At 41.5% G+C, this 285,555-nt stretch overlaps 17 protein-coding genes and 2 long non-coding RNA genes across 34 annotated transcripts; 8 read left to right on the top strand and 11 right to left on the bottom strand.

Moving 5' to 3' along the window:
- Positions 1-12,311: 12,311 nt before the first annotated feature.
- On the bottom strand, positions 12,312-53,441 carry ctnna1 (catenin (cadherin-associated protein), alpha 1). Its single transcript, XM_037263079.1, has 18 exons — positions 53,287-53,441; positions 51,726-51,840; positions 50,383-50,578; positions 45,758-45,924; positions 45,278-45,397; positions 44,149-44,418; positions 42,833-43,036; positions 32,495-32,575; positions 32,148-32,300; positions 29,738-29,830; positions 29,134-29,290; positions 28,837-29,037; positions 28,322-28,473; positions 26,629-26,739; positions 25,894-26,075; positions 23,116-23,221; positions 16,961-17,095; positions 12,312-13,897 (listed from the first exon to the last, which is right to left on the bottom strand). The coding sequence occupies exons 2-18, from the start codon at positions 51,828-51,830 to the stop codon at positions 13,607-13,609; spliced, it is 2,724 nt and encodes a 907-aa protein (XP_037118974.1). The 5' UTR covers positions 51,831-51,840; positions 53,287-53,441; the 3' UTR covers positions 12,312-13,606.
- lrrtm2 (leucine rich repeat transmembrane neuronal 2) lies at positions 34,360-38,279 on the top strand. Its single transcript, XM_037263080.1, has 2 exons — positions 34,360-35,059; positions 35,795-38,279. The coding sequence occupies exons 1-2, from the start codon at positions 35,056-35,058 to the stop codon at positions 37,426-37,428; spliced, it is 1,638 nt and encodes a 545-aa protein (XP_037118975.1). The 5' UTR covers positions 34,360-35,055; the 3' UTR covers positions 37,429-38,279.
- Positions 53,442-78,488: 25,047 nt separating the features above from the next.
- On the top strand, positions 78,489-84,358 carry LOC119129257 (melanin-concentrating hormone receptor 2). Its single transcript, XM_037262393.1, has 2 exons — positions 78,489-79,092; positions 83,083-84,358. The coding sequence occupies exons 1-2, from the start codon at positions 78,701-78,703 to the stop codon at positions 83,720-83,722; spliced, it is 1,032 nt and encodes a 343-aa protein (XP_037118288.1). The 5' UTR covers positions 78,489-78,700; the 3' UTR covers positions 83,723-84,358.
- A 22,461-nt stretch (positions 84,359-106,819) lies between these two features.
- tspan17 (tetraspanin 17) lies at positions 106,820-123,575 on the bottom strand. The gene is made up of 8 exons (XM_037261246.1): positions 123,074-123,575; positions 117,359-117,409; positions 115,710-115,856; positions 114,917-115,087; positions 114,419-114,544; positions 112,570-112,614; positions 110,043-110,192; positions 106,820-109,855 (listed from the first exon to the last, which is right to left on the bottom strand). Exons 1-8 carry the CDS (start codon positions 123,155-123,157, stop codon positions 109,790-109,792), a joined length of 840 nt encoding a protein of 279 aa, XP_037117141.1. The 5' UTR covers positions 123,158-123,575; the 3' UTR covers positions 106,820-109,789.
- Positions 123,576-126,108: 2,533 nt separating this feature from the next.
- LOC119128788 (synaptopodin) lies at positions 126,109-139,033 on the bottom strand. Of its 3 annotated transcripts, none has more exons than XM_037261559.1 (4): positions 138,891-139,033; positions 135,503-136,646; positions 130,342-132,350; positions 126,109-128,774 (listed from the first exon to the last, which is right to left on the bottom strand). In XM_037261559.1, exons 2-4 carry the CDS (start codon positions 135,663-135,665, stop codon positions 127,512-127,514), a joined length of 3,435 nt encoding a protein of 1,144 aa, XP_037117454.1. In that variant the 5' UTR covers positions 135,666-136,646; positions 138,891-139,033; the 3' UTR covers positions 126,109-127,511. The 3 variants fall into 3 exon arrangements, 2 of the variants coding, with proteins under 2 accessions (XP_037117454.1, XP_037117455.1); XM_037261560.1 differs by having other exon boundaries at positions 135,503-135,751; positions 138,891-139,012; XR_005099078.1 differs by lacking the exons at positions 126,109-128,774; positions 135,503-136,646; positions 138,891-139,033 and adding an exon at positions 133,905-134,683 and having other exon boundaries at positions 132,210-132,350.
- On the top strand, positions 134,663-141,385 carry LOC119128789. The gene is made up of 3 exons (XR_005099079.1): positions 134,663-134,863; positions 137,487-137,593; positions 141,253-141,385. It is a non-coding gene; the product is annotated as an uncharacterized LOC119128789 (long non-coding RNA).
- A 25,249-nt stretch (positions 141,386-166,634) lies between these two features.
- Positions 166,635-174,933, bottom strand: dctn4 (dynactin 4). 2 transcript variants are annotated; one of them, XM_037261957.1, is made up of 14 exons: positions 174,736-174,933; positions 173,979-174,049; positions 173,710-173,888; positions 173,581-173,624; positions 173,010-173,117; positions 172,682-172,702; positions 171,660-171,733; positions 171,305-171,417; positions 170,418-170,527; positions 170,261-170,334; positions 169,782-169,836; positions 169,442-169,549; positions 167,283-167,380; positions 166,635-167,209 (listed from the first exon to the last, which is right to left on the bottom strand). In XM_037261957.1, the coding sequence occupies exons 1-14, from the start codon at positions 174,868-174,870 to the stop codon at positions 166,987-166,989; spliced, it is 1,413 nt and encodes a 470-aa protein (XP_037117852.1). In that variant the 5' UTR covers positions 174,871-174,933; the 3' UTR covers positions 166,635-166,986. The 2 variants fall into 2 exon arrangements, with proteins under 2 accessions (XP_037117852.1, XP_037117853.1); XM_037261958.1 differs by lacking the exon at positions 172,682-172,702.
- A 1,150-nt stretch (positions 174,934-176,083) lies between these two features.
- On the top strand, positions 176,084-178,250 carry gpx3 (glutathione peroxidase 3). Its single transcript, XM_037260945.1, has 5 exons — positions 176,084-176,240; positions 176,910-177,060; positions 177,139-177,256; positions 177,532-177,631; positions 177,760-178,250. Exons 1-5 carry the CDS (start codon positions 176,154-176,156, stop codon positions 177,979-177,981), a joined length of 678 nt encoding a protein of 225 aa, XP_037116840.1. The 5' UTR covers positions 176,084-176,153; the 3' UTR covers positions 177,982-178,250.
- An 877-nt stretch (positions 178,251-179,127) lies between these two features.
- Positions 179,128-193,595, bottom strand: tnip1 (TNFAIP3 interacting protein 1). Of its 7 annotated transcripts, none has more exons than XM_037260936.1 (18): positions 193,493-193,595; positions 189,029-189,209; positions 187,667-187,810; positions 187,499-187,584; positions 187,349-187,417; positions 186,564-186,773; positions 185,353-185,447; positions 184,960-185,164; positions 184,468-184,560; positions 184,294-184,359; positions 183,152-183,283; positions 182,947-183,075; positions 182,294-182,416; positions 182,073-182,198; positions 181,903-181,986; positions 181,355-181,555; positions 181,012-181,099; positions 179,128-180,522 (listed from the first exon to the last, which is right to left on the bottom strand). In XM_037260936.1, exons 1-18 carry the CDS (start codon positions 193,520-193,522, stop codon positions 180,398-180,400), a joined length of 2,187 nt encoding a protein of 728 aa, XP_037116831.1. In that variant the 5' UTR covers positions 193,523-193,595; the 3' UTR covers positions 179,128-180,397. The 7 variants fall into 7 exon arrangements, with proteins under 7 accessions (XP_037116831.1, XP_037116836.1, XP_037116832.1 ...); XM_037260941.1 differs by having other exon boundaries at positions 181,355-181,465; positions 193,493-193,594; XM_037260937.1 differs by having other exon boundaries at positions 187,349-187,408; positions 193,493-193,594.
- Positions 193,596-194,398: 803 nt separating this feature from the next.
- On the bottom strand, positions 194,399-204,895 carry anxa6 (annexin A6). Of its 2 annotated transcripts, none has more exons than XM_037260943.1 (25): positions 204,757-204,895; positions 204,024-204,079; positions 202,293-202,377; positions 202,120-202,214; positions 201,743-201,856; positions 201,584-201,674; positions 201,397-201,476; positions 201,210-201,266; positions 200,864-200,957; positions 200,456-200,551; positions 199,770-199,828; positions 199,532-199,654; positions 199,403-199,461; positions 199,182-199,260; positions 198,708-198,789; positions 198,525-198,619; positions 198,315-198,428; positions 197,699-197,789; positions 197,541-197,620; positions 196,806-196,859; positions 196,626-196,719; positions 196,433-196,528; positions 196,276-196,334; positions 195,873-196,010; positions 194,399-194,698 (listed from the first exon to the last, which is right to left on the bottom strand). In XM_037260943.1, the coding sequence occupies exons 2-25, from the start codon at positions 204,024-204,026 to the stop codon at positions 194,636-194,638; spliced, it is 2,001 nt and encodes a 666-aa protein (XP_037116838.1). In that variant the 5' UTR covers positions 204,027-204,079; positions 204,757-204,895; the 3' UTR covers positions 194,399-194,635. The 2 variants fall into 2 exon arrangements, with proteins under 2 accessions (XP_037116838.1, XP_037116839.1); XM_037260944.1 differs by having other exon boundaries at positions 195,888-196,010.
- A 1,369-nt stretch (positions 204,896-206,264) lies between these two features.
- Positions 206,265-212,996, top strand: LOC119129289 (cationic amino acid transporter 2-like). The gene is made up of 12 exons (XM_037262447.1): positions 206,265-206,328; positions 207,646-208,034; positions 208,581-208,736; positions 209,414-209,579; positions 209,721-209,857; positions 210,414-210,636; positions 210,721-210,857; positions 211,109-211,211; positions 211,291-211,424; positions 211,526-211,692; positions 211,765-211,873; positions 212,327-212,996. Exons 2-12 carry the CDS (start codon positions 207,665-207,667, stop codon positions 212,455-212,457), a joined length of 1,833 nt encoding a protein of 610 aa, XP_037118342.1. The 5' UTR covers positions 206,265-206,328; positions 207,646-207,664; the 3' UTR covers positions 212,458-212,996.
- Positions 212,997-213,586: 590 nt separating this feature from the next.
- LOC119129362 (platelet-derived growth factor receptor-like protein) lies at positions 213,587-218,358 on the top strand. Its single transcript, XM_037262551.1, has 7 exons — positions 213,587-213,884; positions 214,846-215,006; positions 215,087-215,229; positions 215,592-215,743; positions 215,825-216,118; positions 217,603-217,742; positions 218,012-218,358. Exons 1-7 carry the CDS (start codon positions 213,803-213,805, stop codon positions 218,216-218,218), a joined length of 1,179 nt encoding a protein of 392 aa, XP_037118446.1. The 5' UTR covers positions 213,587-213,802; the 3' UTR covers positions 218,219-218,358.
- A 205-nt stretch (positions 218,359-218,563) lies between these two features.
- n4bp3 (NEDD4 binding protein 3) lies at positions 218,564-234,845 on the top strand. Of its 3 annotated transcripts, none has more exons than XM_037262098.1 (10): positions 218,564-218,722; positions 229,628-229,890; positions 229,961-230,123; positions 230,588-230,797; positions 231,193-231,314; positions 231,386-231,569; positions 232,297-232,389; positions 232,473-232,718; positions 232,816-233,059; positions 233,616-234,845. In XM_037262098.1, the coding sequence occupies exons 2-10, from the start codon at positions 229,652-229,654 to the stop codon at positions 233,963-233,965; spliced, it is 1,851 nt and encodes a 616-aa protein (XP_037117993.1). In that variant the 5' UTR covers positions 218,564-218,722; positions 229,628-229,651; the 3' UTR covers positions 233,966-234,845. The 3 variants fall into 3 exon arrangements, with proteins under 3 accessions (XP_037117993.1, XP_037117991.1, XP_037117992.1); XM_037262096.1 differs by having other exon boundaries at positions 218,565-218,718; XM_037262097.1 differs by lacking the exon at positions 218,564-218,722 and adding an exon at positions 222,597-222,894.
- On the bottom strand, positions 222,462-224,598 carry LOC119129073. The gene is made up of 3 exons (XR_005099128.1): positions 223,646-224,598; positions 222,747-222,829; positions 222,462-222,642 (listed from the first exon to the last, which is right to left on the bottom strand). It is a non-coding gene; the product is annotated as an uncharacterized LOC119129073 (long non-coding RNA).
- Positions 234,846-235,460: 615 nt separating the features above from the next.
- Positions 235,461-238,460, bottom strand: LOC119128649. Of its 2 annotated transcripts, XM_037261230.1 has the most exons (6): positions 238,370-238,460; positions 238,007-238,243; positions 237,464-237,736; positions 236,259-236,579; positions 236,075-236,178; positions 235,461-236,016 (listed from the first exon to the last, which is right to left on the bottom strand). In XM_037261230.1, exons 2-5 carry the CDS (start codon positions 238,089-238,091, stop codon positions 236,096-236,098), a joined length of 762 nt encoding a protein of 253 aa, XP_037117125.1. In that variant the 5' UTR covers positions 238,092-238,243; positions 238,370-238,460; the 3' UTR covers positions 235,461-236,016; positions 236,075-236,095. The 2 variants fall into 2 exon arrangements, with proteins under 2 accessions (XP_037117125.1, XP_037117124.1); XM_037261229.1 differs by having other exon boundaries at positions 238,007-238,459.
- Positions 238,009-268,400, top strand: si:ch73-43g23.1 (uncharacterized protein C4orf54 homolog). 2 transcript variants are annotated; one of them, XM_037261227.1, is made up of 3 exons: positions 238,009-238,034; positions 242,253-242,268; positions 267,218-268,400. In XM_037261227.1, exon 3 carries the CDS (start codon positions 267,252-267,254, stop codon positions 267,915-267,917), a length of 666 nt encoding a protein of 221 aa, XP_037117122.1. In that variant the 5' UTR covers positions 238,009-238,034; positions 242,253-242,268; positions 267,218-267,251; the 3' UTR covers positions 267,918-268,400. The 2 variants fall into 2 exon arrangements, with proteins under 2 accessions (XP_037117122.1, XP_037117121.1); XM_037261226.1 differs by lacking the exons at positions 238,009-238,034; positions 242,253-242,268 and adding exons at positions 258,404-259,693; positions 260,226-261,233 and having other exon boundaries at positions 261,264-268,400.
- On the bottom strand, positions 239,007-242,695 carry LOC119129720. The gene is made up of 4 exons (XM_037263108.1): positions 242,243-242,695; positions 241,700-241,972; positions 240,516-240,815; positions 239,007-239,011 (listed from the first exon to the last, which is right to left on the bottom strand). Exons 1-4 carry the CDS (start codon positions 242,325-242,327, stop codon positions 239,007-239,009), a joined length of 663 nt encoding a protein of 220 aa, XP_037119003.1. The 5' UTR covers positions 242,328-242,695.
- LOC119128650 lies at positions 249,321-252,307 on the bottom strand. 2 transcript variants are annotated; one of them, XM_037261233.1, is made up of 5 exons: positions 251,923-252,307; positions 251,560-251,796; positions 251,017-251,289; positions 250,011-250,294; positions 249,321-249,658 (listed from the first exon to the last, which is right to left on the bottom strand). In XM_037261233.1, the coding sequence occupies exons 2-4, from the start codon at positions 251,642-251,644 to the stop codon at positions 250,023-250,025; spliced, it is 630 nt and encodes a 209-aa protein (XP_037117128.1). In that variant the 5' UTR covers positions 251,645-251,796; positions 251,923-252,307; the 3' UTR covers positions 249,321-249,658; positions 250,011-250,022. The 2 variants fall into 2 exon arrangements, with proteins under 2 accessions (XP_037117128.1, XP_037117127.1); XM_037261232.1 differs by having other exon boundaries at positions 251,560-252,307.
- Positions 252,787-257,743, bottom strand: rmnd5b (required for meiotic nuclear division 5 homolog B). Its single transcript, XM_037261228.1, has 10 exons — positions 257,598-257,743; positions 256,216-256,412; positions 255,961-256,103; positions 255,748-255,885; positions 255,555-255,655; positions 255,072-255,238; positions 254,773-254,938; positions 254,563-254,665; positions 254,329-254,483; positions 252,787-254,255 (listed from the first exon to the last, which is right to left on the bottom strand). The coding sequence occupies exons 2-10, from the start codon at positions 256,352-256,354 to the stop codon at positions 254,192-254,194; spliced, it is 1,176 nt and encodes a 391-aa protein (XP_037117123.1). The 5' UTR covers positions 256,355-256,412; positions 257,598-257,743; the 3' UTR covers positions 252,787-254,191.
- Positions 268,401-285,555: the final 17,155 nt, after the last annotated feature.

Genomic DNA, 285,555 nt, shown 5'->3' with positions numbered 1-285,555 from the left:
TACTTGATCGATGGAAATGAGACACTCCTGGGATAAAAAGGGCAGGCAGAATTCTTTTGGATCTTCCACATCCTGGTCATCAACTCCTCCAGCTTCTTGCCTCAGGTAGGTGCTTATGGACTCAAAAATTGCATCGTGACATTTTGTGATTTTTTTTTTTTTTTTTTTGCCAAAGTCGTCTACATCAGGTGGACATTTAACTACTGTAAAGTCAAACACAGCATTTCATGAGAAATTCGGCAACTTTATTTCAAAACTATCCGTAGCTGAATGCAGAAAAATGAGTCACTGTCGTTCTGCAGCAGTCAGCCTGCAAACGAGTCGGACTCAGGCAGTTTTAGGTCACGAGGGCTGAGACTCTGGACTCCGCATAACTGTTAGCAATGAGATTGCCATAGGCAGAACGGTGCTAAGGTCCGAAGAGGAACAATTTAATTGACCAGTGGTCTGGTTTAGAAATAGACTGTGCTCTCGGTTGTTGATTTGACATAATTTGGGATATTTCATGTCCAATTCCCAGAGTTTTGACTTTGTCTACTGCAGTTCGTGAAAAGCGAACACTTAACATGGAAACACACCACGGTCATACTCAGTTAAGCCCTTATGAATAACCAGGAAGGAATTGCTATTGTAAAGAGCGTTATTCACCAAATGTATCAATATGTATTTCAATATGTAAATGGAAAAGTTTCTGTCACTTTATAGTGGAACAGAGACGTCATAATGTGCAACCAAGGCATTTGTTGTTGTTATTGTGGGAGTTTCTCTTTTGTATCCTAAGAGTGGGATATACCCTAATTGGGTTTTCAAAACATCCATGCGTGTGCACCCAAGTTAAAACATCCAAAATGTTTCACTCTGTGAGAAATGTTTTGCTGGTATGTAAGAATATTCGCTCACTGAGTAGTTGGACATCCACTGATCTGCTGGCTGTGGGTGTCAGGGTCTTAAAATGACACAATAAGGAGTATGAAATTGCACCCTTCAAATAAAATGTACTTTCACTATCATGCATTCCAATAAAGGATATTTGTTCATCTCAAAAAGATCTCTTTGTAAAACTCCATTTCATTAATTTGTACTAATACTCTATTTTATTTCCACTGCCTTTTTTATGCACTAGTGTTCGACATTAGAGCGTTTCAAAAATGTATCCCATTGCATATATTTGAGCCATCTCTACAACACTTGAAACGGTGTGACGAGACTTTAATGAGGCAGAATCATGTTGTAATGTACAATTTCTACCTAAGCCTATTTTCTGGGAGACAGAATTCATCTCTTGGGGGAAAAAAATGGATAGAATGACATGTCTGTGTCATATTCATATTCGTTCAGCCTTTAGATGAATGTAAGAGTAAATCCATGCCTCTATGTTCACATCGAAATGGATTCTGTATTGCACAGCCTTTTGACGAACATTGAGCAATCAAGACCAAAAAAAAGCAGACACCCTTGGGAGTCTAAGCTCATTTTTGGCCTGTCCTGTCCTGTTATTTCATCAGGCATACACACACATCTACACTCACACACACGCGCTTGGTCACCTTGGTTGATTCAATCCTATAAAAGGTAGGTTACATTTGAACGAGATGATGAATTTACACTAGATTCAAATTAAATATTAACCTCCTTGCCCCCCCCCCACCCCGGATCACATGAAAATTTAGAAGTGAAGGATTTCGTGCTGGATATACAGAGTTTGAAGAAACTTAATTTTCAAACTTGGCTGTCATGCTCCACCCAAATGTCTAAAACTCACATTTGCCATCTGGCCACAATACTTGTATTAGTTTTTGAAGGCCAAACTTACCCAAAAGTGGCTGCTACAAAAAAAAAAAGAGGCTACCTGTCTTTTTGGTATTTCTCTTAAATGTGACTTAGAAAAGTGGTTTTAGGCGGGCAATATAGATTTTTTTTCCCCTTATGTCAGGATGCATGGATGCAATATACTGCCCCCAGGTGGTGGCCAATGACTCACATAAGAAGGAGCAGCACAATGTCCATCGAGTTAAAGGTACAAATGTGGTGAAAAGTGTTTTGTTCTTTACAATGTGATCAAAGTTTACCTTATCGGGATCAAAATTAATATGCAAATTCAAAAGGGCCTTTTTACTGCATGCTCTCTGCCAAATAACCTCTCATTGAGCATGATGACTGAAATTAGCCATGGAGAAGAGTTTGCTCGTCTGACCTGTGTTCACAACAGGCCATCATAACAGAAATCATTCAACATAATTGTTAATGAAAGCAGCCAATGCAGCAGCTGATTACAATAAAATGTCGATTTACTGAAGGCATTTCAAGCTCAGTTGATTTGGGCGGCTCTTTCCTGTGCCCACGCAGTGCATGGTCACTGGTGTCAATGCTAACCTATCAACCGTATGTCACAACATTCACGACAGAAGCAATTCCAAAAGTGACAGAGCTCGGAAAAAAGTAAAAAATGACATAGATCTCTGCAATGCAACAATGTCAGAATGACATCAGAGGCGGCAAAGACGTGACAGAGGAACTGCGCTTAAACTCAAGTGTGCCTTTTACAAAGCTGAGTCATTCTTAAAAATTTCCCCGAATGTCCTCAACAGACACGTCAAGGCCACTTTATTCAAGTGACAAGCATCCGGTACCATTGACAGATTTCAGTAATGTGCACTTGAAAAAAAGTATCTATTTTTTTTAAGAAAGGCCTTTCTACCGCCCTTGTCCATTGTTAACTAGAAGTCATGGTCACTTCAGCAAACACACACAGCGTCCTGTATTTTTCCACCAAGATGGAGCCTGCTTTATTTAACATATGCCGTTGTATGCATCCGTATATGTGTAATTAGATTTTAATCACATTCCCATCAGCCATGTTATTACCAAATGCCGGGCTCTCGTTCAGCATTCCGAAGCATATGGTCTGCAGTGCATGGAACACATGAACGCAGCACAGCTCATTTGAAGAGCAACACGCCCACCGACACGCAGATGGGTGCAAGCGTATTGGCCATTTAGAAAGAAACAAGCAATAAACCTTGTGACTGTCCTTGTTCCCCTGTTTGAGCTGAGTGCAAGACAAAGCCCTTATCTCTTACTTGACCCCATTCACACAGTTCACTAGCCTTTTTGAAGGAGACTCTGTGTGTGAGATGGAAGTGTGACCCAGCTTCACTAAGATCGACAGTACAAGATCTGAGTTGAGACTCTTGACTCAATAGAAATTTGCATTTGACTGTCAGTTTAAAGCGGGTACCGATTTTCAACATCCTAAGTGGTTTTTACAACACATGAGGGGATTGAGTTTTCGTGTGTTTGAGATGAAAGGAAGATCAGTGTGGCACTGCTGGCACAGCATAAACAAAGCACTTAAAACATGCAAAGCACACAATGAACATCTCAAACAGTGAGACAAAATTTTCCCAGTGGATACATTTGGGAGTAAAACTGCGGAAGGATAAGCAAGTGAATAATAAATGAGCCGTGTGCTTTGAGAAGAGAAACAAACCAATTGAAAGAATATTTTTTTCTTTTAATAGGACATTGAATATGTCACTAGATATCACAATCAAAACACTAAAGAAGATCGAATTCATGACGTCTTCATTTGCCACTTCACATAAATATGCATGTGTTATGAATATTACATGCCGTGCATGACATCCTGAGTTGTCAAATGCACGTATACCTTTTGTACTGTCTTGTCATTTATGACAGGAGACAAGTGAATAATGATTTCTCCAGGGAGGTGTTAACATCTCAGATGGGAGCTTATTTCGAAACTACACGTGGACAAATTGTTGGTACCTCTCTGTTGATGAAAGAGAAATACAGATTAATAATATAATAATAATAATGTGCCGTTTTAGATCCCCTCTGACAGCGTATGCTGTCAAATGTTCGTATATACTACAATGTGTCCTGTATACAACTGTCTATGTGAGTCAAAGATCTTGGGTGGCCAAACAAGCAGCCATCTAGGTTTGCGGCCTTGTGGTCGGAACACTGGACAGGTATGTGTTGAGGTTGCTGCAACACATATGAAAACATCATGAAATCAAAATATTCCTCACACAACCACTTTTACATAGTATAACGTGCCCGTTGTTCTTACCAGGGGCAATTATTTTAAATCACCTTGTGTAGATTTTATGTAGAACAGACGGCCATTCGGCAATGCAGGAAAGCTAATTAGCCAGCAAGTTGTGTGGGTTCAATTTAATTGTAAAATGGCATGTTTTCAACACAGCGTTTTAACAAGGGTTAAATATATTATCATTATTATTATTATTATACTGTGTAAGTGGAATTTTTTCAATCATTTTTTAATACTGCACAAAAATATTGTCGGCTTAAATTGTCTTGATCATCTTGTTGAGTGCGCACAATGGCTAGGATTTTAGCATTCAGACATGACAAAACAATTTGTGTTGCACCGCAGTTCATTGGAGGTGTGACCATAGCCTCAAGGACATCACATTAAAAGATAGCACCAGTCTTTCAATTTGTACATAATCAGAAACTATGTCAACATCATTTTTGACATGGGCCACTTAGTGGATTCGGTTTACCTCAGGGGGCAGTTATGAGCTCTATAGTTTGTCCTGTACTATCTCTTGAGCTCTATAGTTTGTACTGTAGCTCTTCTTTTTTTAAAAAACAGGGCTTCCTCGGTTCACGGTTGCCAGAACCAAGGCAGCTTCATTGAATATAGAGTTAGTGTTGCAAACAATGTTTTCTATTTTACAGAAAATGTTGCCTTAATAATGAAACTCAGTTAAACTAAAGCCCTGGGAACTTTTCCTATTTTGTGACAATATTCCTCTGCTCTCTACTTTAATGAAATATTACCTTTCCTTTATCTACGCTGTGCATTACACTGGCTTGCCTTTGCACGGTTACTAAAAAGGCTTTGTGATCCCCCCTATCTTGCCCTCATCAGCCATCAATCATGAGTGCATTTGAAAAATCATCACTGACCTTAGCTATAAAGACATAAGGGCCCCTTGGACTCAAATATTTGAAAGCCCATAGGTAGGGTAGCATAATAGCGTACATTAAGTGATTGTAGTGTGTTACTATTGACGTTGTGAAGCGAGAGAGTGATGCACACGTCCAAACATTATACTACAACCATCCTCATCCATGTTCGCACGAATGAAGAAATTATACATACAATGTGTGAGAGTGGGATCTTTTTTCCTCTTTTAGTATCATAATCCTGAACTAGGTGAAACATTAAACGTCCTTTATGAGAAAGGGTTTTTCCCATGATGCAGTTGTAGAAAGACACATTTTCAAGATATCTAATCACAAAACACAAAGCAAAATGGCATGCCAAGATAGATATGAGCAATATTTTATCCTTTGACTACATAGGTCACACGCACATCATCTACGCCCATGTATCAAGATAACCTTCACTCGGGCTCCTTTTCGGAACATCCTGAAATGCTGTCATAACAGTCTGTTACCACTAAGAAAGCCGTGTAGGACACCCCCCCCCCCAATGCCGGGCGTGCGTACGTACGTCAGACGATTTGATTAATGCTGTGACTGGGAGCGAGATCTAATTGTGAAAACAGGATAAACACTTTCTCCCAGAAAGGAAACGGTGCAAATCAGAGCACTCCCCAGAGTATTGTTGAAGGAAATTGCTTTAAGGATGAGACACAGACTCGTGTGTCAATGTAGCGGCCTGTCATCCCTCCTAAACTCTGCTGCAGCAGGCACTTAGGATTCACATTTTCAATGCATTTTCTACATGCGACACTGCTCTTTTCCTCCCCTAAAGACAAAACCCTCCATTTGATTGGAGCTGCTGACTACAAGATAGAAATAACCTCTATTGAAGCAATGTAATGCCAATTCAAAAAAATTGAATTCAAAATCATAAGAGATAATTAAATGTCTCTGAGTAAAAAGGTGCACGCTGGCCTGTTTAAATAGCTGCCTGTACAAATCCTAATCTAATACAATGATTTGCCAATCCGATATTCAATAGAATACACTACAAAGCCAAGACGAAAAGTGACAGGGTGAGTGTTATGATTTGGTATCAGGAGAATCTCCAAAAGGCTCATTTGCTCAAGCAAAAGGATAAGCCGAGGTTCACCACTTTGTGAATAATAATACGTTGAGAACATTTCTTAATGCGCAATTGCAAGGAATTTCATCATGTACTGTTCGTAACATCATTAAAATATTCTGAGAATCTCGACAAAAATCTCTGCATGTAAGCAGCAAGCCCAAACACGGACACTGAATGCCCATGAACTTTGAGTATTACCACGTGGGCTCTGCAACACGTCAACAAGTGTTGGTTAAAATTTGACTCTCCAAAGCAAAATCCGTGATCAACATATGTGAAAGCACCATGACTACTGAATGTTATATAAACTGATTTTGGAGCAACACATGCTGCCATCCAAGCATGGTCTTTTTCCAGGACATTGCTGCTCATGCAAGACGATGCTAAGACACATTCAGCATGTGTTACAGTAGTAGGCTTGCTTAAAAAAAAAAAAGTGGGTGGGCAGTAAGCAGTTGAAAATGTGTCGCGTGAAGTGCAAGATACGATAATGGAGACAACAGATTTGAGAAATTCACGGTGTATGTCGAGCAAGAATGGTGACCAGAATTCCACCGACCAAGCATGAAAAATTGGTGTACTGTAAGGAAATGTGATTTATCACAGAAGTATACTACATGCCCCTCTCCCAACTTATTTGGAATGTGTTACAGGCATCAAATTCTGTAAATATTTGCAATAAAACTGTTTATCAGTTTGAATATGAATTATTTTGTCTTCCTAGTGCATTCAATTGAAAATTTGCAAATTATTGAATTTGCTTTGCATTTGTGTTAAACACAACGTCCCAGCTTCACTGGAATCGGGCTTTGTATGGAAGTGAGACTGAGAGAGCAGCCAAGCATCCATCCATCAATAATAATAAATATGTATAAAAGGCACAGGCCATTTCCTCTCAGAAGAGATGATTGAAGATGTTCATCCCCCTGGTACATTTAAAGGTTTAGCAACTAATCCACCGGCCACTCAAGACAACGGGATAAAAACATGATATGCACAGATCACTTAAACCTAAAGCCAATTAAAGAGCGTTTTGCATGTAATTGCATTGCATAAATCATCCTGGACAACACAGGCATTTGTTTGCGATACAATGATAGTTCCCTAAATGCAAAGCGTATATAGTAGCAAGCATGTTTCCTCAGCTCTGCATTTGAATCGAATTACCGATGCATACAACTGACCTTTTTGTTCTTCAAGCATTTTGTGTGATTCCATGGAGAAGCATAGCTAAGAAAGAGCCAGTTATTTGCAGTGCTGGTATCATTTTTCTTCTGGATTACACACCGTTCTAGCAGTGGTGTGCAAAGCGCAAAAGATGCCCAGCCCGATCGGCCGATTGTGATGCCCCCAGAAAAATTGTTGCTGGGGTTGAGGGGGCATGGGTGATTTTTTTATAACTTAATGTGTATCGATCGTAGTAGGATAGTTTTTCAACATGCCCCTTTATCTACGATTGACAACGGGCATGCAACAAATAGTGTTAAACAAGTAGGGGGTCAGGAGGTGCAAATTCAAACCCTACTTTGAAACCCTAACCCGATTTGAAACCTTGACCCAGGTTTTAAACCCTACTGCAAAACCCAAATCTTCGTTTAGATCCCTAATTCTAAACTATCCCTAGTTTAAAAAAAAATGACTTCAGTTTGAAGCCGTAATACGACCATTAACTATTACCTGAACCCTAACAACTAAACCCGATCCCTATCCCTGTCCCTAACTCTTACTACGAAACCTAAACCTTAGTTTAAAATGTTACTTCAAAACCCTAAATATAGTTTAAAACCCTACTTCAAATCAATCCATCCATCTATCCATCCATTTTGTACTCGTGGGTGATTCTATCCAAACTAACCCTGAAAATAGAAACACTTGAACATGTTGCCATCCCCATCAGCCCGAGCAGGTGAATGTGGAGCTGTTTGAATGTCCCATACTTAATTACACTTTTTGCCAACACTGCAAAAATCTAATCCCCTGAAGAGGAAAGTTCCATTAAACATGAAAAGTGGGCCAGTGTTCGACGTTGCCTTTGTAAATATGACACGAGGAGGGAATGCTGTATCATTCTGCACCTTGTAATTGTAACACCTTCCTCTTCTGATCCAGGGATAATTAATGTTCTCCTGGATTCCCAGCCCTTAGTCTGTGGGACATCTGGACGCCTTTATTTCCTCCTGACAGCTTGAGCAACAAAAATATATATATTATGTTGCCTTGGAAAGGGTTAAATGCATCATGCCATCACAACTGCAGAATTAAATACTAAGTAAATAAATACTAAGTATTTCAATCAAGTCTGCAGTCTGCAGAAAGAGACTTAAAAATAAATGTTTTTTTTTTTAACATATATTATTAAAATCTTGAGAATTATTTACTGTATTTTGTTGTGTACCACTTGTTGGCAGACTGGTCATGTGACATTGTAATGATGTCTGGAACAACATACATATTGATTTAAGGATTTAAGTGGTCGTATGTACACAGTGCATTGATTTGTGAAAACAAAATAAAATACTTGTAGTGATTACCCCTGCCAGCAGCAAATCCTCCCAAATATACGGAAGTCCTCAAAACCAACCAGAGGGACCAAAGTATAAACAGTCTGCTTTCATAGAGGACTACAGAAATCAGAGAAAAATTACAGGTGAGATACTGAAAATCAGAAGATTTGGATGATTAAAGGATATCTCGAAAAGATTAATCCATTATCAAACTATCTATTGGTTATTAATAAGTTGTCAATAATGGCTTCATCATTGCACTCTAATATATTCATATAAAATATTTAATTACATAATACAGGGAGAGGACATACAACATTTAACATTTAATTGTATAACATTTAAACTATTTGAAAATAATGATAAGCTTAGTTTCACTGTCTGTACATTGACAGGCGAGAACAAGCGTATGTGTTTGCTTTTTTCAAATTAATGTACCCTAATCATGCACTTGGCTCTGCAGTGCAAATAAAACCTCAGTTGGCATGTTTGTGGGTACACTCCAAAGTCTAATAAATGGACGTCTCCCAAAGTGTCCTGTTGGACTCATGCATCTTTTATAGCGCTAATGATTTCTCCGATGACTACTAGTTAATTTGCACCCTGGCGTCCATGCAACTGCTCCACCATGTCTTCTCACCATCAGATTGAAATTAAACAACACTCGACCGCATTAAAGCTCGAAAAATTTGCATGCTAAGCATTTTAGCTCCATCTGTTTGTCGAGTCAAGCAATATTAGTTTGTCAAATTCTCTGATGGATACAAAGTTTGCACACATCATTTTCAAGATGCTAGATTGTTGAGATAGAGACCAAGATAAATTAACCTTTACAACTCATTCAAATGGGTTCGGGCATAATTTCAGACATGCCCTCTTTGAGGTTAGCTCGGATGGATGGACGGGCATCTTGTATATGTCGTAGCGTTCCTCACATTGCTCTGGCAACACGTCTGAATGAATGAATGAATTCCTTTATTGTCACGTTAACGCAGTGTTAACTGTGAAAATTAGTTTGGCAGCTCCACATGGCAGATCGTGTGTGTGTGTGTGTGCGTGTTTGCGTGCATGTGCGTGCTTGCGTGCGTATTTATTAAGCTATGGAGGTCGGTCTGCCAGAGAAGAGGCGGCAATGTCAGTCTCTCAGTCTTGAAGCCTCACATGTGATTCAGGGTTAATATTTCTAAAGCCTCCGCGTTTCTGTGTTTAGGAACAGCTCAACAGCTTTGAGTCGGAAACAGACCCGCTGGCCTCTTCTAAAGACTACCTTAGGTCCATTAATTGTAATATCACAGGAAGGGCTGAGAAAAGCTAACCTATGGATTAAAGTGTCACACTTCAGCACCTTGATTGATAAATCTTCATTTAGGTGACACAGCAGGGCAGACACGAGAGTATAAGTAGCTCCTGTGCTTTTGCATCCCATCGTCATTCAAATGCTTCATCCTGCCTGTTAGCTCTTCAAGGCCTTGGCAGATTTAGCTCTCTTGTTTCACATCACAGGAGCCCATCTACTTATTATCTGTCAAGTCTCAAGTGATCTCTGGGGAGCAGCCATATTTACGGAGCTGTTTTCTTCAACGCCAGAGGATGCGCGCCTATCGACTTACAAATATCATCTGAGCCATACACCACTCTAAAACAGTACCGTACAATTCTGAATTGTCTTTTCTTTGGAAAGTGATGCGCTATAATAAACATTTTAAACTATTCGAAATGTGTATAGTCCATCTCTCCCTTTTTTTCCTTTTGTCATCAAACTCCAAATATATACAGAAATATTAGCCACATTTATTAATAGAACGGTGACATTCACTGGACTTCACATGGACACTTGGTGGCGCACTGGTTAGCATGTCCATCCCACGGTGCAGAGGTTGCGGTTTTGACACCGGCCTGTGTGGAGTTTGCATGTTCTCCCTATACCTGCGTGGGTTTTCTCCGGGTTCCCTCACACATCCCAAAAACATGCACGGAAGGGCGATTGAGCACTCCAAATTGTCTGTAGATGGTTAGATGGTTGTTTGTCTATGTGTGCCCTGCGATTGGCTGGCAACAAGTTCAGGGTTTCCCCACCTACTGCCCGATGACTGCATGTGAGAAGCAGCGAGTCAGAAAATGGATGGCTGGATGAATAATTGCTTTTGAGCTAGCTTTTGAGCACATGACAGTGATTCAACACAAAATGTTATTTTATAAATCAACAAATAAAATCCCCCAAATAATTTGGGTAACGCAAAGATTAATATAACAGGATGGTGAATTCATGGCACTGATAAACTGTTGGAAATGCATCAGGAGGCCTACATGGATTAAAACCTCCTGCGAAACATATGGAATTTTATACAACAATAAAAATAGAAATGACAGCATAGCGCATTTAATGGGGAAGAAAGCTTTTTATGATTTGGTAAATAAATAAGCCATGGTGTGAGGGTAATATGGCAAACTGAACATCAGCTGACACACAAAAAGCAGAAGTCTCTCCAAACTGGAGCAGCTCAGCTCATTGTTTTGCTACACTGGCCACAAAGGCATCATAAATTCACAAAGAACAATCACAGGTGTGACAAGATCTCCCTCGACAGGCTCGTCTCCATTTGTTCCGCATGTAGACTGTATATTGTGATATTGTCAATATAAAGATGACAAAAAAAGAGATGGGTCGTGAACAAATAATGCTGGTCTTGACCCTGATAAAAATCAAGAAAATATTGACAAACACAGTAGAAAAGAATTGCCACTAAATCATTTCTCCCATCGGAAATCATTTGGCTCTCGTGGGGTCTAACAGTACTCGGGACAAAAAGTGTATCTGCACTAGTTCAGGTAAGTTTTGAGAATTCTTAAGTGACTGTCACACAAGAGTAAATAAAATATAAACTTCAGCATTTTCTCTACCCCCCCTCAAAAAAAGATCAAACAAGCCTGCACTAAAAACTAACTGAAATTAAACACATTTAAAAAGGGATCAAAGCTAACTATAATGAAAATCCCAAACTAATATAAACCCGTGCAAAGTGTGCAAAAAAAAATCTGCGCGTCGCTTATATTCAAACCACGATATTACTCGAGCGAGAGATTTATCTCCTACGTGGACACTCATTAAGAATAACGTAGATGAAGCGCCGGATTATGTACATTTTAAAATGATATTCAAGCAAATGAATACAAATGAGATTGAATTTTGGGACTGGAGTCCTCCGCATTAATGCTGGGTCGGAGATATAACAACACTCAAACATGCACACACACACACGTCTTGCTTATTAGGTCCGCCCCAGCATATTAAACCAGCCTTTCGCCAACACATACCGATTCTCTTTAAGTACAAAATGCCTAAAGATGTAACGTCTGGATTAGTCCTAAAATCATTTTCCATGAATAGCATGGTGCTGCTTTAAATGATTGAAACTAAGACATCCAATCAAGCAGTTGTTTCTTGATTATTACAAGAGCGGTTTGATGTTCAGAGGAAATTTAGTGCCGGTAAGATGGAAAGGTAAAGACTTGAGCTCTCGAGATGGTGGCGAGATGAAAGCAGTATGTGACAAGTCACAATTTAAAAAAAAAAAAAAAAAATAGTGCACTTTGTAACGCAAATGACAAAAACAAATCTACTGGGGGAAAACGAGGTTTCAATTAAAGTAAACAAATATTTTCCCTCACGATTTAAGATTTGACAACACAATTTAGCAGCACAATGAAGCTTGAAATCAATTGAGTTGAAAACATTTTTTGGGGGGGATGGTTTTATTCAGTTGCTGATGAAAATACAGAGCAGGCACATGAATTCAAAATAGTGTCTACTAACAGGTCAGCTATATATAAAAAAAAAAAGAAAAAGCAATGCACAGCAAAGTAGTTTACTTATATCTATTCCAAAATCAGATACGTACAGCAAAATGCAATCCAAGGAGGGAAGGGTGGTGTTAGATGATGGGATCTTTGTGATGTGGGAAAAAACATGCTCAGTGATGTGTTTGAGCACAAATGCAGGATTAGTTCACTGATGCCAAAAACGAATTTGAACGGAAAACTAAACCACACTTTTTGAACCCTTCAAAGTCTCACAATGCCATCAAAACGTGACCATTTTTAAAGCTTTAACACATTACGAGTTGCTTTTATGCTTCCAAAAGCTAAGTTTACCACATAAATCTGGACCAGCTTTCAAGATTTAGAACAAGGAATAGAAAACAAGTCATTAGGGAGGAACCCCGCTTCTTTCTTTTCGTGCCTTCCTCCCAGGCTGAGTCGAGCAAAGTATTGATACCTCAATTTGGACCCATTCGGAGATTGTGGAGCTTGGTCTCATTGACAGAAAATAACGCTTGGCAGTTCTTTGCAGAGAACAGGCGAATTTCACTGATTGTTTGGCCGACTGGGTTTTATAAGACTTCATCAATAAGCCTCAAATGCTCGGAGCTGCTCTGAAAGGGCAGATCTGTTGGTCTTAAATGCTCTTGGTTACAAGGCCATGTAAAAAGGCTGCATTGCTGAACAAAACAGCGAGAAAACAAAAAGGAAAAAATGTGTCATGGAGATGACAAATCTGTCATCCGGTGTTAACAGGTACAAATTTATAGTACAAACTTTGGCTTGTTACAGTTGGGCCATGACACATTCAAGTCACACATTCACCCTACATGCTCCAAACATTATTGCTCGAGTTGAAATAAGGCCATTGGGAGTTTGCATAGTTATTTGTGGTACAGACAATGAAAAACACCAGAGAACCCCAGCATGGTAATAATACAACGAAATGAGAATTGCCTTGTGGAATTAGGTCATACATACAGAACAGAAAATAAATTGGAAAATACAAAACAAAACACTTCTGTCCAATTGATCCTTTACTATTTTCCACGCAACACAGTATACAGCAGTCATCTGGAATTGAGATGAGGCAGACGCGTACACATGGACCAACAGAATGATTACAATATTGGGTTGAAAAAAGGTTAAAAGCTCTCTTTAATAAAATGCCAAGCTTGATCTCTATTCAAAAACAAAAATGAGGGAGGCTCTAGATGCTATCCATTGCTTTAAACTCGCTCAGAGCCTGCACGGGGTTGACGTGCTTCTTGTGAGAGGATCTCTTGACCCGATTAGTTTGGCCATCATCTTGCTTCTCTCGCTTCACCAGAGGTTTCTTCTCAGGTGCCTTCATCCTCCAGGAAATGGCGGGCATATTGAGAGCCTCCATACCTTTGTTCTTCTGGTACTTTGTGGAGGCGACGTACGACGCCTTCACGGTGGACACCACGGTGTTCATCAGATTCTTTGCGGCTTGAATGAGGGACATGGCGCTGTCCAACTGTTTGTGTGAAAATGAGAGAGAAAGAGAGCGTGAAAAGTGCAAAAAAAAAAAGAAAATGTTAGCCTCTGAGATGTTGGAAAACAAAGGTGTCATTGTTTGGAACCTGCAATCAACAACCTTTTCACATTTTGACATATAAACATATGCGAGGAATTGCAGAAAAGATAAAAAGGTCAGACTAATTTAATTCCAACTATTTAAAAGCCTCCAAGACATTGGTGACACTTATGCTAAGTGTGAAAGCGCAGTCGCCTGTCAGCCTCGCTGAAAGGGGAAGGGGATTCATTATTTCATGCACAGAGGCTTGCTATTAAAATCAGGTTGGCTGGCAAGTGGCTAATTAATGCTTTAACAACCCTGTAAACATTGCTCATCCTGAAAATGGTGCGCGCGTGGAGGCAATGTCTGTTTTCTAGCAAACAAAGCAATTACACCCTTGCGATTAGTCAATATAAAGTGGCACCAATTCAACCAAACCAACGTAACAACTGTAGTACCGTAATTTTCGGACTATAAGTCGCGTTTGTTTTCATAGTTTGGGTGGGGGAGGGGGCGACTTATAATAAGGAGCGACTTGTGTTTTTTTCCAAACATTTTCCCAAAAAAAAAAAGTGAAACCGCGATAAACGAACCGCGATGTAGCAAGGGATTACTGTAATTTGAATTTCAAGTGACGTCAGCAGCGCGACGTGGCGGTTGTTTACAAAAAGGACAAAGATTGATCACGGGATGACGAAGGGCCCCACGGACTACCGGCATCATTAGCGGCTTTGTTTCTAAGTGACACGGAGGACGAAGAGTTTTAAGGATTTAAGGATTTGGAGTGACACAGAAGGTTTGAAAAACTATTATGGCTTTTACGCACGCCCGGTCCTACTCTACGGAACTCTCTTTCACATCCGTGGATAGAAGTCGGGGGCCGGCGCTCGGCCGGGTGGCTGTCCAGGGACGGTGGATGGGGCTCGGACATGGCTTTTACGCACGCCCGGTCCTACTCTGTATACAGAGCTCTCTTTCACCTTCGTGGATGGAAGTCGAGGGCCGGCGCTCGGCCGGGTGGCTGTCCGGGGACGGTGGATGGGGCTCGGTCATGGCTTTTACGCACGCCCGGTCCTATTCTATGGATCTCTCTTCCACCTCCGTGGCTGGAAGTCCACGCCGCCACACGCCTGGAAGTTTGTTTTGTTAACTAAAGAGCCGTTTACCAAACCCACGTCTTTCCTTGTACTTTGTTAACGCTACAATCTAGTTATATACTAGATCTGTGGAATAACGACGAGGCTGACGTCAGGGCGCACGCGCGGCGTTGTTGACAAAGGACGAGGAATTTGATGGATGGATTTAACGATTTAGAGTGCACAGATGGTTTGATAATATTATTGCTTATATAATAATTATTTGATATCTAAATTTGATATCTAATTTATATATCGTTATATGGGCCTGTGGAATATTTTGAAGTGCAAGCGCCGTCAGCGGCGCGCACCCATTGTTGACAAAGGACGATCGATGGATTTAATGAATTGGAGTGACAGATGGTTTTATAAACGTGTTATTTATGTAATAGTTTTTTTTAATAACTCTGAATGTTACGTCAGGCCTGTTCTCAGCTCTTTGTTTGTGTTTATGTCACGTTAGCATACCTATCGTTTAGCCTGTTGTTGCTCGTTCATGTCTGTTCTTGGTGTTGGATTTTGTCGAATAAATTTCCCCCCAAAATGCGACTTATGCTCCGGAGCGACTTAAACATGTTTTTTTTCACGTTATTGTGCATTTTATGGCTAATGCGACCTATATTCCGGAGCGACTTTTAGTCCGAAAATTACGGTAGTTCAAGTGGAAAACCGTGAATAAAAAGCGTGTCATAAGAAGGTAGCCATAACAGTTCAAAAGTTTAAAAGTGGAAAGTTAGCAAATCTGTAAATATATCAGAGCGATGACAGAGGAAAAAAATGTCATGATCATTTTAGAGCAGGAAACTTAGGGCGACAATACAGTTACAGTATTTTCAGACTAAGTCGCTCACGAGTACAATCACACTAACGCATGCTAATGCACAAAAAGTATTTGCCAACTGCCAAGAGAAAATTAAAGGGGAGATGGAAGACGAGGAGTTGCAGTAGTCACAGCAACTAATGCGTGACGCCGATGTATTGTTAGTTTGCTGTTGCCTCTCCTGGCAACAAAGTGACTGTCTCCCAAGCTAGCGAGCTGACAAATTTAGCATGCGGAATCCGCCACAAAAGGATTTATCATTTACAGCCGCAAAACACATAATACAAGAGCAGGATTCTACCTTTGGCCACAATGCAATGCAAGGTTTTAGTCAAGGTAAGGGGAAGTTTCAAATCCAACTGGAATTCCTTCTTTGCCATCTACAGTATTAGGGAATGGGGGTTTATTTTAATATCTCTTCGGCCACATGCATCATTGCCGAAGGCATATTTCAATATTTTTGGAAAACATTTCTAGATCACATTTTAATCTTTCTAAAGCGCAACCTATTATGCAGTAGACATCATAGAAATAAGCGGTGGCAATTTTGCTTTTCTCCATCTTCTTTCATGCCCACTTAAAATATTACAGAAAACATTCCCTGCAGAGTTCAAAAGGTAATCGTTTGATTCTTGAGCAGATTAACTGATACGTTACGGCAAGTGTTGTTAAAAGCCACTACAGTCAGAAAGGACTTGATGTCAAATCTACCTATTTCATGTGAAAGGAGCGGAAGCAAGCGAGGACCGCTCTATCAACTTGCTGTTCTGTTGCGACAACACAGGTATGTGAGGAAGAGTGGCATTTGAAAAGCTCTTTTCCTGAATGATTTGGATTCTTTGCCGTCTTCCTCTTTGGGATTCAGTAGGTTACCCAAGAGACTTTCACACTTGACTTTGCTTTTCTCGCAGGAGTTGTCAAAACATTTCAACAACGGTTAGGCTTATTTCTTAGGTAATTTAACTGCTCCCCAACTCCTCAGTTACTTTGGTGGCTGAGCACATTGAGGAGAGTAAATTATAGATGGCCCCCTGGTGCCCATGATTAAAACGATGGTGTACTTACCCCTGAGACAACCAGCTCTCCTCCCAGATTCTGAACCTCGGCCTTGACTTTACTGCAGATGTTGAGCTGGTGGCAGTACAAGGCGATACGCTGCAGGTAAGCGAGCAGGTCCTGCTTACAGGTTGAGTCCGGACACTGCAAGACACAATGACAACGTGTTAACAAATCTGCGATGCTCGCACGCACGCACATACACACACTTTGAAGATGGCTTGGCGGCACTGCGGTATGACAGGTAAGGGAGAGGCCCACATCGGGAACACTCCCATTAAATATGCAACAACGTGGGGTTCGCTAATAGGTATATTCAGCAGGATACTTTTAGGAGGTTATAATGGCATCAAATGTTACTTTTTAAAGAGACGGTGAGAGCTCTTCCATCCAACACTGCGAAGTGACATGTTGCATGAGCACATTTCAACATCGTACTTCAAATGTATACGTATTCCTTTGTAGCTTTTTCTGGGAAGCCTACAGATGCCCTGCGTTGCTATGAATGAAATGGGCTGAATCTCTTTCATCATCACTATCTATTCCTGACTAATAGAAATATGGTCCAAGTGGAGAAGAGGGATATGTAATACTTAGCCACCCATTAAATAAAATAATTAAAGAAGATGAGGGGAAAGGAGGGGGTTGATCATCTGACAGATGAGGACAAATACATAGATGGCAGGAGGAAGAAAATGGGAGGGTTAAAAAGCGGAGCCGAACCGAAAACATAAAACTGAAAACAAGCACTTGAGAGAAAGCATGAGGACGAAGAGTGAGCCAGAGGGGAAACCGTATGGAGAAGTAAATAAGAGCGATATCCAACTAGGGAGAAGAGAAACACGAGGATTCAACTGCAGCTTGCACGGATACTGAGTGCGTGGTTATACTTGTGTGCGTGCGTGTGTGCAAACATACACACACTCGGCAAGACCTGAAATGAGGCTGAATGCAGCAGCCATGCTAATAAGGGCTTGGGGAAGAATTCAGACGGCTGAGAGCAGAGCTCTGTGAAAGCATCACTTGTGCTCGTGCTCAGCTGCTGGCTTCACTCTGCGAGGCTCCGCGCACTGTGACAAGTGCATACAGAAATTACGCACAAGCGACAAGATCCCCAAAGATTGTTTGGATCATGCAAAATGTAGGCTGGTGTGCTTACCTGGGCGGGATTCGGAGGCTGTAGTTTGTATTCTGACTAAGTTTATTGTACAACGTGCGATTGTTTGAAATGATCCCAAAGAGACTTATTTGCTTGGTTTTACGAATGGAAATATTCGTAATTGCTAAGAGTTCAATTAAAGATGTTCCAATAGGCTTTCTCCTGCCTTTCATATCTTACAGCACAAGACATTCTGTAGAAAGCATCCATAAGGGGGACACCGGTACCACCTCACCAGCAAGCCAGTAACACTCCGAATGGGAATTAAGTCAGCCACATAGAGACACTTTACGGTAAACGTGGATGACAACCCTTTTAGTAGGCGGTAAATGATACTCAGCTAAGTGGATGATCAACTCCACTCGGGTGGCGACAGAGGCGGCCACCCAACAAGTATGCACAGTGCGTTGTGCACCACATTGCAAGCTCCACTCGGCGTTGCTCGACTCCGGCCAAGTCAGCTGCGCTCCTGTCACAAAGCCATCGAGGAGGACCTCGGGCCGGCCGGGCCAGCGCAGCAGTGCTGCGACACGTCACCCACCCTTCACATTAGGACACTACCCGGTTGATCATGCCAGTAGCAGAATCAATATAATCTCAAAGATTAAATCAAGCAAGCCTAAAAATACATCACATGAATTTGTACAGTGAAACTGTGCTCTGGGGTAATCTAGTGCCAATACACAACACATTAAAAATAACCTACCGCTGAATTTATTTAAAAAAAAATATATATACATGTCCAGAAAATGAAAAGAAATATGAACACCAATTATTTACCCTGCCAGTTTTATTAAATGAAACTAAATTCTCCAACAGATTCCTTAATCAGGCTTTTTCTTATGAGGAAAAACTTTTGCATTTACCATTAACTTGCTTGGTCGGAATTTTTGGAGAGTAGACAAGACAAAGTCCACCACTTGGTACTGTCACAAGCCAGACTATCATGTGCTACACCCTTGGTTGGTGGCTATTTCGGTTTTTCTTTTTAACATTGAACCGACATTCAACATGTGGCATGAGTACCACTTAAAAAAATCCCTAAGTACAATTTAATTGTTTTTAACTTCTAGGATTAATGCATTTGTATTTCATCTAGAACAAACTGTTTTTACACATTTGTGGACCATTTTCCTTTAGATTTTATTCAGTCATGACTGAAGTTCTTTTTTTCATAAACATTTGTGCCTACTATACTAGTGGTACTTTAATATCTGGGCATTTGTTTGGGCGGAAATTGGTATGAAAAGTTTGCGAACCACTGTCCTAACTGTAAAACGACAGCCAATATAGAGATAATGTACAAAGAATGACCGAGTACCATGTTGAACAAAAGGATTCACTGTGCCACACACTGGCTAATGTCCATGATATAAATGATGATCAGGAAGGTCAGGTCCAATCATCGGTAATGCCACGCAGTTTTGCTGATTCTATTACACGCCACAGAGAGAGGCAGAGCTGCTGACCTTTAAGATGCTTCACCCAGAGGAAATGCCAATTTCCAATACTTACTGTTGCAACAGCATTCTAATGAGCCACTGTCAACATACCTGTTGAGTGCCACACACAAGTCAACCAAGGAGGTTTCTTTGTTCCCCCATTCGGGTTTGTTCATAAACTATTTGTGCAAATCAAAGTGAAGCTAATGCAAACAATGGCATTTACACAACATTGTTACTGTCCATTATTCTATGATGTCACGTGCAAAAATAAGAAATACTGCTGAGTAAGCTTCATTACACTGTTTGCAGACTTGCTCCGTTTAGTGAGAACGGGACAAACCAACAACACAAAGGAATGCAAGGGTTAATGTTACTATGTTAGCTAAATCAGCACATTTGCGTAAGCCTGGTTTATTAGAAAACAATCATTATCAGTCTGTCAGCATTTAATTTTCTCCTGTTAAATTGCCTGAGAACAGTAACGTGACAGCTCTTGCCGGCCTATACGGAGCATGTGGCTTAGCAGCTAGCCGCTAGGGAGAACATCCGTGAACACCTTTCAGAACAATCAATTGCACATTGACAAATGTCTCAACCAACAAATACAGTAAGCTCTTAGTTGGACAAAACTCCAATTGGCTGAAAGATGACCCTTGAACTGCTGAGCCTCTGAGAATTTATGGGGCTCATTGGGTGATTTTGCTTCTCCAATGCAGTGGGTAATTTACAACCCTGCCTGCTGTTAAGCGCTTCAAGCCAGAGCCAGGATTAGACGCTGTCCAGCAACATAGCTCATGGATCACTATAAATCTCTACTGATTGAATGCAAATTGGAAAAGTACACCATGTTTGTCAGCATACATCATGAGGATAAAAGCTTGCTTGCACACACAAATGCACAACACACTAGGGCTGGACGATTAATCGAATTTTTAATTGTGATTTTGGCTTCTTTCTATTTTCAAAACGTTATCGTCAACAATTATTGTGCAGAATGGTGTTTCCCAACGTTGTGAAGTGCTTGCCTAGCAATGTTGTATGTCACTCTTCTGGTGAATACTTTGAAATCAATAATCATTTTAATAAATGTGATTTCAATCTCAATCAAAATAATTGTGTTTTTTTTTGGATAATCAACCAGCCCTAATACACACAGATTTGTTCATATGCACCTTTAATTGTCAAATAGGCAAGAAACAGACAAGTTTGAATGCATAGTGAGGAAGATAATTAATGATGATAAATCTCAATTACACCGCATTACTTGTTTACCAGCAGACTGATAGTATTCCAAGTTGCCCTGCATAGGAGGGTCATAAATTCCTAATAAACTGCAGTGCAGACCTTACAGACAACACTGACCTAAATCCCATACCGCTCATCTCTAAGTGTCTGTTCTTTCCATTTTAATTAGGGCCCACTACATGTTATAAAGTTTCTAAAAACACCCAAACTTACCAAAAGCACATGCATTTCTCAGATTACTGCAATCACATGAAACAAAAGAGTAGAACAAAGTCTTGGGAAGGAGAATGAGGGTTGAGAAGCTCTGTCATTAATGTGGGACCATCTGCTGATGTTTTATATGAGGAGTAAAATCTCATAGGCCCCTTCTGCCAGAAGCATGGAGTCCATGTGATTAATATGGCTAGGTTAATGAGCAGGCCCAGCATTGCCTTTACTCTGCTGTCAGTATGTATACATCTTAGTGGTGATTCGCTTAACTATTGCTGCTGGAGTATGCAGACGTGATGCACGACAGACACGCCTTTTGCTATTAGCAGGCCTGCGGCATCACCGTGCTTTGTTAGAGCAATGTCCTAAATATACATATACTGTGAATAAATGCAAGCAGTTTAGAAAGCGCCACCTGGCAATTATATTGCTAATTAAAAGGGCAAAGCACACTTAATGGTTTCATCTCTCAGGAGGGACGTTCCTCTCTCCACAGAAATACACTGTCCATTCTCTCTACCTTCCTATTCCAATCTCTCTTTCTTGCATGTTAAGCCTAAATATGACAGGCTGTGTTATGAGTGTCACATAGTTGTTTGAGCTGTGTAAGGTAGATGGACTTTGAGCCCGAGGAGTATCCATTCATTTGTTCAAACGCTAGTCTGAAAAGCACAGACTGTGCTCACGTAAATTAGTTGAACACAAATGGCAAGTGAGGTGGGGTGGGGGGTTGTTGGGAGAATAAACTAGCCACCCAAGTCTAATCCACAGGATGTACTGATATGCAAACACTCACACCTGCACAGTTGCCCATCTGTTTTCTTTGGGGGATAGCGCGGCTTTCATTAACGTGAATAAGCATCTTCAAACTGTGTCAGTGAGGCATACAAAGAACAAACACAGCTCTTTTAAATTGAAACTATTCAAATGAAGTCAAAAACTGGTAAGAATAGATTAGTATGACAGACTGCAGAACCGTTTGGTATCTTTGAAAAGTTGTTAAAATGATCACGCACGTAAGGCGCACATCAACTGCACAGCCCTTATGCAAGTCTTATACAAACGTATTTAGAATATAGGAATACAATAAAATGGGATTGCAAGAAGGTTGTTGTCTACCACTTCTCCACTTCCGTGTAAGGGTTGGACCGCTCAAAGGCAAATTAAAAAAAAAGTTTCCTTAATGAAATCAACAAAAACAGGTTGATACTACATGATATACGAGTGTGACTTCATTGCCATTCGTGTTTGTGATTTTGGCTAAACACTGCCATTCGTGTTTGTAATTTTGGCTGGGGTAAAAAAAGTAAAAAAAAAAAAAGATCAAATTAACAGTCAATGCAAAAGAGGTATATATATATATATATATATATATATATATATATATTAGCAATTATTTAACGCTCTGTGTAGCAGAAGTCCCCGATAAAGAAATGTATTTTACAAGTTCAGTGTGGCTAAGAGCTTAACACTTAATATTGTCAAAATTGAAATTCAGTGGTGACCACCCCTCCTTCTTAAGTGGCTACTGGTACTTGTGCTTGAAAAGAGACACTGGGTGCATCAAGTAGTCTCAGAAGGTCTCAATTTGACAAGTAGAACTTGTAGCAAACATCAAAACTGTGATTCTATAATAAATAAATGTATGTGCATTGCAGAAAAAGGATATGAAGTTACTGAAGACAGGGCACATGAATAAGTCTGGGCATAAATCATGTACTGTGATTCCTTGAGGAATAGTACAGTGCAAGTATTTAAGTGAAATATGAAGCCATAGATGATTGAATGCGCGTTTCCCTCTGTCGAGGGCCATCATCCAGTGGGTAAAGAATACATGGTGAGAGACTATGGGGAGTAGTAAGACAAAAGGACTAGGAAAAGGGAATGAGTTTCTTTTGAGAGAAATACGAGAAATAAGGGTGTCTTCATGAATAACACAAGTCACAGCAAATCAGGACTCCCTTTGTGAAATTAGGGAGGACAGTGTAAAACAAAATTGATCAGCGAATGAGCCCTGTTTTTGCACAATCCAAATATGAAATATATCACGAGAACAATGGAGAGCTACGTGAAAACCTCCGGGGTGTGGCATAAAAGCAACTTACATTGTCGGCAATGGTGCGACCCAACTTGTCCATTCTTGATCCTGCCTCTGCAATTTTCTTGGCAGCACTGATGACATCAGAAGTATTCTTCAATGGGCCTTTGCCCCTGTGGAGGAGCAATTTAAAGATCATAAATAAAGCTGGATTGTACTGTATCACATGTTTGTTTTTGTACACTGGCGATCACATGAATTTGATTTGTTTCAGAGGTTGGTTTCCCCTGGTTAGAAAATCAGTTTTGCTCTCCCCAAATCCTCCATCCCCATTTTCCCACAAGGGACTTCTGGACACATTTGGCAAGAGACAACTTGACTGTAACTACTTTGGGGAAAAAAAAACCTCCTAAAAAACACCCCCATATGCTCTGAGAACAGTATTATACAAAAAGAAAAGTGATTGCTGTAATATGGTGGAGACAACAGAGGAGAATACTGCAGTCTGCCGCAACAGCACACAGCAAAAGGATAAACTACTGTGTCTGTTTAATATGTAGATCTATGTCGTGAAATATCACAATCACACTAGTCCTGTCCAATATTTGACATATCATAGGAAGATAAAGTGCCGATGCTACAATAGGCACCTCTATCCTTTTTTATTGTTATTTTTGTTTAAATTCAGTTTCTCTCGCGTGGTATAAGGGGGAGGGGCGGGCTTTACAAGCAAAGAGGGGACCGCGGCGCAGCATACTGCTCAACGACGAGTTGCTCTAGCTGGGGCTATTCCCTGATCGATTGTGAAGCAAAGCTCAGACAGGCATGGCCCTGGGAGGGATCGGGCTGCTCGATCCGTTCGGAGAGGCGATGACCAATATATGCTGCAATTCGCATTGGTTTTTGGGGCTATCTGCCTTCTTCCTCAGCGCATGAGCCAAATGATCCACAACTTGGAATTTGGTCTCATCAATGTGAGTGCCTCATGATCCCAACATTTGGGTCTGGCTGGTGTGTGGTATTCTCAATTAGATCTCTTTCTTATGCACTTCATTCATAGCTTGGCACACGGCGCCGTGTTCTCATGATCCCAACAGTTGGGTCTGGCTGGTGTGGTGTTCTCAATTAGATCTCTTTCTTATGCACTTCATTAATAGCTTGGCACACGGCATCCAAATGTTTACTGGCACTTGATCTCTTATCTTTAGACTCCTTTTACAGAGTGCCTTAGTGTTCAGACTGAGACACCACAGGGCCTTCAGCACAAGGTAACAAATTTGTGTTTCTAAAAGTAGACATTCAAAAAATTTCATTTTCTGCCATTTTTAGTGGTCAGGTTCATGTAGCGTATTTTCCGCACCATAAGGAGTCGAGTTAAAAGGCGCAGACTCAATTGCGGGTGCTTTTCTGTGCTTAATTCACACACGGTGCTCACCGGCGTATGCATGCCATGACTTACGGTAAATAAAAAAAAAAAAAAAAGGTCAAGAGTCTATCCGAACTAAACAGTTGGGCAAGTTTGCCATTAAACAGGAAACGTTCCCTCTCGCCGCTGCCTCGGCGTTGTCACGTTGCTCTTCGACAATGATCCCGGCTTTCCAGAAAGCTTGCTTGAATTGTGCCTCGTAAGCATTTCTCTTTGGCGATGCCATTTTTGAGGGTCCTAAAGTTGTTTGCTTTGCACAAACCCATAGTATTCATTCATCAATGGCGGCGAAGGTACGGATTCTATGTACGCATTACGTATAGTCCTCTGATTGGTTTAATGCCCCGATATACGTAAAAGGTAATGTCTTCTGAATGGTTCATTGCGTCTCCATATCAACATTTACGGATTTTGTAATTTGGTCCACGCAAAAGGGACACCTTATTAAAAGGCGCACCTTCGGTTTTTGAGAAAATTAAAGGTTTTAAGTGTGCCTCGTGGTGCGGCAAATACGGTAATTTTCAAGATCTAATATGAAATTATCTATATCGTGATCTAAAATATTGTCCATATTGCACAGCACTAAATGACGTGGTGAAAATTTTGCCTGATCAGAAGAGTACTTAACAGTGGTCAGGTCACTCAAAAACAAGCCCCTTTGACGAGAGGACAGATTTTCATGGCGAGTAGAAAGAGCTAAGGACTGAAGATGTTGCAGGCTCCAAGATGTTTGTCAGTCACACATGACCAAGCCATGCCCGGCTAGCCAAAATGCTATATCAGGTGGGCCCCAAATATATCGAATGTTTCCGAGTCACAAATGCTTTATTCATGAGGGCCAACAGACAGCCATCAACAAGAATCACTCTCACTCTGCAGATTTGTCACAAGAGGTCGAGATCAATTACCTCACAGAGCATTATCCTTGGCAAGGCATTGTGCCAGCTCAAGGTTGAAGGGGCAATAATTTGGGCGAAGGTGGAATTAGCCAGCAACTGACCTTCTGTGTGCTACTATACCATACAGGCGAGAGGGAATATTATGAACGTATATATTCACCCACCAAATCCTTCATGTGCCCCCCCCCCATCTGCTATGTGATTTCATTTCGTCTTTGTTCTCTTTTCAGACTTTGTTCTGCCAAGCACAACTGAGGTTCTGCGTTTGTATGCATGAATTGTCACTGCCCAATAAAATGCATGTATATTTGGACTTTGTAGTATGTATGAACACGTCAGGTAAATATCCTGCCTCAATAATTATAAGCAAAAGACAGAATAAGTATTGGGTTACTACTCATTCCCTGACCGAGTAATCTCAGGCACTTATTTTCTCTCTTGGCCAGTTGAAGTGTCCATGGAACAGACATTTTTACTTGTTTTGGAGGAATAGAACAAGATGCTCAACAGTCAAACTCACCTGGTGAAGTCTGTCATCTCCATCATGATCATGCACATCTGCTTGGCCAAAACAATGATATCATTGCCGCTGTCATCCCACTTGGATACCTCGGCATCCAGCTTGCTCTTCTCCTCCTGGAAGCTGGCGACTTGTTCTGCTATCTTTGCTTTCTGTTCCTGTGGCAACTGAGCCATGATAGCCTGGAGCAGAGGATAGTTGGGGGATAACAGGTTAAAACAGCACACTGTTTTTGTAGTGTTAAGGTTTACAAAATTCACCAGCATGGTGCTATGGGAGATCACTTGGTTTTAAAACAGAAATATTGCAGGCTTTTTTTTTGTTAGCACTACCCTAACTAGTAGAACAAATTATTTTTTTATTGACTTCTGATATCAAAACTTGCTCGTTATCCATCCATGTATTGTGTGCATGTGATAATATAAGGTTATCAATTATATGTCACTGTCATAACATAGCTGCCACATAGATGCTAATTATTCGCACGTGCGCATATGGAATTCCCCACGAGGTGAGCAAAACGCTAGCACAGGCTTTGTGGATTGATTGATTAATTAATCAAAGCCGCACAAGTCTCTGCATTAATCAATATGGGAATGGCATAATTAGGATGTTCGTCTTTTGCATTTTGGCACTGTTCCTCAAATAAAAGATATGGTTTGATGCTGTTAAATGGGTTTGTGATCTGCTTCTGCAATCTGCTGTTAATATTATAAACAAAAACTCGACACTCACCCTTGCACTCTGGCCAGCAATCAGCTGGTCATCTTCTGTCTGCACACTGGTCCTGCTGCGAACATCAAAGTCTTCAGTTTCAAAGTCAGAGTCGTCCAACTCTTCTGGGGTCTGGAAAAGAAAAGAAAAAAAGATCTTAGTGATTTTTGTTTCGGAAACGGCGAGAAAAGTGAAACAATAAGGTAGCACAAAAGCATACTGGAATCACAATACTTCAGAATACCATGTGGCATTCTTGAAAAACAGGAAGATGCAAGAGCTGTGTACACAGAGTGTAGCTATTTCAAATTTGAGCCGCTGCAGTCTTTTAACATAAAACCGACCATATGCTTCTGTTTTCATACAAACATGAAAACATAGTATAACTCAATTACTGATGAACTTTTGTGAGGCTACAATAGCAAAAGAATGAAAACAAAGGAAAAAAAAAGGTCTAAGAGATGATTATCAGTATGTTTTACTTACTAAGTGGCTCGAAACCTCCCATTGTAAACTACTTTGGAGTAGCTTAAAATGGGAGGGCTATTGTTTTATGGAGTGCAGTAAATTTCTTGTCGTGCAAGGAATAGGGATATGTTTTCAGGTACAAATCTGTACTGACTCACAGGCGTCTCTTTCAAGTCAGACAATGGTTTTCGGAGGGGCGGAGATAACACCTGCCGTGGCCTGAGCAACAGATGAACGTGGGAGGCTCACAAACGGGAGCTCATGTTTGGCAGCAAAACGCACTACCCCTGCCTTTTTTAGCAGCGTCAATACTAGTCTGCACTTAAAAAGGTTTTGTCAGCATAGCAATGTTTCATACAAGTGATAACTTGGATGATTTCGTCATTGTATTTTATCTACATGAGGCATGCACAGACTAGCAGTAGCTGATCATTTAACAATACTGGTCAAACTACAAGGCTTCTTGGTACGTACATTACTCGTCTTTGTAACAGTCACGCTGGACATTACAGTTTTTCTCATATGATGCTCTCCAACATATTGAACTTGTCTGAACAAAGATGGGAGGGAAATCACTTTTAGTGCTAAACTAAAAAGAAAAAAGAAAAGGTAGCAGCTGTCACATTTATGATAGTTGTATGTCTGGAGGGCATATTTTGTGATGTCTCTGTTGGACGACTCTTTAGTCCAGTTTTACAAATAGTCTGACCCTGACCACTGTATGGATTTAAAAGTGTGTCTATTTTTAAGTGATATAAGTCTGCCACTTATTCTGAGTAACCACTTATTCTGAGTAACTCAGTGTTAATAAGCCGCAAAGCTAAATGTTTCCAATAAATGTTCAATGTTCATTTGCTGTCTTGAGTTCAGCATGAGGCGGTGTACTGCAGAGGTCCACAACCACAAGTCTGCATATTCATTATGTTCCTTTAAGGAATGTGCCTACCATGAACCGGTCCTTGGCTGACAAAATATTGGAAAACCATTGTCTTCTCTGTAAGGAACATGGTATTCAAAATATATTTGACAACATAGTTAGCGCCGTTAGCAGGGTAAGCATATTGACTCCTATTTCACCTATGACTAATTAAAAGTGTGCTTGGATGATAATATGCTTTTTACTGGAACGCGTCCATGACCGCAATAACAGAAGGTTGTAAATGAATGATTGTTTGGGTTCTAATAGACATTTCCACAAGATACAATATAAATTGCATGAGTGAAGGAAGCAATGTGTGCAACCTACCCTAATCATGAGGACAGCCTTGCGAATGTCTCGAATGCCATCATATACAAGACGGGAGGCATCAATGAACTCATTCTCATCAACGGGCTGTGAGGGGTTTGCACTCAAGGCCTCCACTGCAGACTCAATTTGCTCAGCGAACCGTGGCATCACTGTGGGAGGGTGACATAAAAGGTCGGGAAAAACAATATTGAGGAAGATTTCTTTGAAAAACCACAGTGAGCTTAGGCCAATACAAATCATGTGTAAGCACAGACAAATCAAAATTACTCATTACAGCGACACAGCAGCCAAGACGGGTCACAAATAATTTTTAGGAGAAGGGACAAGTTGATATTCACCGTTGATTTGGTAATATATCCTGATTACAAAAAAACTAAACATTTAAGCAATCTTCCACACGAAAGATTGATGGTCATTGTTTTCCAAAATAAAAGCAGATATTCGCAATGGTCTTATTTCGATTAAACACAAAATAACTCAGTCTATTTTCTGCAATTACTTAAGAGTTGCACCTGTGTCAGTCAGGAGCTTTGTGGCCTCCAACACCTTCTCTGTGTAGATTCCGGGTTCATAGTTGTCCATTTCAGAAGTGACCACGTGGACCACTCGGGCAGCACGACCTCGAATAGCCCCAGCAGTGCGATCCAAACCATCAACATCTTTCTCTTGTAGAGCAATAACACACTTGTTCACGTCCTCCAGGATGTGGTTCTCTGTGGGACAGACAGTACAACAGGTATACCACCGAGTAGATTATACTATGACTTGCATCATACATTTTGGTATTGGGGGTATTGAGTACCACTTACCAGAGACACATAGGAAGTCATCGATGGATGTTATGTCATCAACAGCATCAGTGAGGACTCTAACCTGTTTCTCCCATTGTTCCTTGAACAGATCCATATTATCTTGTGCCACCTTACTGTTGGGCTTTGCAGCTAGGGCCAAAGCTGCATTGATCACCTGCAATCGCCCAATCACACATATGTTGGCGTCATTAGGGTATCAGCACTAACTGCACTAATAGGACAATTAACAACACTAACATACAACTGCAGTGTTCAAACTGTACTCTGAAGATAGCATATTTGAGGTAATAATTTACAGGAAGTGCTAAATGAAATTGTGAAGGATTTCCTACTAATAAGTCTGTGTGCAGTTTCTTTTTTCTAGAATTAGATCAATTCAGGTTGAAGAGTAAAAAGGCTCACACAACTTTGATATCAAGATGTAAAAGTTGATTTTGCAGGAGTTGGTCACAGCCTTTTTTGCGTGCAGTGGCACTGACAATCATCACGGTATTCTAATATATCCTTACAAGGTTCAAACATATTTAGTTCCCATATTTGACAACGGCAGAAATCAAAAGAGAGATTGATGAAAGTAAGTGGGTGTAAACAGCAATAGTACCTGAGGGCAAAGAGTTTCCAGTTGAGATGCTGCCATCCGGACCAGTTTTACTCCCTCCTCATTGTTGGAGATGGAACATGCCAAGTTGGCCACCTTGATAGATGAAAAAGATAAAAAATGGCACAACAAAACAACATAAGCATGTAAGTTCTGATTCTTATAAAAGACGATGAGACAAGGGAAGATTCCACATGATGACTTTTACACCATCCATTGGGCCTCATATACAAACAAATGCATATAACGTTTGTACACCGCACACAAGTTGAGTATATACGCAAATCAGTGCCTATGCATATTAGTAAATGAGCGTCATTGTGCTCCTTCAGAAAGATTTTCCAGAAAAATGTAGGTCAGACACTGCTGTTACGATATGATGGCAACAATGGGGATCGTCTAGGATGAGAGGAACTCCACCAAAACGGGATTTCCCAGACACTGTGCTGTAATCTATTACAAGTCCTAACTTCACTACTGCAAGAGAAAACGTGTTGTCAGTAGTCTGGTTGTTGTCTTTGTAATTTCAGATTTTCACTACTTGAATAAATTCAACTAACCTCCTAAAGGCCACATGGTTCAGACAAAGCTAGCGGATCTGTTTAGATGCCATCCAAAGATGAATGTGGGTCAGTCATAATGTTATAATGGTTTCAAGCTAATGTGTAGAAACTAATGGACCATTTGCCTTGAGGCCACCAACTCTTGAACTTATATCATGTGAGCAACAATGAAACAGATTTCGTCAAAGGCTGAGTTTAAGAGCACAGGTTTAAGGAATTTCATCTAAAGCACACCAGTCTATTCTCTATCGGTTGACTCAGTTATTGGTATCACTGCTAAAGAAAATCCCACAACTGTCACGGAATTGACATGACAATGAAACTTGTTATGCAATATTGCTTTTGAATTTTTGTTCAACAAAACAATTTAAGGAGGAAAAAACATGTTTCAGGCCTACACTAAAACGGTGATGCAGCTAGTAAATACTAAAACATTATTTCCAACCTTCAAAGCAGCTTGATGATGTTCCTGTGACTACAGCTGCAAATATTAACCAGATGTTTAAGTTCTACAGTACAATAGCCACCATTCCTGGATGTGTGCTGCAATATGGAAATGAATGAAATAGGGGACACAATACAAATGCTGACCAAAAATCCCATGAGAACCGCCCCCAAAATGAAAGGTCACCTTCAAGGTCAAGGTAGATCAGACTCAGATAGTACTCTACTCATCAACATTGTACAAGCCAAAGTACAATTTATGGGCGAGAAAGCAAGATTTTTGTTACTGAACACAGGAACCAGTTTCAGGTGTTTGCTAATGAACAAAAGCATCTAGACTTCTCTTAAAATAATTACTGTAGTTCCCAGTCCTGTCTCATCAGAATATAGAGACAAAAGAAACTACAGTCTTAGAAATGATGGGTTAAGAACAAGCCAATTTAGGTAAAAAAAATTGCACCAACCCAGAAGGTTGGGTCCAAACCCAACTTCCTGGGTCAGTCCAATTTTAAACCCAGCGGTTTTGAGGGTGTATAAATTGTAAGGGTTTTGATACTGGAGGCATTGCTTGTTGTATTTAAAATAAGATTAGCTTCCTCATTCCCACCTTAACAACTACAAGCAATTATACAAAGTATTTTACTCTTAAGTAGCTACAGTACTTTCAAGCATATAGTATGAGCCTGTCAATGTCCTGATGGGTGACAGACAGTGAGGTGCTCCTTGACAATTTAAAGGTCTCCTCCCCAATGTGATGCCCCCTACTGTCCAATTCACCAGCGGTGTTTGGAAAAAGCTTATGCTGCTCTGTCCTCACTGGATCAGCCAATACAGTGGACTCGTGGTCAACTGCCCGTGGGGGGAAGTCCCATTTCAAATGTCAGGCATTTGATGCTCAGACACGGGCATTCAAGGAATTGAGCGAAAATACACTAATGAGGTCAGCTAGTGGTGCCTCTGGCTTGTTGCTGCTCCAAAGTCATCATTTTGTGGTCCCTCATTTGCTCTTGTCTTCTTAGGACAAAGTAAACATTTCAATAATTAACATGGCAAGATATTGAGGATGTGTGGCCGCAGCAGGCAAACACCAACAAGCTTGGGAATTGTGGAGCATTAGAAATGAGTAACAGGCTGGAACTCATCAGTAATACTCCTACTGCTACTACTAAACTACCCCTACTGCCAGGGTCTCGTTAAATCACGACATTTTGGAAAGATAATTTACACCACAGTATAACTGGAAGTCAACAGTGTCAAAAAAGAGAACCTGGATAGTGGACCTGGGGGAAATTTGCTATATTGATGCCTGTGAGACAAATAAATGAATATCACTCCTTAAAAAAATATAAATAAAGGACAAAACAGATTGGGTTTTGACAAAGAACATAGTCAACATTGTACCTTACCTCAATTAGCTTGTTGGCATGCTCACGGAACACTTGCGCATACTCCTTCACTTCTTTCTCGTTGCCATTCTTTGCAGCTTCAATCAGAACCAGGAGGGGCACATTGGTTTCCAAAAATGAGTCAGACACATGGTCCATCACAGCTTTGCGTAGCTATAAGAGTGAGAAATAGAAGAAAACGGCAATGTTTGAAGTATTCAAAGTGTTTATGGTATGGTACTTGTTTGCTTGTATTACATTAATGGCTATATTGAGGGGTAGAGAATCATACAGTCCAAAAACCTCAAAGGGGAATTAAAAAAAAAAAAAAAAAAAAAAAGAAGAAAGAAAGAAAGAAAGAAAGAAACCTGTCTGCGGAGATCTCTGGTTTTCTTTGTCATCCTGTCAATGGCTGTGTTCAGAGTATCACTCCTGTCCTTTCTGCCAGCCTGTAAAGAAAACATGGGAGCATGATCAATTTCACTAAGTGCCATGATGGCAGGTACATTTTATACACTATGAAACTGAACATCAGCCAAACCAGCCACATGTGCATTTAGGATCATAGAGAAAAGCACTAAGACTTCTCAACCCCACACAATCGTTTAGTGCATGATATCGACTTGCCCAAATATTATTTGGACCGTCACTGTACTGCAACTGAACGCCCTCCGAGATAAGATAGAACCAATTTTCAAACTGCCGTCTGAGGAAAAAATAACTTTACATTAACTTTACATTATTTCACATAGGAAAACCAGCATTGTGTTTTACTTGTGGTTATAAGTCAACAACAAAAACTGAAACGAATGAAAATTGTACGGACTATAATTGAATCTTCTAATTTCATATAAATGCTTATAGAAACATTTTAACTCTTTCAGAAGATGTGAATGCTACATGCTAAGCAGTAGTGAAACTGTCCCCCACAGACCAGTGAGATGTTCATCCTCATTCTGCAAACTGTTCAAGTGGAAGTTACCAGAACTAAAACTTTCTCAGATAGAAACTAGTTGGCCCTCAGATATTCCCAGAGCAAGGCAGAGACCATTAGTAAGGTTACAGGGAAATTAGATGGACGCAAAAGGGCAACAAGTAACCAGTTATAAAGGGGGTGAAAAGCCCATAACCTAACGTGCAAATCAGATGCAGCAACTTCATGGATCCGACCCATCCTCCAATGCTCTTTGCCTATCAAACGGGGTTAGCAAGTGCACATGGAGACAAGAAAAAAAAAAAAAAAATTTGAAATTGAAAATGACGCGAGATTTGGAAATGAAGGAGTGCTTGATTTATTTTCAGTGATAACTAGACTGGAGAGAGCATTTTGAATGTTAGTACAACTCGAATGAAGCCCAGGTAAGGCAGTGTGGAGGGAGGAGATAGAAGTATAGTTGCCAACAGCATGAGCTATACTGAAATTGAGTTCTCCACAATATTTCAATTTCTCTGTATATGTGCTCTGCAATTGGCTGGCGACCAATACATGGTGTTCCCTGTCTATCATCCAAAGTCAGCTGGGATAGGCTCCAGTTCACCCTGACCCAAATGAGACAAGCAGTAAATAATTGCATTGTTACTGTATACCCATTGCTACTGCTAATAGACAACGTTCACTTAATGCTTTCCCAGCTCCCTTGGATAGTTAGAAATGTGTAGTAGTTCATAAGAGTAACAACTGCCCTTAAATTATCAAAGGGTAATTTAGAAAAGTAAGGTTTGCTATGTAACATTGTAATGTTACAGATAAGACAGAAATAAATGTATTTGTGTTTGTTCAATATCAAATTGTAATTTCGATATTTAATCTCACTTTGTGGTTTGCTGTTGAGCAAATTGTACTAATAGAATTTTTTAAACGACAGGCATGTTCAAGGCTTATACTGTTTTTTGTTCTTTCAAATCTTGTGCTCGTGCATAAAAATTCCCATGTCAGGTTACATAAACTATTTTGTTACATTCTGTTAATACTTCTATCATACACTCCTCTGGAAACATGTATTTTATTTTTTTCATATTACTGGTCATGTCATTTTTAAATAGATTGCAGTCTTATATTCAATAGCAGCCCAGTCCCACATTCAAAATATCCATATTCTGATTGCGACAAGTCAGTGGGAAATAAGTGGGGGCGGAAGAGAAGACTGGAGGTACACAAGCAGTGGTATGAGCCAGGGAGCAAGTGACTGAGCAAGTGAGCGAGACAGAGAGCGAGCGAGAGGATTGTTTGAGTGGGAGAGAAAAAGAGAGAGAGAACGAGTAGTGATGGTCGACGCCAGGCTGCCACCACTCTGTAGCAGTGAGTGGCTGCAGCAAAAAGCACAGAATAACATCCCTGGCTCCCCGCTCGCCTTTTTTTTCCCCCTCTCTCCTTGCGTCTCGGCAAGCAGATGAGGGCTCTGCTCACGGCGCTGCGGAGACAATGTTGGGACTTAGCTGGCGTCAGAAGCAGATTCTTTGGATGCCATCAACAAGTTAAGAGTGGAGGACTCGAGCCATGAGAGGGGAAGGATTGATATTGAAGTAAGCGGCTCATCTGACATCATTGCAGAGGAAAGAAAAGGGTGAAAAGAAAAAAGGGAGGAGGAGAACCTCTAGCAGAATCGCAGGGACTGCAACTGCTCAACTTAGGGGAAAAAAAATCTGCTATACTTCTAGGATTTGCTGGATAACGACAACAATTTAAACCACTATTGGATTTTATGGGACAGCTAAAAAAAAAAAAAAAACAGGAGTAACCATCCTGGGACATGGAAATGTCTATTTTCTCGCCTTTGCGTGGGCTCAGCATAGTTTCATTCCAAAAGCGGTTGGTTTATTTTGTGCTTTTCCTAAAAGGTTCTTTCCATTTGGATGTTTTTTCCATGTGGGTGCTCAAAAAGTCTGCAAAGAAGGACAGTTGAATGCGGCTTCCGATGTGCACAAAAGAATGGGTAAGTTTGTTTCTTATATGAAAGGTCTAGCTATGACTAGGGAAGGCAAGAAGAACTCGAATAGCAAAGAACTGACATCTCTGGCAGAATTTATCTACTCTCCTCCACCAACAGACAGAGAGACAGACACACAAACACACACACACACACACACACACACCATCATTTATCAATGTATTCTATAAACAACCGTGTAATCCAACTGCACCACAGGATGGGCTCTCTTCATGAAGCAAGGTTGACAGTTAATCCTGACAGAGGCTGCTGTACTCTACAATAAATTGTTTTAAAAAAAAAAAAAACCACGCATTTTAAAGAGGTTGTTCAAACTGGCATTCTTATTTGGTTAAGATGGACGATTCTGATTGCAGCGATCACAGTAGGGCTGGTTGGAAGACAGCATTTAGTTAGAACCACCCTAAAAAGACGGGCAGCATAAAGGAAGAACTTTATGCAAGGTGGTTGCATAGCTTAGATTTTTTTTCTTCAAAGGTGTACCAGAAAATTTCCAAATATATAAAAGCATTAATGAAATCATACCAGTTAAATCATCATTGTAAAATTGAGGTGCCGATGCTACAAAGAGTGGCCTTGAAATGATTGGGGAAAGTATTTGGAATTAGAATAGAAACAAATTCAGTAAACTGCTCAATTCTAATTAGCTCAGACGAGCTTCGAGCTTCGCCCTTCGCCCACATCCTTCATGCTCATTTGCTTTCTTTCGAATCCACTCAGGTTTTCATTCAAGGTGGCCATTGGTGGGACCTGCACCAGCGGCTCTTTGTCTGTACATGATCAGCATGCTCCTTGTGTGCCTGCTGCCTTCTGCATCATGCACAACCTGCCCTCAAAAATGCCGCTGTGAGGACCTGCAGTTCTACTGCGACACCCAAGGACTTCAGGCACCCCCAGATGGTGTGGACAAAGGGGCCCTAGGGCTTTCACTACGACACAACAGCATCACTGAACTCAGCCCTGATCAATTCTACGGCTTCAGTCAGCTCACCTGGTTGCACCTCGACCACAACCAGATCACTACGGTTCAAGAAGATGCCTTCCAGGGGCTCTACAAGCTGAAGGACCTCAATCTGAGCTCAAATCGTATCACCAAGTTGCCCAATACAACCTTCATCCACCTCATTAACCTGCAGATTTTGGACCTGTCCTTCAATCAGATGACCGCGCTAGAACCAGAACTGTTTCATGGATTAAGAAAGCTCCAGATTCTCCACTTACGATCCAATTTACTTCGTACCACACCCGTTCGTGCATTCTGGGACTGCCGTAGCCTGGAATACCTTGGTCTGAGCAGCAACCGTCTACGGAGTCTGGCACGAAATGGTTTTGCTGGGCTCATTAAACTCAAAGAGCTCCACTTGGAGCACAATCAGTTGACAAAGATCAACTTGGCCCATTTCCCACGCCTCGTTGCTCTCCAATTTCTGTATCTGCAGTGGAATAAGATCAACAACATAACATGCGGCATGGAGTGGACCTGGACCACTTTAGAGAAGCTGGACCTTACGGGAAACGAGATCCGTGTCTTGACACCCGATGTCTTTCAAACGCTGCCAAATCTCAAGATATTGCTGTTGGATAACAACAAATTAAGTAGTCTGGATGCCCAAGTCATGGATATGTGGCAGTCTTTAAGTACTATTGGCTTGTCTAGCAACCTCTGGGAATGTACCAAAAGGATTTGTTCGCTAGCCACTTGGCTAAGCACTTTCAAGGGAAGGTGGGAACATTCCATTCTCTGCCATAGCCCCGAATATGCCCAAGGTGAGGAAATACTCGATGCTGTGTATGGATTCCAACTTTGCCAGAATTTTTCAGCACCAGTTGTTCAGACCACCGGTACAACCACAGACGCTACCACAGCTGCAGAGATGACAAGCTCCTTTTTTGGAATTATGCAGCCAACCCCTACGCAGGACTATGCAGAGGATAATTGGAGCTACTCCACATTGGCAACCACAACACAAACACCTATCATTTCTCAAGCAACCACCACTGCATTGGAAGAGGCAGCTGTAACAGATGACTTCTCCATCATGGACAATACCGTTATGACTCATCGGGTCATCATGGGGACTATGGCGCTTCTGTTTTCGTTCTTTTTCATCATTTTTGTTGTATATATCTCACGGAAGTGCTGCCCCCCCACTCTGCGCCGGATACGCCACTGTTCCGCTATTCAGAACCGCCGACAGATGAGGACCCAGCAGCGGCAGCCTATGGCAGATCTAGCTACGCAGGTGCCCTATAATGAGTATGAGCCCAGCCACGAAGAAGGGGCACTTGTGATCATTAATGGCTATGGGCAGTGCAAGTGTCAGCAACTGCCTTACAAAGAGTGTGAAGTATGAACTATTTATTTCTAGGACATGCGGTTTGCCATTTGACCATTTGACGATACAGGGTTTGATTTTTTGATTCGTTTTGCAGTTCATGTGGAAAATAAAAACACACACAATTTCTACTTTCCGGGATTTGAGAACACATGACATATGCTTACTGATCCAATGAAAGACATGATGGTGTTCGGGTGATGTAGAGATAGGCATACATTTATTTTTCTATGAGTGCAAGTTGTTCGTATAAGGCAGGGGCAATCATTTTGAACAAGTGTCAACTGTGAGATTTGTCACCACCTTATGTCAATATTCCTCAGCACAGAACAAACACTCAAACATCAAATGACCCTCTGTAAACTACATTAAGTGGAAACATTACGTGTTGCTTTTGATAGATATCTGAAATCACCTTTTATTCACACCACAGAAACTGTAAACAAGTCAACTAACAGACACCAAACTATAAATTGGGTAAATGTAATTGTTCTGAGATGTGATACATTTGCATTAACAAAATCCAATACACTCTTCCTGAAGGGACAATGCGAATGGGACCATTTCTAGGAGGTTTCATGTTTGCAGTAACACTGATTTACACCTCCAACTAGTGCGAAAAAAAAAAAAAAAAAAGGTTTTATACCTTCCGCAGACAATGGGTTCGTTTCAATATAACATTCAGAAATTGCATACACATTCTTAAAATATCCCATGACACTTATCTACCTAGCTACTGCGCAGGTGAATGATTAACAAGGAAACGCTAATGAATAGCGCACACGCAAGACGGGGGACCATTTTATTGTGAAAAGAAAAAAAAAAAAAAAAAAAAAAAAAAATCAAAGCTTTCCGTACCCCGGGCTCTTTACAGCTACCACACTAATAAGGACTGACAGCCCCGAGATTAAACCAATTACGGCAAGGCAAAAGAATCAAATATTCTGTCACCCACACCAGTGATCCAGCAACATTTTGCTTGTTCAGTCGCAAATATGTTTCTTAATAGGCTCAATCTCTATGCTCAACAAAAGCATAAGTGATTCTTTTTATGAACTTGTTTTTATTCAGAGACAGACTACGTGAAGACTTCTATACTATGACAGCTGCCCGGTGTCTCAACCAAAACCGTGGACAATACCATGAAAACAACTGGAGATCAAGTGATAAGCAAACAGCAAGCCTGGGTCAGGAGACATTTGTATGCAGGAGGGAGAGGATGTGCATTAGCATCAGACTAAAGCTGCTGCCGCAGCTCCGCACTTCTTTGTGCTCAGTTTGGTGATGGGGGGCAGGGTGACACCCAAACAAACGCGCGTGCAGGTGTCATTTGTAGTTTGGTCTGATCAGGTTGGTTTGAAACATCCAAATCAATGTTTGTGTCTGTGTGGCATCACATTTTCATGAGATGTGAGTTCATACGTCAATAATTATTCCATCTAAAAAAGCAAAGGGAAACCGTGATTTCAAAATCAAACACGTCTGCTGTGTTGTTACTTTTCATTTCCTTCAGCTTCGCACTGCTATGACAACAACCCTTTTATCTGTCTTGCATGTTTCAAAGTGCCATCCAGGAGACAGAGACGTTCATTTATGGTACAGCAAAAGCGAGGATTACATGGCATTCCAATAAAATCTGATCAACTATTTGACATTTCACTGTTAAAAACTATGGTTGTGCCATGTGATGGAAAAGCCACAGCATTTGTAGAAATATGCATCCCACTGCACTTTGGCTCTTTGTAAAATGTTTTTGTTTCCTCTTGTCATCCTCTAGCTCCCTATCCTGCCAGAAAAAAAAAGTAAAAAACAAAGGAAACAGATCCCTCCCTCTCTTGCCCAGCTTTTTCGTGCAAAATGAATGCTTCGCATATTTTGTATTGTAAATGTACAATTTCATATCTGTATAGTGCATAAGATGTGCCATCATGATCAAAAAAAGTATCCTCAAAAACATAACAGTATATTTTTAAATAAAATGGTTCAAATAACAGTGTACCTTATTAATGCTCACAATGTACGTACTTTAGTTCATCACATTGTGGATAATGGAAGCGTTCACATGCTGAAGGAGGAACAAAAATGACATGTAAATAATTTGAATTTCTAAAGAATGCGCAAATATCTAGCATATGTTCCCCTAGGACTGATTGGCTGAGTCCATGGAATACACACTGGCTCTTTCCTAAAAAGACTCCAACCAACACACCTAAAATCCTCATAAAGACAAACGGTATACTCAATTTGCTTTACACCGAAAAGATTTTCAAGTAAGCATTATGACAGACCCAAATATATCTATTCACTAGCACAATTGCAGCCCAACCCCTCAAAGTTGGCATGCCAAACAAGAGGTGGCCTAAACCTGGAAGATGAAAAAGTATAAAGTGCACCTAAATTGAAATGACAGACTACAGGAAAGGCCAACAACTTAAGAGACTCAAAGGCCTGGCTCATAACCTCTCTTTGTGAACCTTGCTTTGTACACTGAGATGTAATCATGTACAATTAAGGTGTACAGTCCTCTCCAAAAGTAGGGTTCGGGAAGTTTGATTCCTTTATTTTTGTTATATATTGAAGAAATTGGAATTTCTAATCAAAAGATGATTACGACATAAAAGTTCAGAAGTCCAGCTTTCATATCACGGTATTTAAATCCAGATGTGTCAAACAACTAAGGACAGAAAATCTTGTTTGAAGCCACTCACTTTTCAAGTGAGCAAAAGTATTGGAACGTGCCTGATGGGCGTTTCGAGTTGCTCAGGTGTTGCCTTTTAGATTTACTGGTTACTCTATTCACTGGTGTTTGTTTTCGAGTTTGTGTTTCACCTGTGCAAAACGCATTTGCTGTTAAGCAAACATGAAGACCAGAGAGCAGTATATGGAAGAAAAGCAAACCATTTTGAAGCTGAGAAAAAGGCAGAAAAATAGACTGGCATTATTGGGCCATACATTGGGCATGGCCACAACACAACAATTTGTAATGTCCTGTAAAAGAAAGGAACTGCTAGTGAACTGAGCAAGAGACATCAGGACAGGAAAAGGACTGCCAATGGTATCGGCAGCAATTGCTGACAGAAACAATGTGTGAGGTGTGAAAAAACACATTAAGACCTCATTCGTAACATCACGGCTAGCCTCCACAGGTAAGGCATGAAGGTATCCCAATCCGTAGTTTGAAGAAGTCTTCAATAGAATAAATATACAGGCTATACCACAAGATGCAAACCACTCATACGGAAAAAGAATCGGAAGGCCAGCTTATGTTTTTGGAAAGTACTGAAATGAGCCAATATAAAGTGATCTGCACCCTTTGGATAACAACCTTTTCTTTTTTATAACCACTGTGGCTGTTTGATGAAGTGAGTGGTGGTGCAATTATACTTAGAATGAATAGGTTACTGTGCATTTTATTGGTTCACGTAAAGTCATTTGAAACATCAGATTGAATGGTAACACTTGGTGTCTCTAGGGGAATGATGTGCAACATTTTCATCTGATTACACACGGTATTAGATTGGGTGGGTGCTACTGGCATGGACAATGGTTCATTCAACTGCCAGCCAGAATCCCTTGCTGCTCCCCACTGTACAATGACTTTCTCCTCTGGAGGCGAGAGAAGCACCAGCTAAGCAGTGCTTATCAGTCAGCTGATGGCCAGATAGACATCTTGACGGAGGCCAAGTCAAAAGGAGAATCGTGATTTTCATTCTTTAGCTAAATGTTCTGTTAACTAATGTATGTAATGCTGAATATTTACATTATTTTAAGGCTGGAAGTTTCAAACAAACTTCATTCCCAAATGTGCTTGACACGTCAAAAGGAAGTTAAATGAAACAGACTCATTCAAAAATTGTTCCTTTGGTTACGTCACTCAACATTTTCAAGACCGCAATATTTATCTTGAAATTTCAGTTGCAAGAAAAAGTATGTGAAACTTTTTTATCAGGATTTCTGCATTAATTGGCAAATATGGAGTATAAGTGGTTCAGATAATGCATGGCCAATAGCCAAAAATTTGTGCAGCCTTGACTTACAAATGACCTCCCAAGTTTTGAGATGGTGTTTTTTTTTGTTTTTTTTTTTGTTGGAAGTGGGTGAGGGAATGTTCTAACTATGGCAGCAGCAAACTTCATGCCAATCAACAATTTGGCCGATAGCAAACAATTCGACAACAGAGGCCAAGTAATCCTAAACAAAGAATAACAGTGTATTGTACATTATTAAAATATTGAACATAATTTCAGCTATATCATCTACACAGCTAAAACGCAGTGAGAAAAAATGAAAATATATGTAACAAATTTAAATATCCTCAAACTAAACCTGAAAGTCAGCAGTTTAAGCCCATCTTGTTCATGTCATTTGCTCACTGCTTGGAGCCAAAACAATAAGACCTGTGGACTTCAGCGTTGAAGCAGACATAACACGCCACCCCACCAGGCCCCGCCCTCTTTGAGCCCAAAATACCTGAAGCATTCTCCATACATCTTATCCTTGTTTGTTTTTGTTTGACTGTTACATTACACAATGTTTGTAAAAAGTATCTTTTAGAAGTTTAAGTGTGTTTTACTAAGTTTAAATTATGAGTGTGCTGTATCTATAGTTAAGTGTTTTTTTTTGTTTTTTTAAACATTTCAACCTATTGCAATCAGACCTGGAGCATTCCCCCCACAATAAATGGGCACGTGATAAATGGGCATTTACTCTTGTTTGAAACAGCTCCAAACAGCTTACAAATTGTCCAATATATCACAACTGGACATTTCTAAATCAATCAAAATTTTCATCGGTGTTGGCATGTGTTCCGACAGGTGTTAAAACGTATAAATAAAAAATAGGGTGACGCCTCTGAAAAGCACCATTTTCTTATCAGCTAAGGTGGCTTGATTTGTTCTTAAGCATTTATTTTATTTTCAGCCAGAAAATTATACCATGCTATCTTGCTGGGCCTTCTCATGGTAAACAATACACCCAGTCAAGGGGAAATACTTAAACGTGGCATGCTGAATGGAAAAGCACATTATTGCAGCTTGAGGCAAGCGTTAGAATTAAGACACTCAAGTTCACTTCATTTAATTATGGGTGGTAAAGGTTCTCTTGTCTGTGAAAGAGACTCAGAAAACCCCCTCAATTCATCATGCAACCATCCTTTACATTTACTTGCTCATTTCTATAAAGTAGGGAGGAGCCCGTATAGTTATCCGTATCAGGCCAAGACCCGGACTTATTTCGACGTTTTGGTACTTGCTGCGCTGGTGGGTATAAGACTAGAAATAAACTCAATGTAACTCAAATGATTACAAGAAGAATTTTGAAAATCCCCAATTGATACAACCAAATTAAAAAGTCGGTTGCCAAGTGTTATAAATCTGGACCCTGATATGAGCGACAAAAAGAAAAGAAAAAAAACTTCACTTACATTGCCCATATACTCAGACAGCAGATCCTGAAGAGCCTGGCGCACTGAATTGCATTCAGCCACAATTCGCTCCCTGCGGTCATCACGAGTGCAAGACGAGTCGGCCATGAGAGCAGCGCCACTGATGATGCTCTCAAGACGTTCCTCCAGGGATGGACGAAAGCGCTCCTCACTAAATGCCAGAGGGTCCACAATGATTTGTTTCTAAGAATAAAAAAGAAAAAATGCCATATCATTCCGATGTTAGTAATGCAGTACATTAGGCAGCCGCAATCACAGCCATATTCAGCCCCCTGCATTCATTCCATCTAACGTGACCTCCTCTGCTTCTGTGTTACAAGAACTTATCAAATTGCTTCCGATGGAAACGAGGGGGTGGCGCTGACACAAGAGTGAACTCAAAGTTGCCCATGTGCACCTGTTGCGTAAATGAGCAGGTGAGTCAGAAAGGAAGGCAGATAAATTTGGAGTAGACCATTTTTGATTGTACAAAAAAAAAGGACATTTTGGCCCAAAATGTCTAATATACGTACCATACATACAAGTATCATCCAAATATGAACTAGGGCAAAAGAAAACCGCGGTCCTATATCGTAAAATTGTTATTCGTAACTACCGTAGATTTGATGGGCAGTTTGTCTTGTGGTTTACTACTTTCCAATCAACACCACTGCATGCCATGCAAAATTCTATGAGTAATGAAGCAGTGCATCTTACAGCCATAGCTATGCAAGTGACAGCATTAATCAACAAGGTAAACAATGTCCTATTGAGAGTTCAGCTATGCTGACTGGTTCAATAGCTAATTGACTCAATAACATGGGAGAAGATTGCAATGACCATGTATTTTTAGAATTCAGTGGAGCTCCGCTCATTATCTGAACAGGGTGAATATGGAAAACTATTTTGTAATCAAAATCTTGCCTGCTAATAGCTTCATTGGCTGCATTTATCACCCCACACAACATTAAGATGATTAGCTCAGTGTTCTATCCCGCTGTTAAGGTTTTATTTATTTTTTTCATTGCCAATGAATCAACTGTTATGAGTATGATGCAGGTTTCAACTTGTGTTAAACTTAAGCTTAGAACATTTAACTTTGTTTACAGTATGCACACGGTACACACGGTAACTCTTCTACTCAAACCAATTTGACAAAAACATATTTCGGTACAACATTAACATGGTTTCGGTTTAGAATTTAGCAAGGTACATACACACTAAGTAGTGCGCTACAGTTGCTGATGTGCCAAATCCACAAACAAGTCATGGAGCGCAAGTCAACGGGTCGCCATTCTGCAACCACTTGTACTTACGTCAAAATTGTTGAGGGCATATGCCAGCTCTCCTCCGCCTGCCGGTTGATTGAGTGCCGAGTCTTCTGTGGCAGTGGCCTGAGCGGCATTGGAGATGCCAGAAACGGCATGCTGCAGCTGCTTGTAGATCAGGTCACGGTTAGCCTTGTAGGCGGCAACGTCAGGATGCTGCAGGCAGGCATGGGATGCTGTGTACAGCATGGGAATGTTCTTCTGGAGAACACCACGGGCGGCAGCCATTTGGTCCTTGTGTTGGGAATCCTTTAACTCCTAAATGAAAGAATGGTAAAGTGTGGTAAGGTATTTTTGTAATATGAGACCAGGTCTGTCATGCCCTTAATTAAGTGTGAGTTCTGTGACCTAGACTTATTTGTTGCCAGCAGTACAAATACAAGTCATAAGTCAGTCAAAAGATGCCTTTGTAATACTGTATAATGTATTTCTACTCAAAGTTGTGCATTATATAGAAAATAGACCAAATGAGCTTCCATTGTTTCATGGAATAAACAAAAAAAAAAAAAAACACACGCACAGGATTCACTTCCAGCTGAGCTTTAAAGTGTACCTGTGGAGCACAGAAGGAAAAATATACATGGTTTGTCAAGAAATCCAATGTCTAAAGGCGCTTTTGGTTACACTGGTTTTATAAAAGCAAGCTTATATTAGCTCGCCTATTTGTCGAGACGCCCTGGGCGCAGCCATGTGGCCTGAAAGAAAGGGAGCCCAAGGGGAGCCGTGACGCAGGAGCGTCTCGGCTCAGCCAGCTCCTTAATACAACGTGTTATTTTCTTGATCAGATATTGACAAATGTGAGTCATTCTCACACTTTACCTGCGTCAATAGAGACGGAGATTTAATAAATAAAGACAAAGAAAATTGTTGTCAAATGAGGGGGCAGGCGGGGCTGACGCGATTGCTCTTAGCCAGTTTTTTTAAATTCCCCTCCTCCCCCATTGCGGCTTATTACAGCCATGGGCAAGCAAGCTGGCATAACACTCAATAGCAAAGTGGTGGTTGCAAGGGACAGCCCAGTCAACGTCACATCCGTTCTGTGCATTCAAATAAACCAAATAAATTTTGGCAAATACAAGACGAGACACTAAAAGAAAACACTAGATATTTATTATACCTGTTGTCTTTTGGCTGCCATGATGTTCAGCTTGTCGACCTCCGGCTTCAAGGCCTTATACTGGATCCCTAGCTCCTGTTCCGTTCCTGCATTACGCACTTTCACAAGGCTGTCCTCCACCTCAAGATGAAAGAAACAATGCTTCAAGAAACAAAATTCTTACATTTTAAATTCCACTTCTTAAGATTTCTCGGGCCAATAAATTGTGTCTTCTCAGACTAATCATCACAATCTGCACATTTAATGTACCCAAATTATCATTTTAACATAATTTAAAATGTGAATGACACCTCCAAAATATACAACTGTGTTAATCATTTATGTCCGCATGGAATGTGCATCCAAAAGAGAGTTAAATCTGACTTCATTTCACTAAACTGGCCTTATCTGGCAGCACTCCAAACTTTAATCCGTGAATATTCTCCATTTCTCTGCTTTGATACAGTCCAGTCGGTCAAAATGTCATGGAATCTCTCTCACCAGTTTAAGCTGCAGCAGAAGTTTGTAGACGTCGGACATGTCTGCCAGAACCAACAGATGTGTGACTGCCGACAAGAGGGCTCTGGCAGCACGAACCATATTGCCCCTCTTTACAGAGGAGCAAGGGTCTTCAGCAAATTCTCCGGAAGCCTGCCTCATTGAATCACCTGGGAATAGAATATATCTGTCAGCATGTCTACTCGGGTAACATTTGAATTACAATCGGCCTGGTAACTAAAAAGCTTTATTATGACACTGATATATCAACATACCATCTTGAGATGGCAATAGACTTCAGACATCATCAAGCAAAGTCGGAATTTGTAGCCGACAGTGGAATCAATGCTACATGTAAGGGTTACAGCATGGATATATTTGTGTTAAGTATGACTTTTCCTTTTCACATTGAATGAGTCAGCACTTGATAGACCGAGTTTTTTTAATTTGAGTTGTGTGTTAAATAGATATCAGGCAATTCAAATGTACACAACGGAGAACAGCTTGACCCATTCCATCTTGGGGGCATTCTTTCTACATTTCTAATATAATTTCCAAATGCACGACTCAGGGCAAAGTCCCAACAAAAGGCCTGAAATCTTGTTTGTCCAGCACCATGATTTGTCCTACATTGGCCTGTATGGTTGACTGAGCGCATATTGACTTTGTTGTCTCACATTATGAACATCAGTACATCATTCAATAGGTTACATTAATGGGGGGAGCATGGAAATTCAAAAGGATGTAGTATGGACCTAAAATACAGTGAGCTCCATCTAAATCGTAATCCAAAAACTAATAAAAAGAGTGACAGGACAGTATACATTCCCATTGCCTAAAGCAAAGTAGATATGGATGACAAAGGGTTCACCAAACAAAAATGGCCAAGGCTGAGAAGTGAAGTTCACAACATTGTAAAAAGTGCATGTGTGATAAATTCATAAATTCAATAAAATTCAGGGGTACCTTTCTCTCAGCTATGTAATAATCACCCCAGAACAAATCTTTTAAAGAACTATTTTTGTTAAAATGCATTCGAGTGGAAGTCGTGTACCCTGCATAAATGTCAAATTAAAATTTTGGGCAAATCCAAAACAATTGTTGCTCATCCCAGCTTTTGGAATCACAAGCAAACAATCCAAAAACTTAAATGACTCCAGGTAAGACAATTTGACAATTAAATGAAATCATTAAAAGTGAAATGCCTTAAAAAAAAAAAAAAAAAGATGTATTTAACTCACCTATTTATGCTGGGGATTCAATCAATCAATCAATCAACAAAAACTGCAATGAGGTTTTGAATTGTTTTGAACTGAGGAGGACCATTTTACCTCACAGCATTGACCGTTACATGGATAAAGATCAGCACAGATTCAACAACAGCCGCTGCGCCTCTAGGCTATAACCAGCCCTTGTGAACCAAATCAATTAGGCCATTTTCAGGCAGTAGCTGGCAATCCGTCAAGACTATGAAAAACCTCTACTTGTATAATGTTCACCTGTGGCCCATTAAGAAGTACATTGCTTGGTAAGCCTCAATAACACCAATGCAAGAAAGAAACAGATTAGAATAGAATAGAATAGACATACAAGGAGAGCAGTTGTGGCTTGCCTTCAACATGAAGGGAAAGTGCTACTTGAGCTTTAGGCAAACAACTTTAACCTGGTGAAAACAGTAAAAAAACAATATAAACTTTAAATCTCTGGAACACAAACAAAGGCCCCTGGAACAAGCACATACTGCATTACATGTGGACAGCCATCCTTGATAACGTCATCGATGTTTTGTTACATCCTTACATTCTAACAGCAGGCAGGTCACAGCTGGGTGGAAAAGGTTACATGAATCCAGGGGATGGAGGCGATGTTGGCTTTCTCAATGGTCACATTATCGGTCCAGTCACGCTCCACTGGGCAGCATAGCAAAGCTGACAGCCGGCACGAGGCACCAGCGGAGTGCTTGCATTCCAGCCGGGTGACAGCTTACTGCATCTACAGTAACAACACTGAAGTGTGTGTCACAAAGGCTAACTAGCCACATGTCAGCCACCTCCAAAGTATTGAGAGGATAGCTGAAGCGGGGGCACATTTAACTCGCTGGGCAACTTGAGGCAACAAAGACACACGAGCACAGCTGTCACATCCAGGGGCGATAACAGTTGTACTCAAGACACCGTTCAGAAAGGTCTGGGAGTATTGTCAGATTTTGTCCCAGTTCTTTATCTTTAATGCTGTGCTAATAGGAATTACCAGGAGGCTGCCTTCTCAGTCTAACTATTTAATGTATGCCAGAAAGATCGATACACAGCTGTGGAGCCTTCTCTGCAAGATTGCGGACCTCCAAGGTCCCTATTCTTATACTACTCTTGGGCGCCCTCCTCTATGGGGGCGACTCTGCCTAGCCTGTGAGATAATGTGTGACCTTGCAGTCTTAACGGAGATCAACTCATATGTGTGTGCAAAGAGTGTCAAAGAGAAGGGAAAGCCAGTGGAAGCAAGAGAAAAGTCACAGCAAGATATCGGTATAGGTCAAGCTACCTAGCTGATTACATGTGCCATAAAGGTCTATTCAAACAGTATGCAAAACCAGATAATTGGGAGTATGTGAAAACAGATGAATAAAATAATAAAGACATTAATTGGAACTTGCTGTAACAAGCCTGTCAACTTTGCTATGGTGGAGTCCCGTCTTGTGTTAAGTAGCAAAATGCAAACTGAAACGCAAGACGTAAGATCTGCCCATCCATTCTAGGCACCGCTTATCCTCACTTTGGTCATGGATGTGCTGAAGCCTTGAACCATCTGGCATTGGGCCAAAAACAAATACAGCGCAAACTGGTTGCCAGCAAATCATAGGAATATGTCAGATAAATTATTAACATAAAACAATGTCACCACAAACATCGCCTCCCTTTCTTTGTCCTTTGCATGAGCGCTTTAATACAGTGAAACTTGCTCTCAGCAGGAACATCAACCACCAAAAACAGGGAAGCATTTTGAAAGTGGTTACTCAAAGAGGAGCTAAATCCAAGATGTCAAAACTGGTGATATTCTAAACATACATATGTTCTTCATCAGCCGTTTACATATTTTCACTCCCAGACAAGTGCAATCCCAAGAACAGAGTACTGCCCTATTTATTTACTAAGACAACAACTGCAACATTGAGTTTTTCATCTAGTGAGGCAAGAGAGAAAAAGAAAATCAAACGTTACATGTTAGGCATTCGTCTTACAGCCTCCTGAGGCAGAAAACGCATTGAAAATAAAGCCTACACAGAGCGCCATCAACAGGTAGCTCCACTGAGTGGGAGACTAAAAGGTAGCATTGCTATGCTCAATATGACAATCACATTGTAGCGGAGCTCACTCCATGAAAATAATTTTAAAAGGGTCCCAATTACCAACCAAAGTTAAACCAAAGGCCCATTCCTAATTATGTACAAAAGACGGTGTTAAAGTCAAAAGTCAAAGTCTGCTTTTAAAATCAGGTAGCTATGTTTATTGCTAAACTGTAGTTGTGATATAGCAGCCTTCCTGTTCCCAAACTAAATTGGCTACAAGCAAATATTGCACAAATACAGATGGTGGCCATCTTTCATTTCTGACATACCAACAGTAACTTGGATAACTCTGGTGTGACGGGATTCCAATCTCAGGACTACTGTGGCAATTAGATTGCAACACATTTGCTCATGGACACAATACATATTTGCCAAAGAAAAATACATTGCTGCTTACCCCGAAATGCTATTGGAGCTGTGGCCAAAAGATTCCAAATCAGGTTCATCCCCTCTTTTCACAACACTGAGGTCATACGAGTATTGATACTATGCCAAATGTCTACCTAAGTGTCTATGCATTTCATTTGTCATTTGCTTGTGACGTACGCACATTCTGATTTACTGATTACCGTATTTTCTTGACTACAAGTCAGGTTTTTTTTCATAGTTTGGCCGAGGGTGCGATTTATACTCTGGCATGTGTGAAATTATTAACACATTATTATATAATTTCACATGTTATTTTCACACTGAACTGCAAGAAGGTGCTCTAGGCCTGTGTTGATCATTTCTGCAACTGACGATGAGTTTGACGTAAGCGACGTAGAAGAAGAAGCGCCGCATCTTCTACCTCCGGAGTTAGCGGAGTTGTTTAAAAGTGACACCAAGGATGAAGATTTCATTAGATTTAGTGACTTGGAGTGACACGGGTCGTTTGGGAAACTTGTTAGCATGTTATTTATGCTATAGTTATCTGAATAACTCTTAATATGCTATGTTAACATAAAAGGCATGTTCTCAGTTCGTTGTTTATGTGTAATGTAACATTAGCATAACGCACAATTATTCAGTCTGTCGTTGCCTGTATTCTATTTTAAATTGACTTTCAAGATGACGTGTCTGTTCTTGGCGTTGGATTTTATCAAATAAATTTGCCCCAAAAAGCAACTTATACACCAGTGTGACTTCTATATGACTTTTCCCTCTTTATTATGCATTTTATGGCTTGTGCGACTACTCCGGAGCGATTTATAATCCAGAAAATACAGTATATACCCAGGAGAAACTAGCACAAACCACAGCGCAAAGCTTATCAAGCATTTCCAATACAGTAAGTATCCCTTACCTTGCTTGCGGACATCTTCAACTGCAGCAGTCAGCTCATCCTTAAGGAACTGACTCTCTTTTGCAATTTTCTCTCCTTTTTCCAGGAAGTTCTGGGTGGCGGTCTCCACTGAAGCTGCCAGGACATGTGCCTTCTTAGAGCGTCCCTTCTTCTTGTTCGAGGGGCCTTTGTTACTCGAGTTTACCAGAGTGGTGACCTGTGGTGGGAATACAGTGAGGTCAAAAAAAAATAACTGAAATGGGGCTGTGTCTCATAGCAAATTAATTGGATTACTTGTACTACCAGTTACCATTCAGACCATTGTATCCGGTTGCCTTCAACTCAAACGATCAAAATTTTAAGATTATCTGATGCAACATCCACAGACAAACAACACTAAAGTCATACAACTTTGAATTCATCGACAATTTTACAGACAACTTTATAACCACCACCTGAGAACACATGACAGAGAAGACACTGCTGCCTCAGCAATTACAAATGCTTTGGATGTCTATAAGCTAAGGGGTACCCGCTTGTTTTCCACACAAGCTCTGCTCCCCGTGTCAGAAGCACACAGCCAGCTGGCACAAACGCTCGCTGTCGAGCGAGGCGGAAGGAGACAGCCAAGGGATTCAGCCCACTGGTTGTTAATCTATCGAGTGTCCGGCTCGTCATTGGTTCAGCAGTACAGTGGATATACTGTTAAAAAATAATAAATTCAAAAATAATTTATAAAAAAAAATTGTTTTTTTTAAAAACACACTAAAAACTCAATCTTGAAGGGACAGTTGGTTCTTGGTAATATGACAGTGGTCCATGTTTTCTTCACTTGTTGATGACCGTCTTTTCTGCACTCTGTCCTTTGGGTTTGGTGCCAACACACTAAATTACTTCAACGGCAACAGTGCTCAGTGGAGGAGAACAATTATAATTACATAATAGAATTAATAAATATAATTACTTGAGTTTTTCAAATAAGCACTGCAGCCATATCATTACATTGTCTGTTTTTTTACAGCCGTTCTCAGTTTTTTTCTTCGTCCCAATTGAGTTGTAATTGTTATAGAATCACATTTGAACAGGTGTGTAGCCTTTTATTTCCACTTAATATGGGGCAGATTCAAGGCTAGCTCACTAAAGCGGCTTTATTGCTGAAAAATAAAAAAATGGGGTTTATAAAACGTGATATTCTACATCTGAGGGGTATTTTGACAACACGTCATGCAGACCGTGTTAAGATTTAAAATTTAAAAAAAAAGGCTCATATAAGAAAGTGAGGCCTGATTTAGCAATTTATTCAGATTTCTTTCAACTTTACCTTGGGATGGTAAAAACAACATGCACACTGACACTATTATTACCTGTGTAACCAGGGGCTCGAGCAGCCGCTCCACTGCCAGAGTCCTGATCTCCAGACTCTTCGGGTCCCATTTGAAATTGATATTTGCGGTGTTGATGCTTGTCATGTCTGGAAGTCTAAGGTGGTACACAAAAATCAGCAAATAAAAGAACAATGAAAGAGAATTTCAATTCCTACCACCAACCAATCTGTGTGTGCAAGACAGTGATTTTCAGAATGTTGACAAAAATTTTATGAAGGGTGGAAAAGTCAAACAATAAGAAAATGTCCTCCACTTTCAATAACTGCTGCTGCATAGATTTGATATCAGGTAAAATAGGCGGAACAGTCAAGAAAGTCTTGGGGCAATATCATTGCTATAACCCTTGAAGGAAATGTGTTATGCTTGAATGCAGCCAGTTTAAGCATAAACTTTTCTAGCCTGAATGCCGCTTTCGCAAGTCGCAGTTAATAATGTATAAACATCACAAAATTAAGACTTAATGTCTAGATCAGGGGTGTCAAACTCATTTTTTTCGCAGGCCGCATTGTAGTCATAGCTTCTTTCTGAGGGCCATTATGACTGTCAACCCAAATAAATGTATGATCACCTCATATTATATACAGTAAAAGCTACAAAACAAACTGACAAATAACTCATTTACAAATCAGATGAGTAAAAATTGGTCAAATATTTAAAAAAAAAAAAAAAAAAAAGAAGATATTTAATATGAAGACAATTTGCAATTCTAGTAATGACACAAATTGGATGCACAATTTGTCTTCGTGGGCCACATAAAATGATGTGGCGGGCCGTATGTGGCCCCCGGGCCTTGAGTTTGACATCTGTGGTCTAGATGTCTGACTTTCTTTTGTAGTTTGAAAAATATCTAACAAAAGGTTCCACAAAGATGAAGAGTTATTGATGAGCAGGTCAATAAAAAACCTGGGGGGGTGCCACTAGGCCTAAATAAGGAGACCAGCGATCTTTCTGATCAGCGATTTACCATCACTAGTCAACTCGTCAGCGATGTTAACATTTAGCTCAACTTGCACCTGTGTGGTCATTTGAAATAAAACTAAGCAGCACTCATCCCATTTGCAACCCTAAGCTTTAAAATGTAACTAAATCAGGCGATTGAGACCAAGTTATAAGTGTTGCAGATTAAGTGTTGTTCTCGCCCATTTTGCTTACCTGCTGCGGACTTTGCCAAAGCCGACACCTTGCTAAAGCTAATGCTAGTTGACAAACAAACGATCCACAAAGGTTCCGTGCACTACTTGTGCCTAATCCCAACTAAACAGTTATGAACGTTCTCTTTCAAATGATTGGCATTCCATTCTTTCAACTTCGATCGTGTGACGTCAAGTGACTTCAAAGAATCACTTTGAACTCACTCATAACAATTCGTTAGGGAAGTTTCAAGATGGAGGAGATGACAACGCTTCGCCTCCAAAGTTTTGCTCTCTTTCGCTGTCCTAGCGGAGAAGCAACTTTTGTCGCTCGAGCTCACTTCATAACAAATTCCTCTTCAAAACAATAAAATTAGTTGACGATCAACGAGAGTTTGACAAAATGTTACCTTGAAAGTTTCGATAGAGCTGGTTTCGCTGTCGTTGACTTGTTTCCCAACAATAGCCGAGACGGAGGGGGGATTGGGCGGTGACCGAGTTCCTGAACTTCCTGGCAGTTAGACTACCAGGGAACGTCCAACTAGCCCGCAAATGACGACTTGTTTTGGGCGTGGCAGTAGCTGTGCTTGTCCATATATGGATTAATTACTGTTTCTATTTTGCACTACGTCGACCAACCTGCGACATACATTTTGACTGGTTTACGTTAAAAAATTACAAAGGATAGATTAGAATCACGTTTATGGAGGAACTTAAAAGATGTTATGTATCCCCTCATCAAGGAAGTTAAAGTGATTACGCAACAAATACATAGAACGACAACAAAACACTTTTCAGTTGTGAACATATTTTTTGTTTTTTGTTATACGTAGATGCAATTAAATATTAATTTATACATGTTTTATTTGTAAATAAATGTGGGTATAAACACAAGATAATGATATATGTAAATCCAATTAAATATAAATGTATATATGTATCATATATTTTTGCTGTAAATCTTTTTTTAATATTTGTTATTTTCACTTTTATTTATTTTGGACTTGGATTATCTTGCTTCATTGAATCTGTTGCTGTCAGCATAAATGCCCTCTGGTTCCAATGTGTTTGATTTCCCCAAAATCTCATTCAATCAATCAAGATCTAAACAGCAGTTGACTTTACTCTCGAAATATCTCATCTTTATTTCTTTGTGTCATCCAAGGAGTCTGAAAATAATAAAAACACTACTTCATAAAAGTAAGGAGTAGAAGGTAAGGCGTGGGACTGCAATAAAACAAATAGAAAACTTTTATGTTAAATTAAGCAATATTTTTAAGCTTGTGGATGTCCAAAACAACATTTTGATTTATACAGTACCAGAGGTGTCAAACTCATTTTTGTGGCGGGCCACATTTTTGTTACAATTTTTCTTGAAAGGCCATTATGCCGGTGAAACCATGAATGTTCAATTCCCTCTTCACCATATACAGTCAAACCTCGGTTTTCGAACGTGCCTACATAAAAATCTGCTACAGGTTTACAATGACATATTTGTTGGGTTGTCAGAAAATCCTATCTCTTGTCCTCAAGAATAAAAGGTGAAAAGCAACAGACGTTTTCCCTAGAGGCAAGCATCTTGATTTTTGGTTCTGTCAGCTTCTTTTTATTTTTCCAACTTAACGAAAACACTTACCATTCTGTTGCTGTAATCCTGAAGAGAACATATGCCAAAGGGGTTATAGTTATGTATGGCGTAAAAGTGGGAGACTATTTCTTTTTTATTTGACTTGGATGACCGGGGCCAAAAGTGCCCGTTTCTTTTTCACTTTCATAAATGCCACAAATTATTTCAGAGCTCATAGACCGACACATTTATGTTAGTGGCAACTGTGACTGATAGTGCTGGGACATTAGATAAAAGTGTTCTAAAATATACTGTAGGGGATGGAAGTGTGAAAGCTTTAAATAGACTATCTCAAGAGGCTGGGTGCAACTGCTTCTCTAACCCTACATGTACGCACACACACACACAGTTTTTTTAAAAACTGATCAATATCTTCGTTCCATCTTGGCTAGACTATTATAATGCGCACTACGGAATCAGCCAGTCCTCCCTCAAGTGTCTCCAGTTAGTCCAAAATGGCGCCGCTCACCTCCTAACTGGAGCTCATAAGAGGGAGCACATAAGCCCTATTCTGGCCTCCCTCCACTGACTCCCAATATATTTCAGAGTGATCCTTCTATTCGTTTTCAAATCGCCAACGGCCTCGCCCAGTTAACCTCTCTGAGCTCGTCCACCCCTACGCAAATGCTCGGGGCCTCGGGTCTGCAGACCAGACACTCCTGGAAGTGTCAAGGATTTGTTGTGTGTGTTGGAGCCTCAGAAGGGATCGAGCTACTGTTGCTGGTCCTCCCTCTGGAATAACCTTCCCTTGGATGTTAGGCAAGCCTCATTTTAAAAGCCTTTTTTTTTCATTGGCTTTTGACTGAATTGCTGTTCTGCTACTGTATATTAAAGTGTGTTTCAATTTTTCAATTATTGTTCCATTGCTATATGTGAAGAACTTTGTTACAGCTGAAGCTTATGTAAAATGCACTATTACAAATACAAATAGTACAAATAAAGTTGTATTATATAGTATTAAGTATGATTTTCTGTGGAAAGTTAATCAATTTGCTGTTATTCTAGTGTGCCAGAATGCATTCATGAAAAATATTTGCTTATCTGAAAACCGAGATATTGCAGTGAACTATGTGACGTGTAAAGCCAATGACTCGCCATGGACACAGTGATGCAAGGATTGCTCATCCAACGGTTGGTCTGTAATGACGAGGGATTATGCGAGGTGCTATTCTATGTTTTAATGATGAATGTTTACCCAAGTAACAGCTAGCTGCCAGACAAGTTGGGATGTCCTTGAACTTCATCTTTTTTGTACCTGCTAGATTGAACAAATGGTGGCGAGCACAGCATGATATAAATAATTCCTTCTAATTATGAGGAGGCTCACATGTTTGTCACACACTGCATGTATAATTGATCACATGCAAATGAGTGTGTAGAGATGTGGGAGATCAAAACAATTAGATAATGTTGAATAATTGTCTGTGATTTTTTGGGTTTTTTACAATGACAACGGAGTCGGGACTGTCGCAATCATGGGGCTAATAATATGGGTATCTATTTAAATGTTTATTTTCACCCTATATGAACTTATGCCTTCATAGTTGTGGTTTTTGCTGCTGTCAGTTTTAAACAACACAGTTTTACAGTTGTTGCAGGAAACTCCTCTTCCATCACTGGTGCAAACATGTCAGTCTCCAGAGGCGTAGCCAAGCCGGGGCGAGCCGGGCCGGCGCCCCGGTTAGGACTCCCTGCGCCCCGGTTGAAAAAAATCGAGCTTTTTCGATTCTTCATTTTCATGCCGTTTTTTTCTTTCGGTCTTGCGCGAATGTGCTTGCGCTATTCTATGTGCGCGATGTTATCCATTCACCATTTGCCTCCCGGACCCGGATGTTGTTTTAGCGATCAGCGAACGGCGTGGGTGATGTTCGATTTTTTTTCCTGTGGGCGTGCGCCCCTACTGGAAAAATTCCTGGCTACGCCTCTGTTAGTCTCACCTACATTGCTGACAAAGATACAAACACTTTGACATTGAATTTGAAGTGCCTTACTGTAGGAAGGTTTTGTTTGCGACCTTCTGTTTGCCCCCATTTTCCTGACTCATACAGAGAGCCGTCCATGAAGCGGCATGATGTCACTGGCTATCTCTCGCTTTTCAAATGAGATCTTGGTCCTCTAAGATAATCAATGGACATGCAGTGCAATTACGTTGAGAGTCTGAAGAAGTTGAGAGGAAGTCAATGGACTTGGAGCATTAATGATTGTTCTTCATTTGCAGTGACCCTCCCCATAAGGATGTGTGAAACGAGACATATTCACAGTGTTGGAATGGTAACGCAATGGTTTCTGACAAAAGCCTTGCCATTTGCTTGTACAATGGAGAAGGCCACACATTTTACAAAATATTTTTTTAGCTAAAAAGCAAATTAAATGGTCGCCTTAGGAGGTTACACTTCTCTATGTTTCTGAATAAACTCCACTGGCATGCTGACTGAAAGGGGTACAAAACTCAACGATTACTCAGTAAATTGCAATCACCAGCAAATCTTCAACTGACCTTGTTATGTTCCGAAATTCTCCTGGGAGCTAATGTCCTAATTTTTTGCTTTCCAAGTGGGATTCGGGCTAAAAGGAAGGTGAACTATGTGGAGGAAGCCGCAAATTAAAACGTTCGGCTGTAAATGAGTCACGGCTTTAGTCACTCTCTGATGTGCCCAACCAAATATGGCAAATATGTGCATGCCTGGGTGCTTCAAAAATAGACCTGCATTTAATGTGCATTTCTTCATCCTATGATTACCTCTTGTTGACAGCTCATCACTTTAACCATTGATAAGGTGGTGTTGTTTTAAAAGAATCACTTGAAATTCCGCGTGACTACATTTGAGAGCCATTCATTTAACAATATGCTTACTACTGTCTACTACTTCCATATCTAATCTGTGAATCTAGAGAAAAATGCTTACACAAACAGTAAAAAAAAAAAAAAAAAGCATCTTGGATTAGGATGCGACTTCCAAGTTGAGAAAATGACTCCCATCTGTAAGGAAAACTGCTGAAGGATTCATTGTGCCTATGTGATGAATTGGCAGGAACTTTATGATGATGTCAGTTCACTTATCATCCCATTTACATCATATTTACTTTCATACAAAAGTGATAAAGGTCCCTCACCTATTATCGTCTCTATTATCATGCAGTAGTACTTAAATTGCACATACATTTACGCACACTAGAGCTAATGACAAGCAGGTAAGCAAACCCGATAACGCCAACGATTGATTGATTTGCGTTTTTCTTTTTTAATGCAACTCGCGCTGTTTGTAAATGTTCTTAAAGCTTGAAAATGCAAGGAGAGATGTCTGAGTGAAGAGGCGGGTTAACATTGCTGCACGTCTTGAGCTACAAGGATGAGGGGGCTTGGGGGCGGTGGCTTGCTCAAGGTCAGCTCGACTGTAGTCACAAAGCAGACTGGCATCTCTCCAAAAACGAAGAGGCTTTTTTTTCCCCCCGCAGCGCTATGTTGTGGTTCCAAAGCCCAAGTCCTTCCAGATGAGCTACTTCCACTGGAGATGAGCTCGCACCACCGTTGTCTTCCTGGACCCTGTGTTTGGAGATATAACCTGAACGTAGCACATGCATGCTGTGCAGCTTCTTCGGGGACTGGAAAAAATAAATGGTCTTGACAGTGACTCATTCTCTGAGGTAATAAAATGAAGTATGAGTACGAATGAGAGGTAACAGACTCTCTGCATCAGTAACCATGCCTTGTTCATTAAGTGCTAAACATGTCACCAGTGTCATCATTTGTTTTCAGTTTCCGTCCCGAGCGGTTATGATTCATTTTTCACTTAATGCGCTGCTATCGTTTGAATGCATAATAACATGTCGAAGTGAGTGAAACATTTGAAGCAGCACCAAGAAGCTTTCAAAACTCACAACTTTAACATTCAAGGGCCATTTGCTGCCGAAATGCTGCATTTGGTACAACGAGGTATTTAAAGAAAACCAGATCCAATGAGATGCAAAAATGACCCACGTTTCAAATTCAACAGCAATCATCCATTGAGTATTTAACGGGGAGATCATCTCCCCAATTCCATCAGGTTAAGGAGCAATTTATAGCTCTCAGCGATTGTACAGTGAACCAATGCAAATGTTGAAATGGAAACAGCGAGGCATGATTACCGATACAATGACCAAGACTGCGTTCCGCTCTCTCTGTAAATTGAATATACCTGCTGGTTGAAAACATCATTTTGAAGAGGTGAAACAACCATTCATGTTTAGTCGGACGTGTATCCTTGCGGTGCATATGCTCACCCAGCCAAGGAGTGAAGTTCAAGTTTGAAATACGGCCGGAGCAGACAGCAACTAACAGCCGGTCCACCATAGTAAACAATCACAGGCTACCTGTCAAGTGGATGTCTAATCAATCACAAGGGTATGTCCACTTTATTACTCTGTCAAGAGATGATTATGGATTTTTGTTTTGACATGTCAGTGTTGCCAATAACAGGAGAATCCTTTGCGTCTATTGTGACAATTTCCCAACGTTTCATTAGGGAAATATATTTCATTTTAGTATAAAATCAATAGAGTGAGGATTTTGCTTGGTTGAACAGTCGGCTGCAGACTCATGAAATGTGAGACTGTTCGGACATTTTCAGCACTACACAGCGACAAGTGCACAGCCAAATTAGTTTTGCACTATACACTCGATAAACATTGACTATGATTTTTATCATCAGGCAGCTTGCTTAACTAAATCGGAAATTGGAATGGAGATGATATAAAAAAAACTTGCAGCCATAAAACTGGGGGAAAAAAAGTATTTTTGTACCACTTGGAGGCACACTGTGCTCACTTTGAGAAAACAGTGATTGCACTATGTCACGTTACATTGGCTGTGACAGCAGAGCCAGCAGATGCTCTCAAACAGCCTGTTCACGTACATGGCAGCTAAAACTAATCCCAGGTTTCAACTTCAGGTGACTTGCAGCAACGACTTGTCAGTGAGAGCAATGACAAGATTGCAGTGACAATAAAAAAGACACTGTCACACTGCAGTTTCAATGGAAAGAGATGGCGTCACTCCACTGAGTACAGAAAGGTAAATCAATAAAAAAAAAGATTCAAAAAGCAAGTTTATCCCCATCCGCGCATGTTTTACATTCAAAAAGGAAACAGAGAACGAGCCATCTTTTAATCTGTGAGAAAAATGAATTTGAATGGTAAAATAAAATACAAAGCAAGGAATGGACCAAACAAAGTCACATTAATGACAGCTGAGGAATATACAAAAAAAAAAAACTCCAGCCTGTCTGGTTGTCACAACAACAGGTTCCCCATGGCATGCATGTCAAACAGCTTTAGTTTGCCCTTTTCTCATAAAGTGGAGCGCATGTGTGCCCCTTTGACACAATTCATGCAGCTCGAAATAGGCTTCATTTCACAGATTATGGTAAACGTTTCATACGCTATTTGAAAGAGGGTGTACCCACAAAGATGGCTTCTTTATGAAAAATTCATCCTGACAGATGTCTGGGTCGGCCCGCCCTGCCACGTTAACCCTCATCTGGGCCGACTGAGAATTGATTAGAAAGCTATCTACGCTGACTTTGAAGATACTACAGTACCATCCGATGCTGCCTTGCGCTGGCTTTCATTTGAAGAATTCAACACAGACTTTTGGAAAAAAATAATTGCTGGCAAAGTGAACTCATTAATGTCCTGCCAATTGAGAAAGTTGAACTTTAAATATGAACTGTGTTGTATAAGTGAAACACGGATCACCTTATCAAACTTAAATAAGTTACTTAAAGAAATGTCTCCACTACAGTTTGTTGGAGAAATGGACACCCTACTAACCCTTATATGGATATATAGTAGATATATTACTTTATATACATATATATTAGTATATATATATATATATATATATTACTATATAAATAGAGATGAACATACAGCATATATTGTTGAAAAGCAAATGGTTCTAAATGTTCTCCTTTTTCAATATAGCTCTGAAAACCGTGATACTACAGCCAAGATGGTGAAACAACCGATGACTGTATTTCTGTAAGGTCTCATTTGATTTATACTACTTTTTTGATGGCTATATCATTTATTTTATATAGGAGCGATGATTCTGCACTAGAGATAACATTTAAAGTCACAGAGAAACAGGTGTAAAAGCAAAAGCGCCAATATACCAAAAATACATATTGAGAATACTATGGAATGAATAATACCGAATATTTTATAAAAGACGGTCATGTTTAGAACACCAGCTTGACTGATAATGTCCTTTACAAACGTGTATGTGCGTGTGGTTGTTTTATGTGGTTTTAAATTGAGTCAACTCATTTCACATAAGTGCCCTTCATGTGTCGGCAGCTGCCGTTCCATGTAGAAAGATGAGACATGTCCTAATCTGTTAATGCAAAAATGGAAGGGCAGTCTACTCTTGACAGGTCCATCGCTTAATCATTCCAGCATTTGTTGTACTTTATGAGGGTCAAAGATTTTACGGACAAATGTAATGTTGGCAGTGTTCCAAGAGGCTTGATTTGATGAGCTAATGAGCTGGATGTATAAACTTGTAAGACATTTGTAAACATGCCGCTGACTACCATGAAGGTCCTGTTGTTTTCCTTTGAGGCATTATTTGCTTTACCACCCATCATCCTCTGTATTTAATCTGTTGCTTAATTATGCATAATGTTTAAGCATTGTAACAAGTATTTAATGTCCACATAAAAATACATTTATGACTATGTTTTTCTTTGGGCTCGCCAACCTGTTACAAAGGGAAATTGAAATGTCATATGGTTTGCTAAGAAATGTGTGCAAATGAACTCGACTTAGACAAAATAAAACACATGCCCGAGTGTCTCACGGTGAGTGTTAGGACAAGTTGATGTTGATTGAAATCGATTTCACCAACTCTGTTTTCCAGATCTTTGCGCTTGCGTTGATTAAAGCCTGTTAGTGAGAGTGAAGGTTAAGCTAATGGCCGTGCGCATGGTTGTCAATTGAGTCATTATTCATTAATTGTGTCACGATGTTAAACTTGGTGTGTATGGTTAGAAAGAAACACGACATAAAGGGGCGGGGGATCATGAATAAAATTAAATGAATAAAATGAGGAATAAACAGAAGCACGTCGTTGTGAGATTCAAATGAAGCAAAACGTAAAATGTAAACATTATAGCGTTCGGCAATTCTCTGCTGTACACAGAGTTTCAGTAGAAGATACACTCGTGTGGCGCTGCAAATTTTATTTACAAAATATCGTGGACGGACTTTCTGTACATTTTGCTGATCTTACATGTGGCATTGAAATGCCAAACTATTAATGCTAGAATGGTCAGGAATGTTGAGGAGCAGAGTTCCGAAGTCTGACATGGCGGTGTTATAATAAACTTGAATGAGAGAAAAGTTATGAGTGTTAATATATGACTAAAACATTTTCTTTCTACATTTGCCGCGGTTGGTGTCAGGAAGGGCATCCGGCTGTAAAACGTTTTGCTCCAAAAATTTTCTCAGTGTAGGACTCTCCAACCACGAGATGGCCATGGACCGTCCCCAGTGGAAGAAAGCCATATTGAGAATCCAGTCCAACCCAGCGGCGCCTGGAAAGCGGACTTTAAACCGATGATGGTGATGATGATGATTTGCCGGAAGCAAAAGGATATCAAAATTTGATTTTTTTTTCTCTCTCATTTAATCCTATTCATTTCCCCCGGTGCATTAAAAGCACTTAACCAATTTGCATCTATTATCCAAAATGTCTCATATGAGATTGATATCTCATCATTCAATCAAGAATGTGTGACTGTAGTTCTTTAGCAAAGATGGTGGATTCATGCATATATAGTGTATTAGAATAGAATTAACCAATTTTGTCACACTGCATCAATTGAATGGCCATAGTGTTGCTCTTTCCCGTCTGCCTGCCTTGAGTACTAAGGCCGCTATATATACAGGTACTGTATATATGTACCGTTCATTGAGGCATTATTATGAATCCCACAGAGTTCTAGGCAGTCCTGCCTGGATGCAGCAGTGCATCAGCTTAGGACTCTCAGCTCATCTCTCAGATCATCAGTACGGCACTAATATTAATCACATTACACAAAGGATAAAGAATATTGACCAAACATCGCTGTGAGTGTTGTTATATTTTCTTTCTACATGTCAGTCCACAGTTTGTGTTCAAGCTGTTGCTTAAAGGGTGAAAACACCACATCATGCAGTAGTTTCGATTAGCGTTATCGTTAAGATAGCAGGCCGAAAGACACAAACTATGAGTGTGTGCGTGTGAGAGATAGAGATAGAGATAGAGATAGAGATAGAGAGAGAGAATTTCACACTTAATAGGAAATTAATTAAAAAGAAGCATAAGGGCAATGTACCTACTGCAAAGCACAACTGGCATAAATTACACAACGTCCAGAGTAAACATTGCAAGCTAATTTAATAGAGCCTCCCACTGCCAGTTTGAAGAAATTGCACTCTCCCCATCTGGAGAAGGACAGAAACAGCCGCCAGTGCACTTTAAATCACACTATTGAACGGCGATAACAAAATAAACACAAGCGCATATTCACACTGACTAGACCTGTCGTTTGCCTTAACTTATGGAGAGTCACACAACATGCAGAGAGTAGCCAGACAACTTGGCTTCACTGAGTCCTGCGTCACTCAACAGGCCAGGCCCTTTTAAAGAAACACCTTTTCCATCAGTCACAGATACAGTATGATAAAGAAGGGATTACTATAGGACTTCTGTCTCATCAACCACAACATCTCAACAATTGAATTTTCCTCTTTTCTTTTTTTTTTTTAAATACAAATGGACCAAATTGTGATCATTTGGTGTTGTGGGCCTCACAAATTAAAAAGTTGAATTTATTTTCCCTTCATTTTGTGCCACCTGGTAGTAAAAGGGGAAATAATTTGCTGCTTATTATTGGATGGGGAAGCAAATTGAAAACGGATGGAACAAATACAAATTTAATACACAAGCTACCTCCAGGGACAGCACAGAAAGAGAGAGGCCTGCTCAGTTTCTCTGCAGGCTTTTGGACGGGACTTATTCCCACCTCTGCGCTAAATGAATAGTGCCGGCCAATTCAGCTGACAACGCTAACAGAGAGGGTTATGGCTATACTGAGACCCATGAAGCAAAATAGCTGGGGAGAATTTTCATTTATAAGCGGAAGAAAACTAATGACTTTGCAATTGGATGCTCGCCATAGTCACGGTTGAAAGTCTGTCACAAAACTGTCATCACAATGCTCCACTGACTGTGATATGCGGTCTTTCCGCATAAGTCACAACGTAAACATTCAAACTGCAAGAAAAACGGGAGAAAAAGGGCCTTTCAGGAAAAGGGGAAAATGAATTCAGGCATCCTTGTTCAAGCCCCCAGGGATCACGCCGTCTTCCCTATATTGCAGCGTATCTGGTCAACTGCAAATTTGCGGCAATGATTTTCCGTACACACCACAATGATATGTTATAGATTCACGATGAGGAGAACTCCGTGTGGAAATCCCTACTTTCACTCGTTTTTCAAAACCTTCCCCAGATTGCATGCCATAACTAACACAGCCAAGCCCAGAAGCTTCCTTGCAGGAGATTACAAGAGGGACTTGTGAATGCATGAGGAAACATTTGCAGATGAAGCCACCATGCGTGTGTTTTCATGTCAAATGAGAACACAGTGGGCAGAAGACAACCGCTTCCAAATGCAAACGAGACAAAACCACATTAGCTTTCTGCTATTGTGGGCACTGCTAAGAACTTTACTTTTGTATCGGACTACGAACAGTCTGCCTGACCAAAGGAACATGGGCCACTTAAATGAAATCCAGCCTGTTGAAAATGCGGCTATTTTTACCAGCATCAAGAGAGTCAAACCAAGATGAGGCTGCCTATAAAGGGGAGAGGCAATCTTGGTCCTGAATGGCTCTGAACATTCAATCAGCAATACATCGCTTTCCAAAAGGAAATAAGACAGCCACTTCAATCCCCACATTGATTTCTTCTGCTTTCCTTCTGACACTGACTTCATGGGTGAAGACAGTTGCGTCACACAAACAATATTCCAAATCTACTGTATATGGAAACTAGGATATGTATACCATCAGCACAAGAGAAACATCTGCTGCCAATTTTTCATGCACATCTAAAGGACATATTTAATATATTGTCACTGAAATCTGCCGAGCCCGTTATTCTACTGATACAGCTGCAAAGCGATGTAACCCATCTGCATCAATGCAAAAGGGAGGGAGGCGTCAATGAGTTTAAACACAAGTGATCATCATAGCAGGATGACATAAAGTTGAAGGCAAGAACGGCTCACATTACATATAAGGGAAGATATACAGCACAAAGGATGCGGGAGACAAATCACATTCAACGGCATCTGAGACCAGAGGCGCAAATCAGTAGAGGTCTGAACTAACCTGTTGCTGTTTTTGTTTTTTTTAACAATAGCAGCATCCACTCAATAGACTGCAATGAGTCATGTGTATACATGTTGCGTTTTGACTCGCATGTTCTCTGTCAGTCTGGTTTTACTGTGGTAATGAGCGAGAGTAACGTGCAGTGTCAATGCTTGACCAGCAGGTGGAAATACATGCAAACGCGTTTGACTGCAGCGATAAAAAGATGCCTTACATCGACTTTGACCGAAAATGACATAACAGACTTACAGTGAGGCACGTCAGCATCTTATTTAATAATATTGTACATTCCTTCACATTCATAATTATTGTGATGTAAAAGTTGGCTGCCATTCGACACAATTTCCAAACACAGAATTCTTAAGAGCAATTTAAATAAATTAAGACTTGCAATTGAACCAATATAGATTCGATATAAAGCAACCTTTTATATACAACAGGCTTCAAAGGGCATGAATCCACCAGGCCAAATAGATAGAAAATGAAAAGGTAAATCCAACTTTACATTGCACATTTTTTTATTAATCTTATTTGACTTTGTGTACAAAATAAAAATAAAGAAAGGCGCGCAGCAATCCGATCATTTTAAAATGTCTTTAAATCCACATTAAAGTAGAGATTGCTCTTGAATAGTGTTTAGTATTTTATTTCAATGCATATGGGAATGAATTGACCAACTAATAACCATTCAAAAAGCACAGAATATTAAAAACACACTATTGCAAATTGTCTTATACATTTAAAACGGTGGTAAAGGTATAATATTGGGTCCAAGTTGCCCACATGTAAAATTATTTTAGGAAAAAGGGCTCTTTAGTTTGCTCCAGGAGTTTTTAATATTATTTTCTTGAAAAAAACCCCAGACATTTTAAATGTGGCTTCCTCCATTTTGTTACATCACATATATATGATGCTGTTGTGTATTACTGGTATAAACAGTAAAACTAACAATTCCAAAGTGGGTACTTTGGACCTAAAGTCTAGAGAGTCTTTTTTTAATGATCACTTATTATTGGGCATAAAACGTTCCCCTTGCTCTTCTGTGCTGTAGGAAATCTATTAATGATCCTCTTGCCTTACAGCCTTGACTCTATCTTTGAGGTGAACGCACTAAAGTCCACAGAGGATTATGTTTAAGGTTATAGCTTCAGGTCAATACACTCAAAACCATTAGCATTGACGTCTTTGAAGAAAGGTGGAAGGGAACTTTAAGTACATTTTGTTCGACACAGACATGTTCGGTTTGAAAGCATGGTGGTTGGAGGGCTTTCTTTACACCCGTGGGACTGTAATTTTACCACAGCACACTGAAAGACTAATTAGATAAAACCCTTGAACCATCTGCATCGGCAACTGTTGAAATGATTAATTTGCTTTTGGCGGGGTGAAAAAACAAAAGACCAGAAGGCAATAAAGTGCGCATCAGGGGTGAGCTAAGTGTACGTCGGGCATGCCACAGATACTTGCAGACCCAAAGGCATGTGTGCAGGATACTGATAGAGAAACCATACAAGATGCAACAGAGAGAGCTCCAGCTGTGGAAATTGTGTTCTCTGAATCACCCCCCACCCCCCCGGATGCGGCGAGATCAATATATACTGATTTCTTCTCTTTCTGGGGGGTGACAATAAGAAGCTAGACGGTTTCAACTGAAATACATTTTCAACAGCTCGGAGCTATCGTGTATTTGATATTCAAACACTTTGACAATCGAGAGGAGGGATGGATGGTGTAAGTGCTGCATTTAAAGCTTAATCCAATAGCAATGAGCACATCCTTGGACGTGATCCATACGTCCAGCATGCAATGCTCGTTATATATTTTTTCCTCCAGGTCTGCCTGCGGATACATGGGCTAAGCAATCAATTCTTGGAACTCAGGGTTAATCATAGTGAGCACTTGTAACAACACTTTTGTCTCGCTTTCTGAATTGTATTCCTCTTTTTTAACTGATTCACTCTCGTCTGAAAGTCAGACACCTCAGCAAGTGGTGCGTACCTGCCATACACAGAAGGAATTAGTGTGGAAAATAATGAGACCAAGGTCTGGGGATGAATATTAATGCTAATTTTATCCCCGTAAAGTGTCTCAGAGGCTTCCTTGGAATTGATTCATGCATTGCGTCTCTTGATGCTCATTATACCAAGTTTGAGATTTGTACATAATAAAAGCTAACACTGACTGTCTGCAGGTTGTGCAGTCTACAAGTCGAACCCACCAGTTTTCTGAAGCTGAGCCATGATTGGTTGTCACCTGAGATCTGTGATGTAATTTTCAGTGGACAGCAAGTGACAAAATTGCCGCCCCCTAAGATGGATAAAAAAGGGGGATTTTTGCTGTTTAACTCATTTTATACAAACCTAACATGAATTGTAATGCCATATTAAACTAGCAGCAGCACATACGACATATTATTGGGGTTTATTTCCTGGTGCGGTTACCATTACACCCTTTAATACCCATCCAAATTGCAAAAGAAAAAGCAATACCTTATAGTATTTAATTGATTCCTGCATATGATAGTGTGATAGTGAATGCGTGACAAAAAAATTAATAAAATAAAGTATTTAATTGATGCTCGCTGAGGTGTCAAAAGTTTTAGGGAGTTCACGCAAGATGGATGTGTCGAGCGCCCAGCTTTGTTTTTGGCGTTTAAGACTTCTGGGCCACTTGATGTCTGTTAATTCTTTCAAGTGCATTGATAAAACATATTTACTACCAGCTCAGTGGCCTAGTGGTAGAGTGTCCGCCCTGAGACTGGAAGGTTGTGGGTTCAAACCCCGGCCGGGTCATACCAAAGACTATAAAAATGGGACCCATTGCCTCCCTGCTTGGCACTCAGCATTAAGGGTTGGAATTGGGGGGTTAGATCACCAACTGATTCCCGAGCGCGGCACCGCTGCTGCTCACTGCTCCCCTCTCCCCCAGGGGATGGATTAAAATCACACGGGGATGGGTTAAATGCAGAGGATAAATTTCACCACACCCATGTGTGTGTGTGACGATCATTGGGACTTTAACTTTAACTTTAACTTTTAACTTATTTAGTGTTGCGTTTGCATAATCTTGTCAATTAAGCAAACTTTAGTCTCAATCAATTTCAAAACCACAGACCGACACAACTTCAATTGTTTGGCATATTTATGATTAGAAACCAACACCACATTGCACACAGGAAAAAAATATAACATGAAAAACACTGTATGTAGCTGCATTGTTTTTGCTCTTGCATGCTTTAGAGACCTCCTTGGGTAAGATAAGATAAGATAAGATAGTCCTTTATTATTCCCTCAATGGGGAAACTCCTGTCATGTGATTAATCCTTTTTAAAGAAGACTGGCAATGCTGGATTGTAGCCAGGGATCACACAAAGGAAGAAAAGAAATTTGAGCTGATGACTTCTACAAGTGCAAGTTATCACAAGACTGGGTGACTCATGCCGCACCTCCCATCTGCTCTACAGCGGACAGCAGAGGACACTGTGTGCCCGCGTCATGGGTATGAGGGAGCACACCTGTGTAAATGCCCAATGCTGGTTCTGGTTGAAAAGAATAATAGTGATGACATCATACCTCTAAAAATTCACGCTGTAAACAGCACACTAACCTCGACGTTTCTCCTTCTAAATCGGACACCACCTACAATGTATTGATCCTCATTGGTGAGTCACAAAGCATCACCCTGAGTCAAATAGGACAGTGATAAAAACACTAATGAAAATATTCCATTTTCATTTGATGTGGAAAAATAACTTAAGATGAGTATTTTACAGCTTCTGTGTGTGCACAACTTTGTAGTGCCGTCAAGAATGTGTGACTATTCAAAGAATAACATTGGTTTGAGATGGTGGTTTGGTTGCTACAAAGTAGACAGTGCAGATGATTCACACAACATATCTAAGGGTGTGATTGCGTGACCACTAAATGATTTTTTCAAATGCCTCACTCAATTCAGTGTCTGTTTAAGTGAGAGACTCTTTAAATGCAAAATAAAGCAGTTGTTAAAAATGCTCGAATGTGTAATGCTGGGAGAAGCGCTACGTGCACATTTCTTCAGTAAGAATACAATAACAGCTCTCTTATTATCGTCAAGTGCTATTCAAAGAACTATGACCAATAAAATGACAGCAAAGCCCATCAAGAGAAAAAAAATGCTACAAAAAACAACTTGTGATATTGTGAGGATATGCTCTGAATCGTCAAGCAGTGAAGCTGATTCATTGAAAGGCTCTCATTTTTCCTCGCAGGGATACCAATGACTGAAATGTTTTCAGCGAAAACCAAACAGAATTTGTCAGTAACATTGGCAACGTAAGTTGGCTGCCCTCAGGCGTCATCCATGTGGGTCAGTTATTTGTCCCATTATATTTGTCTATGCCTGAGATGGAATAAAAACAGGTGGATTTTGCTGCTTAATTCATATACCATGATGCAGAAATGTGACTAACAGGAGCACATCCACAAGATTATGGATCATTATAAAAAGATCAACAACAAAATCTGAATAACGCCTCCCAGGTACCTTTTGTGAAACGAGCCTGAGTGGAGCTTTTGTTTCCACATCCTTGTTGTGCTGCTCCGTGGCTGCTTCATAGCACAAATTGTATCATATGACCTTCCTCTGCAATTCCTGTGGCTATCCAGTAAGACAAATTCACATATTGTGTTAAATGCATTCCTTCTGTAATAAAGTTCACATCTATTCTGCTGTTACAATAACATCATTGTGCTCAACTGACAAGATCACACAAATCTATGCTGGCACATGTAGTTGTGTATCAGCATCAGATAAAATTGAAAGCCGGAAAATTGACTGCAATGTTACAACATATTTACCATGTTTATGTGCATTTATATGCTGCTGTGACTCTGCCTCAGGGACAGCGGGGATTTTGTGCCATCAGATTCACACATTCGATCCATCCATCCATTTCAATACATCTTGTCCAGGGCCAGGGGAAGCTGGAATGTCCTCAACTCCGAACTATAAACAGAACATTGTCATCACTGTTGCTACAGTTACCTTGACCATGTAGTGACTTAGTCACTTTGCTGATAAGTTCAATTTAAAAGTAAGTACATTATATGACAAGTTACTTTACCTTTAGCAGACATCAACTGTCGGAAATGAGTCATGCTGAATGACGGCTTGCTTTCCTACAATTAGCAAAGCCACCTGAAGACAGGATGGGTCATCACAAATCATATCTTGTCTTCCTTGCCATGACATTATACAGCACATGTGACAAACTCAAGGCCCGGGGGCCAGATACGGCCCGCCACATCATTTTATGTGGCCCGCAAATTGTGCATCAAATTCAATGTCAGTATTAAAATTACTAATTGTTTTCACTTTTAAAAAATAGATCTATTGCTAGCAATTTTTATTACCATTCATATTTTTAAAATATGTTAACAGTTTTTCTTAGTCTCTGTTTTGAAAACTAGTTATTCATCTAGTCATTCACTAGTTTGTTGAGTACCGTACACTATATATAATTTGAAACATTCAGACATTTATTTGGGTTGGCAATTTCAATGGCCCTTCGAAGGAAACCATGACTATGATGCGGCCCGCGACAAAAATAAGTTTGACACCCCTGTTATACAGTATTATGGTGACACATCCATTGTTGCAAAAATCCATTTTTGTATTCTTATGTGGACGAACATTAGACTTTCAAACCAGAGACAAGTTGCTAATTGCGTGCTATATACAGATTCCTTAGGTCCATGGGGTTAGATAGCCTCCAGGCTTCATCTATCTTTTGCTTTTCATCTTCCACAAGGCTAGCATCTGTCTAGTGTCTACATTCACTGTTTAATCATGTGAAATGGGTCTGTGGGAAAATATTTGTGCTGCCTTTTAGTATAAGGCTCCCCCTGAAAGACAGCGTGAGCTGAAGGTTAAAGGTGAGTTGTGTGTTGTCAGGCCATATCAGAGGGCAAAAATGGTTTTGCTTCCTCAGTTGTGGAGACAAAGGGTGACTGTCATCGTGTGGAGTGTGACTGGAAAAGTGTGTGTGCGCGTGTGGAGTGGACTCAGAACCACATGTCAATTCAGCTCATTCACCTGACCTGCTTGACCATCTTCTATGCTGTAGAATGAAACGGCAAAGGCCACTGAAGTTTGTGCATTCCCATTCCACTTCAGTTTGAACCGCCGTCATGCGTACTGCTCGCAATCAAAGCTTCCCGCATGAGGACTCAGGTCAGTGAGCCTCAAAAGAATGTTTATGGCTTTGCGTGACACTGTTCCAAAAGAAGCAGCAGCCTCAAAATGGCTTTTCAGAACAGAAGAGATCAAAATAATAATAATTAATAACAGAAACAAGAATAAGAAGAATAGCTTCGTTTGAAATCTCAACTTTGTAGGCTGTTAGAAGGATGTTTTTCTATAACCCGTGGCTAATTTCAAAACTGCCGAGTGCATGTGCATATTCATGTTACGAAATGAATGCTTTAATGAACAAGAAGTTAAGAAGGGACGTAATGAAATCCAAATGTCACGATACGATATGAACTTCACAATATGATAATTGTTATCATAATGTGGGGAGCTGGGCAAATATACACACACACACATGCACACACACGCGCACACACACAATGCATATCGGTGAGCATCAATTGAATGTGAATTTCTGCTATTTGCGGGCCGGCACTATCCTGACTGAAATTTACACTCGAGGTCTAAGAGGTGGCACTTTTGCTGGGACATGATTGACCCCCACCTCCCCAAACAAATCAATCTTGTCATGCCGGGCTATTTTGTACAGACTCTATTCTCTGCCATGTCAGGTTTTGAGTTAAATCAGATTAAATCCCAAAAGTGTCGTCACAAGCAACAGTTCCATTCCAAACGGTTATAAGCACAATGCAGCGTGTCAATAATCAATCAATCAATCAATCAATCAATCAATCAGAGCCAAGTTACATTTCACTCTTTAAGACAACTCTTTTGCAACAATAAAAACTTTTGATAGTTATAATGATGAAGTAATATCATCAACATCAGCAGATGACACAGGTGGAATTAAGAGAACCGTCGATGTGTGAAATTAAAAAAAAAAAAGCCTTCAGATGGCAGATGGATTCCAGTGGGTGGGGTGGGGTGGTTTTTGATATAGGTCGAGTACTTTTAGTTCTTTATTTCTGTCGAAATATCGCCTTGACATTTATCTTGGCAAGATATTGCCCCGCTCTATTTTCCTTTAGTTATCTGAAGCGGGTTTTGAGTTCGGAGAAACAGGCTTTGTGCGCACTTGACAGTAAATGGTGTTCCATTCTCTGCCATTAAACCCACAATGCGTTGCGTTTTGATCACATGGTTGCACACACTGAAAAGGTTGCCATAGTTGCAGAGTCCACTTCCCGTAATTTTCGGACAATAAGTCGCGGTTTTTTTCATAGTTTGGGTGGGGGGGCGACTTATACTGAGGAGCGATTTATATGTGAATTTTTTCAAAAGTTTTCAAATAAAACAAAAAGTGAAACCGTGATAAACGAACCGCGATGTAGCAAGGGATTATTGTAAGTGGAATTTCAAGTGACGTCAGCAGCGCGGCGCGGCGTGGCGGTTGTTTACAAAAAGGACAAAGATTGATCACGGGATGACGAAGATGACAAGGGCCCCACGTACTACCGGCATCATTAGCGGCTTTGTTTGTAAGTGACACGGAGGACAAAGAGTTTGAAGGATTTAATGATTTGGAGCGACACAGAAGGTTTGAAAAACTATTATGGCTTTTACGCACGCCCGGTCCTACTCTACGGAGCTCTCTTTAACCTCCGTGGATGGAAGTCTGGGGCCGGCGCTCGGCCGGGTGGCTGTCCGGGGACAGTGGATTTTGTTCAAAACAACAACCAGACAAATCTATTATGAATTTAGAGTATGCTGGTGGAAAAAGCATACTTTGACTCTATCATTTTCAACTACATTGTAGTGGCATTTGTGCGATTGTTGAACATAGTATTTAGACCAAGTCAATTCATAATTGTTTTAATAGGATCAAGTTTTTTTTCCAGTCCACTTCATTTTACACTTGCATGTAAATTAAAAATGTCAAAAAGGTGCCTGAAGCACACCTGCAATGCAAATCATCTTTGTCGTTATCATGAAAGTATTTCATCATTTTAACATTTTGCTTCCCATTGTTGGTCTGCACAGTGAGCGGCGTCAAACATCTTTTTTCCTTCTTCTGGCAAAGACGTATTACTAGCTCCAGGGAATCAAAAGAATAAATTACAGGGCCTTGATAAGCTACAAGTTCAAAACATTTCTAGGAACTTCAGTTCTGCTCATGGAGAAAAATGGACGTGGACGTATCTCGTTATTGAAAATATTCAGTAGTGTTCCACTACGATGCTACTTGCTCACACAAATTAATTTTTCAAGCACAACTTGTGTATGATAACGCTGATTATAAAAGTTAAACATTTAATCAAGGACCCTATCTGAAAATTGTGCAATCTTCATTCATTCATTCATTCATTCATTCATTCATTCATTCATTCATTCATTCATTCATTCATTCATTCATTCATTCATCTTCCGAACTGCTCGTCCTTATTAAAGTGCTTGATGAGCTCTCTGTCTGATGACGCTTGTGTTTTCTTATATTCGAGAGTTGGGAACCGAAATAAAACACCACAGGGAATGAACAAATTTTACCTGAGGGCAGCATGAGGAATGCTCGCTGATATTTCCTCCCACGTACGATCGAAGTACCTCGGAGTCCTGCCCCTGCATGACTGCATTAAATTCCACATCAGCCTCTGCACAGTATGACTGACTGGTGTCATAGTGGAAAACCAAAGCACATCTTCATGATGAGGTGACACCAAACCCTTGAGGGTATATTAGCCGTTAAAGGATTTGACTAATTGCAGGCGAGAGACGGGATCACTTCAATATCAAGCTAATTATAAATTGAAGGAAAAAAAAAAACTCCAGTTACTGTCCTTTTATTTGTTTTGGGGGGGGGGCGGCACAAACCACAAACCCAATTTTGTGTGATAAAAGTTATCTCTAAAGTACAGACAATGACACTTGCAAAATATTAAACATTTAATGATTGAACCTGTAGTATGTTGCTTGCTCATCAAGGCAAATTTATTTATATAGCTAGCAGATTTTATGCACAAGAGAACTCAATGTGCTTCACACAACCTAAAGCACGAGACCTGAAAGCGTTTACAAACAGAACTGCTGAAGATATTCAAAGGCGAAGCAAAGAGAACCAAAGCGGCTTATTAATTTACTACATCTAGACACATTTAACAACAAAAAGATCTTAACAGCAAAGTAAAGAAGCAAAATTAACTTTCTGAAATGATGACAGGTGAATCAATTTTAAAGATGCTTGAAAGATCTACAAGACAGAAAAGCATGGATAAACTTCTCCTGGTCTGCTTGGAGCATGCGAGCTGCATGCTTTTTAGATTTTTTTTTTTTTTTTTTTTTACAAATATACCACATTTTCTAATCCTAAACTAAGCGATTTGCTTCCAACAGCTGTCTTTACAGTAAACTTTCAAACATCTCTTTCAAACATTTCAACATACTGTGACTTCAAAAGAACAATTTTAATCAGTGACCTGAATTTTATTTTGCCAAATTGGCCTGAAAAAAATGTATCCCAATTTGCTAGTTAGTACAAAACTGATATTAAAAGTCTGAAAATGCATCACTCTAACTGTTGCATTGTCACGTCGCTGTTGGAAGCGTTGTTCATTTGCGCTCATGAAGCTCGCTTGAATTGAGTTGAAGTGGTAATTCTGTGACGCAAATCAGTGCATGCGTGCGCTCCAATACACGTGTTCTCTAAATTGGGTTTGTCAAAAACTCAGGCTACTTCACTTGAGTTGATTAGATTACAATGCCACCGAAGTCTGCTGATCTGCACCACTTGATGAATAAATCCAGTAGCATTTAAAGGTCAGAAAATCCCTGCTGTGAACTTGAAGCTTAAAGAGCAAGTCAGTTCTCAGTATTAAGATGTGATCTTCAGCTGACGTTTTGTTGGTGTGTATTCAAATGGCGAGTGGCTAGCAAGTCCGCCTGGCAATTGTAAGGTTTGCAATGTGAATCTCAGTGTGGACCTTCCTTCGTGGAGTTGGAATTTTTCCCTTGTGTACTCCATTTTTCTCCAACGTTTTGGATTAATTAAGGACTCTAAAATGTCCATAGTTGTAAATGTAAATGTGCGATTGGCTTGTGGAAATCACTCAGGGGTGTAACCCCGCCCCTTGCACAAGTTATCTAGGATAGGCTCCAGCTCCCTCATGACCCTAATGAAGAGTATAAAAAAAAATGGGTGACTGGATAGACATGGCTCTAATAATGAGACCTAAGTTTCAACTCTACAACACAGTTTATATTCATATGGCGAGAGCTATCAGTTTGCTAACGTTACATAAAGTGCATGCTATTAATCTCAAAAGTCCGTCCGAAGACCAATGTAGTATTTTGAAGCGGACACCATGACAGACCATCAGACAAATTGGATGAATTAGTGACATTATGTCCATGGCGGCACAATAGCACTGGTTAGTACGTCCGCCTCTCAGTTCAGAGGTTACGTCTTCGATTCCACCTCCAGCCCTCCAAGTGTGGACTTTGCATGTTCTCCCCGTGCCTGCGTGGGTTTTCCCTGGGAACTCCGGTTTCCTCCCACATCCCATTGGCATGCTTGGTAGGTCGATTGAGCACTTCAGGTTGCCTGAGTCAGAGTGTGGATGGTTGTTTGTCTTTGTGTGCCCTGTGATTGGCTGGCAACCAGTTCAGGGTGTCCCCCGCCTACTGCTCAATGACGGCTAGGATCGGCTCCAGCACGCCCGCGAGCCCCGTGGGGACAAAAGTCAAAGTCAAAGTCTGCTTTATTGCCAACCTCTTCACATGCCAAGACACACAAAGAAATCGAAATTACGTTTCCACTATCCCACGGTGACAAGACATAGTACACGACATACATACAAGCAAACAACACAAAATAAAAACAAGAATGCACAAACAATGAATAATAAGAGTGATGACTAAATAATAAATAAACAAATAACACAATAAATAAATAAATAAATAAATAAATAAATAAGAGGAGCAAAAGCGCTACAGATAATGGATGGACATTATGTCCACGAAGTGATGCCACTAAAGAGATGGAAAACACGTTACTCTAATAATGCAAATCCATTTTATACCTTACGTTTGCTCAGTGAAGTCCTTTGTCTCCAATCAGCTCTCAGAAAGCTCACTGTGACTCACCATTTATTCACTATTAAGTGTTAGTGCTGTTGACAGCTTTTTGAGTGCATCAGTGCGTGTTCTGTGACAAAATAGGAATCACTTTGTTTCCAATCGTGCATGTATCAAAAATTAACCATCAATAAAACAATAAAATATGTGTTGAGACCCTATTCCGAAATAAAGAACTCCAGAACTTACTGCTTTTAGCAGAGCATTGTGTGACTTCACAATTGAGACATCACATAAGCGCTACGTCAGATTTAGCCATGAAGAATAACAACAGAGAAAGAAAGAGTTTTAAAGCTATAAGTCTGTTTTGAGTTTGTCAGCTAAAGAAAATATTATTTAATTAAAATATGATCAATATTAATATTCCTTTATGTTTTATATGTCTCCCTGCTGCAACACGCCTAATGTACATGATCAGATAATCAGCAAGGTCTGCATAAGCTGGATCAGGATCTTGATTGTTAAACATGAATTATTTAATGCTTTACACCAGCATTGAGACCCGCCATCGGTCCTGCTTTCAATTTTATTGGGTTGTCGATTGTCAGCAAAATAGTGCAAGCCATATTACTCAAGCAAGTCAAGTTTCTTGGCAACAGGCTTGTTGATTTTTTGCTTGCTGTAAATTATTGCCTGTTCGCTTGTTCATCACTTGTTTTATCAGCAATTTCGAATATTTAATATAAGCCCGCACCACAAGAAAAGGTTTGATACAGTATGTTCTTGCTTATTTTCATTTAGTAAAAAAAAAAAAACCTGCCTGGTTAGGGAGCTGCCATATCAATGTTATGGAAATAACTGATGATGATCCATTCAGAGCCTCTACTGCTTATCTACTGGCTGTAGGCAAGAAGAAGGGTACACTCGCTGAAATGCTTGCCAACCAACCGGAGGACTCGTGTCTATATAGGTTCTCCGCTTGTGAACAAGTATTTACGCTCACGCTCAAAGCATGCAAGTAGTCTTAAAGACAAGATTCCCTCTCTGAGACGGTGAGTTACCTCATTCACTGCCATTGACGTCTATCGACGTTAATGATTCATTTCAACAGAGCTGGCAGTGAATGAGTTGACTACCAACATTTTCAACAGCAATAACAAACCACGGAATTTTACTTATTTTAATATCAAATTCCAGTCATAGCCTGACAACAAAGGTATAGAAATGTTTTATTTCTCTGCTTACATCCCTCTTATCCCTCCCCAGCCAGCCCGGCTTTATTCAGAAAATCTTGCCACGACACTGTGCCTAGCCTAAGCCATTTTTCTTTTCTTCTTAAATAAGTGTTAAATCTTCTATACAACAGTGACAGCGTTGTTGCTGCAGCACAATGGGGGGCTCTGACGACTATGAGTATTTTGACCAGAAATATTATGTTTCTTCAACTACACTAAAAGTTCGCCTTGAAGACCAAGCGAAAAAGGGGGCCGCTAAATAAAGTGCAGTCTTTGACAGTATAAAGTGCATTTAGGTTATAATGTTTAGATAAGCTGATGGAATGTGCGATGGATATCTTACTGAAGAGTTCAAATCTTACGATAAGCGTAGAGCTGCCAATGTGTCGTAAACATTTTCTGACTGGCAAATACGATTGAATGTACTTGCGAGTGCAATTACGTTCAAACGGATGGATGGATGGATGGATGGATGGATGGATGGATGGATGGATGGATGGATCAATGGATGGATCAATGGATGGATCAATGGATGGATCAATGGATGGATGGTATGCACTCGCCTGACAAGACAGATTCAATTATGTTTGATGTATCAGCAACTTTCCCACGCTGAAACGGCCGGGATTGATCTAATGAAAAAGGAGGATGTACTGTGAAAAAGAAAAGTCCTACTTGACTGGTTTGAAAGATCCAACGTGACTTCCTTGTTCATCTGCTTGGGTAACAACCCACCGTTCACAATTGTGATGGATGTAAATAATTTAATTTCAAGGTTTCTATGTAGAAATGCTACTGTGTAATCTCTTAAAGTATTTGTGGTAAATATTGACAAAGAGTACAGTGTTGGAATGAAATGTATGCAGTGGCACATGTTTAGAAGAAATTGTCACATGACCAGAGCTGTTTACTTTCTGGTCGCGCCACGAGAAGATGGTTGCCTCAGACCCTACCCAAAAAATGTTAGTGAAGTATCTTTAAATAAACACTCAAATGTGTTTGGTGTGTGCGTAAAATGAGCACATATAGATATATATGCATATGAATGGTCACAATTGTGACCGGTGGGATCGCGGATCGAGCTGGAAGGGAGGGAACTTGCTCTCTGTGGCGCACAAGCCTCGACAGTCTAACGCGTGCGCCTCCTGGTCTTTTGGTCACTCCACTGTTGGCTTCTGGAGATGAGACATGCCCCAGAGACTGACGCTTTTCCTGTAGTTAGATTAGCCAGCGCCTGTTTGCCATCATATTGCGCTCCTTGGAGTGAGGGAGCAATCGAGAAGAGTTTGGCGGCTGCAGGGCGCGCGGCGCGCACTAGAACCAGCAGACGAAACAGAGGATAAAAATGAATGCCACGGACGTTTTCTGCCGTAACAACTCTATAGAGCCATTATGTGCAAACGCAACCGCTTCGTCTCCGAGCTTCATCGACATCACTACTTTCATGCACATTCTTCCGTCCATCTATGGCATCCTGTGCGCTGTGGGAGTTCTGGCCAACGGGTTGGTCATTTACGCGGTGGCTGCGTGCAAGAAGAAAATGGTGTCGGACATCTACGTGCTCAACCTGGCCATAGCAGACATGCTTTTCCTGCTGGTGATGCCTTTCAACATCCATCAGTTGGTCCGAGACAGGCAGTGGGTCTTCGGCAACTTTATGTGCAAGGCGGTGGTGGTGGTGGATGTCAGCAACCAGTTCACCACCGTGGGAATAGTAACCGTGCTCTGTATTGATCGGTAAGTCCATAAAAGAGATTTTCCTGACATTGTCATCATAAAGCATTTATTTACCTCACAATGTTGAGAGTCAAATAATTAAGGTGACCTCTAGCCATATTGTAATGAAGAACCAGGACAGAGATGTGTACTGCTTGCCAAACGTGATATGATCCACTTCAGGGCCGGTCTATGTTCTTTATCATGTTTACTCTTTGTCATTCCTCAAAAGTGGTGCCATCACACTGGGTCCCACTTAACAAAAAAAAAAAAAATTAACATTTTTTAAATCTGCTGTATAGGTCAACATAAACATAAATGTAAAATATTGCCTGGAAATAACTGGTAAATTTAGTAAAAAATATTGACAATTTTTTTGTTTATGTTAACATTAAAAGATTTCATACTTTGTTGCATTAAAGTTAATCAAAATGGCTGATGTTTCAAACTTTTTCTTGAAATGTTTTCTTATTAGAATATGGGGCAGGCAAGCTTGAATATCATCAGTTGTCAGGCTCCCCAGGTTCCCCACCCTTATTCTAAAGCAGGCATGTCTAGCTCCGGTCCTCGAGGGTCGCTGTCCTGCATGTTTTACATGTTTATATATTGTAATTTCCCTTAGAGTATATTCTATAAATCTCCTCCCAAAGAATCATGCTGTCGTTATAATACCAAGAATCATGCGTGATTACGGGAACATTCCCAGTGTAATTATGTGACATTCAAATTGCCTCTTTAAATGCACAGCATGATTTTCGATATCGTCATAGGTCGGAGTTATAATAAATACAATATAGTCACATATTAGAATGATAAATAATCTGTGCTATTCTGCAATACCAGAAATTTTCTTTGTGGATCCAGCCATCCATTTTCTAAACCGCTTCTCCTCACGAGGATTGTGGGCGTGCTGGAGCCTATCCTAGCTGACTTTGGGCAGTCGGCGGGGTGCACCCTGAACTGGATGCCAGCCAATCGCATGGCACACATAGACAAACACCCATTCACACTCACGGGCAATTTCAAGTGGTCAATCGGCCTGCCGTGCATGTTTTTGGAATGTGGGAGGAAACTAGAGCACCCAGAGGAAACCCACGCAGGCACAGAGAGAACATGCAAACTACATATACATTATATATACGTACATCTTGTCTGACACAATATTGAGCCAAGCCCAAAGGTAAGCAAAGCTGCATTGAGTTTTGTTAGATGTTCAATTGCGCATACTGTAGTAGCATTAATTAGCAGCTTTAATTTCCAATAAGCGTCACTTATAGTTGATTGTTCAGTTTTTCACGATGGCCAAGGTGTTTATGTTTGGCAATGTGTGCGGTGCATTTGCCACAGACACAGATCTGCACAGTAATTAGCAAGAGTAACTCTTGGCTTGGTGATGATCCCATTGTCTCTGCAGGGGATCGCAATCGCTTCGCTGTTCTCATTTGCCAATTTGTACTCTCACGTTATCAAGACACACAATTGTCCCAAACTGTGGGGGGTAAAAAAAACAATTTATCCCCTTGAAGTCTAGATGGATGTCTCAAACCTTCTATTTATTGAATTATTTGTTTGTTGTTTTGGGAGTGTGATGTGAATTTGTCTGCATCACCTTGAGGCAGACAAAACGTTTCTGTCGATTTTCTACATTCTACATTCTTATGCTCCTTCCAAAGAAAGTTGATGTGCCCATCCAAAAAGGGTTGTATGTTGACGCACCAGTTCTTGAAGCTTTAGCCTTTCACATAAGGTTCATGTTTGGCTCCATCAAATGTCACCAAGGAATTTCTCTGGCAAATAATTCCATCCTGGCCCTCCTGTGCTGTTTCCCAAATGGTGCTTTCCATTTTCTATTGAAACACCAGTTCTTGTATTCATATCTATGACCTTGACTCTTGCTTTCTGAAGCTGGTTGCTAAAGTACGCTCACGCAAGTATGCTCTCATAACTGCTGCCGCTTTACATGATGCACCCATTCAATGACTGAGATTCAGACATTGTCAGTCAGTGCATTGGATTGTAAGGAAATGTATTGGATCTGGTTCAAATGTTATCAATTGCTTTTCATTCTTGACCCAATTTTGGGGGAGTTTTAAGTTTCAAAGAGCATTTGAAATAACACTTACGTACCACTGCTTTTTCTGGTTGTAAGGTTATTGTCAAAGAAAAAGCAAAACAACCTTGTGGAGTTATTCTGAGCTCAGTGAAGCCATGAACGTCATCAGTTTCAACTCTTTCTGAGTGACATTGGAGGGGATTAATTCCCCTTTTTTTGTTTTTTTTTAAATGTATTTCTCCAAAGGTACATTTACTAGATGTTGAACTGTACATGTAATTCAAGAACAAGAAGATAATGGCATCATATTTGCTTATTCATCCATGACCATTTTAGCAACTTTATTTGGTGATGCAAATGTTAGAAGAACAAATAAAAAAAAAAATACAAAAAGTGCAGTTCATCTTTTACTGCTGATAGTACCGACCCAGACATCACACCTACAGTTAGTGATCATTAAAGTGTTTTCTTATTTTTTTAAACGCTCAATCACATAGACGGCTTTAATATTTGGATTAGTGCTTGCACAACATGTTCAAGATTGTCACGTTATTAAAACCTTGGTAATCAGTCGCCTCAGACAAGTATGTTTGTTAAAGAAGTGTAAGAAAACTCAAAACACAAAAAAATAGAACCATGCAAAAGTGAAAACCAACTGAAACTAATTAATACCATGCATGAGCTTTGAAGTTTCATTTATCCTCAACCTTGTGCTGACAAATACTGCATTTATAAAAAGTAAAAGTATTACTAAAACTAACAAAAATGAATTCACTCGAAATACTAAAACTTACTGAATAAAAAAATATCAAAAGACAAAAACTACCTATAATGAAAAAACTATCATAACCTTCAATTTTGATGTGCCTTTTGTGTAGGGTTGGGAAGCGACAAGTGAGCTGTATGTGTCTTTATGGCTTTAAGCTATTTTTTTAATTAGCTTGTTGCACTAGGTCACTTCTATTAACTGGATAAAAGGTTATTTTCTCATCTTAATATGAAGTGTCTCAGGCGATTTTAAATGATTTTGACCGATCAATATGGAAATAGGCATTTGACTAAATTGCCTTGACAGACCCTGGGGAGTAAAGAATCAATAATAATCCATTCAAAATTATACCGTCAAAAAAACAAAAACAAATATATTTCCTAATGTGATGGGAGAATGTCACGTGTCAAATGTTCAATTGAGACCAATAATGTTACCTGGAGGAGGTATACTATGGTACATATGGATGGAGCTCCACTTGACATAGCTGACATGTCATTCATATTGAAAAATTTGTCAAATGATAAGAAACTCAATGCATCATATCCGCTTGAACTGAGCTGTATTGAATGGGAATCTCACTGGATTGAACCCACAGTATCAAAGACCAATTGTGCTGATTGAGTGTCATATCCATGAATTGGGGATTACTGGGACTGGACTCACTGTCTATCCATCACACTAACGGAACAATGCATTAACTTGGAAAAGGCTTTTTGGCAAACAGACTTTTCCGCATTAACTACAATTTATCTGAATGCCCTTTGGACAATTGCAAAAAGTCTTGGTGGAAGTGCACTGCACATACTCACATTACATGTAGACATAAAGACAGTTCTAAGTCATACGAGTATAATGGTTTAATAAGCTGTCCATTGTTTTTTCTTAAATGGCCAAGTGCCTCCTAAATGGAATGATGGGCAACTGTATTATTCCTGTAAGTGGAATTACGCAATGTTAAATGAATATTTGGGATTTTATGGGTGTGGGGGAAAAAAACATGAGCATTACAGTAAACATCTATGTTTATTAGTTTTTGGGAAGATTCTGCCAAAACACACAGAAGCACAACCTCAGATTTGATTCTAACGTTCAGCGATTAAAATAATGATGCTCATTGGAAGTCCAGCAATGTTCCTCTTCTCACCTGTTGTGGAATGCCTCTAAAATTGTGACTTTGTCCCCACAGGTACATTGCCATCGTTCACCCCACCTCAGAGCGGCGGACCATTCAGTGGACTATCATAATCAACGTGCTGGCGTGGATCGGCAGCTTTCTCCTCACTGTGCCGGTTATGATGTATGCCAAAGTCGTACGTAGAGAGCATTTGGAGATCTGCATGATGTATCTAGATGGGCCCGAGGACATGTACTGGTACACACTCTACCAGTCCATCCTGGGCTTCATCATCCCGCTCATCATCATCAGCACCTTTTACTCGCTCACGCTCTACCACGTGTTCAGCTCCATCCGTCGGGTTAAACGCAAGCAGACTGTGTGGGCCAAGAGGGCCACCAAGATGGTGCTGATGGTTATCGCGCTGTTCCTGATCTGCTGGTCGCCCTACCATGTCATCCAGGTGATCAACCTGAGCAACAATTACCCGACTGTCGCCTTCATCTACGTCTACAACATCAGCATCTGCCTCAGTTACTCCCATAGCTGCATCAACCCGCTGATGTTGCTCATCTTTGCCCAAAATTACCGTGAACGTCTTTGTCGCCGAACCACGCTCAACAGTTCCCAACACTCATCCAAAGTGACTGTCGTGAAAACAGAGGGATCCAGTATGGCCGCTGACCCCGGTTATCGTTGTACTGCCATTTAGTGAGGAAACATTTCTGGCAGAGAGAGATGTGGACATGTTGCTTTTTGTTCAAATGGACAAGGTAATGTAGGCCGTGAAATTTGTACAAGGATCAGAAATCATACTGAGGGTGTCGTGTTCAGCAAAAGAGATGATGCGCATTTAAGTTTTTAAATCAAAGGTGTCTTGTCACCTGCCTCCAAGCATGGAAGCAATGAAAGAAGGGATGCTGAGGTACCACTCAAGTGTGACTGTTTGGGGATCATATTATAATTGAATAAACGCAGATACATTCTGTCTGACAACAAAAAAAACGTGGGATATTTCCCTGGACAATTTACCTGACAACTCGCTGTTAATCTTGATATCATAAACCAAGATAGCAGAGTTAGGATAGGTTTACATGACCAGGCAAACGTTAACAGTTTTTTCCTTCTGCTTTTTTGCATGTGCGCCAACCACTTGTCCAACTGGACACAGGACAGGTAGTATTGCAGATATGAAACATGGGATGTCTGAAATTTCAGAGGTTCGACAAGGCAGTTTGCAGCTTAGAATCAGTATTTTCTACTTCTGAAGTCAGGGGTAGTCATGTACTCTAATTTGAGTGAGTGTGTTTGGGGGAAAACCAAAACAACAGTTGGATTTGTATTTTGACCAACAAGTCAAGTCAAGTCAAGTTTATTTGTATAGCCCTAAATCACAAGCAGTCTCAAAGGGCTTCACATAGACAAAAATTGACAATTATTCTCAAAGCATCCCCTGATCTTAAGCTCCCAAACCAACAGATGTTATAGAACCATAGAAAAATTGAATATTAACCAACACATCCTCCACATTTACAAATGCTTATTTAACTCTATTTCAAATGATTGCCAAGACTACACTGGTCTTAACCGGTTTCCAGTTAGTCATCTCATGTTAACAGCCCCTCATTATTTTTATTCCTAGGTACCATTAATATTAATGAAGGTATTTATTCGGGACATTAACTGTCAAAGATAAGGAGTAATAAGTGATGTTTTTTTATGACAGCACTTGTCTCATTGAATCAAAAAGGTAATCAAATGTCAAATTGGAAAGTAGCACTTTCTGTGCATTTCGTGAATTTATTTCCAACTAAAGGTCCACTAATTAGAAACAGTAATTAGACAACGTTATTTAGTGTGGTGAATCTTATGTAGGTCACTAAAAAAACTGTCTACCCAGGAACCCCGTTTAGACTATAGTTACTGAAGGGTCATACTATAACAGCATCTAAATTGGTGAAAGGCTTCATCAATGGGATGCTATTTTGAACCTGATCAGTCAGTCCAATGGGAAAACATGTATTATTGCTTGTGGAGCATAAAAAGACACATTTGTGCAAATGAATCACACAAATCCAATCCATGCTAAGTTTCATATAAAGTTTTGGTATCGATATGAAGATACTAAGCAAGTTGAGCATCTTTTTGAAGGCTCCGGATCACCATAGCAGGTCCAATTGGCTCACTCTAATTTCATCACAAGCAGAAGTTTTTATTGTGGTGGCGTTTCAGTGGAGAGCTTTGAACATAGCAAATTGTTATTATTATGTTGTCAAACGTTATGTGATTGTTCTCATTTCAGGTATGTGCAAAAAAGCAAGAAATGATGGCCATGAATCTTTCTGTCATAATGGATTATGTAATTTTCCTGTATGAACCTAATTTGCTCTTATTCATTTCTATTGTAAAAATTAAACAAATGCTGATGATATACTGTGACATCTTCGGACATGACAAAAAAAGGTAGTTTTACTTCCTTTATTTTTGGGCTTATTTTCTGAAATCAAACACAATTACTTCAGAGCTACCTTTATGTAGTTGATATAAATTAATTTGCAATTTAACATTTAATCCTGTATAGTCCATTTCTTTATCTCATGAACTGCGTTATTTAATTAATCACGGCATCGTTTCCCTTGACCTATTGTGTATGCTAAAAGCAGACTGCGGTCGATACAATCAATATGCAATATCTATTATAGTGTTCATTAGTTCTGATCTGTGGTAATAATTTTTGTGTGGTGTTTCCTGCCGTGCTGTGGTCCTGAGATCCTACCAAGTTGTGGTTGTGCTCACATGTTTTGTCTTCAAGCTAAATGCTTCTGAATCCAAGCATTGTGTGTGTGAAAGCGGAGTGTAATATCTACACTGTGCACTGACAAAATGCGACTTTGACTAAAATGTCACATGAACGTTGCTGTTGTCTTGTTTTCATTTTCAGTGGTCTATGATGCAATTGCAAAAATCCCTTTACAGAAAAAAAAAAATTCAATTTACAATTGCCATCATTGTCAACACTTAAAACGTTTCTAAAAGCTCTGGAAGTTTCAAGATGTTATGTGTTTGTATCCATGAAATGTAGAATACGTGCTGCAGCAGTTTGGTGTTGTTACAGTCAAATAGTGAAACATTTGGTGTATTTTGAAAGAATATCCGATGCTCTGTTGAGAATATCATGTTGCTATTGTAGGCTACATATTGTACATTGTTGTTGTATTGAAATAAAAGTGGCTTTTATCCAAGAGCGGTCGACTCACTGTTTGTTTGTGGTCACGAGGAAGGTTTGACTGTTCATCTGTTGGTTGGCAAATATTGTAAAGCTTTCTGGGGATTTCACACAAATGTAAACAATCTAATATCAGCAAATACAATCTTAATTGTCTATTTTTCAAATGGCAAACTTTGAGCGGGTAAATCCAGATTTAAAGGACAAAGACATCCGCAACCGGAATGGAGCCAGACACTAGCTGTTGTATATCTATGACCACGAGGGCTATTTATCACTATTTTGTAACACTAACCTGTGACCAGAAAAAAAAAATCCGTAGTTTGAACAAAATGGCCGCTTATTAGGTTTTCAAATAAAATAATATAGCACATGTTGTAGATAAAATACTGTACAATACCTCCTATAATTACCGGGGCAATTTTTATTTATTCTCTGGGAAATACATCGCCCTAATTTAGTGAACGGCACCTCGAATCTTCATTGGTCCAATACACACACACACACGCGCACACACGCACACACACACGCACACGCGCACACACACACACACACACACACACGCACACACGCCTACTGTCCATCAGTTCCTGGACAGGTTGGCTGGATATTGTTTATTGAAGAATCTGTCAAACAAGATGGTCTGTTGAGCAAATTGCAGTGCGATGTTCCACTAGTGCAGTACGTTCTGTAACAGTTTTTATTGATTGTTTTGACACAGCTGTCAACTCCAAATCAACATTTTCAAAGCAGTTAAAGTAGAGGGCTAAACACATGCCATAGTGGTCAAAATGAAACATTTTGTTTGCAAACGGCAATACCAGTGCCAAAACATTTCAAATATGGAACAAAAGCATTCCAAAATGGGCAACAAATACAGCTCGTGTGCACCGTTGCTTGTCATTGCAACCTATGATTTACATGCCAGTGCCGTTTGTAGTCAGATTTGCCCTCTTGCAAAAAATGCATCCAGAATTAGATATGCTTTGATGCTAATTTGATTGATTACATTCTTTTTTTTCAGACTGTGGCTGACAAACGAAATATCCGCACAGAGAATACAAGGAAATGAAAATAAAATCAATTAATTACTGTGAGAAATTAGGGAAAAACAACAACAGTTTTTTACAGTAAAGAGCAAAAAACTATAGTAGGCATATACTAGCCTCTTCTTCTGAGCCCTCCCAGATAAACCTCCACCTTGCAGACAGACTCCTCTTACTCTCACTCTTACTCTCACTCTACCTCTCATCTGCCTTAGACCTCCTCAATCCATGCTTGCAAAGAACAACACAGTTCTGAAGACTAATTGCAAATTAAAAAATTTTGTGAAATAGTGCTTTTAGTGATTGCATACTGATCAGGGAGTTTCTAAGAGCTCGGAGCATATGGTGTCCGTTCTGTAAGCACAGCTAAAACAATGCAGTTTGGACTTCTTGAATGACATCCGTGTTAACTGTTTTGCAAAAAACTATGTCCATCCACTGAGATTGGGTTAACACATTTGCATGAGGTGTTTTCAGGTGAAATGGTGATGATGAAGACTGAGAGGTCCGCAGGTTCTTCAAACAGGTCAAAGCAATAAATAAGAACTGTAATAGCATCACTACCTGTAGCCTTCATCTTTGTTGGTACCGTCATGACACGACAACCCTGCATTGCCTGTGTTTTCTAGCGCCTCCAGCCTTCTTTCATCTGGCCCTGGTGAAAGCCCACAGTACTGTTTGGATCAAAGAATTTATTTCAACTTTAAATTCACTATGTTTTGGCTTTTGTTCACCAAGGTCAGTAGTACCTTGTACGTGTGCTCTCTTACCCGTTTTAAAGTCCACATATGGTCGGTGTGAATAAAATGCACTTCACTTTCATACGCGCATGTGTGACATCGCAGCTGTAAGGTTCATGAAGGCAAGCTATGTTTACTGTGATGACTTTTAGACTTGTATGTCAGTCAATGGATTTGTTTTGTTTATTCAATCAACTGTAGTTTTCGGTAGATTTCCTCATAGTACCAAAAAGAGCAAGCTGACCCCTTTAAAGAGCAAAGCAGTAATTTGCTTAAAGGCAGCACACAACTATTTATTGGCCAATTAAAAACAAGCACATTAACAAATTGTTCATACATACTGCATATTTTGCCACACATTTTGGGGTGGGTTAATTATGTTCAAATTCCTAAAAGGCATGTTTAGCATAAACAATATTACTAATCTCAAAAAGAACACCATAACGACCGTACTTAATAGCTGGAACTAGTGACTTACTAAAAGTGGAAGGAGATCTGAACAGTTCAAAATGGCTTCGGGGCTGTTTTTGTGCACGGCCTAATTCTGCACGGAAAAGGGTTAGCCCCGGTGTTGGTAATTTCACATCTGAGAGAGAGAGATAGAGAGATGTCTGCACTGTCTGTGGTTGCGGTCACAGCACACTAATCATGGCCAATCAAAGCGGGTCCTTCTGATTCCATGGATATATTTGGTTTTACTTCCCCCTTGTAAAGATAAAGCAGAAAAAAAAAACTATTGAATACACATCACAGGTCGCAGTTATGGTGGAAAAATCTTTTTATATAAATATATATTTTAAAAATGGAATTTGAAAAGGGGTGTGTAGACTTTTTATATGTATATGCAGACATGTTCAAGGAGGGACTGAGCTTTGTGATACTCTAATTCTTTGGGCGGTTGCCGTTGAAAAGCTCAATGTCCAGTGTGTGAAACATGGATTGAACAAAACATTATCACGGTGGACATGACATGATTCAAGCTCGTTGGTCAGCAACTCTGCGGTGCAGAAAAAGCATGTAGAACTCATCGCTGTTTATCTTCCTTTCCCCCTTTTGAAAGCACGCATTCCAGCTCACTTTTAAAGCAGCTCGTGACACTGTGGCTAATGAAAGAGCAATGTGAAGTGAAGACTTAGTCCAGTTGATTGTACTGGAAATTAGATTACACAGTTATGCATGTCTTGGCCCATGTGTTTACTGGAACTTGTTGGAAAATGTTATAAATTGCTGATGAGTGATATTGAATAGGATTATATCATCAATTCTAAACTATAAAATCTTTCAGTATAGAAGATAATAAGTAGACAGCAAATGTTTTGTATATAGTGGGGTCGTTAATAAAAGCAGACTATGCTTGTAAGCTATAATATACATGCATTGATTATTCAGCATTTGCAGAATGCATGAACTATGAAGTAATTCAAAATTTCAACTTCTCCAAAAAAAAAAGTAGCTTCAATTGAAAAAAAAAAAAATACACTGTTGCATATTTTCTTTTATCTATTGTATTTCATGTTATCATAGCGTTCAACAACTTCCAATAAAAATTACATTTTGGGGGTGTTTTAAAAACAACACCTTTACTTTCCATAGAGCAAATTATCAATACCACTTGAACTGGCAGCCAGCCCATCGCAGCACACAAACAAATGACCATTCACATGCACATTCACATTCACACCAATTGACAATTTGTAGTCTTCAATTTTTGCTCTTGACAAAATATGCTCTTCTTCTCTTTGTGCGTACATAAAGAGGCAGGAGCTAACAAAGCTGCTTGTATACGGTTAGCATCAATGGAGCAATGAAAAGGCCTGAGAGCATGAAATCAAAAGTCCCGCCTTTGTTGTTCTGTTGTTCACTTCACTGTTGTCATAGATTATTGGCAGGATATTCTCACTCCATAGGAAAATAGCTTCACTCAAATACTGCTATGGAACCTAAAATAACACCAAATGAGTGTGCAAAAGCTGGAGAACAAAATCATTTCTTGGCAGACCACACGGCGATGAATTCTGGAACAGAATAGTCAAATGGTCAGCACCTTCGCTGTAAAAGATATCGGGGGAGCGTCTCAAGAAAAAGGACGGAAAAGAAGCTCGCATTGACCCTTACTTCCTCAGAGGTAAGAACCAAGAACCCTTTGTAAAAGAAAGAAATAACTTTGAAAAAAAAAAAGAACCAGGACACTCCTGGTGTCCTAAAATACATTTCAATGCCGATGGACGTGGCGTGGAAAACAGATACCACACCAACTTGGGTGACATTTCCAAGCAGCAGTTAGATAAATCAATTCTTGGCATCACTGAAGAATAACCATGTCATCTAGATCTAGATCCAATTAGTCCAAAGAATAAAGAAAGACTTGCACAAAATGTTTTGGGCATGTACTTCACAAACTACAGTGAACAACTTTCATGTTCTTCAAGGTCCCAATGAGCAACCAACGGTTGGTAAAAAGCACATTTTCAGAACCCACAGCAATATGCCCTAGCACAGGCTAGTGAAACTGCTTTCCAGAACTTTGAGGTGAGCAAGCTGAACCATATCTCTCCTGACCTCCTACATGGCAGTGGAGCAGATTATTGGAGCGTCCTGTCGTTTGTTTGGGAGGAAATGTTTGAAGCAGAGTCTACATCCTCTAATCAGGATGGCATGGGTACAGTAACAACAAAAATCACATGCATCAGATGCTTATCAGATAAACACCGAAAAAATATCCACTGGGCAAAAGCGGAGCTCAAGCTCGGCATATTGAGAACTGTTTCCATTGATGCCAGTCAGCTCACTAATAGCGGGTTTTATATCAACAATGAGCCAATGCCATCAAGGGAAAAGCCGATCAAAATTCTTGGACAGAGCTATAGCATAGACATAAAAGACTCCAATCTAGTGGAACAACTGAGGCAGGAAACCATCAACAGTCCAAAGCAAATTGACAACACGGCTCCGTCAGCAAAGCGGAAGCTCTGATGTTTTCACTCTATCAATAACTAGCCTGATGGAGGAATACAAACGTGCTAAAGCTAGGCTGTAGGTGATTGTCACAGTAACCTGGGATCCATTTTTATGAGGTGCTGCCTCTACCTAAGCAACAGCAAAAAATGGGATCTTGTTGCACCACTAACCGGAGCTAAACACATTGGGATGCCGTGTAACTGGGCAGAAAAGATGGAAAATTAAAAAAAAAAAAGACTGCCTTCGCTGAATTGGAGGAGGAGTTGCACCATCAGGAGGAAGCAGCCAGACATGCCACGGCGATCTGCCAAGATCAGAAAGCTCGCTGGATAAGGTGAGATGGTTTGGGAGGAGGAAAAATAACATGTAATGACTAACGAGATAAGGAATACGGCTGAGATTTATCAACAGAGGCACATGATGTTGTACGTTCTGCGGCCAATCTACATCTCTGGTTTGGAGAAGAGCCCAGCTTGTTTTGTGTGTGCAGACCGGCAGCAAGCCTCAAACATCTTTGTGGATTGAAAAACCAGCCCTCCTGAAGGAAAATACACCGGGTGCCACAACCTATCAATTGTTTGGATAGCGATCAATGCAATGGCCCTAAATGGACAAGCACCCACCGCACCGCCTAACATCCTTCATTAAGGAATTGGCAAATGTGAGGAGACCTAAATCAGAGGCTCACTTTTCCACCAGAAATTGCAGACACCAATCTGCCGATAGATCTTATCCTCTGGTGCAACGCTTGCAGACGCGTCTCCATTGTTGAGCATTGGGAACATGCCATCAATTAGGCATACAAAACGAAAAAGCGTCAGTAAGCCAATTTTGCAGCTGAAATCGAGGAACATGTCCTCGTGTGTGTCCATGAGGCCAGTAGAGGTGGGCTCCAGGGGCTTCATTGCTAGAAACGCTCCACAGCCTCTGCAAGAAGTTGGGATCAGGGGACAGGCCTGATGGAAGGCAATTAAAGAACATAACCTTTTAATGTGGTTGCAGAAAGTTCTTTTTCACAACTGGTTTATCAATGTATTTTTCAATATGTCGGAATTTGAAAACTAACCGAGTAATGACACAGGTCTATATCGCACAGTATTATTTATTCCAGGCTTTGTACTTTTTTAGTGTTTGTCAAAATCATCCATTTATGAAAGACAGGTTATAGATGGAGAGGAGTGGGTTTGCCAAAACTGTCAGACAGTATTATGTAGATTAGCTTAGAGTCAGTAGATGTTTTATACTTTTATTTGTACTAGTGCACACATGGACTGCACTGAGTAATTTCTTATCACGTATCCCCAGAACCTAGACAATAAACAAATGACGGAATGACATTCTTTCAAAAAGAATTGCAGATTGCACCTGCAGATCAAATGAAACATTCTAAGAAATGCCAAGGACGTATGACAATGGTAAATTGCAACGACAACAAGCTGTTTTGCTCCTTGAATCCCATCTTTATGCAAATACAGTAGGGATGGCGGGGCATTCAAAGAAGCAGCGTTATATATGTAGTTCTGGCTAGTGGCAAAAGCACCCATGCTGTTTGTTTGTTTTAGACAAAATCAAGATCAAGCAAGCTTTTGCCCTTCTGCTCCATGGGAGGTTTAGTCCTGCCCGAGCTCTCCTGAGGACACCGGCGTTACCGTTTGACAGGTGTACCGCCCCACTCAAACTCCCCACCTGTGGGTTGTTGTACCTTGAGAAACTGCAGCCCATCTGGCAAAATGTTCTCTCAAGAGACAAAAGATAAATGTTTTGGGGGATGTCAATGCACCACAGTGTTTTGAATATTATTTGATTTTGGTGACCATATATCAAAATAATTACTTTGACATGGGAGGGGAAACACTCGAGCAATAAGCTAACGTGATGGATCAATTATGTTGCCAGGCTGTGTTGAGGGAGGCTGTTTAAACAACCAAAAGCGTCATGAAATTCGAGGATTACCGAGGGATTTTAGAACAAAACAAGCCATCCACTGTATAGCATCTAGGTCTGAGTGAATAGTGGGTTCCTCCGAACAACAACAACCATAATGCATCAAAATCACACATAAGTGCTTGACAACGATTCCATTTGAATATTTCAAACTGGCCAGCAATCTCAAACCCAGAGAAAATCCCTGGAAAATGCTGTTATGAATGAAAGAAATCCTGCAAGCAATTTAAAATATAAACAAACAATAACGGGACAACCTTTTGGCGCAAGAAGCTTGGAGATTGCTGTAAGAAAGTTTGGAAGCAGTCGTCCTTGTTAAAGGCTTACTAACAAGCTATTAAGAAAGAATAAGAAAGTGCCCGTGCTTCCTTTCCATTACTGTCCAGGGCCGGATTTGTTATTCCGTTCTATTTGTAACAAGAGGCACACAAAGCAAAAAACTCTCACTTGCAACAGCCGGGAAGAAATAGAGTATAAAATGTCTGCCTGCTTCACATTATGAGAATATACAGTATGAACAACACAAGAAAAATATGTTGATATTGTGGAACCCTGACAAGAAGGGCTTCTGCCAGATAAAGCACGGTGGGTGGTCTTCATTGCTGATGTGATATAAGGTACATTCCTGGATGACTAGGTGAGATCTGTTCTTATTAAATCAAACAATATGAAATGAATTTGGATCTCATTTGTTATGGCTTCAATCTAATGAATCACTTTTGCCTCATGCTATAACCATCAGTTTCTTGACGGTTTTATTTGAAAATGATTTGTCCTTCTGTACGGTGGGAAAAGCACAGGCCGAAAACTTAAAAGGCCTGATTTTCGTGGAAAGGTTGTGCAGTGTGACTATGACGTCTGAGATCATTTCTGTCTGTTAAACAAACATTTTCATACACAGAGATTAAAATTTGGAGTCAAGGTTAGGCGTATTCAATCAGCGTTTATAAACACACCTTTATAAAAGTTGACCTTCATAAAATGTCAATTTAAAAGAATACATCATGATGTGCTGGATTCAAACATAGTTTTAAAAGTACATTTTTAAAGTAATGACAAGCATGTCTGCCTCACTGCTCAGAGGTTCTAGGTTCAAATCTCTGCTGCAGTCTTTCTGCATGCAGTTTTCATGATCTTTGTGTGCTTGCATTGCATTTCTATGGGTACTCCAGTGTAGGTGTGAATGTAGTAAATGTAAAAGGGTTGTTGTTGATAGTAGGTGACCTGTGATTGTCTTTCGACAAGTCGAGGCCCCCCCACCACCCACCCAACCCAACCGACCGTAATGGGAACAAGCGCAAAGAAAATAAAAATCCTGTATAGAAAAAAAAAAAAATTGTTTTTTAGCTGTATGCCATGTGCTTTAAAGAAATACTTGAAAAGAAACATGCTGTGACAGCAACAATAGAGTGCATCTGTTTTTCTGCTTATGCTTCTGTTCAGTGATGTTATTATCCCGACTCCACATTGACTGTCTCTGTTTTTGACCTAATTATTTGTCTTGAAGTGCAGGATCTGAGTAGTAATATCAATATGTGTCAAATGAGGGGCTGAGCATCAATTGTCTACTGCTACTGGTTGAAATGCAGGGTACACCTTGTACTGACTGCCAGTCAATAGGGTCAATCTTAATAAAGTGAACACAAACGGAAACACAACACGACTAGATTAGCGTGACTAACATCAGCACATCAGTCGCAATGCACTGATGTCTGAAACAAAGCGTGGAACTATCCATCCATCCAGTTTTAACATGCTCATCCCGTTCAGGATCACGGGGGGGGGGGGGGGGGTTGTATGTGCTGGAGCCTATTCCAGCTGACATTGGGCGAAAGGCAGATCGATAATCGTATTTTGTCACTTTGGCAGTTCTGTGTCGTTTCTGGAAATTCGAAAAGTGTCATTGTCAGCACTACCCAACAGTCTTGACAAATGAAGAATTTGGGAAATTGTTTTCACATGGACATCGTCACAAATGTCTGTCACTAATGGCAGTAGTACTCGCTGCGGGCAACTTTGGTTCCGTTCCCACTCAGTGATGGTGTGAACATGAGTATGAATGGTTGCTTCTACCAGTCAGCGGTCCAGGGTGTAGTTTGCCTTCTACCCAAACTCAGCGAGGGTATCAGGATAAGCCGTGTAAAAACAACGAATGGGTGCTATCTTAGTTTCTTGTGTATATCTGTGTTATCTCAAATCAAATGACTTTTGCTATCATCTAATTTTATCTTGCCTTGCTTGACCTGAGATTTTATTTGATATCAACACTGTTATTATAAATATAATAACTTCAGCATTATCGCTAACTTCTAGAACTTATCAGATCAGCTTGTGTTACTGAATTTTGTACCTTCCTATGATTGACAAATGCAGTGTGTCCAAACACTGCGTTTCCTCTGCAATTGAGCGCCTCAATATGAGATGGTAATGTGGAGAGAAACTGAGATTGAATATTGATCAGATGCCTCTTCACAGCGACGAGGCACCGAAAGAATCAGCACGGCCACAAAAAAAGTGAGAAACATCGAGTGATGACAGAGGATGTAAGCTCGTCTGTGAAGTGTAACATATTCAACACACTCGCACATCCACATACACCAAAGTCCAGGAGTCATAGTAGTGGAAAAAAATGGTATCTCCAGGGAGGAGGGGAGGGAGGGACGACTGACTACTAGAATTTCTAACCAAGTAATGAAAACCGTTGCTAAATTTACATTCACATCGAACGACCGACTACATTTCAGCCTCTTAAAATGCGAGCAAATTCGTCTCCAGTCAAATCCAGATTTATTTCATATTGAAAAAGCCAGGGGCAGAACAGAACTGTCACAAATGTACCAAGATACTAACAAAGATGAGTTTTCTGAAGAAAAATAAAGCCGAGTCTTTGTTCAAGCCAGAATGCCTTTTCTTTATCTAAAGTTTAATAGGACCGTTTCAACACTATTTTGAAGAAAAAATGTTGCACAATGTGAGAGAGGTATATTGATGAGCAGCTCCTGGGGCTATCTTCCCTAGCAAATCAACCCTAATGTGACATGACATTTCTTGGCAATACCCAAACACAATCTACACATTGATGTTGACACTTAATTTGGGGCAAAAAAACATATTTTAGCTTTTACGAGCAGATAGTGACTGTGGTGTTTGTCCTGCTGAAAAGGTCTCCTGCTGAGGCCAAGAGTGTCAGTAAGTGCCGCCCCGCCCCTCCCTCATTCTCTTTCTGTTGTTTCATTTGTATTGCACTTGTTCAACTCTGAATCACATTGCAATCACAAAAGCAAGCAAATCATGTGAGGAGGCTCTCCTTCAAAACAGTTTAGTTTCTGGGCACTATAATCACAAAAATAGAGGCCAAAGACAATTTTTTTTGACAACGCTACAATTTCATTCCACAGGAACTTTAATACACTCATGGGCAAAAAACAAAGCAAGTAACATTACAATTAAAGTCATGGTTGTTGTTGTAAGCCACTAAAAGAAGGCCAAGGAGATAAGTGCTTTGGCCGATGTGTTTAACAGGCACACACACACACTAAGCACACGGATCAGCCGTGAAGATCAAAAACTAAATTTGGCAAACAGTAAGGACACGAGAAGGATAACTTATGACTACTACGTCATTTAGATTGTTGACCATGTACACTTCAGACGGCCTGCTTGCGGGTACGTTTGTTAGTTCAGCTGTGTCAAGAGAATTTTCCACTTGTGGTAGATCTGTTCGGCACGCTTGACATTGATTTATTTTATTTAAGGACATTTATCTTCAATAATTAAGTCTGATTGTTTTGTCTTGTTCTTCCATTCGGTGCCAAGGTGAAATATTTTTGTAGGGGTTCTTAGCATATTTTAATATATATACTGTACAGCAGTAATGCGCTCATCATGATTGCTTTCAACATTCAAACATAAAACAGAATTTGCGCCTATGGGAATGTTCCAATGTGTCTCTCCTAGAATCCACTCGATTTCGATAAATCTCTGTTTAATCTTCATAAGGAACGTTCATTCAATTTGTCTGGACTTGTTGCCGTTCAAGCTGCTTCACAATGGAGAGAAATTTGTTTCTTCCAGGAGGTGATCTGAGTTGCCATTCTTTTTTACTACCATTTTATTACCAATTAATTTGATATGTTTAACTTACTGAAGTACTTCTATTCATTGCCTTTTTATGTGAGGGTTGTCTTGTCCCTTTTGTTTATTAACTTAACTATATTATCTTAAATTTGTTTGTCCCTGAAGTGATAAACACTTCTAAATTTGCACAATGCCACAAAAAGTTCAAGTATTTCTTCGTTTATTTGTTTAAAAGTGCATCAAGATGTCTAGGTTGTTTTTAATTGCATTTGTTGTTTGTAAAATGGCACCTTTTTCATCCTGTCCACCAGACAAGTTTTCCTTCGGGAATAGTAAATTAGACCGAATCGAGGCATTCGGTTTAGATTAGAAAATTAAAATGTCAAAGTGGATGGGTTTGCGCTGTATTTCTTGATACATTGCGAGAGCTATTCTACATGATTTTAGACCACTTTTTTACTCACTAAATGACGCTTTGAACTGGAGCATTTCCATTGACAAAATAAGATAATGCTAACTAGTTTGTGTTCATCTATTTATGAGCAGTGTGCATGATATAGCGGCAGTGGGTTTTTGGAGGTACATATAAAATCTTGATTAAGGCCACTAAAATACAGCTCTGCTTTCTATATACAAGTTGTGGCATCGCTGGCATGGAAGAGCCATGTAAAAATGTGCAGCGAGCAGGTCAAATAGTGCACGACAGCTGCTGACACAAAGCCAAGAATGCGTTTTGTGTTTTCTGTGCGCTTCGTCACCCAAGTGCCATGCGACGTGAGAAAAATGACAACGGTATTCTGATCCTGTCTAACTTTTGCCTCGGGTCATTATTTAACATGTAAATGTAGTCAAATTCCCAGTTGAGCAGCTGTTTTGTGAGGTGATTTGAAAAATTCCTACTCGACTCACGTTCTACTCCATCGCTTACTTCAAAGCGATAATTTCCAGCTGAAATGATGATCAGGGAGTAACGAAAAGTGATGTAAAACGCTTTGACAGGTGAAAAAGTCTATATAATGAGCTATATGTCACAGTCATACTTGTACATGGACTATAAATGGAGCAGAGACAAGAGCTGTTTTGACATCTCATGCAAGTGCTCTTATTAGACACAGATGGGGATGGAAGCAAAGTGAACATTTGACGACTCGACTCAAGAGTTAAGGGGAGCCTACGGAGGATCATTTGTGATTTCATTTGTCACTTTCTACTGTGAGGCATTACGGAAGAATGTATCCATTAAAAAAAACATGCAATTTACATTGACAAATATTTCCACTTATATTTTCACATCCATGGTGGTTCTCATTGGCGTCTTTGGTGAGCTGGAATCTATCCAGCCACTTTTTGCAAACATATGGGGCGGAATCCTCTTATCTCCAAAATCATCACTTTTTAGGAGACCCTCAAAATGGCAAGTTGAAGAAACTTTGCATCATGAAAAAGAGCAATTTGTTTAAGACTTTAGAGTGGTCAATAATTTGTAAAAATAATGCCCACACATCAGGACTGAACAAAAGTGTGGATTTTTGAAAAACTATGAAATTCATCAAAATGTGAATTATAAAATTTTGGCCCGACATTTTGGATATTGGATTATTGCCACTTCATGTCAATTCTTCCACAGCATGTTTTGCCATGCAAATTCAACTAATAGTGTCTTTCTTAACTCATGACCTTCCTTCCACGTATTCCACTGACAGTTCTTATTTCAAGATTTCAAGAATTTTTATTGGCCATGTTTGAGCGTGCCAAACAAGGAATTTGACTTCAGACAGACCTAACAAAGAAGACCATAATGAAAAAGACAGATGACAGTTAATTAAATTAAATGACTACAAAAAGAAAGCACTGTAAGCAAATTGTGAGCCATTAGTGAAGTGCATTGTTTCCAATATGAAGAGTCTGGTGATGTGAGTTTTGTAGACACACTCCTTCCTCATCACTTCAAACAGTATATATATTTTTTTAAGCATGAAAAGAGTGACTTGTACTCGTCTCAATTATTGGTAATGTTATGCAAGCCAGCATGAACACATTCGGGGTTGATGGGGTTATACGCATCAGAGTATTACAAGCCCCATTTGATGCAATATAAACTTCATTGGTGCACGACATGTGTCGGGATTTTTACAGCCTCACATTTAGCTATTGTCACAGCGCCATTAGTTGATTCCTTCACGGTAGACATGATCAATAAATATCCCGGCAACATGATCATTACCTGTTCATTAACACCATTCCAGGCCTTTAAAAAGCTTTTACAGTTTAATTTGTCGGCACTGGAAGACATAAAGACTGATTTAAGAAGCTGGCGAGGAAGTGTGGCACGCACGTTACGAGCTGAGGCCTGTGTTGTGTGAGACAAAGTAGCACATCTTTTGTCTGCCTTTAAATCACCAGGAACGCTGTACAACACACTGAAGTGCATCAGTGGCAGCGACAACTTTTCCCCTCATTACTGGCAATGGTAGCAAAATAACCCAAGTCAAAATAAACATGCTGTTTTCAAATGGTGGTTTTATTTATTAAGTGGTGGATGGATGAAAAAAAATATTAAGAGCTACACAGTGCTGCATGTTGAAGTACTAACAAACCTAATAACTGGTTGGGCCACTCTCAGCAGCAGCGTTCCTATAATTGCCAATAAGTATTTCATATCTCAGTGGAGACATTTTGGACAACTCTTTTGCAGAATTGCTTTAAATCAGTAAAAACTTTTTTTAAGGTCACGTAACAGCATTTCATTCAGATTCAAGTCCAGACTTTGACTTTGCCACTCCAAAACCTTTTTGTAAGCCTTTCAGAAGTTGACTTGCAAGCATGTCTTGGATGGTAGTCCTGCTGCAGAACCCAAGTATGCTTCAAGTCACAAACTGATGGCCAAACCTTCTTCCCTCCTCTTTTCTAGTAAAGAGTAGAATTCATGGCGCCATCAATCAAAGCAATTCATCCAGGTCCTGGATTAGCAAAGCAGCCCCAAACCATCACACCGCTACCACAATTTGATGCTGTGTTACAATGACGCCAAACGTCATGAGGCCATAGAATATTCCCACAAAAGTCCTGGGAATCATTCATATGTGTTTGTGATTATTTTTGCAAAAAAAAAAAAAAAAAAAAAGGCAAGGCTGATGTTCTTTTCAGTCAGCGGTAGTTTTCAGCTTGGAGACAGTTCTCGAGATGCTGTCCAGTATTCTGCTGGTGCTCTTGGTGTAATTTCTGCATGCCAGACATTAGTGGAATGCTTCACCACAGTTCCGTGCTTTCTCAATTTGTGGATAAAGACGTTTTATGTTTGCTTGAGTTATTTGCTTTTTTTTAATGACCATAAAGAATAAAGTAGGGACATGATGGTAAAAAATTTGAATTTGACAAGAGGGAAAGAAGCTGGATACAAGTTACCCTGTAAATTAGACTGGATTGCAGCATTATCACAAATGATCATGACATTTGAAGAATGTAGTCAGGCGGCTATTCAATGCCTTCCATTCGGGTTATTTAAGGGAATACTTTATCACACAGAGGGGAGTTTTGGATAAGAAGGCAATTCATCATTGAGAAATGTAAGTAAATGGCATCAAATTAGCAGTTATTAAGGCTGCGAGGGAGCAAAATGTCTACAAATGCAGAGATTACGCACTGTCCATCCTACTGAAGCAAATTAAAAGAAGGGTATGGTTGCTTTGAGGTTTCTATGCAGTGTGGGAATCAGTCATCATTTTGTAGAACTAATTCAACCAACCCCCTAAGAGAGGCTGCGACTGCAGTGGCATCTTCCATAAAAGTGCACATATGCAAAATGGTTTAGGTCCTTCAGTCAAACACCATCCAAGCATTACGTCAATACGCAGCGTAGATAAAAACTGGACTAAAATGGCTGACACACAATTAGCTGTGCTGTGATTGCGTCTGGAAAGTACGGGCACTCTGGTGAATTACGACCTGTCCGGATTCGGTTCCTGCTTCGACTCAACCCCAAGGCGCTCTCCTCACACTGAATCGCTGGCAGATTGAGAGCGATGCTGAGAGTCTTCTCACCGGGCCATAATCCTTCCTGCCATGGATTAAATTGGACTCTGATTCGATCACAGTTTTGCCATATAATTGTGACGTCTCATCCAATTGGGCCTGCAACCAATAAGGCCTGTTAGGAGCAGAATATACGGGTTAAATCAGTCAGATATTATTTTGTCTTGGTATCAGGACAAAATGATTATGGCAAAACCATGAAAATCTAATTTCCCATTTGGGGCAATAAAGATTATTTTATCTTTGCGCTGGCGAGTTTTTGTTGTTGTTGGGTTAGGACCGTTCCATACATGCATAGAGAAATGTACTGTATTATGAGATGAACTTTATTAAAGCACACATTTTGCATAGATGCACATATTGTTTTCATATTTGATACAGCATTTTTGTTATACAACTGTTTTGGAAGTGTGTGGTCCAATGTGGCCCCCAAGTAGCAATGATGAAAAATTCAATGATTCAAATTGCCCCTTTGTTGATTTAGGTTATATGCACCTTTTTGCTCATGTGATGAAAAAGCAACTTGAACTTTGCAAATCTATGAGCCCTACCGCCCAAAGGACATTTTTACAGCAACATAACAACACAGTAGAGATCAAGAGGACAGGTATTTTCTCAAAGCACATGTGTGGAAAGCACATGAAGAGGCTGACAAGCTTAGTGATGTCATGTGATGTCTGTTCCCCAAAGTTGGATGACGCAGATGTGACATCACCGGCTGTTGAATGGAAGCCTTTAACAGCTCAGCCCAAACCGGGTGCATCGGTAAAAGAAATTGATAATGACCTTATCTTGGGGCTAGAGTGAGCTTCTCCTCGTGGATGCCCACTGGGACTTTTCTCATTATCTGTCAGTGGTTGCATTCTTTCGCGGCTACTTGTCACAACCAATCCCAGAGTCTAGAGTTTGAAGTTCGAGATTGTGTCTTTACAACAATGGAAATGTTCTTTTGCATGGGAACCTGAAATAGGTCCAAATGTAAAGCAATGCATGGTTAATATTACTGCAAATTATGTTGTGGTCGTGATTCTTTTATTACTTGTTGTATTTACATTCAACACGAGTATGTTGCCCGCCTCCTCCCTAAAATTTGTGTCGACTCCCTTTGGAGTGTTGGAAAAAGCACTGAAAACTACAAGGGGGATTGCTGAATCACTACACATATTAGTCAAAGTCAGTCAATGATATCCTATATTTTGCAATGAACGATTGCAATGTTCCATTCGCACCATTCCCGTCATCACCTTCGAAGCGACATTATCTTTGATAAAAATGTATTGGAGATTGGGATCTATACGTGCGACAATGTTAAAGCATCATCGGCATGCTCATTCAACCACAAGACAGAGGAGCTGGTAAAAAGATGAAATCAACCTTAAATAATACCCACAAGGAAGAAGAGACAGCTCTGGATTTCACCAGTATCTAATCATAAACAGGGCATAGCCTTTTGATAAGAAAAATCATAAATAAAAGGCTTCGAATTTAAGCATATTAGATTACAGACAACGATCGGCGTCAGATTGGTTTATTGGAGGGAGTGGGGAAGCGAAAACACCAACAGGCGCACCAGGCAATAAAACAAAAGATATATGGCGGATAAATTGATTAGTTTGCTGAAAAGGTAAGAAAATGGAGTAGCAGTGATATCATGCTGCAGCTAATAAACATTATTAAATTAGGCGGTTTGGAACAGCCCTCGATGCTTCCTTGAGCACAGACACACACACACACACACAGACACACACACACACAGACACACACACTCACATTACATAAACAAAACAGGCCAAGGCATATTTATTGGACAGATAATGTCCAAAGAGATAGTCTGCCCAAATCAAATCAAACAGGAGCAATCTGAATGGAAGCTGCTGTCTCTGCAGCCATAAAATAGCCTGGTTTATGTTCGCAGGTACGCCATCAAATCTATAAATTATCAGGCGCATTTTAGATTATGAATAATCCCGAAGACGGAAACCACAACATTAGGGCCACAGGACCATCAATATTAGATGATGATAGTTTGTTGTTCTACTGTCAGACAGACCCTCCTGAGCTCTGATGGCCTTTTTCTTTTGAGGCTAAGTCTCAAATAGCATCTTAATGCATTGGTCATTGTTTTCTTTGATGGGAACTTTTCAAAAGGACGGGGCCCGACTCACGATCCTGGGCCGCCAATGGCAAGCACACGTCACATTCTGCTGGAGTCTGCCGACTCACTTTTTTTCTTTCCTAACTAAGACTGGAAAGCGCCTGGGTCATCATTTGTCTCCCTCTGTTGGCTAACTTAAGACGTCATAAGTTAAATTCAATAATGCAAGAGAAGCGTTGCCCTTCCAATTGTTCCCAACAGTGGACATTTTTGGTAGTGAACAATCTTTTTTGATCACTGTTTTATGTCGATAACACACTACCGATTGGCTATATCAAATGTTGACACTAAGAATCTTTTCAAATCCTATCGTGATTAAAGACAATGACAATCATTGGTAGAACTGCACAATCATGGCAAAAATGATCAACTCAGTTATTTCTTATTGATATTGGGGGCACGATTGATAATTTCAGTGTAAGGTTTTTACTGCAAGATGAAATGTGAACCTATGAAAGAATAAATGACAAATTCCCCCAAATCATTTTTAAGGATTTTAAGGCTCCTCGCTACGTCGCTCCTCATCTTCAACTTTTGCTGTACTTTCTTCTCTTTATGATTGGCTCTCGGCCAGGTACTTTCACCTCTCACTACAGGGTGCACTCGCTTGTTAAAGGAGCCTTGGCATGGGCTTTGCAGCAACGACAATAAGCATCCTCTGGGAGCCCTACAATTTTATCAAAACACTTGTTGTAGAATTACAGGCTCCACCAGGAAGGTGGCATTTTGTGAGTGGATTTTGGTAGCCATGGCCAAGGCTCACCTGTTTCACCTTTATTCATGCTTTTGCTACACCCGTTTCACATTCTGTTCATGTTGAATCTTTGCTGTCAGCACCTTATTGACACATGCACTCCCCTCACTGGAGGTCCACTCCTCCGAATATCTCCTCCACGGCATGTGCTGGCAGCAGCAAGTAGCACCCCGCTCCACGGAGGCTTGCTTGCATGCACACTGTGACAGGCTCTCCAGCTAGCATGGATGTTACATCAACTAGGTTCTCAGCTGCAAAGCTCATGACTCATGGAAGGCCACAGTATACACACACTGAAGGAAATAACTCCAAAAATAGACTTACTTGATCAGGGTTATATTCCAGATGGAGTTGGGATCGGTCCCAAGGCAAGTAAAAGATGTCCTGCTAATCCCCATTTGTATTGTCCCAGATTGCTCAAGTAGTCAGTCAGTTATATGATTTCCACAAACTAATAGATGTTTTTTGAGTTGTTTGGACATATGCATTGCATTAATAAAGTTGAACTGCAGACCTTGCTATGGCTCAGGTGTAGGGAGGAGAAAGAAGGTGTTGATCTCCTGCCACACCTGCACATTTGTTTGTGTTAAAAGTTTGGCGGGGGATGAGTTCAAAATTATGAGGGTGGAGTAAGGGCGGAGTTAGTGGCATCACAACCCAAAAAAGGCAGGGTTAGTGACATCATAACCGATTTGCTAAAGCAGCCCATTTAAGAGTGCAAGGCACAGGCAAGGGAAACATGGGTCATAACTGAGGCTGGGGGATGGATATTTATAATCAAAAGACAAAGAAAAAGAATTTTATTTTGGGGCCCCTTCAATTCGAACACTTTAATGAAGGCTTAATCATCAGGAGAAAAATATTTAATATTTCATAAAACTGTTCATTTTGCAGGGATGAAGTGTAGGCTCTGGGGGCATGCATACCAGTACTGCAGATCATTGTTGGGAGTTCAGCAGTTGAACAATTTCCAGGCAGAATTGGATCGCCCCTGGTGGTCCTACAGTCGATGCTTTGTAGCCTCCTACCTGAGGGGAGGGGATCAAAGAGGGTGTGTGTGAGTTGGTTGGAGTCCCTGATGATGCTGAGCCCTATTTCGTTTCCTGCTGATGGAATGTCTGTGATGGTGGGAGGTCGACTCCCCCACAGTCCGTTTTGTTGCATTCATCAAACTCAAGGTAGGGTTTTAAACTAGGGTTCGTGTTGGGGTTGATGGTTAAGTGTCATAGTAGGGCTTCAAATTAAAGTCATCTTTTTGAGTTAGGGTTTCAAAGTAGGGTTTTCAACTGACATTTCGGTTTCATAGTAGGGTTTAAATCTAGGGTTAAGGTTTCAAACTAGGGTTATGGTTTTGAGAGTAAGGCTTCAAATCCATGTTGGGGTTTCAAACTAGGGTTAGGGGCTAGTGGTTAGGATTACGGGCTAGTGTTCAAAAGGGGTTGGGGTTTAGGGTTAGGGTAAGGGAGTAGGGTTCAGGTTAAGGGTTATTAGTAAGGGTTAGGGTTGTAAGGGGGTGGGTTTAGGGTTGGCATTAGGTTAGAGTTTAGGGTCGTTGTAGATCTTCAAACTAAAGTCATCTTTTGAAACTAGGTTTAGGATTTTGAAGTAGGGTTTTAAACTAAGGTTTGGGTATCACAAAAGGGTTGGAAATTAGGGTTAAGGTTTCAAACTAGGGGTAGGGTTTCAAAGTAGGGTTTCAAATTAGGGTTCAAAGAAGGGTTGGAGGTTAGCAGTTAGGGTAAGGGCTTAGGGTTATTGGTTAAGTGTCATAGTAGGGCTTCAAAGCAAAGTCATCTTTTCAAACAGTCACCACACTGCAGTGCCTTCCCAATACTCAGGGGGCTCTCCACCACACCTTTGTAGAAATTCCTCATGGTGGATCACCGCAGTCCACTTTGAAATGATAAACCGGTGTAGAGATTCCCAAAATTATCTTTCCACTTATATTTTCTTATCATTGAACAATCCATACTTTGTAGTCATTGCCATTTTGTATATGTATGGATTTATAAGATCAATGTTTTACCACAGATAGAAATAACCTTTCTTACTTCTGTGTATTTTTTTACATCCAAATGTTGAGCAAAAGCTCATTTTTTTTAAAAAAAACGTAAGTGATGCGATATTATTAAGGGTGCAGGCGATTCTGATAGTGAAATTCGACAATACCCTTTTGGACAAAAATTAAAATATTCAAATAAAATGCCTTTGAATGAAGGTTTTATATGGTGACAATTTGACCCTGGAGCTGATTTTTTCTTCAATTACAATTAAGGGGACAAAAGTTCGGTATGTATTGTGCTCCATTGTATTTGATATTAGAAATGGAACGCGTACGGCTAAAGTTGCGGAGTAAAAGAATCTGGTGCCAATACTTGTAACCAATCATGATTGGTCAGGTATACCCTACAGCACAGGTGTCAAACTCAAGGCCCGGGGGCCAGATACGGCCCGCCACATCATTTTATGTGGCCCGCGAAGACAAATTGTGCATCAAATTCGTGTGTCATTAGAAGAATCTAGAATGTCTAGAATAGAATTGCAAATTGTCTTCACTTTTAATAATATCTGTTTTTTGAAATATTTGACCAGTTTTTACTCGTCTGATTTGAAAACGAGTTATTTGTCAGTTTGTTTTGTAGCTTTTACTCTATATAATATGAGGTGCTCATACATTTATTTGGGTTGACAGTCATAATGGCCCTCCGAAAGAAGCTATGACTACTATGCGGCCCGCGAAAAAAATGAGTTTGACACTCTGTAGGGCCTACAGTGTGGCTAGTTAATTTAGAGTGCAAAACCAGCGAACTAGTGAAGCACAAAGCGTAGTCGTTCCTTCATGGGTGTGCTAAAAAAAACGACAAAGTAGGTCTTATGATATAAATCCTTTAATATATGAAAGAAGCACATTTCAACACAATATACAGTGTAACAGACCATGTCCCAGTTTCCATATTCGCAAACAGGTTTTTTTTTTCTTTTTCCATAAGGCCAACACCCGAGCGGTGATTACAAAGTTCAGTGGTATCTGTAAAGCAAGACATAAGATGCATTCCGGGTAATATACGTACATTTTATTACGGACACAGGGTTGAGACCTGGGAGGTCTGTGTGAAAAAGAGCATTTCTGTTGCTAACGACAATAATGCTGACCCGCGGATGACCCCGGGTCAACCTCTGGTAAGGTCAAATGTGCCAGAAGATGGTGATGATGTTTCTCACAACTCATTCCCTGAAGACACTTTATGGGTGGACAATGGCTTCTTTGCAAAATATCAACAGAACGGAATGTTCAACTCTTTCTCACTTTTAAATCTAGACAAGAAAAAAAAGTCACTGACAACACCTTTAGATTCACATTCCTCATTTGTGTTGTGCACTGCATAAAGCTAACCTGTGGCGTGAGGAGGGTGTGCTAGGTCCATGCCGTTTCCCACTTTGACATTCATGGGCTGCATAAGGCTCCTCCATAGGAATGATTTAAATGCCCACCGGGAAAGCTGGGAAATTAACAAGCTAGTTCATGCAAGGCCATTATAATACAAGGACAAAGCAGAAAGAGCTTTTTCATCCTCCTGTAATAAAAGGCATTTAAAGCCAGAATTTAAAGGGCGGGGGGGGACAAAACTCACTTAAAACTTTAGAGAATTCAGAAAACTTTGCGACACAATAATATGGCATTATTCATTAGCCTGTATGCCAATGCATCTGCCTCATTCAATAAGGTAAGACTTCCCCCGGAATTGCCCGTTTAATAGACACACACTCACAATCTCCTACCACACTGAAAACAAGACCAGGTGTTTTAAACCCTGAGCAAACGCTTACGCAAGTTCAAGAGCTTTCTGAACAAATCGACTCATGCTTTATTTCATTGAGCGTCAACGACAGCTTTGGATTGAACTCAAGATCTGTGGTAGTCAGTGAAAGCATACACAAGTACTACATCAGACATTTGTGTTTGATGCTCTACAAACGATACGTTGGCTCTGAAGGCAAATTTGTCTTCTCCCCGTGCTTACCTACAAATGACGTCTAAAAAGCTCAGAAAAGCATTTATCAGCACTGAGAGGTTGTGAGAATTTAGTTTGAAAACAAATAACTTGCTGTGCGTCTTGTTCAAACAACCCGAGCGTGTAAAAATACATCAGCATGACAGGCTACCAAACACGGGCGTGTAGGCGAGCGCGCCATGTGACATGTACACAGCGCTTGAGATCACACGGCGCGACAGACTGAAATTCCAGATACGTATTCCACAGGTAAAAGGCTGTGCTGTGCTGTTCCCAGAATGTTAAGGCAGCTCATGTTTCATTTTTTTTTGGCTTATACTAGAGCGCATCCCCACCAACATGTTGACAGATCGCTGCATCACTTGCAAAGAGACAAACAGCTCGCCATGATGACAATCCAAAGGGCTTGATGTGCTGCCTGACAGGCGGGGGGACAAGGCGCAGCTCGAGACGAGAAGAGACATAGAACGGCTGAGGTGCAAATTGAAACAAATAGTCTGAATGATTCATTAGCATGAGGCAAAATGACAATAAGAGCCTGGAAGTGCACTATTGTCTAATAATCTAGTTCAAGTTCAAGCAGCAATCATATTATACTGACAATGTCCAAATGTAACGTACTCGTTTCCTAATCTATTTCAACCATTCCAAACAAATCGATGTAACTGCGTGGATGACAAACGGTATCTCCTGTTACAACCATGTGCATTCTCTTTGTGTAAACTGTGCTTCTCCAAATTAACTCATCCACTGCCAGTCCAATAAAAATGAATCCTGGATGTCTTTAGTTGTCAATGCCAGTGAATGAGTTAAAAGGGACGGTAAATTCACATTTTGCCTATATAGAAATGCGAATACTAAAGTCAGCTCTTTGAATAAGTACAAAGTTGAAAACCTTTGCTTGTGGGCGACCAATTTTATGTGGTGAGGTTAAAAATGAGCCAAAATTGTTGCCAAATTTTGGTCTAGTAACAAAGCTGCAATTTTTAAATCTCTATACATGTAGCTACAAGAAAGTAAAATATAAAGGCTAAACACATCGTTGGCGATAGAATTTAAGCATAAGACAAATGTGGTAAAAGGCCCCCAAATCAACAATCCCATGTGCCTGAGGGATGCTGTGAAAGAAACCAAACATCGATGGCGGCTAACCCAGCCATCCCTATCACATTAACAGTTCAAGAGTTAACTTCTCTCTGCATATAGTATGTGCATTGTAATTCCCACCAGACATAGACAGAAAGCGAAATATATTTTAAACAATCGATTTTCAGACAGGCCCTGAGGAATAGCGGGCTTGTTGCGGGCAGGGGGACAATCACTGGAGATTAATGGCACTTTTTAAATTTCAACTTGGGCTTTAAATGTCCTGAAACATCTGAAGTGTCAGTAATGACCATCCTGAGGCTCAGGGGTCACCAATGAGAAGACAAACAGAGCCACGGGACCCTAGCTAAATGTAAGTAACGCTTGACTGAAAGAAAGGGGTCATTTTTCTTCATTGTAGTTCCTTCAATGGCTTTTAATTCCCCATCTGACAAGCATTCATGTGCAACATTGTGCCATTAACGCACTTGTTTGAGGTGGTGGTGGGAAGTTGGATGAAATGGTGTTGAAAAAAAGTGATTGACGATCTTCGTAACATCCCAGTTGAGGGGAAAACAAGGTTTTGTTTTGGGAGTTTTCCCTTCCGACAGCTTCCCACATCCTACTAAAGTAACAGGTTTTTGTACATGGATGTGCTACCTAGCGCAGAGTAGTTACACATCAGACAGGAGCGCCGCCTCAGAGACCTGCAGGGCTTCTGAGTGACTCCTCAGTTCACCTCCCCCGGTCACCAATTGGCTTTTACAGCTTTGATGTCGCTGACCAGGTTTTGAGCGAGGCAGATTCCAAAAATCTGGAAAGGAAGACACACAGGAAATGAGAGAATTTAAGGTAGCCATATCAGATTAAAAAAAAAAAAAAAAATGCGGTGATTTGCTCAACCAGGGGGATCTCACCACAAGGTGGCAGTGACAACATAAAATCACAACCCCTAATGGCCACTGGTTTCTTTCAGGTTATTTCATTTACAGTATAACTACCTGTAAAAGTGCGATCCCGACAAAAGTGCCAGCAACAATAATGAGGTTGTCCTGCAGCCACTTTTCAAACTGCCCCACACAGCCTTTGGTATAGATGTATTTTTGTTGATCCAGATTCCCGGGCGCGGCACCGCTGCTGCTCACTGCTCCCTTCGGGGATGGGTTAAATGCAGAGACAAATTTCAACACACAATCATTGGGTCTTTACCTTTACCTTCTATACAAAGCAAAGCGGGGAAACAAAGTTCCAGAAATGAGGCAAAAAAAACATGTTTCAATAAGCACACAAGTAATTTGCTCTGACAACAAAGTTCCAGGAATGAGGCAAAATAAACATGTTTCAAAAAGCACACAAGTAATCTGCTCTGACATGACAGAGACATCTTGAACTCTGACCTATGACTAATGCAGGACAAAACAAACAGCAAAGAGTGTCACAGGAAAATGGGAGTGATGACTGAGTCACTCTTTCCATTAGAACACGTGGGTGTGTTTCATAGAGGTCACTTTCAGGCTTCGAAAGACCATAGACCTAGTCCATTTCTTGTGTCTGACAAAATACTACTACATTTTGTGCTATAGCCTGGAACTTCAATTTTAGACATGTACAAACCTAGAGCCTGAATAAAAATAAAAATAAACTATAGGTATGAATAGCAAGCTATGACATGTTCCTTTTAGGCTGCTTGCTTAGGGCAACGCTAAGCCAATTTCCACTCTTTCCAATACCCTTGATAGAACAAAAAGCTGCAGCGCCATTTTCTGGAACTAACACACTTCGAAATGTGCGGTTAAAGGGGCATTCAAATGAGGTCATTGGTTACGACCAACCCGAATCAGGCTTTTTCTGTACTTTGTACTGTCTTGACCGATAAGGAAAATGAAGCAAGTGGGCAACCTTTATGTACGTGCCCAGTGTCTGAGGTCAACGGATCAGACGCTACAGGCTGTTCAGAGGACTACGTGGGGTATCAGAGTGGGATTGAGCTTCTTCCGTTGCCAGTGTCTCTCATTGGAATGCCCTTGCGTTAAATGTCCGGCAAGCCCCTCTTATGTCCATCTTCAAAACTCGCCTTAGAATACACATTTGTATTCTTCGGCTTTTGACGGCATTGTTTTTATGTTCTTCATTTTTAGTTGTAACTGTCTTCATTGTTATATGTCTTATATTTCTTTATGTGCAACAGTCGGTGGGCAGCTGGGGCTGTTTTAAAGTCCTCTATAGATAAAGTAAATGAGTTGAGTGTGCAACCTCTGACCACGTACACATTTTGTTCAAAAGCACAGCCGGATGCTAATTTTTAAACCAATAAGGGGAGCTACTTTGTAGCAAGTTGTTCAGGCGGTCAACTTTCTCAGAAGCTATTTCTTTTTCCGCCGTGGTCATACTGCTGCATTCTCTGAGTCGCTCCATAAACAAGCTGCGCATCACTGATAGCTCCGGCAAAATATTAGTCGCCGGGGCGTAAACAGACACGAGGAAAATGAATTCATACCTACTCAGCAGCCGGCAGTTCACCGTGCTGCAGTGTGCCTAGCAACAAGCAATCTGTCGGACTGCAGTGCAGTGAGTTGTAACGGCCACACCCACACCCACCCACAAACGCACGCACGCACGCACACACACACACACACAAACACACAAACACACACACACACACACACACACAGGGCGGACTGGCATATCACAGCCGATTGCCAATTACAGAGTGGCGTAAGGCTGCACTCCAGGCTATAACGGGAGGCTAATTATACCTGCTAGAGGAACAATCTGTTATTAAGGCAGGAAGCATGCAGAGGAGCCTGGGTAATTAACTCGGTGGATTCTCAAGTTCTGCTGTGATGCTCTACTGATGTTTTGGAGCATTTCTCTGTTTAGTATTATTTTATCATGTACATTAGGCATTCAAATCACCCTCGATTGCTCAGGTCGTTTCAATCATCTTGACCTTGTGCGCAAAGAAGCTTGTGATATCTGCAAAAATGGGCGGCTCCATGCTCTCTGCCATGTGAAATTTAAAAATAGCTGAAATTTACATCAAGTGTGTTATATTGACCTTGGCCTGTCTGAATTAAATATAGAATGCAGCGTAGGCAAAATCATAATTTCTTTTCACTATTCAACATTCACGTACCAATCGGAATTTTTTGTTTTCTTTATAAGTTCTTTTTATTATGGGATGGTGTTACGACCCTTGACTGGGAGTGCTGCCGCGTAAAGGCCTAACATGGATGTGAAGGTTGGCGGTTAAGTGTATTCAAGATTTTTATGGCCTACTACTAGAAGCAAAATGAACCGACCAAATTATTGACTGAATTAAATGGCGAAAGGCCGCGCGTACATGCATTTTCTGGAAGTACTTCATGAAAAGATGTCTTATCAACCAGTTTTGCCCAATCAGCAGAATTAAAGATTCTATCAAGAACTATGTATGAATTATTAACAATCAGATAATCAATTATTATGACCATCTATACTGCAGAGAGAAGTAGAGACAGAACATTAAACATGTCTGACGATACCTACCTCTTTGCGTCGAACATCATAACCACACTGGGTGTTGACGACGCCCTTTTAAGAAAAAGAGAAATGAAACCAAGAGGTAACGTCTGTCAGTTGCTTTTTTTTTTTACATTTTACAGTTGTGTAACTTAACCAGCACAAATGAATATTTTTCAGTGGAACCTCTAAGGTCAAATCCCAATTAAGATTAACAACTCCTCTAAGGTCAAATCCCAATTAACAACTCAAAATTTTCACGTAAATGGCATATCTCTACCTAAGTTAAAGTGAAACCCCTTCCACCGCGAGTTCCGGATTGGCGGGCATAGTATTTCATGGATTTTTTTTATATTTCATCATTTGCAAGAATTTTAATGGCGGAATTTGGAGTTTAAATCCCTCGCATCATGAAAAAATACCCATGTGTACTGATTCAGCCAATCAGAGCGTCGCTATCATTCTGTCAGCTGCTGATTGTGTTCTTTCAGTAGAGAGAGGCAGTGCGCTGCTCAACTTGCTGATTCACTTCCGAGTTTCCCCTTCCTTTAGGGAATGCAATGTTAGCAAAGTAACATCCTGACATTGGTCTGGACTGCAGTTTCAGAACAGCATTGGTAGAGCCAAAAAAGAAATGTCAGCAGGGAGCAACTGCTTGTAATAAGAATAATTAATCACCAATGTAGAAGGGCTGAGATGAGAGCAAGTTAAAAGAACAAGTTAACACCCAGATTTGTTCTGTCCAGACCAACTAATCAAAACACAGTGTTCCGATTCATGTTTCATTTGTGGAATATGAATTAAATAGGCAAGATCCATCTCTTTTTATCCATCTCAGGGGACGACCATTTTGCCATTTGCTATTGACTGAAAATGACATCACAGTTGCCAGGTTTTAGGTCACAACCACTCATGGCTCAGCTTCAGAAAACTGGTACTGGTGTAGGTGGAACATTTGATGGTCAATTACAACACATAAGAAATTGGTCCACCGTTGCAACCTGGTCATCCTGGAAGGGGGATCCTCCCATCTGCGGTCCCTTCTCAAGGTTTTTATTTTTCCCCAGTTGGAGTTTTGTGAGTTTTTCCTTGCTCTCCTGGGAGTTAAGATCAAGGGATGTTGAGAAGAATTGTGGCCATGTGAAGCCTTTTGAGAGGTGTTTGTGATTAAGGGCTCTATATTTGTAAATTTGACTTGACTTCACATCTTTATTTGGGAGGGAATGTATGTATCTAGCAGCATCCTGGAAACATTGTTACACTATTTGTAATAGTTGTTATTCCTAAATGTTGCTCTCTCTTAAAGTTATACATGTTTAAACGTGTGTTATATCATTTGCGTTAAAAACAAGTTGTTGTTTTTAAATAGTTTTGGATTTTTTATTACAACGTAGTTTATATTTTGTTTTTACTCTCTTTGACGCATATAAAGATGCAGTAAGTTTTTAGAGCAGGTTGGTTAGTTTTTATTAGCTTTAATTTTGAAGAAAACACTTTGTTTTCAGTTGGGGGTATTTCTATTAGTAGCACACCTCGGTGTATTTCTGTATTACGGATTTCACTTAATGCAGCAGTGTTATGGAACTTAACCCCACGCAATGGACGGGTATTTATTCTTTACTCCACGGTCATGGAAAACGTCACAAGTAAGAAAATCTCGCTCAGTAAATGTTTTGTTGTACAGTATTTATATTTTCTAGGTTTCTTATGTTGCCTGCACTTAATTGAAGTTTTATAATGTGATTCCTTAATTTCCCATTATTATAACTGAATCTAAATCAACACAGCGGAGGTTAATAGCGAAACAGATTGTGTTTGACCTCAGAGAGTCCACTGTTCTAGATCCATGCTGCATTAATTGGTTTCAGTGCCTCACCACAGGGTCTTTGACACAGCAAGACAAGGGGACACCACACCGCTCTCGACTGTGGTTCTGGTCAGTGCAGTTGAAGTACATGTTCAAGTTCCAGTCATCTGGCCCGTGAGCACCACAGCATGACCACTAAGAAACAAACAACAGGCAGAAATGTAACTGGCAATTAGTGAACAAGCAACAGACACGGATTTAGTTTGATCTGGTCTCGGAAAGGCTCCGAGAGGGCTGCCCAGGCTATGCTTGCGTAGGCTGGCAGCTAACGGTGGCAGAGATAGTGCCAACTGATATCAGACAATAGAGAAGCTAATCGGCTTTATGTAATAACGAAGTCCATTGTTTACGCATGGGAACCAATTATCTCTGCCACCTCATATACTTGGATAAACACAATCATATTCATTTTGACATTTGTAGCAGACTGGTCCCCTTTGTCTTGAGCATCTGCCCCCAGACAAGACTTTGGAAAAGCTGTGCTTTAGGCAGCAGCGGCAGACGTACATATCCCTGGGCGAAGTCAATGAGGTTCTGCAAGTCGATGTCATCCCGGTAAGCCTTGATATTGTTGTTAATGAAGAAGTTGAGCTGGTCTTTGATCCAATCCTTGAAGACGAAGGCGAGGATTCCCGCGGCGAGCTCCAAAAAGAAGATCAAACCCAAGAACACGGAGAACTAAAAGCGAGAGGGTCAGTACACACAGAGCGTCACTACCACTTAATATGACATCATTTTACTGGCATTGTTAGTCAGATGCTCTGGTGGAAGGCTCAGGTCTCAATTTGCCTGGCAAAAACCGCAGTCCCAGAGGTCACATTAAATCATCCCCTCACAGTAAACGTAGGTGGAGACAGGCTAATGATTAATGTAGCAAAGCCCTATTAGCTCCTCTCTCTGACGCCTGACTTACTGCTACTAATGGAAATCGGCTGGAGGTAATAGCTACTCAGAATTGCAAGCGGCAGGTTTGTCTGCGTCAGCTGTCAGCGGGACCAAAATACATTCTCCAAAATGTAGCTGTTGGTTTGGACTTCAAAAGTGTTTTATTTCATTTCCAAACCAAAAGGCACAGAGCAATGTTTGGGAGCTTGGATCCTTGTTTCTTTGATGTTTGGCAATGAGACAGCACGTTTTGTTTTGTTTGCGTGACGCAACTGCCAATTCTCTTCAAGCGAGTCACAGACACGACACCTGCGACTTCGGCAGCCTCTGCTCTGGGCGTTAACTGTTCTTCTAAAGATCTCTCAAGTGGTGAGACTGTGTGTGTACGTGTGTGTGGCCTTTGAAAGTCACTTACAAATTTAAGCAAGAGCGTGTTCTCCCGCAGAGCTCCGATGCATCCGGCAAAGCCCAGCACGAACATGACCCCGCCGACAACAATGAAGAGCCAAACAGGGTCGAAACCTCCAAGATCTGTGATGGATGACAGATTGTACAGCACGCCCTGGGGAAGGAGGAGACATAAAGACAGTGGAAAATGATCTTTCGATCAAATTCGATGTCCTAACTTTTTTCTGTGGGATGTCAAAGAGAAATATTTCAAACTCAACTTGTGACACAGCTAAGACTCAACGCTGCACCAAAAAAAAAAAATGCCGGTTGCATGATAAATAAACCGTTTTTATTTCTATAACTGGCATGTTTTGATCCCACTGACAATGCTGTCACATTTATCAGGAGCGCAGTTCGCAGGTTTTTGCCAATGTTCACAAACACTTCCTTCCTTTGCACATCCTGCCATGCTCCACCATGCTCTCACTAAACAGTCTTACAGTAAATGTGGTGTTAGTTCACAATGATGTAAAACTGCTATTGTTTTGCGATGTTAAGAGTGCCATGTTGTAGGATATACAAAAGATCATATCAAAGTACACTCCCCCTTTAAATGTCCATCCATCCATTTTCATCACCACTTATTCTGTTCAGGGTCGCGGGGGGTTCTGGAGCCTATCCAGCTGACATTGGGCGAAGGGCAGATTACAACCTAAACTGGTCGCCAGCCAGTCGCAGGGCACATATAGAGACAAACAACCAGTCCCACCTACATGCACACTGCATTTCAGTATTTTTAGCATTATGTGATAATGACAATGATTATTGTGTTTTAGGCTATGGTCAGCAATAAGAAACAGCCTTCAAAAGTTTTGTAATAACTGAAAAATAACAAATTCACAGTAGATAGCTAAATGTAGTTGTTTTGAAAATCCCAGAGAACTAACTAACCCTAACCCTAACCCTCACCCAACCATTATTCCAATCCTATACCTGCTATTAATCATTCAGCTCTAACCGCTTTAAATTATTCAAACTGTTCCACAAAGAGACTCGGGTGAAGGCAATTTGCACAGAGTTCATGACCACATAATACTAATCAGAAAGTGCGACCACAAACACACAGTATTTAGGGAACTGGCATGTATAATAATTTCAAGATAATTAATGAACATATTCATTGGTAACTGGACTTGAAGACATTGTACATGTTTTTACTGATCCGCTGATAATGAGAGGTTAATGATAAAAAGTGCCCTTTCATGCTCAAATACTGTTACGAATACACTTAGCGACACCATTGGGAGTTTATCCAAAAGACCCCTGTTCTCACAAACCTGAAACACAGAATATTGAGATAGTAGGTGGCATGCTCATGCTCCCGTATCCTTCCTCTGCATGAAGCCATTGTCACACTGAGGCAGAAACGATGACATCAACAAGCTTTATGGACATATCTTCACCACGATCCAAATTTATATCATTCCTACCACATATCACAGTATCAATAATTCTGCTGCCATAAAGGTGGGTTCACAATAAAAGGTGCTACATACTAACAGTTTAAAATGTTACCCTTTCCTAATCCTGTATTTCATCTTTGCATGTTGCATTAAACTATTGGAAGAATGCTAGCTATTCTCGTGAGCACTGCGTGCATGTGTTGAAACGTACCTTCTCCGCCCATGCCCACAGGCCGATGACAAGGAATGCTGCTCCGAGTAACTGAAAAACAAAACACAAAGAAAACGGGACTTTGTTAGACAGAACGCTAACTATTTAACAGGTACTATATGCTAACCTTAGACAAACAATTATCAATCTGAACACAGCTACGCTAAAGAATGCTGCAAAGTCTACATGTGGAAATAAATCTCACTGCAAAGCGCTAAATCTGGAAAACAGGTTTTCTGAGGCTTCAAAGACAACTAAATTCTGACAGCATGTCCTGTGGACAGACTTAATCATTGCATTTGCAGGTTGAATTCATTGCTCCAGGCCACTTAAGAGGCTGAGGATGCGATATCCGGAGGATTAGGGAAAAATCTTTCCAGCATTAGCTTCCTGTCCCTGTGAGGGATGTATGCCGGGGGAACTAAGGAAAAAAAAAAACTTTTTCTGATGGCTCCTTCATTAGACCATGTCATATAAAACCGCAAAACAAAAAGTATTATATTTTATATCATATTTCGATCATGATTGGGACCTATTAGAACCAAAAGCCAATTTTTCTGATTTTAATCAATCTAATTTAATCAATTACAATAATGCACCTAATTTTATTTCATTTTAAGACAGTAGCTGTTACAAAATGAAAATTGGTGGAGATTATATGGTGGGTCATATGGTATAAGAAAAACTTCAGGTGCGATTAGATTATTGTTTCAAATATAGTGGTATCTCGATGACTGAATCTGTCCAGTTGCCAGACATCACTTTATCCACTTTTTTGCTTTTCTGGTAAGCAAAATGTTTACTTCCCAGTTTGACAGAAACCTAACCCTAAAACAAATAATTACACATATATAACAAAACCATATAACCTTTTCTTTCAAAACTCTCCTAGCTCAATATTAACACAAGGAACACCACTGACTTTATTTTACTTGCGTTATTACAACACTTCTTAGGAGGATAAAATAGAGTGAAATTCGGGGGAAAGGTCTTGCTCTCATCGGACAATAAAGGCCTACATTCAACCTAAACTTGGCAGCAGCTTTAGGCTAATCTGCAAACAAAACAAACAAGCAATGTCTGCGCTTGGGCAGGTTCCCAATAACTATACATTTTCTATACCGCTTGTCTTCATTAGCTGTTAGCAATCTCTTGGTGCTCGTATTTCACTTTCACTTCCCAAATAGCTGTGGCTGGGGTTGAATAAAGAATGTTTGTTTCTTTGTGGATGGCCTGTGATTGGGTGTAGCCCACCGCTTGCCCAAAGTGAGCCGAGGCTCGACTTACCCACAAAAATAGATGAATGGCGTTTGACTTTTTAAACGTGTTTCAGTGTTGGTTTCATGTCGGAAGTACGACGCCATTTGGCAGAAGTGAAAGATATACACCAGCATTTGTGATAAAAGCCTGCCTTACATTTGTAACCGTTTCCTGCAAATAGACAGACGCCTGACAGATGAGACATGAGCTGCACCTAGACAGCCAAAGATGCAAATGTGGGGAATATATTATGAGTGAACCTAGCTTTTTGACAGTAAAAAAAAAAGCCATTATTGCATTTATATTTGCCCCTTTCTTGAACAAACACAAAACACTAAACTGCAAAGTAAATTGATCGCTGTTGCCTTCGGTGATTTAATCAAATGTTTTTTCTGTCATTGCTTGTGCCTGAAAATAGTAGAACGTGATTGTAATCGGACTGCTATCAAAACAAATTGCCAGCTCACGCTTATTCCAGCTTGAAAGTTTGACGGAATAGAGTTTCAAACATAACCAAGATGGCTGCCACTGATGTGAAGCCATGTATTAAATGAATGTTACATCTCAAAACAGACAAATCAGACGATATCTTCTCTCCCAAAGAGAAACAGGTGCATTTCAAGCTGTTGTTGGTAAGAGAGATAAGCCTGTGTGAATCATATTTTGTGCTGCTGACAAGGTGTGGTCAATTTCCGCTTGCGGTAAGAGGCACTTGTTGTGTAATTTAAGATTATAATGATGAAACATAATTAAAGATTGAGACATTCTGGTCTTTCCCCAGTCACTGACGGGAAAGTGATACATTCGCCTGAGTGAGAAGAAAATGGCACAACGAATACTATGCATCGATGAAATACATTGACCAACCAGTCGGCGTTTGTTTGCACCGAGTTAAAGATATCGAAGGCTCTCCAGAGACACGGAGATGCCGCTGCCTTGAATTTGTGAAACATTTACTGCACTGTGAATCATCCACAGTTAGGCAACATGGCGTTGTGTGGTGACTCTTGTTGAGTCACAACAAACTACAACACCGCTAGTCTCTTATTGATCAGAAGAATGTTAACAAGAAAAAGTTTGCAGTACGGACAAGCGATTGCGAAGTGGAAATTGCAGAACACATCATCTTTGCTCAAACCGTTCCTTAAAATAAAAGGACTGCAGTTATCTTTGCCTGTATTCTGAACACAACAGCTAGCTGCATTGCGTAATGAAGTCTATTGCCACAGAGGTCTTTCGTTACACTTCCATTGTACACCTTCAAACTGACAGTTTGCCTTGTCGTATTTTTTTAGGATATTAAAACAAATGTTCTCTCGGGTTACTGCTTGACTGAAGTGAATTTGTCTTTACAACTGCATTTAAATGGAACTAAACTGCCTTTGTCCGAAATGTATTACAACACAGTTTACACACACCCTCTTGAAATTTCCCAACAGTGAAATGTGACAATGTGGACTTCTCTACATAGCATGTTTTCTCTTTGCTTAATGAAAGAAGTATTCAATCACTTTTTGGAATACATTTGTCTTAACATTCTTTCAAATAATTTCATTGATTTCATTGTCTGTTTTTTTTGTGACTTCATCAAGCATTTTGAGTTATTGTAGGTAAACTATGCTCATTACATGGGGTGAATTCATGAACATTGGATCAAATCAAATCCCCCTAATGCTTCTCCGGGGCATTATTAGAGCTGCTGCTCGAAAAAATGTATGACTCATAAAATCTCTCCTTTTAATTCGTCAAAAGTTGTCTGATGAATAATGAGAAAAGTAAATACGGTACGCTGATTAAAATCCAATTGTAGAAAAGACCCCCGCAGGCTTATAGAATGCCAAATGTCTAATGTTTGATGAAATCTGGAAAACATTAATGCCCTGAGAAGCACATCCCCACAGGCTGGCTGGCCTTTGTACTTAAAAACATTCTGAGTGACACACCCCCCCAATCTGACACACACAACCTTATTAGCTTCATAGCTAAGAGAAATCTTGCTTATATGAAAGACCTTTATCTGCAGTTTTTGCAGGAAAGAAAGCTCTGTCGTAATCTGGCCGTGTCATTAGAGCACAATGGAGTGGATTAAAGCATAACCAATCCAGTATGTTAACACAGAGATTATCAATACGAAAAAGAGTGAATCAGTTAATCCTGTTAACATCAACGATCGTCTTGCAATAGCTTTCGAGTGGACAAAAGTGAAAAATAATAATAAACATCCAAGTGAGAGTTCATTATTAAGATAATGAATTCTGAATTGTGTTTTGTTTTTTATGTCCATGGCTGTGCGCTTGTCTAGATTTCTGCGGATCTCCCAGTCTCAACCTGCTGATGACACTCTCCGACACTTTTATGATGAGTGACCACGTCCCTCTGAGACTGTCTTTTTTGAAATCTTGCAACGGTGAGGTATTGTTGTAACGTTACATGTCAAAATGTGAATATCACATTCACAAGGACCATCTAAATACCAAACGTCATCTGTAATGGATACATTCCATTTTAGGTTAATCCTGAAATTTTATCCAAAAGCAAATGACCTCTAACTTTTTGTATGTAGTGTATGGATGTCGTTTGGAGACTGCAAACTTGGCGAGACTGAGCACCAGTAGTAGCAGTGCCCATCAGTTGCTTCAAGGTGTGATCAACAATCAGAACCACATAATCGACAGAAAAGCTCAATTAATCGATTACTGTACCCACCCCGACTTTACAAACTCAACTGATGTCAAATTCAAACAATTTACGCTCTCTTTAATACCAATCTTAGAAGATGACTCGAAAGGAAAAAAATGAACAATTAATGTCCACTAAGTCCATTGACACACAATACACATTTTATTGCCAATCAGGCACGTGCACTGTGAGCCGATGCTGGCTAACAGCACACAGCCTCCATCCAAGCAACTCAGCAACCTGGTTAGAGCTTAACACGCTGTTAATTACAGAACGCGGAGCTTCCAAACATTACTGCAGCTCAAGCAGAAAATGTGATTAATTATGTGGATGTGAGAAATGTGTCTATTCTGAGGGACCACAGAATGTGTTTTGTTCCCGGGCGAGAGAATGCCTGGCTGTCAACACCGAGCATACATGGGCACCGGAAAAATCCAAGTAGAAAGGGTTTTATTGCTCACAATATTTATACTCTTGGGCATGTTAGTCTTATTTTAGGCACCATTGTCAAGGTTGACAAGAGAACAGCAGGAAAAACAAACAGGTTGATTTGAACAGAATAAACCCCATTGCCGTCTTTTCAACAATGGACTGGCTTGTCTGAAGAGTCCACTTTCATAGCTCATGCAACAAGAGAACATCTTGTGACGATTACTAACAGAAAAAGAAGACAGACTTGTTTCACCAAAAATGCAGATACAGGACTTTTACCTCAGTCAAAATGTTAAACAAGAAGAAAACAAGCCTCAACACATTCACTCTGTGACGATCGAATTAAATATAACTGATAGCGTGAAGCTCACGTCATCGGATATTACCATTCCTAAGTTTGGAGGACACTTGGAGGTGGTAAGGAAATGATGAGAATAAGGAGGAATGGGTCATTTGCATATGTGGCTGATGAGCCAGACACAAGCAGAATATATGAGCCAAGACAACCAACCATTGCTCGCCCTCGTCATTGTTCTCACCATCACTCTTTGTGCATTTATGGGAGTGGACGGCAGAGAAACAATGCTTTCCCAGAGGCCAGCCTCTATAGTGGTGGAGTGAGTGAAAGAGGCACGTGAAAGGAAGAGCGCCTGGTCATCTCCAAGCATACGTGGGAAGACCCTGTGGGTCACACACACATTACACAACTATACCAGTCACACTGGGGCCCATGCAGACGGCCGAGGGGAGGGAGGGGGGTCTAAATAGAGAAACTTTGCTGCTAAGAGATGGTTGTAAAGATGACGTCGGCAGATGAGTGCTCAATGCAGATGAAACTTGCGCCATGTCTAAAACAACACTGCACTCCTCCAGCTGCTTTAACAGTTTACTGTTTTTTCCCCTCAAGATTATCTAACCTTTATGTAACGTAAACACTTTTTCGGCTTCAAAGGTTGTTCGGTATGATCAGCAAAACTGACATGTGGCAAACAAAGAAATAGGCATGGGGACACGAAGAAGACTTAAAACAAATACTAATACTAGGTGTTTTGATATGTACATAATCATTGTCAACAACTACGATGACGTCCTCTCGAGCAGATTGAACCTGCCTAATAATAGTGAAAGCATATGAACATAACAACGAAACAAAAATAATTCAACTACTGTACATTCATGAACCATTCCAGTGAGTGTTGGTGGACAATGTAAAAGCATTTTGTCAAACAGCAACGCTAACGTTAAGCTAATATATCTCATTTCGAACACAAAGCTACTTCTAATTTAGCGTCACTGTATGATTATATGCACCATAAATGCTTCAAAAGACAAGTGTTTACTTACCCAGAATAGAACATTAAATCCGAATAGGAAGTATTTGACGCAGCAGCTGACTTCTGCTCCTTTATATTTGTGTTTTCTGTTCATTCTTCTAAAGATATGGGCTAACGAGCAAGATAAGGAACTACTACGCTCGCAGGGGGATAAACTCGACCAAAACCGAAGTTGCTAAACACCCGAAGTGACGGCTAGCTCGCTCCATAAGAAAACAAAAATAGGTTTACTACCCGGACAGACTGACATGTTACAAACATAATTAGCCTTCTTCGTTTGGACCATTAGCATGCTAGGCTAGCTAACACACAACTTTTCCCATTAGCCTTACATGCTACAAGAAAACAACATTAACTACGAATACACGTAGTCGGGTGCGCATTACGCCTATACTTTGTTTACACGCGTCAAGTCGAAAGGGAATAACAAAGCGCAGCGTTATATTTGCCCCTTCGAGACGGGACAACACCCATACGTCATCATCTGTCGTCCAAGTTGGAGTGAAACAAGCAAACAGAAGCAAGGGTTGAGCCTCAGTAGTTTCACCATAGGTAGAACTTTAAAAAAAAAAAAAAAAAAAAAAGAGGAAGAGGAAGAACTTAAAAGATCGTTTTTTTCTCAACTTTTTCGGATTTAGTTGCAAAGACACGAGCTGTTATAGACGTTAATAACAAAAGATGCCTCGATAACATAATGCACTGTATAATTACTTTCAAATAGTACTAATATCGTGCATTTGATATATCCATCCATCCATCCATCCATTTTCTATACAGCTTGTCCCCACGGGGGTCGCGGGCGCGCCTATCCCAGCAGTCATCGGGCAGTAGGCAGGGGACACCCTGAACCGGTTGCCAGCCAATCGCAGGGCACACAGAGGCGAACAACCATCTGCACTCGCACTCACACCTAGGGGCAATTTGGAGTGCTCAGTCGGCCTACTAAGCATGTTTTGGGGATGTGGGAAGAAACCGGAGTGCCCGGAGAAAACCTACGCAGGCAAGGGGAGAACATGCAAACTCCACACAGGGAGGGCCGGAGGTGGTGCATTTGATAGAGAATATTTTATTTAAGACGATAAAGTGGTTCAGATGGATGGACAAAATGTTGTGAACAAAATCAGATGATGATTAGCCAATGAATCAGTGCCATAGAATAGCGCCAATTAGTGGCTGAAAAGGACTTATCATATTGCTTAAAAATATGATAGCATCTGATACCTAATATTGGAACTCGCCCAAATGTACTTTCAAAAGCTGTTTAGAATTAATTTGATCTACCACCCAAAGAATATTGCTCACCACTAGATTGTTTAAATATGTCTAAATATATATATTTTTTGCACATATCTTAAAAATTGCATCTGTTTTCAGAATATTTGAAGGTGATGTCCTTAATGATGATGTTCAACTCTCCTAAGCTTATAGTTGCGTTGATACTTGTCACATTTTGTACCTAAAATGCACTTAATACAAACCAGTAGATTTTTTTTTAACAGAAAAGATTTCAAATGCGAAGATTATGGGTTTGACCCTCAGTCCTTGTGACCATGTTGAAGCATCCTGAAGCTGAACTCCCAGTTGCTCCAGATGCTGGTTGTCAATAAAAAAGTTAATTTTGCAGAATGTGTTATTTGACGGTTTAAGTTACAATAACTCGTGTCTGTATTATTCGTACTGGTATGTTTCTCTGCGTATGCACATTCATCATAATGCTACAAAAACTCAAAGGATGGCGCCTCACAGCTTCACAGTGCACATGACAAATGACCCAAAACATATTGTGAAAAGAAACTTTTTTTGTTGTTAAAAAATATTCCTCAATGGCCAAGTCAGCAGTAACTTTATCCATAAAGCCAAAACACCATGCTCTTCACTTACTGAAGACAAAAATACAGGATGCAAGACAACAAACAAGGTAGAGTGAACAGTGAAGGCCTGGCCAAGACTGCCCAGAGAGAAAAAGGAAACTAAGAATTTGAATATACTGCAGAAACTCTGCAGGAGATGGCTGGTATTCCTGACTGTTAAAATGAGAACACTGACCTCGTTTTAGCCTTTTTGACCTCAAGAGCGGCCTCTTGTGTCTCAAATGAGACGCTCACCTTGAAACTTTTAATTCCTCTTTCTTCCCGTTTTTATTAAGGAATGGGAAGGCGCAGAAAAATCCACATTGTGCTCCTGGTGCGATGTAAAACTTGGGTGGGTTATAAATTGTTGTAATTGATCATGACAATGGAAGGATCAGTCAATTATACAGAGAGGTTCTTGCATATTATTTCTATATGTAGGGATTCAGGGAAGTCAATAAATACTGATCAAACCTTGACCAATAAATTACAATTAAAGAACTAATCTCGATATATCAGTATAATGCAGTGCAGCTCAACGCCACTGCAAACTATAACCACAAAACAATCATAACATTTGCCGATAACAACTGTAAAAATATTATAAAGTTATGAGGGGTCTAATAATACTGTACACTTATACGGGTATACGACCCAAGGTGCTAGTGGCACAACTATTTTATCTGGATGCGTTTGGTCATTTGAACTTCTGTCCCAAGTCCTACAGATGGCAGTCTCGGAACCTGAGATGAATGTGAATTTGGACCTTGGAGGCTGACATTTTGGCAAAGCACCTTTCACAAAGTACGTAAACAACTTTCAAATTAAAATGAATGCCAGCAGGTGTGAGGTCAATTTGTTGGATGCCCGATTGTTCATTATATTCCTATTTGGCTAACTGATAGTGGCACATTGCAGGTTTTCATCTGTGTCCAATTATTCCTAGCTGATTTATTAGATAATTATTGAGGGGCTATATCAAAGGCCTTTAGAGCTTGTAATGGACCAGATTTGATTGAATTAACTACCTGAAGTCTGCAGTAAGACACACAACTTTGTAATAAATGTCTTAAAGTCAGAAGTTAATAAAATACACTGCCATGCCGTGAATTTGTTGTAGTCTATTTTAAATTACAGTCAATACTGGGATTTTTCCGTTACTATAGTCTTGTGGAGAGAAATCATTTTACAAGGCTTTACTTGTGTGTCACCACTTTATTATTCAAAGATTTCCAGACATCATGCAAGTATGGAATGTTAGTTGTGTAAAAATGCAATTGCATAATCACAGAGCCATCAAAAAAGAAATGCTTGCCAAAGTCTAAATGAAAAGTGTCAGGAGTGGTTGGCCTGTCCAAAGTCCTACTGAAACCAATCCATTGACGGCGACAGGTTTAATCCTGCTGAAGGTCAACACCAAGCAGGTGTCCATGCCTCTCAAAAAACTCAGTTGATGTGCTGTGTTTGCTGACGTATGGTGGGGCAAGATGTGTGCAAGGATCGCTTTTCGGATCTGTTGATTTGAAGGCCACGGCCACTTACATCCATTTTGGCAACTAACGGAATTGCACAAAGCGCTATTTGGAGACAATCCAGACTGAAATCGCTTCGTTTTGCTTAGGAATGAAACAAAACTTGCAAATCAAGTTGCCAAGAAAAAGCAACTTACCAGATATGATCAGGAACATACTCTGCATTCAAAATACATTTTTAAAATCCTTTTTTCCGCATATTCATAGATGTAACACTGAAAATTGGTTTATCAGCAAATTGGGGAGGGAGTCAACATTACATTCATACAAGCAAGTCCTTCAGGTAGCATTAAAATCGGTCCAATATGCCAATGGCACAGAAAGGGGTCCACAACATTCAGAGAGGTTTTCTCACCCCTATCAAATAAAGAAACAAAATAACAATGAATTTAAGAAGTTTGGTCAAATGCCCATCCATTCTAAAGTCCTTTCATTTGCACCAGCAATTAAAAGCTTGGGGAATCACTCTCAAACATTTTTTGAATGGGTGACTAATGCCACATCACATCCCCTCTACTCTCTTTTCTGTCTCTGTTAAGTTTACATTCACTTCAGCAAATGCAATAAAAAGCAACATACAGTATGTACACTATGTTATACTGAGTATTGCACTATGTATGGCAATTTCCCTTGGATTATAATAGACATACACTGCTGTCATGTGTGATAGTGTGATTAGTGATTACCACTGTGCTGCATAGTATTAGGAGCATAATAATCCATGTGGTCATTAATAAAGTAGGAATGTTGTTTTGAACAGTACACAACGATTGTAAAATTCAAAAAGTAATGATCAGTCATTGCTAATGAGCTAGGAAAGCTAAGGTATGCTCCTTGTGAGACTGTAAAGTATAACATTCATTCAAAGTGAAGTGAAAAAAAAAGAAATCTTTGGTTAATGTGTCCTTTTAGTATGCCGGAAGCGTACAAGCTACCACAATTGTTTATGTAAAAAGCTTGTTCTTGTCACTGTAAGGCCATAAGTCACAATCGGTTGCTAATTGAACTATCAATCAGGAATTTTGCTGCTTCGAGATGTCTCAATGTAACCCCGGTTGTTGCAAGCTCACAGGTCGGTGGAGATGGTGCTTTTCTTCACCCTCAGACTGCCGCCCCAACCGCGGGGACAGGTGTTGTATGAATGCATGCCAGGCAACCGCAGGCCCGAGTCCTCGGACTCAATGGACGCATCAGAGTCAGTTAGCGAGCGTGTGTTGTAGAGCCTCACTGGGGAGCAGATCTGCTGTGTTGGGGTTGGTGGAGGGCTGGTGAAGATGGGCGACTGCCCCCCCAGCCGTTGTGACTGGAATGGTTTGCAGTCATAGCCATGGTGGGAATATCCCACAGGCGAGATGGGTAAACTGTGAACGCTCAACGCACCCGGCGAGGGGCTGTTCTTACGTTTGGCTGCATTGATTATGTTCTTTGCCAGCATTCGATGGTTAGCCTTTGACTCGAAATTATTGTTGATTGGGGACATGCAGCGAATGTCCTTGGGTGGGGGACCAGGAGAAGAGGCAGAGGAGATGGACAGACGGTGAGCAGAGGGGAAAGACAAACTAGTATGAGAAAGTGCAGGAGACTGGGAACGTGAGCCCCAAGGTGGCGAGACAGGAGAAGTGGTTGTTGGTGGTTTGGAAAGTTTGGAAGTAGAAATAGCAGAAGTCTGGATTACCATTGGTGATTGACACCTTGGACTCCAAGGAGGAGAACGGTGAGGTGCAGTTGTGGATGTTTGAAACGGTCTGGAAGAAGAAAGTGAGGAGAGGGTGGACTTCTCGGTACTCGCGCTCACCATGGGAGACTGGCATCTTGATCCCCAAGGTGGAGAGATTGGGCAGGTGTTTGTGGATGTTTTAGACGAAATATGCGAAGCATGTGTCGATTGCGAACTGACTGCCGGGGACTGGCACCTTGAACTCCATGGTAGCGAACGAGAGGAATGGGATGTTTGGAATCTGAAATCATGACCAGAGGAATGGGTGGATGATTGGATATTCTGGGGTGCCATTGGGGATTGGCATCTTGAACCCCAAGGCGGGGAGCATGGAGATGTGGATGTAGATGTCTGTGGCGGCCTGGTTCCGGAAGCTGACGAAACTGTGGAAAGCTGAATATTTTGGCTGCTCATAGGAGATTGGCCTCTTGTAACCCTTGAAAAAGGAACGGGTGATGTGACCGATCGGCCAGAGATGGTCACGGGGGGACGCTGTGTTTGAAGACCGGACGTCCACGTTGTACCGCCAAGACAGTCGGGGCTGCTGAACTTCCTTGTAAGGCCCAGCCGAGTTGCACTGGCTGGTTCAGTTGCGGAGGCTTCCCTTGGACTCTGTTGGACCACAACAAATATAGCTTTTTACTCTGCAGTCCTTCGTAAAATATACAACGGCTGGCCAACTTGGCAGTGGCATATACTTTGTTTTGTTCATCACTCGCTCCGAAAGAGATGCACGGGAAATAACACGTCTTTTTAAATACGGGGATTCTCTTCAACCTAAATAATATTTATCATAATCGCAGTGGCATTAAGGTCATAGCCATGAATTTGAATCCCCTGCATTTGTTTGTGCCACTACGCCTAGCCAATAGCCCATGTCGACCTAGTTTTATATGCCATTCTCAGGTTACTGTGAATATGCATGGCCTTTGCAGGCAGGGATTTGAGGTTACTTGGCCGAACAACATGTAAGCACCCAATAAACATTATCAAATACTATCGCATCATCTCAATTGAATAATAATGTGAAGACTTCTCCCCCCTGAGGGGCTTTTTAAAAGTTTAGTTCTTAGAATTTCCGAGCCCTTCATGACGTGATTTGCATTCTCAGTGTGTAACAGATATTGAAGTAACTGGCAAAATATTATTCAATCCATCATGTTATGAAATATGCTTGTGTCGACATTTGTATATGCAAAATTATCAGTCATTATTTATCTAGGATGAGCAAGGTTTTGCAGTGTCGGCAAGAATGCCAGGAAAGTTGCATATTCATTAAAAGTGAAAGTAAAATATGAAATTCGAAAAAGGAGGAGGAGGTCACAGACGAGTGAACGCGTAAAGCTTTAATCAGAGAAGAAGTAATTCACCTAAAACACAATTAGAACACAACGTGAATGAAGGTTTAGGAAGGGAAACAGACATGCAAACACCCGGGGAAAAAATTACCAATGAATATATTTCCTTTGAACAAACCATTCTGAAATTGCTGCTCGAAATCATGAAAATAAAGTTGATGCGGGTCCCGGAAGCAAATTAGCACGCACTCTGCAGATGGTAAACATCAAAGAATTCAGCAACATGTGGAGTAAAAAATGGTGGTGAGAGAGCAAATTACTCTCCAGATAGAAAGACATAAAAGGAATTCTATGGCTGCATTTCCACTTCAGCGAGCAGCATTAAATTGCAAATAGCAGCTCATAAAGCAGATGACACATCTGTCAAAGTGCTTTGTAACAGCATCACCCTGCTCCTCAAATAACTAAAACACACCGTGTGGAAGAAGGAAAGCAACGTTGTTATTCATTTTATTGAGCTACTCAAGATGGAGGCATTTGGGTGCTAAAGTGCCTTGCAGCATTGGGCACGAAAACTCGTCTTATCATGTTAACACACTTTTATTTGAACTCAGGTTAATCCCTCAGGTGTTACTTGATGAAATCAGCAACTTTAATTCAAATTGCCGTTTTTGTTTTCTCCCGTAAGGAATAATTTGGCGTTTATGTTATGTGAATATGTCACGTCGGTAATTTCATTTTAAGAGGAGTTTAAGGGAAGCAAAGGAAGAGGAAGAAAACACAGCAAGGTGCAGGTAGAAGGAAAAGGGTTCAAATTTGATGACAAATAAAGTTTAGCAATCACCACGTCAAAGATCTTAAAAGATAAAAGGCCTCCACACCTGTGCTTCAATCCCCGCTTTCTTGGCAGAAAATCTCGGCCTTGGTGCCTGAATCCCCAGCCGATTAGATGACACGTGGGCTGGAGAAAAAGCAGCTGATGTCTTTCCGCAAGACGCATTTTCTGGATACTCTACTCTTGTGATGGAGCCGACCGGAAGCTGGGGAGATTGAGACTGGGTGCGAAAGAGAGTAGCAGGGTTGTTAGGCAAGGAAGTCTGTCGACAAAAAGTCATTTCGTTCCTGGACTGAGGTGCTCCTTTCGGAAGGGTACTCAGCGGGTCTTTGACTGGCTTAAGGATGAAGAGGGATGAGTTTAGCTGGTAGGGTCGGTGTCTTGAGAGGTCCATCTCTATCTTGGAGCAGCCATTCTCAAGAGGAGGCGTCTCTTGAACTTGTCTCGCTGGTGCCGTTTGTCTTAGTTTTGGCTTTGCACTTTGTTGGGCTTTCATGTTTTGTGCAAGTTGAGCGCACATGTCCGAGTTTTTCGCAATAGCTTTGACCCTACCCGGCATATTGGATGGGTAAACCCAAGATGGTGGCAAAGACATTGTTGGAGAAGGAGATCTAATATGGTGACCTGCCTTCTGATTCTCAATGACGTAGTTCTCCATTCTGGACCTGCGCTTGGCAAAAAGCTCAGCGCCTTTACCTGATGCATCATTCAGGCTCTGTTCTGGTTTGTGTTCTACTCGTGTATAGGTTCTGGAGCTCTTAAGACAAGAGGTCCACTCTGGGGCTTTGGCTTCTTCAGCCCTGTCATCCTCTTTGGCGAGGAAATTGGACGCTTCTGCACCCAGAGCGAGTAACTCCTCCTCAGATGCGGGATCAGGCACAGATCTATGCCTATGCTTCTTCTTTTCATCCACCCCTTGCACCATAGAAAGAAGCTCAGGGTTTGGCGATACAACCTTCTTCTCTTTGAAAGTGAACATTGGCTTTTTCGTTGGACGCTTGGCAGCACTATCCTCAAGAAATCCCGTTTTGATTGGTGGCGCTGACGTCCTCCCTGAACACAGCTGAGGAACGAAGGTAGAAGGCTTTGGCGCTGTTGGGGGTCCGTATTGAGGAAGGGGTGAAGTGGCACTCTGAGATGCAGTAAAGGCAGCGGGTGGTGGACAGTTAGTGTTAGACGCAACAGGTGAACTGATGTAATCGCTTTTTGGAGGCTTGTCGGTGAAGGCCGGTAGAGGAGGTGTGGGATATGCCGGGGGAGGCGGAGGTGAAACCACCTCTGGCTGGGGAGCGCTGAATGCAGAACGAGAAGGGAGGTTGTCCGTGATAAGACTCGTTGCTTCGTGAGACTGCACTGTCAGCGGTGAGAAAAACGGCCTGGCAGTTCGATTGATGATGGTGGTCTGCTTCGAGGTCGACACAGCAGTCATCGGAGGCCCATGGCAGCCATTCGAAAGCTTTTCAAGAGGAGCTGTTCCCGGCTGATCTCCATTCATGGCCGCCTCTCTCTCCATGAGACTCATTGCGATCGGATTCGTATTTTCTCTCTCGGGTGGAAGCTCATCCACGACTTTGCCTTCAAGTTCTTTGTAGATTGGATCTTGTTCTTCCTCCTCCTGCTCATCTATTTCCTTTACAGGGAGAAAATGCCTATCTTGGATACCACTGGGCTCAGCGACATCTTCTTTGACATGGCGGTTGCCTTGTTCCTCCATGTTATCACTTGTTGCTGGTATACTCCCGATAGGCACAAATAGTGGGCTGCTAGTGCAATTCTCGTAGTTCAAGTCTTTGTCCTTTTCCTCACGACTTCTCTCTGCCCATGTTAGTTTGCTACATGACGGGTTGGCTTTCACGTTGCCACTTTTGTCCTCCTTCGAGCACACGTCAGCGCTTTCCAGTGTAAAGGCGCTGACCCTCTGCTTGCGCCGGTTGAAGAGTTGCACGCCTCTGGAACTGGAGCTGGAAGGGACGGTGAGTTGAGCTGCAATGATGTGGCTCCTCTGGCGGGCCTCTTTTAGCTCCTTCTCAGATAAACTGACACTCCTGGATAGATCTGTCAGAGGGAAAGAAAAAGTAAAGGGGCACGTTGGTTAGTAAAAGAGAAATGTAGGTCATCTTGTTTGATTTATGGTCAATCACGGCGACTTGCTTTATTTACTTCTCGAAAATTGAAACAAAGACAAACGACTCCCTAACCACCAAATTGAATCTCATTGGAGTGCTTTGAAGAACAGAACGGAAGAAAGTAACGATCAACTGATTTCAAACAAACCACAAGTTTAACTTTATTGACCAGAATTTAAAAGCCAGTGGTGTCCATTTGCTTTGTGTTGCTTGAAAAATGACAGTATTCAGCATGCCTCTGCTTAAAATTATAGTTTGTTTTCTGAGCTTAAGAGTTCCATTCCAAGCAGCAGAGTTATTTCCTCTGCAATCTGGTCAAGTCCCTCCCTGAGCATTCTTCCACTGTGGAGAAAACCCCCTGCTTAAACTTCCAACATGACTGCTTTCTCACTGCAACAGATTCAAAAACCTCAGTTGTTAAACACGATAAATTAATATAGTCTTATTTTAAAACAAAAAAAAAAGTACACGAAAGTATCATTTGAGCTGCAGGTTATGAACTGACCTCCCAAATGGCATAATTTGATGAATAACGTGAAGTCGAAGGATAATTACTGGTTCCGGCCACACGTTATACATCATTCATCTCATTCATGTAATTCTGGCCGGCGGAAGAAATATCAAGTCTCTTCAGGAGGTTCCCATGGCAACTGGAGGAAGCATGACTCATTCTTTGTTCCATACATTGATTTATTCAGACAGCTACATTATTTAAAGTAATTATGTGTCGTTCCAAAAAGAATTACAGATTGGTATAATGCATGTCATTTATAGCTTTTATTGTCACTGACTAAAACTGAGTGCACTATATGCATTTGTAATTGATTCTTCCAAGTTAAATGCCCCTGAGTGATCAAGAATATAAAATATGAAATCCTTTTATGATTGACTTTAAAATAGTATAAATGTCTTCATATGGTTTATTAAGATTTGAACTCTCTTTTAAAGGCTGTCCCCAAAATGACTTTTATTAGGATCTATCTTTGAATAATTTCTGCCCAGGGACGGTACCAGAGCAGTGAAGCTTGAAATGAAATGTCTTGACTATAAACATTTGCCTCTAGTGGGAGCCAGATTAGTTATCAGGTAACATACAGGTGCAAATCCAGGCACATGATATTCACATCATCGACAGCGTCTCAAAATAAACGCAAGTCTCCCTGGTCGCTCGCGACTAAAATAGTTTTTTTTGTTTGTTTGTTATCTAAATCAATCTACGTTCATTAATCTACCATGATGACAGTGATTAAAAACTTTACAACAATGAAACAGAGAGTATGTTCATTTGCATAATTTTGAATCCTTTTGACATTTAAACAATTGAGTTCCAGTACTTTCATCAGAAACTGTTTACGGAAGATACATACATGTCATCAAAGTAGCAAAAGTTAGCAAAACGTGACAAGTCAAAGTTTCAAATCAACAAAAGAGTTTCCTGTAAGTTTGTGCCGGCTATCCTACTGTGGCGTATTTTTTGTCTTACCTTCCCCTGTCACATTGAGAGAGAGCTCTGCCGCTTTGTACGTCCCAACGAGTTTTCCACAGAACTGCGTCTGCTGGTCTCACACACCCCTTTCCCTTTCTGTAGTGTGGCACAAGCTCCAATTTCCTTTTCTTAGCAAGTCCAGCAGCACACAGAGAGGGAGGGTGTCTGCAGCTGGAGCCTGCGCCGCCTGTCTGCCTGCCTGTGGCTCTGTTGCGCTACTTTTAATAAGGCTTCGTTTCTTAAAAATAAATACAGAAAAGAAAAAAAACCTCAGCAGAGCTTATGGCTTCTGTGGAGAAACTCTGGATGTCAGCTCTGCCTTTTGTTCTGACAATTCAAGAGAAGCGACCAGTCTGTGGGCGGCTTATCGTCGTCTAATGTCGAATGACAGCCGAAAAGTGTTTGACCCTCGTTGGAAAGGGAGATACTCCAGTTTATGTGCATACGGATTAGTGCACAGAATTCGCCGAGCCCCAGTGGCTGACCCCCGCTACCCTCCCTGTCCGTCTGTGTGTTGATTACGCACTCTCCCTGAGTGCCTGGCCTCTTTGAAGGCATAAACTCCAACCTGCCGTGGCTGGGATAGGAATTTCCTGTCCTGCAGCGAAGACAAAACTCAAAGCCCTGAGCCATGATATCAAATCGTCCACGCCCACTTTCTCTCACCACGTCCAATTTCACGACCTCATCCCTCTGCTATCGGCCCCCTTCCCCCCTTCCATGGGATAGAAAACTCCCATACAACGGGGGGATTTTCGAGTCAGAGGGCTAACCCTGCATTTTGTGTATCAAAGGTCAGATTACCCTGTCGGATGTTATCTTTCGTCAGGCACTGGCTGCAGGCTGAGCGGGATGACAGCCACTGGTCCCAGTGGCTGTTGTGAGAGGCGGTTTGGAAAGGCCAGGATTAAAAAAGGTCCTGGGATCTCCTGGACTGAATGTGACCTAAACTCTAGGTGAATCCCGTGGGAGGATAAGAGAAGAGCCCAGAGGTTAAAACCAACCCGATAGTGTTTCTGTGTAAAAGGTCTTTGCAGAGGTGTAAGCCAACATCAAGCTGTTTCTTAAGCCGTGATGCATTTGGTGATCTCTATAACAGACACTTAACTGGTCACAATATTAGGTCGCGCACAAGATAATATGGAGAAAGAAAGTAATTATTCCCCAAATTGTTGCAAGATCTTGAATTGGATCTCGAGTGTATCTAATCCAGCGTCTTCCGACTGAATTGTTCTTGACTCAAATTATGATTCAATGTTTTCACTAATAATGATTTTTGACAACGCAATGTTTATTTAATAGGGGCTGAAGCGGCTTAGTCAGACATGGCTGTCAGTCGCTGCGCTGTACATTTTATTGATGATTACATTTCCATTGCTGACGGGCTTGTGTGAATTTTAGCTGTATGGAAACAGATGTTTCGTGGAGCGTTTTGCCTTCTCCAGTTACACAGAAGGTGGAACCTTTTCGGTTTTGACGTTTTGCCTTCCACCCCTTTCCTCTAAGCCCCCCCCAACACACACACACACACACACACACACCATATTCAAAGACACTTCTCGTCAAGTGAGGAGAGAAAGCACACAAACACTCACTTGTTTTGCTGCTCATCTGTTCCGTGTTGAGTCTAGTCATTTCATGTGTCGCGTTGCACTCCTCCACAGTGGTGCTTTGCGCCGCCTGGATAGATTTAGTCAATCCTCCTGGACTCCAGCTCACTCCTCTACGCAAAGATATGTGTCCTTTCTCCATCTCCATTGTAACTCCAAGTTAAAATCACAGTCTTTTATGGAAGTGTTGTGTCCCAGTTGGATCGAAACTCCCTGTTGAAGCTTTACTCCTTACTGGAGAAAAGCAAAAAAACAAAAAACGTGTCAAGGAAAGTAGCTCAGTTTTCCAATTGGCTACTATTGGCCACGGTCCTGCTTTCAGCACAAATGCTTCCAAGTGTTTTCTTGTAGTTGCAATGAAAAATGTCAAAAAGAAGTGCGCTCTGGCTTTTGTCTTCATCAAGTATAATTCTCTATCTAAGTGGACCTCCCTCTCGGGCCTCGGCAACGTTCCCCAAATGAGTCCCGCTGGACGACTGCCACACAAAAATTGCACAATTCTGGCATGGAGAGCCGAGGAAACAGTCCAGTTTTCTCTAATACTCCTTTTTCTTTTCCCAGACGTTGCTCTTCCTCCACATCTATTTCAGTCACCAAAGCATTCTCTCTGTCTTCATCCAAATCTCCAGCCCTCAGATTATTTTTCTTTCAGCGAAAAGATCTGCTCTTTATCTTGGCGATCGTAACTCCAGTGTGACATGACAAGGGAGCTGCGCTTATGGCAGTTTCCTGCTGTTTGGTGTATGTGAGAAATAACATGTCACACAGCAAAGGTCATTCCAAAGATGGCTTTGCAGTGAAGCTTTTCAATGGTTTCATTCGGGATCATGTGTTACTTTTTTCATATATGAGAGCCAAACAAAGTGTTTACAGCAGACTGCTTTTTTTCCACTGGATGACAGGGTGCGTGTAGTAACTGACATTAATACTAAAAAGCAAAAAAGGAAGCCATCGTCATGATTTGGGTTAAACTGTGGTCGGCAATTGTTTGGGTCTGTCTTCACTTTGTTTATATTTTCTTCCCGGCAAATGTTTTCGTGGCCTCGTTTTGGCTCAGACTCAAAGTCTTTCTGAAGGGAATCTGGTGCTTAAGTGCAAAAAGGCAACGTTATGTCCTCTCCAAGGTAACCTGCAAAACAAGAGAGGAATGGTTTATAGATCTGGTGGAGCCCTTGGCCGAGCATCAACGAGATAAAATCGATCACCTTCTGCCAATCTACTTTTAAGCTGTTGAGCTCGAGAAAATAAACTGAGATTTCATGGAATTGTCAAGCTAAAAAAATATCTTGAAAAAGCAGTCACGCTGTTTCAAAATGAGGTTTATTTGTACAGGCCAAAGTCACAAAAGCGTCTCATTCAATTTATAGATTTACCCTGACCAAATTTTGAACCAACGTGCTCTTAATCTGACTCTCCTTGAAGATACTGAAGAGCCGTCTTTGTTTTTGCACATGAATCACCATGGTAACACGTTTTCATTTAATCATTATTATGACTAAATGCCTTTCCGATGTTGCTTTGTGTTTTTTTTATTTGCAAGTGCAACATAACCCTTGATGATGGCGGTGTATTCATAAGGAAAAGCAGTCGGACATATGCGAGCAGAGTCATAACCATGAAGACAGTCAAAACAAAACGGTACCCGGCAACAAAAAAGCTCCACAATTTGGCATCGTGACGTGATGGTGGTGAGTGAGAGCAGATGAAGGCCGGCACTGTTTAGACTCTCTGACAACAGCTCTTTGAGTCTCGCACGTCTCACAGATCTGGATATCATTGGAAGACTGACATTATCTTTTTTTTTTTTTCGTCATTCCCCAACATTCTCATGTCCATCTATGTTCTCTAATAGCTCCGATATGGCATTGCTTCAAAGCTCTCGTGAGAAATGCACACCCAACTAATTGTACTGTTTGTGCTTTTCATATTTGACATCTGATGTCATCTCCCCTCCTTTCCCGTTATCTAGCCACCCATTACTTTGGACTTCAAAAGCTGCACCACTGTGCCCACCTGCGCTGCTCAACCGCAAATCCTTCGCTTCTCTCCACCACTCAGTGACCTCCATGATTACAGGTAGGGATATCATTTACAGTCTGGGCCCCCGGAGGCCACTTTAGGGTGTAATCACAGCGCTCCTGTTCATTGTCAGTGAATGATGCATCCTCATGTAAACTGTAATCAGTCTTCTAATGTGCACGCATGCGGGATACGTGATCTGTGTCGTTGGAACTACTCTAAGCCTTGAAGGTGTATCACGCAATAAGTTCATGAGAAGGCCTCGATCTCCACACAATTGACTACCGTGTGTCTGCTATATTTTACTGTATTTACCTGCACACTGAACATGTGCAGCCCTCCAACAGGTTTGAGCTAAAACTGCTGAAGGATTTTGTTTGACCTCACACAAACAGTATGCAATTCAATGCCTTCTTGGCAAGCTGAGGAATGAGTTTTGGTTGGACTCCAAAACTGGCATTCCTGGTTCATAACTCCTGTTGGGGGTTTGATCGTCAACATGCCTCAGCTTGTGCTAGGTGATGACTGACATCTAAAAATTGGCAGTCTTCCAATGAATATCATGTATCTTGCCAAAAGTATTTTATTTTCAGGAAATAATGGGGGGGGGCAGCCTAGGAGAACGTTGTTTCCCGTACATTTCACTCCCTTCTTCCACAAGTGGGAGAGTTCAAGCAACATAGATTGACACTTGAGGGGTAGTGTATATGTCCCAGTGCCAAGAGGGAGGCACCATGACCTGAAAAGTGTTAGACATCAAAGGAGTAAAGCACGTTTTAAAAATAAGTATTATCAGTACTATAGCGATGCTTTGTAATGTGTCATAGAACTATAATATTGAAAAAAAATACTTTGAAGCAGTCAAGTCCTGTGATTGCTCACAGACCGTCAGCAAAGAAAGTTAATGAAAATGACAATACTATATTTTAAATATACTAATTAGGGTGTATGAAATTAATATATACTGCTATATCATTTGCGATCTATCTATCGATCAATCTATTTATCTGTATCAAAAAGTTAATAACTTAGTTCTAAATTAATATAAGATTTCTTAGGGTTAAAATGTAAGTAAGTAAGTAAGTAAGTAAGTAAGTAAGTAAGTTATATAAATAAATATATAAGTAAGTAAATAAATAGATAAATAAATAAAAGTTTCCCCTGATGTAACATACTTTATCATCACAGACCGTTCTGGATCGCAGAGCCACAGTAGCAAGACAAAGAACCCTGCAAGTCCCCAATGAGGGTAAAACCAGCGGCCCCCAGATGTTTGCCGTCTCCTCCAAACTTTCTCTCCTTTGTTTCAATTACCCGCTTGTCCGCGCTCTCTAAAACAAAGATTGCAACTTACCATGGAATAGTCTGCAGGTGATTTGATCTGCAGCAGCAGTATTCCTTGCTGCGGGAGTGTGCTGGTCCCACTCACTGCAGCTCACCTGTACTGTGCCGGGGTCAGTCTGTGTGAGGCAGCAGCAGAGGAGACTGCCCCCTTTTTCAGTTCCTATATGACTCTGCAAACCCCCCCCCCCCCCCCCCCCTCCCGCCTCACTCATGAAACAGACGATGGATGGGGCGGGGTGGAGGGTCAGCTGGAACACAGAAGGCTCTTTGTCTGGGATCTTTTTCATATGGTTTCCTTCAAGCTTGCATACTGAACACATTATGCTATTATATATTTTCATATTCAACACGAAGATGCTGAGCAGTATGTGGGCTCCAACTCATTTCTACCCTCCCTCCTTCCCTGTTTTTAATTTTTGACCCACTTTTCGGCCAAGAGCCAAACAGCCAGAGTAAATGTAAACAAGGGGGGAAAAAATGAACACATCAATTGTGTGATCCTTTCTTGTCTCATTATGCATACACAGTGAGTAAAAGCCAGATCATATATTCCAGCAGCAAGCACAAAATCCACCAAATATGAAACTCCATCCAAAAGTATACATACGGTATTGCTGAAGATTATGTTGGAAACCTGCAGTGACCTTGACTTTATTTGGGAAAATAGAACTGTTGCAATCCTCATGACTCCCGCACTTTGATGCTTATCTGTTCTCCCACAGTGAGGTATTGTCATAATAATTTTGTCAAAAAGCACTCAACGCATACTAACATATACATTGATAAGTACGTTAACGGCCATTTCAAAGAGTGTACTGTATATGGCTGGAGGCAATACTTCAAGCGGCATATGATAGAACTGTAGTCAGTAACTGGTGCGTGAAATTCCGAGTCGGATTAGTTTATTTATGTTAACATTAACCCAAAAACGGGGCAGCCGTAGGGATAATTCCAAACAGACGCGTCGATGTCATGAAAAACAAATGCCCGGTGCCCACACGTTTATAGTTTGCATTCTCAGTAATCTGAACAATAACTGACAGATGTTTGCAGTCCATTCTAACCTTAATCCACCGAATGAAAATTTCAGTTCTTATAGAGGGAGGGGCAACACAAGTAGGCCCATCTTTAGCCACGCCCCCTTAAAAATCTGGGAATATTTGAACGGTTTAACGTTGAAGCTCCCGCATAGTTCACAGTCTTTGTGCAGTTTCAACAATTACCTTCAAAAAGTAAGATTTGAATTCACTGAATAGGATCTTTCAGTGTGTTGGTAAAAATGTAATAAAATACGACTCTGCAACAACTGATACTTTGACATCTCTGTACAAGAACATCCATTTATGCATGTTGATCCCGATTGAGCACTTCTTTTATTTATGGCACCCGTAACTCAAACTGTACCATCTGCTGATGTGATAAACTTTTACAGTTATGCTTTCAATCGATACATAGACAAATGGTACAGTAAACCAGGAGCTCCACGGTGGAGTTTAACGGATGGATGGATGGATGGTGAATCTGGAAATGTACGTTGGCGTTAAAGCCACAATGTGGAAATATTTCTTGAAGGCTTGAGCAGTAACATCTTAATTGCCCTCCAGATGTTGGATAAGCCAACTTTCAAGTTGATTTCTTCTTGCTGTGGTTCTGGAAGGTTTAGAGACAGGCTTCAATAGATACAGCAGGAATATTGGATCAGTTGCTTCATAATGCAAATGGACATATGGATGATATCTTTACTGGCCCACATTGCCACCTTGTAAAAACAGAAATGAGGAAAATGTTTCCACCACTCTGTCTAATCAGCCCTACGGCCTTATGGTCCTATACGCCAAGTTCGTATATGAGGAAAGGCTATCAGGACAGATGTGTGCTGTACAAAAGCCAACTGTTTTATCATGTTAATTTTGTGATCGTGTGGTCTGCCTTGGCCACGAGATGCCATCGTTTATAATACCATCCACAGGCATGACATAAAATGTGCATATATGCAACCTTGCTCAACACAATAATACACACTGGAATAAATAGAATTAAATAAAAAGCAACATTTTCATGAGCTTACTTTACCGTATTTTCTGCACTATAAGGCGCACCGGATGATAAGGCGCACCTTCAATGAATGGCCCATTTTAAAACTTTGTCCATATATAAGATATATACATTTGGCCCACGGGCCGGACTTTGGACACGCCTCCTGTAGTGGCTCAATATTGGTCCATATATAAGACGCACCTGATTATAAGGCGCACTGTCGGCTTTTGAGAAAATTTTAGGTTTTTAGGTGCGCCTTATAGTGCGGAAAATACGGTACTCGATTGTGCCTTTTTATTTGTCATTGCTTGACTTTTGTGTATATTGTACTTTAGTCTACATAAATGGATGGATACATGGACGGACGGACGGACAAACAAACGGACAGACGGACAGCGCAGCCAATGGTGACCACAGCCATCATGTAGCTGTGCCCATGGTTTGCCCATGGGCATCAAAATGTACCCAGTAACTACTTTTTCTGGTATGTCTGCTTCAATGATTGGCGGCCCACTCCCATTAACTGGCTGTCACACGAGCAGTTTTAACACAGAAATATGTAGTCTTATCAAGTTGGATTGAAAGGGTCTTACTGGTGATTTTTATGTCTGAATTTTTTTCCCTTCCACTATTGCTTACCTGATGGATGGTCTCAGCAAGGTGCTCACACAATCCATCACCTCAAGGCTTCTCAAGTAATATCTCTGCCGCTTCTTCTCCTTCTGCCAACATATCTTTCCTCCTGCTTCCACTCATCCTCACTGTATTTTTCTAAACTTATCTTTTTCATCTCCTCACCTTACTCACACGTGTCTTCGCAGATCGGTATTCGCTCTACTTTATCATTTTTCCTCTTGTGATCCTACTCGAGGGCGACACAGGGATGTACGTAGCTGTTAACATGTCTCTCAAGGCTCTGAGGTTAGGAATTCCAAATGTTGTACCATGCGTTACTCCAAGATCAAAAAATGAACGGACGGTTCCTCTTTAGACTGTTTTCCTAATTTTCCCCTCAATTACTGTCTCTTCATGACCTTTTCAGTGTGTGTTTCCCCATTTGACCCAGCCTGACATGTATAGGTTTTAGACCCCTCTGCATCCCGGAGCAGCCATTAGTGGTGGCATCTGCTTTCCCTTCTTCTGCTTCTCCCTCAGTGTTTTACTTTTCTGGTGTGGTGGGGTGACTCTGTGAAGGGCAGATGTGCTTTGGTGTGGGAGCTGAGGGGAAATGTTAGCACACATTTCTTCAGAAGGTCGCTTCACGGACAAACAGGAACGGCATGAAATTTCCTAAGTGATCTGGTTTGCATTGCCTCTCAAGTGTGATCCTTCTACACCGCCCGACAGAGGTTATTCAACAGTTCGCCCAGTCCTGGATTGATTGGAATCATACGGAGGCCCTGCTCCGTCGACCCCGGTTACGTCCCTGTGGACGGAATGGGATACAGTGATGGGGCTGTTCAAAGGTTTATGCAGACAGAAAGGAAGAAAATTCTGCAAGTTTGTCAATGTTTTGGTGGGTGTTGATGGTATGGGATTGCAATCGGTCTGCTTACCGGCCCTGTGGCTATTTGATATGCATGTAAAAGACTAATTCAGTTAAGGCACGGTCATGTTTCACTGTTTCCTGTGTTTATTTTCTGTAGTAGAGGCATCTGCATTACACATGCAAACTGCCTCAGACTAGTCTGAACGAGAACATTTGAAAAATGTTTTGTTGTTTTTTGTCGTGAGTGGGTCTACATAACAGAGGCACAGAGAGAAAGTTAAGTGTTTATTAAACCTCACCTTACAGTCAAGTGAGCACAACAACATCAACAACACTAATCTGATGTGTAGCAAATTCATACGACTTTTGCATTTTCACTTTACAGTACTGCCAGTTCAGGCATTAATCCGCTAAGTGGTGATTTTGGTGACAGACTAAAACCCACTTGCTCTGTCTTTTTAAAGGTTCCCGTCGTTCCCTCTCATGATCGAATGCCAACCGATGCATATATGCAAAAGTGTAAATACACGACTGAATTCATTCATTTACAATTAATGATGCCTGCCTGGCGCCTGCTTATTGCCCCAACAAACCTTCAGAATCCAATACACGATGCCAAATATATTCCAGAGTCAGGCTATGACACAGTTTTGTGGTCTAAATTGCTTCCACAGACTGGGCAGGGCATCCAAGAGTGTTTTTGAAATGGTTTGTGAGACTTGAAGCCACAGACCCATTAGTGTAATGTGACAGGACCAGCATACAGATATTCATGCTTATATAATGAGATTGAGTCCAATTTCGCAATCAGTTGGCACTATTATGGGTAATGTTAGAGTCACACAGGGTTCCTTTTTAGTTGTTTGGAAAACGTTATAATAATTATAATAAGGTGTATGCAACATTGTCTCCCTTCTGGCAGGGAGGGAATACAGGCTACAGTCAAAGAGTCTTCTGAGGTTTTAGAACGCAAACCTTAGGAAATAGACTTTGAACCACTTGCATGATGTCATGATTCACCGTAGTAGAAAGTTGTAAGATGAAAACCTATTAGAATTTTTTTTAGAACAAGAATTTCTGTTGTATTTACTTTCAAATTGACATGGCAAGGTAAAAAATGCAATATCCAAATTTCAATAAGGCTCCAATTTGAGGGTGACAAAAGCCCCTACTTCATTTAGGTCCTTTTTACATGTGTATATGGTTGCTCTTATCGTTTTTTTTTTGTACCCAGAACACTTTACTTCCATTTATTCAAAACTGGTTAAAAATATGACCGATTGGAGATCAACCTGCATCCCATAATAGAGTTTCGATGACACAGCAAATCTCAGGATTGAGTCGTTGAGACAACTGCTGTTTTCTTCACTGCAATTTTGCCTGGTTCTCATCACATGCAATACATAAAAAAAGATGTTATCTAGTTGAAATCCACACTCATCACTGTTCACATGCCACCGACAGCCAATTCAAACAAACGCCGGATGTTGCTTTTCAACTCATTGTTTCCATGTAAGAACAGTCCAGCAGCACCTATTACATGAGCATGCCTTCAATAATGTCTCCCGTGGGATGTTCAATTGTTATTACGTGACACAACAGAGCATTTAATGCGGCACTAGGAAACATATTTCTCATTTAGCGTTTGTACTCTCATCCATCAGGCCAACACATTATACATTGAACATTAAAAGAACCAAACTAATCCAACTGTAATCCATCAAAAATGCACAAACATATGGAGAACAGCAAGCAACATCCCTTCTGCTTCTGTTTGGTACAGACCATTCCCATGGAAATGCCTTTCTACTTCGTACTGGGCCTCCCAGCAGATGGGGTGGAAACGAGTCCCAAATAGCCTCTTGTAAAGAAAACACATTCACCAGAAGGCAACCCAAATTTACCAGGAGATGAAAATGAAATGACATATGCTGCCAAGCCAGCTAAATCTATTTAAGATGGCCAGGCAAGGACTTTATTAATCCAGCAAATGACATCAGTACACCATGAAAGATCTGCTCCAGTCACTCTGAATGTTAAATGTGGTGTGATGCCAGGAAAGCAGCAGCCCTTGTTGTGTGTGTGTGTGTGTGTGTGTGTGTGTGTGTGTGTGTGTGTGTGTGTGTGTGTGTGTGTGTGTGTGTGTGTGTGTGTGTGTGTGTGTGTGTGTGTGTGTGTGTGTGTGTGTGTGTGTGTGTGTCTGTGTGTGTAAGTGTATAAAGTGAATTTATTTGGATGTTTATCACAGTGTTCTCCAGCAGGCTGACCTGATTTTTAAACAATTAACACTTTGATTCCAGATTAGTCTAACATAGTGATTAAGTAACTCTGTGGACTGAAAACACTAACCACTTCCTCATCTTAAAGTCCACCCCCCCTCTCACACACACACACACACACACACACACACACACACACACACACACACACACACACACACACACACACACACACACACACACATTACCCCCTCACATGCATTGCATCTGCAAGCAATTAAATTGATTCGTTCATACCTCCAGCCATCTGGCCCCTTTGCTCTGAATTAAGAAACTACATTGGATATTTTCCATTCCGAGGGCTCGTATTTTTTCCTAGGACACAAGAAGCTTTGTTACACACGCACCCGCCCTGCCGTTCTACATTTCTCAGGGCAAATAAGCCACTGGAGATCTGTTCTGTCTCAAATGGGAATATTTGACTGTAACAAGATTTGCTGAGAAAAATCTAAGATGAAATGGAACATTCTTGTGAGTTGAAGCGGAAAAAGAGAAATATACTACTGGAATAAAATATTTGAAGCGATATGAAGACATTTCTTTTTACCTGTTACTGGCTAGTATGAAGTTGTTGCAATTTCCCTATTGATTCCTAAAGACCAAAGCTTTCCTAGGTCTCCGTTGAATGTTTTGCCAAAGTGGCGGTAATGGTTGTTTCTGCTGTTTGCATTAAAATTCCTCACGGTGTGCTGCTCTTGTAACTACCACGGGACAGGTGTAATGAGCTTACATTGACCCGCAGAGGATCCCATTACTTGGGAGATGAGTCCAGATACAGCAAAGGACACATTGTGGCCATTAAAGAGAATCAATGGAGGCCAACAGATGGGTCATGGACAAGCTACGTCACTGGGTGTTTTTGGACGGTTATTTATGGTCTTTGGTTAAAAGATGAGGAAAGAAAGGCCATTTTTAAAAGCACCACTTTGAGCCATCCACCAGCTGCATGACAGAGGATCAGTCAGACGTGTTTTTCACTGCATCCTGGGAAAGTCGTTCTCTAAAAATGAGCTGTCACATCCATGGTCAGCCTTGTTTTTTTTATATACATAATGATGAATACATTTAGCATTTTTCCACATGTACAAATGGAGTACAATAGTTCCCTATTGGTTCATTTTTTTTTTTTTGACCAAGGTGGTTGGTATACACAAAGAGCAGGACTAATGAGAATAGGTAGAGACCAAAGCTTCAAAAGGAGATACAGAAAATAGACACAGAGAACATGACATAACATGACGCAAAATTAAATCTTATTTTGGAGCTTAAATTTACTAACTACTTATGGTTGGTGTTTGAGTTGTCAGGTTTTGAAAATAGGAGAATACTTAATCACAAAGGCGTTTATTCGCTGGAGGCCATTATTTGCATTAAATAGATGACAAGTTAACAACACTGTCCAACAATACTAACCAGAATGTTGATAACAGTTTCACTAAAATGCTCCAATTTAGTATAATGACTTGTACAACAGTGGGTTGGTGCCAGTAAGAAAGGTTCCAAAACACCCCAATTCAAACCTCAAGCACGAATTTCCTCTTTTAAAGCTACTTGGATGTAAAGGAAAGTTTTGACTCATCCCCAAGAGTTCTCGTGCAAACTTAATCTCTGTGCTTGTATTTAGGATATAAAGAAAGGGAGATTCCCAAGTGTCTCTGGCTGTAGTAGTAGACTAGACACACACAATGGCTCGACGTTGACAGTCACAGAAATGTTGATGAATGGGAGACAGATGCTCTTGGGTTACTTTCACTTCTCCCTTTGATTCTGTTCCTTCGTGGGGAAGCTTGGCATCAAACGCACAATAGTTTTTATTGGATGTGTTTCTAGTAGATCTGAGGTAGGGAAAAAAATGATTTGGTGATGAATGAGACCGACTTGACCACAGTTGCCTCAGCTGGATGGGTCAGTGTCATTGCTTGGCCATCTATTCATGAGCCGCCTTCCCGACAACCTTGGCAGAATAGCGTCAACTGCATACAGTGGCATAGCGTCAAAGTGCAAAGATAAATCTTTTCAAAGCTTTTTGATTCAGCTGAAGATAAGGACTGTTTTTGAGATTGAAAATATACAAAAGTGTGCACAACCTCTTGTAATCCCAAATTTTGCAGAGACAAATATGAAAGCATGTGGGAAAATTTGTTATGGCCTGATGAAACCCAAGTTGGACCTTTTGGGCAGATTTCTAAAATGGATGTTTGGTACAAAATCAATTCATGCTTTGGGGCTGTTTTTTTTTTTTTTTCAGCTGGAACCGAGACCTTAGTCAAGGTGGAGGGAATTATGAAAAATTCCAAAAAGCAGTCAGTGTTGATAAACACAACATCGAGGCTTCAGCAAAAAATAAAAAATAATGTCAGGAAGTGTTGCACTTTATTTGGGGTTTATTGGGGCACTGCGGCAGGTGTGGTTGGTCGTTGGTTGATTGATTGACTTGTAAAGGTCATAGGTCACATGAGTGAAACAAATTTCACAATAATTTATCTTGGTTTCAGGAGTGTGAACACTTTTTATAGCCACCGTAGCAGATGCCTCCTCGATGTTTTCATGATGACAAAGTGGCAACTGATTTCTCTTTTTTTTTTTATACTTGGAAAACTAATGAGTATAGTTTTATGTCTGTTTAAAGACAATAAAACTTTTAATTGCTCACCGGGGGAAAGACAAGAGAAGAAAGCACACCTTTTTAGTCTCATCTCTAACACATAATGTGCACCCCTGAGTAAGTTTTCCATGACTCGCTGTTCAGCTCGGTCATCCTCACCTCACACTCACCTGAAAATGCAAATGTTTTATGTGACATCCCTCCAAAGTGGAGCTTGTAAGCAAAAGCCCATAACATAAGAGCAACGTGTGCGGTTGTTCAATGAGCCTCAGGTGTATTCAGTCAGTGACAGCAGCCATATGTCCTCAGCGGGATATGTGAAGGATACGCTTCACTTTCGACACGGCCGTCCTAGCCCTCAGCTTCGTCATCATGAGAGCAGACAGGCATTTAGTAAGGCAACACAATGTGGAATGATTATCCACACGGTGTGCAGAGGAAGTGTCCTTTCTAATTTAAAGGGAACTTGTTTGTTATTACAAAGAGATTACACTGGAGGCCATCCGAGTTGGCTTGAATCGCATCTGCTTAGCATATGGAGCCTGGATAAAAAGAGCTCTCCGCTGTGTGAAATGACTAATTAAGAAAGCGGGGTTTTTCCACCTGATACAATTTACTATGGAAAACCTATGTACCCTCCGTAGTAAAGCCGTCATCCGCTAGCATGGAAGCCACCCACCTTGATGGACACCATGGAACAAGCGTGGCGAATCAAAAACAGACAACAGAGACTCTGTTGAGGCCGCCTACAAGCTTCCTCGCAGTCTTTTGTCAGTGCGCTGGCATGACGGAGTAAACAAGGGCAGAGTACAGTTCATGCAAAATGCTGAATATCCATTGCCTCGCTTGTGTGGATGTGGTAGCCTGCAGCTGGCGTCCTTATCGCTCTTCCAGTCAAATGGAAGTATTCTAGACAGAAGTGACTGTTTTGTAAACAGATGCAACATGCTTCAACAGGCTTTGAAAATGCTCATTTATTTTTGTGAATGTTTTATTCCCTACAGTCTTTGGACAAAAACATTGCACCTACGGGAAGTGAAAATGGAAGTATATACGGTTGTTTTATTGGAGCCGTAATGGCTTGCACTCTTCTGGGAAGACTCAAAAAGATGTCGGTAGTACATTTGTGGCATTTTTTTGGGGGGGCTAATCTCATTCCTCGTTCATCCCAAAGGTGCGTAATGGAAAATGTTACCTTCACAGTAGTACGCAATCATTACTTCACAACTGTCAACCTTTTCTGTGCTCGAGACTGCAACAAACCCGTCGTGTGTGCGAATTTCTCTTTTTAGTGTTCAGGAAAATTTCGGCCTGTTGCGTCTTCCACTTTCTGCTTTGGATCCTTTCCCCCACCAACCCTCAAAAGCTTTACTGTACGCACCAGAAGAGGTTATTTCAGAAAATGTACTGGAATTAAAATGTCAGAAACTAATCCATGCAGAAGATTAGAATATTCTTGAGTCCTTTCCCAGAGCTTTTTTCAGCATGAACCATGAGGTGAGGACTTCTTTTTAGGGGAAGTAAAATCACAGCTGGCGGAGATGTGTGGTTTGTGTGTCTGTGACTGTCACCACATTCAGTCCACAGAAGATTAACTCAGTGTAAAAAGCATTTACTATTTATGCCTGCATATGTTCTCTGTGTATATACGCGACCGTATATATACAGTAAAAGTGTTTCAAGTCGCTGTGTGTAGTGGTTTTGCGATAGGCGCTTGCTGGTCTGGTGTGTTTAGTCTACAAGGCGAAGAAAGCTGGCTTGGCAAGGATAAATAGATCACTTTGTGACCACCAATCAGCAGATGACATCACTACTTCCACCTTGACTGTCTTGGCTAGGTCAGCTCAGTGTTAGCCTTCGTGTCCGATAGGCAACAGTGGCATGGGAATGAATTGCAAATGTTTTCGTTAGTTTATCTGAGAATAACACTTAGTGATTAGTTGCTTCGCTAACAACAAGCTGCGTGAGTCATACAAATAAAGTAATTCTAGAAATGCGAATAGTTTTGTCGCTGTTTATGTGCGCAACACGTTCCCAGATGAGGCTCACACAGCATAGATCTCAAGACTGTGTAGTCCATCTCCTTTGTTTGTTTGCCCGTCGAATTTATTTTTCTTTAACAATGGCAGACACAGGCAAGAGAGTAGACGACTGAATGCCGGCAGACAGCCGGCCCCCGAAACGCCTTCATTTCTGCATGAAAGGCAATTGGGTGAATAATGTATGATATTACTAATGCTTTGGGTAGTTTGATAAAAAAGCAGGTGGCAGATGGTATTGAGACCCAACTGCTTAAAATAGTGGAAGAATTACAGAACGTATCCTTTAAACACATAACTGACCTGGCATATATTCCGTTCTTTTTATCTTAATGATGTAAAGGGTTCCAATTAGGAGTGTTCCATTTTAAAAAGCTCCCATATGGGACTGTTAGTGGCATCCTGTCTTTTTTTCCAACACCAAAGAGGTGCATTAGTCCTCTATAAACCGTTTTCTTTATTTTATTACATTATTATTATCATTATGCCCGTTCTTCCTTAATGAATGGTCTTTTAAGGGGCTTTGTCATAATATAAAACTCAGTAAAGTGGATTTAATGGGTGGGTTGTGGAAATTTATGTATTTTGAGAGTCCTGGATATGACCCTGCAAAATTGATTTGCTTGCACCCCCTGGAAAGATTATTCAAAATAAAAAATCCTAGCACCATTTTTAAAAAGGGTTTCATTTGATTTGTATCACTGACAAATATTGTAACAAAAGTTGGCTTACAAAGACTGCATTTGTTATAACCTCATAAATTTAACAGCAGTCCGTGACTAAGTTCTCAGCAGGGGTAGAATCAATGTGAAGTCAACAGTGTATTTGTTAGTTGACTGATTCTCTGAAGAACTGTAATTTGTTACTGTTATCACATTTCCTGCATTTCTTCTTTTTGCTCGGCCTCCTTAATGTTTCCCACCATTTTCCTTTGATTAGATGCACATCTGACTCCCATTAAAACTTCCACAAGCACGTCCAGGGGCTGCCTCTAAGCTGGTTGGAAGGCTTTTTTTCGCCTATTTTTTTATGTGGCCAAGGCCACGTTAAGCCCTCTAAAATATCTGACCCATGGAAAACTTGTTGTCGTCCGAGAAGCCATGGATTGTTTTCTCATCATCACAATCCAGTTAAAGTCACTCTTTTCAATCTATTCACTCCCGGCTGAAGTTTACAGTATGAGAAAGTGTTTCATCCCGAGTAGGGATACTCTTTTTCCTTATAGTCTGTCTCTGGCTACTCAAGACAACCCTAACCCACCCCCAAAAGACACTGCTCACCGTCTAGGAATGACGTTATAATGACAGTTCCATTGCTCTTGGCTTTTATGTCTCAAAATCCCAAGCAGAGTTGTAGCCAGGGATACATTATTAACCCAAGTCCAGAGGCAAAAGTATTTTTTTTATCCCTTGTTCCCATAGTAAGGATGCAAATTTGGTAACCAAAGTCATGCTGTGAGAAGAACCATGAAGGTCATAAAACGAAGTCACATTTGATTATATTGAGATTAATGTATAAGTACTGGAGCCGCTTTCGTTGGCTGGGATCAAATACGGCGGCTGTGCTCACTTCCACAACGGCGCAAACGCCCCCTTTTAACTGTGTCACATCATGTATGATGCATGTCTATCTTTTTACATTAGCGTGTGCTCATCATGTCAACCTCACATCATGACAATATTTCAGAGGGGGAAAAAGGCACATCATTGCTCGTTATCGAGTGCCCAAGTGTTTCAAGTTTAAACACAAAGGGAAAAGAAAAGCAAACATTTTCACACTGCAGTGGGCAGGGCTCACCATAAGGCCACAGAAATAGTCATGGACAAAGAAAGGCAGAGTGGGCGGCTGCTTGGCAAGGACAATAGGAAGTGATTTGCCTGATCTATGGATTCCAGAGAGGAAATGACACAGTGTGGAAAGCCTCAGAGGCCTTGAATCCCACAGACCGTCGGGGCGTGTGGGTTCAGTCCTGGAGGAAAGAATAATCCCCGTAGCCCTCTGCCCAGTTTGCCATGCTGTTTTTTGTAGGCCGATGAAGCTTGTAGAAAGCTTGCTGCTACCAATATCAAGATTATGCCAAAAATCAATAATGCACATGTTGTGCGCCTTTCCCACAGCGTCACTCTGATGCATGGGGTGTTATTACCGTAAAGTGTGGGCCGAGCAGGAATGTCCGGGTGAGGTCAGCAGGGAAAATATGCATGTGCCACGCACTGAGCAAGCAAACCTTCTATCTCAAATATTTCCTGGGCTGAAACGCTCAAGAGGGCAGGTCTCTCTTACGGAACCATTTACGGAAACATGTTGTGCTTTCTTCTTTTCTTTTTTGTTGTTCTACAATTTACAACAGTTCCTAGGTCTGTTAGTAGCACGTTTCTCACATTTTTTTGGTCAAAATGTGAGAGTACGCATAAAACCATCTTGTAACACTCAAACCACAGAAAGCCGTTTTAGCATTTATTCAATATTCATCTTAAGGTTTATGCACTAGCGCACTTTGTCCTTTAACACTGTTTCCGCTGCTGCTTTCCATTACTGTATGTCATCACTGCATACTAGTAGGACTTTGAGTGGGTTTTATAGTTACAGTCTACGAGATGTTATTTTAGAATTGCAAACTTTGCGTGTTGCTATTGTCTTTTTCATCCAAAATATAATCCTTCAATACACGAGCCTAACTTGTCATCCACTGAACAAGTTTATCTGCTCGGAATCTACTGAAAGTCTTGAAACTTCCTTTGATGGTGGATTAAAGCAAAGAAGACCACATGGAATAAATTACTCTTCACACTCAGTTCCAAATTGGCAAGCTACCACATTTTATCCTTGCAGATTCATGGCACTGACACATCAGCTATTTCGGGTCATGCACCCCTGCCACAGCAGAACACGCATGTTGTAATTTGAGCCTTTCACTGGATCTTAATTGTCTGCTTTTTTGCCAGTAAGCATAAATCACTTGTCTGCATCCCTTACGTGTCTTTTCTTGAACTCAATGAAACAAGTTGTCAGGCCATATGATAATTATCCAACTGAAACTCGTGAAAACAATGCTAGTATACATCATTAAGCATATAGTGGTGCCTTGCTATGCAAGTGACGCATCTCACAAGTTTTCGAAATTCTGGCTGCTGTTTTTGCTCCAATATAGATGCGGATTTGGCCCGCGGGACGGACTTTGGACGTGACCGCCATAGACCGTCAAACTAACTGGTATCAATGTCGCTGTGTTCTAACTCTTTGTGACTGATATTTCAATACAAATACAATGCAATACAAAGTTATTCATAGAGGACATTTTACGACAGCTGCAACTGTAACAAAGAACCTCAAATACATACAAACGGTGACGCAACACATGCAGACAGATATAGCAATCCTCACCGCAATAGATTCTTTATCCTCTATTTCTGCAATTTACTGAGAAATTGCTACCGTCTCCTTTAGCTGTATATCTGTTTTAATATATTTCCATTCATTTAAATGAGCGAGATCATTTATTTTGAGGGTACAAGCATAGTTAGGAAACTATTTGAATTTTTATCGGAAGGTACCACTGAACCTGTTCAATTGTTTTTACAAACATTCCTTCATTTTGACCAATGTATTGACACTGACCGAGAGGTATTGATTTGACAGTATGTGGTAGTATTTTCTTTATACTGAGTTTCTAATGCATTGTAATTATGTTAAATAAGTGATACTGCATAAGTGTACTTATAATGAATTGCTAATGTTACTGTGCACAGCGTGGACAAATTACATTCTCTAGACACTTCTACACTGTCTAGTTAGTGTTCATGTGACAATGTAATAAATTCAAATCACAGTAAAAAATATATTTTGAACGCTATGAATAAACTCAAACAATATGAAGATTTCATTCAAATCAGTGGTGCAGGTACTGAGAAATCCTTCTAACTAACAACAAAACAATACAGCCCGCTTCTGGGCTTGGAGGTAGTGAGCGTGAAAAATGAAAAATCACCACTGTGAAATGAGGAAACGGGCAAAACACGTCAAATTATTAGATGGCTTATTGTTGTATAAGTGCTTATATTTCACGTCAGTGCGCTCAAAATGAAATGATAACATACACATACACAATCAATAGTAACATTTATAATGAATGGGGCCAACTTGCCTCGTGCTTGTTTTCCTAAGTTCCTATTTCCTGAATGTCTGGCACCTTTCTGAGGTTTACTAAGTGTTTGCAAGGTCCAAGTAAAACAAAGAGGACCACGGACCACTGCTTCAGCCCACCATCCCAGCTATCTGCTGATCTCAGCCCAGATCCTGTCCAGACAATACACCGCTTTCCTCTGCTACACCAATCCAAACATGCACCCATTATATGGCGGCTGGGTGCAAGGCTGAGGCACCAAAAACAAAACAAAATGAAAAAAGGAGAAAGTCATCGAAATAGAGAGGGTAGTGTCACAATATATATCGCAACGTTGTTTATTGAGTTTGTGTCATTTGCGTGGCATTTTAAATATAATTAAGGGATTCATTATTTTTAAACTCAATTTAAATTTAATGAGGACTTGCACATATTACATCAAGTATTAAGTGCTGAGGATCCGAGGTGACAAAGCAAGTGTAGTACTATATCAAGTAGGGGTGGGAATCACAAAGAAATGTATATTTTTATGCTGAGAATACAGTTGTTGCTTTGAGTTTGTGCCAAAAATCAAAATATAAAGGTTCATTCTACACGCCATGTTCAAGCTGCCAGATTTTGTGAGATAGAAAGCTGCTCTAAGTGTGTGTGTGCGTGTGTGTGTGCGCGTGCGTGCATCAGATGAATGTCACAAAAGTGTGTGGATTAATAGAGAATAGGAATAACATACTGTATGCCTCAACATTCGCACAATTATGAAAAACAAGGCAGATCCAGAATCTCTTTGGTAGTTGTAATCTTTCATTGTCACCTAACAGCCATCACTCTAATGACATCATCATCTCCTCTCCACTGAGCTCAAATAAAAAAAAAATACTCTCAGAGGCACGAAGAACAGCTTCCAGTCTCTGTGGACCAGTGCTCTACTGATGGCAGCCAGTCGGGGGAAGTGAACTCCGTCCTGCTCTGCCGCTCCCTGACGGACTCTGAAAAACCATTGAGGTCAAGTCCCAGCTGAGAATCTGAGCTCTGACAAAGCCAAGCTCTGTTTCTTTGACACACACCACTGCATTTTTTCAGGCTTTTTACAGATGTGAGGTGAAAGTGGGCATGGAGCAGACCAACTTAGCAGGATTCTAGTAACTTAATGCGCCTTTTAACAACAGCCTGATGGATCCTTTGTGTCTGCTTCCCGTCTCTGTGTGGCAGAGCAGAGTAGCACAAACACAACACTGAGACAGCCAGTAACTGCCTGGTAGGTATTTCCAAAACTGCTATGGTGCATTTTGGACATGGGCACAGCTGAGCCAAATACTTCCTTGTTGTTTACAAGGCAGGCAGCCAAGCATCTTATCAGTCCTGATGTTGTCTCTTATGGTTTCTGTCCTCATGCTTCCCCTGAGTATAGATGGATCAGATAAACAATTCGAAAGATTTTTTTGGGGCCTGAAATATTCCCAAGAGTGATTGTCATAATTTTGAAGTTAACCACCGGAAAACATAAAAGAATGTGGAATAGGCAGTGTGACAGAAAAGGGACAAAACTGAAAGCCAAAGGTGATTTTGATGACGGGTCATGAAGAATTTATTGAATAGGACTGCAAGAGACATCAATAAGTGGACAGTCGATACTCTCCACATCCTTGTTTAAATGAATCATTTCAGAACGCCAGCAGTCACATTATTAGTAGTAAATAGAAGGGAGCCAGTTCCATTGGTGGTCATATATGCCTACTGGGCACTACCACCAACAAAGCTTCACTGATTAGGTGGTTCGGGCGGGTCTCACTGCAAATACCAGCCATTTTAACACGGGTGTGTAGACTTTTTATATCCGCTGTTTCTATTTCTGTGTCGCTTTTGTTTCTTTCTGGTTGTCATTGAATTGACTCAGGTAGATGTATTATCTTTTTGGGGCTGATCAAGGTGTAACATGGGAGCGTATCATCACATCATAAATTCATAAGGTGTGTCCTCCGCTGAATTAATGTGAAATGTCTTCAACAGAATTTGCATGAGCCAAAATACACATTTAATACAATGGAGCGATTCGTTATGGGAGGTGGCGGATGCATGTCACTAGTTGATTTGGAGTGGACAGACGCTGGGCGTGTGGGTTCAAACAAGTATTATGAAGCAAGGTGATGAATGACAGGGTTGTGTTTGGCAGAGGAGAATAGGACACTTTCCCCGTGTCACATCCTGCCCACTTGAGGGCCGACCGACATCAGCAAGAGGATGCTTTTCTGTTAACCTCAACAACACCCTTTCCTACTCCTCCGCCTCCTCTTCCTCCCGATCGCCGAGTGCCATCAAGTGCAGACTTCACTCAGGGGAAAAAAAAAAGATGTAGTCATGTGTCATTCCTCTCATATAATTCCAGAGAAATGAAGTAAGATTACATAACATGTGAGCTGCAGTTCCACTCTCAGAGCACAAATATTCCAAGCAGACATTGTTCCGAAAAGTGTTCCCAACGTCTGAAAGATGTTAAAGGTTCACTCCATGATAAAAGGCCACATATGATGTGAAGATTCAAAGGCGCATGTTTTAAAATGTGAGGCGTGCCTCCCATCGGGGGCATCAGAAGAATTTCAAGGGAGCTGATGCAGCTTGAGGGAACAAATGAAAAATTAAAGAATTTTTACAGGGCTCTTTTTTAATGTTTAAATTAAAAGAAAAAGACAAAATTAAGAAAGTCCAGAGACACATACTTTAAAGTAACAAAGAAACACAGGGAATTAACTCACAACAGAAGAAAACATAACATGGCTAGATTAACATTCCATATTATAGCAACGTTAAACAGGTGAAAACAAAATCCTAATGAGTAAGACAACATGAAAAAAGGGTCAAAGGGCAAACATCACAATCAATGAAAACATATATCATGACCATCTCTGATGTTCTTTTACCATCTCACACTTTGAAACGATCCAATTTAAAGGAATGAACCCTTTCATTTCCCTCAAATGTGAAATACTTTGGATTTCAACTCGGCTGTCATCAAGAGCCATTTGTATTCTTCCCACTTATGTCCCCCCCCATGCTTTAATGGCATCTTGGTCTTTATTGATGTAGCAGAAACACAATGCATCTCGATTAAAGACATTGTGCTACATATTACATCCATATTTTGAAAGGCAGACAAGTCGGTTTTCTTTTGGGGTTCCTCCATCGCCTTCCATTTTGTGAAATATCTTCAGTCCAAACAGAGGTTTTTAAAAAGACATTGCGATGAGAAGACGCTCATTCAATAGTGTTAACCACATTGAAAGCACTACTCAATGATTAAGGTATTTTTTAGTGAGTAATAGGTTACCATGGGACTAAATTTAGACTTCTGGTGTTGGAATGCGTATAGCTGCAATAAAAAATAAAGTATTGTCTGGCCTTTCATATTTGATTTGGTCTTTTCGTCTACACTGTTTGCCTCCTCTGGCGTAGACAAAAGGTCAAGATGTGTACAATAGACTTCCATGTGTTACAACAGATAATAGAGTTTTGGTTTTACAGTTTCGCAGTTCTGTTTCACTGTAGCTGTACAGAAAATCAATAGTACATGCTGAGTTGTGATGCCTCACTATTTCAAAAGATTATTTCTGAAGACATTTCGGGTTCAGATTACACAAAGAATAGTTTGAGTTTCAACAAAGAAGTCGAACCACAGCAAGGAGAGTTTTCAAATTCCCTCGATAATATATATATATGTTCCATCAATAAAGATTTTATGGTCAGTAGGTATTACAGTTAATAAATTGGGATTCAAAGGTTGAAAAATGCATTCGACAACAAAATAAAATATGATTTTTTTTTGTCAGTGGAAAAATGTTTGCCAAATAGCATGCTGAAAGTTTCTGCTGTTCTTCTTTATTTGTCAACTGCTGCCAGTGGGGGGGACAGATTATTTGCATGTGGGAATAAATCGAGACAATTTCAAAATCATTGGGAAAAAGAAACCATGCCTTTCAGGCTTTGCTCTTTTAACAATGCAGAAACTTGAAGGGAAATGTCATGAGGTGTTGGGAGTAAATGTTTTGAGACATAGCATCCTAATTCTAATCAGTCATCCTAATCCATTCTAATGTAAAAATACCAAAATTGACAACAAGCATAGGAGTATTATTTTACAGATCAGAATACAGTAAAACAAACATCCATCCATCCGTCTATTCTCGCCACTGCTTATCCTTTCCTGGGTCATTATATAAGCAGGAACAAGCATAAGTAAAAAGCAACATTTAGAATTGTGAAGAACTCCGATTTGTGCCGTGGTGCTTTTTAGATTTGATTTGAATGAAGGAGCCATCTGAGCCTGCGAGGTGATCTGGCAAACATGAAAATGGGCTAATCCATTCTCTAAAGTATCTGGGATGTGGACTGGCCACCTGACGAAGGGGACGTTTGACCTTCTGCATCCCCTTGCCTCCAGAGCACTGCTTAAAGCGATAAAGATGTCATGTCCCGGGTTTCAGTTCCCTGACCCACTTAAATGTGCTGTGTGGCAAACATGCCCGCAGCAGTCAGCAATTCATCTGGCAGGAGAAGGTGAATTTTGATGCGGCACGTCGGATCACCAAACTCGCAAGTTTAGCAAGCTATATGTCGGTGAAAGCTACGAAGGACAGTAGGTTAAGCGCAAATGTGAGACGCAGGAGGAGGAGGATTTTGTTTAGCTTTGCGTGAGGTCGTGTGAGGAGCACCCTCAGCATGAAAATATTTATGAATTCAGTGGAAGGGGGAGGAAAACAGAGCCCTAATAACAGATCATGTTGTTCCTTTTGGCAGCCAAATTCCTCCGAAAATGTTGAGCAAGCTCGACATCAGAGACAGACGTTAGTGCTATGAGGTTTCCACCCACGTGTTGACACCTCATACGCTGACCTTCATAGCGATACGAAGAACGCAGTGGAATACAACTCATTTCAGGATACTGGTTGATCTCTCATTTGTTTGGATTTTCAATTCGCTTTTTCCCTTAATTGCAAAAACTAGCAAATGTAGGAATAGAAAACAGGAATTACATTTCACGTTTGAATTGACGGCAGACCGTTAGCTGCGGTGTTGTCTTTAAGAGGCGGGGCCTGATGGGATGGCAACGTAGGCAAAACTTTGTAAATTGGGCACTTATTAGACCATCATTGTTAATATCATTAGTAATATACATATACATTAGTATGATTGCAGTTTGTGTTCCAAACTGAGTGAAGTGTTTGAATATAAATACAGGTTGATATATCAAAAAGTGTATAAAGGACACAAGATAAACCCACAGCAAACAAAGCGTAACCTTCTTGACAAAAGGTAATAAAACAGAGTGTATCACAAAATGATGAATACGACACCACAAAGGTAGCCGTGGCCCCTCTTTCATCATTAACATAACACTTTGTGTTAGGAATGCGTGTCTCTTGCTGCAGGTCAAAAAATGTCAAGTACTCAGAGGTCAAACTCATCCATTCTTGGAGGAGTGCTCTCCGATGACAGCGCCACTGGTGCTGCGTGCGCTTCGGGTGCCCGTGCACACCGACAGCCCTTGAGTCTAATTGGGCCTGCTGAAAATCAGTACATTGGATACAAATGGTTGTTCACACTCACGGAGGGATGCTCATTTGGCTGTTTGTCCACTTTTAATAGAGCAATTAAATGGAATGAAGGAGTGGCTTTAATTGACCATGTTTGAAGTCAGTTGTGACCACTCCCACAGTAGCACAGCCCTACCTCTCTCAGATCTGCCTGTGTTGTCAACTTACCAACATTGAATGTAACCCGCCTCTGCTGCGCAGGATTTATGCCAGTCACAAAAATAGAGCCCTTGTCGTTTCAAGTGTTGGTTACAATATATAAAACATTTTGCCAAAATCTATTGCACTTTTCTCTCCTAAATGCCCTCGTTCTATCAAATACTATAAAACCTAATATAAAAACAACAAGACTGTGAAAGCAAAACCCTTAAAGACTGGCTGGCATGGAGAAATTCTCACTTAGAGGATTGGCACCAAGATTATCTTTCAAACATAAGCAGGAAACCAAATCTATGAGCCACATCAACAGGAAATTAAAAGGGATGTCAGTGTATACAAACTCGAAGGAAACTGCAGGCAATCCAAGTCCTTTGGGCAGCAAACATCAACAGTGACACAACATGTGTGATATTTGAGGACATCCTGATAGACAAACACACCCCCAGCATGTCCAGTGTGTGGCTAAATAAGCACTCACATAACAGTGGCGGCCGCTTGGTAAATATGCGGGTTTTTTTTTACACTTTCTGTATCAAACGCTCTTGTTGAATTGTTTCTATAAAACTTGCTGGTGACCTCTCGTCATCAATATTGCTGTGATGGTGCAGTCTTTTTTTTTTTTTTCCTTTTTTACCTTAACGGAACTGTGTAACCTATGTCAGTGCCAATTCCCGCCAGAACCTTCTAGTCAGGGAGCTATAATACACTTTTACACACGACGTGCTCATTAATTCCGCCGATACATTTTAAAATCATTGCATCACTCCATCTGCGGCTGCTGCGGGTGCAAGATGAATCATTATGCAAATAAAAGCAATGAAACCTCAGATTCCGGATGAGACGGCTGACGCATATTGAATCTCTTAGTCTGGCTGACATGTGTACTACAAAGAGAATAGAACAGAAGGGATGACATAAAATGACCATTTCTGATTCTGGGGGTGAGAAAATTGCTTCAAACGGCAAAAGAAATCCAACTAAATTAGTGTTAGTGGAGAAGTTAAATCAAAAGTGGTTCTTCGTCTAGTCGAGCATTCTGATTAATATTGTGTTGGTGGAAAAAAATCACTGTGCAGATGAATCCACCCTTTTTCATCAATCAAAGGGGGCAACCATTTTAACATTATACCGCCCTCTGCTGTTGCTGAAAAATGACGTCAAAGTTCCCATTGCAAATGACAGCTTCACCTGCTTTCTGGGGTTGGCACGTTGATGTCAATTTCAGTCGAACAGAAATAATATGATCATATCGATTGATAAAATAGTCCTATTTGTGTCAAATAACGTATTGTAGGCAATACCCCGTATTGTACCCCAACTACAAATATTTTCGCATAGCAATGCTGCTCCAACTGCATCTAATCTTGTCATTGTGAGGTGCAGCACGTATCAAACGATCGCCTCGAGTGCAACATTACATACTGTTGTATTGTAAACAAATGAACATTGATGCATTGATTTAACTTTGCTCTTTTGGGTGGGCGGGCGCACAGCGCTGCTTGTTGATGCAACCGGGGGGACTCGCCGATTTTTTTACGAGGGGTTGGTGGGTCATGTGGGGCCTCTCAGTCTCCGTTGTTGCTTTGGCTGCTCGCCCTCGCTTGGCTCGCTCCTGTGTCTTCACTTTCATTGGGGGGGCACACAGCACCCAGCGGTGCCTCACTGGCCAGGAAGCGGCCAGCTTGGCCACCTTCAATGAAATAATTGGAACGAGAACAATTTGAGCCCTAATTGAAATCCTCTCCTATTGCACTTGTTTTATTGCTGGCTTGTGGTAGAATAATGTGTGCGGCATGTAATTCAGTTACTTCTGTTAATCACACAGGAGTGTCCTTTGCTCGGTGTGGATAAACTAAACTCTTCCTGTGCTAGCTGCATGCATGACTCTTTGCTTGAAATGTCAACCCAACTCTCATTTCACTCTGCATGTTGATACAAATAAATACGTGTCAAATTATATGTCAGCGCACAGACGGCCAAGCCTTCTGGGAAGTTCAAGCTGAGGTGTGAGTGACTCAATACATACAGCACATAGTGAAAATGACCTCTAATTACAGGGGGTGAAATCGCTGACGAAGCAGGAATACAACTGTCGTTTAACTGACATGTTGTTTTGGTTGGGACAATCGTACATAATGTCATTTAACTGACATGTTGTTTTGGTTGGGACAACCGTATATAATGAATAAATAAACAACTCATTCGATAGTACAGGCTGCACTCAGAGGTCCCCCGTAACAGACAGTACAATAATAAATTTGGTTGGACCAATATTGGTAATGAATATTCGGTCGTCCTCAGACGAGCTTCCATCGGAGTCTCCAATCCATCCGGTTCTCCATACACCCAGCCAGCTCAGAAGAGCTTTCAGCTCCCACGTCCTTCTTCAGAACGTTCACGTATGTTAGCGTGGGATGTCCTCGTGATGAATGCCCACGCGTTGATTTCCACAGGACCAGCCTGCTGGCCGGGAGCTCCCGATGTCTGTGGCAATGGCCGGCCAGTCTCATCCTCCTGACTGCTACCTTCTTGCTGAGCCTCAGCAGTTGCCCATACAGGTCCTTGTTGGTTATGTGGATGTTCTGATCCACATTCAGAACAGATCGTAGCATTCTGCATCCATCCAGAGACTTCTGCAGGGTGGGTGTCAGGGTTCAGCTTTCGCAGCCATACAGGAGGACAGACTCCACAGTGGCGTGGAATAGGCTCAGCTTGATGTGTCGAGGGAGATTCGAGCACCACACTCCTGACATACCGTTCAGGGCCCTCCATGCTAGTGCCTTCCAGACCTTAATGTCCTGTTGTGTGGAGTTCACCCAGGAACCCAAGTATTTGAAGTCATTGACCTCTCGCAGAGCGTCGCCATCTGATGTTGCAATCGGCGGCTGGTCCGTGTAGATGTTATAGGTGATTACCTCAGTCTTCTTTGCATTCAGTCTGAGGCCAACCTTAGCACATTCCACCTCCACTCTGTTCAGGAGTTCCTGTGCCTGCTCCACACGGTCAGACACCAGGCAGATGTCATCTGCGTAGTCTAGGTCGGCCAGGATTACAGCAGGGCTTCTACTAGACTCTCTTGGTGTAATTGTGAAGCCAAGCTTCTGCTCCCGCCCGTTGATGGCTGTCCTGAGCACGTAGTCCAGAGCTATGATGAAGAGGAAGGGGGCAAGAGTGTTAGCTCTGTTTTGCCATACTGGGCAGTGACTTCTGTAAACATCAAGCATTTAAAAGCTTTTGAGAGCCCGCAAATTTAGGTGACGAAAATGGGAGAAATGATTCACTTTCACCAAAAGGCTCAAGTAACTACTGCAGTGCTGGGGTTCGAAACTACCCAAATCTAAATTTGACAAACTCCCTAATCTGCGATTTCATTCCGAGTTTGCATTTCTTCAGCGTGAAGAGATGATTGCACAAAGGCAGAATTTCCTCCCTCTGGTGACTCCAATTGGCTCCAATTTGAGGCAGTGACCTCATCTCGGGGGCATTGACACATATAATTCGCCTGGTGATATTTGAGCAAAACAAACAAATGAAAGCCCTCAGCGAGTGTGCAGTCTGTGTCTTGTAGTCGGTGGTGGCGGGCCAGCGCTCGGCGGGTTGTGATCTTTTTACATCTGGGAGTCCAAAGTCAACATTCCAAACAACCTCCAGCCTCGGGAATGCTTTGCCAGGGTGAACGTGAGAGGAAATGGAGAAAATGAGCACACGAGAGTCAGGCTTTGAAGGCCTTGCCCACATGCAATCGTTCCTCTAGGTGCGTATCGTTGTTAATGATGAACTCTAATGACGCAAATGATGGTCTGCTGAGCAGAAATGGAGGTGGTGATTAATCAGAGCTCAGAGCTCTCGCTGATTTTCTTCTTCTAGTCCTCGTGTGGAAAATGGCCCGAACAATGTAGTGCGCACACTTTTTCGTTCCACTTGACACGTTGAGTGTATGAGGAATGGGATTGAAATTCAGGCTTAAAGATCAAGTCTTTTAATTACGTAGATGGAGAGGATTTAAAGGCCTCACTTGAGCTGTGGATTTTTTTTTCCCCCTTCTTTTTCCAACCGGTGTCACTCTTCTCCTGTGGTTGACTTCCTGGCAGTGTGGACCATGATGTAATTGTGGAAACGTCCCACTTGTGATTCAATGAGGAATTTTACATCTGGCCGAGGTTGGCGTGTTCCCCATTACTAAATAAAGCCGAAGGAGTGCAGAAGGAAAATGAGAAGACAAATAAAATAAACATTGCCCATTAATATCGCAGCTGCGATGTTTGTTATTACTAATCCCTGTCAAATGTACACGGAGCATTTTACAGTGCTCTTTACCATACAGTAAGTGCCAACATGAAGAAAACAGGTTGATGTGAAGTGCATCCTGCGTTAATGCAAGGAGTATTATGCAGATTTGAGGATTACAGAATTCTTCTCTCCAGAGTGGTTTTTCAAAGTGTGCCAGAAAGAGAGAGAGATATAGAATGACTGACACCTTGTCATGCAATGCTATACATTTTCAGTCAAACCCCAAAAATAACTTCGCCCCTCCCCCGCGCACACACACACACGCAAACTAATGTTATCATCTCACAATATACATCCTCAACGCTGCACGGTGATACACTGGTTAGCAAGTTTGCTTCACAGTTCAGAGGTTGTGGGTTTGATTCCATTCCGGCCCAGTGGAGTTTGCATGTTCTCCCCGTGTCTGCGTGGCTTTTATCCGGCTTCCCCCTACATCCCAAAAACTGCCGATTGGGCGCTCCAAATTGCCCATAGGTGTGCGAGTGTCGCACGCATGGATGCAAATCACTCCACGTATGCGGGGTTTGTTGTCAAAATAATACATTTACGGAAACACACAGCACTACAGCGGCAGTTCCAGTCAAGACCCGGCAAAACTCCCACTCACTGTCTACCTTTTCCGGGTACAGAGGACCCGTTATAAACATCACACTGTCCATGTTACACGCAAAATTATACATTGTACAACAATAACCGTATGTATCATATTTTTAAACAATAATTAGCTTCGACTACCAGCAGTATTGCGAGTTCTGATTATCATCACTTCAACAGCGTTATTGACCTGAAACACAGCACAACAGCGGCAGTTACAGTCGAGACCCGGCAAAACTTCTGCTCACCGTCTACTACTTCCGGGTACAGAGGACCCCCGTAGTTGTCCCAGGTGCCTTATTGAAATCCCCAAATACTAGCCACTGATACAATATAGTACTATTTGCATATAACGTGTTCAGATTTGCATATCACGTGTTCAGAAACATTCACAAAAGTCATTCAAAAGAATAATTAACATGGCGGGTGAGTATGAATGTCCATTCAAATAAAGAAAAAAAAAAAACACCATGGGCCCCACACGAGTCCGAATGGATCTTCGTCTCTTGACTGTGATGATAAATTTCTGCTTTTTGTTTAAATTAATACTGTCTCAAGTCATTTGTGTGCCGCCGTCATGAGTGGAATTACAACCCAAAATAAACACGCATTGGACCAAAATCGAATAATCTATTTTAAGAGTACATCAGTGTACATTCCCAACAATTATAATACAACACCAGAGGCGTAGTCAAGCCGGGGCGAGCCGGGGCGCGCCCCAGTTAGGACTCCCTGCGCCCCGGTTGAAAAAATAAAAAATAAAAAATCGAGCTTTTTCGATTCTTCGTTTTCATGCCGTTTTTTTCTTTCGGTCTTGCGCGAATGTGCTTGCGCTATTCTATGTGCGCGATGTTATCCATTCACCGTTTGCCTCCCGGACCCGGATGTTGTTTTAGCGATCAGCGAACGGCGTGGGTGATGTTCGATTTTTTTTTCCTGTGGGCGTGCGCCCCTAATGGAAAAATTCCTGGCTACGCCTCTGTACAACACTGAAGTGTGTACTTACTGTGGGACCTCACTCTCCCACTTTTGCAGAGGTTCATTTATTTATGAGTCTGTAATGTAATCTTGTGATTATAGTCATGAGTGGGTGATTTCAAAAAAGATTTTATCTCAACTGAATTACAGCTATGTATATCTAAGCATTCCTAAGTGTGTCCATCGGTTCTCAATCTAATAGAAGGTTTGCATCCCAATCAAGAGGACTCGACCAGTGCAGGCTGATTTAGAAGAGCACTAGAATTCAGTTAGTGACTTTTAATGGGCGCCTGGACCGTTTCTGTGGCACGGATTCACTCTGTGACGATTTTATTACCTCATTTTCAGGGGCGCTGTATAGTCGCTCCTCTAAGCTGTTTATGTCTGCTGAAGATAAAAGAAAATCATTGCTTTATTAGCCAGATGGAGAGGATTTGTTTACAGAGCAGACCTGCGTCGAATAACTGAACCTGCCTTATTCCTTATAAGCTGTCCCGTGTGTAAAATAGCATTTTCCATCAAAACCCAGTGCTGGCGACGATATTTCATCTCCAGATAACGTTTTGTCCTGCTTGGCTTCTTGTAAACTTTGCAGCGCGGATGTGTGCTGTCCTCTAACAGCATCGGACAGACATCATGAACGCACAGTATATGATGAGGAAAGTACCCTCTGATGACTACCTAAGCACCTTGCATTGAAATAAAAGACGGCCTGCAGCGACATCTGGTGTTAAGACAAGGTATAAACACCCATAAGTTAGTATACACAGGGCTCAGATACTTAACGAGAAAAAAAAAAGAGATCGGAACAATTCTAATTCAAGACTTAGTCATCTGTGGAATATGTTTTATGAATTATTCTATTTCTTGCTCATGCAGTTTGGCTAATCGACACGGAGTTGTTCATGTGATTTATACAGAATAGTGAGTTAACCCTGAAAACTACCTTGAAATATAGATTACAAATTTATTATTAAAAAAGATATTTTTCTTTTCAAGCAACAGGCTTTGTAGCCCCAAAAAGTTCAATTTGTACATGTTAGTACTTTGTATGTCCAACTCAAATCATGACTCAATACACAAAAACACTGGTCTGTTGCAGGATAACCTTTATTAGGTAATACATGAAATTACTTGCTTGTTTTTTCCTCTTCATTTTACCAAGGCTACGAATTGGAACCGAAAGTGACAGCAGCTTACAACACTAAGACGGCTAATCAAACAGTACAGTTCAAAAAGAAGCGTCGTTACAGTCAAGTACAGAGCTTCTTGTAGTGTCAACAGTTAATTCTCGATTTGCCAAAGAACAAAGTGGAGTGCAGCAGCATGTGTGCAATGACAGTTGTAATATTTATTATAGATGATCCATGCGGGTTAGTGCAACACTATTATGTGAGTAAGCTACAGGCGCGTGTGTGTGTGTGTGTGTGTGTGTGTGTGTGTGTGTGTGTGTGTGTGTGTGTGTGTGTGTGTGTGTGTGTGTGAGAGAGCAGTGATATGGATTGTTCTGATTGGATCTCTTCTTCTGCTCATCTTTTATGCGGCCGAGTTTCAAGTAAATTCCTTGCTGCTGCTGTTTTATGCATTTCATCATAACTGCAAAGAGCTTCAGGACAAACGGCTGCTTTGAACTAGAATACAAAATAAGCTTGAAGGGAGGGGTTGAGGGGAAAATATTGCAGCAGCGAAGACGGTGCAGTCAACTACGAGTCCCCCATGATACTGACATTTTAGAGTACGGGACTACTGAATTCTAATTGGACATGATGCTCTTATCTGTTTGTACTCGTCTAGTAATATAGGCTGAACTGCATCTTGTAATTCATCGAAGGTCAAAACTGCAAAATAAAGAAATGGTCAAGAGAGGGGTTACAGACGCCTGAAATAAGAAATAGTTTGAAACGTTAGGTTTGAAAGTTTGCGGGCGTTCAGGGGACAAGCGGCCCGAGACTCAGCTCGACGTGGTGCGTCAGCCAAATTGCCTTGGCGGCGGCGTCAGTGCCCCCCTCCTCGCTCGGCCTGACGGGAGCGGCGAGGTCCCGAAAGTCGTGCCGGATCTTAAATGTAACGGTCACATCGGCGTCATCCTCTTTGCGTGGGATCACTTTGATGAAGAAACCAATCTTGTTGGATTTTCTGAAGGCAACAATGCTGGAGGAGAAGAGCAGATGCAGAGTCGGCTGGCAGTTAGAATTCTCAAAGCGCGTGTGTGCGTGATACTTACTCCGGGTCATCCTGGAAGTCCTGCGGTTCGGCCAATTCGTCATACTCAGCAGCGGCATCCTTCCCTGCCAACACCAGCTCCTTGCGAGGCACGATGACCTTCAAGACAAACACCAGCCAAATGCTCTTACCTTGCCTCTTCAAGTTCTAACCGTCATCCTACGTGACATCAGCATATCACGCAAGCATCAGCTCACCACGGCAGAGCTGAACTGTGTGTGGATTCTACTAATGTCTGCCGCACCTTTTGTTGTCTTCCACCAAGGAGCAAAAAAAAAAAAAAAAAAGCGCTTCCATCGACCTATTTTCAGCCAGCAGCACTACGTGATTAAGTCTGAACGCGTCTCGCCTTTTTGCTACACTTGGTTTGAAAGGACACAGGTAAGGAAAACAAGAAGAAAAATATCTTTGGGAAGTTACTGTGAAGTGAAGTTGACTTCCAAACATAGAAAACTACCAGCGTGCGGCATTAGGGAATGTTTTGACTGAAGTTGCTGCGGCATAATTGTGCAAAATGAACATTTCCCCCAGTGAGTCACTAGCAAACGAGTAACGCGCACAGGTCAACATCATGTCACACCGAGAGGTGAGCCAATTCCCCTTCCCTCCACCTCTTAGCCTTTATTTTTGGAAGGCCCGGTCAACGGAAGTCAAGCATGAGTCCCTCCAGGTGTTTGAATACCAAATGAAGCAGAGAGATGAGCGCATGCTCACTTTGGCCGTAATGTGCCTGGAAATGGGCCAAGCTCTTGTTTTGGCCACGAGCTCGGACTTATCTAGTCAGCGCCAGTGACTTCATCATTAAAAGAAGCCAAGACAAACAGGCTGTCGTGTGGGCTGGACCGGGCCCGGCCTCGGTACGGCCTCTGGCAACATGCGGCTCAGCGGACCGTCGCCGGATGGAATCACAACTCCGGTCATTGTGCCTGTGACAGCTGACAAATGGAGCTCAAACTGGATCTGACTTCCCTGTGAGACGAATACTGCCAGGTCCAGATAGCCAATGTGACATGGCAGCACTGGCTCAAATTCAAAGCAGTTTTTAAACAATGTTTTATTGTTTTTAACATGCAGTGGCATACTACCAACTTCTCAATGCCCACTAACCATACACGTTTAGCAATGTTTCCGCTTTTTTTTTATTTATTTTTTTTATACATGACTTCCCCTTAATGTGATCACCGCGACTACTTCACAAAATCTTATCACGTTTGTATAAACATAAATTAGCAAATCAAATAAGAATACAACAATAATGCAAACAAATCTGTGGCTTTATCACTTCAACGTTTCATGTTTCATGAAACCATGGATGCAAAACTGTGGGCTGCATTTTGGAGCTGAAGCAATCAAAACACGATATAAAAGCAAAAATAAAACATCCATATTAAAAAAAAAAGAAAAAAGCCTAGAGCCTGGCAGAAACTCTGAAATTGCTGCTATTGCAATTTGAAAATTACCTTCAGCTACACTGCGATTTAAATTGGAATATGATGAATTGTTCATCCCCAATTTGTAACCACACTGTCTGTTTTTGTTTCTCGACAGTTAAAACATCATGACTACTTTCCACCATGCTGAATTTCCTCTATACTACCTTAAGGGACAAATATCTGCCATTTTCCTCGCCTCCACAAACAGCCATTGTACCACTATTATAGAATGTGTAAATTTTGTGCATCAGTGCCAGAGAGACCCGGAACTGCAGTTATACTTAATTTCAATGGCCCCCCTGCGCCGTAAGCAGGAGACAACGCACGCACGCACGCACAAGCTGCTGAGATGAGAAAGCCCTGAATACAAACAACCAACGAATGTTGGGATTAGCCCGGCAAATGTGATCCCAAAGCGGCAATGAAAGACCAATAACAATTTTTCTTCCCCACAGTTGCTCACTTGGCCAGGTAGCCCTCGACTGCAGCATTTTCCAAAAGCGCTGCTGACTGCTAATGTTCTTTCACTTGAGGCCAATTAACCAAAACATGCCTGCAAAGACACATCAGTTTATCACTGCTGGCTGCTGTATTTGTATGTTTTTCGTGTCTTAATTTGGATTTTACCCTAAATAATGTATATTTAAAAGGTGGTACACAATAAAAGTAATAACTCAAATACACTGCAGCCATTTAATTTCATTTAAGTACATGATAGAGGTCATACCTCTGCAGTACTGTTGATGTCATCGGGATCGTCCTCGTCACAAGAAACCAGTGTGACGTGGGTGACGTTCTCCACTGGGTTGGTCAGAGTCAGCAGCACTTGACTCTCCTACAGAGATAAGAAAGCAAAACGTTCCGCTCACTTCAATAAAACCAGGTTTGCTTTTCCTGGAGATCTGATGAACATCTGCTCGTTGGAGACATTTTGTAAACCTACAAGTATACGACCAAATCACACCTCCACAGTGCCATGATGAAAATATGAACAGAATAAATGATGAATACAAATGCAACATATTTGATGATTATCCCTTTTCTAGCATCTAACTAGACAGACTCACCTTCAAGTGGCGCAGATTTGGAATGGACATAATTCTCACTTCAGGGATGTAGCTCCTACAGAAGAGAAATGCAGGACTAAATTTACAGTTTATTACAAACAATCATAAAAAAAACATGCAAAGATGTTTCATTTTAAGTGCAAAGTGAAAAACAAGAAACACTATAAACGCTAATTGAGAGCAACCTATCAAAATAAATCAATAATATTACATCCCCCCGGGGTAAAACTGCAAATGAGAGCATTTCTTGAATACATAAAAATCACCATAACAAAGACAAAGAAGCAACAAAGAACAACACTGGTAATTTCGGATTACATGTACATCTGATTACTAAAAATGTATCGATATCGATACTGTCAAATATCTGCACTGCTGCCAACACATACCAGGCCCATTAGGCCCACCTGCACACTAACAACAACAAAATGCTGCAGCCTTCGAATGTTGAAGGTGAATGTGCGATGATCGACACTCACACAGCAACCAGTTGAATCTTAAACTTGATTGAAGTTGGATTGAATTCGGGTTTGCTCAGGTTGTGCTCGCATTTCTGAAAGGAAAAAAAAAATGAACAAGTCAAATCCATCTAAATATGGGATATAAATTATTGACTGAGTGTGTCGCTGGACTGACCCTGCAGCGCAGCGAGCGCTTCATTAGCAGATGTTTGTGCCGCGGGTGCAGCTGCGAGGCTCCTGCGGGCTGGAAGTCCGGCTGGAGGAGGCGCTGGCGCAACCGGGTCACTGCAAAGAGGAAATCACTTGAATGATGAATACATTTTTGTGTAGCGTACTAGCAGTGGGTGAGTACATGTACCAGATTGTGTCTTAATTCAAGGAACTTTAACTCATGAAGAATGTCAATACCCATTTAACACATCGATGAATACTGTGCATCGGAGAGACAGAAAGGTCTTTGCTCGCAATTACCTGTCAATGTGTTACTTCAAATTTTTATGTATCCACGGTACCAGTGCTAGTGATACTTGGTATCAGTATCGGTGAGTACTCAAGAGTGATTATTATTGGTATTGGTCTGAAAATAATTAGTGATTTTGAACATCCCTATACAGTACAATACCGTGATTCCCAACCAGAGTGCAGCGGCACCTGTTTTGATTTATTATTTATCTATTAATGATGTCACTTTGACATATTTGTTTTGTGGCGTTCCACATTTTTTGATGGTAAATGGGTGCCTGGATTTAGGGTTAGAAAAGGTTTGTCGTAGTATACTCTATGTAGCAAATTTGTATCATGAGAATAGTGAAAACATGATTTGCACAGTACATAATTAATAAAACTAAATGACAGATTAAACAGTCAAAATTGTTGGACAGGAATATCACTGGCCATTTTTTACTATTTTGCAGCTGACTATTTAGCAAGGCTAACTGCCTCCAAACGTTCGTTATAGTAAACCTTAAGCTTCTTGCAGTAGATCCAAATAACACTAATTGGCAATACCTTTGATTAAAGCAATCAGAAAAGTGTCCAAACATTATCGAGGAGATGGTTTACCCTCTGGCAAGCAGATGGGCCTTGTGTAGCAATCTTCAGGCAGAGGCTCCACCTCGTCAACAGCCTGGGCATGCTCGATGGTGATCTCTCGCTGGTCCTCCCCCTCTTTAAGGCTGCAAAGAAAGATGGTCAGCCATCAATATTGCCAACCTCCATCCATCTCTGCGCTAATGAATTTCCCTTTTACCACTAAGGCAATTATTCATTATCATACAAAAGATGGGAAAGAAGTATCACTCTGTAAGTATGATATAATGAAACGGAGGGTGCCAAACCGCTGTCAATATGCAAATCAGAATGTGGCCCTTTCAAGTCACAACATTTAATCAAGTCGACGGTGAAAAATGTAACTCACGAAAGACCGGCCAGAGTGGAAATGGGCGCTCCGGACCTCTGCCGCTGCAGTCGTGTTCCAAGGCCATATTTTTCCTACATGATGGAGAAAGAACGGGGTCATCTATTCAACACGAGTAGTGCTTAATCTACAGTGATGTTTTTTTTCCCCACTTCTATGGATTGTTTTTAACGGAAGGTGACGTGTACAGTAACCAAAACGATGGACAACGTGGAGAACAGCTGTCAAGCCAGACAAACAAAAATGTCAAGAGGCAATTCATTTATATCGTGAGAGACAAACACCTTTCTACTGAGGATAGCAGGAGAGAATTCAAGCTGAAATTGTCGTATTATGTGCGTATTGTATGTTTTCATATTAAGATGTACAGGGTCGTAACATAAAAATCATTTCAGCTCACTCAAACCATCTACAATTTTAAATAGATGTATTTAAAAAAGCTGAAGTTTAACATTTACATTTTTCTTCAGGGTTAAGAATGACATCACAAGCATTGAAACTATACTTGGAAAAAGTCAAACTACAATGTACAATGCATGGTGTCCATTCTCAAGGAAATTCAATGAAAATACATCAATATGACAGATTTGAACTTGGTGCAAAAAAATTAAAGACCAAGAGGGAAGAAAATACACAATGCACCTGTGAAATAACTGATGCTCTAAGAAAGAGATTAGAAAATCTCTTGTCTGAATATTTTTGGGATTTTCTTTTATAAATATTTAGTTTTTCACCATTACATGTCATTTTATTTGCCTATGAGCTATAATTGCACAGTTATTCAATATTTCATCATATGATGTCAATTGTTTTTGGAAGCAACCTATACTCTTCTTTTTAATATAAATGTGCAAGACTAAGATACTAATGCGTTTCTTCTCCCCTGCTAACCTCACACAAAAAAGGCTCCGCTGTGCGTTTCACCACAGGGGCATTCATGTGATCTGTGAGGTCAGACACTAACAATTAAGAGATCAAGACTACAGTACATACTAAACTACAAATATCCAAATAGAACTCACCACCACATGAATAGTGTGTTGCTGGTAGGGGGGGGATCAAAAATAAAATACCGGGGTGCGTTAGCAAAGGAAAGGGGAGAGAACAAAGATGCATGAGCAAACAACAGTTGGCGTGCGACAGCAATACACAGCGCAGATTCTCAATTGGATAAACAAAAAAAGACATGTAGGACATCTCAATTTAAGCGTCAAGGCAAACTGATGTTTGTGCTTTTTAGTGCCACTTTGTGTCTAGTCGATACAACAATCAACTTGGTCCTGTGACATACTGATATACTGTGTTGAATATTCAAGTGAGTCTCCGTTTGTCACAGAGGAAAGAGCGTACCGAGAAAGCGAGAGGCATGCACTGTCTTCTCCTGGCCAGCTTCTTCCTGTCTCGCTCCTGCTTCTCTCTGTGAGCCAATTGCTGGTAATACTCAATCAGCTTGTTGATCTGCGATAAAGAGAAATTCACATCAGGGCCTTTTTTGGTTCTCAGTCGTTTTTCACACTTTATTCACGTATGTGTTACCCCCACCTACACTAGATGGTGGTCACACTTCATCAATGTGGATCGTGTTTTTTTCTATAGTTCTTCAATATGTGTATGGCAGCTGAGAATGGCTATGTTGAAATCAATCATTGCCTTTGCAGTAAATAAAGGCTTTACAATTACATTCTAGATTCGATTAATTCAATTTCCATTATGTCCCATGGACAAAACGGCATCTATATCTGAAGCAATCCATCGATCGGCACCCGCAGCAGATTGTGCTCAACCACAGAGGTTGCACTGTACAAAGATACACGCTGAGCTATTCCGAGAATTCTGTCAAAGACAGCTATTCAGCACATCAAAACATGTGATCATCCCAAGGCAATGTAAATGACTGCAAAGAAGAAATGGGACAGCATACTCGCTGATTATGGCAGTTCTCAGGCTCTTGCCACCCGCCGCTGGCTGCAAATAAACGCAGAATTACAGGACATAGTCATTAAACATGGCCAACAGTCTCACATATCATACATCCTATAGCAGCACCCACCCACTGACTTGTCAGCCATTCCTACATCCCTGGAGGTCCAGCGGCAGAAGCCACAGGCCAGGTAGTATGCTTTTTTCATTGTCGTCTTGGTGGGGTCATCGGGCAGAGGAGCCGGGATGTTGGTGGCCCGAGTCGACAGGGTGTGCATGCAACATGGGCAGTCGAAGCAGTTGGCACACCTACAATAGTAGAGGGATCAATGAAGTATTGTAAAAACACCACCTGCAATATCAACTTTGGAGATATGTAGACGTTCAATTTAACCTCACCTGTTCTTTTTCAGCTTGGCTTCTGCAGATGGCATGTTTTCCAAGCAGCTTGGACAATAATGGGAGTCCACCTGATCAGTGAGACATGAAAATCTAGTTATTTGTGCGGTATGTCGATAAGTTAGAGTAAAAAACACTCTGTTATTTACTCTGGAATCACGGACATTCCAAAATGTTGTTACACAAGCTTGCTAAAAGCAGCAACATCGGTGCACATTGTGGAATGGAACAAATACTAATATATAGTTTGAATTTGATCATAAATTCGATCTGAAGCCGGTGAAAGGAAACGTCGATGATGAAATTTAAAATAATGTTTGGTTTCGGAAGCAGAATTTGGCCTTTCTGGGCGTGGTGTTTGTATTGGTGTCTAAATCAAAGTGCATTGACAAATCATATAGCAGCTAGCTGTGGCATGAAATACTATAAATGATTGCAGCAAGTTTTCGTTAACATTCATGAACTCGTCAATGATTAACAGTTAGCGAATGCTAGGCTAGGTAGCTTTTACGCCCATCGACGCTAGCGCTAGGACTATAAACGGAAGTTAAACACACACAAAGCCAATCAAATGACAGGATTGTTTTACAATTAGTGACTGGCAGGTCGCACAGCCAATCTATACATTTGACCCCGCCTATCTGTCAGATCGACGGGTAGCAAAGCAGCTAATATCACAGAACCACTGACTTTAAAGAAAAGAAGCTAAAACGCTAGCGTGTCAAAATTAAAAGAGAAAATCACATAACCTACGTACCTCGTGAGACACACATTCTAGGGATCGTAGCTCACTGCAATAACGACAGTAATACAGTTGAGAGAGAGGAGCCCGGATCTTTTTCTCTCCGCGAACCAGATAGACGACTCTATCCGGCTGGAGAAGCGACGCCATCGCTGCCCGATTTCCACGGCGACTGTGCTTGTCTCGTCACCGCTGGTCGGCTGTTGTGGAAGCGAATCTCGAGCTTAATGTCGACCTCTTGTGGCGATCGTTGGAACTGAATCCACGTTCACAAATAGCTGCAAGACAGAAGGGATGGCCTGGAAAAATAATTATCCACCCATCCATCTTCCATACCGCTTTTCCCCACGGAGGTCGCGGGCGTGCTGGAGTAAAAACCCTACGATGCAAATTCCCACACTTACATATTTGTTACAAATCATTTGTACTCATTGTATATGACTTTCAATGTGCAACATTATAGATACACATTATGTACAATAAATCAACAGTTTTGTAGATAGAATTTGGTATATTATATTTCACTGTATACTTCTTGTGATGTATATAGTAGCACTCTGAAAAATATTCTTCTTCCCACTTTTCTACAAGCATAAACTTTATTTAGTATATACCAAAATGCAGCATCCAAGATATTCAAAGGGGTATTTATAATTAACTGTTTAAAAAGTTATTTGTTTGCACTTCAGAGACTGTTCTTTTTACAACTTTTAAGAGTTAAAACAGTACTTCTATTTTTTTTTTCAACACTAGCTGATATTAGATGCCAAGTTTAGTTCCTTAACTGTCTTCAGAGTGGTTAAGCCTGTCCTAGTACAAATACTGTAACGTCTTGTTCATATGACTGACAGAAAAACAAGAGAAAGATACAGTTTGTTAATCCAGTGAGGGAAATGACACTATCACAGCATCACACATATTCTACAAATACACTTAAATCAATAACACAATTTACAAATAGCTTGGAAAATGTTGCTTTTTACACAACTTGATCTTCTCTAACAAGCAGCGGAACAGTGACATTCACAAAAAAATATACTATTAATAACAGTGATTATAATGATAAACTCCTCTTGTGATGTTTGACAGGTGCATTCAAAAGTTCTGAAAACACCTACGTTACGTTTCAGGCTCATCCTGACAGCTTAATATCGAACATTATTATTAACTTTTACAGTACTTTGTTGGAGCACCATTGGGAAGGAGATTTAGATATAATCTTAACAAGAAAAATTGAATAATAACGTGATATCCTTGTGTGTGTCTAATCAAATAACTGATAGAGTCAGTGTCCTTGCAGTCGATGACGTCATGACTGGGTGTCCCCATGCCAACCAGCTCGTACGCCTCTCCTCCTCTCTCTCTCCTCTTCATAACTGGCACTGCAGAGGGAAAGCGGACATTTCCCCGAGCTCAGAGTGCAGGTGGCCGTCATGTGGAATCTGTTGTCTCCGTCATTGCTTTTCCTGCTGCTTGGCCTGCTGCGGCCTTGCAACGCCGAAGGAACCCCGCTCACTCAGGTAGCCGCTGCCGAAATGTAAAAACATGAACTTGTGTGTGTTGAATATTCTGTACTAATTAAAAGCCGTGCGTTGTGATAATCAGCAGTGGTAAGAAAACGATACCACTCTACTGGTAATATAGGAAAATAATAGAATCTAATAAAGTATTACTGTAATAGGATTGTGAACTTTTAACCCCAAGTAACTGAGTTTTTTGTAGCACTGTACCAGACAAAGATTAGTATTAGTAAGACTATCACCAATATCAACAATAAAATGAGGTAAAAAGGCTTAAAGGTACAGCGTATGAGTTTTAGCAAAACCTTGTACAAATACATATTTCAATCCACAAATATGTAAAAAGAATCCGTATCCGGAGGCAAAATCATAAATGTCTAAGATGAGTCAACGAACGTGTGATTGAAGTCACAAATGATGAGAGCCTAGGCTTGTTAAAATTTGTTAAAATAAAGGCAAAGGAAACATGGATTCATATGAATTTATGTACATCAGTTGGAGTTGATAAATTACTAAAGACTTTGACTTATAGTCTTTTAAGTGCGATATGCAATCGCGTCCGATACCAGTATGAGTATCAATGCAGTTTCTGATACCGATACCAACTCCCGAATACCACTAGTACTTTGTAGATAAAGAATGAATGTGTGCCCCCCCCACCCCCTCCAGTGGTGCAGCCCACTTGCAGATGGTACCATCTACAAATACCAGGCCAAGCCCTTGAATGGCAGTCGTACTGTTAACTTCAGTCACTTTGCGGGAAGGACTGTCCTCTTCGTCAACGTGGCCACATACTGAGGTTATACCCCTCAGTATTGGGGTAGGTGACCACACACACACACACAAATGAAATAGAAGATATTTTAAGTGTGCCAAATGTACCTCTTGCCTTATGCAGAGCTGAATGCACTTCAGGAGGAGATGAATGTTCACGGACTTACTATTCTCGGCTTCCCATGCAATCAGTTTGGCAAGCAGGAACCGGGGAATAACAGTGAAATCCTGGCAACCTTAAAGTAAGAAATTCCAAATTGAAACAGTTATATAAAGTAAGCTCTAAGTGTGCTGTTAGAATTTCAGCGGTAACCCACACTAGCATTCCTGTCAGTCATCAAGGCTTCATTTAATCTGCTTTCTTACAATCAGTGAGTCTTTCGGGGGAGGATTCCTGTCTCACATTCCATCAGTCATCTCATAATTAGCACACTGAGCTGTAACGAGGAGGGAATTCGGGCCAGCTTCCAAGCGTTGAAAGACTAACCACTCATAAACTTCTCTGCCTGAATTCCAGGCATGTCAGACCTGGCAACAACTTTGTTCCAAACTTCCTGTTGTTTGAGAAAGGTGATGTGAATGGGAAAGACGAGCAAGGGGTTTATACCTTCCTCAAGGTAGGTTTTTACGGCTTGCTCTAAATGTACTCCTGATCTGTGTGTCTCAACCTTTTTGATGACGTGCTATTTGCTCACTTGTCGCTTTCCTTTCTCACCTACTTGTGTGTACTTTGGCTTCTCAACAGAGTTCCTGTCCTCCAGTATCAGACAACTTCGGTAACCCCACCAACAGACTATTCTGGGATCCGTTGAAAGTCAGCGACATCAAGTGGAACTTTGAAAAGTTCCTGGTGGGCCCGGACGGAAAACCCATCATGAGATGGTATCCGTCCGTCAGTGTTTCCGAGGTGCGAGCTGATATACGCAAATACCTGTTCGAGCGTTACACAGAGGAGGTTTTCAATTAGATTGTCCTGCCAAACCATTTTCACAAGTTGTAAAGTTGACGTAAATCTAGCAGTTCCTCTAATTTCTGAAGGTAGCATGTTGAATGAAGAAGAGGTTTGAAAACAGAAAGTCTGCGGAGCCTCTTTGGAGTCTGAGATTCAAGGCTAGCTTTTTGGTGCATTCAAGCTGTCTTGCTATCCCACAGTATCATGATATTTTCGCAAACGGGGACCTGCTGGCATTTACAGCTTCAATGTCAAGAACTTGTAATAAACCAATGACAACTGCACACTTGTTTGCTATCTTTTACTGGAATGCAGATCATGTGGGGATGATGTCCTGTTTCCATCTTAATATTAAAAGTGTACAAATAAGAAGGCTGCGAGAACTCAGAAAGTCAGTTGTTTTTTGGAACAAGTCTTATTTTTTGAAAAAGCTTTCCTTTTTTTGTATAGTTTTTCAGCATGGAATATTTGAATGCTAGATTTTTAAACAAGTCAATAATTATGGTGGAATACTGTAAACTACATTTCTAATATGACTTTCACATTCCTTATCTATGATGTACAAGAATACAGAACAAAAACATTTAATATTAACCTCGAAAGCTCACATACTGACAAAAACAAAATATTTTTTGCAATAATTTTAGTTCTAAAAGATGTACTTTCAGTTTCTGTACTTTTTTAAGGGGTAGCGTTAATTTGTTAACGCAAATGTTTTTTTAATTTATTTTTAGTTATTTCATTTAACCTTGGTACATACCAAACGATTGAACAAATGTTTATTATAAGCATTTATGGGCTCTTTATAGCAGTTTTTCATGTCCCATGGGATGTATGTTGCAAATTTCTGGGGGAATTCAAGAAACTAAAAAAAATAAAAAAAATAAAAATAATAATCTTGACACTTACCTTGCTCACAAAAGTAAACCTGAATCCTGTATTTGGACTAAATTATTTTAGGATCATGCCAAACCTCAAGCCACCCATGTAAATTTGTACTAAATTATTTTCAGGCTCATGCCTCACCCATAACCACCCATGTATTCATTTGTAAATCAATTGCATAAACCTGCCAAAATGCCACTGCCAATATGCATTGATTCAAAGACTTTGTGGCAGCCAAAGAAAGAAAATAAATTGCAGTCGGCATCATACATTATAAACATTTAGAATATATTTATTAAGCCAGTTAAATACAAAAGGTCTCACATGTGCTTTTGCCTACAGCAAAACAGAAAAAGGGCTACAAACCAAGACATACAACCGCCAGTAATTAAAGAAAATACCATTTCAAAAGTGCACATCTCCCTTCACTTCTCACCAGTCTGATTTGGTTCTTGGCAACCTAATAACTTGGTTAAAAATGAAGCTATATTACAGATTCTGCATGATTTTTGAAGCCCTTCATCTCACTACCTCACAACACCCAATGCGCAATCCTATTGAATATTCGGTTCGGACGTTGGTGAATTTAAGACTGAATTAGTTATTTAAAAAAAAAAAAAAATTCTCGACCGTGTTACAGCAAGGCAGGAGCTATAGATTTAACCAGAATTCTTCTGCTGTTACAGCTGCCTTCACTTATTAATAGCTATTAGAAGACCGCATAACTATTAAGTGCTGCACAGGGCTAAAAAATGTGCACGATATGATAGTGACATAGGTGGCCAAATAAAAGAATACAAGTGTTGTTTAATGAGATTAGGTCCATTTTCATGGTGAAAAGAAAGGCTTGTGTATATGTTGTCTGACACAAATGTCAATAGCTACAATATATCGGGAATACACTAACAACATTGAGCAGCATCACTAAAAGACAATGGTTCACACTTAGTCAATGCAACTATCAAAACAGCAGGTTATAAATAAATTATCAATCACAAATATGTTTTTGGTATGATACGTCAAAATCCCCCCTCCCCAAAAAAAGAAAACATTTTGTATGCAATAACCACATTTTCACCAGTTACACATGGGACGTTCCTATCACATCAATGTACTGCGAAAGTCTTCAAATCAATTGAGATTTGCTTTGCTTTGCAGTGGTTGAATTCACTTATGTTGTCACCCATTGTTGGAATGAGAATAGTTTTGCTCTTACGCTCTATCCCTACAAGTTGCAAAATCAAGTTGTTGCAGATTATGGCATAAAAAGTTATATTTTCTGGAAAAACAGTAGAGTGTTAAGTATCCAACATATTTAACAAAAGACTTTTCAGTTCATGATTTAAAAAAACAACAACGAAATAGTTCATGTTTATATTCAGAATAGCCAAGTATTCCACAAATAGCCTTATAAAACGCAAGTATAAACAACATTACAATAGAATATCTACAGTTCAGTAGGAAAATTATAGATCAAATCACACCTTTTCAAATCAAAACAAACTGATTTCATGCTACGACCCAATCTCCATTAGGTGGTGACACTTTAGTGCTTTCCGGGATCTATATTCTGTCGCTCCCTTTTTCCAAATCCGCCTCCTCCTCCCGCTCCTCCTCCCGCTCCTCCTCCTGCCGCCGCCGCTGCTGCTGCTGCTGCTGCCGTGGACTGGTCTGCAGGCAGACATGGGAACACTAAGACAATCTGTGCATTTCTCCACTTTGCTACCTTTGTATAGTGCGACTTTAGCATTGGGTGGTAACATAGGAAGAAAACAATAATGGGTGACTGCTAATGGGCCAATGACTAATGCTAAACGACAGCCAATTACAGAGTCAAAGTATTAGAAAGTGTTTTAACAGGCCTCACAGTGGTGAAGGAAGGCCCATAATGCACAAGGAGCAGACACACTTCTAGACAGATGCCAGCAACAAAGGAGTGCCAGTGTGATCACTCACAGACTTTGATATGACCACAGAAGCGAATGCATTTTCATTTGTTCATTGTTTTTTTCAGCTACTGACGTCAAGAAAAAAAATCTTCCCACACTCCGGATTTGATGCTTTCATTAACCATTCACCTTAAAGCGAGGTCAAACTAGCGTTGATTTCAGACACTGATGCTTCTTCATGGGCGAAGGACAAAAACATTTTTGTGTCTACCTGCATTATCTGGTGCTGGTCTTGAACTTTCCCCCACCGCTCTCCCTCCTCTGGGCTGTAGAAATGATGACGACTGCCACGGAAAACCCTGAAAAGAGACAACAGTGTCGTCATTCAAACTACGAGATGTTTCAAACACTGTTTTCCACTACCAGAAAGCTCAAAGTCTCTGTCATAATCTAAGTATAAGATGTCTCCGGAGCCTTGTCACTCAGTATTAACGAGGCGGAAGACCTCAATTCCATCATTCAGGGGTGCCTCCCAACATAAAATAGGGCACGGAGGCTAAAGAGAGCCTGGGTCTGTCAGTGGGACAGACATAGGGACCTTTGAGGACCCTTACCGGGGTAACAGGCTGGAAGTCTCGTACGGGGGGCGGAGCTGTGGCGCCTGCTGCATTGGGCATCCGGGGATGGAAGTGTACGGGCCAGCCCTCTAGGCCCTGCGGTCCCACCTGCACAAAGGGACCACAGTAGGGGGGGCTCAGCAGGCCGTTCACTGAGCCTGACGTGGGGTCTGAGGTACGTCTTTCCTGCCGCTGCCCCTACGAGGGATCACAAGTACATATGTGATCCCCAATCAGTGCGTGAATGCTAAACTGAGCGAGCATAGACGTGGCCCAGTTATAGCATGGCCCGCCACTTCGCCCCGGATGCACTGACAAACATGACAAGTGGAGTCAGGTTCTTGTCTCAACCTGCTATCCTTTAGATCAGTGACTTCTGCTAGGCACAAGGGGGCGCTAGTTTGTAAGCAAAAAATCATGCAGTGACCGCTTGGGGCTTTGGAATTGTCCTAACAAACAGTGTCAGCTATAAAATCATACTTTTTCACACACTGACACCTTCTCACTCTATTTCTCGCACACACACACACACTTTCACACACTACCTGCTTGTGATGCTGCATCTGCAGTCTTTCTAGCTTGCATCGCTCCGTGTGTTCTCTCTGACACTCGTTCTGTGCCTGATGAAGCTGTAGGACAACACGGGGAGCACAAATTCAGGCGTTCGGCGCAGTGGGATACGTGTGATCATAATCCTCATCAGGTGGTCGCTCACCTGATTGGTCAAATTCGTAATCTGAATCTGCAGTCGCTCCACCTGCCGCCTCAGGTCTTCTTTTTCCTCATTCATTCGTTCCCTGTCACTGCGTTCTTTTCTGAAGTCTTCTTCAAAGATTTTCACCTGGTTTGCATAGAGATTATGAATAGCAGATGAAGAGATGAACATATGAATGGAGCAAAATTTAATTTAATTCTATCTTTTTCATTTTGTCTGACCTGTTCTTTTAGAACGGCTATTTGGGTGAGTAGTTCCTGCCTCTTCAAGTTATTGGCAGCGTCCTGGCCAGGTTGTTGTTGGGACGATGAAGGGGCATGCAAATTTAAGGCGTCTTCTAAAGCCTGGAAAAAGAGAAAACATTTATATTTTCCTTTTGGGAAGGTGACAATACTCTTTGCAGTTAATACTAGTGTCTATGATTGTTTCGAGAAACATAAAAAGTTGAAGCAAAGCCGCGGATTGGTTTGCATTATTTTTGTACTTTTTATTATGTTTATGCCACACTTTGATTTTATGTTTGTTTTTGTAGTGCAAACTGAAAAGAGGAGTGCAACTCTTTCAGTGTTTAATAAGTTAGCAGCTAACTGAAGTAGACAAAAAGTATTTCATATTAATTCATGATATTTGATTTTATTCTAACTGAGACCAAAATGTGTATGTATAATAAATATGATATTGCTCATTATGATGAAAAATGAATGTACTGCTCGTGTTTGTTAAAAAAATACCTAGATGGGAAAAGGGCCTTGGGAAAAAAATAAATTACAATCGTAATATTGAAGGATTTAATCGATTTTTCAAAATCGTTCAGCCCGAAATTGACCGACCGACAAAGACCCTGGGGCACCTCTTGGATGTCCGTTTCACTGACCCTGTTGAGGCGTTGGATTTCCTTCTCCTGGTACTCTCGCTGTTTGCTGAGAGGCAACAGTTGGTCTTGCAGGTAGCGAACTTTCTGCTTCAACTCAGTCGTCTCAGTGTTCAGACACTCCTTCTCACCCTGAAACACGGGCCCCAGCGTATTCAAAATGGGTGTGTTTGGATTTGTTTTTCCGTTTTCAATTAATTTTGTTCACCTGCACATTTTCAATCTTATTCTTTGCCAACAGCAGCTTCTTGTCGTAGTCGCGCTGCCTCTGCTCTCGCTCCGCCTCCAGTTCGAGCACAGTCTTCTGAGAATCAGCAAGCCTCTGTCTGAGGTCAGTGATCTGCATTGTGTGGGGAAAAGTATTTACTGTGAGGGTATCAAATATCAAGAAAATATCCATTAGACACTATTCTCAAAAGTAAATTGGGAAATGGTTTTGTAATACAATTGCAAGGTAAAATGTTATCCAGTTAATCAATGGAATCATCAATTCTAAAATGATTCACTCGACTTGGTAGTCATGCACATTTGTTATTCTTCAAATGAAACCACAGTAACAAACATCTGCAATGTCACTTCTATTTGTGTGAAATAAGAGCAAGCCTAATGATGCAAATGCATATAGATGGGCTTTTGTGGTTTGACCGAGGCAACATGGTGCATTCGTCATCAAGAAGTGGCAAGTTTTTTGTGATGGAGGGCCTGATTACAGTACAGTACAGTGTGTGCGTCTAGCGGTCTCTGCGTGTGCGTGTCTGCGCCCCCTGTCTGCTGATTGCACCACAGAAGCGGGTCAGCAGATACAACGGCGGTTAAGGGGAATTCTCACTGACAGCGCGTGTGGCAAGTATGGTCAGATAGCTCAGCCATTGCAAGAGTGCATTTTTTCCACTCTACAAGCAAACAGCTGCTCGGCTGCAATGCATCACTTAAAAGCTAGGTGCCATTTACACTTCAAATTACAAGTCATGAACAATGTAAATTGATACCACAGCAAGGGTCTAAAATGTAATTGCGCACAAGCTGATGTTATTTTATAACTTTGCTTGCACTTCTGATAAATTTGATAAGACAACTGTCAAGGAAGTGAACAAAATTATGATCACTCGCATCATAACACACATTTAATCAAAATAATTTTGACTTGTGTTTGAGACCTGCTGTGTAAGGTTGCAAAAGCCACTGAATGACCTTAGGAAGGAAAAATGGGAGGAAATAAAGGGGGAAAGATATCGATAATATATCATAAATATATCGTAAATGTGAATTCTGCTTTAAAACTGAAATATGATGCAACAGACATAGCAATGTTTCCTTTCACCCTCATGGCAGCCTTAGTCATTACTGTACCTTCTGTTCAAACTGTGACTTCATTGAATTCCACTGAATGTCCCACTGCTTATTCACCTCCAGTACCTGTAGCAGGCAGCACATGTTGCAGAGCAAACAAAAAATATAGTCAATTCTATCCAAAATGCTAAGAAATAGAGGAACTATTATATAGCAAAAGAGGTAGAGACTCACATCTTTTCGTTGCTTCTCTAGGAGCTTGATTTTCTTTTCATAAGCCTCCACGTCACAAGGTTTGTTTGGGCTTTTCTCAGCAGCTTTTCCACTCTGGGGGCATACAGAACATTTCTACATGACATAAACCCCACGGTGGAATGCTTCATACAAGGGGAACAACTGAATCACTGAAAATTGTGATAGCATGGAAAGGTCTCCGCGCTGACTTGCCACCACAAGCTTCCTGGTTTTAACTTTGTCATTTGGACTTCGTAAAATAGTCAAAGATGGTTGGTTACCACAATGCTGCGTTGCTTTTAGCTTTTTGGTTTAATTTATATTTTTTAATATGTATTTAGGAACTGTTTTAAGGTTTCTCTTTAGGCATATATGATCATTTTCTCACATTCAAAGTGTATTGATGACTTAAGACATTTATTAAAATTTGTCTCAATATGTGTGACAATTTTAATAGCAAGAACTACAGCTCGACCATTTCATTTGAACTACCTTCTGAGGGGTGGAGGCTTCTATCTTCGGTTTCACCGTGGCACATTCATCTTTAACCGTCTCATCTTTGGTGTCGGGACCTTCCGTGTCAGACGCTGCCGCAGATGATGATGACGATGATGATGCTGCTGCAGCTGCTACTGCTGCTGCTGATGCCACTGCTGCTCCTCCTGTCACAAGCTCCTTCAGTTTCTGATTCTCCTGCCTGAAAACAACAGTACATTTTAGTGAACTGGGTTTGGTCCAGGATCAGGAAGCATTTTGGTAACACCCAACAATGCCTCAAAGGGTAACAACATTTGCATACGGTGCTGCAACAATCCCCTACAAAAGTGAAAGCATGCACGATTGGCACGCAACACTAAGTAAGCAATTGATCAAACAAAACATTACCTCAGCTGTTCCAAGTCTTGATTCCTGATATGATGATCCTCTTCCATTTTCTTCCGCAGCTCATTGTTCTCCTCTCTGAGCTGTTCACACAGAGTCTGCACACAACAATATGCACATTTCATTGTAAATATGTTTTACATCTAGCTGCACACGCTGAGAGATTGTTCGTTATGACCAGAATTAAAAAATGCCACGCAGCCTTATCAGGTAAGCAGGTGCACACACAAACAGACACAAGGCTTCCTGTATGACGTGCAAACTGTTTTTTTTCTAATTTGCATTCACAAATGGAAAAATGCATTGTGCATTATAAACAAAAACAACTCCATGTGGTATGCGCCTCCAAATTGTACATACACTACTTATTATTTCTCACATGTCACTATTATTAACCACTTGGCTACTCGGTTTAGAAATGAAATGTGAACTACAAGGGGAGAAAAAAATGACAGTATGAATATGAGACAATGGATACAAATATGAAATCAGCCAACCAAAAAGTTAGAATATCTGTCTGACAAAGTGCTCCACAAAAAATGACAGCCCACATAGGACTGAACAATTAATGCCAAAAGAAAAAACCAAAACAAGTAAGGACTGCAAGGCTGGTTAAAACATCACAGAATATCATAGCACCACTCCAATAAATGCGAAAATGCCCTCTTGGACTTTGCATGAAGGGGCCGATTTGTTTCCCGCATAGGACTGAACAATTAATGCCAAAAAAAAACAAAAAAAAACAAGTAAGGACTGCAAGGCTGGTTAAAACATCACAGAATATCATAGCACCACTCCAATAAATGCTAAAATGCCATCTTGGACTTTGCATGAAGGGGCCGATTTGTTTGAATGTCGGGTGTTTAACTCTACAATAGAGCCTTTACAAACAGGGGACATCCTCTCTTTTGTTCCTGCTCCGATACTACTTCAGGATGCAGAAAACTGTCCGATCAACTCAGTCACCCCTTGTTGGTGCGATTCAAATCAGAACAATATTTCCGATACAATTGCATTTGCACTGAGAATTGTAAAAAGCGAGGAGCCGCATATTGCGTTAAGCTTAAATATGTTGTTCAGTGAAAGTGCAAATTCTCATCTCGCACACAAAACATGTTGTCAGTATTTATTATATATTATATTATTATTATTTATTACTAAAATCGGCAATGCTGGCATTTCTTTATTTCTCCCAATCCAAGCTTGTCACATACCTGTAGGAGAGACGTCCTTAGTTCATTCTTTTGAACCTTCGAGGAAAGATGGTGAAACTCCACAGCCATTCGACCCAGGTGAGCTAAGAGCTGGTTTGGATTGGACTCCTCTGCAAATATGCTGAAGGAGCTCTCCAATTTCTTCAGCTGGCTCGCCAGCTCAACGTTCTCCTGAGGCAGGAGGGGTATGACGCCTACGGCAGACCGGGCCTGAAATTACAACACACCCACATGTCAATCAAATTTTCCTTTCAAGTTGAATCAGGATATGTTAAATGCATTTCAAAAGGCATCAGGATGTAGGACTCGTAGTGCTACTACTTTTGTCAAACAGCTCGTTTGGAAAAAACAATATCAAATGATGACAGCCGACCACAGAGAGTGACAAACAATCTAACCACAAATACATGTAGTAGTTATTTTAGAATATTAGCACATTGAAATTTTACACCATACATGTTAGTCGTATTCTGGCAGAGTATATAATGACCACATTTCTTAAGATGCAGCATGTGACTGAATCATGTGTGATTCCAGTCAGTGAAAATGCTGGACTTCCCCCTGGTTGACTCAGGCTAGAACTGCCAGTATTGTTACAGAGTTACTTCATCGGGATGGGTTTCTATTCTTGGGAAAAGACTTATTTAGTAAAGAGTGTCGGTACACAGACACACCAGTAAATGACTCATTTATCAGACAGATAAAAACCGTGACGAGTTTACATTGCACTTCTAAAACGGAACCAAAGGTTATAAATGTCGGTGTCAAAATAAGGTCGTACATACAGTCAAGGCATCGGACGTCCTCCTGTCCATATTGACCACTTCGAACTCTGATAAAGCGTCCTGTAAAAGCCTTAGCGTTAGGTAACACCAGCAAACACCCTTGTCAAGAAAAGTTAGACCAGTGGAAATGTTGTAAAAGTTCACACTCACGCTCATTCTGTTGGCCTGCATGGCCTTCGCTAAACAGCTTGCATTCGCTTCTCTGGGCTCAGTGGTGGGTTGCAAACAAGGTTTACCTTAACATAGGGTGGGGCAAGACAGTCAACACCATCCTTGAGCAATAAAAGCCGTTGTAATCTGAAAATGAACGAGACCCACTTTGCGTTTCGGTCTGAGCGTGTCCCCCGGCGCACAGACTGGCGGCAAAGCTGGATGATTTGAGGGCCTCATTGTCTCTCACAAGCTCCTCCACACGCTGGCGAAGCCTCGACGCTTCTAACTGAGATTCTTCGAGCAAGTCGCCTGCATAAAGATGGCTGCTTAGCTTCACAAAGTTCAGTTTCAGCAATTAAGCTCGGACGCATGCCAATGTCACGACAATAATTAAAAAGGATGTTTTGAAGAACATTCCTTACATGAGTCACAGGCAGTGTGACAGCCAAAAAACTACCCATGTTCAGGTTTTACTACATTTCTGTTTTTACTTGCTGAATGGGACTTGCATCATTTGACTGAGAGAATCTGTTCCGAGAGTAATTGTCGTGCGAGTGGATGTTCGATTCCATGCATTTTGACATTTGATTCCATACCAGGGTAAAAATTGTTTGGGATTTTTTAATACACCATTTTTATTTTATTTTGATGGTACATGTCAGTGCTAGTTCATCCCTGCTGATAACCAGGAGGCGGTGCTGCCTCTTGGCAGTCATTCTGGATTCATAGAATCATAGTTACAGTTGTAACTTTCGTTTGAATTTATTTTTAGAGTGGGTTTGCTAGTTAGTTATTCTTCCAAAAATTATTTGATTTTATTTAGCTCTTAACTTTAGTAATAGTCTTAGTTATATTTGAAGTATTCGTTGAGTGTAAGTTAACTCTAACCGCCTTTGTTCTGTAAGGCCATACATTTAAAATAACCCTGTGTAACTCAGGTATGATATTAATTGACAAAGACAAAATTGGAGGACATTTTAAATACAAGTAGTGACTTTTAGTCAGTTTCATAAACACTATTTGTTTCACTTCATCATTTTATGTAAAGGCACTTTCATTTAAAAAAATTTTTTTAATCAATTTTGGTTTTAGTTGTTTAGATGACATGTTCCACATGGCATTTTATAAATTAAATAGTCAATTAATTCCAATATTGCTCTTATAGTTGCTTCAATAAGGTTCTATCTTGCTACCACATGAAACAAAAAGAGAACTATAGATGTACAATAGATGTACTACTCTGCAGTCAACTTCAGACAGCATAAATAATTCAGGCCTAACTCCAGTTTGTTGTCTAAACAGACTGCAAAGTAAAGCAAAACCATTAACGCTAAATTACAAGTCCACAGTCTTGTTTTAAACAAGAAAAGCCATAACTTTCATCTCTTATTAGGAATGCACGAAGTATATGCCTTACACCACTCACTGATGACTGATGATAAGTCAAATTAATTTGAACGCCCCTTCCTTGTACAACAGACATCAATGAGCAGCAGGCATTCATCGTGGACACTCGTACGAGCTTACCAAGGCTCTTAAGACCTTTCATCCTCTCTCTCAGCATGCTGTTCTCCTCCAGGAGCTGTCGATAGCTGCTTCCTCCAGCAGCCTCATCCCTGGATTTGGCATCACTCCCGCCCGGATCGTAGATGCGGTACGGGCCTTTACCTTCCATCGTCCGCTTACTCTCTAAGCATGGTCCTTGGAACTGAAGAGAGCAGATTGAAATATATATATTTTATAGAATTAATCGTCTTTTGGTTCATCGTGATATCGGACCAAACGGTGCAAAATAAAATCATTCAAACAAAACAAAGTTTCCCCATACCTATGGCTTAAAATACACCAGTGGATTAATTCACTTATCTGTGACAGTCATGTTTGATAACTACGACAAAGAATGAACTTACTGTGCGCACACATTTTTCTCGCTGAAACAAGAGGGTGGAGGCTTTAAAAGCAGTAGTCTCAGTTATTTTAGTTTTGACAAGAAATCTACTGCAGGCACAGCGTGTACGATGATAAACACGTTAAAAGAGTGGCTGCACTATTTACAGTATGCAATGGAACGTATGCGAATCGTTTCTTTTCTTTCTTAACACAAAGCATTGTTAGCACAGCATTCATGTCAAAGGAGCTCGACCACTAAAAGACCCACATATATCATACGCATGCCCCAAAAGAACATAAACCCAAGAGTCCCGACGCAAACTAGCTAACTGATAGCTACCTTTATTACTGAAACTGGCTAATATTAGTTTTTGCTGTTGACATGTAAATGATTAGCACCATGTAGCTATCGGCTAGCTAACACTGGATAACAATAGGAGACAGGAAGCGCGGCTCGCTTTTCTTGTTTTTAAACCCCTCGACAGACACTTTTGCTCGAGCGCTCCGTTCGTCAGAAAGCATATAGATACCTGACATAGCAACAAACAAAGCGTTCTCCTTAGACAGAATACCTTTCCGCCCGCAGCGGCCTCTCGTCTCTGTGCCAAGACATCTACTGCGGAAGTGGTCTACTGCTCGATGCCGTAACATGGGAAATTCCACCTTGCAACGTTTGATGTAAACAGCGGTGACTGACAGTGGAAGCGGCCAATCGACACCCAGCAAGGAGGAGCCACCGAGCCAAACCTTTTCTTTTGATTCACATATGCATATAGCTTATGGTAAATGTGTTTAACAAGAGCAGGAATGGGCTATTTTTTTGTAAACTAATCTCCCAAAAGTTTTCAGAAAACACTGAAAAACATTCTAGGGTTTGCCGCAAAAATACGTGGGGTAAATACCTGAGAAAACCCGAAAAAGTCCAAAATATAGTACCTCAGTAATGTTAAAATTTGGAGTAGGATTTTTTTTTTTTCTAGAAAAAAAAAAAAAGGTACGAAATGAGTTCTTGCACGTGAGTTTGATGTTTTGTGCCGCCCCTAAAAGCTATTTTATAATTCAAGAAATCCATTTTCAGTGTGTGTGTGTGTGTGTGTGTGTGTGTGTGTGTGTGTGTGTGTGTGTGTGTGTGTGTGTGTGTGTGTGTGTGTGTGTGTGTGTGTGTGTGTATCACTCATCCGTTATTTTGTCGTTTGCTTTAAAACATTTGTTGCTGGGTTACGAATGTGGATTGTTTGTAGGCTACATGCACTGAAAAATGTGTATTAAAAATGGCATATAGTAAGGGTATAAATTTTGCCTTTATTTATGCACGTTTTGTCCCCCCAAAAAAACAAATTTTTGTTTTCCAACCTGTTTGGATGTTTGGTTCTTTGTGGCCCCTCCAGTAGCACCAATGGAAAATTGTGCCCCCCCCTCCAACATTTAAGTTGCCCATCCCTACATAGAGGGTGCATGCATGTATCATATCATTTGACCTTATTGGTATTATTGATTTTAATAATGCAGGTAAGGCAGCATTACATCAGGGTGACTTGACTTAAGAGAAACGTAATTTGACTTGACTAAGACAAAATGACTTCAACCTTAACTACAGACTTGCATATTTGGCTTGATCTCATCCAAGGTTATTGTAGTTAAGGAAAACTAAAATAATAATAAATAATAAAATAGTAAAGTAATATAAAACTAAAATAAAAAACAAAACCAAGACTAAACTTGAAATAATATTTCTGTTAACAAACAAAAACAAAATGGGTATATTTTGCTACTAGTGTGTGGCCGTACACAAGAATGCAGGTCAAACACCCCCCCCCCCCCAATATCACTACAATTAATAAAAATCAACCAAATGAAAGCATTTTTGAAAAAAAAAAGTAACAAACTGACTCCAACCAGAAATTCAAATTTACAGAATAATAATATTAAAAAACTAGAACCCTGATGCCAAGTTTTCACCTTTTTAGGCTATTAATCAATTTATTACGATAATTATTTTCACTGATGAGCACATTCCATCAAACGCAGTTTCTTCCCTCGCTCAAAATACATTTGAAGGGTAAAGGGCTTGGTGGTGGGTTTTTTTTGGGTTTGCATCAAGCATTTCCACTGAACTAGAAAAAAACTCAATCTCGATCAAGGCCAGGTCAGCAGTACAATATTTGTCATCAGGATGTAAAGATATCAAGATGCTAACGAAATCACGATTCAATACTGTGGGGCAAGCTCCCTCACTGTCCGTTTTCAAAAGTCGGTTCACCCTTTTTTTTTCTTTTCTTTGTGTGATGGCCACATAGGACCTGCTCAGCCAACATTAGTAGCAAGAACTCATTTCGTGCATTTCCCCCTCAAAAATCAACATGCTTGGAACTTTAACATGATTATGTCTGGCCTGCATGTCACTCCAAATCCATCCATCCATCCATTTTCTGAACCGCTTAGTCCCCACGGGGGTCGCGGGAGTGCTGGAGCCTATCCCAGCCGTCATCGGGCAGTAGGCGGGGGACACCCTGAACCGGTTGCCAGCCAATCGCAGGGCACACAGAGACAAACAACCATTTGCACTCGCACTCACACCTAGGGACAATTTGGAGTCTTCAATCGGCCTACCAAGCATGTTTTTGGGATGTGGGAGGAAACCGGAGTGCCCGGAGAAAACCCACGCGGGCCCGGGGAGAACATGCAAACTCCACACAGGGAGGGCCGGAGGTGGAATCGAACCCGCACCCTCCTAACTGTGAGGCGGACGTGCTACCCAGTGCGCCACCGAGCCGCCCACTCCAAATCCACCCACAAAAAATATTTGGCCTACTCAGGTTTTAGTGTAAAACCTAATGCAAAACATGTCTGCCATTTAGTGGTGAATGGTAATATAATATGTATGTATGTATGTATGTAATATAATATAACAACCTAAAACGTTTCAACTTTTAACAACCTTAAAACATTTCAGTGGGCGTCACGTCCAAGCGGATCTTTGCTATTTTTGGTTCAGCTCAGTCCCTGTCCATTGCGATTAGCGGGTGTCAACTGTATCCAATGGAACCTCACAATTCGAAGGGCATGCCTCCTTCCCCCCAAAACGCTCCCAAACTAAGATTTTTTTTTTAATTATGAAAAAAAACAATGTGGGAATAGTGGTGAGTCACAAATATTCAGGTGGAAATATTTTTTTGGGTGTAAAAAGTATATCACTGTCATTCCCAAATATGGTATTTTTGTGTACTACGATCATGCCAGAACCAATTCATTTGATTTCAGATTTGTGACTTAATATTTTTAACGCATCAACATTTTATTTGTAACGTTACAACAGTATACTGTAAAAGCATACATATGAGCATAATAAATAGTGAATTTATTATGTTTGCTTTTATTCCTGTATTTAACCTTAATAAATTATTTGTCTTTAAACATAGCTATTTGACTAGGCTAGTATAACATATTACAGTAAGTAAGTTAGTGTGTGCTTTTTATTTTTTAGATTGACCTCTACAGAACTTCAGAGTCTGTAGTTGCCAACGTTGCGGGGCAAAATACAATAACATCCCTAAAATATTGTGAAGCAGTCAATAAAATGAAGATCTACCTGATGTGCCAAACTGGTAAATAGTGGTTACGCAAGGCAGTAAATTATATACATACATATACAAGAGACCAAGGGTCATAAACTCATATGGACCAGTTTTTTTTTTTTTTTTTGCATTACCTAACAGCAGAAAGGAGCAGCATGTCTTTTGTTTGTCAGCTTGTCTTTTGTTTACTGCGTCTTCTTGAGCAGAATGTCTAATTTCAACCCTTCTGTGTTCTAATTTCTTTTAACTGTCAACCTGGACATGTTAGAGTTTGTAAAAGTCATTCGATAAATGATCAGTTTCAATTTATGAATAAAAATGAATCTGGAGCTTTCCAGCGCAGCACAAAAGTAAAAGTAGCATTTCTTGAACAGACCATGTACTATATTGTGTCAAATAACAGAGCGATTTTTTGCCATTTCTGAATAACTCAGCTAAAACAAATCAACAAAAAATGGATAAGGCCTTTAGCAGACAACATGCTTGATTATGTAAAAATATTAAAGTGGAATAAACAACAACTCACCCACTCATTTGGCTTGTGTCTGAGCGGCATTCACTTTTTAAGGAAACTGCTGTGGTGGGGGGGAGCAATTTCACTGTGAGACTTGGGGAATTCCCATAACCGAGCAAAATGGCCTTACACTGTAGGCTCAGTGTGAACAGAACCTGGTGTGTGTTCAACTTTGTGTTCTTCCTACCGGGTGTGACTCATCATATATTGATATTTATATTTGGGGTTAATCAGCGTGCAGTAGGCCGGAGGCCTCCAGTTTGGGGCCTTAAGTGTATGAACAGAAATGACCACAATGAGATCTGGGCTTAAAGATGTGCAGATTACCAAACATTTTTATAAACATTTTTGCACTCGTGTCAAGATCAAAATAGAACAAGCGGGGAGTTAAACAATCAAATAAGGCAATTCAAGAAATTCTGCACATTTAGGGATAAGAATGCATTTTGTGATCACTGAATGGCGTTTATGGACTGGGACTACAACTAGCTGTGGCAGTTTTGTTGCCTTGGATTTTGGCTTTCTTCTGGGGATTTCCTCACTACCCGTCTTTTTTTTCTCCTCTTTTTATCACAAAGAAAGGCTGCAGCAGCTGCACCCACACGTGCAGTGTTTACGTAGTGAACTCCAACGTAGAATGTGCTTCTACTAATTATGTTTTTAATGGCCTTTTCTTAACCTACTTGAAGTACTGCATTCATACTTTCACACACGTTTTTTGGCCGCACGCATGAGAACTTTAAAGAGGTATTAACTTGAAGGGAATTTCCTCATAATCAAATAGTTCCCGTTCTGCTTATTACATTGTCATTGTGCCAGTACCATCATAATAAATTATTGAACTATCTTCCAATATGCAAATAGAAGCACTTCTTCTTTGTTCAGACAGGATGTGGTGAAAACGGAATACACCATAGGGAGATTTGAAATTATTCAACTTTGTATGGTACAAGAATAATGTAAGATACCAGGTGATAGTCATTTTATTTCATTCGATTCATTGGCTGTGTCCTGGGAAGCGCTGTTGTGCCTTCAAATATCTTCAAATAAAAAAATTTATGGCATTTATGACATACAGTTTGGCAGACCACTGCATTTTCACTGTGATGTGATGTGGCCAGTATAGTTGGCAGGCCTTGACACGGAGATGTGCCATCATTCATCCTCCCCTCCGCACAGCACCAGCAGGGTTTTGCGATAATCTCCTGAAGTGTCGCCCTGAATACACAAAGACAAATGTTAAAATACACATGTATTCAGGTTTTTCTGACTAATCACACAGACACAAAACTCACTGCATGCAAAATGAAGGACGTACAGTATACATGCCAAGCCAACAGTCAAGAAATTGAATTTTAAACATTAAAAAGGGACTGTGTGTTGTTTACAGTATAAACGTGATAAAAATACTTATAAGAAGTGCCAACTCTCTTAAGCCAAATATGTTTGTAATATACCGCACTACAAATAGACAACATTTCTTTTATCTTTTAAAGAATTTATTATGGCCTTCAAAGGACTTTAAAATGCTCCCCACCCATGATATGTTACCATATATGTATTTACACTTTTACAATTAATAAACTATAAAAAGTCTATACACCCCTGTTCAAATGCCAGGTCATATAAAAAAGAGAGCGAGACTAGAAAAAATACCGACAAAAAAAACAACATCTATTGGAGGGAGCAAAGGTAAAGATAAACAATCGCGATGATGCTGTTGCACATGTTTTCACACCCCACTCGTAACTGGGGAAGAGGTCATTTCAAACCATTGTGAAATAGGAGTTAACACCTTCCTACAACTATTTCAAGTACCTCTGACTGACCCATATTGCTGTTCTATGAGGTGGACTTTCTAGATCCACTCTAAGAATGAGACGCCTGCTCCAAACCGAATGTGCCAAAATGTAACCCAGCTACTCCTCTATTAAGTCAAACTACTCATTTTAATGGGCTTGTTTGCAAGACGTCAATGAAGCCAACAAGAGTTGCCACAACGTCAGCCCTCACTCTTTTCATACATAGCAGAATCTCAAAGTGGTTTCGTAATTGGAAAATATTTCTGCAAAGCCAACATGGGCTAATGTGCTGCGTATTTCTTGTGGAAGTTATTATAGATATATGTTCCTGGCTACTTCCTGTCTGCAGAGCCGTCAGCCAATCATGCAACAGATACCGAAAGGAAGTTGAGCATACAAGGGAAATTCCTGAACAGCTGAGCAAAAGCCACAGACCCACAGTCCACCGCAAGGAAGCTATAGGTTACCGCGGCTCCATTGCCTTAGCAGAAGACGACCGTGCCACATTCGCTCTCAGGATGCAACAGAACAAACGATCAAAAAAAAAAAAAAAAGCAAGCAGGTGTTAGTGGACATCGACGCCGACTTACGATCATCGTCTCTACCTTGATGAATTCATGCAAAGAAGTGTCTTGTGTTTCTTTAAATTCTTTGCGAATGTTGAAAAGGTCAATCTCACTTCGGGACACCATGATGCGGATCAACGCTCTGTCATCTGTGCCGAGACCCTGGGCACAAACAGTTTCAGAAGAACAGATATCAACTTTGATTGATAATAATGTAGGCAAGCCTACTTTTTTTTTTTTGGAGGCTCCTTCAAATTTCCTAGTCTTTTGTTGTACAATGAAAAGCCAATAAAGGCATGCACAATAATTTTGCATGGTGTCCAGGTGTCCTAATATTTACGACTTTAAACTAAGATTGTGCAATAATATTTTTTAATAGAATCTTTTGCCTTGAGATGTCTTGTCATAGTGAATGCATTATGCATACCTTCATGGCTTTGTACAATCGGTCTGCAAAATAATTGGGCTGGTTCTTCACACTGCGGACTGCAACGGAAAGAGAGAGCAAATTGAGGTAAAGTTCCAAATAGGGGTGTTGCTGCAAAGTCCTGACCAGCTTGTTGCTATTTCTTTGAAAGTCTTACCTATGGCATAAAAGGCATTTTTAACATCTCCCGACATATCCTTCTTGATGATCTGTTCAATGTCCTTATTGGAGAACCGGACAAACTCTTGGAAAACTGAAAAGATGACAAACTGTGAGCCAGCTTGCACTCGTTGAGCACCGATCACATCGACCACAAAGCAAATGTGAACATCTTCACAAGTGCAGTTTACCTTTCCTTAGATGAGGGAAGCTCCTGGTGCACAAAACACTCATGAACTTCATTACCCTGTCATCAGAATCGGCGTTACATGCATCAGCAAGTTCCTGTTGATTAGAAGCAGAGCAAGAGGTCAAAAATAATCAGCAGTGCAAATTTTTGCCTTTCTAGTTCCTTTTTGTATGAAACCCACCTGAGCATCAGTATTTGCTCTTTCATAATCTGGAGGACCATCTTCTCTTGCACCCTGATCGAGGCGGAAAGAAATGATGTAATCACGCAATATTGTTTTACAACACAAAAGACAATTGCCACATTGAGACTTTTCCAGAAAGAGCCAAATGTTCCTGTCAATCAGGATGGGCGACCTATTGTTCCAATTGGTTCTCTTCACATTGGATGGTTAAAAATATATTGGAATGTTAGACAAGACGATGTCCTAACATGGAAACGAGGAAATGATGTCATGATACAAATTGGATCGCATTTTGGCTCTGCCGAGGCTTCTCACAGTGCTAATTTGCATATTGCCTTGGTGGTAATGGTGGTTTCCTTGGGCTTTTTGACATTGGGAAATATTAACCATAACCAGCACGTTGCAAAAAGCGTGTATCTCTCAATCTCGGCTCTGGCCTTCCTGTGTAGAGTTTGCATGTTCTCCTCAGCTTCCTCCCGCGATAAAAAAAAACTGATGTATTTTAGGTTATATCGAGTCTCTAAATTGTGTGCTCGCGACCATTCCAGGTCATAACTCTCAACAAAAAATTCAGCTGGGAAAGTCTCCAGCTCATACATAACCCTGATGAGGAAATAGATGGCTGGAATAACTCTTACTAATTACTGGAAACGGGAATGTTGTTGTTTCCATCACACCGTGCTGTGTCTGCGTAATTACGAGCCAAATGAGATGATACAAATGAAAAATTACCTGCACGAGAGAAACCAGGATGCGGCAGAAGTGACCTGATGTGTCCGATTGAATCGCTGCCTCTAAAGATTGCTTGTAGGCTGTGAAGTTTGAGTGCCAATTGAATGTACACATTTGAAATGATTACAAAACGTCATCTTCGACGCCAACAAGCTCACCTTCCTGAAAGGCAGCATTCATGGCTTGTATTTCTTCATTGTTCCTGGTGACCAGGATCTCAATCAGCGCGTGTTCATCTGTGCCAGCGCCCTGTGGAAAAGGCCCGAAATACTCACAATGGATAATGTGTCTTTGTCAGGTACGACTGAATGCAATAAGGTAGTTTGAGTGTTACGTCAACACTAATTGCACTACTACTTGCGCTCTAGCAATGTGCTTCTACTTTCTCAATAATTGCCAATTTTGTCAGAACTGAGGATAAGCAGGAATCAAACTAGAGTTTCTGACGTTTGGCGCCCTCTAGTGTGTTTGTATGGTACTCTCAATGACCTCATTTCTACAGACCTTCTCGGATGTTCAAAACAAAATCAGATGCACTTTTACAATGTAAATTCTAATATTTGTTTCATGAAATTACAATAATTTATTCCCAATAACCTATTCTGTTGAATTTGTAGCCAACTTCGACTTTCAAAAGACATCAGTGGTCGTCTGTGCACATGATTGCATTTGATAATGATTTTCAAAATGTTTGTGCATACCCTATAATGGTAAGTGAATGATCTGCATTATTGATCCATGATTGAAGCCAATACATTTAAATGTCAACATCACCTCTATGGCTTTCATCATCATTTTGGCATCAAACTCAGCTGGGGTCAACATGAGACCAATGATCAGTCTCTCCAAGTTCTTTGACAGTTCAGACTTGAGGTCCTTCATCAGATCCTGCAACCAGTTCACGCAAAGGTTTTATAGCTTATATGGTAAAACAAACCAAAAAAAAAAAATTGTTAAATATTTTTACGGACGAGCATCTCTTACCCTTCCCAGTAGTGATTTGAAAGTGTGTCTGATCTCTTGTCGCTGTGCATTGCTTCTATGTGCAACAATGTCTATAATTGCATCTTCATCTGTTCCTGTAGCGCACAATGGTATTACGGTAATGTTAGTTATTCAAATGAGATATTTTATAAATGTTAAAACTGTTAAGACAAGGTTACGCACCAAATCCTTTCATGGCTTTTCTTAAAGCCTGCGCATCAGCTGCAGGGTCAAAGTTGGAATAGGGGAAAACTGTTGGCCTCAGCTAGTAGTGAAATTGTTGAAATGCACAAATTAGATGCTGGTTGAACAAACGCATCATGAGGTTGCAGGACAGGGGTGAATTCTTTATCTTGACAAAGACGCAAGTGGTAAAACAGCAACCGTGCATACAAATGTCACACGAACGCATGTTGGTCACATGCTATTTGGTTAGTTGGCAAGCGTGACATCTTAGTTTCAGGTTAGCAACCATGACACACAGCCACAACAATGAAATGATGCAGTCTGAAAAGCCATTTTGTTTACGTCAACCCAAATCGTTTTGAAATTTGACTTTCCTAGTAAAGCAAAGAGGATCGCTGCAAACTTGCATAGAATAGCCAGGGCAAAGCATGCAATGACAACTGGAGCTGTGTCACAAAGCGGGGGTCAAACCTTGACTTTGGTCATGGAACTTGTTTCCCACATCTTGTAGGCTATCTGAGCTGCTTCAGGGAAGAACTCTCCGGCTAAACTGCAATGATTAGTTTGACACAACACAGCTCACTGAGCATAGCCAGAACTTTGCTTGAACATTGGTCATCAGTGCTCAATTTTCTAGTGATGGTCCTCCTCTGCCATTGTGTTTTATAACGGTAGTTTAAATTGATACTCACTCATCATCACCTCCGCATAGATTCAACAGAGTCCTCTTGTAATCGCCTGATGTGTCGTCCTGTGTGCGGCAAGCACATATCAGTGATGTCCTCTGAACTCAGCGACAGTCTCTTCTGCCGTTCTACTACCTGGATCATGTTGTAAAGTGATTTTTCATATCCGAGCCTGAAACACTCTCGGATGTCCAACATGTCTATTTCAGAGCGGCAAATCATGATCCTTATCAGGGTGTTGTCATCTGTACCGAGACCCTGGAAATGCAGCACACGTTTATTGTAAAGTTGTAATAGTTGGACTTTTCAGGTGCTTTACTAATGCAACATTGACTTTGGGGTTAATTGAAAATCACCAGACATTTATATTTACCTTCATTGACTTGTAAAGGCGTTTGGCAAAGAACATGGGAACACTACGTATGCACTGGACTGCAAGACAATAGGAGAGTATGTTATTTCCAAAATAAAATACTTTATGTTACACTTTAGTAGTTACTGTGTTTGGAAAATAATTACCGGTTAGAGCTGTCAGAATGAATCGATGAATCGACAAGTAATCGAATTAATCAACAACTGTTTTAATGATTAATTAATCGCTTAGAGCCAAATTTACCTTAGACTTGTTCGTGGCCTCTCATGTCAGCTACCCAACAGTAACTAGGTATTCATTCTTTTTTTTAATAATGTAAACAAACAAATTGTCTTTTGTGTTTAATCAAATAAAACATCTGCTTTTACTTAGGAAAATAATAATTGCACCAGTCATTGAAACCGTTTTAAAAAGTTTGAAGAGTACAACATAAATTCCTCTTGCCTAATAATGTTCAGCTGTTATTTTTTTGTTTTTATCACTTAACAATACAAAATAAGAACAGTCAATGGGGAAAAGTGGTTTTGTAATACAAATTCAAAATTGTGTCAGATTATTCGATTAATTGATGCAATAATCAATGGAATAATCCATTCTAGAAATAGTTTAAGTTCACCATTTGCATTGTATGATGCTGCACTAGTTTCATCAAAACAATAACAGAATTTCAAAGATCAGCATCTTACCAACAGCAAGCATCAGTCTCTCAAAGTCCCCGGACAGCTCACTCTTGACGCTTTGTTCGATGGATTTCTCTCCAATCTTCTCATACGCATCGAAAACTGACAAGACAAGAACATACAAGATGCTACAGTACATTATGTTTGTTAAATTTGGACAAATGCAACAAAATGGACACACGTGTTTCTTCATTGATTTGTCATTCGTTCCAGTTACCATTTCACAATTTATGAGGTATATACCATAACGAAATTACGATTCAGGGATACTTTCTTCATCCCATATATTCTTTATTTTACTGTACAAGACTCTTCTTGATATTCACATTTAAGCCGCAGTCACGCTACGAGGGGTCGCACGAGAAAAGACTAAATGCAATATGTGCATGTTAATTCCCCTTGGCATGCACTCACCCATGCGGAGGTGGGTCACGCTGCGGTTTCCCAGTATCATGATGAATTTAGCCTCGTCCGTCCCCCACTGCTCTTCGCCAGCGGCATAAAGGTCCTTTTGTTGAAACAAGTGGGCCAAGAGATGGCAGAATTACAATGACACGTCACGACAATAAAGTCATAAATAGAGGTACATGTTCTCAAGCTGTAAAGGTCAAATATAAAAGAATTTCCATTGTCAACAGGATTAAAAACAAATGATTTGCTTGGTTGTGGATATGAGGACTGCACCACTGTTGGGGCACTTGGATTTGAATGTAGAGGTGCCACTAATGTCATTATTCAGTGCAGTTTCACATTCTCTCACTTGTGCATCTTCCTCCACCAGATCTGCATTCACAACTCCCGACTCATCTCTGGTCCCCTGAAAGCAGGACAACAAGCTCACCATGCAGGAAGCCGCAAAGTCATGGAACTGCTCATCGGGTGGTTTTTGATAACTTGCTGCTGCTGACCACCACAAGGCAGTATTGGGATTGTATCAGATAACTGACCTGAAGTAAAACAACCAGCATCTTCTTAAAGTGACCTGAAGTGTCCCCTATGATGTCTTCCTCCATGTTTGTGCCATACGCTAAAAAACAACATGTAGACAGACATCAGAGTGAAATTATGAAAATAATACACACACATTTTGCACAGCTAATGCTGTGTGTTAATGATGGACAAAAAAGGCCTCACCATCCTTGTATGCTTGAACCATGTCATGAATTTGTTTGTTGTTTCTTGATGCCAAAATTTCAATCAAGCTTTTCTCGTTGGTTCCAGCTCCCTACATGACAGGGTCAACAAGTTGAATATAATAACGACTCCAGTTCCCTGACGTAAGAGTTGTCTTACTTTGAGTGCATCCTTTATTTCTTTGGCATCGTGGTAGGGTGGTGTTCTCATCAGACTCACAATGAGACGCTCAAATTTACCCGTCAGCTCATATTTCAGATCCTCAATAAGATCCTGCAAAATATTTGTTCTCACTTCGACATGTTTTAATACATTTTGGACATTAGGCTATTCTTTAACAGCGAGCCGGCAAAATTTCTAACAGGTGTTGATGACAATAATTTTGTTAAACCTGGATTTATAGTCCAAAGACCTTAAACAACTAAAATGACAACACTGTGTCATTGTGAGAATCGTCTCAAGATGTGAGCAGCATGATGAAGAGGACGGTTGAACTAGCAAATCTAGTTTAGTATAAATGATGCAATGTAGCGGACCTTTCCATAGGTACACTTGTACGCCGCAATGATTTCCTGTCTCTGAGCATTGCTGCGAGACGTGATCAGATCCAAGATGGCTTCTTTATCACTGCCTGGAGACATACACATGGGAGTCACAAACATTGGAAAGTGCTGAATAAATATCACGTGCGCAGTTTTCAGACATTTACCTATGCCTTTCATTGCATTGTAGAGCGCCTCGGCATCGGCGCCGGGATTCGAATTGGGAGCATCTGTTATTGTGCCTCTGAACACCTGAAAACAAATAGGCAGTTCTTTTCAAGCACAACATTACAGGACTATTATTAGATGACACTATCATGTTGCACATTTAATTATTGATCTATTGTTAATCGAATAGCAAAACTGATACATGGTTGATAAATATTTTAAGTCAGTAAATTCAAAGAATCAAATCAATTGATGAAATATTTTAAGTCAATAAATTCAAATCAAATAAATATAATTGAAAAATTGTATTCTCTGGAATGCGATTACAGACTATAATAGGAAGGTTTAAGCGGCAAATATTTTACATGACCTCTCCTTAAACACTTCATATACTTGGCCAAACGCGGATTCATTCCTAAGTCTATGCATGACAAAGGTTATTAATTTTTTTTATTTTTTCTTCTTGGCACACACACACACAGTTGTTGCTCATTTCAATAATTTAATGAAGATTCACAAACATGTATGTTTTCTCTGTACTGTATATTCAGTGTATTATTGACAAAACAGCTACTATCCCGTAAATGCATTATTGGTGAATTTTGACCATGATATTCCAAATGCATTGTCAGCTCTTTTTCACTTAGTTCACATGGATTTAATCACGACAAAGCACACTTTCTGCTGTTAGTGGGTGTTGCTTGATGCAGTTGTTGGTCCTTTATGCTTTGTCCTTTTATTGTATTTATTTTGTCAAATAGACCTGATTCCATGATCAAACAAGTGCTATGCACTTGCTGTGGTTCTTTTATGCTTTGAACTTTTATTTAATAACACTTTTATTCTGTTTCTTCTTCTGCATCCAGCCCTGCTCTCTGTTGTTAATTTGTATTTTTGTTTATTCATAAGCCTTTTACTCACCAACTTTTGTGTCATGTCTGCTTCTCAATCCAAATCCTGCTCTTCATATAACTGTTTTACTGGCAAGTTACTGTGTATTTGTAATATTCGGGAGTTGCTTGTTACTGGACACAAGCTGTAGCGTTTTGCCATGAAAGCAGTTGCAGCTAGCTGTCTGACCCCGTTCACAGAGGGAACTTGAATGTGTGCATATGTGTGAGCAAGCACACAGTTCTGTGTGTGTGGGGGGCTGATGCAAGGACAAAGGGGTGGGACGGTGGGTGTGCAGTAAGGAGTCAGATTACACACAAAGCAGTTTCCACTGAGGGTCTTTTTCAAAAGCAATGAATAAACATCAAGCCAACGTTTAGACTAAACTAAGTTGTCACTCATGGCCATGATTTTAACCCACTGAAGTTGAGAAGATCACGCAAAGTCATTGTGGGCTGCAGGAAAACAGTGTTCAATGCAGCAGCTGCTAGATAGATCAATGCTGCTTCAGGGCAGTCGGCCAAAAGGCGCTTTCCACTCCACATTCACAACTAACCAGCGTCACTCTCCTCGACAGCTGGACAGCTTCACTGTCATGGCAACTCGGTTGCCAAACAAGTCCCTGGTAACTTTTCACAAAATCCTCAAAGTGGGCCGGCCTTACAAGGAAGAGTCTCGAGAAGAGTCTGAATGTTCATTGAGTGCACACTCAACAGACACTTTCTTTGGTATTTGTGTACTCTCATTTTGATTTCCTCACATTCCTTTATGGTCACTCAATGTGTAAAATCATACATTTGGTCATATCCAATCCACAATACAGAAAAATGTCCACTCACCATCTCGGAATTTGGTCGTCTGTGTCTGCACGGTGCAGGGGTCAATAGTTTGGGGCCTGGAAAAAAAAAAAAAAAAAAAAGATGACAGCAATGCCGTTAATGGTGTCACTTGACTGCAAGTGTAACGTGAAAAGAGTCACCGTGTGCATTGAGACGACCCCTCCCCTTAGGTGGAATCTAATCTTATTGTCGATTCACTGTTCCCTTAACTTGTTAAATGGGGTCTCTAAATCTAAAGCAGCACAGGATACAACCGTTCTTTCTCTTTTTTTGTAGCTATCTTACAACTGAGACTCTAAGACAAAAAGTAAATTCAACACAATGTCATTTTCATCTGAATGCTGGTGAATTGTATGTACATGATCAACTATGGTCGAGGCTGACAAAACATAACTTTTGGAAAAAAAGAAAGATCCCTATAAATGTTCATGTGCAGCACTGTTTCAAACATGGGTGTCTCTTTCCAAAAATAGCAATAGAATGCAGTCTGAGGGTCTGCGTTGGCATACAAAGCAACGCCCTTACTTGTACCCCAAACGCTATGCACCAAAATATTAGTTCTAAACTTCGAAATAACCTTTTTAAGCCCGACAAATGACTTATTTGAAATCTTTTTTTTACACAAACGTCACTCTTAGGTTGCAGTATTTGCACATGTAGATAAAGAATCGGCAGAGACTAATTCGTTACGTGTATTCGCTCGGAGGAAATAGATTAAACAAAAAGAGATTACCTTCTCAAATGAACTGAGTTTGGGGTGGAAAGAAAGGGAGCAGACTAGCTCTATCTTTGCGGACCGTTACGTGTCCTCCCTCTGGTGTGACGCAAAGACTGCGGCGCTCGCGCGCACGGTCTCCCCGGTACGTGCGCGCGGCCGGTTGGAAGCCACAAAGGAAGGAGACATGAATTTGACGCCCGCGCCGCGCGCATTACGCACAACTTTACGCATCTATTTACGTACAGTTGCTGCGCAAAGTGGATTTTTATAACGTTCTCTGCAGAATTCAGAGAGAACTGTAGAAAAAATGGCATTTTGAAAGAAAAAGTTTACATTTCATTTAGAAGTTGGCATTTGTTTCAAAAGAGGTTTAACTGTGAAATCACTGGGGAAAATATATGTGAAATTACATGTGAGGTCGAATCTGCACATATGTCAGCTCATACACGGCTTTCTCGTGTGTTATGCTTTTTTTCCAACCAATTCCCCCCCACCCCATTTATACAATACAATGCCACTAGATGACAGTATTGCTGTACAAACGCCTTTCTTTCCAGTTCTCGGTGACGCCCATGGTGCTAAATAGTGAGTTATGTAGGTTAAAATGTTTTTATGATGCAGACAATTTGAGATCGGTAATCAGTGCAAAGTCAAGGCACATTTACATGAAAAAAAATGTATTGGATATTTTCTTCCTTTGATTTCGAATGTCCTGGTTCAACAGGCAGTATACACAGTTGATTACCTTATTGTGAAGATGTTATGTGTTTTTATAGCCTCCCGAGTGACCGTTTGAATTTCTGTGGCGGTTATACCATAAGGTTAAAAGCCGATGTTGAAGCCGATTAATTCAATGACCTACTTTTCTTTGCTGTGAACCTTTCATTTCATTTCAAGTTTGAATGTTTGTTGACTTTGTCCATGTTTCATCTTTAAAGTAAAATTTCAAAATGGTATTTTTGATCGACCAATTAAAGGTGAGCCAGTGTATAGTACCAATTGGGAATCACAGTCTCTTGTGATTAAACATGAAAATGACATTAACCTGGTTGTAGTTTTTCAATCAATGTAGGAGGTGCTTTATACTGACCTCTTGTGCTTCTATTGCGTATTGCACTTACAGTGATCGTCCCTGAATAAAATGGCAAAATAAACTTGGTATATGGCCAATTTTGAACTATTTGTCAAAGCACAGTTTGAAACCCTTCAGTCTGTAGAATTTGAGAGCATGGCCTCGCACCAAATCCCATTAAAAATGTCACCACACCCAGATGTGTGTGTGACGATCATTGGGACTTTAACTTCTAATATGCAACATTTCTTAAACAATTCAATTCAGCACAAAGGCATTTTTGAGATTCTCACTGGGATATTTGGTTCACATTCACAGCTTCTTTGCAATAATGAGCACATTATGAACGATCCAAACAAGGGAGCAAGAAAGACTACTTTGTGAGTAATTCCACCGAGTGGGAGGGTCTTGCAGGCCACTTGTATATATCGCAGTAAAAATCGTGTTCCTTTCCAAGTCAGCAGCACTGATACTGGTGCCTGCCACTGGGCACTCCTTCTGGGACAGCAAACAAGGTACAGTACAAGAACATGCGTGTCTATAGAATGAGAACCTCATGTCATCTGATAATCAATTAAGTCCGATTTGATTTGTGAATGTGCTCAAGACTTTACAGGAAATCATATTCTTAATGTGATGTAATCGTGGTCACATGTGCAGTTAGTTGTTGTTGTTAATAAACTTGTTATCTGTGGTGTGGAAAAGATAGCTCAGCAGATAGCAAGGCCGAGAGTGTTACTTTTGGTCAAAGGTAGACCGAGAGCAACACACCGGCTGCCCCTCACGGCTGCTAAAGCGGATGCCAGGAGGGATTAGGGGAGGCTGAAATCCCACCCTGGTAGTGAATTCTACCTCAAGGCAGAAAGTGTGCACTCTGCATCATGACTGCTTTGTCCTCCTGTGTTTTATTAACTCTCATGGCCATTACCTGGCGTCCGTTACACCTTTGAGCAGCAAGGAGCGTTTAAATTCCAGAAGTCAGCGTTAATTCTGCTGTTTTAGTGAAGGTTTTAGAAAGCATGATTGACAATTGTGTTTACAAGATAAAAGGGAATAATGCCAAAATTAAACAATTTTGCAATAACACTGCATATTTATCAGCAATGTTCAAACACATTTTACCACTAGTCTCTTAATATCTTTATAATTTATAGTCGTGATTAAACACGTGTTCGTGACTTTGGCTGCGGTTATCTTCTGACATGATCCTGCTGTGATGAGGTGAGAATGTATTAGTAGATATCAAAGTAATTGTTGACTCAATACTGTCATAAAAAGCTGCAGGAAGTTGAAAATCGTTGAGTAAAGTCTCTAGCTGGTTTTATATGAGGGGCAATTACATATCCAAACATTGGCATTAGAAAGTCATAACTGGATTAAGATGTTTTAAAAATAGCAATATAACACAGGTTTGAGAGTTGTGGGTTTGTGACCGAACTAATTCTTAGAACTAGGAATTAAAACGGATGTAGAGTGCAGTACAGTACAGTACAGTAGTTTTAAATTGTGAATTCAATCTGTATATAATTGTAAATAAATGTCACGCAAACCCATTATTACACTGCAATAGTGATGCAAAACCTTTTTCTAAAATTTGATTTTAAAAATCAGTCAAGGAATGAAGTTGCTGTCGTGCAAAGCGTCCATTTCAAATAGCAAATGTTATTTGTCGGGGTCCATAAATGACATTGCGTTGATGTTAAGGAGTCCTACTTGAGGGCTGCCCTGAAAATTATTCATTGACATGTTGAATGCCCGCCCTTCTTACTCATCTTCACCGTCTTCTACTTCTTCCCCTCATTCCCTCTAGCGACTTCCAATACCAATCTTCTTTCCATCCCAAGCCGAAGCATGACGTACATGGGGCTAAAGTCGTTCTTCAGGAGTCTGTCCCGGACGAAGCCTCTGGAGCCCGACGGAGAGAAGTCCACGTTTAACCGATGCCTGACCACCTTGGACCTGGTGGCGCTCGGTGTGGGTAGCACCCTCGGAGCCGGCGTCTACGTCCTCTCTGGAGAGGTGGCCAGAGAGTCGGCCGGGCCCAGCATCATCATCTCTTTCTTCATCGCCGCCCTGGCATCCATATTCGCCGGATTGTGCTACGCAGAATTTGGCTCCAGAGTTCCTCAAACGGGCTCGGCGTACCTTTACAGCTATGTGACGGTCGGGGAGCTGCTGGCTTTTATCACCGGGTGGAATCTACTTCTCTCTTATGTCATAGGTAACTTCAAAGCAGATTTTATCAACAACAATTTGCTTTTAATTGGAAATGCAATGTGAATGGGGAAATTATTAATTTTTTTTCGGGGGGGTTAGGGTTAGGGTTAGTTAATATATCATATTGTGAGAAAGAACATGAATGATCAATCATTCACATGATACATCATGTGACTTTCCACCTGCTGTAGAAGCAGATTCTTCAAAGATGATTCACGTATGCATAATCTTGTCTTATTGCCATGTAAATAAGATCATAAACCACCAAAGTCTAAAGTTTAGCGGATGTCAGGAAATATCAACATGTGTATTTTCTGACTTTATGACTGCAGTTACACGGTGACTCGGTTTATTGCATTTGGTCCCTTCTCAAGGTTGTATTTTTTTCCCCCCAGTTGTTTTTTTTTTTTTTTTTTTTTTTTAGTTGTTCCTTGCCCTCCTGGCGGGGGTCAACATCGGGAGATGTCGTTAATATTTGTCGGCTGTAGGACGTGTTTGTGATTAAGCGCCTTGTAAATAAATTTGATTTTTCCACTCACTTTCTGCTCAGGGACATCCAGTGTTGCGCTTGCGTGGAGTGGGACGTTTGATGACCTCATCGGGGGCATCATGTCCAAATACTTGGAAGAGAATGCAGCAATGGGCCTTCCAGGGTTGGCACGCTATCCAGATGTGTTTGCTGCTTTTCTCATTGTGCTTCTATCTGGTAACTTTGCTTCACTACAAGTGTCAATTTTATAGAAAGAAAAACAAAAAGCTGGCATCGGATTTGTCATAATATGTTTACATGATATATTTTGCCTAAATATGGTAAAATCTAGTCATCTTTGCAGAATACCCTGTTTTACAGTATAAAAAAAACATTACCCCAAAAAAAGGCTGAAGTAAAATGCACACATACCATCGTTGCACAACACACTCATGATACTTTTTGTCATTTTATTTCCTGTTACACGCACTGGTTGGCTAGCTAATCACGTCATTTTTCATTTTAAATCTGGCTCCTTTGGTCCGAAATCCTAAACAATAACATAACTTGGGGAAATTAGAATTATTTACTTAATAAAATCCCGAGTATTGATAATATGTTATTTTCTCACTGTCATTGAGATATTTACACGAGTTAGTTTTGTTTATTTCGTCACCATTCATCACAATTTCATTCCATGCACCACTATCGCATGACTTGCCGAAATGGGCGACGTGAAGTAATTGTGCTTATTTTGGCTTGCCCCGATCTCAACCAGGAATTTACATTACCCAGCTCCATAATTATACACTTCAATGTGTAGCGGCTAATTGTACTGAGAAATGTTTCTTCAACTTGAAAATTTTCATCCATGATTGGGTACATCATTTGTAAAATCTGACTTTCCCCTGAAGGTTTGCTCTCCTTTGGTGTGAAAGAGTCAACCTCCATCAACAAGGTCTTCACAGGGGTCAACATCCTGGTCCTGGTCTTTGTCGCCATCTCAGGCTTCATCACAGGAGACATCGCGAACTGGCAAATCAGCGAAGACCAATTGCTCAACGCCACAGCGCAAGCCAAGTAAATTCAAAGAGTTGCAGTTACAATGCTGTTGGTGTTTGGGTGCGTGCCGTGCAGCATCCTCTCATCGGCAGATAAGGCGTTATGGCCTTCCAGATTACAGGACAATGCTGATGACACAATTTGCTCTCTTTTGTGCAGTAACCTGAGCACGACCGCAAATCTCACAAGCGATTTTGGGGCCGGTGGCTTTTTCCCCTACGGTTTAAGCGGAACACTGGCTGGGGCAGCGACCTGCTTCTACGCCTTTGTGGGCTTTGACTGTATCGCAACAACAGGTGAGAAGAAAACACTCGAGGGATATAAAACATGCTGCAGGCATCAAATCACTTTCTTGCTGATTGCATCGACACAGTATATATCCTTTTTGTTTGTTCATTGCTTTTAAGCAATACCCCTCCATTATCTCATTTTGGGGGCAGTTTCCACTTTGATGGACAAAAATTTCAGTCCCTAATTTCACTATTTCCAGGAAAGAAAGTAAACAAATTCACTTGTTGAGCGCATCTTTTACCGAGTTGTATGTTTCAACTTGTTTAATTATTGTCTTTTTATTAATTAATTGATTAAAATAATATTAATGTCGTCATCCTTTATTATATAGGGAAGTCTGGGCGCAAACCAACTCTTGCAAAATTGTTAAAACCAAAAGGGTGAGAGGAAAGAAGAAAGAAAAGTGTTAGCCTTTATCTGTTCTGCGACGTGGAAATATTTTCCACCAGTCAAGTTGACAAAAGCAGCAAATAAGTTATGTTATGTAATGTTATGTTATGTTATGTTATGTTATGTTATGTTATGTTCTTTAATATTGTGGTGACTTGTGTGTGTTTTTAGGTGAGGAGGTGAAGAATCCTCAAAAATCTATTCCAGTGGGGATTGTGGCCTCACTCCTGATCTGCTTCCTGGCCTACTTTGCTGTTTCCGCCGCGCTCACCCTGATGATGCCTTACTATCTGCTCAGCGAAAAAAGCCCCCTGCCGGTTGCCTTTGAATACGTCGGCTGGGGTCCCGCCAAATATGTTGTGGCTGTGGGGTCATTGTGTGCCCTGTCCACCAGGTATAAGCTCAAATTTGAAATTTCTATTGATACTAAAAAGAACACCACTCTGTTAATGTGAGCTGTTTTGTACTGTCTGCACAGCCTATTGGGCTCCATGTTCCCCATGCCCAGGGTGATGTTTGCCATGGCGAGGGATGGCCTTCTTTTTCAACCCCTGACCAAAGTCACCTCCAGGGGGAGTCCTGCTGTGGCTACCTTATCATCTGGAACTGTGGCAGGTAAAGATGTCTAAGGAGGAGTTGGCATTACGAGACACTTATTGGGCTACATTACTTTCTCTTACTGTCTTAAGTGCTTTCCCATTTTATAAATGACACTGACAAGAAATATCTCTCACGATACACGGACACAGTTCACTTCAGTGGTGGGCTGTGCATTTGTCATTCTGAATCTTATCGAGCACTAGCACCACTGCTCCAATGCAGCGTCCTGTAAGCGCTGATTTTAAATACTGTTTCTCCATCTTCAGCCATCATGGCTCTACTGTTTGACCTGGACGCATTAGTGGAGATGATGTCAATCGGGACCCTGTTTGCCTACACACTTGTGGCGATATGCATCCTAATACTGAGGTAATCTATCGTATCTTCATTAACATCTTGAATGCTTTGAACGACATCCTTTCATGTTGTAAACGTGTTGTTGTTCAAGGTATCAGGTGAGCCCATCTGATGACGGAGGACTACAAATTATTGAATCCAACACCAAATTTGGGTTCCTAAAGCCGCCATCATCTCCAAATTCAGACACCTCCAAGAGAGTCACTATTCTGATTTTAGTCTCTGGTGAGGGCATTTGCTTTTTTATTTTTCATATTCCCGTCCATAGCTATCAGCGTCGCTCGATTATTGCACCGCTCATTGTTTCTTATCATCTTTGGGTACAGTTGCATGCGTGACTGCTTTGTGCATCACCCTGAGCCTGGCTATTGATGCCTTATCCAACATGGAGGCATGGAGTGTGGTGCTCGTCTGTGTCCTCTCCATTATCCTGCTACTAGCTGTTTTTCTCATCTGGAGGCACCCACAGAATGCCAAGAAGGCATCCTTCATGGTGAGTGCAGGATGAGGATTGAGGAACCAAGTACAAGATCTCAACACACATGGCTATTTATGTGCTCAACAGGTGCCCTTACTGCCCGTGCTGCCCATCGTGAGTGCACTTATAAACGTCTATCTCATGTTCCAGTTAAAAGGTGCCACGTGGTTACGCTATGCCATCTGGATGGCAGTAGGTGAGGCAACGCATCTGATAAGAACATTTGGTAGGACAGTGGAACCTCTGAAGTCAAAACAAGGCTCAAAGGTCAAACAAAACTTGAAGTTCAAACATGACCAACAAATCTTTTCAGACTTATGTTCAGAACTGTTTTGTAGGCCTACGTCAGTTTTGCCAAGCAGAATCTAAAACGTAAATAATGGCGAGAATAAAAATAACAGCAATAACATATTTGTTTTTAAAGGATGATTCATTTTATTTTATTTTCATTATAATTTATTTTACAGTTGGTAACACTGAAAGGTGTTAAAATGTTACTTCAAGCTTGACCTTTTCAGTAAACCTGAAACAAATCAATCCTCCTTAACATTTCAAGTCAATCAGTACCAGAGCACATTGCGTTTGACTTTGAAGGTTCCACTTCATGCACTCGTTCAAGTCAGTGAACTGTAATATTTGACCTGCACAGGCCTGCTCATCTACTTTTGCTACGGGCTGCATCACAGTGTTCAGAGACAGCGTCACAAAACCAACCTTTCAGCCGTCCAAACCATCAGTGAAAAAACAGACAAAGACATCTTTAAAGAGTGCAAACTTTGAGCGTTAGCGGGATGGCGAGAGACGAATAGAGATGTTACTGTGAGTCCCTGTTTTTTTCTTGTAAACTATGCGCACCTCTGGTGTTCCCTCCTACAAGTGTTAAGCATCTGTGGATCCCAATGACTTTAGCACATGCAGTTCACACTTCCAACCATTCCGCTTCAGGTTCCACATTATCCATCTTATGAATCATATTTACATGTATTGCCGATTTGTTGCAAAGTCATTCCTGCACCCGTGTGCTTTATAAACTGTAGAAAATGTAACAAGTAAAAACAAATCAGCTGCTAATATGTGTACTTTTGACATTTATGTGTGTGAAAATCTGATTGTGATTTATTGATATTCATTTTTTGTACAATTATTTTTTATCATACGACGAACGTGAGAGCTTTTCTGATTTTTGTTAGTTTAGTTTTAGTCACATTCCAGCACATTTCTTGTATCTAAGTGTAAATATCAAGAGTGTACATGTTTTCTAATGATGAAATGTGTATGTATATTTTAATTAAAGAGAAACTAATATTTTCAAGATGTTTACCAAAGTGTTTTTTGTTTGTAAAATTAGAGGGGTAAAGAATTTAGTTCACCCCCACTCAGATTTACTGCATAACAATGAGACCTTTCAAATCAGATTAGTCACTGTATTGCTCACAACTGTGACTTGGTTACCAGAAAGCACAAATGATAGTTTTACTCGGGTACCACATGATGTAGTAACTCAAAATGCAAAACATACTCTACTCTACTCCACTCCACTCCACTCCACTCCACTCCACTCCACTCTACTCTACTCTACTCTACTCTACTCTACGAATACTGCTGCATTTGCACTGCCGGTACATGTGCAGATTGATTTGAATTTTAAGCAATTCATTTGGATAAGCGATTCAGAAAATGGATTGAGGAACGGGGGTTAAGGGTTAGTGTATATCGGGTTGTAACAAAAAGTTAAGATTAGTAGGCGTGACTTTTACAGCACACCAAATGCTTTTAACAAGCTTTCCACAGATCTCATCCGGACTGTGTTGTTGTCTCATGCTGCTCACAGACTTCCACTCCAGCAGCTAAGCAAACAGCCTGTGTAATTCCACATGGAGAGGCCTCTGCTTTTGCGCCCTCATTGGTCCAGACAAGCTTGAAAGCCTCCATTGAGCCAGTCGGCAGGAATTTGGGGTACTAATGCCACTCGCAGGAGGCGGAAGAAAGCAGCTGACCACTCACTTTGCGAGTTCTGCCCACCTACTCTCGTGACTTCTCAACTTTGTTCTTCCTTTCTTCTCACTTGCTTTGCGTCGAACTGTGTGAGCTAACAACAATCAACCGGCTTTGGTAATCCAGCATCATGACTTGGGTCAACTTGTTTGGGTCGAAGTGGAGACTGGTGCTGAGCGCTCTCTTTATTTGTGTCATAATCTCCGAGTTAGGTAAGTGAGTCAGATCCTAAGATTCCTAAGCAGTTCTATGAATGTGCACTACTGTTTGGAAGCCGCAGGCCACCGTTAGATGATGTTTTATCAATGACCGTTTTTCAAAAGAATCTCACTTTTTAGAAAGGAGGCCAAACTGTTGGTCAAAGTGGTGTAAATAAAAACAGTTAAATTGCCTATTTGTTTGTGGGTGGGCTTCTTCCCTGTTCACTGCGGTACAATTATGATTCTGGGGGTTGACAGTTTCATGGGTAAACTTCCGCTAGAGTCCTCAGGGTGGAATGTACAAGGGCCACTGGGGCCGAATGCCATAACTTCTGTTTTTTCATTGAAATTGAGGAAATCCAGTATCATTTGACATTGATTTTCTCTAGACAGGACAGAAAGCGGTCTTAAGGAGAACACATTGCTTTTGTTCAGTGTGACATAGATCTGTCATCCACATAACAGTGGGAGGAAATACTATGTTTTGTTAGGGGCAGCAAATACAATGAAAAAAAGCAAGGACCCTGAAATAGAACCTTGTGGAGCACCATACAACAGAGGGGCAAAGTGGGACTCAAAGCAACCTAGGCTAACATAAAAACCTCTGTCAGCCAAATAGAATCTAAGCCACTAGAGAGCGGTTTTGCAAGATCTATATCCTCCCAAAAATGTTGCGAAATCTTCTTTGGCCAGCCCATGACCTATAAAATGTTCTTGAACTCGATCTTGTCTTGTGTTTTGCGCAATCCTGTTTACTGAATCTTCACTTCGTTTTATATACTGGTACTGCATAAGTATGTCATAATGTTCTGGGAAAAGGTTGTTTGAAATGATGATTACCTCAGTCCCTCTTCTTTGATGCCACGTATATGTTAACTTCGGAAACTCTTAAGATAATGGATCAAGATCATAGTTATCACTGAGCAACTGTATGAGATGTTTTATGACATGTTCTGATCTATCTGCTATCTAGCTTGTTGTCATAAAGATGCTCAAGAGGAAAGGAGGAGTTCAGGGAAGAAGGTCAAGCCTGGAAAACCCAAACAGGCCAAAGCAGCAAAGAAAGGGCCTCTGGCTGTAAAAACTAAACCAAAGGTTAAAGCACCAACGCAGACTCAGAACTTACTTACGCAGGTAGAACTCCTTCTTTGGATGTGAGCTACTTTGTATTTCTTTCCCAGTGACTAACTCTGGTTTGTATCTGACCTCCAAAGGTGATACATAGAAGCAAGTTCATCAAGGTGGAAGAAACAATAAGCGTGCATGCTGGACACACTCTGGAGTTAAGGTGCAGGGGAAAACCCGTGCAGTGGGGCCTCCCATCGTACCTGGAAGAGGAGGATGAAGGCAGGCTCAGGTAGGCCTCAATAAGTCAAAAGAGACCACTTTGTTTGTCTTGAAGTTATTATACGGGGTTGTGATAGTTTTGGAATTTGTTTTTAATTTGTTATATAGATCTTTTTTTATTTTTCCAAAATGTTTTGTTTCACTTTAGCTTTTTTTAGTATTCATTTTAGATATGTATATTGTATAAGGATAGTAATATAACATGGCTTCAGTTTGCCTTTTTTTTTAAGCTATCATTTACAAATGAAATATTTTTTAATTTTAGTTTGTTCTTTCCTTAGCATTCATTAACTATAATAACCCTGATGTTAAGATTGGCTCAAAATAAGGAGAGAATAGCTTTTCACTGTATTGTCTGTTTGGCCATCACAGGATTGTTCAGCATGAGCGCTACAGTGTTCTGACACTTGTCAATAGCACAGGTGCAGACACAGGGGAGTATACATGCTTCCCCATGTTCTGTGAGGACACAGATTGCAGGAGGAGCCATGACAACGCTGCTAAAGTCTTTGTTTTCTTCCCTGGTGAAAAACAAAATCTACCCATCAGTTCACTACCACATGTATAATGACCCAACATTTAGGCTACTTGTCTGATCCGAACAGATCCACAGGAGCTTTTTGTCCCATCGTCTGATTACTACGAGGTAATCCAGCTGAGAACCAACTGGCCAACCCGCCTGCCATGCCAGGTGACATCACCCGCGGCCAATGTGACGCTGCACCGCGAGTTCCCGCCAGTGGAGGTGACAGTGGATGGAACGGAGATCTCCTTCAACGTGAAGAAGGGTTTCACCATCCATCGACCGCGGCTCTCTCATGCTGGTGCCTTGTACTGCGTGGCCAGTCTGGGGGGCCTGAGGCAGAGCTCTACCAAGTACATGCTCATCTATGTCAACTGTGAGTGCTACTAAAGTCACAACTCACGTGGTATTTGACTGACCAGTGCTTTAAGAAGGAGACAGGAGGATAGCTACAAATGGCTGGGATGTGGTCAACAAACTTTTGAGACTTATTGGTGATGTTAGACTTGCCTACCAAATTTCATGTTACAAAGCAACCCGTTTAGGTGTGATACCAGGACAATATTTGAAGGCCATGCTTCCAAAATATTCCTTTCCCGCCCCCCTCACACACACAAAAGTACAGTATCCGTAACATTTTGAAGTCATACATAAAAAGCACTTAAAATGACACTTGAGATAAAAATTCAGAACAGTGAAGAAACTTCAACAACAAATAATCATTCTCTAAAATATTGATCTTCGAACTTTCCAAATGCCGCCGATTGCGGCTCTGACTTTCCGCTGCCGCCGTCGGATCATTCTGTCATGGATTGACCAAATGCAGGGCGACCAAATGCAGCTTGGACCAGGGTTTATTGAGGGAAAAAACCAACAGGACTGACCGACAGACTGGATAGCAGAAACTGAACTAAGCGACAGAGACGTGAGACAAAAGACATCAACGATCCGAAAAGGGGAGGGAAGAGCAGACAGGACTTAAATACACGACAGGTAACAAGAGATAGGTGACTGTGATTACATTGATTGTGAGGTAACACAGGAGGGGAGGGGCGAGGCGAACAGAAACCATGGTAACATACACATAATAAAACAACCGGGGACGAGTCAGTATCAGTATCATAAATCATTTTTTAGATACGTACGATGCTCTACAGGTAATGTTTTAAGGTACAATTAAATAATTTAATGTTAAACAAGTGTAAAAGCAAGTCACGCTTTTGCAAATCTCCCAAAATGTGTGTCGTGACATTTTCAAGAATTTAGCCTATTCTTTGGCGTATGTTTTTCATTTTGCCTTAAATAAAAGCCAAATTGCACACCTATAGAGGAGGTGGATTTATGTCAAAGCAAGATTCCTATATTATAGGTTAGCTATACTTTCTGTCCGTCTTTATATTTCAGCATTCACTAATTCTTCAATCCTCAATTAATCTCAATTTCTGGAAGCCCATTTCTCATCAACAAAAATGTGTTTACAGAACTTATTTAGAATAAGTAAACGCATACAGTTCTTCTATACTACTCCCCAATAGTAAACCTCTGATTAAGGTTTGAAAGCTTTCCAGAATTCCTTCAACGTGTCTGGAAAAAAATAACATGCATTTAAAACTGCCACCATATCCCTGCCCGATACTGCAATTATGCAATTTTACAGAATCGCAGCTGACGTTTTTCCTGGGCAGTGACTCATTGTGGGCACGCCAGAATCCCAACATGGTTACTACGTCCTTCACATTTAAATGGAACGATAACATGTTGTTGACTTTTAAGCAATTTTGTATCTTCTTTGTACATTTAGTAGAAATGTCTCAGTGTATTGGCGCATTCTAAAATGCCTTTCTCCAAACTTTTTTTTAGACCCCATGGCTCCCCCCGCTCCAGTCATCCAGGCCAATTCGACCTCTCTGTCTGCTGGTGACAATCTACGTGTCAGCTGCACTGTGATCGGAGAGAGGAATGTTGCAGTAGAGCTCACATGGGAGTACCCTGGACAGAAGGTCACTATGCTACATATTATAAACACTATGACACTATTAGTGATGTGCACAAATGAGCCGTAATTCATTCGATTGGGTATTGTTTATACTAATAATCAATTTATAATTTGCCGACTCGGATGAGAAAGCGTGACGTCACCGATAGTTTAATCAGTGAACATCAATTGGGAGTGACACTTAATAGCTTAAAGTAACAGTCTGGCTCATATACAATATTTCTTTTGTAACTTAACATGATGCTTGTTTCATTGTACCCGTGCTGGGAGCAGATAGGGAGGCCTATGTACACGCTTGAGAGCATCAATCCAGTTGGTGGGGGAGCAGCCAGACAGCAGATCCAGTCCATTCTGTTGGTGGATGAGGTGAGGGATGTGGACCAAGGAGCATACACTTGCACTGCTGAGAACCTGCAAGGATCCAAATCAGTGTCCACCACAGTCAAAGTGCTTCCCAAAACTAAACCTTTAAAACCATGAAGCACTGCCACACAGCACGTTTCACTTTTGTATCCAACATAGTCTGAAGAGGACATGTCAGCAGAAAAATGGTGGCAATACATGGAGTATGCAAAATATTGTGCATCGCATTTGCTCTATTAAACTGATATTTAGACATATATTGCTGTTTTTGTAACATTTTTTAACTTTTGGATGATTGTTTGATAACTGAAATAATATTGTTGGAACAATATGCAGGATTACACTAATCACCCACTTCTGACGTAATTACAATTGTGACCGCAAGATGACGCCTCCTCCCTCTTTTACCCCACATCGCTTTAGAGCAACTTTCTCCTCCCAGTTCCGCTCTGTCAAAACGTTTGAGAGGGAAACAACGCTCCTTCATGTCACTCTGCGTTCCTGCAAGCGCCGAGCAGGCTGATCCGCGCCGATTTTGGGGAACTATCCTCTTGTTTGACTCTAAATAGAGAGGTCAGAGCCACGCTGAAGAAGACATGTCCTGCGTGCGGGATATGGTCAGTGAGTGACAAACTTGCTTGTTTCTACGTTACGATCGTAATTGAATGCGTGCATGCATGCATTGTGCAGAGAGATGTGGCAACTCATCTGTTCGTCCCAAACCTCTTCCAGAGTAATGTGACTACTTGATGTGTGACTTATTGCGGTGTAATAGTATTTTCCAAGGGTGATTGAGATGGCACATATTTTACTTTAAAAAAAAAAAAAAAAAAAATCCCATGGCACGCCATCCGTCAGAAACGTCCCGGAAAGTATGCGTACTGAAATGATAATGATAGTGGATGGCAAATGTTAAATTATTTAATATTGTTTGATTGCTGTAGCACGCCCTCGTGAGAATAGCTTTTTAGGAAATTAATTGGATATACCTGTCACTATAATAGGGAAAACTAAAAAAGACTGTAGTCAGTGATTCCCTGACCAAGCAAGTGAAATTGAATACTTTCCCATAGTGGTTGGGAATCATTGGTGTAACTGTTGTTACGTGTTTGCTGTGCACAGCTGTGGTTGTTTGGGTTGAGGTCGCACACACGCACACACACACACACACACACACACACACACACACACACACACACACACACACACACACACACACACACACACACACACACACAAATGCACATAAATGCACACGCTTGGGTTTCTTTTAGGGACAAAAGTGGTCCGTCCGTGTGCATGTGTTGGGGACTGCCAGGCTGTCGTCGTGGAAACCGGAGGCCACAGGTGACCTCTGACCGGGAGGGCTCTTAAGCATAGCAGGAAGGGTCTTTTGAACGAGGTGACTATGTGTTCAAGGTCTGACGCAAATGAAGGCTCAGCTCTACAATAGAAGCACAATGGATGTTGTTTTGGAGAGTGTGTGGTATAGTCAAGCGTGTTGTTATAGGTACTTTTACTGCACGTTGGGGCGGATTTGCAGTCCTGCTGTGCTTTCGCCTAATAAATTCATGCAGTTAGAGCAATGTGTGAAATGATTGTAGTGGCTGTCATGTTACATACAGTACTTCATGTTTTAGTCTTAGACATCTTAGCCTACTTACTTTTTTATTTTTTTTTATCTCTCGCTGCAACGACTTTGACCATTCGTGCCTCTGTTTTTTCTGCAAGACAGCTGATGCCAGATCTTCATTCAGCTCAAGGGCTTGTGTGTGTGTATGCATTTTAAACACCAGCAGCTGATGTAACACTGCTGTGCCAACTGCTAACCATTTGTTTCGCAAATCCAAATCTCATGTGGGGGTATTTAAATTTCTTGCCAGACGTGTATAATCACTATTAATCACTTTTTTCGTAATTTTATTTTTTAGTTGTTGGTCTTTGACACTTGAGTTATTTGCTGCAGAACACACCTAAGTTAATCATTATCCCCAAATAGCAGGCGGTTCCTTATAGCTGAAGAAGGATGTTGACACTATACTCGTGCTAGTTTTTTTTTTTTGTCAAAAGTGAAGACTGGACAACAAAATGAATTAAGATTAGAGGGATTTACTTATTCAGGTAAGTCCATCTCAACATAATTTGCATCTTATTGTATGAAATACAATTTATGAGTTTCACAAATAAAAATTCCTAGTCATAAATACATTCAACCTTTTCGTTAATTTTAACTGTCAGCGTCGAGGGTGCAGTATTCACATTTGGGTTTGGCACACTGAGCTGACCCAAATGTTCATTTCCATCAATCCAAAACTGTGAAGCAGATATCAAGACACAGCAATGAAACAAAAGTTTTATGGGATGGGGGGGGTCTGTTAGTGCAGGAGAGTGGACAGACCACTCACTGTGCTTTGTCCCCAAATGTGACCAACTTCAACGAAAACGTCTTGCTGCAGTGGCATGCCCCTCACCCAGGGACTATTGTGTTTGTCTCAGTTGTGGTTTTCGCCCAAGTAAGCCACCATTGTTTACATCAATGCAGCCTTATCGTCTTTCTATTGTTTTGCTTTATCGCCATTCGAGCTGCACTTGCACACACGTGCTTCAATAGCGGCGATGCTCACACATTGTATGAAGAAAATCCAAACAAGATGGGACACATTTAGCCTATCACTGCGAATTGCACCAAATGCAAAGCACAGCTGATTTCATTCGGGGTTTATCTCAAGCTTGCAGCGTGTACTTGCTAGTTGAGGTCGGCTTTAGGTCAGGCTTCGCCATTTATCTTTGCTTAGTCTTGGCTAATGGCACACGAACTGTTTCTAATAAATGACACAACGTACGCATTTCGATAGGCTTTTTCTGTTTCTGCATTGTCAAGTACTGTGCTTTTGCTGATTTTAAAAGGTATCAGGGGAGCCACTTCCCTTAACAGGGAAACAAGTTGACTGTGTTCTGCCTTTAACGTCACAAGTCCCCCTTTCTACATGCACACATCTACCAGCTCCACCCAAGTGCACAGTTAGACTGCGCTTTTCACTAGAAATGAAAATAGAGCTCTATGAGTCATTACATTATATTTTTTAAAGCATCCCAGTGGGCGACACAGCCATGGGGATATGAACAAACGGGGGTGGGGGCAGACTCTTCTTGCCCACTTTAATGCGCAGGTGGGCTTACTTTCGATGGGTTGAGACTCGAGAACGCAACTAGTGGGCAACTTTTAATCATTCAGTGCCACTGACGGCTATGGACATCAAAAATCCATGTTAACTGGGCTGGGAGTGAATGAATGAAAGGAACCTGAGTTGACTACTCTCACAGCGGTGCAGCCCTCCCTCTCGCTGGTGCGCTGGGCTGCAGGATTTACATGAGTCACAAAATAATTTGTTCATTATCAGTTTTTTTCTCAGTATTGTACAATCACTTGAACCTGAACTCACACTGACTGGACTAAAGTCAGGCAAGGGTATCACTGCAGCATCAATGCATTAATTGACAGTCACACCCTATTTTTATATTACGGGACAACTTTACGTATATCAATTTGACATTTGCCACTTTTTATCTTACTTTGACTGACAAATGGGCTTGGCTCCAGTGAGTTCCTGACCGAGGCTAATTTACTTCTCAAATGCCAGACGGTGTATGTGCTTCCTGCAATGTTATTGTTCAGAGCAGCTTTGACAGAGGAAATGAGCCTGATCCAGACTGTCCTCTCATTTAGTGACAGGTCCAACAGGTACAGACACTTTAAGTAGGCTCCAACATAGCCTCGTCTTGAGTTTCTCCATCTATGGGTCTCTGTAAACATTCTTGTCTGTAGCTGTAAGTCAGCGCAATAGATGTTAATCTCTGGAAGCAAGACTGTATGAGGCTCAGAGGTAATGATAGTGCTTCAGCTTATCATTGCAGGGGTCTTTTCATGTCACGTTTGCTTTTTTTTTTTTTTTACCTTAAAGCCAATATACAACAGCACAGTCAAGCCCAGGAATGTCTTTAATAGCCTGCCAGTCTTGGCTTGTTACTTTATTAAATAAGATTCCTGCATGCCCACCCATTGGTGCCATCTTTAAGAAGTCATTTGATCAATGAGCCTTGCAATACTGACCCACGCCAACTCAAAGTGAGGAAATAGAAAAGTAGTTTCTCTGCAGATTTAGAGAACAATGTCCTCTCTTTTCTTCCTTCTGGTTAGATTTGTGAAACCTGATATGGCGCCGAACCCCGCCGGTAGCCCATCTAACAATCGGACCATTGCGGGCTCACCACTTCTTGTATTTTCCCCTCATCACTCAGCTCTGTTTACATCCTTTATTAGAAAGTAAACATGCATGTTGTGTTGGTGTGTTTTTTTCCCCCCCAATGACACCATGTGTGTCAATGTTGGCGCTGGACTGTCCGCCTCCAAAGCGGATCCACATGCAGGCCTTTTGTCTGCGGGAGAACAGGCAGAACAAGTCCGACCACACGGGCCCCTTAAGAGACTGTGCAGTGCACAAAGAGATGAGCAGGTGGAGAGCTGGAAAGTACCAGGCACTCTATAAAAGACAGATTAGGTTAACGTGGTGTTATGTTAAAAAAATGTGTGAATCTGCACAGCCCTTGAGTATAGCCTAAAAGTAGCTCAGCTTCTGTTTCCTACCATGGAGTCATCCTACAGGCGATTGTCGAGGACTGTGCAGCTCGCTCCCTCGCATCAGATTGACAAACGGGAAGTGCTGTGACCTGGTTGTCAGTAGGACAAACGGAATCCAGGATAAGTCCCAGATACAATTGGCCAAACGGATAAAGTGAGTTTTAATTTATTTTACGCTTTTCGCTGTATTACACTGCGCATAGACGAAACGTTGGCTCTACTCCATACGTGGCGGTCAGACGGTTTAACTTAATGTTTGTGACAAACTGACTCAACATTGAACAGTTGCAAATTGATATAAATGTAGTATGTTCACTTAACAAAGATAAGAAGTCCTTGTAAGTTAGTTATGTAGTATCTATTTGCAAAATTAGATTTGGTGAAACCTTACAAATGTTCTAATGCATTTTTAAAAATCTATTTACATTTGATTTCTACCAATACATTTGTCCAAAATCGAGCCATTTTTATATTTAATCCATAAATGTCAAAACTTGCATTCAATAGCTTTATTTTGTTTAGTGGGCCGGTCATTTCTGCTTACTACTATTTCATTCAGGGCTTCAACTCTGAATGTGCATGCCTGCTTGTGGAAACACTTATTGACATGCCACCGAGATGAGCACAGTGAGAATGCACTGTGCGACTCGCCTAATTAGCCACAGAGAATGCTTGTTTGTAGTCGAGCTGAATTGGAATGAGTAAACTTTGACTTTTCAAGTCATTCCTTATGAGCAGATGACGTCACATCGTGCAGCCTCCGCATTGATTTGGCGTGTAATTAACATGTGATGGCTGATTATTTCCAAAGTGGAACCACACCTTGGATTGTCTGTACTTTCCGACCCATGCAGAGATATTATGCCTTTATTGATATTCTTTTGTGTGTGTTCGAGCATAATTACTGCTCTGATGGTCCATTTGTGTCCTTGGACTTTCTAGATGTCTTTTTGACTCACGGCGCGTCATGAGCTTGCTTTGGTCGTAACAATGCTCCCATTTGTGTTTCCATAATGGTGCAAGTCTGAAGCTCCCTGTACTGTTGTCATTAGAAACAGTGTGAAGAACCTGTTTCCACTTTGCTGTTTCTCAGCACAAGCAAATGGCCAAACATACATCAGTTAAAAGAAATGCTGATGATCAGCATGTGTCAGCACCAAAATCGAACTTGATATGCGGGCTGATAATTTAGTGCCTTGGTAAACATAAAACTGGTGAAAACAATCTGAAAAGTGTTGCCTTGCATAATAATGTCTGAGTCACCATCAGTGACTGCTGTCCACTCCGGCCTTCTGTGTATGTGGATGCACATTCACTGCAGCTATAGACTGAGCGGACCTGGATCTGGTGTAGGACGATGTGGGAACCGAGCACGATTTGTGTTGCCATAATTACAAAAGGGTAACTCTCCTACGCGAACCGCTCCAGGAAACAAAGAACCTTTACAAAAGGGAAAGAATAGTCTTCACTCTCTCGCTCTCTCTCAAATTAGTTTAATAAGAAGCTAGCTATCCTGTGCTTCTGTCTCATCGGCTCGTTGCCCTCCCAACACACACACACGCACACACACACACACACACACGCTCTGATTATCTGGTAAATGAGCAATGATTAGATGTCTGTTATTAGGTTACCCATGTGGGGTCTGCTATTTCTGAGGCCATTCTTAACTGACTCAACACATAACCTTCCACTTTAGTTACAATGGCTATGTTTGGTTTATACCAAATTACATTAATTATTAGCCTGGGAGAAATGTGAGGAATTCTCTCGGTTCACGTTCTTCTCTCTGAACTGCTGCTTGTTAACAACGTGAGAGCGAACATATATTGTCTTGTGGCATCAAGATGTGGTCAGCTGTTATCAAGCAAAATGTTGTTTTTGTTACGCAGAGGTTAACAGACACTGACCCCCCCCCCCCTAATGCCATAAATCAAGAAAAATGTATTTTTTTCATTTTCATTCAATTTTCAATTTCAGGACCATTTTACAGTATGATGTCATTAGTATGTGTGGAGGGATGTGCAAAACAAACAGATGCCAACCTGGTCAGGCACTTATCCTTATGCTCCAAATCCAATTTTACTCATGTGCACATAAACCAAAGGGGGATCAACACGCATCATTTCAAACATCACCAAAGTCAGACGTAATGCAATTTCTTCATCCTTGCGGGTGAACAGTGCTAATACGTGTGCCTGTCCTGCTATGCTGACCCCGGAGGCCATCATTTTATACCCAACAGCCTTACGTAACACTAGTCAGACACGGTTCAACCAGGGGTAATCCCATATAACCCCCATGATAACGGTAGCCAATAATTGAATTTTGTTGAGAAAATCAAATATTGCACAGTGAGCAGGGGTCATTATGTGTTTGGCTACTGAGAGAAAATACATTTCTGCTAGAGGCATGGCTGCTAACATCAATATTACATACTTGTCAATTTTGGGTTGTGAAAAATAGGGAGATTTTTTTTTCCACTGGCATAAAAAACAGGGAGATTAGGCAGCAGTGCTTGGGCAAATTGCAGCCAGTTGTGACCAATTTTGGAATTAGCAGACGTAAACAGCTACTTAAAAAAAAAACGTGTTAAGTAGACTTTGTTTCTGTCCATTGGCAGAAAATCCCGGGTCTGTTTGTTCTGGGTTCCTTAAATTAAGGTTACATTAATCTTCGGATTAGGCTTTGGCCACAAAGTAGCTGATGGGAATGCCAAGACATCCTAGATTTTAGTTTCCAAATATAGCATTAAAAAAACGACAATTGACCTCATTGAGTGCCTTCAAGCAATATCAACAACTGTACACCAATGTGAAAGTAAAGCAAGTGTAACTATCTGCTTATTTGATCATGTTCTTATTGTCAGCACAAGAGGCCCACTGAAGTGTGCTGCAGCCCTAGAAGAGAGCAGTCATTTTCTATGTGAGGCCAAGGAGTGCTTCACTGTGTGAATGAGTGTTGCATGCAAACGTCACTGTCAGGTAGGACTGACGAAGATTGCTCAGCTGCAGCCTCTAATTGTTAGCTGGTTATTTGTTATAGATCGGAGATAAAAACAAACCCTGAGGCTACTCATGGAAGATTTAAGAAAAAGAAGGACTGTGAAATATGCCATCTCTACATCTGAGGGCAATTTGTATGTCATGTCCTTTGTGTGAAATATGACACGGCAGAAGCTACACACGTACATGGAAATGCGGTAAGCGATGCCTGTGGCCGAGCCAATGTCATTCTTGTTTTGGGCGCACAAGAGGTCCACTATCGTTGAAAAACACAGAGGACGAGAAGCAGCCTTACTGGGAGACATGGGGCATGACTCAGTGGTGGTCAAGAGTGGTGGCGTTAAAGCTCAAGTGTTCTCTCTCACACTGTCTTCATTGATGGCGTCTGCTTGAGTCACTGCAGGGGTCAAGCGGGTCGTATTTGTTCATCACTGCAGAGAAAAGCTGCTATTGAGCATTCGAAGTGTAGACACCAGACACAAAATAAGGCTGAGGATATTTTAGGGACCTGGCAAATACAGTTATGTTTTTATAAGAGCAAAAAAAAAGCCACGACCCCTAACATATAGTAAGTAGTCTATAACTAGGAAAGGGTAAGTGAATTGTTTTGAAACCACTTCAAATCAAGCAATGTCCATTACCCTAACCCTACCCTCAAAGAAGATTCCATGCATTAAATAGAAAAGAAAAAAAGATATAAAGATCAGCAAGATATAAGGCTCTATATAAACTCCATAAGTCAAGGTAGACGCCCGCCCCGCACTAAATAAATAGTAGGATTCAAAAGTTGTACTCTACAAATGATTTGTGAAACGATGAACTACTTCTGCAACCAGCTTTCTTAGCATGAAGCTATATTTATATTTTAAATTCAAATAGTACATATTTTTAGATAGATAGATAGATAGATAGATAGATAGATAGATAGATAGATAGATAGATAGATAGATAGATAGATAGATAGATAGATAGATAGATAGATAGATAGATAGATAGATAGATAGATAGATAGATAGATGCAGTTGTTTGGGGAACAGATTAAGTGAGGCCAGTGGAAGATTTGGTTTTAGCACAAGGTACAGCCTTCACTGAGCTCATGTGATGTAACCAAGTGTGCTCTGTGTGGGAGGTTGAACCGTTGAGATGAAACATGTAGAGTTACCCCATTAATGTAAACAAACTTTGATATGAGGCATGGGAGGCGATTTCCGTGGGGGTTGAGGATCTGGAGCTATGGAGGTTTTTCTGTTTTGTCTTTTTTTTTTTTTTTGCAAGGTTGTGTTGAGTGACCCGCTCGCATGAAGTGAAGCGTCCGTGGGAGTGAGCATTCGGTGCATCAAAAAAATAAATAAACTGACAAGTCCAAACCCGTGTTCTGTGAAGTATCTTTGGAATTTTCCTCCTACTGTTGGTGTAGTCGTGGTGCTGTTGACTGACCCAAGTGTCTCTGAGCGTCTGAAATGTCCTCTCTTCACACACAAGTGTCAGACTTCTCTCAGCTATTTTAGGAGGGAGTTTGTCCTTGAGAGCCTCCACTTGAAAGCTGAAGGTTTTGTTGGCTTTGTGGTTGTTGTAGATGTGGCATTTGTGTGGGTTATAAGATGAGAATCAACATTTCCATCGAGGAAACCATAGAGAACACAATACTATGCATTTTTGCAAATACACAATGTGTAGTGTGCAAGAGCATATCTGGAGAACAAAGTTTTTTTTGGAGGGGGGGCGCACTTGACTAGTCAGGGCTAGCTTGTTGCTGTAAATTTTGCCACGTCTCCGTCTGGTTTGTTCAGGCCAATAAACTAAAAGCAAATGATGGAAAACAAACTTATCTTCAGTTTACCAAAGATTGAGTAGGTCACTTTCACCCCTGCAGCTCTGCTTCCTATCGGACATTGATCAGGTTGGGGTTTTTTCTTGGGCTTGCTATTTTCCAAAAGAACCTGTGTAATATTCTAACTAAAAAAACAGTCAGCATCAGGCCTTGGCCAGGCTTGCAAAAACTAAAAGTTAAAAACGATAACTACAGTTGTCTCATTCTGATCATGTGATCAAAAAGCTCATGTCGATCATTTGAACTTTTTTAAAATTTGCTGGAGAGTTTTTTGTTAAATAATTGAAGAATATTTGTTGTTGTATTTGTTCTCTTGAATTGCCTGTGACTGTATTTGACAGCATCTTTATTTCATTTTTTGTTCGATTGGCTTATAAGTAACAGGTCGGTTTCATGCATGGTAGCCGCATGACTAAAAACATGCACAGCTTTGCAGTAGTCTAAGCCTGACTGAGTGGCCTGAGCAAAGTGGCCCGAAGTTGCCTGTCATTCCTCTTCTCTCTCACTATTTGAGCAATTTGCATAATAGTTCCATCTGCCAACAGTGTGAAGCACTTTATGATGAAGTGAGCAGTGAGACATGCACACATACATATTCAGAATGTTTGGAAGGTGGGCAGCAGGGAGCTCAAGTATCAGATATTCCAGTTTAGAGTCATGCCAAATTATACTGTCCATTATATGATTTTACCAAACTTGAGATGAGAGCATCAGATTTTTTTTGGCCAATATATTTGATCTCTTATGTTGTATCTTTCCCCAAATTGTCCATAGGCGGAGACCGGTCTATAGCAAATATATCGTGCACCAAGAACAAATAATCATCTTTAAAGAAATACAACTGCATTAATGGTCTTTCAAATGTTTTATGACTTCTGAGGTTCGTTAAATCAATAAGACAACTCTAATGAGGTCATCTTAACACAGTTGGTGGGAGCAAGGTTAATGAAGGAAAGAGGCAGTTAATGATTTATGAATGTCTCAAATTCCATTTTGTTCCTCACTTGCATGTAGTTAGTCAGTTGTTGAATAAAAATGTGCACCATAAATCAGTCACCCAATCCACTTTGCTCCTCTTAGGTTTGCTTTGGAAAACAAATATCTCGGGCATAATTTGATAAAAGATTATTTCATCATATAATTAATGAATTGGATTAAAATAATGTTTTATTTTCCACCATTCTATAAAATTACAACAACATTTCAAATTAACAGTGCAGAAAATGCTCAAATGCAAATTGTTTCAGACACTCACTGGTTTGTACAATAACCTGTCATAAAATTCGCAAAAAAGTCGACCACAGTTTTTTCTTTGTTTTACATGTTTGTTTATTTTAAGAGTGAAATTCCAAGGATTTTATTTTTAATTAAACAAGCTTTCGAAACGATGAATCAGTTATTGAAATCGATTAATTTGATGATTGGTTGTCGATTAAATGTTACACATTTACAAGTAGCCAAGGTTTCTGTTTGTGTACCAATTACTGCAGCAGAACAAATTTTAACGGTAGCTGTGTAGCATTCGTTTTATCAATGGTACATTGGATACGTGACTTTCGTGAAACGCAGGACATTTGCAAGCTGAATAAGTACCAGATTGAATGGCCCGTATGGCTCAGCAAAAGATATTTTTCCCTCATCCAGAGCTCTGCAGTTGTAACCTAGTTGGATCAGAGTTACGCAATAGGCTTGCGATTTGACATATGCTGCCCGACCTCCGGATAAACATCAGCCTCATATGCCGCATGTTAGTCATTGCCGGGACGGCCAGACGTGAGCGCCTGACGCGCGAAACCACTTCTGAAACGACGGCGAGTACGTATAGCTGTAGGATGTTTTTGCTAAAGTGTCATTTTTCCATGCCTTGTTGTCTGTTGGGAGATGTGGCTGGGCTTTTTGTGCGTTTGGTTTCTGAGACAGCTGGGGTCAAATTTAGAGTGGAGAAAAGCGAGGGAGGAAAAATAAACCGTAGTGGGCACGTAGCATTTAAAATGTCAAGACTAAAAGTGACACATTCATCTCACGCAGTTTGCTTTTTCCTCTCTTTACAGAGCACCTGTCCTCCCTTGTAACCAATGGCAGCCTCGGTCCAGACGCTTCCTCGCCCTGGTAAAAACTTCCAAAGCTCGTTCCCAGCGCCGTTCTTTTCACCCCGCTGCAACATGGGAAGTGTTGGCAGTCTGGTGGAGAGGCCCGGCGTGTGTCCTACAAAAGCCAACCAGGCCGTTCCCCAGGTGAGGCCCAAAGCGTCCAATGGCCTCCTGAAGAAAGGCTTCACTCAGAGGGAGCTCCTCAACTACCTCAACATCACCAGGTGGGGCCTTCATGGTGCATTCCCAGGCTGTTTTCGCATTCCACCACAGATACATTGTGTTTCCAAACAGAAAAGAGCCCAAAGCCAACCAGAGCAGTGGCTCTAAGAAGGACATCATAGCCTCGATTGGCAGGCATCAGGAAGAAAACCTGTACGCCAAGGTCTTCCACAAAGATGGCACCGAGATTGATTTGACAAAGAACTCGCTTCCAAGTGGAGCGAAATATGAAAAGGTAAATGTTTATTCTTAACAGCCATACAAGGGTTAAAAATAAGTTCACTGCCGTATAACAAAAAACAAATACATACATGGCTCACCTTTTACTCTCCTTTTATGCAAAGAATGGGCAAGGTATGGACCATAAAACTGAATTTATTGCATTATCTGATTCAAAATTATTGTAGCGAATAGAACGCCAATTGACTTATTTTACTGTCGAACCAACCAAGGAACACATTAGCTTCCAAGTAACCAATGTAGGTGTTTTTTTTGTTTGTTTTTTTTGTCTTGGCATAAAGCCAAGGTTGTGCTAAATGGATCATATTTATACCGCTCTGGACGCATCCTTCTCCGCCCCCGCAGCAGTCAATCACCCAACCGTTCAATCCAGTTCACAGTCATGGACTGATATTCTGTGCTTGAATTCCTTGCATGCAATCAAATGTAGCAACTGAGTTCTCTTGGTGTTTCCACCAGGGCCACTTTAGGTCATCTGCCTTCAAACCTGTCACTCCCAAAAACTTCAGTTCCATGCAGAACCTGTATCCGTCTTCCAAATCGGAAGACGCGGACCACGGGATCTCGAACGGGCTGCACAGAGCCTACGGCCATGTCTCTCAAACCGTCTCCAGCTCATCTTCGTCATCATCGCCCTCTCGTCACGGAGGCTCCTCCGGTAACCACAAGGTACCCTGTCTCTTCTGTGAAACCTTCGCTGTGTTTCCAAGTCAGGAAATAAATGGAATGGCTTCGCCCCTCCTGCTTTGTGGAATTTCACTGGATGCGCGTTTGATGAAAATACCATATTGAACTCAAGCGAAGCAAACACGCACAAAAAACAAACAAAAAACACACAAACACAAATGTTGATATGAACGTAAAAGAACCGGGCAAAGAGCCGCAGGCGGCTCAGGAGCCGCAGGTTGGCCAGGCCTGCCTTATACCGTGAGATAGAACCCACAACTTTGTTAAGATGAGACCCAAAGGAGTCTTAAATCTGAAACTCTATTTCCAGATTTGTGACTTTTCAACATTGACATTGTCTGACATTGCACCTACACCTCATTTTAACTGCTGCGTAGGCTCAGCCCACCCTGCGAGGGGCAAGCCAAGACGATGACAACCTGTCGGACTCGGGCCACAACTCCATGAGCAGTCTGCCGCCGTATCGGCCCCCCTTTCGTCCAAACCAGGCTCCCATCAGGTCCGTGTCTCTTCTTAGCCTTCGCGTCTCTTAATCACGGCTTGAAAAGGTTATTTGACTTGACTTGCCAGCGCATCTATGGGCCACATCAACACTATCGGCTCCCTGGACCGCACCAAAGCCCCTGGGTTGGGAGGCGGGACCATTGGGGAAATGGCGTGTCGCAGCATGGCAACGCTCAGCCCCTCGGTGCCATACGAAGGGGAGGCTCCGCCTCCTTATGATTGGACCCTCTCCATGTCTGTAGAAGAAGTGGTGCGTACGACAATTCTGTTTTGTAGCGGTCAACGGGACAATAACATCACACGAGATTTATAATAACAAGAAGGATGTGCGATTCAATTTATCACTGAGTATGTCAATTCGACCTATTACGTACTATGCAAACGTGTGAGAAGTAAACTAGTCAGTAGGGTTGTTTGAATGCGTGAGTAAATTGTCAGCATGTAAGCAGATGAGAATTAAATAAAATGGTATGAATGTGTGAGTTAATTGTCTGCATGTAAGCAGATGAGACATAAAATTGTATATATGAATGAATCATTTATGAACAGCAAGTTGTGCAAAAAGTACAGAAAATGTGTTCATGTCCACACGAGCATTATGTTTGTTTTGGATTCTTCACTGTACTTAGTTTTGATTTTATTTTAATGTTTTATTTTTTTCTTAATTCCTATATCTTCTTATAAAAGTTTACTAAGTATTGTGTAACCAAGTAAAGCAAACTACAATCTCAGTTGACCGTTTGACTTTGCTTCTGCTGTACGGACGTACTGTAATACGGCAATAAATACATTTAAAATGAACTTTCAAAGTAAAATTTTCGTGTTCTTTTTTTTTCCCGAAACTTAAGACGTAGACTCACTTTGTTTTTTTAAAATCATTTTCGTTTCGTTTTGTTCATAAAAGTGTTTCAGTTATTTTGCTAGATTTTCTTTACTAGAGTACCTTACTCAACATTCATAATATGGCCCCCTGGAAGGTGCGGGATTTGGAGGAGAGGCTTGTGGAGAAAGAGCACGAGCTGAAGCAGATGAGAAGAAACCTGGACGAGAGTGAGGGTGCCATCGCTCAGGTGAATTTCTCATCAGGATACAGGCATCATCCGTGTCCTCCATCTTGTTTGAGGCCTGCGCCTGACGCACTCCCTGCGTGTAGGTGTTTGAAGGCAAACAGCGTCTGTGGGAGAAGGAGGTGGAGGAACTGAAGCGCCTCTACGCTGCCAAGCTGCGACAGGTTTCCCAGCACGCCCAGCGATCCCAGCGTGGTTTCCAGCTGCAGCTCTTCAAGGCCCAGCAGGAGAAGAGCCGACTTCAAGAAGAGCTTGAGGATCTTAAAAGAAGCCAGGAGGGCGGAGCCAAGGAGAAGACAATTAGTCCCACTCTGGAGGAGACACAGTGGGAGGTGGGCGGCACTTTATGACAGGGAGAAACACTCATTGACGGGGAGTCAAGTGAATTGTTTGTTGTTGGCCCTCACTTACGCCTTTCATTCCTCTAAGGTTTGCCAGAAGTCCGGCGAGATCTCCTTGCTCAAGCAACAATTTCGAGACTCTCAGGCCGAGGTGACCCACAAGCTGAGCGAGATCTTCCAGCTGAAAACGCAGCTCAGGGAGACCCGACTGGAGTTGTGCAACAGGGACAGCCAGGTCGAGGCGCTGAAACTCATCATGCAAAGCTCCCAGTGTCACAGAAGACCCTCTCACAGTACCAGCGACCATGGGAAAGGAGACGAGAGTGCAGCAGGTAGCATTTTTGGCGTCTTGAATAATGCCTCCAAATTCAGTATGGGACATTGTCGGTAGAGTTGATAAGTTACGGGAAAATTTGCTGGTTAGCTCAGTGTTTTCTTTACTTTTTTGGGGGGGATCAAAACGGTGTTATAGTGGATGTAATTCCACTTTCTACCACTTGACGACGCCACACCTATTTAGTTTGAGGTGCTGTAAATTTGAAAAATAAGTTTAAAAAAGCAGGCCGACAAATTTCATTTTTAATTTGGGCAATTCACCAAACTGTTTAAGGTTTTTCTATTGTCAAAGTTGGCTTTCCTACTCTTCGCAACAAAGAAACAAGAGTGTTCAGACTTAACCTAAACTTGCCAACTTAAGCAAGAACAACTCAGCAAAGTGTTAGGGACAAGTCCAAATCTAAATTGATGAAATTGTTGCGTCTGTGAAGCATAAGAGTGATCATAAACCTCGCGGGTTATTTTGAGTGCAACAAACTGAGTGAAAGCAGGTCGGCAGCAGACATCTCCCCGAGCCCGCCGATGAAGCATGTGACCATTTTTTGCTGGTAGGAGGGTGCGCGGGCCTGACCGAGGAGCGTCTGCGCGCCGAGCTACTACTTGAGCGGCGCCAGAGCGAGGCCCAGGCCACGGCTTTCGAGGAGGAGAGGCGGACATGGCAGACACAGAAGGACAAGGTCATTCGCTACCAGAAGGAGCTGCAGGCCAGCTATTTAGAGATGTACCGCCGCAACACAGAGCTGGAGAGGGAGCTGCGCCAGCTGAGAGCCGTCCGAGAGGGGAGTAGAGACGAGACTTTGGAAAGAGAAGAGCAAGCGCTGAAGAGCGACGTGGAAAAACAAGAGGACGGTCCATCTTCTGGTTTGCCGTGGATAGACAGGATGGAATCCTCGGAGATTTGATCATGACGACACGGCTGGGCTGGGTCCAGATGTTAGAACACCAAACTACAATTAATTACCAATCAAAGAACCACACTGTTTACCTTTTCAGATACACGTGCACCTCCTTCACATTTTCGCAGTAAAATCTGTGCGTTTGGCCAGTGTGAAATTAAGGAAATCATGTCCTTTTGGCACAAAGCTAATCCCTTTATTCTTTGGCAAAGGTAAAATTAGAATTATTTCTGTTTTTATGTCACAGCCTGTGTATTTTGAGGATTGGAAAGAAACCGTCCAAAGACAGAAGACACGAGCACATCCTGCGGTTGATGTCTTTCTCAATGTGAATGCGTACATATAAGCAAATGATTAGCATGTTGTTGTTTGTTATTCTGCTACTGCTGTACATCTTTGACAATAACCAAAGGATTCAGAAAAGATTCATTTAGGGCCTGGTAAGCTTTTCCAGATTCAGGGAGAAAAAGCTGTATGTGGAGCTTTTGTATCAGCAATGTTTGGTGCCGGGATTTTAATGCTAGTTTGTGAAAACTACCCCATTTATGGAAATGACAATGTTACAACAAGTGTATTTTATTCCCCAGTTCCTTGACAGATTGATATGTTGTGTAAATACGGATATTGTCTTACTGTTCTTCAGTGTACCTCAAGCACACTAGGGCTGAACAATTTTGAAAACTGATCTATTTGTGACACACACACACACCTAACCCCCCCCCCCCCACACACACACAATTTTGTCTTTTTTTTTTCAGTCCTCTTCAAGCAATAAATGAGTCTGTATTGCAATGAAGCGTATTTGTTGTTAAAGACAAATCTTTGATTTAGAACTATGATAAAATGAAAGCAAATTAACGACAAATGAAAAAAAAATACGCTTGAATACGAGTTGACTGACACTTTAACTTGCGCTTTTAAACACTCTCTCGAACAACTTAATAAAAAGAGTATACCGAAGGTGTGGTGTCAACAAAAGTCAAATCTTAACTCAAATGCCAATAATGCAAACAAACGAGGAGCTTTAACTTTTCATGTTTTATGACACGATGGGATGTAAACACGTGGACTGCACTTCTTAAGCACTAGTCTGACCCAAACACTATAGTAAATATCAGCCATAGACCAACCCAAATTAAGTGGTTTTATATTATTCATATTGCAGCCTTTGTCATTCTACTACATTGTCGTTGGGAATTTGATTGTCAGTTGTTCAGCCCTGAAGCGCACCACTGATATTTCTGTGTCTTTTTAATGCAATCTATCACCCTGCCCTGCTTAAAAATGATTTGTTTGCTGGGAGGCTGTGGTTGTTGCCGCACAAAACCTTAACAGGCTGCATGGATGGAAGTGTGGTGGTATTAAAAAGGGTGGGGCTATAGAGGGCGCTTTAGTGTGGACATTTTTAAGAAATCCAAGCAATTGTCAAAAATATTCCGATTTCGACTGACGTTAACCGCCAAGGTGCATTTATCATCCCAAGTTTCTACTTGAAGCTGTATTCAACAAATTTGGCCTTTATTCAAGTTATAAAGATTCAAACCATGAGCATGCACATCATTGGAAGAATCCTTTGGAAGCAAAGCAGCATCAGACCGATCAAACGGATGCCCGAAAATGAGAAAAAGAAAAAAAGTTTGCAAATCCTGCGGCGGCGGGCGCATTCCAGGCTCTTGCTAACGGCTGCCCGTGATGCTGCAAAGCACCTTTGCCGCTTCTTTCAAGCTGAAGACCATCAAGACCCGGCTGGCTCTGTTTTCGTGGAGTCATCATGTACATTGTATCATAACATCGAGACAGAAAAGAGCAAGGAGCACTACAAAAGTGCTGCAAATGCAATTGATTCGGTTTTCATTCTGTTTTTGTGTGTGTGGGGGGGGGAGGTATTTTCTTCTGTGAAACGCTGCTCGTCGTCGATGTTGAGTATCATCGTCTGGAGGGCAAAATCCTTTTGGGAGGCGCTCACTGAGGGTGGAGTGGGCTTGCTGAGGGGGGAGCGGGCTGCTTGCGGTGGAGTGCTCCGTCTCCTAGCCAGGGACGGACGTGGACAGCAGCAGCTGAGGAGAAGCAGACGGCTTGAAGGGAGGTCACTTGGACGGACGGACGTTGACTCACCCGCTGGTCTTGCGGCGGGCGCTACACCATCCAGTAGAGCTGAGCCAGGACGGACATCACCAGCAGAGAAACGCTGTAGGACAGGGCACCCACACCTGCTTTATCTTAATAAAGAGAAAGCGGTCAGCTGGGCGCATATCGAATATGAACTGTAGTGACACTTGCGACGGCTGAGAGTACTGACCTTTGCTGTCAACGCTCACAACATTGCTGTCAACGCTCACAACATTGCTGCCAACATCGCCGTCCTTGAGTGTCAAGGCCAAGGATGACATCTCAGTGCCGTCGAATTGTTTGGCCACGCAAACGTATTCGACCTTGACGGTTGGGTCGGGTTTGCTGACGATCATCACCGCTTTGCCCAGAATGTAGTCTCCATGGCCGACCGGAGCGTCGTCCTTCTTCCACACGAGGTCTTTGAAGTGTTCATTCTCGTTGATGGAGCAGTGCAAGGCCACAGAGTTACCAGTGTAACGTTTGACCTGGACATTGGAGGTTGGCTTTTCTATTGGACAAAGGAAATGCGGCACATTCACTTTTTGCCCAAAGGTTGCGTGTGACGGCAACAAAATGTTGGACTTTATAAAAGGGGGCAGATCATTGTTTGGATTGCATACATTCCAAAAAGCTAACTTTCGATCATTACAAAAAAGAAATGTTTGACCTTTTAGAAGGGGGCAGATCATTGTTTGGATTGCATACATTCCAAAAAGCTAACTTTCGATCATTACAAAAAAGAAATGTTTGACCTTTTAGAAGGGGGGCAGATCACATTTTGGATTGCATAAATTCCAAAAAGTTTGAATCATTACAACAAAGAAATGGTGGACCTTTTAAAAGGGGGGCAGCAGATCATCTTGTGGAGTGCCTAAATTCCCAAAAGCTAACTTTGACTCATTACAACAAAGAAATGGTTGACCTTTTAAAAGGGGGCGGCAGATCCATCTTTTGGATTGCATAAATTCCAAAAAGCAAAATCATTACATCAAAGAAATGGGTGACCTTTTAAAAGGGGGCAGATATTCTTTTGGATTGCATTTTACTCGAAAGTCCAAAAAGCTAACTTTGAATCATTACAGCAAAGAAATGGTTGACCTTTTCAAAGGGCGCAGATCATCTTCCGGATTGCATTTTACTCAAAATTCCAAAAAGCTGACTTTGAAACATCACAGTGACAATCTCACACTTTTCAGACCTGGCATTTTACGATCAATTCTACAGGGTGGAAAAAGGCAACTTTGAATCATTAATCAATATTATCATCATTCATAAAATCTCACAACAGCCCCCCGAGAACACTGGACTTTTTGCTCTCGAATCGGAGGTTGGCTGAGATGCCAAAAGAGGATAGTGATAGGAGGGGAGACTGCGCTGTAATTTCAAACTCACCCACAATCTTGACAAAGAACACCTTCACCTTACAGTCAGCAAGGGAAGTCCCGTCGATGGCCGCGTATGTCCCTTCGTCGCCGGTCTTCAGTGATGTGATCGTCGCCTTCTTATTTGAGTCATCGGCGTCGACGACTGCCCAGGTGTCGGAGAGAACTGATCCATCCTTCTTCCAGGCGATCGTGTTGGAAGTCGGAACGTCGTAAAGCAATTCGAGCTTTTGACCCACATTGCAGGTGCATATGTTGTCCGCATCGCACGAGCAGGGTGCGGCTGCCAGAAGTAGAAAAGGTGAATTCCACCCAGTCCGTCCCATACATCAAAGTACACCCTGAACAATGCTGGCTTAAGAAGAGCCATCCCAATGCAAGTCGGGTGAGTTTGCCCAAACACTTTTTTTTTTTCATTTGGTAACACAACATAAAGTTGAGTAACTTCCTGGGTCTGTCAGCACTTTTAAGGGTGTACCCAAAAAACGAGTTTACTTTAGTGCTGACTTTGCAATGTCGATCGCGCATCTCAAAAGACAATTTCGACTGTTACCTTCAGCGGTAGCAGCAGCAGCAGCAGCGAGGCATAAGAACTCGAGGAGCAGCACAAGTGCAAGCTGCATCTTGGGGTTCAGCATTGCAGACGATCTCTCTCCAAGCAGGCACGGAGTCCGCAACAAGTCTTGGCGGCGGCGACAGGTAGGTAGGTAAGTAGGGCACAAGGCGAACGCGGTCAGGCAGCTGGCAGCGAGCGCAGTGGGCAAGTGATGGCTGCTCCGCCCGCCGTACCCTGCAAGATCATGATCCGCACGTCACATACAGCAAACGTCAGCAAGCGGCTTTGACACGCAGGGGACACTTTGAGCCTTTTGCTTTTAAATTTTGCAAAGCGTGTGCGGAGGGGGCCCCCGGCCACCTGACGTGACGTTTGGCGCCCTCTTTGCATGACGCGGCGAGCGTCAGTGACACGCAGGCGGCTTCTTCCAGCAAATCCCGCAAACAGCGCCTTTTGGATGCGAGAGAACCCCATTTCTAATCGTTTCTTTCAAACAGCGTTGCCTTCCTTTCTCTCCGTTATTTCTCCAAGAGCAAAAGTCTCGCAGGTCTCGCAGAGTTCAAATGCCCGCATGTTCCAATTCGTGCTGCGTCATCATTGTCACGGCCGCCGCTTTAAAGACAAAGGCGAACAACAAGCACGTATAGGTGACGAATCGTAGGCAAGCCCATTTTGGAAGTCAATGCAATTGTTTTCAACTCAAATGAAAGGCAACAACAAGGTTTCTCAGGGTGCCACGACTGGCTCCTTTTTGGCAACTGGTTATAGTGCAAAGGGCAACGGGTTTGACACCAAGTTGCGCAAGTGACTTTTGATCATATAAACACATTCTTTTGTTCTTTTTTTTTTTTTTTGACTTTCAAATAATTCACGATACATTGAATGGGGTAAATAGCTCATTTTATTATTTTTATTTTTTTTCCAGCACCTAAAATCCTGTAAATACTCTGGGATTTTTTTATTGCTCTCCAGTCTACAGGCCTGGGTTTGTCCACCTTCAACCTATGGAGGGATAGTTATATTGTGGTTGACAAACTCAATGACAAGGGCTCTTTTAAATAGGTATACAGTAGGGGTGTAAATCGCGGGTTATGTCACGATACGATATCATATCGATACAAAGACCCCCGATACGATATTTGCCGATATCTTAAAGCCTGCTGTGATTCATTCACGATACATCACGATGTAGTGCTCCACGATCGATATATTTTTTTTTTTTAAATAAAAAATATAGAACAATATCCTGATTTATAACAATTCATACGCAAAATCAACAAGGTACTGCAAACTCTTTATTTAGGAAATTACAAGAGTATTGTAGTATACAAAGTGCTTATTTTAACACTGAACTTTATCAAATTCCTATATTTTTTCTCATATAAGTAAAGAAAAATGAATATTCTTTCTTTTTTGTAATACCATTAACTTTAAAGTGCATTACTGAACTATTTATTTACAATAATTTTAATTGTCCGTTGAGCCATCTTTTCTTTGGAATCCAAAGTGCTTCCAAACGAATGACTTGAAGCCCAAAGGGGAGCGAATTTCCTCGTCTTCTTGGACACTAGCCATAGCACCAGCCCAGGAGCCGCGTAGTTGTCGGCTCCCCTTTCACGTGCCTGCTCTGCTCTGCTCACAACACGCCGCGTACTGCTCCCGGAAAGAGGAAGCAAGCAACAATGAACTGGATTTCAAAATAAAGTCGCGTCTAATGTCCGAGGTCAAACACGGCGATATAAATCGATGTTTACGTTTAGCATCGATGGCAATAAATCGTAGAGCATTATATCGATTAATCGATGTGTATCGATGAATCGTTACACCCCTAGTATACAGTAATCAGGGCCGGGAGATTTCTTTCAGGCCAGGAGTCAGTTATGTAACCAGGCCACCCTGGCCTTGCCCACACGTGCATGTTCACACCCACACTTAAATGCTTGGGCACAAGCAAAACGCATTTGTGCACACACACATGCACACAATCATTCTTTGGGGTTTTGTTGTGGGTGGTACCATAAAAAAAAATCCAAATCTCTAGAATGAGTACAAGCAAACTAATCCAAAGGTCTCTCTGATTCTGTCAGCCTGCCTGCCTGTCAGCCTGCCTGCCTGTCAGCCTGCCTGCCTGTCAGCCTGCCTGCCTGTCAGCCTGCCTGCCTGTCAGCCTGCCTGTCAGCCTGCCTGTCAGCCTGCCTGTCAGCCTGCCTGCCTGCCTGCCTGCCTGCCTGCCTGCCTGCCTGCCTGCCTGCCTGCCTGCCTGCCTGCCCGCCTGCCTGCCTGCCTGCCTGCCTGCCCGCCCGCCTGCCTGCCCGCCTGCCTGCCTGCCCTCCTGCCTGCCTGCCCGCCTGCCTGCCCGCCTGCCCGCCTGCCTGCCTGCCTGCCTGCCCGCCCGCCCGCCCGCCCGCCCGCCTGCCTGCCTGCCTGCCTGCCTGCCTGCCTGCCTGCCCGCCTGCCTGTCTGTCTGTGTCTTGAGTTGGTCTTTCCCTTGCACTGCTCCCTGTACTTGTCTTGGCAGTATACTCGGCATCTGCTGGGACATCGCCGTCCTTGAGTGTCAAGGCCAAGGATGACATCTCAGTGCCGTCGAATTGTTTGGCCACGCAAACGTATTCGACCTTGACGGTTGGGTCGGGTTTGCTGACGATCATCACCGCTTTGCCCAGAATGTAGTCTCCATGGCCGACCGGAGCGTCGTCCTTCTTCCACACGAGGTCTTTGAAGTGTTCATTCTCGTTGATGGAGCAGTGCAAGGCCACAGAGTTACCAGTGTAACGTTTGACCTGGACATTGGAGGTTGGCTTTTCTATTGGACAAAGGAAATGCGGCACATTCACTTTTTGCCCAAAGGTTGCGTGTGACGGCAACAAAATGTTGGACTTTATAAAAGGGGGCAGATCATTGTTTGGATTGCATACATTCCAAAAAGCTAACTTTCGATCATTACAAAAAAGAAATGTTTGACCTTTTAGAAGGGGGCAGATCATTGTTTGGATTGCATACATTCCAAAAAGCTAACTTTCGATCATTACAAAAAAGAAATGTTTGACCTTTTAGAAGGGGGGCAGATCACATTTTGGATTGCATAAATTCCAAAAAGTTTGAATCATTACAACAAAGAAATGGTGGACCTTTTAAAAGGGGGGCAGCAGATCATCTTGTGGAGTGCCTAAATTCCCAAAAGCTAACTTTGACTCATTACAACAAAGAAATGGTTGACCTTTTAAAAGGGGGCGGCAGATCCATCTTTTGGATTGCATAAATTCCAAAAAGCAAAATCATTACATCAAAGAAATGGGTGACCTTTTAAAAGGGGGCAGATATTCTTTTGGATTGCATTTTACTCGAAAGTCCAAAAAGCTAACTTTGAATCATTACAGCAAAGAAATGGTTGACCTTTTCAAAGGGCGCAGATCATCTTCCGGATTGCATTTTACTCAAAATTCCAAAAAGCTGACTTTGAAACATCACAGTGACAATCTCACACTTTTCAGACCTGGCATTTTACGATCAATTCTACAGGGTGGAAAAAGGCAACTTTGAATCATTAATCAATATTATCATCATTCATAAAATCTCACAACAGCCCCCCGAGAACACTGGACTTTTTGCTCTCGAATCGGAGGTTGGCTGAGATGCCAAAAGAGGATAGTGATAGGAGGGGAGACTGCGCTGTAATTTCAAACTCACCCACAATCTTGACAAAGAACACCTTCACCTTACAGTCAGCAAGGGAAGTCCCGTCGATGGCCGCGTATGTCCCTTCGTCGCCGGTCTTCAGTGATGTGATCGTCGCCTTCTTATTTGAGTCATCGGCGTCGACGACTGCCCAGGTGTCGGAGAGAACTGATCCATCCTTCTTCCAGGCGATCGTGTTGGAAGTCGGAACGTCGTAAAGCAATTCGAGCTTTTGACCCACATTGCAGGTGCATATGTTGTCCGCATCGCACGAGCAGGGTGCGGCTGCCAGAAGTAGAAAAGGTGAATTCCACCCAGTCCGTCCCATACATCAAAGTACACCCTGAACAATGCTGGCTTAAGAAGAGCCATCCCAATGCAAGTCGGGTGAGTTTGCCCAAACACTTTTTTTTTTTCATTTGGTAACACAACATAAAGTTGAGTAACTTCCTGGGTCTGTCAGCACTTTTAAGGGTGTACCCAAAAAACGAGTTTACTTTAGTGCTGACTTTGCAATGTCGATCGCGCATCTCAAAAGACAATTTCGACTGTTACCTTCAGCGGTAGCAGCAGCAGCAGCAGCGAGGCATAAGAACTCGAGGAGCAGCACAAGTGCAAGCTGCATCTTGGGGTTCAGCATTGCAGACGATCTCTCTCCAAGCAGGCACGGAGTCCGCAACAAGTCTTGGCGGCGGCGACAGGTAGGTAGGTAAGTAGGGCACAAGGCGAACGCGGTCAGGCAGCTGGCAGCGAGCGCAGTGGGCAAGTGATGGCTGCTCCGCCCGCCGTACCCTGCAAGATCATGATCCGCACGTCACATACAGCAAACGTCAGCAAGCGGCTTTGACACGCAGGGGACACTTTGAGCCTTTTGCTTTTAAATTTTGCAAAGCGTGTGCGGAGGGGGCCCCCGGCCACCTGACGTGACGTTTGGCGCCCTCTTTGCATGACGCGGCGAGCGTCAGTGACACGCAGGCGGCTTCTTCCAGCAAATCCCGCAAACAGCGCCTTTTGGATGCGAGAGAACCCCATTTCTAATCGTTTCTTTCAAACAGCGTTGCCTTCCTTTCTCTCCGTTATTTCTCCAAGAGCAAAAGTCTCGCAGGTCTCGCAGAGTTCAAATGCCCGCATGTTCCAATTCGTGCTGCGTCATCATTGTCACGGCCGCCGCTTTAAAGACAAAGGCGAACAACAAGCACGTATAGGTGACGAATCGTAGGCAAGCCCATTTTGGAAGTCAATGCAATTGTTTTCAACTCAAATGAAAGGCAACAACAAGGTTTCTCAGGGTGCCACGACTGGCTCCTTTTTGGCAACTGGTTATAGTGCAAAGGGCAACGGGTTTGACACCAAGTTGCGCAAGTGACTTTTGATCATATAAACACATTCTTTTGTTCTTTTTTTTTTTTTTTGACTTTCAAATAATTCACGATACATTGAATGGGGTAAATAGCTCATTTTATTATTTTTATTTTTTTTCCAGCACCTAAAATCCTGTAAATACTCTGGGATTTTTTTATTGCTCTCCAGTCTACAGGCCTGGGTTTGTCCACCTTCAACCTATGGAGGGATAGTTATATTGTGGTTGACAAACTCAATGACAAGGGCTCTTTTAAATAGGTATACAGTAGGGGTGTAAATCGCGGGTTATGTCACGATACGATATCATATCGATACAAAGACCCCCGATACGATATTTGCCGATATCTTAAAGCCTGCTGTGATTCATTCACGATACATCACGATGTAGTGCTCCACGATCGATATATTTTTTTTTTTTAAATAAAAAATATAGAACAATATCCTGATTTATAACAATTCATACGCAAAATCAACAAGGTACTGCAAACTCTTTATTTAGGAAATTACAAGAGTATTGTAGTATACAAAGTGCTTATTTTAACACTGAACTTTATCAAATTCCTATATTTTTTCTCATATAAGTAAAGAAAAATGAATATTCTTTCTTTTTTGTAATACCATTAACTTTAAAGTGCATTACTGAACTATTTATTTACAATAATTTTAATTGTCCGTTGAGCCATCTTTTCTTTGGAATCCAAAGTGCTTCCAAACGAATGACTTGAAGCCCAAAGGGGAGCGAATTTCCTCGTCTTCTTGGACACTAGCCATAGCACCAGCCCAGGAGCCGCGTAGTTGTCGGCTCCCCTTTCACGTGCCTGCTCTGCTCTGCTCACAACACGCCGCGTACTGCTCCCGGAAAGAGGAAGCAAGCAACAATGAACTGGATTTCAAAATAAAGTCGCGTCTAATGTCCGAGGTCAAACACGGCGATATAAATCGATGTTTACGTTTAGCATCGATGGCAATAAATCGTAGAGCATTATATCGATTAATCGATGTGTATCGATGAATCGTTACACCCCTAGTATACAGTAATCAGGGCCGGGAGATTTCTTTCAGGCCAGGAGTCAGTTATGTAACCAGGCCACCCTGGCCTTGCCCACACGTGCATGTTCACACCCACACTTAAATGCTTGGGCACAAGCAAAACGCATTTGTGCACACACACATGCACACAATCATTCTTTGGGGTTTTGTTGTGGGTGGTACCATAAAAAAAAATCCAAATCTCTAGAATGAGTACAAGCAAACTAATCCAAAGGTCTCTCTGATTCTGTCAGCCTGCCTGCCTGTCAGCCTGCCTGCCTGTCAGCCTGCCTGCCTGTCAGCCTGCCTGCCTGTCAGCCTGCCTGCCTGTCAGCCTGCCTGTCAGCCTGCCTGTCAGCCTGCCTGTCAGCCTGCCTGCCTGCCTGCCTGCCTGCCTGCCTGCCTGCCTGCCTGCCTGCCTGCCTGCCTGCCCGCCTGCCTGCCTGCCTGCCTGCCTGCCCGCCCGCCTGCCTGCCCGCCTGCCTGCCTGCCCTCCTGCCTGCCTGCCCGCCTGCCTGCCCGCCTGCCCGCCTGCCTGCCTGCCTGCCTGCCCGCCCGCCCGCCCGCCCGCCCGCCTGCCTGCCTGCCTGCCTGCCTGCCTGCCTGCCTGCCCGCCTGCCTGTCTGTCTGTGTCTTGAGTTGGTCTTTCCCTTGCACTGCTCCCTGTACTTGTCTTGGCAGTATACTCGGCATCTGCTGGGACAACCAGCATCACCAAGGGCGACGAGACTCAATACAGGTTGGAGGTTGACCATCTGACCGCGTGGTGCAGGGACAACAACGTCCTGCTGAACGTCAACAAGACCAAGGAGATTGTTGTTGACTTCCGGAAGGGTCACACCCAACACCTGCCGCTGACCATCGACGGTGCTGTGGTGGGGAGAGTGAGCAGCACCAGATTCCTGGGGGTGCACATCAGTGAGGATCTCTCCTGGTCCACCAACACCGCATCACTGGCGAAGAAAGCTCAGCGCCGCCTGTACTTCCTGCGGAAACTCAGGCGAGCAAGTGCTCCTCCGGCCGTCATGACTACATTCTACCGTGGCACCATTGAGAGCGTCCTCTCAGTTGTATCGCTGTTTGGGGTGGTAGCTGCACTGAAGACAACATGAAGGCCCTGCAGCGCATAGTGAACACGGCTGGTAAGATTATTGGTGCTTCACTCCCCTCCCTGAAGGACATTTTCACCTCCCGTCTCACCCGCAAGGCGACGGCGATTGTGAGTGATGTGAGTCACCCCGCTCACTCTTTGTTTGATCTTCTGCCCTCTGGGAAGAGGTACAGGAGCCTGCGCTCCCGCACCACCAGACTCACCAACAGCTTCATACTCCAGGCTGTTAGGATCCTGAACTCTCTCCCCCCTTCTGCGTAGCGTCCTGTACTTTTGCGCTATATTCTGACTGTCTGCTGTATGCACACTTGCTCCATTTTTGCTCCTCTTATTTATTATGTTATTTGTTTATTTATTATTTATTCATCACTCTTATTTATTCATTGTTTGTGCCTTCTTGTTTTTATTTTTCTGGTGTTGTTTACTTGTATGTATATTGCGTACTATGTCTCGTCACCGTGGGATAGTGGGAACGTTGTTTCGATTTCTTTGTGTGTCTTGGCATAGAATAGAATAGAGAATAGAATAGATCTTTATTGTCATTGTCACATGTACAACGAAATTTAAAAAGTGCCAACCGATCCGCGCATGCGATAAAAAATATATAGAATAAATAGAATAAAAAGATTAAAAAAACAAGATAAAAACCCACAGAAGAACATACACAGACATAATCATTTACGTTTAGCTGCATTCAATGTGACTACCGCTGTAGGGTAAAAACTGTTGGCGAATCTGCTAGTCCTCGACCTAATTAATCTGTAGCGTCTGCCTGATGGCAACAGTTCGAAAAGGGAGTGGCCAGGGTGGGAAGTGTCCTTCAGAATGTTCTGTGTTTTTTTGAGACAGCGGGTTCTGTGTAGGTCTTCCAGTGTGGGGAGAGGGCAGCCAATGATCTTCTGTGCTGTGTTGATGACCCCTTGGAGCTTTTTCCTCTGAGCAGCAGTGCAGCTGGAGTACCAAACACATATACAGTACGTTAAAGTGCTTTCTATGGAGCAGCGATAGAAGGACACCAGCAGTCTCCGTGTAATGCTGTGCCTCCTCAGCACCCTTAAAAAGTAGAGTCTCTGTTGGGCGTTTTTAAGCAGCTCAGAGGTGTTCACGCCTTGAGATGAGCCCCATGTGAAGAAATTGACAATAAAGCAGACTTTGACTTTTTGACATTCAGTAAAATACACCATGGAATCAAAATAAATAAATAAATACCTGACACAATGATCTATTGACAGCTCAATCTAAACAAATGAACGTCTGCTGACAGTGTCTGACACATTTGAGTTGCAAATATGAAAAAAGCATCTGAGAAAAATCTGAAAGAAGAAACACATTACAGAGCATTAGAAACATTTTGTGTTTCATCTGTAACATCTGGAGACACCAGAGCTCTATAAACTTCAACATTGTCAGAAAAAATAACAGCTTGTTCTTAGAAAAAGATTCCCTCAGAGCGGGGATACAACGTTCAACTTTGTAGAATTTCACTTGTCTCTGTGGGGATGTACTGTATGGTCTGACAGACATGCACCCTGTAATTTCTCCTATTTACCAAAGGGTGGCAGCACCACCCCTCGCCGCTCATTTCTGCCATGGCGACTGCGAAGAAAGCGAGGACAGTTGACATTGAGGAACGTCGCTTTCAAGAGAAATGGGAATTACATTACTTCTTCGCTGAAAATCAAGGCAATTGTGTTCGTCTAATTTCTAAAGAGACGGTTGCCTTGTTTAAGGATTTCAACCTAAAGAGACACTAGTAGACTAAACATGCTGACACATAGGACAAGCTAACAGGGAGTAACCGCGCTGATAAAGTGAAGCAGCTCCAAACTGAAATGGCATCACAACAGCGATTCTTCACGCGGGGCTGTGAGTCCAAATTAAATCCAAATTAAATATTACTTCATATTAAATATTACGAAGTGGCCATGTTAATACTGTTGATGTTATAAACCTGTAGACATGACACAAACTATTACTTTCTGAAAGATATTGTAAATGACAAGAGCAAAACTCACTTGTTTTAACTTTTAATAATAACAGACAAATTTGCATGACTTATAACTCCTGTTTAAAATGTTCACGGAGCAAAAATAATTTTAAACTCATGCAAATGAAAGGCATTTCAAACAGTTTGTTCAATGTTATCTGACTCTTCAGATATGAATGAAAGGCAGAATTTGTGTTTTTAGAGTTGTTCACATCTGCCTGAATGGCTTATATTTGGTTATTTTGTCCTTTGAAAAATAAAGACAATTGTGACAATGAAATTTGTTTTATAACACTGTGTATTTGCATGAAATTTTTGTAGTTAAAAAAGGTCTGAAAAAACTATTGGCCCCCGGGGCCCTTCACCTTATTAAATCTGGCCCTCCTTGCAAAAAGTTTGGACACCCCTGGTATATGGTTAAAAAAAAAAAGAAGGTTCTTTGAGGCTTAACTGTAGTTTTAATTTATTAACTTGCTCCATATCAAATCATATTTACTTCATTCAGTTTCATCATCATTATATTCATTGCATTAAAGCTATATATACACACACCTATTTAGATGAATGAAAAGCACTTACCGGGCAGAATGGCTCTTCAAATGACGGACAAAGTTGGAAGTTGTCGTCTGACTGTCTGAAATGTTTCTGTTGCATATCTTGCACTGCGCTGTCCGTCATAAAGGTAATTACGATAGCCGAAGGTGATGATGACTCGCGGTACCGCTCCCGCTGACATCTTTTGTTTTATGTCTGGTATAAAGGGGCGTGATTCTCCAATAAACACGTTCGGTACGTAGAGAGGGCACGGCTGATTGATTGACAGGGTAGTGATCCAATCATGACAACGCCATTCTCAGCCTGCGCTCCTACCGTGTTATCGATATGATTTTTTCAAATGTATTATTCATTTTATAATCAAACTGCAAACATAAACTAAATAACACTGAAGTCATTCAAAGTCATCGTGTCTCAAGTCAAGTCCCGAGTCTTTAACTTCCAAGTAGAGTCTCAAGTCTTTTTGAATTTTTTGTCAAGTCAAGTCACAAGTCAACAAAACAGCGACTCGAGTCCAAGTCACAGTAACTCGAGTCCCCATCTCTCGAGTCACCACAGTTTTGTCTGTTTTGACACGCACGCCTGCCGCTCGATTCTCGTTTGCCTGACCCTGTGTGTTATGAGATGGCCGGATCATTGGTCACTTTAGCAAGTGCTGCCTCAGTGAAGTGGTTCGCTCTAAAACCAGACTGAAACCATTCGACTGTAATCAATAAGCTGCTGCACGACCACTGTTTTGAGAATCTTTGCTATGAATGGGAGATTCGAAACCCGCCTATAATTACAGAGACAACGCTCTGAACGCCGCCGCCGGTCCTGCGCAACTGCTCCTTCGGGCCTGCTCTGCTCTTCGCTCTGTCAGGTTGCTTTCTATGGCCAGCCGGCATGTCCTCCCACGGCCAGCTATAGGAAACAAGGGGCAGCCTTCCAGTCAGCCGTGGGTCACCATTAATCCACACATCCAGCTCGGACGGCACACTCAGCCATCTATCCACTTCCCCTATCCCATCGGTTCTTAACCGGGCTTCGATCGAACCCTAGGGGTTCGGTGAGCCGGTGTCAGGGCAGAAAGCGGAGGTCCACTGCGGAGGTCCGAACGCACCTGATTTATCCTGTAAATTGGTGATGACGCATGTCTGAACCCGTCTCGCAAAAGCGACACTAATTTGCAGGTATGTCATTTGTTGTGAGCTCATGCAGTGTGGGTTTTTTTTTTTTTCTTTGAACAAAGTGACCCACGCGCACGGCTCATTTGGCGCACCAGTAAAAAACATCAATGTCTTGTTTAAACTCCCCCCCACTAAAGAGGGCTTGGTTGAATGCGCCTATGAAACTGGTGGGCCAACAAGGTTAAGAACCACAGCCCTATCCCACTTTCAATACTTTGCTCTGCCCAGTTTGTCACATGTGCCGATCTCTATGTTCCGTGACTTGTGCCTTTATGTATGACACTACGTTTTCTCCAAGACAATGTCATTTGAGTTGTACTTGGATATTGCGCGTAGGAACATATGCTTCTGAGAAAACATCGAGGGCAGAGTTGCACTCATCTTTACTGCCAAGGTGCATCTATCAGCCAAATGGAAGCCGTATAACAAATTTGGCCTTTATTCAAGTTATAAAGATTCAAACCATGAGCATGCACATAATTGGGAGAATCCTTTGGAAGCAAGGCAGCATCTGACCACACGTAATGCGACATAAACTACAATCAAACTGATGCATGAAAATGAGGAAAAAGAACGTTTGCAAATCCCGCGGCGGCGGCGCATTCCAGGCTCTCCTGCCTGTGATGCTGCAAAGCAACTTTGCCGCTTCCTTCAAGCTGAAGACCATCAAGACCCGGCTGGCTCGCGGTTTTCCAAGAGTCATCTTGCACGTTGACACCGCCGTATCATAACATCGAGACAGACAGGAGCAAGCAGCGCTACAAAAAAAAGTGCTTTAAATACAATTGATTCGGTTTCCATTCTCTTGCATTTTTTGTGTGGATGTCTTTGTGCCTTTTGTGTGTGTGTGTGTGTGTGTGTGTGTGTGTGTGTGTGTGTGTGTGTGTGTGTGTGTGTGTGTGTGTGTGTGTGTGTGTGTGTATATATATATATATATATATATATATATATATACATATATATATATATTTATTTTAATTTTTCCTGTTCTCGGCAGAATGCTCCGTCTCCTAGTCTTTGTGTGGGTCACAAAGATAAAGCGTCTTTTTAAATATGGACTGTGGTGACCCTTTAGGGGGCGCTGCCTGCTGGGGGACAAAGAATACTCACCCCTGCTGCTCACTAGACCCTGAGTGGCAAGGTCGCGGATAGCTTCTGCGCGCCGTCGAATGATTTGCCAGCGCAACAGTAGTCACCGTTGTCGGATGCGCTGGCGCCAATGATGATCAGCATCGCGTTCTTCATTTTCAATTTGTACTTGCTTGAAGGACTGATGGCCTTGTCGTCCTTCTTCCACTCGAATGTTTTGAATTTCTTCCAGTCATCCCCAACGAGGCAGTGGAGAGCCACCGTGTTTCCAGTGTAACGCTTGACCGTGACACTGGTGACCCGATCTGTTGGGGGAAAAAAAGAAATGCGCCACTTCCACTTTTTGCCCAAAGGTCGCGTGTGACGACAACAAAATGTTTGACCTTTTTTTTAGAAGGGGGGCAGATCACATTTTGGATTGCATAAATTCCAAAAAGTTTGAATCCTTACAACAAAGAAATGGTGGACCTTTTAAAAGGGGGGCAGCAGATCATCTTGTGGAGTGCCTAAATTCCCAAAAGCTAACTTTGACTCATTACAACAAAGAAATGGTTGACCTTTTAAAAGGGGGCGGCAGATCCATCTTTTGGATTGCATAAATTCCAAAAAGCAAAATCATTACATCAAAGAAATGGGTGACCTTTTAAAAGGGGGCAGATATTCTTTTGGATTGCATTTTACTCGAAAGTCCAAAAAGCTAACTTTGAATCATTACAGCAAAGAAATGGTTGACCTTTTCAAAGGGCGCAGATCATCTTCCGAATTGCATTTTACTCAAAATTCCAAAAAGCTGACTTTGAAACATCACAGTGACAATCTCACACTTTTCAGACCTGGCATTTTACGATCAATTCTACAGGGTGGAAAAAGGCAACTTTGAATCATTAATCAATATTATCATCATTCATAAAATCTCACAACAGCCCCCCGAGAACACTGGACTTTTTGCTCTCGAATCGGAGGTTGGCTGAGATGCCAAAAGAGGATAGTGATAGGAGGGGAGACTGCGCTGTAATTTCAAACTCACCCACAATCTTGACAAAGAACACCTTCACCGTACAGTCAACAAGGGTAGTCCCGTCGATGGCCGCGTATGTCCCTTCGTCGCCGGTCTTCAGTGATGTGATCGTCGCCTTCTTATTTGAGTCATCGGCGTCGACGACTGCCCAGGTGTCGGAGAGAACTGATCCATCCTTCTTCCAGGCGATCGTGTTGGAAGTCGGAACGTCGTAAAGCAATTCGAGCTTTTGACCCACATTGCAGGTGCATATGTTGTCCGCATCGCACGAGCAGGGTGCGGCTGCCAGAAGTAGAAAAGGTGAATTCCACCCAGTCCGTCCCATACATCAAAGTACACCCTGAACAATGCTGGCTTAAGAAGAGCCATCCCAATGCAAGTCGGGTGAGTTTGCCCAAACACTTTTTTTTTTTCATTTGGTAACACAACATAAAGTTGAGTAACTTCCTGGGTCTGTCAGCACTTTTAAGGGTGTACCCAAAAAACGAGTTTACTTTAGTGCTGACTTTGCAATGTCGATCGCGCATCTCAAAAGACAATTTCGACTGTTACCTTCAGCGGTAGCAGCAGCAGCAGCAGCGAGGCACAAGAACTCGAGGAGCAGCACAAGTGCAAGCTGCATCTTGGGGTTCAGCATTGCAGACGATCTCTCTCCAAGCAGGCACGGAGTCCGCAACAAGTCTTGGCGGCGGCGACAGGTAGGTAGGTAGGTAGGGCACAAGGCGAACGCGGTCAGGCAGCTGGCAGCGAGCGCAGTGGGCAAGTGATGGCTGCTCCGCCCGCCGTACCCTGCAAGATCATGATCCGCACGTCACATACAGCAAACGTCAGCAAGCGGCTTTGACACGCAGGGGACACTTTGAGCCTTTTGCTTTTAAATTTTGCAAAGCGTGTGCGGAGGGGGCCCCCGGCCACCTGACGTGACGTTTGGCGCCCTCTTTGCATGACGCGGCGAGCGTCAGTGACACGCAGGCGGCTTCTTCCAGCAAATCCCGCAAACAGCGCCTTTTGGATGCGAGAGAACCCCATTTCTAATCGTTTATTTCAAACAGCGTTGCCTTCCTTTCTCTCCGTTATTTCTCCAAGAGCAAAAGTCTCGCAGGTCTCGCAGAGTTCAAATGCCCGCATGTTCCAATTCGTGCTGCGTCATCATTGACACGGCCGCCGCTTTAAAGACAAAGGCGAACAACAAGCACGTATAGGTGACGAATCGTAGGCAAGCCCATTTTGGAAGTCAATGCAATTGTTTTCAACTCAAATGAAAGGCAACAACAAGGTTTCTCAGGGTGCCACGACTGGCTCCTTTTTGGCAACTGGCTATAGTGCAAAGGGTAACGGGTTTGACACCAAGTTGCGCAAGTGACTTTTGATCATATAAACACATTCTTTTGTTCAGGCAAAAGAATCGGTATCGTTACGAAGGCATTCATGATGAATCTCATTGAAATGACTTTTGATCATTTTTGCGATGAATGGTGGATACGTGGTCATGGTTTTTCGCAACGATTGGGACACAAACAGCAGCATGTGTCCAATTCTTGATTCCTCAGTCTGTCTGTTCCATTTTTTCTTTTTGCCAGACTCTTAAGTGTGAGTAATTCAGTTTATGATGCCTTGAAATCTACAGCTGTGTGCCACCTGTTAAGTCTAATATTTAATTCATTAAAAGTAACTAAATATATTACTCTTCCATATTATCACGAAAACCGGATGTTCTAAGCAAAAAAGGAGGCCTCCAAGGACTTCCGTGTTGTTACGGAAAGTATAAGCCTTGTCAAGTGGCCTGGAATATAAACTTTTATTTCTGATACCTGGAAATGAAACATGTCTGGTTACATATTTACAATTAACTTGCATCGCGTACAGGAGAGCAGAAAATGCAAACAGACACGAGTGCTTGGACTCTGGAAGCGAGGAACTAATCTCAACCAAAAGAAGTCATTTGAATCTCAAAAACACACACACACACAAAGAAAATTAAAATCTCCATTATAAAGAAAATCCACATAAGCCTTGTGTGTGTAACACTGAATATAGTTCTATAGGTTTCATGTGTGACAGCTATGCTGGTGCAGTGCTTGCGGAGCGAATGAGGCTCACTGATGTCAGGTGACATCACAATTTCCAGGAGGATACTGGGAACATGCATTTGGATACCATGGAGCATTGCGGGACTGCGCCAAAAATCTGTAAGGTGTCCTTTAATTAATTTTCTTGACACTCCCTGTGCTGTGAGCATGAGCCCTGAGGATTTTTGAGGGGAAAAGAAAAAAAGATGCTTCTATTGCGACTGTCTTGAAAGAAAACCAAACCTATGCAACAGACAATCCAGCGGACGACGTCTCTACCCGCGGTGAGTAAAACGGAATCACCAGCCTTCCGGGCAGACTGCACAGCAATGGTCGCACCTCCAACTCATATGGCATGCCAGTATCAGGATACGCGGCGCGTTGGCGAGCAGTGCTGTGTCGATTAAGCATGTTTGCTCAGCTCGAGCAGTGCTGTGTCGATTAAGCATGTTTGCTCAGCTATTTTACATCAGGCTGTTTCGATGGACAACGGAAGGAAAGCACATTTCACAGTAGCATATATTTCCTTGATGTTGAGTTTGTTAAATACATACATGGAACAAAACAAACGGCTTCTACTTGGGGAGAATCTTGCTGGTGGAGTTAGTCACACGTGGGCTGTTTCCACACCGATCCGTGGCTCTGGATCAAAGAGGTGCTTGAGGCAACAGTCTTACTCGAGTGCTACTGCACATCTGCACTAAAAGGTGTTCTCGTTGCCTTAAGAAAAACAAGCAGTTTTTTTTTGTTTTTTTTAGAAGACAATGCAGCAGCAAAAAAAAAAAAAAAAGCCCAAAGACCAAACACTATAAATAATCATCATCACCATCATATTTCTGCTGCAAACAAGTTTGAATGAGTGATTCTCAGTCAAGCAATGTTTGGTTGTGAGGACATTCTTAATGACTCCTCATCTCACGGCAGGTTGCAGAGGGACCCTGAATTCTGCAGGGTGGCCAAAGGTCTCCCATGAGCACCGGGATCAAAGCTTACTGCTTGCAAGAATGGGTCATGGGCAGGGACAGAGGAGGCAGGTCGCGGCTAATGGTCCTGGAGAAATGCAAGGCGCTCCAGAGAACTTCATCATCCTCTTTCCCACGCAGGAGTGCAAGCTATCAAAAGTAAATCTGCTTGGCGTGTGAAGGATTCTGCTCCATGGGGCAGTATGGGCATTTCAACCTGACAATACACAAAACATTAAGTATGTGAGAAGGACACAATAGATCAAATCAACACATCAATGTTGACTTACTTCCCAGCATTGGTCAGTTTGTTGAGAGCATCTCTGGAGATGACGTGACCGCAGATGAGCTTCATGGGCGGGTTGCTCTCCGAGGTTTGTTGTCTGAGGATGGGGCAGGCAAACACCGAATGGTACCAGCATTTCTTGCCAAGGTCAATTTCAATCTGGACAAGCAAGGCGGATTGGTAGAAGACTGTAGAGAATAGGGAAGCAACACACTGGGGGAAAGAGAGCAAAACTCACGGGCAGCTCGTCTTTGTGCGTCCAGACACCGCTGCATTGCCGCTGCTCGATCACCTGCTTTATGTTCATCAGCACAGGCAAAGCCATGCAGCCTGAGGCAAAGCTGGGGGAGTAAAGCACTTGGTCATGTCGCAACCGCAACAAATAAATCACGACATGAAAACTTGTAAAGTTTTACGTGGTTCCCATCAAACGCGGCAGGGGACTCACCTAACACTAAGAGGAGACTCTACAGAGAGGCCCAGTAAAGCGCATGCGTCCCTTGTGAAGATATTGCAGATCTCCGCCCACTGATTGGTTTCCAGCAAACTCCGGTATGGAGAGTTCTCAATGCCATGACGCAGGTACACAAGGCTACCCATCAGGATCTGAATATCTGCACGTGCAACACATAGGCGAGAGCTCAAATATATCATTTATATTGATTGGATATGATTACGCATCACTGTGTCAAAATGTAGGATGACCGCTTACAGGGAAGAAGAGATGTATGGAAAATCTTCCCTTACCTCTCTGGTGCTGCGAAGCAAAGGGCTGAAAATGCCGAGCGTACTGTAGTGCTTCCATCTGATTGCTGATCCCCCCGCTGAGCAGACTGATAAAGTACAAGCGGTGCAATTTAAACTCTAAACTGCTGTTGAGGTCCAGAAGACGTTGGCGATTGGTCACTGCCCACCTAAAGTCGAGCAGAATAAAAGTTACAAAGGTCAGCATCGCTCATGGCGGGCGTCTTGCGCTTCATTCCAATACTGCATTGAGGGGCTGGGAAAGAGACGCGCATCGATTTGATCACTTTGCTTCAGCATCATCGAAATAATATCAACTATGGACGTCAACAAGCTTTTTCTTTTGCCGATGCAAGGTATCCTTCTGTGGTGCAGTCATAAAAACAATTCAATCTTTTGTAGCTTGATTGATAGATTGCGTGAAGATCAGGCAGTTCTAAAATGGGAGCAGATGATCAATGCGCAGTCAAATTCAAGTTAACATACTCGAGTGCCGGCCTCAGGTTCTGCATCCTTAGCGCTTCCAGGATCCTGTTGAGCTCGAGGAAAGGCTGCTTCATGCTCATATCTATCACTACACCCGACTCCTGGAAGACAACGCACGCATGACATGGCAGCGCGTGAAAAACAAAAAGCCCTACACAACAATAATGATGATGATGGAGGGTAGATTCTTTACCTGACAAAGATCTTCCGCCACACTGAGCATGCCTTGTCTGTACAGATGCTCCACAATGGTTTCACTCAGGTGTTTTTGTCTCTCTGGAGTGTCCCACACAGTCTCTGCGACCACAGCACTAATCTCGGCGTCAAAATTCTGTAAAGACACGTGTCAGGTGTCAATGTTGTTGTTGTTGGTTTTTTTTAAGCAAAACTGATCGCTCTTCTTTACCCTGTCGATGGCTTTGCCCACTTTAGACACGCTGCCGTGAATGTCCTTATGTCGAGAGGCTAGCATCTGGACTGTCTCTTTGATATTCTTACAGCACTGAGCCATGGTCTGAGACAGGACTGAGAGATCTCCGTCTTGGACTCCTGCAAAATTAAAAGCATCTTTTTTTTAAATTAAATTTAAATAAATTAAATCAACATTTATCACACAGGAAAAGACTGATTATCTTTTCAAAGAAAACTGTGTTTTCCTTACCAAAAGCAACCAGCTGTCCTCGTATCTCACAGACGCTGCGCAGGAGTTCGTCCAGCCTCTCCTCCGACTGGTGGCCGTACATGACGAAGCGGTGAAGCACTTTCTCCAGCTCCCGCTCCACACACGCACACTGTTCCATGCTTCACACGAGACACACACACATACACGCACACTGACCCACAGTTCCAAAACAGCACCTCGAAATGAAGAAAATAAGTGAAAATCAAATTATGGCCATATAACAGTACATGGGTAAGCATTGTTTCTTCACGTGGCTCTAAATGCAAATAACAACTTGGATGAACTGGGCTATACAAAAATGCTTAGTGAAAATTACTAAGAATGAACTGTGCTCTCGCTGACTACCGTTGCTTGCTCTTGCCACAGGAAAATGGTCTTGTCTGATTTAATCATCCTCTGATTTAATCTAAGAGGAACTACTGTGTTCACAACCACAATCTAAACAGTCTAAATATTCAATCGTATTAAGCAATTTGGATGTGTGAGACTTAACACGTGAATGCAAACATAGATAAGCAAACATTCACACTAACAATCTCACCTGAGAACAATTCACAGTGCCCAATCAACTTGCCATGCACGTTTTTGGAATGTGGGAGTAAACCGAAGTACCCGGTGAAAATGTTCGCCAATTTTCTCACACGTTACAGACCATCCAGTAACTGAATCATTAGCAATTCGTTTGTGCATTGGTTAGTTCAGGTTACGAATGAACAGATACGTGTATATTTTATTACTAGCAAAAATGGGAGTTTTGAACACGGCAGGGAAGTATTTAAACTGCTGGTGTTCATACTACTACAGTCTACGATCAGGTCTGGTCTGTGTCAAGTCTTGAGGCCTTGTGTTTACTAACGACGAAACCTCATTTGATCATCGGACAATATGAAATAACACCTGGAGATTGGTGAGTCTTAAAATGTATTAACCTTTTGTTGCAAGGACTAGATCACGATGTGATTTATTGTTTGTGTGCGTGTAGGTTAAACACCGTCTTTTACACAATGCTAGCCGAGGCTCATTTATGCTAAAGGAACAACAGTTAATGTATGCTATTCCCATTGGGTGATTTTACACACCAACTGGGACACTTAGTCCAAAAAAAGGACATATCTGTTACTATTAAAATGGGCATGTCGGAACGTCGTATAACAGTGCAGACCGTAAACAAACCGTATCAAAGCTCGTCACTGCTAGCAGCTAATTTGCTAGCCAGCGGCTAAGTGACTTGTCAAGGCCAAAATTAACTCGGCAGGGAATGTCGACGTAGCCACTAATACTTGTTAATAATCTCCCCGGCGCATAACGTCTACAGAACTATGAATAGTTATGAAGCTACGTTTTAAACAAAACCCACTTACCGATCTGGATTAGTTAGCAAACATTAGCGTTAGCCACTTGTCTGCAGTTGTTAGCAGTCCGAATGCGGATGTTCCTGTGTCGCATCATGACTTTACGTGATAACTTCACAGTAAAAGTCTTGCAGCCGCTTTGCAAGTCCAACAACTTTTGCTGCCTTCACAAAACGGCCTTCATCGAATAACTAAGGCAAAACATAAACAAAATAAAACAAAACACAAAGTAATTACTACCGGGGATAAAAAGAAGAAAAATCTAAAAGCATTATTTTGTGTTTATGTTAGGAGGGCAGCTCGGTGGGGCACTGGTTAGTGTGCACGTCCGCCTCACAGTTAGGAGCGTGTTGGTTCGATTCCCCCTGCATGTTTGCATGTTCTCCTCAAACCCGCGTGGGTTTTCTCCGGGCACTCCAGTTCCCTCCCACATCCCAAAAACATGCTTGGTAGGCGGGAGACATCCTGAACCGGTTGCCAGACGATCGCAGGGCACACAGAGACGAACAACCATCCGCACTCGCACTCACACCTAGGGGCAATTTGGAGTGCTCAATTGATCTTCCAAGCGTGTTTTTGGGACGTGGGAGGAAACCGGAGTGCTCTGAGAAAACCCAGGCGGGCACGGGGAGAACATGCAAACTCCACACAGGGAGGGTCAGAGGTGAAATCGAACCGGCACCCTCCGAACTGCGAGGCGAACGTGCTAACCAGTGCTCCACCGAGCTGCCCTAAACTGCATACATTTGTAATAAAAAAAAAAAAATATATATATATATATATATATATATATATATATATATATATATATTCCATTTACATGCTAACTTAATTCCAACCGTTTCGCTTTAGTGCTTGAGTTTCGTTGTACGACACTCGTCTGTGTGATATGAATTCCCCCCTGAGATTTCTTTGAGTTTGTCAGATGCCTTTGAACTCTAGTTCATAGGATGCTCGAAACTGATCTAAGCTATTGCCGTAACAGTGTCCATCATCACACAATACTGTAAATGTGTGCATTTATTGAAAACTCTGGAAATTGGACAGGGGCAGAGTGGACAAAATACCTTACCATGGCACCTCCCACGCTGAGTGGAATCATTGGGCAAATGAGTTAGCAACTTTGGCTTTGGCTGCAGTGAAATACTTTCCATTAGCATGTGACGAATGACTGAGATTTACAGCTGATCTCTTGAGGTATTAGGACAGACAGGTTTAGTCAAACTGACAGTAAACGTATCCATTCAACCTCGCGTGGCTCATCGTATGTCTTCTGCCAACATAAATACAGTAAATGCTATGACCACCATTTGTAGCATTGCTTTGTGATATACGAACCACTGGCTGTAGTCAAAGATCCAGGCAATAGGAGACAAACTTGTGCATACCTTCCTCATGATGCGTGGAGGTAGCGTGCACAAGCAGCCTGTGTGTGTCTTGTCAAAGCTGGATGGGTTGCAGGCACCTTTGACCTGTCCTCCCCACACCTAAATCTTGAATGAATGAACACACATATTGACATTTAACCAACAAGGATTAGGGAAAGCTGAAAAACACTTTAGTGAAGTATGTAGTCCATACAGTGCACTTTGTATTTGCTTTGCCCGAGCAAACAGCTAAAGCAATGGCTATCGGTCTCCGATAGTACGGTTCTATATATAGACGGGCCCTGTGACTGAGCTGGCCCTAAGTGTCAGATTCCAGTCGCACTCATCCGTCATGACTGGATCAGCACCTGCTGCTAAATATAAACCCACCCGGCCCAGCGTTCACATGAAAGCCAATGCCCACCCGCACAGCTCAGCTCAGAGAAGAAAAGTCAAGAGCCAGGGTAGCCTCAGAAGGCACTTTGACCAAGGCCAACTCAAAGGGGAGGGGCAGAAATGAAGACGGGAGAACTGGAGGATGCAACGTGCAGGCGAGAGATGCCTCCATTGCTTTTTTATATTGAAGCCTGATCCATGCCACCGCACTGACCTGAAGCAGTGAGGCGCAGTCACATTTGGGTTTTCCAAAGCTATGAGTTAAGAGTGCTTGGATTTTAGGAGACACTTCCCTGGATCACTGGCAGACAGCCTAGAAGAGACCTATCTTTCTTTCCAAAGGTACAGCACCAGATATTCTGTGGTTTCATTGATGTAACATTTGAACTTTGATTCTTGTGAGGAAAAAAATAACACTTGTTTTTTGTACAATCTTTTCTTACCCCAACAAAATTAAAACTCATTCACCGCCAGCCCCTTTTAGACCTTCCGTATTCCTACCATAGAAAAAAGAAAAGAAAATATATGTATTTGGGATTGAATATCTTGATTCTTAAAATACATGGATATACGTCATTGGCAGTAAATGAGTTTTAATATATATTCTGGGCTTGTGTGTCTAATTGGGTTAGTTTGTCTTATTGTTACTGTTTCAATTTACAGCAATGCTATTATAAGAAAATTTAATTAAATGGTGTTTGGTTGTTAGTGCACTATTATTACATTATTGTTACAATATCATTGCTGATCACTAAAGACCACCTATCAGAACAATATTATTTATTATTATCAAGTTTCTTTCTCTTCAAGCAGTATGTCAATGCTAATAGAAAATCAAGTGAATTTACACATCCCATCTCAATTCCACTTCAGGGGAAAAAAGCAAAAGCAAGCTAGAAGACAGACTGGACGGCCACGTTGAGACTTTGGTGCTTGTGGACTAGTGATGGACAGCTGGACTCTTCAAGGGGACAGCTACTCATTGCTGCGCAGTGCACCCCGCACACCATTTACCTTGTACCATCGAGACGGCACACCTAACCACGTTGAAATATTTGACATCACAAGTTCTCCAAGTCAACGCGGTACCATCTCTGAGACCACTTGCCTGTGTGACATATTTGGGGATGAATGTGAGTCACCCTCGGCCTCCAACAGTCCGGTCGTAGGATCATTTGTTCGTACCTCCTCTGTGACCGAGGTGGAGAGGACATCTGTCCGATCACCCCTGGCGGATGATTTAAATGACTCCTCAGGCTCGTACCACACAGCACCGGACTCCATTGAAGGACAAGAGGAGTCTGATCTAACGACGAGAATTTACAGTCCCACACTGGAGGGTGAGTCCACTGAGTCCGAGCAGCCGGAAATCCTAGTGAGGTCGGAACTTTCTAAAACTAGTAGCTTCAGGGAGAAGACCCCTTCTCCTGGACACCAAAGCTCCTCTAGCCTCTGCTCACAGGAAATAGCCTCAGTTTCATGTTATTCCTCTGCCGAGACGAGAGACTCACCCTCGTTACTTTGTCCAGAGAGTGAACAAGTGGGACTCACTCCTGTGTTAAAAAGAGCAAGGAATAACAGTGAGCTCAGCTTGTCAAATCAATCTCAAACTCCAAGTCCTCCCTGTGAGCCAATGAACTGCGCTATCTCATCCTCCTCAGAATCAGTCAACACAAAAACTCAGATTAGAGATACAAAACCTGAGCCAAGGGGCACACACCTTAATAAAAACACCAGTGTTTCACCTGGCCACAGCCCCGTTGATTTTTCTTATCAATCTTCAAATGTAGAATCCAGAGCTGACATTTCATCTCACTTGCCTTTGTCAGGATATGCAAAATCCCAGCTGGAAGAAAGACTGCTCTGTTCTGAACTGAATTTTAGTTCCTCCTTACCTAACTCTCAAGCATCATCACCTTTAAAAGAGCTGAGCAGAAGGCTTTCCCTGCCCAATCTTATGAGCAGAGGCTTAACGCCAAGTCCAGAAATAAAAAGCTCTCCCCTTTGCTCTGAGTTCACAGATCTCAGCTCAACAGAAATTGACTTTAAAAACACTGAGTTTGGCACCACCATCTCAACAGCTTCCACAAGATACACTCCCTCCCCCCCTATTATATCATTCAACCCATATCCTGTGGATGGTGGTGGTGTGCCTGAATTAAAGCATAGTACCTGTTTAGCACCTGACCTGCTTAGTGCACCGTTAGCACTACCCAAAAATGGGTCAAGAACCTCCTCACCTGGACACTCAAGACCAAATTCAGCATCTGAAATAATCACCAAGGTCTGTTCCCCTGTCATCAGTTATAGTTTGTCTCCATCACCCGGTATCAGGAGCATCTGTTCTTCCATCGAGAGCACACACACAGCTCATTCACCTGAAATCCGGATCACGCCATCATCCCCTGAGGCCAAAAGGAAAGAAAATATTTCTGAAGAGCAAACAGCATCAGATTCCCCTCTTTTAGAGTGGGCCCCAACAAGGAGTCTCACCACCTCCCCTGACATCACTGGGATGCCTTATTCTGTAGTTCTACCAAGGGAGGGGGACACTTCCCCTTTTCCCGAGCTCTGTCGTCTCCCGACTGCTGAGACTGATACCGCACGTGTATCACCTGCAATAATGAGCCCCTCCCCTAGTAGAGCGAGTTCACTACAAGACTCGTCTCCCACATCAGGCTTTTCAGGCTCTGAGCTACAGGCTGAAATATCTCAGTCCAGGTCGCACACATCTTCACCCCAGTCAATGTGTTGCACTCCCTCACCTGAGCTGAGATACCAGAGCTTAAATTCTTCACCTGAGCTCAAACGTAGAGATCCATCACTTGCTACAGCGTCTCCAGTAAACAGATCTAATCAATGTTCGCCATTAATCCTTTGCCCTGAGTACAACACCCACTATTTACAGCCTACTCCTCCTTTGGATACATCTGCGGGGGTTACCTTCTCCCTTCCCCACCATCACATAGGGTTGGAAACACAGAGCATTCCACCTGAATTTGAATTGGAAAAAGAAGATGAAACGTCTGGAACCACAAATAGTTCCCCAATCGTGCCAATTCAGTCGCTGGTATCTAATTCGCCTTTTTTAACCGAGGAAAAGTTTGACCAGGCATTGATTCAGCGGCAACCGAGGGACAGACTTACGCCAAAGGAAATACCTGTCGCTGGTTTGACGTCCTTGTCTCGGGAAAATCAAAACACCGGGACTATAAATCATTTTACTAGCCCCACAATTGAAAATAAGTCATTTCCTCATAATTTTGTGTTCACTAATATGGGAAGGGTTCATCATATTTCTAACAAAGCCAAATCTCTGCAGAGAGAAGAAAGACGACTGCACCACCACACTCATTCATTTAAGTCAAATTCCACATCTGAACATTCGAGACAAAAACGTGGTGACAGAATGAGGTTTGCACCGAATATGGCCCACCATATAAACAGGAGGAAAACTCCCTCTCCCCCATTAACCCGATTTACCCCTGTGCACATTATAGAACCTGAGAAACCACACCGACAGTGGCAGAACAGAGCCCCCTCTGACTTTGCAGCATCCTCACAGAGTGGTTATTTGAAGAAGACTGTATCAAATAGGGAAAGCCCCGATATTGTCCCTCTTGACGATAATAATAGTCAGCCCCACCGTGTCCGACTTGGGAACCAATTGGAACTGGAGAGGAAAATTGAGCTGGAGGAGAAGAGAGAAAGGCCGAGGGTAAGGGGGATGAAGAAAGAAACACACAGGGAGGGGTGGGAAATTGAAAAGGGGGAGGAGTGGCAAAGGGATGCTGGTTACAAAGAGGAACAGGCTGAGCTGTCATTCAATGCCAAGAATAGAAAAGGGCCTGTTAGTCGCAGTACAGCCCCCACAAGCACGGAGAGCTGTCAGGGGCTGCCAACACCGCATTCCTATTCAGAGGGTTTGCTTGCCACCAGACGGCCACAGGACCAGACAAGTCGACTTAAACTCGCTCCTCAGCGAGACAAAAGTGCTGGTCTGACCAAGCGACTTCAGAATCCTGCGCCATCAAACAAGTTCAGTCCTCGATCGGTCACAAACAGGCCTGGCCGGAGTTCAAGTTCAAGCATGGGAAGTGAGTTGGATGAGGCAGACAATGAGGTGAAGTGGCTTACAGACGTGGCTTTTCGTAGCCTGTCCAGCCCCGAGGTGGATTACCTTGATATGTACAATTCCAGTCATCGATCATCTACCAACATCTCGCAGCCCTCTACTCAGGAGAGCCCGGCGGGGATCAGTGGGGCCTGGCCGACCTATGCTGATTTCAGGGGTTCCGCTTCAAGGCTGGACAGTGACGAATTCTCACTACAGCAGCAATCTCTGTACCGTACCGACGGAATCGATCCAGACCGCTGCTATGAGAGGGGAAGCTTTGAGTGCATTGATGTGGCTGTGGAAAGAGAAGACACTAGGAAGGTCACAAGAGGAGTACCAAAAAGACAGATTCAGTTGAAGAGGAAGGAGAGCGTGGATGACAGTAGTGAAAATAACAGTCCTGGACTTCCTGCGATGGAGAACAGCCCCTCGCTTCAAAGGCATTGCCGAGAGGCATTGTTGAGACAGTACAGTTCACCAGCAGCAGAGCAAGACGGCTACGCTCCAGAGCACAGTCCTGATCCTGTGCACAATGAAAGAAAATCGCAACTTCCAAGACCTATTTCTCTGGATGAAACATGCTCTAAGACAAAGATGGCCACTTGCCTTATCAAGAGTGTTCTGTCGAAAAAGATGCAAAGTGTTGATAAACCATCTGATGAGCCAGATGGAGATGAAATGAATCCAAGTTTGAGGGAAAGTAACACGACTGAGGAGCCCCAGGAATGTGACGACTCAAATCCTACTCTGTCCTCTAACTACGATCGTCCCTGTGAAGTTTTTGCTTTGAAAGAAGAACAAAGAGATGACATCAGACCAGCAAAGAACTTTGTCAAGAAATCCAACAACTGGCCGAGCACAGACGACAGCGACAGACCTTCTAACCATTTTCACACTGACGACCAACAGTGGGCTTCTCAAGAGGGCAATACAACTGCACCAGCATCTGAAATTAGATCCAAACTTAGCGTTCCGTTAGATACCTCACAGTCAAAAGGTGGAATACAACACATAGATGACAGTAAAACATTGCAAGGAAGAGAGGGAGCTGACTCAGCTAATGCCATTACCGGGAATACAGGAGCTCCTTCTGCTACCGGAGCCTTCAGCGCACAGGTCAGGATGACAAGGCAACATCGGGAGTGTGAAAACACAGAGGTCCATAAACAACTGCAACTGAGTGACAAGAACTGCCACGTGACACAGAAAACAGAAGAGATTCCATTTCAAGGCAACAAGAAAAAGAAAGCATCTCTCAATGTGTGCCTTACACCTGAGGCAGACAACAATCGAGACAGATCTTCACCAGATATACGTTTCGGACAGCAGCGGGAAAAGGTCCAAGAAACCAATGCGGATCTCAAAACGGATGAAGATGATGGGGATGAAGATAAAAAAGTTAAGGGCCCTATCCACAAAGTTCGAGATGTTAGGAGACTTGTAAAGAACACATATAATCTCTCTTTTAAAGCAACCAGCCGCACATCACCCTCGGATCTCGCTGAAGAAAGGAATGAACATTTGAACGGGGGAAACAAGGATAGAATTAAAGAGGATGCGGAAGAAACAGACAAAGGACGCACAGCAGAGTTATGCGAGGAAAGGACCAGCAAGTGTATGGTGGAGCGGAGAGAAGAAAAGTTGTCGACGTTTTTGCAGAGCGAAGGGAAGCTTCCATCTCAACTACACCCAATGCAAATACAATGCAAGGCAGTTTGCTGGAAAAACGACAAAACTAAAATCTCTAAAGACTCACATAACCATACATTGGGCTCTGCAAAAAGAGAGCAGGACAAGACCTCCTCCAAAACAGACACACAGTGGGGGATGCAGGATCCAGCAGCTTGCGGAGCAACTAGCAAATCGTGGCAACGCAACTGTAGTACGGATGCACACTCGCTGAAGGCAGACAGTGAGGACAAGCCTGTGGTTGTGAGAACAGACGGAAAACCTCCCATGCTCGGAAGTCTCCCCAAACTTCCCAGTAAGGAAAGAGAAGTGTCCACTGCTGTCGTTTTGATAAGAGATGGATCCAGCCAGGCAAAGCCATGTGTAGCACTTACTCAGGAAGAGGTCCCGACTCTTCTCCAGGCCTCATCGTCACCTGAGATCACAACTACTGCCAACACCCCGAGCAGTAGTAGTCACTCAGTTTCCATGTTATTAAAGGAGAAAGGCTACCAAGCTGATATTGGAGCAGTGGTGGGTGATAGCCAAAAGACAACTGAAGGAAAGGGGGTCCCGCGTAAACATGTCAACTGCTTGGAGATCCCACTACAGACACCCTCGGATGGTGGATCTGAGGCACCTCAAGACAAGACTGTTTGTGCTTCGTCCACTGTGCCGAGCCCTTCGTTGCTGTCTGACCATGAAAATAAACCCCCAAAGACCAGAGAGGACGAGGGGGCCTGCATCGAGCAAATGACAACCAGCTCATCAGGAAATCAGCCAGACCACCTTTCAATTCTCAGCAAACACAAGGAACACAAAGATTTTGAAGTGGTGAAAAGACAAGACTTGACTTTCCCCCCAAGGTCACCTGGGGTACGACGTTTCAGACCTCAGCCCATTGAGTTGAAGTCACTTTCTAAAGAGATAACAAAGCCAGAGATGACTGCAAATAACCCTCCAAGTAGACCGCAAACCATTCAAGTTAAATCCATTGCTAAAAATTCAGAAAAGCCAGCCGTACCTCCAAAACCAACTTGCAAATTTAAACCTGTGGATTTAGGAGCAAAGACTAATGAAGCGCCCGAATCAGCTATTCAGAACATAAAACCTCAAAGTGAGGAACGACCTCAAACAATAGTCGTGTCATCGCCCACAATCTACAGAAAGATCCCCAGTGAGTCTTCCTCAGTGTCCTCCCAAACGAGAAAACTAGCTGTGTCTGCTGTATCCAGCCTTAAACCTCCATCAAGCAAAATTACTACAACTCTGTCAAACCCGGCCACATCTTCATCAAGCAAAGATGCTTCAAAAGGTCAGTGGCAGCAGCAGCAATGGACAGAGCCTGTGAGATCCACACATACTACAGCTGCAGCATCAGCACTTCTCCCTAGTATTACCTCAAGTCAAGATTCAAATTCTGATCAGGTCGCAAAGCAGGTGCCCGAACCATCTTTAACAGGAGCCAGACATACACATTCTGCTGTTGTGGAGCCGAACATGGATGAAGCAGCTGTGACATCTTCAAGCAATACCAAACCACCTGCTGCTGTCTCCACAACACAAGCCCCAGGATACAATCAGCGGCAATATCTCGGGTCATTGTCCAAGGAACACATCCAAAGGGCCGCTGACCCACATTTTTATGGCTCCGATGACCCTCCAAGCTATGACGAAAGAGAGAGCTTTAGTCCACTCATGCCAGATTTGACCCACCGGCGTTTAAATCGGTATCACAACTCTTCCTACCCTCCTCCCTGTTCCTGTACAGCTGGCTGCCCTCCTCAGCCATCTTTACCTCCGCATGCATCTCATCATCACCACAGCCCACACAACCTCACCCCACCAGCGCCTCCACACTCCCCAGGTAGCGGGATACCATACCAAGCCCCCCAGCCTGTCGTCCGTCCCCAGCATTTCAGAGCTGATCCTCAGCCCTTGAACTTTCAGCCCAGCTCATCGCCAAAGTCAAATCCTCCTGGTCCAAGCCAGCTGCCCACCATGTACCAGCCTCCCTCATGTCCTCCCCACCCCTCGCTCATGCCCAGTGACCCCCGGCGACTCCCTCTCCATCGATCCCCGCAGCAGCAGCAGCATCAGCAGCAGCAGGCAAGCATGCCTGGTGCTCCTTACAGCGATCCCGGGCACAGCCACTCCCCTGGCCTGGCGCCCATGGATCCCCAATACATATGTGGGCAGTATGGCTCAGAGTATGGGGGTGACACCTCCAGTTTGTACTCAGAGAGCAGCTATGGACAGGCACCTCGAAGAGTCCTCTTGGATCCTGAGACGGGGAAGTATTTTTATATTGAGGTGCCAATGCAGCCCTTAAGGAAGATGCTGTTTGACCCAGAAACTGGCCAGTATGTGGAAGTTCTCATCCCCCAGCAAGGCATGTCGCACTCAAGCCTATATCCTCCATCAGCAGCCCCATACACATCTCTTCACAACCCCAACATGTATGGCCCAGCTCCACAGTACATGCCCTATGCCGCTCACCCTCCCACGGCTCATCCCCAGCCTCAACACCAGCCGCCTCGATATCCCGAAGCCTTATCTGCAGCGACAATACACCCAAATGGGGCCGGTGGCAGCTACAGGAATTGTTCTGGGCAGGGATCCAAACCAGAGGCCTCAAACCATCCACCACTGGACCAGAGCTACCTGGAGGGAATGTACTATGTTCCCACAGGGATGAATACAGGCTCCAATCCCACCACACCAGTCTACTACCATAAACATCCAGCCAGCCTTCCCCCGTCAGGGGGCAAAAGGTCCTGAAATAGCGGACACCAGCCGTCTTGCTGGAGCCTGTGAAGTTTTAAATACACACTGTATAAAGTAGGTGCCTAATGTTAGCTTGTAATGTTATTTGAGTTTTCATGTTGCAATTGAAGACAGCACTTCGGTGTGTTGTTTCTCCACTGCCCTCTTGTCTGTCAGGCTGCTTTATTAAAATAAGAAACTGCTTTTGAGATAATGCTTCTTAAACATGAATGCGGGTGAGAAAGGTGAGGTTATAAACACCAGAACAGATCCACAAATACTTTGTCATTTTTGATACAAGACAGTTTTAACTTACTTGCTGAAGTTCTGAAACAAAACAGGCAAGCGTTTTCTGTACTTTGCCAAAGAAATGTCTCCCAAGAAACTTGGAAATGCTGTTTTAAAAGATACTTAGTCACTTTGTCAAACGGAAAACTGAGTTGTGTCCATGACATCTACGTATGACAACAATCTCAATAAACCATGTCACATATATGCTTTTTTTTTTTAACTCGTTCTTTCTCACACTTCAGGGGTAAGTTAGTATTGCACCCGAGCACTATTGTACTTTTCCTGAACAGGTTTGTGGGTGTGCCGAGGCCTCTCTCAGCTGACATGGCGAGGGGTGGGCAAGACCTTGGACTGGTTGGCAGACTATCTCAGGGGCATAAAGAGAAAAAAAACATTGACATTTATCCATATGTATAATATAAAGTATTGCATGTTTTAGAATGTAGCAGGAAACCAGAGTACTTGGGGAAAACACATTCAGACAGACAGATTAGTTCTGAAAATTAAACCCATAACACACATCCATTGAACACAGGAATCGACTCGCCACACAAAGGCCAATTCCTATATAATTCCTGTAATAATCATTTTTATTGTTTATCATGACATGTTCCAGTTTCTTGAGCAAATTAGCTGAAAATGTAAAATCTTTCAAATAGTAATACATTTACCGTATTTTTCAGAGTATATGTTGCGGGTTTTTTTCATAGTTTGGGTGGAGGGCGACTTATACTCAGGAGCAACTTATATGTGAAATTATTCACAAATTTTCAAAATTCAAAAATCCGCGATGTAGTCAAACCATGAGAAATGAACTGTGATGTAGCGAGGGATTACTGCAATTGACGACGTCAGCGGCGCGGCGCACACGTGGCGTTGTTTACATAAAGGACAAAGAATTCGATTGATGGATTCAATGATTTGGAGTGACACAGATGGTTTGAGAATATTGTTGTTTATATAATAGTTATTTGATGTATAGTTTATATATCTTTATATGGGCCTGTGGAATCATTTGAAGTGCAACTGATGACAAGTCCGACGTCAGCGGCGCGGCGCACACGCGGCGTTGTTTCCATAAAGGACGAAGAATTTGATAGATAAATTTAATGATTTGGAGTGACACAGATGGTTTGATAAAGGTGCTATTTATGTTATAGTTATTTGGATAACTGTTAATGTTACGTCAGGCCCGTTTTCAGCTCCTCGTTTGTGTTTATGTCACGTTAGCATACCGTATCGTTTAGCCTGGTGTTGCTGGTTCATGGCTGTTCTTGGTTTTGGATTTTGTCAAATAAATTTCCCCCAAAATGCGACTTAAACTCCGGTGGGACTTATATATGTTTTTTTCTTCTTTATTGTGCATTTTATGGCTCATGCGACTTGTACTCCGGAGCGACTTTTTGTCCGAAAAATACGTAATAGTGTTTAACTTTTTGAATTAAACATGTTTAACTTTTTGAATTAAACAATTTACTACAACATTTTAGTATATTACTTGAAAATGAAAAATTCAATATTTAACGTAAACTGGTGAGCTTGTGACGTTTGCGTTTAGTCCTCGGTGTCGACGAAAAGGCGTTTAAACGTCAGCAGTGGATTTACATAACATCAATGTACCTAAGTGACCGCTAGAGGGTGCCGCAACCCAACAAAACATCTTATGGCGGCCCATCCTGTTTAATCCTGATCAAAGCTGGAACTTTGTCATTATTGCGCACCCTTTTACTACAACTCCCTGCTTGAAACGTGACAGTGGTAATTGAAAGCAGATTAAAGTATTAACTCGTGTCTTGTCTTTGATGTGAGTGGAAGGAAAATGAACGAGGCGAATCATACTATGAGTTTTGTTTCGTTCCCTTAAGTGCAAATAAATATGTCAGGGTATCATTAAAATACTGTAACAAAGGTCAAATAAAAGATAAACTCAACAAGCTGAAGAAACAAAAACAGCACTATGGCATTGGTTATGCTGCAATGCATTATGCCATGACTTCCAATATTTCGTTCCTTTAGATCAAATAATTATGAAAATATTTACTCTTTGTAGTAGTGGGTAATAGTAATAGTAATATTACTATCATTATGTAAATGTAAGATGCAATAGTATATTCAAATTTTACTGAAAGAAATGACAACAGCATGGAAACCACTGTCAACATATTGAACAATGTTAAATTAATACCTCTGACAGTGTCAAGCAAAAGTGATCATTAGCTTTGTAAGAGTGAAATTTGAATAACGGCTCATTGTTTTCACTTCTGCGTCTGTCTCCTGCTACATGGTGCAAGGAAAACCCATCTGCTCAATATAATAGAAATGAAATGATGAGTGGTTTATGTTCCTGTTGCCTTCGATGATGGTATTATTACATAAGAAATCAACTTTGATCCAAATCTGTCACACTGTGCGACACTAAGGTTTAGTGGTAGCGCAGAGCCTTGATCTTGTGCGGTCACCATTTTGATCACGGTAGCCACACCTTAGGAACACAGACTGTAATCTACGTCTGACACGCCTTGGTGCACAATCACTTCTAGACACACACATTTACGGTACACGTGTGTCATGAGTTGATTCGTGATTTGAAATAAAGACCACAAAAGTCTACTGTTCTATACAGCACGGTTGAAAATTTGGTCAACAGACCAAATGGAAAAGTTGCCTGTCTTCGCTGTCTTGCTGCTATCAGAAAGGAGAAAACGTGTCGTGTTGCTATCAGGAAGGTGAAACCGTGTAGGTGGCATGGGCAATGCCGTATGATAAGAAGCCAGTTTAAAGGGGTAATAGGACAATGTTTGGTTTGTAAGATGTTTCCTTGTGTTTTTAAACCTCCTTTTGTGGAGGAGTTCGGAACTTTGTAACCACCCCCCCATCTGCCGATTACTGTATTGTTGACTCAGAGTGAAGTTGAACAGGTTCTTGTCATTTTGTCTCTGTGTGATATATAGCATTACCCCATCCCCGCATTTAAACACAAGGGTACTATTTTGACAACTAATTTTTTGTTAGTTAACAGGATTACGCAACAATATCTACACTTAATTTTTACTAAAAAGTTTAAATTATTTGTGCAGTTTCCCAGGTCAATCATCTCCCATTAGTTGTATTAACAGTAAAAATAATGAAGTTAAAACAGTTAAAGTTAAAGTCCCAATGATCGTCACACACACATCTGGGTGTGGTGAAATTTGTCCTCTGCATTTGACCCATCCCCGTATGATTTTTATCCATCCCCTGGGGGAGAGGGGAGCAGTGAGCAGCAGCGGCGCTGCGCTCGGGAATCAGTTGGTGATCTAACCCCCCAATTCCAACCCTTAATGCTGAGTGCCAAGCAGGGAGGCAATGGGTCCCATTTTTATAGTCTTTGGTATGACCCGGCCGGGGTTTGAACCCACAACCTTCCAGTCTCAGGGCGGACACTCTACCACTAGGCCACTGAGGTAAAATAAATAAATAAATAAATAAATAATAAAAAATAAACGACGATGCGGCCCGCAACAAAAATGAGTTTGACATCCCTGGTCTAGGGCATAGATTGCCTTTCACCCCAAAGTCTGCTGCTATAGGCTCTCGCTCCCCTCAACCCTCCAAAGGACAAATGGTTCAGAAAATGGATGAAATGGTTAAAATGTTAAATTTAAAATGACCCAAATGAAGACACCAGTCATTAATATTTGGCTATTTTGGCGTTTTGAAGAAAATCCCAGTTTTCTTTAGCGCAGCATGGACACAAAATGGAAAAAAAATGGAAAGGTTAAGTATAGATATTGTTGTGTAATCCCACTAACCTCCAGGGTTCTCTGACCTCTGCTTTATTTAACAGTCGAACAGTGATGGAGGTCTGAGCTCTATTGAGTCCCATTATTTTTTTAATCAAATTATCCCCAACAGACCCACAAGTTTTACAACTTAAAGATAAAAAAAAGAATTTATTAGAATTGTATTCGACCCAGACTTGTGTGCACAGGACCTGCGAATGAAGTAGTGTCTACATGTGACCCGGTGTCTGGTTTGCCACACATCAAGGGTAAATCACCTATTACCAAAGGTCATAAAATAGTAAGAGTCATATTTGCTGCTTGCATGACTCACTAAATCAGACAAGAGACAACACTTTCACAACAAAAAAGTGGCAAAGTGAGCCAGAGTGAAGACGGTCCACCGGAAGGCTTATGTTACCTGCATGTCCATAAAAGGCATTGACTTCCATGTCAACGCACACGCATGTGCCAGCGTGCAACATTGTGACAGGCGCTGAGTGAGTAAGGCAAAAAGAGAGATAAGGCAAAGGGGTGGTGCCTTGTGAACACCTGAAACCGAGCCATCCGGCCTTCATTTTGTTGCCTAGCAACCGTATACTGTAGACTTCTGATAATAAAGGCGCTTTATGGCGAGGCTTGGTCTCTGCAGCAGGTGGTAAGCGTACCTGTGTGGCAGCTGTACGTCATCCCCTTTTACAATGATCTCATCATCAACCCTATTTACTAATAGTCACTCGTGAGCGTAACAAGGACGAGCACGGTAAGAAAGGTGCAGTTGGAACATAGCTTCCCGATATACAGTAGTACACCGATCAATTCCATTCCAACAGGATCCATTACGGGATTAAAACGTTTGTTTTTTGTACGCAGCAGCATTGAATATAAGGGGTGATTCATTTTGTTCTGACAGTGTAAATCAAAACTCAACATTAGTTCGATCCTAAAGGCAGAATTCAGCTCCACTGAGTCTTATCTTATTCAACAGTTATGCCCCAAAATATAAAATAAAGCTTTGTGAAAGAAAAAAAAAAAGAAATTAAAAAATGCATGCTGTTAAAACTAACTGAATAAAAAAAACTATCTAGACTATAATGAAAAATGTAAAAATATCATAACCCTGACTGTAAGTCAAGTTTTTGCCAGGGTATGAATAATTTGGGAATTTGGGAAAAGAACAATGGAATGAAATGTTGCAGTGGAAATCATAAGTCTAGACACGTCTCGTCCCCCCCAGCATCCTCGAACCCCCTAATGTCTACAGAGGAAATTGTTACTTTACTACACACACGTGCCCCATCACATAAAGCCACTTGAATTTATCCAGCACTGAGAATGAGGTAGCTCAAAATGATGTCATTGCCTGATCACTTTCCCCTCGCTCCTCACGGGGGAACGACGTGAATGGCAGATCAATGAGGAATGGAAGGAATGGGCATCGAGGGAGCGAGTGCATCACGAAGGCACGTAGTTACGGGAACAGCCTCCGATCACCGGGGCATGTTTATAATCATTGTAAACACATGCTGTGATATATCATCACGTCGCTGCTTCAAAGGAGTCTTCAAGATTTGCCCATTTGGCCTCGCTGCCTCATAATAATGTGAGAAATCCTCCCCATGGGGGGCAGTTGCCTTTGGTCTCGCTCAGTGGTCAGGTCAGAGCAGTGGATTCTTCCCGCATGAGGTTAAGTCATGAGTCATGCACACAAGGGTGGCCCTGCTCTCTCAGACATCACTCATTTAATGTAATGACCATTAGACATGAGCACACAAACGCATCACCCTCCTGCTTTTTCGATGGAAGTAATAATATTCGCAGGCTTCGCGCTCCACATGCTTTATCACCACCGTCAAGTTGGTGAGTGGAAGCTCCAACGCGACGCAGAACAATCTGCGGCATGTCAGTGGCTACTTGAGGCTATACGGTGTAACAATATGTTTGTTACACCGTGTTTTCTCGAAATCCTCTCGCAGTTTATGTTGTCCTCAGAAAGCAACACTGAATAGAAATCCTCTCTTGTCAGGGTCAGATGCTTTTCTCATCTCAAGTTTGTTATTTTGCCGATGGGTGGAAAAGCAGAGTGATAACGGATTCATGAGTCGCTCCAAATACTTCCCCTTAGGTACGTTACAGTATTGCATGGCTTCCCACGTAGTTTTATTTGGACGTGAGCCAGACATCTTAAACCCACGAGATGTAACTGGGAGAAATTGACGAAATTAAGACAGGTTGGTTCACGCTTTAATTTGAGATGATCTCTATGATAACGTGTTTATTAGCTAGTTGAGATGAGATGATGTCACTCTAACTGACAATTGGCCCTTCTGAGAATCCGGGCTTCCCCCATCAAAATTGGTTTTGAACCGCCACTAGCAGGCATAATCATACATTGCTCAAGTTTTGGCATAGGTGTAACCTTTCGAAGGATTCCCCATGTTATGGTATGAGTAAGACTGGTTGTGAGGGTGCACATGAGCGTTTTCCATGATGTCAAGACATCTAATTACTGATAAGTAGTTGGGTCAACAATCTGTTATTATCACCACTGTGTAAAATGTTAGGCGTTGGCACGCCTTCACTGTGTCATGCATTTGTCCCCTCAGGTGATGATGTGTGATATCAGCCCAAAGAAACTGTTCTTGTGTTTGGGTGATTGTGTTGTATTTAGTCACCAGGGTGGAGGCAGGAACCTTGGAGAAGGCCCTCTATTGTTTTGTTGTGTGAAGAATGGAAACTTGCAAGCAACAGATTCCACTCCATCAGCCCACTCGAGGTGGTGACATGATGATCAAATGTTTATGAACCAATTTCAAAAACAAGCTTTATTTTTCCGTGTGTCTCAACCTGACTTGGACCACTGACCGATTTAACGTTAACCTTTTACACAGACCAGCTGCTGCATGAGCATTTCAAAGGGTAATTAAGTGCCTAATGGCCCGCGACCCACTACAATGGGAATCAGAAGGGCGTTGGCAAAACTTTGATGGCATCGCGGTCTCTTTGGATCGCTTGATGCCACATGCTATGCAGCTTTAAATCCTCAACTTTTCTTTTGTCAGCATTAAAGTCTTGGCCCTTCTCGAGTAGTTGAGAAATGAATGCTTGCAGATATAACACAAACATAGGGACTTTCTTGACTTTAGTATTTGAAGAGGAGTTGTGGTGGTGGTGGCGGCGCGTAATTGCACCTGAATACAAACTTCCACATGAACTCCGCAAGCTGTCTGCTTGCGTCACTGTAGGCTGCCGGGCTTTTATTTCTGCAACCGCAGCTCCCACGGTGGATACGAACACAAAATCAAACTTGAATGGAAACCGTGGCGATGACTCGATACCACAGCCACCACTGCGCCGGGCAGCCTCTGTGTAGGCAGTTCAAGAAGCACACAATTTTTATTCCATGGCTCTCTAAAGATTGTGTGTGACCGTACAAACATTAAGCATTTAATACTTCCATACAGCTTCTGTCTCCTTTTCTCCATTAGATTTACACAGCGGCCTGTCTAAACAACAAACTCAAATTCAATCTGGACCTATCTATTATGGTTCTATATTTAGCTTATGACCGCTTGCGTGTATCACGCCAGCAATGTTAACTAGCTGGAGCAAAGCTATATTTACTCTGGGCTGGGCATCCATCACCACAGTGCAAACGCATGGCCAGCCAGTCAAGCAAGGAAAAGGAAAGTGTGGTCCATCAGTCACCACTGTCCAATCACAGGTCTTTCCTATTTTAAGCACTTAAGCAAAAGTGCCGCAGATATGTACTCCTTCTTAAGATTCTCACCTAGAATGCATATGTGCACACGTCAACAGACTGCACTTACTGAGCATGCACATGTATTCCCAGACTGCACGGTGTCCAGTGACAGAAGTGTAGACAGGGGGCAAAAAAAAAAGAAAATCAGATGGTGTCACCTGGGCTCGCTGCCCGGGCGCACAGCACCTGAATGACCTCACTCGAGGCACACACACAAAATAACACATCAACTGTCAAACACAAAACTGGATGGCCCGTCTACAACTGCAAATAGACGAGTGGACACACGGCCTGGCAATGACAGACACGTTTAAAGCAGACAGACAGCCGTCAGAGAACTGTCTGCACTGAGAGTCTCCTGCGGTTTGCGGTAGACTTGCAATAAAGGTGCAACTGTGGCGATATAACATGCAGTACTGTGCAGGTCTTCATTTTTCATCCATCATGAGACTCGCTATGATGAAGGTGTGCCCTGTTCTTATAGGTAAATTAATTCCAATCTTGTGTCAAATATTTAGTGTCACATCCTCATGCACCCCTTTCTACTACAAATTGACTATTAAAAACATTCAAATAAATGGTAATGAATTCAACAGCTTGTGCATAAAGATTACCAAGAAATATTGATGGTTCCTTCTGGTGTGTGCATCTTGGCAAAAGGGGGGCAGTATTTTGCAGTCTTACAGACACAAAGAAGAGTTTCACAAAAACTGCAGGTGACGTGCGGTCATATTGATGTTTGTCACAGAGGATAAAGAATACATGTGTGTGCTTGTTGAGTTTCCGTGCAATCAGTAGAGAAGGTTTGACTGATTTTTAAAGAAACAGCCTGAACTAAAATAGCTACACAAAACAAGGCAATAGTCAACAACAAATAGTAAAGTACAGTAGGCGACAAAAACAATGATTGGCAGGAGAATAATGCAGGGGACTCTGCCCACTGTCACATTCCAAGGAAACTGTCTATGATTAGCATGGCTTGTTAGCTTAAGCTAACCTTATTTATTCTCTTTTTTTTTTTTTTTTTTTTCAAAGAATTTTGAAGAACGTACACTGTAGCATTGTGCCACTTTGGTGTATCAGTTTTGCACTACAGCAGTTCAGTATCTCATGGAGAGAACGATTCTCGTAACATTTTGCCGTGTTTCAACGTTGCAGTTCGTATTTTTGTGTGGGTGCGTGTGTGTGTGTCTTCATGAATGATATCATGTTCATTTAGTTATTAAAGTCTGTGAGACTGTTATGGGAAGGTGACTACGTGCACATTCAGTCTCCTGCTAATCCCCATTTTTAGCAAAGGACTGGACTTGCTAAATCCAACCACAGTCCCCTGCTGATCTACCCCGAACCGTCCCAGTGGACCTCTCATTCGAACCTTCACTTTCGTGTTTATTGCTGAGCTAGCTGTCCATCCACGCGAACACAAATTCTTCCGGTCTCTCTCGGGATTTTAAGGCAAGTCACAAGATGGCCCAATTTCATTTTGCATCAGCCCACATGTGTTCTGACCATCTCTCTGTTCATTTGGGCTGGCAGCAAATAGTCTACAACGGCCCCTCTGATGGGTCGGTGTCTTTTTTGCAGGGGCCAGGTTGTTAACACCTTGGACTGGCAAAGAAACTTGCCATGTAGGGACATTTGTCTGTGAGCTTAGAAACATTGAAACCCAAGTAGCCTTTCAAATCCCCTGACTGCCTCTGGAGTATTAATAACGCGCCATACACACAAGCGCAACTACCTACCGATTAAATTGGACCAGTGCTGGGAAGAGGTCATTGCGTGCAGAGTAGGCAGATGCCATGATACCTTTCACCTGTCTGCCTAAAGAGTAGCGGCTGCAATGTTGATGTTGGGACGTGACTGGGCTGTAATGAGCCTGTGTGTTTGTGTGTGTGAGAGAGAGAGAGAGAGATAGACACTTAAATGGCATCATGTTAACTTGTAAATTAACACCCTTGGCTACCCGCAACCCAACAGGACCACGCGAATGCACAGGCCTCTTGGATGGTGAGGTCATGATGGGCTGTAGATCCCCGCCATGGGGTGGGGGGGCTGCTATAAACAGAGAACCCCGAGTGGGGGCATACTTTGTAGACTCCTGCGCCTCCCCTCACATCTCACCTTTGAAATCCTGGCACCTGTGCATGACAACAACATCGTATCCATTAAGCTCCAGAAAACTGCAATACCTGTGTTGTTTTTTTTAGGTGTGCTGGACTAAATAGACATTAAAAAAAAGCGTGGTCCCAATAAAATGGAAGCACAGCTGCTTCAGTCACAGAACCATTTTGTGACCTCTGAGCTAAGCACAAGGACTACACATACAGTTGCTCACATACACAATGTGCTATAAATCGGGCACGTGTTGATAGCTGTAATCTGCAATGTGCATTGGAGTGGCGACAAGAGCCGAGGAGTCGGAACTATAGAGAGAAGGACTCACAGAATGGAAAGTAACAATGTTTTATCATCACAGAGTACAGTAACAAGAAGAACAGATACGCCGTTGTCAAATCTGTTATCATTTGGTGTAGCAACACTTTGGACCACACGGATTCCTGTGCTTGCTTGCATTCCTGAGGTGTGAGAGGAGGAAGCACTCAGTATGATGTCATGACAGATGCATAGGTAGTTTTCCCATACATGTCCAGGCAAAGCACCGGTTTTCATCACACCTTCACCACATTCGAACTTTCGTGTGTCTTCATTTTGTGGTTTGATAGGAACATTGTTTCGCAAGATATATTGTGAATGCTGATTTATCACAGCAGCTGTGTGACTGAATAGAAGTACCCTGGCAAAAAAAATAATATTGTCATTGTAGTAGCTACATTGGCAAACTCAGCTTGGAAAAGACCATGCCAACAACATTTCTTTCACCTCCAGCTGGTGTATTTGCCAGCCATCAAAATACACTTGCCCTCAGGGCCTACAAAATAAGCAGCAGTTATAAAAACATTTGAATACTATCCTTCGAAGAATGTATCCAGAGCTTTGTTACCTGTGCCGGTGTTTACCGTATATCGGCTGCAGAACATTCCATTCTTAATTCTGCAAACATGTTGCATCGCATAGATCGAGAATGGGGTCACACCCTTAAGTCAAACATTCCCCTACCGTTATTCATTATCATAGAAAACAAACTTTTCCCCATGAAGCCGGGAGTGAGTTGTTTATGATGCAATCGTGCTTTCTCAGATTTATATAAGATGCTATATGCATAGAATCGTGTTGCCACAATGATGGTCGATATTGGAATTTCAATCATTCATGCACCCAGTGACATTTCTGTTGCTGTCCAATCATATGAAATGTCAAAGCCGTAAAATCTAAATTACGTTGTGGCTGACTTGCACAAGAGCAATGGCTGTCTATAACTCTCTCCTTGCTTGCCTCATGGGTGTGTACGTGTGTGTGTGTGTGGGGGGGGCTGTGTGTGCGTGTGTATGTGGGGGGGGGGGGGGTGTCAGCAAAGTCATCAGACTGTCTGTCTGCTCTGACTGGGTGAGCTTCCAGCATCCTTCACTTCAAACAGTGCATTCTGTCTCCTACGCGTCCACTGCATAGTTCACATAATTCATGCAGACTGTCTCCATAATCCGCTACATGCAATTGTGGTCCACGATATGGAAAATATATACAACTTTTCCTTATGCTACTCAATTTCCACAGAGCCCACCCCCCAGTGAAAAACCCACTCCTGTGCTATGCATTCAAGATATGCAGGTTGCTGAGAGAACAAGAAACCGCAATATATAAAAGAATGGAAATGGCAATGGAAAGCTTGCTGGATGGCAAAATGCACCACTGAATTGCTGGGCCTGTAAAACAAACATGGTTTGTTCAGGGATTCCCCTTGCATTCTGCAGAACACACACACACATACACACAGAGACACAAGAAAGTGCGCACTCAATGGCTGAAAAGCAGCATTGTGCTAAGGTCGGGAGAGTCTGTGAAATGGAGATGTATCATTGTGACATTCTCCATTCTGCGAGAAAGACAGCTCCTGTTATGAGAAGGAGGGGAGAGCCATCTCATAGGAAACGACTGTACTCCTGCCTGGAATAAGTGCGGCGCCGCCATGGAGCAGGAGGACAGTCTGTTCTCCGGTTGTCTCTTAGCATGTCAGACATCTGAAAGCTGTGACACATGGGTGTTTCAGTGGATTCTCTCTTCAGAAGGAGTCCTCACAAGTTGACCCACCCAGTAAATGGCTCAATTGAAAATGATCCAAATGTGATTTATAGAAGTGTTTTTCCAGTGCATAATTAGGCTTGCAGGATTACAATATAACCACAAAGAGGCCATCACTTTGTGTTTTTGACTTCTGTCGTGCAGTGGAATTTTCATAGGAAAAAAAACAATGGTGGGGCACCAACCACTGAGGTAGACAACATACCAGGAAAATCATATACTATGCTCTCCTACTGTCTAATGTATTTCTTAAAAATTCCAATTTCTGTCGAACCAAAGAACTCCTTACAAAACAAAACAAAAAATCTCGCAGTCAAGATCTGTGTGCGTGGGTGGAGTTTTTTTTTTTTTCTTTTGGTATTTTTGTAGGCCGGTGCAATGAGAAAGGGGCATTTGCACCGTTGTGGGAGTGAACAGCGGCTTCTCTGATTCATTTTCAAGTCAGTGCAGGAGTGGCAAAACAGAAAACTGCATTTTACGTTTCTAAAACTAAATATAATTATAGCAAATATACGCCATGTATTTAAAAAGGACTAATACTAAAACTGACAGAAATGATGGTCACATACAGACAAGCACGCATTCACACTCACGTTTGCCCTTATAGGCAATTTAGAGTCATCAATTCATCAAAGCTGAGTGTTTTTTTTAAATGTGTACCTTCAGATTCAAACCCAGAACATCTTGACTTTAAAAAACACAGAGCTGCTGTCAGAGTAAATGTAGTCTAAACATCCAGTTGGGCTGGGATTCTTTTGACTGGTCATGTAACATGTTTGCCCGGCCACTTGTTGCTGGGCAGAGTTCATAGGGCTGAATCATAATTGCCCCACAGGCCAATAAAAATATTTTCATTTCTCATCATGCCTAATAGACTGTTTGAAGAGACAAGTGAACAGAGAGAGAGAAACTGTATCAGCAGTACCATGAGACAAATTTCCATTTGTCTATTGACTTAAGGCAAGTGTACGTATTTATTCACTCAATTATGTAATTAATGAAATACTCACACAGATGGCTGGATTTAATGCATGGGGATTGACTTAATCATTATGTGTCAAACTTTTGAACTATCTTAAAAAATATGTACAGTTGAGAGAACGACACCAAGATGAAATCAGTGAAACGGCAATGAAGCAACGTACCTCAACAGCATTTTCACTTTTGCGCAATCTGTAGCTTCCTCTTCCCTGTAGCAATTACTCTTTCTCTCTGTCTGATTCACATTTCTTTTGGTCACGCTATCGCAGCACATAGGTCTTAATATTTGATAGAATCAAAAAAATACATTATTAAATGAACCAACCAATATAATGCTGTACAATTGTATACTAACGCAGACAACAGCAGCCACAATGAGGAAAATATTGTTAAATTGCTATCTCTTTGATGTCATTCAAACCACACCGCTTTTGTACTGGATTGTGAAATACACAAATGTACCTAATCAAGTATCCAATGAGTACAAATGGTGCTGACAGAGATGTCACCGTGTACTGTACTTCCTGGAGTTGTGACGCAATCTGATTCACGAGGATATCCGGCTCAATTTCAACTGAACTGATGCAATTATGTGCGGGTGTGTTAATCTATGATCACAACTGCACCTCGATCGAAACATGCAAACTGACAAGGGGAAGTTGAATTACATACCTACCTGGAAAACTTGAAACTCATGTTTGTCAATACAAAGAGAAAGTGCATTTGAATGTTTAGAGCGGCCGGCATGCTGCTCAGTCAGTCGGTCAGTTTTGGTCTGATGTTACGGCAGAGTGTAAACGTGTTACTCAGTATCGCATCAAAAAGGAAATTAATGTTATCAAAGAGCACTACCGGCCAATGCCTACTTTGTGCATTTGCTAAAAGACCCCACAAACATTACCTCCTGGGACACACTATTTGAGCGTCACATTTCACCACGCAGCTTTGAATCATCAGTCCGTATACCACTGACAAGTCTGGCTCAAGTTTATCTGGTGTCTTGTGACAGGTTCTGCGATGAGGTTGCAAAAATGCCAAACATATCTTACATACGTGCGTGGGGCTTGAGAGCGGCACGTGTCGTGGAAACATTTCGATAATGCTTGGCCGCTGCTGGGAAGCATTTAGAGGAATGCTGTGCCCATCTCGAAAATATGGCATTACCTCAAGATGCATTTGTGAGTGCTGCGCTCATTTTTAAGGCAGCAAGTTAGATATTTCTTGGATGAGATCTTTCGGATGTCAAACATACACTACCTTGCTGTATTAATCTGTAAATTATCTTTTTTGATTTTTGGTAGGTACCCAGCAACCAAGGCCCTACAGATAGGATAAATAAATGATTCTTAATATGAGATAACGCCCCGGACCACTAACATGGCAGCCTCTCTTCGATTTCAAACATAAGCCATTCAATCAGATCTCTGAATGAGGCAGTGGAAAATTGCATAGGGATGAAATGTGATAGGTTTGTTTGCAAGATGAGCTTTGAAGTCACCTGAGTGCTGCTTGGTCATACATTGACTCAGGTTACGGCAGCTGCGTGCTTGGCCACGGACATGATACATGGATCAAGGCCACGCTGGAGCTGTGTGACTGTGAGTCATGTCGGCTTGTGTAAATCTTGTTTTATCTTTACAAAGGTGGATGCAGGTGGCCTCAAGGCTACACTTCCACCCCTGTCCATTTTCTTTTCTGCCTCCGCACCTCCACTTGTCACATTCCACAGATTTCCTGTCACACCCTTCGTTTGGACTGCGGAACTATTTTTATTGCATTACTCATTGGCCCCAACAAATACCTGTCCCACGCAGTTAAAAGAGAAACATTTCCAAGTGACACAGTTCATTACTTTATTGTGTATTTAAGTCACAGAGGATGGCTTTTATTAGTTTCACTGTCAATGCCAAACTTGAGTCTCATCAGGCTTAGGAAAGAGGTGGAGCAAAGGTGAGCGAGAAATATCTGATGCAGGTGTTTTACTTCTTCGGCTCAAGAACTGAGTCTGTTTGAATCTTAAAACCCTTCTCCCCTAAGAGTAAGGATAGGAATCGAAACAACCCATTCCCAGTTCAAGCTGTCAGCATCATACAACGGTGATTTACTGTCCAAGCATGGTGTTTTAACAAGCGGACATACAAGTGTAAAAATAGCTTACAACTGTTAGTATTTACTCGTAAAAACAATAAACTGTCTCAAGTTTCATGGCAAATTATAAGGTCATGCTTCAGATGAGCTTGACTCGGGTCGCATTTTAACGTTACCAATTGTCATTGACTTGTTTAAAGCAGTCTGTTTAAAGTAAACCATGAATGAATAACCATATGAACATGTTAACCAGTGCTCCCATGTGCCGCCTTCTTTATTATTTTTTATTTAGTTAGTTTACATTGTTTATATTATATTATTTCTTTTGTATTATTATATTATTATTATTATTAAAAGAGATATAGAATGTCTTGATTAAGTGTTTAAAGACCTTCAAAAACTGTTCATGCTTTTGAACAGCCATTCCAAAATTGGTCAAAAACTATTTGTGGGAAGGGACCAGAATTTTCTTGGAAAAGCAAGAACGCCAAAAACAGTCACGAATTGTTTTTGAGTGCTACTGTTGGCGTAAGAATACAGAAATAAACCTGAAATAGCAATCGCATTGGTTGAATGCACCCAGGGGAATTTTGGGAAAGTGCCACCACGATGCCAACTCCCTATTGTTGTGTGTGAGTGCGTATTGTGTTGGGATCTTGCTTGGTTTTCCCTCTATTCACTTGAATGTCAGGGGTTTGCAGCGAGCTCCGTTTTCTTCATTTAGGGCATCAGGCTAAAATCAGGTTGAGGACCCGCCCCCCCCCGCCACCACCTCCACCCCTGCGACACATATGCACTCATTCTTTTATCCTCACAACAATCGCACTTCCTCACTTCAAACGCTGTTATTTCAGCTTGTCTGTGTTTATTGAAAGCAGCCCAAAAGCCACATTATAAGTTGAGCCTATTCTTATTGCCATTAGTTGAGCCCGCAGTATAAACAAGAATTTTTTAGGCTCAAATTATCTTGCCGCTTGTGTGTCAAGGTCACCAGGGTTTCCATGGTAACACAGGAGCAATGACCTCACTTGGCTGCGACTCCCTTGACATCGCTGTCGTTGTCTCCGCTGCCACTTTGGGCCCTCCTTCCTTCTCTCTTGTCAGTATTGCTTGGAGAGGACACAGAAGCTGGTGTAGGAAGGAATGTTGCGGTGCGCTCGCTGACACGACGCAGACGGAACCACCCACATGGGCACACCAGAAATGGAAAGGAGTGTTCAAGTCCAAATTTGAGCTTGAACTTGAGATAGGCATCACTAGCAGGTGTGACCTGTGAGAAAAGATAGTAATAACGCGAGCGTGTGGTTTCCGGTGACATTTCCAGCTGTAATATTTATCACAAACCTGGTCAGCTCGTGACGAAGTCAACTCAAAAGCACATAGTCAGCAGCAGTGCTGATGTCATTTGCGTGTGTCAAGCACTTACCAGAGTGTCATCTGGGTCATTTAATATGACCCCAGGATGTACACTCACCGGTAGCATGACATTATGTCGCCTTGCAAAATGTACAGTAATCAGAGTATATGTGTGGAGTTTTACATCGTACGGATTAGTTTTAGTTTTGTGTCGTGTTATGTCTTCCTGTCTCTTCTTCATGTCTTGTCAACTCTCATCAGCCCTGTTCCTTGTGTCAACCAATGAGCTTCCTCCCATCACTTGTGTCTTGTCCAAGTGTGCCTTGTTTTCTTGTCCATTTCTTTGCATTTAATTTCCTGGTTTCTTTCTTTCATGAACTATGCTTGCTTTTTTTTTTTAAATAAATACTTTTTGGCGGTGCTTTAAGTGGGCCAGTACACGATGGGACAGAGCACAGGCATTTGTCAGCTTTAGCCTCTAGCATATGAGGACATCACATGAGCCTACAGTACCTGTTCTTGTTTCCCTCTTGCACTTTGAAATACTCATCTGACTCAGTCAGTAGTTGAGGTACATCTAATTTAAAAAAAAACGAGATTTTCTTTTCTGCCATAAATCAAATGTAAAATATCTGTATTTTTTTTATTGCAAACAGTAAACAATCATTTATTCCATCCATGTCTACCTGTAAAATCTGTTTGCATCTGTACTGATGTCTGTACTGATTTTTTTAACTATTGTTATCCCTTCAAAATGTATCTCTAGATAGCTCCTTCTCTTCATCTTGTGGTCATATAAAATGGCATAGTATTTTTAGCAATGTTTGCTGTTACTTAAAGCAGCAAACACCCACTGGTCTAAAAGTGGCCCCGTTGACAGACACATGGAAGAAAAAACGATGCTGACGAAGGAGAGCGTTTAAGAAAAACACAAAGAACCAGCAATCTCTCGTGTTTACGCAAGAGTAGCCTTTCCTTGGTAAGGTCAGCAATGCGTCAGTGTGCGCATGTGTGTGCGCGGCCCTGCGTGCATTTCCTTTTGTGTCGCTTATGACAGCAGTAATCAGCTAGAAGGAAGAACCCATCCAAAATGCACGGCTTGCAACCTCCGCCCACTTTCTCTCACAATTAACACCCACTCGCACAGGCCTGCAGGCGAAACACAACGATGTGTTAAGATTACAGAATGTACCAGGAAGAAGTGAATGGAAGAAGC

Source organism: Syngnathus acus, chromosome 10 (genome assembly GCF_901709675.1).
Source record: "Syngnathus acus chromosome 10, fSynAcu1.2, whole genome shotgun sequence".
NCBI lineage: Eukaryota > Metazoa > Chordata > Actinopteri > Syngnathiformes > Syngnathidae > Syngnathus > Syngnathus acus.
This window is presented reverse-complemented; position numbering and strand designations above follow the sequence as displayed.

What these genes read in the sequence shown, in the direction of transcription:
- LOC119128650 (XM_037261232.1), bottom strand. Translation starts at nt 251,644, where the DNA reads ATGCTGAACCCCAAGATGCAGCTTGCACTTGTGCTGCTCCTCGAGTTC. An exon ending in TGCTGCTGCTACCGCTGAAG is followed by an intron (nt 251,290 to 251,559) that starts GTAACAGTCGAA and finishes TACTTCTGGCAG; the next exon opens with CCGCACCCTGCTCGTGCGAT. An exon ending in GTTCTTTGTCAAGATTGTGG is followed by an intron (nt 250,295 to 251,016) that starts GTGAGTTTGAAA and finishes TTCCCCCAACAG; the next exon opens with ATCGGGTCACCAGTGTCACG.
- n4bp3 (XM_037262098.1), top strand. Translation starts at nt 229,652, where the DNA reads ATGGCAGCCTCGGTCCAGACGCTTCCTCGCCCTGGTAAAAACTTCCAA. An exon ending in GTGAGGGTGCCATCGCTCAG is followed by an intron (nt 232,390 to 232,472) that starts GTGAATTTCTCA and finishes CCCTGCGTGTAG; the next exon opens with GTGTTTGAAGGCAAACAGCG. An exon ending in TGGAGGAGACACAGTGGGAG is followed by an intron (nt 232,719 to 232,815) that starts GTGGGCGGCACT and finishes CATTCCTCTAAG; the next exon opens with GTTTGCCAGAAGTCCGGCGA.
- dctn4 (XM_037261957.1), bottom strand. Translation starts at nt 174,870, where the DNA reads ATGGCGTCGCTTCTCCAGCCGGATAGAGTCGTCTATCTGGTTCGCGGA. An exon ending in TAGAATGTGTGTCTCACGAG is followed by an intron (nt 174,050 to 174,735) that starts GTACGTAGGTTA and finishes CTCACTGATCAG; the next exon opens with GTGGACTCCCATTATTGTCC. An exon ending in AGAACTGCCATAATCAGCGA is followed by an intron (nt 173,118 to 173,580) that starts GTATGCTGTCCC and finishes TCTTTATCGCAG; the next exon opens with ATCAACAAGCTGATTGAGTA.
- tspan17 (XM_037261246.1), bottom strand. Translation starts at nt 123,157, where the DNA reads ATGAACAGAAAACACAAATATAAAGGAGCAGAAGTCAGCTGCTGCGTC. An exon ending in TGTGGGCATGGGCGGAGAAG is followed by an intron (nt 115,857 to 117,358) that starts GTACGTTTCAAC and finishes CTCCTTCCCCAG; the next exon opens with GGCGTGCTGTACAATCTGTC. An exon ending in GCTGTGTCAAAGACCCTGTG is followed by an intron (nt 112,615 to 114,418) that starts GTGAGGCACTGA and finishes TTTTCTTAAAAG; the next exon opens with GGCGTCGTCAACACCCAGTG.
- LOC119128788 (XM_037261559.1), bottom strand. Translation starts at nt 135,665, where the DNA reads ATGGAGATGGAGAAAGGACACATATCTTTGCGTAGAGGAGTGAGCTGG. An exon ending in ACAGATGAGCAGCAAAACAA is followed by an intron (nt 132,351 to 135,502) that starts GTGAGTGTTTGT and finishes TCCCTCTGACAG; the next exon opens with ATCTATCCAGGAGTGTCAGT. An exon ending in AAGCGGGGATTGAAGCACAG is followed by an intron (nt 128,775 to 130,341) that starts GTGTGGAGGCCT and finishes GTGGTCCAACAG; the next exon opens with AGTCCAAGGGAAGCCTCCGC.
- LOC119129362 (XM_037262551.1), top strand. Translation starts at nt 213,803, where the DNA reads ATGACTTGGGTCAACTTGTTTGGGTCGAAGTGGAGACTGGTGCTGAGC. An exon ending in GAGGATGAAGGCAGGCTCAG is followed by an intron (nt 215,230 to 215,591) that starts GTAGGCCTCAAT and finishes TGGCCATCACAG; the next exon opens with GATTGTTCAGCATGAGCGCT. An exon ending in GGGAGTACCCTGGACAGAAG is followed by an intron (nt 217,743 to 218,011) that starts GTCACTATGCTA and finishes TGCTGGGAGCAG; the next exon opens with ATAGGGAGGCCTATGTACAC.
- tnip1 (XM_037260936.1), bottom strand. Translation starts at nt 193,522, where the DNA reads ATGCCGCTCAGACACAAGCCAAATGAGTGG. An exon ending in GAAAGGTCTTAAGAGCCTTG is followed by an intron (nt 187,811 to 189,028) that starts GTAAGCTCGTAC and finishes ATCTTTATGCAG; the next exon opens with GCGACTTGCTCGAAGAATCT. An exon ending in ACTTCCAGCCTGTTACCCCG is followed by an intron (nt 181,100 to 181,354) that starts GTAAGGGTCCTC and finishes GTCTCTTTTCAG; the next exon opens with GGTTTTCCGTGGCAGTCGTC.
- LOC119128649 (XM_037261230.1), bottom strand. Translation starts at nt 238,091, where the DNA reads ATGCTGAACCCCAAGATGCAGCTTGCACTTGTGCTGCTCCTCGAGTTC. An exon ending in GTTCTTTGTCAAGATTGTGG is followed by an intron (nt 236,580 to 237,463) that starts GTGAGTTTGAAA and finishes TTTGTCCAATAG; the next exon opens with AAAAGCCAACCTCCAATGTC. An exon ending in TGTGAGCGTTGACAGCAAAG is followed by an intron (nt 236,179 to 236,258) that starts GTCAGTACTCTC and finishes CTCTTTATTAAG; the next exon opens with ATAAAGCAGGTGTGGGTGCC.
- LOC119129289 (XM_037262447.1), top strand. Translation starts at nt 207,665, where the DNA reads ATGACGTACATGGGGCTAAAGTCGTTCTTCAGGAGTCTGTCCCGGACG. An exon ending in AACGCCACAGCGCAAGCCAA is followed by an intron (nt 209,580 to 209,720) that starts GTAAATTCAAAG and finishes TCTTTTGTGCAG; the next exon opens with TAACCTGAGCACGACCGCAA. An exon ending in TGACTGTATCGCAACAACAG is followed by an intron (nt 209,858 to 210,413) that starts GTGAGAAGAAAA and finishes GTGTGTTTTTAG; the next exon opens with GTGAGGAGGTGAAGAATCCT.
- LOC119129720 (XM_037263108.1), bottom strand. Translation starts at nt 242,327, where the DNA reads ATGCTGAACCCCAAGATGCAGCTTGCACTTGTGCTGCTCCTCGAGTTC. An exon ending in TGCTGCTGCTACCGCTGAAG is followed by an intron (nt 241,973 to 242,242) that starts GTAACAGTCGAA and finishes TACTTCTGGCAG; the next exon opens with CCGCACCCTGCTCGTGCGAT. An exon ending in GTTCTTTGTCAAGATTGTGG is followed by an intron (nt 240,816 to 241,699) that starts GTGAGTTTGAAA and finishes TTTGTCCAATAG; the next exon opens with AAAAGCCAACCTCCAATGTC.
- ctnna1 (XM_037263079.1), bottom strand. Translation starts at nt 51,830, where the DNA reads ATGACAAGCATCAACACCGCAAATATCAATTTCAAATGGGACCCGAAG. An exon ending in TGAAGATGTCCGCAAGCAAG is followed by an intron (nt 45,925 to 50,382) that starts GTAAGGGATACT and finishes TTCTATTCCCAG; the next exon opens with GTGATTCAATGAGGCAGGCT. An exon ending in CCAGAGATCTCCGCAGACAG is followed by an intron (nt 32,301 to 32,494) that starts GTTTCTTTCTTT and finishes TCACTCTTATAG; the next exon opens with CTACGCAAAGCTGTGATGGA.
- rmnd5b (XM_037261228.1), bottom strand. Translation starts at nt 256,354, where the DNA reads ATGGAACAGTGTGCGTGTGTGGAGCGGGAGCTGGAGAAAGTGCTTCAC. An exon ending in TGGCGGAAGATCTTTGTCAG is followed by an intron (nt 255,656 to 255,747) that starts GTAAAGAATCTA and finishes GTTGTCTTCCAG; the next exon opens with GAGTCGGGTGTAGTGATAGA. An exon ending in AACCTGAGGCCGGCACTCGA is followed by an intron (nt 255,239 to 255,554) that starts GTATGTTAACTT and finishes GCTCGACTTTAG; the next exon opens with GTGGGCAGTGACCAATCGCC.
- anxa6 (XM_037260943.1), bottom strand. An exon ending in GGTTCAAGCATACAAGGATG is followed by an intron (nt 201,477 to 201,583) that starts GTGAGGCCTTTT and finishes GTTGTTTTTTAG; the next exon opens with CGTATGGCACAAACATGGAG. An exon ending in TCAAATCACTACTGGGAAGG is followed by an intron (nt 198,429 to 198,524) that starts GTAAGAGATGCT and finishes AACTGGTTGCAG; the next exon opens with GATCTGATGAAGGACCTCAA.
- LOC119129257 (XM_037262393.1), top strand. Translation starts at nt 78,701, where the DNA reads ATGAATGCCACGGACGTTTTCTGCCGTAACAACTCTATAGAGCCATTA. An exon ending in ACCGTGCTCTGTATTGATCG is followed by an intron (nt 79,093 to 83,082) that starts GTAAGTCCATAA and finishes TTGTCCCCACAG; the next exon opens with GTACATTGCCATCGTTCACC.
- si:ch73-43g23.1 (XM_037261226.1), top strand. Translation starts at nt 260,298, where the DNA reads ATGGACAGCTGGACTCTTCAAGGGGACAGCTACTCATTGCTGCGCAGT. An exon ending in TCTGTTCTGAACTGAATTTT is followed by an intron (nt 261,234 to 261,263) that starts AGTTCCTCCTTA and finishes TCTCAAGCATCA; the next exon opens with TCACCTTTAAAAGAGCTGAG.